Genomic DNA, 214,634 nt, shown 5'->3' with positions numbered 1-214,634 from the left:
CTATTAAATGTCTCACAAAGGAGAAAAATCTCCAGGTAACTAGGGAAATAACCATCTCTCTCATTTTGATTAAGGGGGTTAACTCATTAGAAGGAGCCCTTAATAAAGAGCGATTACCTATATTACAAGCACTTTATTAAGAATGAAAGTGTGAAAGAAATTTCTAGTGGAACAGGCATGTAGTTTTCAGCTATTGCTGCAGAGCTCCAGTCTACCTTTATAATGTTAAAGCTTAGTAACCTTTCTTAACTTTTGAATAAACTTACTAGTACAGGAATTGGTGCTGATTAAAACCTCTGAAAAGACTGTTAGTTATTTAAAAACTATACCAAGTGTCCACACCATTTTTCATTCTTTCTTAAAATGAAAACAAAAGCATTAGAATGAATACTGCTGAGCAGCATATCACCTTCATGCCCTCTGGACTCTGAATTCAATAATGAGATCTTTCTAAAGTTCTCCACTTGCAATTTTCCTATTCAATACCCATTCTTCAACTTTTTTTTCCCCTGAAGTGACCCACTGAAGAGAGGCCTAAAAAAAGGAACACTAATATAGTAAAACTCTTAACAGAAGGTTGGTAGTGTTGCCAAAAATCGAAATCGCTCCTTAGACAAGGAGCATTTATAGAGTGAGAGGCTGTGGTCAAAGAAACCTTTTTTTGATCATTATATCCTAATGGAACTCTTGTCATCCCCACCAGGAACAAAGTGGATGTACAGGTTTTATTGTGCTTTTTACACTTGAACAACCAAAATAATGCTATGGAGAAAAAATAGGCTAACACATCAAAGGGTGATATAGGAGGCAATATGTGTCGTACACATTAACACTGTATACCACCTTTTAATGACTGCTGCCATCTTTTACCACAGTAATTTTTAGTCAGATATGGAATTTGTAATTTAAAATCTCTCTTATAGAAAAGGGGCCGGTACCTATTAGAGTTTTATTTTATCAGATATCGTAGTAGCATATTTTGTTGGGAATTCGACCCTGGCTCAAAGGAGACTCCAATCTGGTTGCTGGCAGCCATGTTGAGTTTCTTGATTTCAGTGCTCCAGAGAAGATGGTGGTTTCATGGAGTAGTTGACCACTACAGAAGGAGAGAAGAAAGGGAATTGCTTATCATATTTCAGCATGGAACACATAGAGATAAATAAATGGATTAGAGATACATTTCTGTTGGGAAGTTTACTGTATCATAGCTCACTACTGCCAGAGTAGCAATGGTGTACAACACAGAAAGTGGGAAAAAAAAAAAAACTACAACATTAAGAACCTGAAACAATAAAAATATTTAAATAAATGAAAATCTGCATTTAAAGCCATTTTAATGTGCACTCCAGTAAAGATTTCTGAGGTAAAAAACCAATCTGTATTATCAAAAAATGTTTTCATTTTTCTGTAAGAGACAATGAGCTGGTGAAAAGAATATTAAAAGTGAATGTTGTATTGCTGCAGTATTTGTTTTTGAGTCTTCTGAATTGTTAGAAGCTGAGCTAGTCTATTTCGAACTCTTTGGGGACACATTTAAAAGAAAGACAGTTAACTCATCTTTAAAAGTGCTACCATATTTGCCACCCAATTGTACCAGATCAAATGAATTTCTCCCAAGTTTCTATAAAATTAAAAAAAAAAACTCTGCTGGGGGAAAGTTTCCTAGATCCACTAGACTTTCTCCTTATTTTGATTTCATTTCAATTCATATTTATCAGAGAAGAAGCCCCAGAAAGCTATTTAGTCTATCTAGCTAATTAAAAATGAGGCTACTTAAGTTTGACTTAATTGAAGAATAGATAACACTCTTATAAAATATGATTTTTCCAGTAATTCAATCTTTCCCTTCACCTTTCTACTCCCAAGTCAAGAAACATTTTCTCTTTTTTAAAAATATATTTTATTTCTTTTATCAAATAGTTCCTGATTACATTTTAAAATATTTTAGCTTCATTTTTCAAAATCATGAGCCTCAAATTCTCTCCCTCCTTTAGCCTTTCCCACACCTCTTGAGAAAGCAAGAAATAAAATAACAATAAGAGTATCTGGCCTGAAGTCAGGAAGAGGCATCTTCATCAAATGTGGTCTCAGATACTTACAACCTATGTGATCCTGAGCAAGTTACTTTATCCTGTTTGCCTCAGTTTTCTCATCTGTAAAATAAACTGTAGAGGAAATGATACTCCACCAATTCTGCCAAGAAAAAACCCAAGTGGGGTCACACAGAGTCCAATATGACTGAAAAATGACTGTTTAAAATATAAATTAAAAATAATGAGATGGAACTTGGGAGGGGAAACAGGCAATTAAGTGGATAGAGTGCCAAGTCTAGAGAAGAAAAGACTGATGGTTAATATAAAATCAAATCTTTATCTTTGATGTTTGCTTTTCAGATGGACTTTTTCCCATTACCACCTAAAATTTTTTTTCAACAATACTAATGAAGCTCAGCATATTCTCCTCACAGAATAGGATTTAATTCCTAGAATGACATCACTTTCTATGTAATTTTATTGCCTTTGAAAAGGCACATTGCCAAATTCACAGTGCAAATATTAGATGAGTGGATACTGTCCATAACTGGTGATAGTTTCTTTCTGAAGTCTGTTAAATGTACTTGTTGATTCAGAACTTCCATCTGCAACATTGCTTTTTGAAAAGAAGTTTGGCATTGTGGGAAATTCTTTTAGGTTTTTTTTTTTTCCTGTTCATCAGGGTATCACTAGTAAATAACTATTCCAACACAGTAATTACCTTTAAAAATAAACAGCCTCAATTGGTCCAAGAGTTCCAAACTTTCTTGATTTACCCTCAGTTCGTGTAGACAGTGGGCTTTTTATTCAAAACATCTAAACCCAGTTTCTCACCTGCATAAGAGAAATATAACCTATAGAAGCAACATAAAATGATTTAATTAATTTATGGGAAAGAAAGAGGATTTAGGGATTAAGGAGATAGCAATCTGGTCACAAATCACCACCTTTGGAAAAACCACGTGTATAAATCTTAGTGGGCAACATCTGGGACTTATCAGATGATGAGTCAGAAAACATAGTAGTGACAAGCTCAGGCACCCTGGAGACTGCTGTTCTTGACTTCTCTGGGAAAAAGATAAAAGTAGAGCCAGAGATCTGGCAGTTGCATAGGCTACTAACAGCCAGGGAATCATTTGCCACTTTGGCCAAGTGTAAGTGATGAATGAGTTCCTCCTATGGATCCTATTTGTTGACAAAGGAAAAAACTGAGGGGACTTTTTTTCTCCTGCTTGGTTTTATCATATTTGTGGTAACAAAATCAAAAGGGAGAATTATCATTTGTTCTTTTGCTTCCTGCAACTCAAATAATTAGAACTGAATTCTTTTTTTTTCTTAGTGACACATCTTTATATTTTTTTATTATTATTATAGCTTTTTATTTACAAAACATATGCATGGGTAATTTTTCAACATTGACCATTGCAAAACCTTCTGTTCCAACTTTTCCCCTCCTTCCCTCCACCCCCCGCCTTAGATAGCAGGTAGTCTAATACATGTTAAATATGTTAAAGTATATGTTAAATCCTACACACACACACACACACACACACACACACACACACATACATTCTTATACAATTATCTTGCTTTGCAAGAAAAGTTGGATCTAGAAGAAAGAAAAAAATCTGAGAAAGAAAACAAGAATGTAATCAAACAACAGAAAGAATGGAAATGCTATGTTGTGGTTCACATTCATTTCCCATAATAGAATTGAATTAGAGTTATTATGGTCTCTCTTCTTTGAAAGCACCTGGAAAGAGGAGCTGATTATACTTCTCTAGATTCCACCAGGTCACATCCTTCTCAGTATTTCCTTCCATTGGTTCTATTCAGAACCCTGATTTGGCCAGAGGAGCCATCCTTTAAAAGTTCCTTACCATTAATGGATCATTTAATTACTATCTTTTCAGAAAAGTGTCATGAAAGAACTCAATCTCTGTGGTTACCTAAGGAGGAATCAATTGAATTTTTTTTTCCCTTTTACAAAGCTGGGAAAAGAAGATATTTAAAGTAGTGATTTGAATTTTTTTATTCCTTTAAAGTCTTATCACTGGGATTCTCCTCATATTCCCATATAATAATATATATAAGGACTGATTTTACTTTGTTTTACAAGGATCTTAAACATTCTTATTTCAGGACATTTGCATTATAGACAGGCTTCTACTCCTGCTCTTTTCAATGACAGTAACTTTTCTTTTACCCATATTTGGATTCACCCTTTCTAGAAGCTTCCAACTACCTATCTAACTGGGATCTAACTTCCTGTGATATCAGAGGTGGGAAGAAAAATCAAAACAAGTGAGATAATGTGACCCCCCCTTCATAAAATACATTGATCTCATCTGTTTAAGGATTGACCCTGTTGTGGAAGACTAACACAAGTATACTTACAACAAATTGAGGGGAAATGACAATGGCATGTAGCAGGTATCAAGTCCAGAGGCCAAATATATGCAAAGTTATTGTTATTTTTATTGTTTGTTTATTTTTAATATACATTTGATGAATCATGTTAGGAGAGAAAAATAAGAACAAAAATGAAAAACCATGGGGGAGGAAAAAAAAAACAGAAAAAAGAAGTAAACATAGCATGTGTTGATTTACATTAAATCTCCATAGTTCTTTTTCTGGATGCAGGTGGTATTTTCTATCCAAGATCCATTGGGTATGCCTTGGATCACTGAACCACTAAGGAGAATCAAGTCTTTCATAGTTGATCATCACATATTCTTGTGTTATTGTGTACAATATATTCCTGGTTTTGCTTATTTCATTCAGCATCATTTCATGTAAATTTTCCCAGGCCTTTCTAAATCAGCTTGTTCATTATTTTTTAAAGAACAATAATATTCCATTACTTTGATATACCAAAAGTTGTTCACCATTCCCCAATTGCTGGGCATCTACTCCTTTTCCAATCTTTACTACGACAAAAAGAGCTGCTACAAACATTTTTGCACATGTGGGTCCTTTTCCCTCTTTATGATTTCCTTGGGATACAGACCCAGCAATAGCACTTCTGGGTCTAAGGGTATACATAATTTGATAGCCCTTTGGGCATAGTTCCAAATTGATCTCCAAAATGGTTAGATTATTTCACTCCACTAACAATGTATTCATTTTCCCACATCCCCTACACATTTATCATTCTTTTCCTGTCATTTTAGCCAATCTGAGAGGTGTGATGTGGTACCTTAGAGTTATTTTAACTTGCATTTCTCTAATCAATAGTGATTTAGAGTTTTTTTCATATTACTACAGATGGCTTTAATTTCATCATCTGCAAATTGTCTGTTCATATCCTTTGACCCATTTATTAATTGGGGAATGACTTGTATTCTTATCAATTTGACAAAATTCTTTATATATTGTAGAAATGAGTCAACCTTTATCAGAAACACTGGCTGTAAAAAAATTTTTCCCAGCTTTATACTTCCCTTTTAGTCTTGTTTCTATTGTTTTTGTTTGTACAAAAACTTTTTAATTTAACATAATCAAAGTTGTCCATTTTGCCTTTTGTAATATTCTCTAGGCCTTCTTTGTTTATAAATTCCTCCCTTCTCCAAAGATCTGATAGGTAAATTATACCTTGCTCTCCTGAATTGCTTATAGTATCACCTTATATGTTCAAATCATGTACCCATTTTGATGTTATTTTGGTATGGAATGTGAAATGTAGGTCTATGCTGAGTTTCTGATGCATTAATTTCCAGTTTTCCTAGTAGTTTTTGTCAAATACTGAGTTCTTGTCCCAGAAGTTGGAGTTGGGGATTTATCAAATAAACCTTGATTATTGTGTTGTATATATCTAACCTATTCCACCAATGCACCATTCTGTTTCTTAGCCAGTACCAAATGGCTTTGATGACTGGTGCTTTATAATATAGTTTTAAATCTGGTACTGCTAAGCCACCATCCTTTGTATTTTTTTTTCCATAGTATTCTTGACCTTTTGTTCTTCTAGATGAATTATTATTTGGATATTGTTTTTTTCTAGTTCTAGAAAATAATTTTTGGCAGTTTAATTGGTATGGCACTGAACAAGTAGACCAATTTATGAGGAACTGTCATTTTTATTATATTAGCTCAGCCTATCCATGAGCAATTGATATTTTTCCAATTGTATATAGATGTGACTTTATTTGTGTGAGAAGTGTTTTGTAATTGTGTCTGTATAGCTCCTGAGTTTGTCTTGAAAGATAGGCATCCAAATATTTTGTCTACAGTTATTTTAAATGGAATTTTCCTTTTTATCTCTTGCTGCTAAGCTTTGTCCATAATATATATAAATGCTGATGATTTGTATGGAATTTTTTATATTCTGCAACTTTGTTAAAGCAGGTTTTGGATGATTTTCTAGGATTCTTTAAGTATATCATTATATTATCTGCAAAAGATGATAGTTTTATTTCCTCATTGCCTATTGTAATTCTTTTAATTTTTTTCTTTTCTTATTCCTAAAGCCAACATTTTCTAATACAATGTTGAATAAATGGTTATGATAATGGGCATCCTTGTTTTACCCCTGATCTCATTGGGAATGCATTCAGTTTTTCTCCATTACAAATAATGCTTGCTGTTGGTTTTAGATATTGTTTATCATTTTAAGGAAAGCTTCCTTTATCCCTGTTCTGTACTGTTTTTAATAGGCATGGGTGCTGTATTTTGTCAAATGCTTTTTCTGTATCTATTGAGATTATCGTATGATTTCTGTTGGTTTTGTTATTGATATGGTTTATTATGGTAATATTTTTTTTCTGATATGGAAACACCCCTGCATTCCTGGTATAAATTCTACTTTGATAATATTTTATTTAAAATGTTTGCATCAATATTCATTAAGGAGAATGATCTACAATTTTCTTTTTCACTTTTTACTCTTCCTGATTTAGATGCCAGTATTTGTATTTTCTACAAAATTATTGTTTTCTCCCTCTTCTATAGAATTAATATTATCTCAATCAAAACTTGAACTCTCTCAGTGGCCAAGTCAATGATGACTTATACTTCCTTGAGATACAGTTGTATTATTTATGTCTTTCAGGTGACTATTATGCTTATGTATCTTATCTTGCCCTTTCCTTATTTACTGCTCAAGATGTCATAAAAACATCTTTCCTCATGTGAGATAAAATACACTTGTCGTAAAGACCCAAAACTTTTAACATTATTGCTGGTTTGCATCTTCTGTAAGAATTTCAACTATCTTCCCCACCCTACCCTACCCGCCAAAAGCAGCTGTAACAGCCTGGATAATCATCTTTCTTAAAATATTTGTCAAAAGGTTGTATTTTTCTTGGATCTCAGCCTATAAGAAATATGCTTACAGAAGATAGATCAAGATGAAGAAAGTGAAGGCAACTTGGTACAATGGGTTTACTGCCAACACTGTAGTCAGAAAAACTAAGATCTGAAAGGTTGTGAGACACTACTCCCAGGATCCTGAGCATGTCACATCTGAGTCACAGATAAGAAGAGATCTATGTGATAAAAAAAAAAAAAAACTGTAATGAGAAAATGATGTAAGAAACTTAAGAGTTTGAAAATAGTAAAAAATCACTTATAAATTGTAAATCATTTAGTACATTGTGATATCAGGTTATAAGAAATTCTTCAGTAAAAAGTAATTCTTGATGAACCTTATCAAACTAAAAATTCTTCATTTGGAGGAGATCTTTTTATTCTTGGTAGCAAGAACCAAAACGGATTTATTTGTGTGTTAAATTCAGAAATATTATTTACTGATTAACAATAATAATAGCTAATATGTCAGGCAGCTAAGGGACAGTGGTAGAGCACCAGGACTGGGACCCAAGAAGCCCTGAATTCAAATTCAGTCTTAGATACTTAATGATTGTTAACAGCTGCTTCTTTTTGTTTCCTCATCCATAAAGTGAGGAGAATAATAGTATCTATCTCTCAGAGTTGTTTTGAGGTCCAAATGAGATAATTGAAAAGTGCTTAGCACAGTGCCTGGCACACTATATAAATATTAGCTTTGATGATGATGATGATGAAGAATATTAGATAGGGTTGGCCCAATGTCAATGCCACACTGGGCATCAGGAAGACATGAGGTCAAATCCAGACTCTGAAACTAACTGTGTGATCAATCCCAAGCAAGTCTGCCTCAGTTTCCTCATATGTAAAATGGAGAAGACAATAATACCTATCACACAAAATTGTTGTAAGAATAAAATTACAGGGGGCGGAGCCAAGATGGCGGAGAAGACACACGCGACTTTCTAAGCTCTTCTCTTACCCTCTTTATCAATATTATATCGAGCCTCAAAAATAGTCTTGACTGCTACAATTCGTAAAGATAAGAAGTAGAACAACTCACCGGCCGAAGAAAATCTGCAGTCTCGGCAAAAAAGGTTGGTTCTGGGGCCAGGGGGGAGATGGGCGCAGACTGGGAGAGAAATTAGGTTCCGAGGAGAGTCTCAAACCGAGGGTGAAGGCACAGATCTCAGCACAAGCACCAGCCCCAACCCCCAGTACGGGGCTTTTCCTTGGGGCAGTTGTGATCCTGCACAGCAGGAGGACGCAGCCCGGGTTAGCCTCCAATCTGCGCAGTGGGGAGCTCGGCTTGGGGCCATAGAGCTTTTCCAGGGCCGATTTGCATCAGGCAGAGACGCTGGGCAGAGTTTGTGGCGGTCTGCAGTCAGCTGCTAATACTCACAGTCCCACAAGAGGCTCTGGCCTGGGGCAGTGACACTTTCACCACTTTGTCTCTAGCCTAGGGCAATCGATAATCCACTCAGCCCTACTAAGCAGTTTGATAACTCGGCCAGTGCTGAATCCACTTCCTGTTGGGGGAAGAGAAAACTCTCACTCAGAGCACTCCCATACCTCGGAGCCAGAAATCGGTTTACATCTCTCCCTGCTCTGCAGAGGAAGCTGGTAACCCCCTTGCCTAGGAGACCTACCCTAAAGGCTTTAAAACATGAATAAAAAGATGAAAAGAACAATCGACAGCTTCTATGCAGAAAAAGAGCAGGTCAGCAAACTTGTAGAGACCTCAAACAGCAAAAATGCATCAGACTGTCCTCCTTTACATAATGCTCTCATAGAAGAGACCATTAAAAGTCTCAAAAGAGAGTTAGAAGATAAATGGGAAAGGAAAGAGAAGCCTTACAAGAGAGCAACAACTTCCTGAAATACAAATTGAAAAATAAAGAATTCACTAGAAAGTAGGATTTGTGAATGGGAAAAGACAAAGAACTCGTAAGAAAGTAGGATCCGTGAATTGAAAAGACAAAGAACACGCAAGAAAGTAGGATCTGTGAATTGAAAAGAAAATAATTCACTAAAAAAAAATTAGTGAAATGGAAAAAATTCCACAGACCAAAACAATACATTCAAAAACTCAATTGGACATATACAGAAAGAAGTAAAACAAGCTATTGAAGAAAATAATTCTTTAAAAATTAGAATTGAACAAATTGAAACTAATGATTCATTGAGACAGCAAGAATCAGTCAAGCAAAAACAAAAAATGACAAACTGGAAAACCACGAATTATCTACTTGCAAAACCACAGACTTGGAAAATAGATCTAGGAGATAATCTGAGGATTATTGACTTCTGAAAACTATGATGAAAAAAAAGAGCCTAGATACTATTTTATAAGAAATCATCAAAGAGAACTGCTCCAGATGTAATAGAATCAGAAGGTAAAATAGGCATGAAAGAATTCATCGAACACCTTCTGAAAGAAACCCTAAAATAAAACCCCTAAGGAATATTGTGGCAAAATTTCAGAACTATCAGATTAAGGAAAAATTTTACAAGCAGCCAAAACCATTTAAATACCGAGGTGCCACAATAGGATCACCCAAGATCGCTGCCTCTACATTAAAGGAAAGAAGGCCTGGAATATGATATTCCGAAAGGCACAAGAACTTGAGATGCAGCAAGAATAAACCACCCAGCTAAGCTGAGCATTTTCTCCAGGGAAGAAGATGGATATTTAATGAAAACAAATGAATTCCATTTGTTTCTGAAGAAAAACCAGAACTAAAACAAAAAATTTGATCTCCAAGAATAGAACCAAGAGATGCAGAAAAGGTAAAATAACCTTTGAGAATTGTATTTCTGTTGTGGATATACAAAAAGAATACATGTATAATTTGATTGTACTGATATAACATAAAAAAGGGAGTAGATATGGAAAAGGGATGATGGCAGAATAAGGTGGGAAGGAGGGATAAAAAGAGGGAAACCACATCCCTACAAAGAGGCTAAGGAAACCTACTCATATCTGAGGGAATTCTAGAGAGGGGAGGAACATTGTTGAATCTTACCCATCAGAGTTAGCCAAAGAAAAAATAATTGACATTTGTTTTAGAGAAAATCTCTCTCGCTCATTAAAAACAGGGAGAGGAAAAGGAAAAAAAGAGTAATAAGGGAAGGAGGGGAAGACCAAAGGGGAGGGAGGATTAAAAGAGGATAAGATCTGACAAGAGGGCTACATAAGTTTAAAAGGGGAAAGAGGGTTGGGGGGCAAGAATAAGAAAGCACAATCTGGGGTTATTAGGATGGCAGGAAATACAGATTTAGTAATTCTAACCGTAAATGTGAATGGGATGAACTCCCCATAAAGAGGGAGGCAGATAGCAGACTGGATCAAAAGTCAGAACCCTACAATATGTTGTTTACAAGAAACACATTTAAAGCAGGGGGATACATATAGAGTAAAAGTAAAAGGCTGGAGCAAAATCTATTATGCTTCAGGTGAAGTCAAAAAAGCAGGGGTAGCCATCCTTATCTCAGATCAAGCAAAAGTAAAAATTGATCTAATTAAAAGAGATAGGAAGGTAACTACATCCTGCTAAAGGGTAAGATAAACAACGAAGCAATATCAATATTAAACATATATGCACCAATTGGTATGGCACTCAACTTCCTAAAGGAGAAGTTAAGAGAGTTGCAAGAAGAAATAGACAACAAAACTGTAATAGTAGGAGATCTCAACCTTGCACTCTCAGAATTAGACAAATCAAACCACAAAACAAATAAGAAAGAAATTAAAGAAGTAAATAGAATATTAGAAAAGTTGGGTATGTTGGATCTTTGGAGAAAATTGAATGGAGATAGAAGGGAATATACTTTCCTCTCAGCAGTTCATGGAACCTATTCAAAAATTGACCATATATTAGGACATAAAGACCTCAAAATTAAATGCAAGAAAGCAGAAATAGTAAATGCTTTCTTTTCAGATCATGATGCAATAAAAACTACATTCAACAAAAAGTTAGGGGAAATAGACCAAAAAGTAATTGAAACTAAAACAATCTCATCTTAAAGAATGATTGGGTGAAGCAGCAAATTATAGATACAATTAATAATTTCACTCAAGATAATGACAATGATGAGACATCATACCAAAATTTGTGGGATGCAGCCAAAGCGGTAATAAGAGGGAATTTTATATCCTTAGAGGCTTACTTGAATAAAACAGAGAAAGAAAAGATTAATGAATTGGGCTTCTAAACTAAAAAACTAAACTAAACTAAACTAAAAAAACTAAAAAAAGACCAAATTAAAAACCCCCAATCAAATACTAAATTGGAAATTCTAAAATTAAAAGGAGAAATTAAAAATATTGAAAGTAAAAAAACTATTGAACTAATTAATAAAACTAAGAGTTGGTTCTATGAAAAGCCAACTAAAATAGATAAGCCTTTGGTAAATCTGATTAGAAAAAGGAGGGAGGAAAATGAAATTAGTAGTCTTAAAAATGAAAAGGGAGAACTTTCCACCAATGAAGAGGAAATTAGAGAAATAATAAGGAGTTATTTTGCTCACCTTTATGCCAATAAATTTGATAACCTAAGTGAAATGGATGACTACCTCCAAAAATACAGACTTCCCAGACTAACAGAGGAGGAAGTAAATTGCTTGAATAGTCCCATTTCAGAAAAAGAAATAGAACAGGCAATTAAACAACTCCCTAAGAAAAATCCCCAGGACCAGATGGATTTACATGTGAATTTTACCAAACATTTAAAGAACAATTGGCCCCAATGCTATATAAATTATTTGATAAAATAGGGAATGAAGGAGTCCTACCAAATCTCCTTCTATGACACAGACATGGTACTGATACCTAAACCAGGTAGGCTGAAAACAGAGAAAGAAAATTATAGACCAATCTCCCTAATGAATATTGATGCTAAAATCTTAAATAAGATATTAGCAAAAAGACTACAGAAAATCATCTCAAAGATAATACACTATGATCAAGTAGGATTTATACCAGGAATGCAGGGCTGGTTCAATATTAGGAAAACTATCAATATAATTGGCCATGTTAATAACCAAATTAAAAAAACCATATGATCATCTCTATAGATGCAGAAAAGCATTTGACTTAAAATCCAACATCCATCTCCTATTAAAAACACTTGAGAATATAGGAATAAATGGACTTTTCCTTAAAATAATCAGCAGCATCTATTTAAAACCATCAGTAAGCATCATATGTAATGGAGACAAACTGCAACCATTCCCAATAAGATCTGAGTGAAACAAGGTTGCCCACTATCACCATCACTATTTAATATTGTATTAGAAACGCTAGCTATAGCAATAAGAGCTGAGAAAGAGATTAAAGGAATAAGAATAGGCAATGAGGAAGCCAAATTATCACTCTTTGCCGATGACATGATGGTATACTTAGAGAACTTAGAGAACTTAGAGAACTTCTAAAAAGTTATTAGAAATAATCCACAACTTTAGCAAAGTTGCTGGTTATAAAATAAACCCACATAAGTCATCAGCATTCTTATATATCACTAACAAAATCCAACAGTCAGAGTTACAAAGAGAAATTCCATTTAAAGTAACTACTGATAATATAAAATATTTAGGAATCTATCTGCCAAGGGAAAATCAGAAACTTTATGAGCAAAATTACAGACCACTTTTCACACAAATTAAGTCTGATCTAACTAATTGGAAAAATATTAAATGCTCTTGGATAGGGCGAGCAAATATAATAAAGATGACAATATTACCTAAACTAATCCTATTTATTTAGCGCCTATACCAATCAGACTCCCAAAAACTATTTTAATGACCTAGAAAAATAACAACAAAGTTCATATGGAAAACAAAAGGTCAAGAATTTCAAGGAATTAATGAAAAAAATCAAATGATGGTGGCTTAGCTGTACCAGATCTAAAATTATATTATAGAGCAGCAGTTACCAAAACTATTTGGTATTGGCTAAGGAATAGATTAGTTGATCAGTGGAATAGATTAGGTTCATGGATAAAACAGTCAAACAAATATAGCAACCTAGTCTTTGACTAAACCCAAAGATCCCAGCTTTGGGATAAGAACTTACTGTTTGATAAAAATTGCTGGGAAAATTGGAAACTAATATGGCAGAAACTAGGCATTGATCCATACTTAACGTCAGACACCAAGATAATGTCAAAATGGATTCATGACCTAGGCATAAAGAATGAAATTATTAATAAATTAGAGGAACATAGGATAGTTTACCTCTCAGACCTGTGGAAGGGGAAGGTCTTTATGACCAAAGCAGAACTAGAGATCATTACTGATCACAAAATAGAAAATTTTGATTATACCAAACTGAAAAGTTTTTGCACAAACAAAACTAAAGCAGACAAGATTAGAAGGGAAGCAATAAACTGGGAAAATATTTTTACAGTCAAAGGTTCTGATAAAGGCCTCATCTCCAAAATTTATAGAGAATTAACTCTAATTTATAAAAAATCAAGCCATTCTCCAATTGAAAAATGGTCAAAGGATATGAACAGACAACTTCTCAGATGAAGAAATTGAAACTATTTCTAGTCATATGAAAAGATGCTCCAAGTCATTATTAATCAGAGAAATGCAAATTAAGACAACTCTAAGATACTACTACACACCTGTCAGATTGGCTAAGATGACAGGAAAAATAATGATGATTGTTGAGGGGATGCGGGAAAACTGGGACATTGATGCATTGTTGGTGGAGTTGTGAACTGAATCCAACCATTTTGGAGAGTAGTTTGGAACCATGCTCAAAAAGTTATTAAACTGTGCATACCTTTGATCCAGCAGTGTTACTACTGGATTATATCCCAAAGAGATTATAAAGAAGGAAAGGGACCTGTATGTGCACGAATGTTTGTGGCAGCCCTTTTGTAGTGGCTAGAAACTGGAAACTGAATGGATGTCCATCAGTTGAGAATGGCTGAATAAATTGTGGTATATGAAAATTATGGAATATTACTGTTCTGTAAGAAATGACCAACAGGATGATTTCAGAAAGGCCTGAGAGACTTACACGAACTGATGCTGAGGAAATGAGCAGGACCAGGAGATCATTATATACTAACAACAATACTAGATGATGACCAGTTCTGATGGATCAGACCATCCTCAGCAAACGAGATCAACCAAATCATTTCTAATGGAGCAGTAAATGAACTGAACTAGCTATGCCCTAGAAAAAGAACTCTGGAGATGACTAAAACCATTACATTGAATTCCTAATCCCTATATTTATGCACATACTGCATTTTGATTTTCACAAGCTAATTGTACAATAATTCAGAGTCTGATTCTTTTTGTACAAGCAAAATAATGTTTTGGTCATGTATACTTATTGTGTATCTAAGTTATATTTTAATATATTTAACATCTACTGGTCATCCTGCAGATCGGTAAGAGGTGAAAAATTGGAACAAGAGGTTTGGCAATTGTTAATCCTGTAAAGTTACCCATGCATATATCCTGTAAATAAAAGGCTATTAAATTTAAAAAAAAAAAAAAAGAATAAAATTACATAATACTTCTAAAGCACTTCATAAACTTATGATATTCCATAAATGCTAAGTGTTATTTATTGTTACCGTTTTATCCTGAGCTAGATTTCTACCTCAGACTCTTAATTGCTGTAGGACCCTGTACAAATCACAGCTTCTCTCAGTCTCAGTTTCTTTATCTCTATAATTAGTCTACTAAAACCACCTATCCTGGTGATACAGTGGTTAGAGCACTGTGTCTGGAATCAAGAAAACTTGAGTTCAAATACAGCTTCCTCCTAGCTAATGGCTCTTGGGCAAGTCACTGATTGCTGACCAAAAAAAAAAAAAACCTTAGGGTTGCTGTGAGGATAAAATTAGATAACATGTAAAAGTCCTTTGTAAATCTTAAAGTGCTAGGTTTTATTATCATCTCATACTTTAAGGTTTGCAAAGGACATTATTGCCATTATGCTTGTAACCAGCAATGAATATTTTTAGCCAAAATTTGTCATCAAACCATCTACGAATACCTATACTGGAATACAGGAGTATGATTTGTTTGGGTAAATGGAATAGCCAGGGAGATGTCATAAGGACAGCATGGTTTACAGAAACCAGAATGAAGTAAGGTTTGATCTTGATTCAAACCCTGTCTCATTCACTTACTATCTTTGTGACATTGGATAAATTACTTAAGCACTCTGTGACTCAGTCTCCTCATCTGTAAATTAAATGAATTGTATCTGATGGCTTCTAAAGACTTCCAGTTCAAAACCTACAATTCTATGACCCTTTGAATCTCTAAAGATTTGAAATTCATGTGAAATATGGTCAGATCAACATGCAAACCTAAATTTAAAGTTTTAAGGATTTAGGAAAGTTTGTCTGACTATGAGAACCTTGAAACTCCAAAATGAGCAACATAACCACTCATTTTTTATTTTGCAAATAAATGTATTTATGTGCAATGATTGCAGTAGACAGAAAGAAGAAATAAATAAAGCCTGTTGCTGTTCTAATCATGTCTAAATTCTGCCAGACTTAATTGTCTTGTTTCATGGGAAGATGTTTCTGGTCTAATGAGGGTCAAATTTTCAAGTGGATAAAAGATGGATTTTCTTTCTTATCCTCAGGATTCAGGGATTGCAAAAACTGGACATTATGTACAAGGGAGATGAAAATTCCTTAAGCCATTAGAAATGATAGGAAAGGCAAGGAAATGTGATTCATGCTCACACTCTGCCCATGTTATTAATAAGACATGTTTCCAAAGGGGAAATCCAATGAGCTCTTAAATAAATCTGATACAGCCCTAACAGATTTAAGCTAGGGAGATGGGGAAGAAGGAAACACTTCATAAATGCCTGATCTTTAGTGCTAACAGACATTAATGGGATACAGATATAAATACTTGTGTTTAAACCAATTAAATGGCCAACTAGTTGTAATAGGGGATCTGAAGAGAAGAAAACTAAGTTCAAATCCTGCCTCAAACAATTTCCAGTTATACAGCCCTGAGAAAGATATTGAACCTCCACATGTTTCAGTTTCCTCTTCTGTAAAATAGGGATAATAGCACTATATAAATCTTAACTAGCATTATTATTTTAAAATATGTAATATGAGGGCTTTTTTGTACATGTCATTTCTTGGTATATTTTTCTCTAAATTAAAATGGAAAGATTTTTAAATTTTGATAGATTATTAAGAGGAATATATATATGATTTTTCCTTAGCAAATGGATTCACAAAAATGTAATACTTCACAGTGCATGGATACTTTAGCAAATCTGTGATCATCCCCATGGGTAGTCAGGCCTTCTAGCAAGATAGATAACAACCTATTCATACCCCCTCCAACCAATCAATCATACATTGATTATTACTGTACATTATGACATTAATCAATAATCATTTATTAAGCACTTACTATGTGCCAGGAAGGTGCCCTAAACAAGCTTACTTTCTTATGAGGAAGCTGACATTCAAACAACTATGCACATAAAATATGATAAATAATAGATAGATGGACTATGCATATAAAATATGGTGATAGATAATTAGATAAATGATAGATAACTACCAGCAACTTATTGTAATAGTCCAATAATGAGGTGAGAGTGGTGGGAACGTGTGTGTGTGTGTGTGTGTGTGTGTGTGTGTATGTATATGTATACATAGAGGTTAGGTGGCACAGTAGATAAAGCCTGGAATCAGGAAAACTCATTTTTTTGTTTCAAATCTGACCTGAGACACTTACTACTGTGTGACATTAGGCAAGTCATTTAACCCTGTTTACCTTAGTTTCCTCATTTGCAAAATGCACTGGAGAAGGCAATGGTAAACTACTCCAGTATCTTTGCCAAAATAAAACAAAACAAAACAAAAAATCAAAAAAACAAAAAAAAAATAGGGTTTTGAAGAGGTGAGCATGACTGAAAATGACTCAACAAAAAATATAAAAATAGATAGATAGGAAGGAATAGATAGAAGGAAGGAAGGAAGATAGATACATAGGTAGAAATAGCAAGAGGGAAGTATGGCCAACAAAGAATGACCTCCTGCAGAAGGTCAATATATCAATCAATAAACATTTATTAATGGATTTCTATGTACCAGATACTCTGATAAATACTGGGAATACAAAAAGAGGGAAAGTTCACTCCTCAAGGAGTTCACAATCTAAGGAGGGTAGACAACAAGCAAATTATTATGCAAGAGTTATGTTTTGAATAAATAGGAAACAATTATATTGAGCAAGGCACTAAAATTAAGAGGGATTGGGAAAGGCAGAAGATGGGATTTGGGTTGAGACATAACAGAACCAAATAAAGGTTGTAGGCAGAGGTAAGGAAAGAGAGTGATCTAGATACAAAAGACAGACAGAAAAAAACATCCCAAGTGGTAGGAGAGCAGAAGAGAGATGGAATAACTTGTTCTTAGAACAGACAGGACACCAGTGTCACTGGATTTAAGAGTATATTATGAGTAGTAAAATATAAGAAGATTGAAACATAGGAGAGGGGGAAAAAAAGAAAGATAGAAGAGGGCTAGGTTATCAAAGGCATTAAATACCATAAAGAATTTTATGTTCAATTCTGGAGATGGTAGAAAGGGAATAGAGTTTATTAAATAGTGGAGTGACATGGTCAGACCTGAGTTTTAGGAAGAGCACTTTGTTGGAGGATTAGAGAAACTATTAAAGTGGGAAAGATTTGAAACAGGCACATCCCACCCCAGGTTATTGCAATAATGCAGGCATGAGGTGATAAAGGTCTGTACTAGTATGGTGGCAGCATCACAGGAGAGAAGGTCATAGATGTGGGAAATATGGCAAAGGTGAAATTGCATTAAATTGGATATGGGGTAAAAAATAATAAAGACTGGGGATAACACCCAGAAAGTGACATTTGAACTGAGTTTTAGAGGAAACCAGAGAGTAAAGGTATGGAAGGAGAACTTTGCAGGCATAAAGACATATCAAAAGAAAGACAAGACAGGGAATAGTGTCACATGGGAACAATTGCAAGAAGAGCAGTGTCACCAGACTCTAGAGTATGCTGTCTTTTGTTTTTGTGTCTTCACAGGACCTAGTAGTCAATTAATAAGTGTTTGTGAAAGACTGAAAAGGGAAGAAGGTTGTAAAAATCAAACAGGATTCTATCCTGGAGTCAATAAAAGGACACTAGACTTCAGTGGCATGGTGAGATGTCACTTTGGGGAAATTATTTTGACTAAATGAATGAAGAAAAGAAAGGAAGGAAGGAAGGAAGGAAGGAAGGAAGGAAGGAAGGAAGGAAGGAAGGAGGAGGAAGGAAGGAAGGAAGGAGGGAGGGAAGGAAGGAGGGAGGGAGGGAAGGAGGGAAGGAAGGAAGGAAGGAGGGAGGGAAGGAGGGAAGGAAGGAAGGAAGGAGGGAGGGAGGGAGGAAGGAAGGAGGAAGGGAAGGAGGGAAGGAAGGAAGAAAGGAAGGAGGGAAGGAGGGAGGGAGGGAGGAAGGAAGGAGGGAAGGAAGGAGGGAGGGAGGAAGGAAGGAGGGAGGGAGGAAGGAAGGAGGGAGGAAGGAAGGAGGGAGGGAGGAAGGAAGGAGGGAGGGAGGGAAGGAGGAAGGGAAGGAGGAGGAAGGAAGGAAGGAAGGAAGGAGGGAGGGAAGGAGGGAAGGAGGGAAGAAAGGAGGGAAGGAGGGAAGGAAGGAGGGAAGGAGGGAAGGAAGGAAGGAAGGAGGGAAGGAGGGAAGGAGGGAAGGAAGGAAGGAAGGAGGGAAGGAGGGAAGGAGGGAAGGAGGGAAGGAAGGAGGGAGGGAGGGAAGGAAGGAGGGAGGGAAGGAAGGAAGGAAGAAAAATTCTTGAGTTCAATTCTGTCTCAGACACTAGTTCTGTGGCTTTAGTTCTCTTATCTTCACTGTCTTAGTTTCCTCATCCCTAAAATGGGGATGTTAATAACATCTGTCTTTCAGGATTGTTGTGAAGGAAAAGTGAAGCAATATTTGTAAAATATTTTGCAAGCATTAAAGCACTTATATAAATACTAGCTATTATTACTGAAACTGTCAATATTTGATTGACTCAGTAGACAGATTCAGGCTGGTGCTATCATTACCTGGTCATCTGAATACAAAACAGCCACAAGGAACTCCAGGAACCCTCTTCTATGCTTGGCTAGTGGATCACTATAGGCACCTCAGTTTTGCACAGATGAATCAACTTGAGGTGTCCTCAAGGATATTGTATATCCCTTCCCCTGATACGCTTAAGTAAATCTTTTTTTTTTAATTGTTGCACAATCTCTCTCTCATTTTGTCCAACATCAAATTTACACCATCAGATGACTGGCCTGGGTGTGGCCCAGCTCAGAACAGCACATGTATATTTCCCCTAATTAGAAATCTTTAAGAAAGTTCTGGATAACAGTTGATCAGGTATATTCAAGGGGTGATTCTTATTCAAGTATACATTAGACCAGCTGAACCCTAAGATCTTCTCCAACTAAATTTCATGATTCTGTGACTTTATCCAAATCCTCCATCCTTCTTGACCTATCAATTTTGATTTTTTTATACTATCAATTACTAGCCTACCTCAAATCTCACCCTACTCCAATCCTGGAATACTTTTCCTCTTTATCTTTACCTCCTACTTTCCTTGACTTGCTTCAAGTTTCAGCTAAAGTAGTATCCTTTTAAATAAGCCTTTCCCATCCCCTTTAATCTTACTGCCTTCCCTCTGTGATTATCCCTAATTTATCCTCTATATATCTTGTTTAAACAAAATTATCCACATGTTGTCTTTGTGTGAGTTTCTTAATGGTAGAAATTTTTTGCCTTTCTTTTGTAACCCCAGCACTGAGTATAGTACCTGATATATCATCAGCACTTAATAAATGTTTATCAACTGACTGATATTGCACTGTGAAGATTCCAAATTTATATTAAAATAGTACCAAATATTTGAATCATAATTATAATGTACATATGTATAAAATCATATATATTATTTATAAGGATTACATAACTGGAAGGCATTTCTCCCAAAGATTGAATGATAATTATCCAGCTATATAATACAAGATGACCTAACTTGGGAATAGATTCGACTGGATGGATCATAAGACTCTGAGATTCTGTAAAGTTGTGATTCTGTATTTTTCAGATATTACATTTATCCTACTACATTTCTTTTTATTAGATCCATCCCATCATTCTAATCTTTCATGATTATATTGACTCTTGGCTATGTCATCCATTCCTTCCACTTCATCTCCAGATTTAATAATCTTGCCTTCAGTATTTTTCTCATCCATGCCATTGTATGAAAAATGCACAACACTACCAAGTCAAGCCCCCTCCACTGGAGTTAACTGACTACAAAGATTGGATGAAACACACTTTCTTAAAATAAAAAAAATTGTATTTACAATATTTCCCGATAGCCAATCTAAAAATCTCACCAAATAAGGAGATAAGAATAATATAACATAATTTCTTCTTGATGTAAAAATGGTGTTTCTTTGTGATCACCATTTCCTTTTTTTTAACTGCTCACAATCCAGACATCTCTACAATCTTTTTTAAGATTATTGATGGAACTTCAGAAAAAACATCTGCTAGCTCTTTTAGTATCTTGTGATATCATTGGTCTGGACCTGGGAATTTAAATACTCATCTTAGTTTTCATCTCCTCCTTAGTCATATTTCCTATCCTTTCCAGATCAAAGATCATTCACCTTGAAAGAGATAATAAATTTTTAAGTGTTATTTTTTAATTCTTGTGGTTATTCATTATTAACTTGTCTACTCTAAGAAGTAATTATATCTCTTCTTTCATTATCTTTTTTTTCCAATATTACTTTTTTTTTAAATCTTTTCTTGATCTCAGTATTCTTCACCAGACTCACTTCATGGTGAGATTTGGCAGCCCTGACACTCTTCGCATAAGATTATGCCATTTTTATTAATCTTAAATTACCTGTCCTCACTGTTATCTTTGCTATTTTAAATAATTTTAATTTTTCAGTTCTCAAATATTTACTTTTCTCCTTCCTACCTCCTAGGGAGAAAAAAAGAAAGCATTTTTAGTTACATTCTTTGGAGTTGAAAGCTGTGGGACACCTTCTTACGTATAAACTTTGTTTAAATAAATTAAAAAGGGATTGCACCAACAAATTCAATACAGCCAAGATTAGGAGGTAAAGCCAGTTGGGGGGGGGGGGGGGGGGGAGCATTCCTAATTTTTTTTTAAACATAGGGAATGCTTCCAAAACACATGACTAAACATGAGTTTAGATTTTTTTCAATCTATACAAAGGAAGGTGCTTCCTGAAACCCACCAACTCATCCTGTAAAAAGAGAATCCAAAATTCTCATTGCACTCTGACCACAAGGCCTACTTTTCAGTTCTCTACTAGAGGGTCAGGCCCTGCTGTTCACTTCTCATATACTGTTGGATAAATATGGTCCCTCATAACCTTTAGATTATCAAGGTCACAAACTATCATCTTCCAATAAAGTAAAAGGAAATTATGACTTCCAAACTGCCCTCTGCTTTCTGTTAACAACTTATTAACAAACTTGTTAACAAACCTTCTAATATACTCTAAGGACCACTGAATTTTCTGTCCCTAAGGACCACTGTCATCCTCTCTGCACTGGCCTCTCTAATATGTCCATTAGAAATGGAAGCTTCTAAACAACAGGGACTGACTGGTGTTCTATTTATTTCACTAGTACTTGGCACATAGTAAGTACTTCATAAATATTTTTTCAGTCATTTATATCTTTTAAAAATCTAAGTTGACTAATAAGTTTCTTTCTTTTTTTTTTTTTATTAGCTTTTTATTTAGTAGTTATATGCATGGGTAATTTTATAGCATTGACAATTGCCAAACCTTTTGTTCCAATTTTTCCCCTTCTTCTCCCCACCCCCTCGCCCAGATGGCAGGTTGACCAATACATGTTAAATGTTAAAATATAAATTAAATACAAAATAAGTATACATGTCCAAACAGTTATTTTGCCGTACAAAAAGAATCAGACTCTGAAATTGTGTACAATTAGTCTGTGAAGGAAATCAAAAATACAGGTGGACAAAAACAGAGGGATTGGGACTTCTATGTAATGGTTCTTAGTCATCTCCCAGAGTTCTTTCTCTGGGAGTAGCTGGTTCAATTCATTCCTGCTCCATTGGAAGTGATTTAGTTCATCTTATTGCTGAAGATGGCCAGGTCCATCAGAATTGATCATCATATAGTATTGTTGTTGAAGTATATAATGATCCCCTGGTCCTGCTCATTTCACTCAGCATCAGTTCATGTAAAGTTTCTCCAGTTCTTTCTGAAATCATCCTGTTGGTCATTTCTTACGAACAATAATATTCCATAACATTTATATATCACAATTTATTCAACCATTCTCCAATTGATGGGCATCCACTCAGTTTCTAGTTTCTGGCCACTACAAAGAGGGCTGCCACAAACATTCTTGCACATGCAGGATTTCCCTTCTTTAAAATCTCTTTGGGATATAAGCCCAGTAGTAACACTGCTGGATCAAAGAGTATGCACAGTTTGATAACTTTTTAAGCATAGTTCCAAATTGCTCTCCAGATGGTTGCATGTATTCACAATTCCACCAATAATATATTAGTGTCCCTGTTTTCCCACATCCCCTCCAACATTCCACATTATTTTTCCCTGTCATTCTAGCCAATCTGATAGGTATGTAGTGGTATCTCAGACTTGTCTTAATTTGTAGACTAATAAGTTTCTTATGCAACTCCACCATTCTCTCTTGTCAGCTCTATCTTTTCTTTCTTATCAGAATTGTTTCTATTGATTCTTTCCAAGCAACCACAAGTCATTTTATCTTCATCTGATTTCATTAAATTTTCACTTCATCCCTAGTTTGCTCCTTTGATTAATTGAGTTCCCAGAGGTGAGTAGGATTGTTCTAGCTTAGTTTATACCTTTAATTGATCTAAGCTTTCTCACCTGACTAATGGGATGTTGAACTCATAGAATTTTGTTAGTTACTTTTAATTAGAACCAAAGACTAGGTGGGACCAAAAACTGAGACACTCTTCTTTCCCATAAAACACAGATAAATTTACTGTCTTGAGCTGTATAAAGCAATGTACATAAACCCATTTTCTACATTTACATTTCTCGATTAAAAGTCCTTTAAGTTCAAATTCTTTTTAGTTGCAAATGTGCTCAGGCTCCCAGGGGAGATTGTTATTGCTCCAGATGGCTGACAAATGTAGACAGCTCCACCTAATCTCCTTTAATTTCAAAATAAGAGAGCTTCTCCTCTTCTCATGTATGTGATCTTCTAAAGGAAAGCAAATTCTATCAACATGGTGAAAAACCATAGTGGTATGTGTCCAAAATGTGTTATGTAACTTAATGTTTGTGTGTTGTTTGTGGTTAAGTATGAGAAGATGTTGAGTCATCAGAATTATTGTTTACAGGCTGTCACTTTGCCTGTCAAATTCAAAAGGGATGGGTTTGTCTCTAAATTGGAGACAGAGTAGAGAAGTATTGGATTTAGGAATAAAAAAACCTAGATCAAATCTGTTTCTTTTACCTCTTAATGCTATTTATTACTTTGGTCACTTAACCTTTCTAAGAATCTCTGAATTTATTTCTTTCTGGGAAAAATGCAAAATAATGTTTATACTAATTACTTCTCTACAGGAGCTATTGTGAGATTCAGGCCCGAGAATCATATACATAATTTAATGAAATCAAATGAGGGGGAAAAAATGTCATGTGATTGGTTGGAGGGAATCAATAGAAACAATTTTGATAAGGAAGGAAATACAGAATTAATAAGATAAATTGATGGTGTATTTTTCATTTATATATATGAAATTGTCACCAAGACTCACTCGCTCTGTGTCCATCTCTGTCTCTGTCTCTCTGTCCCTGTCTGTGCATGTCTTTATCTCTCTTTTTCTGTCTTTCTCTGTTTCTGTCTGTGTGTGTATGTGTCTGCTATCTGTCTCTGTCTTCTCTCTGTGTTTCTCTGTCTCTTGGAGTGTCTCTATCTCTCTGTGTCTTTCTTTTGTGTCTTTTCCTTCCTCTCCCTTTTTCCCTTCCTTCAACCTCTTCCTCGCCCTTTTCCTCCCCTTTCTCCCTTCTTCCTCTCCCTCCCATCTCTGTTTCTATGTGTGTGTTTTTGTCTCTCTTTTTTTGTCTTTCTTGATTTCAAGGACAAAGTCCATCACTTCCAAATATTTCATTCTCTTTAAGAGTAAGAATGATTATTTCTATTTGTTTGTTTGTTTTCCTGAGGCAATTGGGGTTAAGTGACTTACCCAGGGTTACAACAGCTAGGAAGTGTTAAGTATGAAAGCAGATTTGACCTCAAGTCCTCCTGACTTCAGGACTGGTGCTCTATCCACTGCACCACCTAGCTGCCCCAAAATGATTTTAAATATACTGAATGGTAATTTAGCTATATGGTTGCTTTTTGAGTTTGATTGAATTAACAGAATATGATGCTATACTGCTACTAAAATGCTCCTTGAAGACCATTTCTTTAGACCTTGACATAACTGCCAAAAAAATCTATGGCTGAAACAAGCATATTATTAACACATATATGTCAAAGACTACTGTCCAGTAGTTCAATAAACAAAATAAGTGTAATTCATCTTTTTTTATGGCATTAGATAAAAAGTGAAAGAGAAGGGGGGGCTAGGTGTGGATGTGTGAAAAAGAAACACAGAGACAGAGATAGAAAGAGAGAGACAAAGAGAGACAGAAACAGAGCTGGCCCTTTTAGAATCATGAATCCTTTAGTAAAGTAAAAGTAGTAAAAGTGGATTGAGGAAGGAGAGTATAACAGTTTTCATTCAATAATATTGTGGATTTGCTGCTGATTATATTTGTTTCTTTACTATTTATTTCTGCTCTCCTTGAATGTCATAATATTTGAATGCTGTTTCTTATCTTGGTGAGTTGTCATTGTTAGAAATTAAATATTCAGTCTTGAATGAACTTCAAATGTTTCACTTTTTGGCCTGGGTATATGCAAATAAATCAAGACAGATAGATTTTCATTTAAAAGTTCCTTGCTTGAGGCAGCTAGTTGGAGAAGTGGATAGAATATCAGCCCTGAAGTCAGGGGGACCCGAGTTCAAATGTGACCTCAGAGGTCACTTTGTGACCCTGAGCAAGTCACTTAACTCCAATTTCCTCAGACCAAAAAAAAAAAAAAAAAAAAAGATCCCAACCCAAAAGTTCTTTGCTTTTAAGCTGGAGTCCATCAAGATGGAACCTAAAATATTAAATATTATTAAAAGGCTTCTTCTTAAGCATCTTAAATAGCCAGGGCTTCATCAAGATGGTGTAATAATAGAATCTGGAACAAAACATTTTAAAAAACAAGTGTTAAAAATTGTTTTTACATGTAATTTTAAAAATAAAATTATTAGTTTCATTTTTTAAATAAAGGGCAATAATAAATATTTCTTAATATCATATTACCTTTGTGAGAACATGCCTATATAACTGGAAAAGATAAAATTAAAATAAAAAGCAGCAGTAATAAAGTGTCTTTCTCACATTATAACGCAATAGCCAGGGCTTCATCAAGATAGTGTAATAATAGAATCTGGACCAAAATAAAAAAAATTAACAAGTTGAGTTCACAATAGAAGGGAAATGGAAAGAATTATCAGAACCCAAAATTTCATGTGAACAATCTATCTAAGTAACCCTGGACAAATCACTTAACCCTGTTTGCCTCAGTTTCCTCATCTGTAAAATGAACTGAAAAAGGAAATGGCACACCAGGCCAGTATTTTTGCTAAGAAAAGCCCAAATGAGGTCATGAAGTGTTGAAGGACAATAACAACTAAAACAACAACAACAAAAAAAAAAAAACTAGACAACAACAACAACAAAAAAAAGAGTACAAGTGAATTGCAAGAAATATTAATAAATGTTATGAAATACTCTCAAAAATTGAAAAAAAAGTACTGAATAAAATGCCTTTTATGAGATTAATATGTTTCTAACACTATCACCAAGGAAGGATAGAGCAGAGGGAAAAAGTATAGGCTCATATCATTAAATGACATTGACACATTATTAAATACATTCTAGCAGGCTCCACAGTCACAAATCCAAAAAAAAATTTGCAATGGTCAAGTTTGATTTATGTAGACATTCAATAACAATTCAACAATAGGAAAACAATTTGCATAGTGAATAATATACAATAAAATACACTAAAATCCTATGATTATTTTTATTTTTAATCTTTTTTAATTAAATTTTTATCCAAGCACATTTGAAAAGGTAATTGTATAAGTCAGAGTATTAAAAAATGGTATAAAGTATTAAAAAAAATATTCACTTGCCATGGTCTTAGAAAATGTATATATTTACAATAAGACTCCTTGGAAATAAGGAAAAGAAAAGGCCCTATGAATAGTCACAAGAAAACATCTCATTAGACTTAAGGATACAATTACAGCTTTAAAAAGAGAGAAGAATCTAATGCAGTTAGTTTTCTAGATAAAAATATGTTCTCTTTTTCTATGTTTCTCACATTGACAGGCAATGATAAGGCAATATCTATATACTATATACTCTCTCTATATATATATATATGTATATATATATATACTATATAATTATATATTATAATGTATTGACTTATATAGTATATATGATTTCTTCCCTAAGCTCCAGGTCCTAGGTAGGGAGAGGTAGAGATGAGTGAAGCCATGTTGAAGGAAGAACAGTAGGGATAACAGATGTCTGGTCATTCTAATTATTACTGGAGAAGAGTCTAATCCCTTTCCTTTACAGTGGGACCAGGATGAATGACCCATCTCATCCTGTCCCAATCTGACTGGGATGAAAGTTTAGGGATTCGCATCAGACAGATCAGGAAAGGAAAATTAGAAAACCACAGTGAACATCATATGTAGCTAGCAACAGTGAGAAGAAGCTCTCTTCTAAGGATAGAACTTAAATTACAGAAATGGAATTGGGATTCCCCTATTGGGTTAGATAGTAGATGGGACAAAGTGCTAATCCCTCTCAGTGCCAACTCTTAGAAAAATTAAGAGATGCTTCAGGGAATCTGCTGTTCTGCATCCAGTTTGCCTTCAAAGTATTCTGCTGTCACTTTGACCTCTCTGAGCTAGACAAGGCTACTTTATGGAAAGTTAGATCAAATTATGTTAGAAAAATATTAAATAGCAATTGATTAATGGCTTTTTTCTGCAGGAGGAACCAAGGTTGCCTTAGCTAGACTTCCAAGAATTGTGTTGGAGAAGGGAGGGTGGTACTGGGGAGATACGTCTCAAAGAATATTGCTCTGGGGATAGAGAACTACCTCGTGACAAAATGTAACATTATTTGTGCTAAAAAAATAAAAAAATAAAAAATAAAAGCTTAGTTCATCAATGTGATTTTAAAAAACATATAGGGTATAAGAATAAAAACCAAATTTGTTAGTTATAGTGAACATCCATAAAATTCTTTCTAATACTGTTTGGCACCTTCTTTGCAATTCAGAGTCTTTGAGAGTTTTCTTGATTATTGAGAGATCAAGTAGAATGGCCCAGCGATGAAAGTTCAGGGATTCAGTGGTGGGACTTTGTGATAGGTCTTCTTGTTTCCAAAGCCAGCTCATTATTCACTACACCATCTCACTCCCTAAAAGTATATATTTAAACCAAAATTTCTACATTATTTGCAAAGGAAAAGGAAAAGTTTTCCCAATAAATGTAAGGATAAAACAAGTATTTTCCTCTCTCCCTACTATAATTTAAAAGGTATATGGAAATACTAGTGATAGTAATAAGGCAAGAGAAGGAAATTAAAGGCATAAGAATCAGTAAAGAAGGGGGACAGTTTGTAATTTATCTGCCATAAAAGTAACAAATTGAGATGATCAAAAGTTTCAGTAGAGTTGAATATGAAATGTATCCACCAAAAAAAATCATTAGTATTTCTATATGGAAATAACAAAAACAGGAAAAATTATAGAAACAGGAACCCCATTTAAAATACCCACAAAATGCATAAAACATTTCAGCATCTATATACTATGTCACACTCAAGAAATAAAAAATATAATTAAAAAGAGATTTCACAGAAATAACAGAAGGCAAATAAATCACTGTAGCCCAATATTGCTTATTGATGGGCTCCAGAGATATAATTAAAATGATGATCCTGTCTCATTATTTTAATTTATAAATTCAGACCTAAGTCAAAACCTAGAGAATATTTTAAGGAACTATAGAAAATAATAATAAAAAAATACTTGCAGAAACAAACAATCTAGAATTTTTTGGCAAATAATAAAATATAGTAGGAATTTCTATACCTTTAAATGTTACAAAGAAAAAAAATCATGAGAATCATATTGTACTGATTAAAAAATAGAAAATTAGAAGAATAAATTAGACTGATAGAGAAAAATCAGAAATAATAAAACTCAGTAGCCCAGTGTTCAATAACTGAAGAACATGACCTCCTTGGATAATGCTTCCAAAAAGAACTTCTGGGAAAACTGAATAGCAATTTAGTAGAAAATAGGTTTAGTCAATGTCTAAATAATGTGCCAAAATAATTTCTGAATACTTGACCATTTAATATTAAATGTCACATCATAAAAAAAGATTAGGAGAGAATAAAATCAGGGTCCTTTCAAAGATATGGCTAAAAGACATAATTCTTAATTATACCAGGGGAAAGGAGGAGAAGAAAACAGACTTTATTAAGCACCTACTGATGAGATCCTGGGTCTGGGTGGGGTTGGCAAAGAAAGCCTGAAGTACTGATAAGATTATTTCTTGAGGCAAAGAGGGAATGACAATGGTGGAGGTCAGCTCAACCTTACAATCCCACCCTCCTATGGAGATTGTAGGTAGCCCCACAGCCATTTTGGCTGGATCCCTTTTTGGTAAATCTATGACAGATTCTGCAATGTCCTTCTCACCCATCTTCCCATGTCTGATGGTATCTTTCCTCTCATCCTCTCCCTGCCTTCCATGTCTCATGGTGTCTAACTATATGCTCTCCCACCTCTATTTCATATTTACCACTTCTGGTGCCTATTTTACCTTTTCATTTTGTCTGTTACCTCTTTTCCTAAATAAATGTTCCTTTTGGCAAAGAGAATGACCTTTGTGAATTTGTCATATGTTTATTTCCAATTAGAAATTGCTACTATTTAAAAAAACAGCTGAAGGACTAAATAAGGCTCTAGTATTCTCTCTAAAAGTGCACAGAGCTTGACTTGAATACAAAATCCTAATCCAGAAAGTAACTGAAAGAAGACTTACTTCCATGATAAAGAGTCATTATAGAATCAGGAATACCCAAGACACAAATCTAGCAGAAAAGAGTAATTCCAAAATGGCTACAAGCAAAATCTGAATGAAAAAAATACTACTTGGCCTTAAATTGACTAGAATTTATTTGAGAAATAAAGCAAGGAAGTTGGTGTTTTTTTAAAGAAAGAGATAAAATTTTATTATAAATATATATAATATATATTATATAAAATTATTATATAATTATAAAAATTATGTGATGAATGAAGTAGAATATTTACAGAATTATAAAATGTTTAGATTAACAAACCAAGAGATAGACATTTAAATAGCACAATTTACCACCATCATGATATGTATTTTTGTTACCTGTACTGATAAGTGGTAAAAGCCCAAAGTAATCAACCAGAAAAAGAAAGAAAAAAATAAAAAATAGAGATATATCACAATCCAGTCCAACAAGTATTTATTATTCATTGAACCCAGTGGTAATTGGTTTCTCAATTGTCTAGGGAAGAAACTAGAGATGAAAAGAAAAAAAAAAGGAAGAATTTTTTTTTTAATTATTCTAACACTTTTATAACAGTGATATAAGAGCTGATACATGAAGTCTAAATATCAGGTGAAAAAATATATCACATTTCTATAGGCACTTCGAAGTTTAAAAAGCCCACATCTTACAATATAACTGTGTAATAAATAATGGATCATAATATGTAATTATAATGAGAAAATTAAGGCATAGAGAACAAAGTAACTTGTTGCAGGATTTATAGTGACAAGGAACAAATCCAAAACTGACATGCAAGCCACGTTCTGATACCATGTTCACTATTCTTTCCACTATAGTATGATGCCTCTGAAAGAGATACATTTAGGAATTACCAGCTCCATTCAGGCCAATTCCAATAGACTTGAGATGGAGAGCTACCTGCATCTAGAAAGAGAACTGTGGGGACTGAGTGTGGATCACAACATAGAATTTTTTACCTTTTTTGTCATTGTTTGCTTGCTTTTTTGGTACTATGCCAAACACTTTATAATTATTTCATTTGATCCTCACAACATCCTTAGGAGATAGGTGCTATCATTATTATCCCCATTTTACAGATTAAAAAAAAAAGTTAAGTGATTTGTCCAGAGTCACACACATGAAGTATCTGAGACTGGATTTGAACTTCCTGACTCAAAGCCTGACACTTTATCTACTGAGAGGCCTATATGGCTGTATGTGTACACATGCACACTCACATGTGCATACATGCATATGTGTATATTGTAACGCACATATATGCATATTGAACACATTTAATAACCTAGAAATATAAATTAATATAATTTAGTCCTTGAATCTAAAGCACTGCATTCAACATGGCCCTTTTAAGTTTCATGGACTTAATTCAATCCCCCACTATTCAATATCTAGTTCCCAACTACTTGTAACTTTATCCCCCAGCCCTGAATTATTTAAAAGGCTATTTAATAATTTTATTTGACAGATAAACTGCTTCTAAGCAACCTCAGGCAAAAGATCCAAATGTCTTATTCTTTTGGAGAGAGCCATAACTTATAAATAACCTTTATGATGTTTAGTCTTGCCTTCTCTGGCCCATGGGCTCAGCAGTCCATAATGTGTCTGTGAGTGGAGTTTTGTTTTCCAGCCACATTTGTAGCCTCTTTGTCAAGGCTCTATAGATCCATTTGAAAACATGTTTCCTAATGTTCATTCAATACAATGTGTTACTGAAATGGAAAAAAAAAAATTCTGGAAATGTTACTTTTCTCAACCTTTATTTGAGTTTTAACCTTTGCCAATGAACAATAACAATGTTTCACTTGGAATGCAATCTCATTACCTGAGACTATGTCTACTTTGCAGATTGCTTTGAATAAGAACCATGTACATTCTATTAAGTACCAGTAGTTTTACAGAGCATTTTTAGCAGCCTACCCAAGAGATCCACAATCCAAACAAAATGAGAAAATGTGGTTAAAACTCCATATTGATTGATACTTGTTTTGTTTTCAATTCTTGCAGAATTGACTGTGAGAGACTTATGATATCTCCTCTGATCCATTGCTCTGAATTCAGATAACACTTTAAAGATGAAAAAATAAAGCTTGACTTTTCTATATATATTCATTTGTTCTTGGGTGGGAATAAAAGATAGGTCAGTTATCATGCTGTTAGAAAATGAAACTATCTAGACTGAGTTCAAATAAAAAGTTTAAAGTTATCTAAGATTCTAATTCTAGAATGAGATTGTATCTAGAAACTTTAAGCTTTGTGATTTAAAGGACCTCTATGAGAAGTCAGTGTAACAGAATAAGAGGGCTTGTCTTGAAATTCCATTTCTGATGCTTACAGTGTGCAAGATCTTGAATAAGCCACTTAAGGTCCCTAGGTCTCAGTTTCCTCACCTGTAAAATGAGAAATTGATCTAGATGATCTATCTCCAAGATCCCTTCTAGCTTTATTTCTACGATTCTGTGACCAAGTTATCAAAGAGTAAAAAGCTTCCACAACTCCAAGAAACCTTGATGAGTAATGTAGCTGTTTGACTTTGCATTCAGATGATATTTTATTCTGTCTACATGTTTTTCTTCAGTAGATATATGAATTGATACTATTGAAAAATGCACAAATAGTATGTGTAAATGTGATTAGCATCCCATTGGTGATTAGATAAATCATAAAATGAAGGAAGGGATCAAAATTGTAGCAGTTATAAAGAAAAAATAATTATTACATAATTATAATAAATTAAAATAAAAAAATAATGATTTCCAGTCCAAAAAAAATTGAATCTTTATAAACTTTTTAGATTGTGTTAATGACTATTGTTGACTGGGACTGGGGGAAAGAGAAGAAGGGGTTCCTTTGCTGACTATGCCTTTTTTTTATCCTCATGAAACTGAAAAGTTTTTAGCTGTATATCCAGTTTTCTGGATTCAGCTAATGCTTTAAATTCTTAAAACAAAATATGATTTTTCAATTCACTTATTTGATAAAATTTGGATAAAATATACTTTAACTTTTCATTATTTAACTTTTTATTATCATTTCACAATTTTTAAATATACTTTTTAAGCAAATTTGTATTACCTAAGGTATTACATATCTTATCTAAACTTTATATCTTCTTCAATGCCTAATGCAGTGTTATATATATAGTTGACACTTCATATATCTTTACTAAATTAAATCTCCTGACAATGTCAGGACATAAACAATATATTAAGTAAAAATAAAAGTGGGGAAGGAGGAAGTAAATAGATGGAAACTGGCATTTTTCCTCCTTTTTATAGCATATGACCTAACCTCCTATTTTACTAAAAAGAGTATTTTGTGTGTGTGTGTGTGTGTGTGTGTGTGTGTGTGTATAAAAGTTATATGTATATTTATTTCTTCATATTATAGCTATACATAGTTATATTTATACATATAAAGAGCATAGAGCTATTGACATATACCACAAAATGTGTCAGCATCTTCACCCATTCTCTACTATCTATTCTTTTTCAGAAGATATATCTTTATTCCTTATAATGCTAACTAATCCTTCTACCTGTGCTCTTGATACCATTGCTTCCTATATCCTCTAGGGCCTTGATCCAGCAGTCATCTCTTTCTCTTATGTTTTAAATCATTTCCACCCACCTTCACGTCTGTATAACCCCCTACATCTGCCTATAGATATGCTTCTGTCTCCCCAATCTAGAGTAAGCGTTTCTTTAAGTGTTAAATTTCCTCAAGGGTTAGATTATTAATATTATATTTCTATTCCAATTTACCTCTTCACAGAAATATATAAATAATTATGCATATACAATGTATATAGTCCATGTGAGATACATATATACATATATGTCATATGCTTGCACAAGACATATGCACACATACATATGTGTGTATGGTATACAGTTTATATATTGTTTCTTTCATAATATAAGTTTCTTGATGGCAGGGACTGTGATTTTGCCTTTTTTTTTTTATCCACAGTACTTAGCCTAGTTCTAAACATTTAATAAATACTTATTCATTGATTGAATTTTGCTGAAAAAAATTTCAGTGTAGTGGTGAAGGAAGAATTATAAGGGATTAAAGAGAGACTGCATAGGGAGAAAGTATAGACTTGAGTTTAGATAATTTACTACATCTATGGCTAGTAAACCAGCATATATTACTGGCCACCAATAAGCCCTAGGTCAAGCTCCACTTGGTCCTGATGGACTCAAACTGAATGTAAATAGCAGTCATTTCTGCTTAGGCCAGAAACCTTGAAGGTCTTCTCCTCCTAGATTCATCAATGTATGAATCACGTATTTATTTATTTATTTTGGATGAGATGAAAGAGAAGATTCTTTCATAGGTACCTAGACCTAATCACTGAATGAGTGCAGCTTTAATCAAACTTAGACCTTAGCTTAAAAAGGTCAGGGTCTCCCATTTCATCGAGGGTCATCTCTAGTAATTTTGATCTATATCTTGCCCCTGGACCCATATGGTTCTGGAAGGGAAAGTGAAGCAGGTGACCTTGCACAGTCCTCCCTCATTTATATGTCAAGGTACCACCTTCTTGATGTCAAGGTCTTCTTAAAGGACAAACAACAACAATATGTGTGTATGTTTGTGACACACACATATGTATATATACATATGTTTACATACATGTAGATATATTGTGATCTAGATATATATTGTGTATGCATATGTTTATTTTGACATCAATATTTCATAAATGGAAGTTAATTTCAGAGGGAAGGCATTAGCAGTAGAAGACAAGAGTCCTGCAAAAAGTACAATTTTAACTGAGTCTTGACTAAAGCTTGGGAAACTAAGAGGCAGAGGTGAGAAAGCAGAGCATCTAGGCATGGAGACACCTACAAGACAAAGGAACATAAAATTGAAGAAAACTGGAAAGGCAGGAAGGAGCCATGTTGAAATGGGTTTTAAATGACAAATATATGTCAAAGGATATATGTCAAAAAAAATTATGGAGATAATAGGGAGTCACTAGCATTTATTGAGATAGGGAAAGGACAGAATGACAATCAGTCACTTTTACAGCTAAATAGAAAATGGATTGGACTGGGAAGAAACTTAAAGCATGGTAACAATTCAAAAGGCTATTGAAATAGTCCATTAATAAGATGATAATGGCCTTTCACCAGATAAGTAGACATGTACACAGAGAAAAGGGCACATATATAACAGAGGACTTGGAAAGGGAAGAAAGGAGAGAGAAAAAAAATGGAACTCAAAATCTTATAAAAGTGAATGTTGGAAATTCTCTTTATATAATCGAAAAAGTTTATAGAATTTTATTTTAAATTCTATAAACAGGGTGAGTGAATGCAAAGAACTGAGAAATAGACTGTCTTTCAAAGCTTATTTTCCTGGTTCACCTCTTAAATATCCAACCACTCCTTCTTTATCTTGTTCATTGGCATCTGCATTTCTATACCTTGAGATGGATATTTCCAAAAGTTTTGCCTTTAGACTTTTGTGAGCCTTTCTTTATACACTTCTTTGACAGTATCATTATTCCCCCAGCCTTATCTGTTACCTCATCTCAGGAGCCCATCAAATCCTATCCCTGACTTCTTTTCTACTTGACAACATAATATTTACTTTTATAGGAAATCATCACTGACTTTTTTCCAAATGTTTATTACAACCTTCATTTCCATACTAATCCAGCAGTTTATTAAACATCTCAACTACTACCACTACTCAACCTCTATTTTTAGTGTGGTGGCATTAACACTCTCCATAGGGAACATGCAAATACCAGAATTTTATTTCTTTGGGTTCTGGCAAGTCACCAAAAATCTCATGCTCATGGATTATGGTACTATATAACATCCCCATTGTAATCACTTCAAGGAAGGAATGGTTTCACTTTTGCCTTTGCATCCCTGTGCCTACAATTTACAAAGGACTGTGCCTTCTTGAATGAAGCTAAATTTAAAAATAAATGATGCACTCTATATTCAAAGTCCAAGGCACTCCAATGTCCATTTTTAATCATTGCAATTTGGAGAAATTTCTCAGTATATATGTTTCAAGATCACTTTTAGTTTGGAATATAACATGGATCCTTCCAATTACAGTTCCCTAAATTTGATGTATGATGGATGGTCCAAGACAAATCTTCAGCCAACTTATGAGGAGAGAGATAAGAAGACTTTTTATTGATAAAAAATAACAGTCTCAAGCTAGAGGGTTTTTCTTCTGACAAATGGACATAAGCAAAACGAAAATGTGGGCTGGAATGAAAGGAGAATGAGTTTGCCTTTTCATTTAGTTTTGTTCCCTCAAATTAATTTGTGTGTTAAATAGAAGTAGGAATTTCTAACCATAAATCAAGTAGTTCTCTCAAATAAATACTGTCATTCAGAGGATGAAAAAGAGAAGTAGAGGGAGAATGAGAGAGACAGAGACAGAAAGGGAAACAGAAGAACAAAAAGAGAATGAGAGAGACAAAAATTATCTAAGAGAAAATTTCTATTCACTACACCCTAGCTTAAAGAGATTAAATGTCCAGTGTAACCTTGTGATCAGAAGACTAATATCCAGAAAAGTCCATATACATCCAGTGAAATGTCCCATAGCAGCCAAGAGAGTAGCATGTCCTAAGAGCAAATATTGAATTGGAATAAGAAGAATCATTTCTTGTCATTTTATTTGCTATGTTATTGAACTTAATGCCTTTTGATTCTGAATTAACATAATCTCTGTCTGACTGAAAAAAAAAAGGAAATACATTAGTTGGGTCTTAGAAGTTATGATTGAGTGAAGGCAGACCCATAGAATGCTTCGAATCTAAGATAGCTTTGCTAGAGGAACGAGAGATAGATACTTTCTTAGGGATTATTATTCTTTACCATATCCATTTTTACCATATTTAGGAATCATATAGTTGTACTAAAATCTACTCTAACTAAAGTCAGAAGCTTGTGTCATACAAAAATCACAGGTCCTTATAGATGTATTTTATCATCTTCATGTTGACAATGAAACTGTTACTTCTAAAGTAACAGGACAATAACAAAAGCATTTCTTCCCAGTAGAATATAAGCTTCTTGAGGTTAGGAGTTATTTTTGTTTTTGTCTCTGTATCCTCAAGATCTTGTATAGGTATTAATTTATAATTAAATTGAAATAGAAAACTATCCTCTACTGTTAGATTTGGGCTACATATTCTGTAAATTCATCAGAGCATCAAGGTGAGCCTTTATATTTATTTGCTAATTATTAGATTTATTGATGATTTATAAGCCATCATCAGTATATACACAGAAAAAAGGATACAATATTACATGGGCTAATCAGTTTCTCTAGCTACCAGAGCAACCTGATTATTTATTTTTGTTTTTGATAAGGAAAGCCACACATGTAATGGTGTCAGAAATCCATACATACTCAGAAATAAAGACTGTGTCACAGCTAACTTAGAAGATAATGAAAAAAAGGAAAGTATGGTGTCATTGTCAAGAGGTACCAGTCTTATATGCAGAAATTTCCTGCACTTGAAGGCCTTCAAAGCAGTTGTACAAGTACAAGAGAAAGGGAACATTTCAACTAAAGCATTATCTTTGATACCATGTTGACTATATAGTATGATTTTACCACTCACACATAGCTGCTACTGCTGGGAGGTGGAGCCAAGTTGGAGGTATAAAGGCAGGAATTTTCCCTCCCTCTCCCTCAAACTGCTCCAAATTCCTTTAAGTAATGACTCTAAACATCTAGCTGCTGCTGCTACCTGCTGCTGCTAATGATGATGATGATGATTCTAGTTATGATGATGGCAATAATGATGATGGCAATGATTCAATCTTCCCCTCCAGTTTCTCACTTCCACAAACAGAGAGGAAGCTAAGCTTCCATTACATAGACATTGGATTATCTGGGAAAACTAGTGTTCCAAGGAGCTAGTTTTTAGTCCAAGATAACCAGATACAGTCCCAGAACAGAGTACTATGGTTCTATTTCTTATCAAGTTCATGTATGACATCTCCATCCAATTGTTAGAAGGACAGATAGATTGCTCTATTTTTCCCTCAGAAATTCTAGGTAGAACTCCAGACAGATATAGTGAAAAGAATAGTAGACTTGCTAATAGTAAAGACTTAGGCCTGAATATTGCCTTCCCTACTTACTGGCTTTTGATCATGAGCAAGTCAGTTAATCTTGCTGAGGCTCAGTTTCCACATTTGTTAAAGGAGGATAATAAAACCACTAGTATTTATTTCACAATGCATATAGTCAACTTTGCAAACCTTAAAGCCCTCATATTTTGTTGTTGTTGTTGTTTTTCAGTCTTTTCAGCTAGTTAGTGTTTGCGGCTGGATTTGAAGTCAAATCTTCCTGACTCCAGGCCCAGTGCTCTATCTCACTATACCTGAAATCATTATAGAGATGGCAACTATCAATAAGGGTCAGTCATTTTTATCTGCCTTGAAATATTGATATCACTTTCTCACGAGCTCTTCTTCCCACACCAACGCAGCGTATTGAGTCAATGTCCTAGTCAAAACTAGGAGAAAGAATAGGTCAGTTCACTTTTAGATTCATAATATAACTTTCTTCATTGAACCCTGAGAGGAGACAACACCTTTTGTTATGCTCCAATGTGCTCCAATTTGGCACAACACATTAATATTCCATTCTTTTCTCCATATACAACCTCCATCCATCCTCACTATTCTCACTATTGATTTAAAAAAATTTAAGAACAAACAATGAAAGGCAAGATCTCAAACCATTCAATGGTGTCTATTATTTTCTGTGTGTCTTCCCCACAGCTGTTTTTATAGCTCTTTGCCATTTACCAGAGTAGCCCTGAAACATATAAGACCTTGGGAAATGAGAGGTTTACTTCAATAGGCAATCTCAGTGATCCATATTTAATTCTAAATATAAATAATGTGCTAGCAGTAGCTGACACTTTAAGAAAATTATTTTCCCAGATATGACCCGAATACTCTTCAGCATTATACAAATGCAGCATAATCATATTTGGGCTCAGCTTCCATTTATCATGAGTGTTTCCTTCTCCGACTTCACTTAATTGTTCTTTCAGAGATAGTGGCTGAGAATTTGATAATATAGGAGGACAATATAAGCTATTTGGCCCCCGAGTTAGCATTATGTTCAGGTACTCTAGCTGTGATATTTGCCAGAAGGCTTCTTCTGCTCTCCACAGGCAGACACTTTAGGACATCCCGAGGATAACAAATAGGACAACAAATAGCTGGTTTTTGTCCTTGTCCCTGAGTCCCATTAGTTTATCTTCTCTTTAGCTTTTTTGTAGCAGCTGCATAATAATGCCAGTCACAGAATTTTCCCTGAATTCTTCTTTGGTACTCATGGGAGTAGCAGGGAAGGGATAGAACTCCTCTGAACCCAATGAGATGGGTCTTGGCCTGAGAAGTTTATTATTCCCTTCTGGACCACCAAAAGCAAGAGAGTTTGAAAATGCATGGCTACTTCACAGGGAAAAAGCTTCAAGGAGTTAGCAGCACAGTACACCTCCTGCTGGTGACATCTAGTGGCACAATAACTGAATGGCACCTTCTTAACAAGAAAAGAAAACACGATTCTTAACTATTAGTCACAATTCTCCTGGTTTTCCCAAAGATTTCCCCAGTAATGCTAATTAGCTCATGTTCCAGGTCTGAAAGAAATTAGACTTGAATTGAAAATAACTTATCCTAACATATGAGCTTGATGTTCCACCAGATTATAAAAAGAATATTTCATCTGTCTAACAAGAATTGGGTTAAACTTGAAATTTCAGGCAAGTGACAAAAGCCAGAGTGTCCAAAGGAAATTAGGTGGATAAAGCTTCAAGCCCAAAGTCAGGAAGACAAGTTCAGACACTTCCTAGCTGTGTGACACTGATCAAGTCAGCCCTGTTTGCTCAGTTCCTCATCTATAAAATAAGCTAGAGAAGGAAATGGCAAACTATTCCTGTATCTTTGCCAAGAAAACCCCAAGTTGGGGCAACTGGATGGTGGTGCAGTGGATAGAACACCAAACCTGGAGTAAGGAGGACCTGAGTTCAAATATGAATTCATACACTTAACACTAGCTGTGTGAACCTGTGTGAATCACTTAACCCCAGTTGCTTTGGAAAGAAAGAAGGAAGGAAGGAAGGAAAAAAGGAAGGATGGAAGCAAGGAAGGAAAAAAGGAAAGATGGAAGCAAGGAAGGAAGGAAGGAAGGAAGAGACATAAGTTCAATTCCACCATCAGACTCTCCCTAGCTGTGTAACACTGAGCAAGTCATCCCTGACAAGAAAGAAGAAGGGAAAGAAAGAAAAAAAGAAGTAAAGAAAAGAAAAAAATATCCTAAGTGAAGTCACAAAGAGTCAGACATGAAGGAAAGAAGGAAAGGGGAAAAAAGGAAAAAGGAAAATAAAAAAAAGTGAAATCACAAAGAGTCAGACATGACTGAAAAAGACTCAACAATAATAAATGAAAAAAAAAAAAAAAGGATTGAATTCTACCTCTTTCTTATACCAAATCTCTTCTGAATAGGAAGGAAGATCTGATTCAAGTTTTTTTGGAGCAGATAATATCTTACATTGAAGAGGGAGGCCACCCCAAATTTAGTATGACTTCAACTGGTAGGTAATTAATAAGGAGATTTTGTTTGTTTACATAGCTATAGATTACACTGAAATGTATAATCCATCTGATAGGATCTCAGGCACAGTACTTACTTAACTGTTGATTCCTGGACTTTATCTGAAGACAGATATTTATGCCCAGAGGCAGTGCAAAAAATAGAAAAATCAAGAGAGTTCTGGGAATTAGGAAACCTGGATTCTATTACAACATCTGTCATAGACTAACTGGGTAATCTTGAAACCAATGGACTCATTTCTCTTTTTGTTTCTCTTGAATATGATTGAATTAGATCATAGATATTTATTAAATATTTGCTATGTAAAGAGGACTTGGCTAGATATTGTGGACACGACAAAGTCTGAATGAAAAACATATCTCTCGTGAAGTTTATAATCTGATAGAGGAACAAGGTGTAAACACACATACTTATACTATACTATATTACATGATAAATATTTTAGAGAGGAGGAAAACAAGTGCTGCCATGTGAAATCTAAGGATGAAGATCATTTGTTTCCATGAAATTTAAGACTTCACAAAAAAGTTGCATTTTAGTTTAACTTTAAAGGATAAGGGCAGAGCCAAGATGGAAGATGAGCAGTCACTTGCTGAACTCTCCCAGCCTTCCCCTCCAACACTTTTAAAATAATGACTCAGATTAAATTTTGGAGTGGAAAAGCCAACAAAAGTCAAGGTAAGGCATTTTGGGGGCCTAAGAAAATTTAAGAGGTCAGCAGAAGTCTGGATGGAGATTGTTCAGACCCCGCACATAACATGATGGCAACAGCAGCAGCAATATTTCAAGCAACCAGAAAGAAATAATAAATTTAGCAGCTTCCTCATTAATGGCTTGGAATATGATATTCCAGAAGGTAAAGGAACTAGAATTGCAACAAAAAATAGCCTACCCAGGCTATATATAGCCTACCCTATATATAACTCAGTTATATATAACTGAGTATAATATTTTGAAGGAAAAACCAAACAATGAAATAGAGAACTTTCAAACATTGCTGATGAAAAGACCAGAGCTTAATAGAAAAACTGCCATTTAAACACAAGACTCAAGAAAAGCACAAAGGTAAATGTGAAAAAGTACTCTTAAGGGATTCCATAAGTTTAAATTTTTTGCATTCCTATATGGGAAAATGATAGATGTAACTCCTAAGGACAAGAAGAAGGAGGAGGAAAAAGAAAAGAAAGTGGAGGAGGAGGAAGGAGAGAAGGGGAAGAGGGAGGAGGGAGATAGTGACTACAATTGAGTATACTAAAATATTAGCAAAGCATTCAACAAAGTCTTTCATGGCATCTGGGTGTCCGTGATAGAGATTTGAATATCCAAAGGTCAGTTATCATTAATTTGATTAATTGGACTAACAATCAGATTCAAAGAGTAGTCATTTAATGACTTGTGTCAGTCTGGAAATCGAATAGAGTGGTAGAGAAATACCCAGGTAATCTCCACTGACCTGTGAGATTTAATGCTTATTAAATTCATAAATGACACCAAACTTGGGAGGATAGTTAACATTTTGGATGACATAATAGAATTTGAAATGATCTTGAAAGCATAGAACAGTTTATTTCAAAAATGAGATTTAAAAACAATAACTGCAAAGTCACATAAGTGTTCAAAAAGTCAACTTCACAAGTACAAGATGGATGACGCATGACTGTAGAATGGATAAATGAAAATAATGTAGGAGTCTTTGTGAACCATAAGCTACTTATGCATTAACAGTCTCAATCAAAGATTTACTAAAGGCCTACTATGTGCCAGGAATTATGATAAGTACTAAGGATAAATACAAAGAAATGCAAAACACAGTCCTTGGCCTTGATGAGCTCACAATTTATGACACTCAGAAAGCTTAATACAATTTCAGGGTGCATTAAGAGGGACTTAGTATCTAGAACATGGGAAGGGAAGTGATAGTACTACCATACTTTACTTTGCATGGATCATACCTATTTCCTTGAGCATTCTATCCTAGGGGTGTTATAAAAATCTTGCTGAGGTCAGAAGCTCATTCCAGAAACCTACTCATAAAGTATTGAAACATCTCATGAAACAACTAAAAGTACACAATTTAAAGAATTGCTCAAGTTGACTTCCTTTTGGAGATAAAAGTAACCAGAAACATGATTTCATATGATATTTAATTATTTCATTTTACCATTAGGAATAGATATAGATAGTGAATAGACAGACAGATGGACAGATAGATAGATAATAGATGGATAGATTGATAAATGGATAGATAACTGGATAGAGAATGAACAGAGAGACAAAAACAGAAAACAGAAATAGATTATAGTTGCATAAATATTACATTTTAATCTGGTTCAGCTGTTCAAGAATTTTGCTACCCAGAACCCCTTGATCTAGATCATGAATATCTTTCTTCAAAAAATTAATCTGAAAGTATTAGATGTGATAAGAACTAAATATCACCAAAAATGACATTGGCTATATCTTAAGTGAAAGGAAATAACTGGATACTGATAAGAGGTTCATTTCACTTCAGTCAGCTAAATGCTGTCATATACTGGACTAGAGCAAAGTTCAAAATCATCACCAAATTAAAAATTAAAAAGCATAAAAATGGGAAGACACAGCAGTTCCAACTAGAACTTTTAAGAAAGTAGTAAACTCTGAAAAAATGGGAAATGATGGAGAGTGTGAAGTAAAGACATTAATTCCATCATCATTTCTTAGAAAAATTTAACAGATTTGAAACAGTCATATAACCAAGAGACAAGAAGAACTCAGAAACCAACTCAGCTATCAAAGAGACACAGCAAACAAAGGAAACACTAAATTATAATACAAGCTAATTTGCAAAACATTATAGAACAGGATGATAGAAAATTATAGCCAGAATTAATTCATTTAGCAGTGGAAAGTATTTAAGGGAGAAGTGATCCTATTGGGAGAACACTACATGAAATCCAGCTAAATAGACTGCCCCAAAAGCATTTGTAAATGAATCTTATTCCAAAAGAATGAAAAAGCTTATGTATAGGACTTGTCCCTGATAATCCAAAAAAAAAAAAAAGTTATCAAAAGACATTAATAAATGCTGATCCCATTTGTCTTCATCGATATAAAATCCCCTGGAGAATGGTCTATGTATGCAGAGAGATAATCCTTGATGAAAGCATGGAAATGAAGTAGGTATTCTTTCCCAGAGTTTTCTATAAAAACGATATTTTCATAGGCACATAACTGGCAGAAATGTACAAAATGCTACACTCCCTTTATATCTATTGTTTGATAATTTCAAAAAATATTTGGTGCAATAAAATTCAGTTTTAAATATTTTCTCACACAAGATATCTAGATATTAAAATATATGTATATGTTTAAACCATATACGAATTCACAATAATAATAAAACAAATATTTATGGAGCACTTACTATGTGTCAGACATAGGGCTAATTAATACTTTAGAAGTACTACCTCATTTGATTCTCACACCAACCCTAGAAGATTGTTCCTATAATTATTGGCATTTTACAACTGAGGAACCTGTGGCACACATAGATTGAATGACTTGCCCATTGTCACTCACCTAATATTAGAGGCTTGAGTTGAACTCAGGTCTTCTGGTTTCCAAGCCCAACAGTCTATCCATTGAGCCAGTTAGGTGCCTTTGACTTCAATGACATTTTTGTTCAATATTGTGGTAAATATCAGCATCTATCAAGACATCAAATAGGGTGACCTATACTCACACTGGTGATCTTCAACGTCATGAGAGTTGTCTTACAGACTCCAAACAAAAGAAATGTTCACTACTAATAATGATGTCTCCAGATATCCATGTTTTCAGACACTACTTGAATGAAGCTCCAAAGCACCACAGGCCTTCCTCAGTGAAGGTCTTTAAAGAAATAGGCCTCATTATCCACACTGGAAATATAAAGTTGATGAAAAACATGCATTGCCCAAATTACAACAAGCAGTTGGATGGGTCATGGACAAGCATTACAAATGGACAATGAACTGATCCCTGAATTGAGGAAAATGGCCTGGATTGTATTTAGGAAATTATGTAGTGCTTTCAATGATTAAAGCTGTCCAGTGCTCCAAAAGTTCTTCTTTTTAAGACTAATATTCTCCTGGGATGCTATATGGCTGCAAATCATAGAACACTATGATCTCAGAAGAATAAAAATTATAAGGGACCCAAAAGGAAATGGAAAAACACATGGTGGGTGTAAGGAGAGTGCATCATGTTACCAATGATGACTTACATGTGGGACTGTGTAAAAGATTTTACCAATGTACCCATATGCCTGAAAAGGGAGGTAGGTTTGTCATCTAACAAAAGTGGGGGGCAAGTGAGTGCTCAGGCATAAGAAAGAGAGAGAGAGAAGAAAAAAAGAAAGAAAGAAAGAAAGAAAGAAAGAAAGAAAGAAAGAAAGAAAGAAAGAAAGAAAGAAAGAAAAAGAAAGAAAAGAGAGAGGAAGTAAGGAAGCAAGGAAAGAAAGAGGGAGAGAGAGAGGAAGGAAGGAAGGAGGGAAGGGAGGGAAGGGATGGAGAAAGGGAACAAGGGAGGGAGGAAGAAAGGAAGGGAGGGACAGAGGAAGATAGGAAGGAAAGGAGGAAAGAGGGAGGGAGGAAGGGGGAAGGAAGGAAGGGAGGGAGGAAGGGGGGAAGGATGTAAGGAAGGAAGGAAAGGAGGGAGAAAGGGAACAAGAGAGGGAAGAAGGAAGGGAGGGAGGTTGGGACAGAGGAAGTTGGGAAGGAAGGGATGGAGAGAGGAAGGAAGGAAGGAAGGAAGGAAGGAAGGAAGGAAGGAAGGAAGGAAGGAAGGAAGGAAGGAAGGAAGGAAAGAAGGAAGGAAGGAAGGAAGGAAGGAAGGAAGAAAGGAAGGAAGGAAGGAAGGAAGGAAGGAAGGAACATACTGTAAATTGGGTAGATACTCTGAAAGATTTAAGGGTTGGGTGATACTGAAAGACAGAATCATAAGCAAGAATCAGAAGATCAGAAGGCATTGGAAGAATTCTGATGCTCCCATGATGAAAATGCTCACATACAAGATTGCTGACTCTTTAAGGTATTTATCTTCTCCTTTTCTGTGTTCACCTCGGATATACCAATTTATATACATGATGACTTCCCTATCAGAATGTAAACTCCTTGAGAGCAGGGACTATCTTGCTTGTTTGTATGAGAATCTTCAATGTATAATACAATGCCTGGCACATATTATTTAATAAATGTTTGTTGATTGATGGATGTATTTATATGATAAAATAATTTAAACAAGTATATGTATTACAAAATACTTTCAAATAAGATACTAGATAGAGTCAGAGAAAAAGATGAGAGAGAGAGAGAGATGATTAAAACATTCATTTTATACTGTTTAATATGTGCTAGGTAATATATTTTGTACTGGAGATGCAAATATGAACAAGCAAGATAATGTTTTACCTCTAGTAGCTTATATTCTAATGAGGAAGATATATATAAAAGAATGCTAAAAACGGAGGGAGAAGTTAGGCAAGAGGTAAGTTAAGGAATCAGCTGGTAATGTCTTTGAGTCCTGGCCTTTATCAAGCCTATTGTTATGTGCAGCAACCTACTGAGAAGATATTACTAAAAAATGAAAAATGAAAGAAACAGAGAAATGAATTAAAGTCATCTAACCTCACAGAGCTAGGCAGAGTGGGGACTGGACCTAGTTCACTCATTCAACAATCATTTACTATTTTTCATATCTAAACACTGGCGGGAGGTGAGGATGGTACAAAATTAAGACCTGGTCCCTGTATTTGAGGAGCTTGAAAACTGCTAATTTTACTAATAATTGCTAACTGGAACGTGATTGATATTTAGCACAGCAGCTAACCAGGTACCACCACAAGGTTGAGACGAAAGGTCTTAGACATTCTCTCTAATCTTTATTCTCTTTCTCTTCCTTCAAAGTTTGCACTAAAGTCTTTACTCTGGTATTGTCTGTATCATCAACAGAACCACATTCACAGTTCTCCAATTCTACCCTCAGGAGAACAATTTCAGTTTTAAATCTAGTCTAAAAGTCATCTGCAGTGAGAGATGGGAGGATGTTGAAAATTTAGAAAATAGCCAGAATACAAATATGAAACAGGAATAGAATAGGAAAAGTATATTCCTTCGTAGGAAGGGTAATGCAAGTAATAAAGAATCAAAGCCTCATTATAATTAATTAGCTGAAAGACAAGCATGTAAGTCTTATTGGGATATTTGGAACTGAAATTTTCATTGGTTATTTTTAATTTTACTTACAGTGAGGACAGTCTCAACAAAAACAAATGGGCATTCTATTTTTCACTTTCTTTTTTCATTCTTTCCTTCCTCCCTCATTCCTTCCTTTCTCCCTACCTTGATTCTTTCCTTCTATCCTTTCTTTTTTGAGTCTTGTTTTATAAAATGACTAATATAGAAATATTTTATATTATTGAACATTTATAAGTTATACTGTATTAGCATCTCAAGGGAGGAATGGGGGGGAATGGAAAGTATAGAATTTGGCATCAAAACTTAAAAAAAAAAAAAAACTAAATTATTTCAATATGTAATTGTGGAAAAAATAAAATATTAATTTTTAAAGGTTCAAAACCAAGAAACAAATTCCTCATTTTTCTGATGGTTTCTCTCTCTTTTATATTCTCTCTTTTTGAGCTAGTTGACCACTGCTGCTGTTGCTACTACTCATTAAGGAAACTCACTGCTCTAGTGGTCAAGAAAGATGGGAGAAGCAGTTGATTTTGAATGAGCCTCATACCAAAGGGAAAGGAAACATAAAGAGGAGGTAACACCATCCCTGACACAGGTTTGCCTAAGAAACCAAATTCTCAATAGGGTCTGTCCTGGAGAGAAAAAGTTATTCCTTTACTTACCAGTCCTCATAGCAGACAATAGACTGTCAGAAACTATCTGTACCTGCTTCAAAGTGGGCAGGGAAACAGGGATGTGGTGTAGAGTGAGGGAAGAGGACTACTTTATCCCATCATACACCTTTAAAGAGACTGACTCTCATAAATATGCAACACTAAACAATACTATATAACAATTATAATGTATCATAGAATATATTAAGAGCACAACAGCTGCAAAATGCTATGTGAAGTCAAGGGCAGAAAAGATCATTTCTTTCCATTATATTATGCTGGGTCCTTATCCTTTACATTTAAGTTCAAGTCCCATCTTGCACATGAAACTTATTCTGAAGACCCCAATACAAACGACCTCTCCTTTCTCTGAACTCAGAACAGCCAGCTAGGTGATATTGTGAATAGTGATGAACATGGAGTTAGGAAGACCCAAATTCAAATCCATCCACATATATTTACTAGCTTTGTATTCTTGAGTAAGTCATTTTATTTCCCTTTATCTCAGTTTCTTCATTTATAAAGGGAGCATAATAATAACACCTACCTCTTAGGGTTGTTGTAAGGATTCAGTGAAATATTTGTAAAGTCTTTAGCACATAAGTGAAGTGAGTAGAATGAGGAGGACTTTGTACATGGCAACAGATTATACGATGATAAATTCTGTTGGATATGACTCTTCAACAGTGAGGTGATTCAGGCCAGTTCCAATGGTCTTGTGATGAAGAGAGCCATCTGCGAGAGAGAACTGTGGGGACTGAGTGTGGTTCACAATACAATATTCACTTTGTTGTTGTTTGCTTGCATTTTGTTTTCTTTTTCATTTTTTCCCTTTTTGATCTGATTTTTTTGGTGCAACATAATTGTGGAAATAATGTATAGAAGAATTATACATGTTCATCATATATTGGATTCCTTGCCAACTGAGGGGAAGGGAGGGAAAAATTTGGAACACAAGTTTTGCCAGGATAAATATTGAAAATTATCTATGCATATGTTTTGAAAATAAAAAGTTTTAATGAAAACAAAAAAATATTTAAAAAAGCACAGTCTCTATCATTATTAATCCCTGTGGCAGGCATATTAAATGGTGATTTATGATTTATGTTGTTTGTTTTTTTTGTTTTTAACACGTGTATGCTTGATCTCTCCTAATCTCTGACAAGAGCAATAACAATCCATAGTTACACGGTACAATCAGCATTTTATTTCTAATATTCCATTTGAACCTGACAACCTAGGTAATATTAAGGTATCTTATCTAGGTAATATTAAGAAATGATGAGAGTTTTGCTCCAGTTCACCTAATTGGTTAATTTGAGAAGGATTCAATGCCAGAATCTTCATGAATCCAGTCCAAGAATCTTCCATAATGACCATGATTCATGCCATAATGATTCTCCCCCTGAGCTTATAAACATTTTTAGGCTTCAAGCAGAGCATCCTCACATCTATAGATGAGGATATCTGTATCTGTATCTGTAGGATAGCTCACCTCAATAAATGTCTTCATCATATTTCCTGATTGACAATTAAAAAGGAGTAACTAAGAACACCAGAAATTCCTGTTAATTAACATAACCCATTTTGTGAAAAACATTGTTCTGAATACCAGCCTATTAAAAAAAATTGGTCGATTTCTCTCTTCTGACTTTATTGAGAAATGGACAGATCTTTCTTTTTTCTTTTTTCTTTCTTTTTTTATGGGAGAAGGAATGGGGATAAGTCCTCACTGGTTGCTTAGTTTCTGTTTCCCACAAAAAAGCAGGAGTACAGTTGTTGAGGGATTGGACTGAGATACTTATATCTCTGGTGAACTTAAAGAAAATGAGATAGCTTGCTTGGTTGTGCATATTGGGATAGCTTACTTATGATATGTTTAGTAATGCTTTCTATTTTATTAAATTGTTCTAGCTCTAGAACTCCCACTCTAGAGTTCCACTATCATGATTGGTAAAGGTATCGTGTGACCCATTATATTGGACCACATTGGATATATTTATGCTTTACTTTGCAACCTAATTTTCTCCTTATTAATCACCTTGCCTCCATGCCTGTACCCTCCCACTGCTAACCCTCCCTGCCCCTTCTCCTTTCCAGTTCTGGGATGATAATCACATGAATGTACCATTACTGTTCTTAAGTGGTTATCAATCTACTTCCCTCTGGATCTGTTCATCATCCTGATTACTTACCAAACAAAATAAATATCTGTGAATTGCCAGACTGATAACTATAAAGGGTAACCAGGGACAGCAAGAATGTTTGCTAAGTGACATAGAACTCCATATGAAAAATATTTCTTTGCATAATTGTGAAGTACAACATATTGATTGCAATGTGACCCTGGATAAAGAAGGAATTGTAAAAAACCATATGCACCTTTTATGGGCTACCACCACAGATTAGAATTCAAACTCTTTGAAGGCAGGGACTATCTTTACTTTTATATTTGTATCTCTAGCCCTTAGCTCAGTTCTTGGTATATAAAAATATCAATTTTTTGTACATTCAAGTTCTTTACTTGTCAATATAAAGCTCAAATAATTTTAAATTTTAAATTTAAAAATTTAAATTTAGAAATTGGTCAATTTAAAAAAAATGATTTGTCATTGGATAGAAAATGAAAATAAACCAGAAATTATATGTAACTTGAGATATGGGAACTGTCCTTTCCGTCCTCACACCATCCTTAGTGTTGCCCTATTATATATGAAGGGAAAAGCTCTATCATGCTTGAGCAATTTGTAATTGATGTCACCTTTGTTTATTTAATGAAATAATCCCTGATAGCTCCAACCTTCTTGTGTGTGACCTTGAGCAAGTCACTTGACCCTGTCTGCCTCAGTTTCCTCATCTATAAAATGAGTTAGAGAAGGAAAGGGCAAAATACGTAAAAATCCTTACCAAGAAAACCCAAATGAGATCACAAAGAGTCTAATGTGACTGAAACAGCCAAATAATAACAAGAAGAAATGACAGATTTGCATGTTGGGAGACAAAAAATAGAAACACAAGTATACTTTAACAAACAAAGATGGAACATTATCTTGTTGGACTATTTTCTTTTTGTTTCTATGTTTTATTTAATACTTTTAGGATGCTAGGAATTTCCCTTCACTGTCCTGAAAAGCACTGTGAGTTTAGTAAAATGAAGATTCTCAAGCAATAATTCTCAAGCAATAATAAGGCAGAAAGGTATGTTTTTTCTAAGGATTAACAGGAAATTTTTCCATATTATTTCTACTATTTACCAAGTCTCCCAATGTAAGGGATGCGATTACAATGGGCAAACTTTCTTTTCAAATAGAAGATAGTCACCATATTCTTCCACTGTGGAAGTTATTACATTAATATAAAATGCATACTTTGGATTTTTCAGTCTATCAATACAGGAATTCTTAAATGGTATTCTTAAATGGCACACTCAATTCATATTAGAGAAATGTACATCATCATGTTCTCTATTAGCTCTACATCTGGATGCCCACTCTAAAATTAGTTGGTTTTTTTCTGGGACATCATCACATTGATTGTGCCTTTTTTCCCCTAAAAGTATAATAAAAACACATGAATCGTATCCATAGACCATTTCTTGGCTCACTTTCATGCTTGAATGCAAAGAGAATGTCTTGGCACTACATCTCTGAACAATTACCAAGACCAAAGTGTCTTTCAAAGCACTCTTTATGTTCTTGCCTTTCAGTTATACAAAAGATTAAGTAACAAAGAACTTTTATGGTATGTTAACATCTCCCATTTTAAACCATTTTAACTGATGGAAAAAAATCAGTTGCAGATTGCTCATTACAAAAAATAAAATAGAAAGAGTATGTATCACTGCTACATGAATTTGCATATACTTTTATATTTTTTGATGTGTAAAAAAACCTGCCCTATAACATTTTATATTTGAAATATTCTCACATAGAAATTTATCAGATCAAATTTTGATTTTCTAGAGCAAATATTCCTTCTCCATTTGCAAATTACTTTTTTTTTTCAGTTTTCAAATTCCACAATCTGGGTTTATTTAGTAAAACTTCACATGCTTTTGATGTTTTTACTTAAAACCATTTCCTGAACCTACAAGGCAAATCTTATCAACAAAAAGGATGCATAGACTTTTAAAAATTCTGTATTTGGAAGGTTCAAAAAAATCTGTATTTGGAAGCAATATATGGAAAGAAAAAAGAAAAAAAATGATCAAAGAACAGCAAAAATACTAGTCACCTTAGCAAAACACTTAACCTCCTTTAATATCCAATTCCCCAGTTTCAAAATTAGGCAGTTTGCCTAGATGATGTTTGAGGCCTTTGATTATTTGATATTTACCAGTCTATGATCCTATGAATTTCTTAGTTTTTAGCACTAAACTAAACTTAGAGTTTAGCACTAAACTCACAGTGCTTTTCAGGACAGTGAAGGGAAATTCCTAGCATCCTAAAAGTATTAAATAAAACATAGAAACAAAAAGAAAATAAACCCAGAGGTTTATTTATGTAGTGCTTCACCAAAGCAAAATAATCATGTCAATCTTCCCCCTTCAAATAAACATAGAAGTCAGTTGGTCAACAAGCATTTATTAACCATATACTATAACTATATACTATAATTCATCTAGGAGCTGAGAAAAGACACTCAGCACAAAGGAAAGTTAAGGACACTCCCTGCTCCATAGGAAAAGAGATGAGTAAAAATCTTGTGACCTCTAGTGTTTCTTTTGTTTTCAAAAAGAGAAAATCTCATTAATAAATCAACAAATATTTATGCAGTCCCTATTTTGTGCCTGCAGGCAATGTACTAGGCACTGAGAATATAAATACAAAGAATGAAACAATCCCTATACACTAAGAACTTATATCTAACAGGTGAGATATAAAGATAGTCATATATGCAGCATAAATATAAAATGAATAGTTTAAAATATATACAAAATAAATAATAGAGGCAAAACCAAGATGGTGGAGAGAAGCTAGGAAGCTACCTCAGCTCTATCCATTTTCCCTCAGAAAGGATCTACAATCAACCCTCCAGACAGATTCTGTAGTGACAGAACCTACAAAAATTTGGAATGAAGTAATTTTCCAACTTAAGATAACATAGAAGGACTAGGTTTATATCCCAAAAAGATCTTAAAGGATGGAAAGGGACCCATATGTGCAAAAAATGTTTGTGGTAGCCCTTTTTGTAGTGGCAAGAAACTGGAAACTGAGTGGATGCTCATCAGTTGGAGAATGGCTGAGTAAATTGTGGTATATGAATGTTATGGAATATTATTGTCTGTAAGAAATGACCAACAAGATGATTTCAGAGAGGAATGGAGAGACTAACATGAACTGATGCTGAGTGAATGAGCAGAACCAAGAGATCATTATATATGGCAACAATAAGATTATATGATGATCAATTCTGATGGATGTGGCCCTTTTCAATAATGAGATGATTGAAGCCAGTTATAATGATCTTGCGATGGAGAGAGCCATCTACTCCCAGTGAGAGTACCGTGGGAACTGAATATGGATCACAACATAGTATTTTCACTCTTTTTGTTCTTTTTTGCTTCCATTTTATTTTCTTTCTCATTTTTTTCTGGTTTGATTTGATTTTTCTTCTGCAGCAAGATAATTGTATAAAAATGCATGCATATATTGGATTTAATATATACTTTTACCATGTTTAACATATATTGGATTACTTGCCATCTAGGAGAAGGAGTAGAGGGAGGGGAGAAAATTGAAACACAAGATTTTGCAAGGGTTAATGTTGAAAAATTATCCATGCATATGTTTTGAAAATAAAAAACTTTAAAAAATTAAAAATTATTAAAAAATTATTTTAAAAAAGAAAACATAGAAGGACTTCAGGAAAGGTCAGTTTCACTGGATAGAGTAAAGTGTCATAGCACTGGCATGCTGCAAGAGGGAGGCGCTTACCTGGGGCAAAATCAGCAGCAGAAGTCCCTTGAACCTGGCTCAATTATCCAGTGGCTCAGAAGGCCAGATGTGAGACCTCCAGTCCTAGTGTAGAAGGAAAATTGTGAATGTGAACCTCCCCAACCCCAGAACAACAGACCAGGCCAACACAGCATAGTGGGAAAGCTGCTAGCACTTCCTGTCCCAGTGCTGAGTCATTGAGAAATCCCTGTCCCCTTGCAAAAGAAACTTAGGATAGCGTCCCCTATTCCCCAGGAGCAGAGCTCAACTTTTTTTTTTTTTTTTTTTTTTTGCTGAGGCAATTGTGACATACCCAGGGTCCCACAGATAGGAAGTGTTAAATGTCTGAGGTCAGATTTGAAATCAGGATCTCCTGACTTTAGGTCTGGTATTCAGAGCTCAACTTTTAAAATGAGCAAAAAACATAAAGAGCCCTGACCATAGCAAGCTACTATGGCAACAGGGACGATCAGAACACAAACAGAAAAGAACAGCAGGGATAAAATACCTATATGTGAAGCTTCAAAGGGGAATAAATATGGATTGATCTCAAGATCAAAAAGTTTGGAAGTGCTCAAAAAGGATTTTAAAAATCATATAAGAGAGACATAAGAAAAACTTGGAAAAAATGAGAGCTGTGGAGAAAAATTATGGGAAAAAAGTCAACAGTTTGGGAAAAAAAGCACAAAATATATTAAAGAAAAGTCCTTAAAAACTAGATTTGGTGAAATGAGGAAAAAATACACACACACACACACACACACACACACATACATATTGGACAAGTGGAAGCTAATGACTCAATGGGACATCAAGAATCAATCAAACAATTTTTTTAATGAAAACTAAACAAAATAGATAAATAAAAGCTAGTTTGAGGAAAGGCTCAATAACTGGGTGAAGTAGGAAAATGTTCATGCAGAAAATGATGTCCGAGGTATGTTTTAGGGAAGAGAAGGACTCTATGAGGCAGACATAAAGACAGAGTGCATTCTGTAAATGGAAGATGGCAAAAGAATGAAGATTAGAGATGGAGTGCTGTGTCTGAGGAATAATAAGAACTGTTTGGTTGGTATGCAAAATGTAGAAGTCAGTGATCAGTCAGTGAACATTTATGAAGTGCTATCTGCATGCTAGGCACTATATGACCTAAGTTCTGGAGAGACAAAGTAGAAAAAAAAAAATCCATGCCCAAAGGAACAGATAATCTACTATGAAACACAAAATGTAAATAAATTGGTATATATACACCAAGATATATACAGGACAAATAAAGATAATCTGAAAAGAGAAAGCATTATTAGACCCCAGTGGGGAGAAGGAAAGACCTCCTCTGGAAGGTAAGATTTGCACTGAGTCTTAAAGGAAGCAGAAGAGGTGAGGGGACAGAACATTTCAGGTATGAGAGATAGTCAAACAAAGGCATGGAGATGAGAGATGGAGACAGTTGATTATACAAGTTTGAGGAGATATAAATAGGCTAACATTATGGAACTTATGGAAGGAAGGAAGGAATGAAAAGATTAAAATTCTATAAAGGAACAGATGAACATATGCCCAACAGAGGAGTTTATAAATGATTCTGTAGATAATGGAAAGAAATTAGAAGAGGCTAGATTAGCTAGGGAGAGACTTGAAGGAGGATTAATAGTTTAAGGCAGGTGAAAATGGACGAGTGGAATTGTATGATGGAAAGATGTTGTGAAGTTAAAAATAACAATATCTAGCAAGCCTGATGTGTGGGTTGAGTGAGAGTTATGAGATGAGGATTTTATTGAAATGACAAACCTGGATGAGGGAGAGAAAGATAGTCTTGTCAGCTATAGGAAAGTCTGTGAAGTGAAAAGTTAGGGAATATGGTAAATGTTGTTTTAGACATATTGAATTTAAAATGTATGAAACATCCATTTTAAGATGTTCAAAAGGCATTTGGACATCTGTAACTATATAACCCAACAGAGAGACTAGGTTTGGATTTATAGATCTGGGAATCATTTGCATAGAAATAACTGAATCTATGGGAACTAATGAAATCACAGAATGAATGAGCATAGAGGAAAAAAGAAAAGACCCTGGAGAAAAGGTAAGGGAGATATTCAGTTAGTGAGTGTGACAAGAATGAAGAACTAGCAAAAGAGACTAAGAAAAAGATGTCATACAAATAAGAGAACAACCAGAATAAAACAGTATCATGAAAATCTAGAGAATAAAGGACATTCAAAAAGAGATCACTGGAATCACATGTTGCTGAGGATTTGGAAGATTAGGATTGAGAAAAAAATTAATCTGGTAATTAAAAGAACATGGATTACTTTGCAGAAAGCAACTTCAATTGAATAATGAGATCAGAAGGTAAAATAGTAAAGGTTTAAAAAGAGTAGCAGGAGAAGTAGAAGAACTGATTTTTGATAGCTTTTTCAAGGAATTTAGCTATGAAGGAGAGGAGAAATCTAGAATGATAGTAGGAATCATCAGATGAAGGGAGTTTTTAAGAATGTGAAAGCATATTTGTAGATAGAAAAAAAATCAGTTGATAGGGAGATGAGGGTTTTATTGAAATGACAAACTTGGATGAGGGAGAGAAAGATAGTCTTGTCAGTTATAGGAAAGTCTGTGAAGTGAAAAGTTAGGGAATATGGTAAATGTTGTTTTACACATATTGAATTTAAAGTCTATGAAACATCCATTTTAAGATACTCAAAAGGCATTTGGACATCTGTAACTATATAACCTAACAGAGAGACTAGGTTTGGATATAATAGCAAATTATAAAGGAATTATATAAATAATTAAATAATAAGGATTAAGTAAAAGGAATAAATAAATAAATAGAAATTTAAAAGGAAAGGAATAATAAATAAAAGGAAAAAATGGGGATGATAGTGTGAATAACTTGCTAGAGAAGTTGGGAGAGAAAAAGAACATAAATAGAGGTTTGCTTTGGAAAGTAAAAGATCGATCTCTTAATTTGGAAAAGAAATCCTCTCCAGTACAACTATAAAAGATAGGTTGAGATCAAGTTATATATCTGTAAGCTTTTTTAAAAAATATTGATGATAATTAAAGTTATGGGATTATCAAGAAAGTGTATAAAGAGAGAAGAAAAGAAGGTCTGGATCAAAAATCCTACAGAAAACAGTTAAGGGATAAAATACCAATGATAGAGCAGCAAGGGTGATTGAGGAGTAGTCAGATAGGTTAAAAAGAACAAGGAAAGAATAATGTAATGTCAACTCAGAGAGCAAAGGGTATCCAGGAAGAGAGGGTAATAAAAAATAACTGTGGCAGAAACTAAACTGAGAAAGAGGAGTACTGAAAAAGACCCTCACATTTCATCATTAATAAATCAGTGATAACTTCAAAGACAGCACTTCCAATTGAGCAATGGAATCAGAACTGGATTTTGAGAGTTATAGAATGAGTAAGAGAAGAGGAAATAGAAGCAGAGAATATAGACAGTTTGTTCTTGGGGGTTTTTTTCCCCCAAAGTATTTAATTGAGAAAGGGAGGAGGGTGACAACTTGAGGGGATATTAGAGCCTACCAAATATAAGAAAAACTTTGGTATGAAGGTGTTAAGGAAGGAACTAGTAAATAGAGAAAGGAGTTAAGATAATACAAGATTCTCTGATGCATGAAACTAGAGAAATCACTATTTAATGACCTAATTATAAAAATTAAACAAGCAATAAAATAGGGATAAATAAGCAAATAAAATGCATTTATTATTATCATAGAAGATATTTTACACAAGATTTAAATTGGGGGAAAAAGATTTCCTAGAAATCATATCAAGTCCCAGCATTAGAAGACCTCAAGGAAATTTATAGTTACTCAAGACAGGTAGTGCCTTCAAAAACTTTATTTAGTCTATTAGTTTTCCAGTCTTAAAAGTTTAAAACTGCACTAATACTTTTGGAATATCCTATATATTGACCTAAAAGTTCATATAAAAAGTCAAAATTGATGAAAAATTTTCCAGACTATGGCATGTAATTGGATGGCTATGCCATTGAGATAGCACATCAGTATACACTGATTAAGAGCAATGTGTTGGCCTAGAAATAAAAGGAAGAAGAGAATGATTACATTTAGGAAAGTCATCAGTGCTTTTAATAAATCCAAGTTGCTCTTCAATGAAAAGACTCATCTTTTTAAAATTCCCAGTAGTGATAAATGGTTGAAAATCTTGGATAACTTATTTCTAAAAGATTAAAAGTTATAATTAGCTAACAGTAAAGAGAGAGGTACATAGTAGGTGCAAGAAGGCTTATGTCTAGTTCCAATGATGACAAGAACTGGAATGGGAAACATTATTGAGGAAATATTTGATGGGAAAAGGAGGTAGCCTGATCAGGTACTGAGAGTGAGAAGTAACAGATGGAGAGCCAAGAGCTCTACCAGTATTCATGAAATATGAGAAGATTTGGGTGAAGGTATCCAACACTGGAAAATGGGGACAGAAATTCCACAGATTGAAGAATCATGAATGAATTGTACTTTGCACCAAATAGAAGGAAAACTCAAATCATTAAGATCTCTGATCCACTGTATTATGAAAATATTGATCTAAAAACATATTGAGATAGATGTGAATGTCTTGGGTAACAAATAGAAAAGAATCTACATATTACAGACAATCTCAACATCAAGAAATCTACCCATTCTTAAATAATGCTATAAGGTATATCCATATATCAGAAATCCCTTGTAAGCATTCAAAATGGACAAAACTATTAGCTCTATCTTGAAAAAAGTAGGATAGTTCTCCAGTGATTACTTTTGCAGTCTAACTTAAGAGTTCTCAAAGTAAAAGAGTATAATGGATTCATAATGGCAGTGGCAAAACTGACATTAAAATTATTGATAACTTTGTTTCAAAATATTTTATACCTTGATTTTGAATGTTATTGTCTGTGCTTCTTAATATTTTTTTTCTTACCTTGTTATGTGAAGATAGTCATTTATCTGTAAATTGGTACATTTTCTATTGTTGGCTTTCACACAAAAAAGCTGTTTAAGGGAAATCTTCTCTTTTATTTCTCTTGCAAATTTTTCTTTTTTATTATTAGGAATTCTGAACTTCTTTTAATAGGATGGAAAATGTGTTTTGGGAATAAATATTCAGGGTAGTGTCAGCTTCTTAGATCTACCCCATCTGTCAAAACCATTTTCAATCATACTTTTGTCATCCAATTAATCAGTGTCTTTCTCATATTTCTATCAGCTACAGATTTCATAAGCATGATTTCTATGCTTCTTATATAATAAAATTCTCTTGGTCCAGGATTGTACTTGTATCTCCAACTATTATATTATTATATAATGCCTTGGATACTGTAGGTGCTTAATGTATTCCTATTGATTGAATAACTGATTCATTCATCCAACTCCTTGATACAGATATTGAACAAGAAAACAGCCAAGGAAAAAGTTTTTTCAATATATCAATAAACTTTATCCCTTCTTCTCTTATTAAAATGCCAGACTATTCAATTAATTTTATTATCCACTATTTATGACAGTGGTTTCCTTTCACTGGGGATCTCTAGGTTTACCACAAATAGATGACTTTCAGAGCATAGTTTTGGGGTTGGTTGTAAAATGAGGGCAAACACAAGAGTAAGAATTCCTGGAATCTTTTGCCCAACTCATAAATTTTATGATGACTGACTCAAAACAGTGAAGTGGCACTGTGGTTGGAGTGCCTGGTTTGGAGTCAGGAGGACTTGAGTTCAAATTTGACTTCAGATACTTACTATGTGACCTTGGGCAAATCACTTAATCCTATTTGACTCAGTTTCCTTATCTGTAAAATAAGTTGGAGAAGAAAATGGCAAACCACTCTAGCATCTCTGCAAAAATTAAATAAATGAATAACCTTCAGATGGGATCACAAAGTCAGAAAAGACTGAAAATGACAAAACAGCACAAATGATAACTAAACTGAGATTCCCTTGAATCTCTTCTAAAGACAATGAATTTCCATTTAGACTCTATCATTGATTATCAGGTCAATTTATTTTGGGTTCATTGTTTCTCAATTTGCAAAACTGGACTGATAACATTTGGCACACAAATACTTCGGTACCATTTAGGGTATCTAAGAACATGCTCATCTCACCTGATTTTTCATATAGTGTCTAGCCAGTTATACAAGCACCTGTGTAGAGATGCCTAACACATAATAAAACGTTTGTATTTATTATGAAAATGTTATTACTCAAATACAAAAATAGGCCACTTATTTCATTAATGTGGATACTGTCTCCCAAGATGAAGACCACAGCCTATAAGTGGCTGCCTGCCTTATTTGACTCTTGTTCATGTCTTCCCATATTACTCTGTGACTGGATATTTTTCATTCTATAAGTAGATTTCATAGTAACTTCTGCCCCCTTTTCTGCCATGGTTGCCATCGTATCTTATACCTGGTTGTTGGGATGTCTTCTCCCCTCTTAGACTCCTAGCAGGAAGGGTCCCTGCCTTTTTTGGTATATTCAGTGTTTAATACAATGCTTGGTACATAAGTAATCATGTAATAAATTATCGTTGTTTTTGATGATGAAACTAAAAAAGAAACTGCACAGGTTTTAGGGCCATTTTACATTTTTCTCAAATTCATGGATCACTATAACCAAAGAATTCCTCTCCAAAAAGGCCAGTCTACTGGACCTGAAACTCTGTATAATTAGGCTGACCTTCAGAAAGCAAATGAAATCTATTGCTGAACCCAGGCTTTGAGAGCCTATGTAACATAGGCTCAGAGTTTGGTCTAAGAAAGATTTAGACTGCATGCATGCTTTATTTTTCTCACACTGACAATGTGCATATGAATCTGTGCTGGGTGAAGTTAAGCATCAGGGATTATAAATGGGAAGGATGAGCATAATCAGACTGTGGCCTAATTACCTTCACCCATTGGTCCCCTGAGAGGAGCTATTTCTCAGAAATTCCATTTTGGCCCAATCAGGTTGAGCCATTTGAACTGGGTTGTTTTTAGCAATTACAAGATACTCTCTGGGCATAGGAAAATGGGTCAGAATGGTATGTCTCTAGGGGCTCTGTAGTTGATAGGGGTCAGCCTGATCCAATCTGAGTCAGTTCTGAGGCTATTGTCACAGCAGAGAGAGTTCCAAGTTCAGCAAGCCAGCACTGCAAAGGATCACTGGTATGTCCAGCTTAATGGATGCTCAGTCTTCTTCCTGGTTGGCTGATTGTGATTTCCAGGTTAGTCTGGTCTGCTCTGGACAGCAGAGACTAATTCAGGTAGTTACTAAAATCATTAACTGCCTCAATAGAACCTGGTAGAGCTTTTGCTCTCTTAAAAGAGCCTAGGGTGAGCCAGACTCACTTCTATGGCATAGTTATGCATAGTAATATTTCTCTGGGGAGAGACATTGTTGTTATTATTATTATTACTTATGTATTTCTATGGGATATAGAAAGGAGACTTTTTTTTCAAGAAGATTAACGTTTAGATTAGACAATGAAATCAATCTAATTTAAGATTCTCTGCTCCAAATATCACCTGGTAAAAACTATATAATATTGTTAGCTAACATTTATAAAGTACTTTAAGATCTGAGAAACACTTTCTATTATTAGTTATCTTCATTTGACCCTTACAACAAATCCTGTAAGGTAGATATTATGATGATCTTCATTTTTCAGAAAAAGAATCTGGGACCCAGAGAAATTAAATGGAAAATACACTGAATCTCCCAAGCACTTGGGTTCAGATTTCAAAACCTTTCACATTTATAATCTAGGCAAGTCATTTTAGCTCTCTTGGCTTCAGTTTCATCATTTGCTAAAAGAAGAGGTAGACTAAGTACCTTAGATACCAGCTCTCAATCTGTGATTTTTATATCTTGCCTCAGTTTACATAATCATTCATTTATTTGAAGTAGAATCTGAACCTAGATCTTCTGACTCCAGCCCTAGAATTCTCTTCCAGATTCCATCCATATGTACATTTCCCAGAAACATTGCTACAATAAAAAAACTGTTTTAGATTTTTTCTTCTAAATAGGAAAATGAAAAATAATATAGCTTGTTACTAAGATATGTGTAAAAATTACTGACAATCTGTATAACATATTAAATAAATTTAAATCAGGTAACTATATCAGCTCAGTCTCTCCTTCACTTTTTAGAATACGTTATGTATCAGAATGACTCACCCATTTAGATCAATAATCAGAATACTGGTTGACACCTATGAACTGTAATATCAAGTTCCTTCCAAGTAGATCAAAAAAGAAAGTAATGAATGACAAGGTCAGCCAATTCTCATTTAACTTAATGAAGAATATAAGATCAAGGGAAGCAGGACCATTTTTTCCCTTGTGTTTAAGTATAATGCTTTTCCATAGCTGGAATCTTAGAACCTAGGATAGATAAATTCACTTGAACTGTAGTAAGAAAGGAGAGAACTACAAAATCAAGCTTATGTTTAACCAATACCACTCGGGGCTTGTAGAGAAGTCAGGAGACCTCAAACAAAATAGTCTGTGAGTATAGACATGATTAAAAATCATGGCCTGAACCCTTGCTTTCCTCTTTTGAACTCCATAGTTCCACCTTCTCTTCCTCTTTTAGTCTCTCCAGTTGGCCATCTTTTCCCATCTCTCAGATGGTAGACCTGCATAGATGCAAAGAATTTTCTAGTCTGCACAGGGAAGGAAGCATACACCTTCCTCAACAATATTGGCACCTATGAGAAAAGTCTGGTTGTCTCACCTTAGTTATAACTGTGTTGGCCAGCATGGTAGGAAACATGGACAAACTAAAATTGGATCTTTCTTTGGAGCTATTTAAAAAAAAAAAGTTAGCAAACCAAGAAAAGCCCTGAATCCATGAAAAACTATTTAAATGACTCTAGTTATTCCTCTGCAAAAGGTAAACTGTTTTGAGGAAAAGTCATCTCCATTACACATATTTTAGAATTCACTTTCAATGAAAACAATATGTCAGATTTTATGCAGATGTGCAAGACCTAAAAATTAGGTCCTTAAATATGGTAAGTGAAGTTGTTTTGCATATTAATTTCTGTAGGGAATCATGTTCTCTAGTATTTTCACTTTTTTGTTTGTTTTGTTTCTCATGATCTATCCCCCTTTTGGTCCTATTTTTCTTGCACAACATGACAAATTTGGAAATATGTTTAAAAGGATTGCACATATTTAACATATCAGATTGCTTGCTGTCTTAGGGAGGAGGGAGGGAAGGGATAAAAGGAAAAAATTAGACTACAAAGTCTTACAAAATGGATGTTGAAAACTGTCTTTACATGTACTTGGAAAAGTAAACTACTATTAAAAACTTTAAATAAAATTAAGGAATTGGAAAAAATAAAATAAAATGTTCCATAAAAAAAGGAAATAATTCCCTCAGAAGAGAGCAACTGCCTTCAGCAGGCTGAATATATTTCAAAGTGCAAAATGAACTAAGGAATTTACAAAAGGGAAAGCTAGGGGCCAGCTGATGGGGAAAAGAAATACAAAGGGAAGAAATGCCAAGTTAGGGACAACTCTTTGTAGTCTATGTACCACAATTTCTCAGGAGCCCAGGAATACTACATTTAGGGTACCATTCTATTGAAGTTGAAGGTAGACATTAAAGAACCAGCTAGAATTAGTTCTTCTTTAGTAGTCAGAGAATTATTTTAGGAAGGCTCTGGATTCGGGGTTATGCTGCAACCAGCTAATTATTGCTCAGTCATGTCTCATTCTTCATGACATTTGGAATTTTCTTAGCAAATATACTAGAGTTGTTTGTCATTTCCTTCTCCAGCTTATTTTACAGATGAGGAAACTAAGGCAAAAATTGTTAAGGGACTTGCTCAAAGTCACTCAGCTCACAAAGATCTGAGGCCAGATTTGAATTCAGAAAAACTAGTCTCCTACCTCCAGAGCTAATGCTCTATCACTGCAACATTTGGCTGTCTCAGGAGTCTGCTGGGATAGCAGTTAAATTTTCCATATTTACACCTGAGAATTTAGCAAATGATACAAATCAGGGCTGGGTTCATTATTTTCTTGATTGTTAGAAAGCAATGTTGATAGAAGGAAACAGTAGGAATCACTTCAGAAAGTGATGGAGAAAATGTTAATAATACAGATTCTATAAATAAAAAAACAATTAAAATAATAATACAGATTATATTTAAAAGTGTATAATCTAATTTTCCAAATTTTTTCCCAGAAAGATTTGTTAAATATTTTACCAGCACATCCTTGGCCCTGCCTGAGATTAATCCTCATTAAAAAAGCAAAGTGGACTTAGCAAGAGAATAGAGACTTTTTTATAACTAGAGAAAAAAAAGTCCTGGTTTGGTAAGGATCTAAAGCCTTTTCTCTTTAATTCTAATTGTTTAACTGTACTTGAATCACCCTTTTCCCCCTTGTAGAATTTAACACTCAAAGTAGTTCTTGAAAATCAGTGTATAAGGAGGAGATTCAAATGCTGGAGAAAACAAGGAAGGGTTGTGGTCCTGAGACCCATACAACTCCAGGAAAACTCTTCAGTTACCTGGGAGATGACTTTAAAGGTGACAACCATGACTGAATTGATTCCCTAAATATGAGGAATTCAGGGCTGCAGAAATGAGCATTGGGAAGCTTCCTATTTTTTTCTGCTGGGTAATTGGAGGCCTGAAAACCCTCTGTCACTGCTTCATGCATACTTATGGAAGCTTGCACAACAAGCCCCCTGCCTCAGTGCAAAATTCATCATCTTAATTGAGAACTGTTATTGCTGCAATAGCATCTGAAGAGGGATAAGGACCATGTCAGCAGCACAAGGAAAAAGGAAAGTCAGTTTCCACCTCCTTTTCTTTTTAAGTAACTCATGGTTGGAACTGGTTCTTCTCTAATAACCCTTGTTTTCCTTTGGAAGGGACTTGTCAAGTTTTCTGAAACAATATGTTCCTCCTAGTTGTAATTAAAACCAAATGGCATGTTCTTTTAAAAAGGGATGTGCTTTCTGTGAGGCCCATTTTAGAAACCACCAAGTATTAATTCAGAAAGGAAGATTAAATGTTAATTCAAAAGAAAGAGGAAAGGATTGTTTTCTTTTACATTTCTGAATTAAAAGGATTATGTTCGATTTTCCATCCCAAATACATGAGGAAATTTGTAGGGTGACCAAATTCAGGTAGATATATTAGCCCATCATAATGAACATCAAATGACAAATAATACTAATACATTGACACAAGAGAAATTTTCCTTGAGCCAAGATTAATTTAAGTGCACAATTTAAAGTTTATTAACTGCAAAAAATTAACTTATTTATTTCATTTTTGTTTTAAATAGATGGTACTTAATAATGCAGAATTTAGAAAGATGCATATGCAACCCGAGTCTCAATTACCTAACATGCCAAGTTTCATGAAAAGATTGTCTTTGAGTAATTAGCATTTTAGTATGTAATTAGCTGTGGAGGAGAACCAAGGTAATAGTATAGGGAAAAAGGCACGCTGAACATAGCCAATGCTGACATGGAAGCATCTCAAAAGTGTTCAATTTTTGTTGCTTCTAATTTAGAACTATTCAGCTCATGCTAACTGAGAACTTGTAAAAGCTATTTCTCATAACAAAATCATAGGGAGGAGCAATCAGTTTTCCAGTGACTTGGGGTGCTAGATACAATGCATACCATGCCACAGTTTGGGAGCAATCTCTCTTAATCCCAATCTCTCTTAATTCTAGTGTCTTGCCTCTGTTTATACTTCCTATTCATCCTGTGTGTAGCTTGCCTTGTATTTATTTATTTGCATAATTATAAGCCCCTTGAGAACAAGAACTATCTTTTGCCTCTTTTTTGTCACCAATGCTTAGCACAGTGCTTGACATATAGTAGACTTTTAATAAATATTAATTGATTGATTGGGAGTATGAAATAAGACTGAAAAGTTAAATTGAACCTACATTGTGATAAGCTTTAAATGCCAAGCTAAGAAGTTTGTATTTGATTTCTGAGGAAATATGAATCTAATGAAGATTGTTGGACTATAAAAATGAAGGATATGTGGGACCCACAGTATAATGTTATATGTTAGTATTATAATTAAATATCTATATTGGGAAGATAATTTTGATACCTAGCTGAAAGACAGATTAGAGAAAGGAGAAAATGGAGACAGGACAACCACTTATGGAGCTATCATGATAGTAATCAATATGATTGTATGTATGATAGAGGAATGATGATGGGGGAGGGAGAGGAGACACATAAACTTTTTTAGTTTTCTGTACTATGTAAATGTAGTATTAAAAAAAAAAAAACTGGGAATATTTGGACTAGATGACCTCTCAGGTCAAGTCTGGTTTCTTGATTCATCAATATATTTGTTAATAGAAGTGGGAGATGAATTTGAATTCTTCCTATTTCTTGGAACAAATGCCAATTTCCCATGGAGAATTAGTTCATCTTCCTAATCAAAAACACATTAATCAGTTAACATCAACTCCCTCCACCAAACGTGTATATCTCCTTATCCTACCTTTTCATAGCACTTTCTATTTTAAAGTGAGTATTTAAATGTTTTGGTATGGTCCATGAATTCTTCTTGGGTTACTTGATAATTGCAGGAGAAAACTAGGTGGGACATTGGATAATATTGGACTTCAAATGCAGAAGACCTAGATTTCAATCTTGATCATATATCAACTGTATGACTGCTGGGGAAATCATTTAACCTCTCTCAATCTCAACTTCCTTATTTCTAAAATTCAGAAAATAATAATAAGAGAGCCTATATCATGAGCTTATGATAAGTATCAAATGAGATATGTAAAAGTAAGGTACTTTAAGCCAATGTTATCATAAATGTCAGGAATACATATAAGTCTGTCTCTGATCACTTAGAATGTTATGACAAAGCTGTAATTTAAATTTACTTAGAAATCAAATGGTAACACCAGAATTTCACATAAATAATTAAGTAAAATAAAATGATCTATTGGGGGTTGTTCAACCCTGCCTTAATCCCCCTATTGTAATAGGTAATCTTTTCCTTTTAAATTGAAGTATTTTTTTTTCATCTTGATGGGATAACATTTATACATGAGTTTTGTTTTGTTTTTTCCTCTTCTACAGATCAACTATCTTTGACAATTAAGTCTCTAGGCAATATAAAGGAACTCCAAAGATACTTTGTTGATGTTTATTATTGTGATATCATAGAAATATTTTGACTTATTTACCTGATTTTTCTGTCCAGGGGATTGATAAGAAGGCGGATTTATTCATTTGTTTAAATTCTGGCAAAAACTGATAAAGTGTTGGACTTGGAATTAAGAAGATCTAAGTCTTATCTAAGAATCTAAGAATATCTTGTCTCAGATGGCAAATAACATCTCTACAAAATGATCTATTAAAATGATTTAATTTTCTATAATAATAGCAACTGTCTCTATAGGGTCATAGTGAAGGTCATATGAGAGAAGATGTATTGAGTGCTTTACAAATCAAAGAGCCATAAATCTTATCTTTTGGTCCCATTATTAGCCAGAAAGAAAGTTCTTTGACTTTTTTGGTAATCTGGTTCATTCAGCTTTCATTCACTCATTTTGTGAGTTGGTTCACTTAGTTTTCTGATCCACAAAATGGTATTCAGAATCTAGATGAATGGGAAATTCTAAATGGCATTCTTCTTAAAGGCAGGAGAGAAAGTTATAGTTATGTAGATCTTAGTTTCAATGTAGTAATAGTAACATCATTAACTTCACATTAAATGACAACAAGAGACAGATGGGCAGGATACTAAATAATGTTGGATTGAAACCAAGAAGGCCTCAGTTTAAATTCTGCCTCAGATGTCCTGTCTCTCCACCTAACAAGCTGACACTACAATTCAGCACTCAGGCAAATCCTATGAATTGAAATTCAAGACTTAATCAAGGCCTTTTGAAATTCTATGACATCATCCTTCACTATCCTAAATGCTTGTTCAGAAGTGATGAATACAGCAGTCACAAAACAAACATTTAGTGATGATGAAGGTCTTAGTTCTCTGCCATGACTTATTTTCCAATGTCAACACTGTAGCTCATACTTTATTTGAGCTTGATTTTAGTACCTTTCATCTCTTTTGCCAATATCCATCTTTACTCCATCGCTCTTTTCCCTTAGGACTTGGAATGGACTCAGTCATCCCTTAGGTGTGTCCAAAGTCTTATTTTTAAAATCCTTGTCTAACCCTGGAACTCCCAATTGTCTTTCTGATATTTTTCTTAGTTAAGCCTATGTCTTCTAAAATGTGATTACATTTCACAATGACTCTCATATTTCCTTTTAAGCTGTCTTTTCTTTTTATAATGATTTTACAATCTGGCATTTCCATTCTCTAAATGTTCTGATTTTCATGTTGTATCTCATTTTGCTATCTAATTCTCTTTTCACAACCAGAGCATCTCAAAATCCCAAACCTATTTCTTTTATGTCATTTTTGACCCCTATTTCTGAATCCAATGTGAGTTTCCCTTCAGCTTGGATTACGTTTCAAAGAGTGAGGGGAGGGCATCTTCATTTTTCGGATTCTACCATGGATTTCTCCTGACAAAATCATAATCTTCTTCTGTTATATAGAATTAATGACTGGTTTCTTTTTTTCAGTCTTATAGCTTGTGAAAAAGTCTTAGGTAGATATCCCTCTAAGACTGAGGGAAATGGAAACCCAATAACTCAAGAAAAGGTTTGTCTGCAACCTTATTCATTATTTATTTGTTTGTTTACTTATTTTTTATTTGCAGATAACTAAGTCTCTTTGTTCTTTGGTTATGATAAGTCAAAAGCCAATGCTCTAAGATCTAGGTCAATATTTTATTAATGAGGAAATAGGTTAAATGACTTTCCTGAAGATGTACAGAAGTAAATGGGTGAAAAACAAATTTAATCTAAATCTTCTGGCTTCAAATCCAGTGTTCTAGAATTTCAAAAGATACTGGTACTTCTGAAAAATCTTTTAGGTCACAATTCCCAAATACTAATTTGAAGACATTCCATTCAGATATCCTATCATTTTCTCAAGGAATGTGGTGGAATTTTCTAAACCAAAATGGTTTCAATTAGTTTTAAATTTACTGTATATTTTTAAATAACACAAATGTTGGCCCCTTTTTCTAGTGGAGCAAAGGAGTCTAAAATCAAGCATAATAGTTAGTTTGTCAAATCCAAAATGTTTAGTAATCAATTTTCTAACTTATTTATATGGAGAGCATCTAGATGGCATAGCTGGATAGAGCTTTGGACATGGAGTCAGGAATTCAGTACAAATCCTACTGCAGACACAGCGTGCTAGCTGTGTGACTGGACAAGATTAACTTCTGTTTGCCGCTATTTCCATAAGATGGGATAATAATAATAGCACCTATTTCCCAGGATTGTGAGGATGAAATAAGACAATTTACAATGTGTGACTCTGGACAAATTACTTAACCCTAGTTATAAAGCTCACGTACAAGTAGCAATCATTTGTGATTCATGTAGCATTTTTACCTCACTGATTTAGATATTTTTCTTTTTTTCTTTCATTTTTCTCCACAACCCAATTTGTAAAAGTCTAGGACTAGAAAAGAATTAATTGTTTGATTGAATTAAATAGCACTATGTCCTAGATAAGAGGTAGCTCTCACAATCGGTGAAGCCTAATACTTAAATTTCTAGAAATCAAGTCTCTTCTAAGATTGCTCTCTGGAGTAGATAGTTGAAGAAACTTTGATTTCCTTCTGCTGTGGCTAATATAATGGGAAGTTTGGATTTTGTCATTAACCAGGGTTAAGTAGCTCACCCAGAGTCATACATCTAGTAAGGTCTGAAGGATGAATTTGCTCAGGTTCTCCTGACTCCAGGGCCAGTGCCTTATCCACTGTGTCACTTTGCTGCCCCCATTGTGTTTTCTTAATCATCGCAAACTCAGATTTCCATATAAAGCCCTTTTTAATTCATGTCATTTAAACTTTGTTTCATTTTTCAGCTTAAAAAAAAAAATACCACTTCAGTTCTCTTGGATAACTTCCTACCTTTTACTCCATCCTCCATCCCTTTCCAGCCACGCCCACTGTAGAATCATTTGAAACATGATTACTTCAATATTAGTGCTTATTCTAGTGAACAGACTTTGGTCATAAAATATTTGAATTTATCACTAACCAAGAGACTTGGCATTTAGAATGACTGAAATGTGAAGCCTGGACTTTTTAAAGACTCATTTGAGGGAGTAGTGGTCAGAACAGAAGATCTTTGGGTTAAAGACTGGGTTCAAATTCTACCTTTTTTGAGATCTTAGGAAAGTCAGCTGTGAGCTTCAGCTTTCTGTAAAATAAAGGAATTAAGACTCAGAGCTGTCCTCCAGTGCTAAACCAATGTTTTCATGACTCAAGCCCAGACATCTGAATCAAGTTCCAATGAAAATCTAGGGTCCGTTTATTCTGGATACACCCCAATAATAACCATTCTCACACTGTTATGGCACTTTTCTTTTAGCCCAATTGGGCTCTGAATAGAGAGAGAGATGAGTAATAATGAGGAAATAAGGCAAATGATTCATTTGTAAACCTGCAAATTTCAATTTTAGCTTGGTTTGTTTTAGAAAAAAATTCAAGCATATTTTTATTTTACTTTTTATTTTATTTGCTTACTAATTTTTGTATTATTTATATTTTTTCGTTATTTCTTATTAGTAATTTAAATTTTCTTAATTTTATCTTTTATTGTTTTTGTTTCTTTGATTTTACTTTGGGTACACATATGAACTACAAAACAATTGTTCAAATACAAAATCATAGCCCTCCCTCACCCCTGAAAAAATATCTGTCCCCTTATGAATGCCTAGAGCTGAACCTTATGCTATTTGTCTTCTTCTAGAAGCATTTAATTATGTTAATATCATAGACAAGATTAGAAACACATTGTTCTCCTTTCTTTGAAAAGGTCCATAAGAGAGTACTCATAGTGAAAATTGTGCCCATTCATTCTAGTTTCCTTGATGTCACTGTTGATGACGGGACCATGCTCACCAGCATTTTTATTTCCACTTGGTCCTCATCTTCTTCTACCTTCTCTTCTTAAATGGTGGCAGTCCCTGAACTTTCTCATCTTTATCTTGGTTGTCTTATCATCCATCACCTCTCTTTCCTATCAATGTACAAAAGCCCAGATCAATCCTGTCCCTGAGAACTTAAACGAGAACCCCTTCTATCATTTATTGTCACTACCTTGTTTGCCCTTCCTTCCATTGCCAAGTTATTAAAATCTACTTATACAATTGAATTCTACTTATAGTAGCATAGAAGCAATGAATGGCATAGTGGTTAGAATTCTGGGCCTGATGTCAGAAAGACATGAGTTTAATCTGATGTCACACACCTATTAATTATATGACCCTGGGCAAGTCATTTAATTTCTGCCTCAGTTTCTTAAACTATAAAATGGGCACAATCTTAGCACCCACTTCACAGGATTGCTGTAAGGAATAAATGAGATAATATTTGTAAAATATTTAGTAGCACAATACCTGGCACATATTATGTGTTATATCAATGTTTATTCCTCCTTTTTTCCCCTTTCATCCTCAGTAGCAATTATTTATTGGCAGAGAGGCAACGTAGCATAAATAGATAGAGGGCCAAATTTAGTTCAAGCTCTGCCTCTAATGTTAACCTGGTGGGCAAATCATTTAATCTTATTGCCTCAAACACTCTGATTTTTTCTCTCTGTGTCTCTGTCTCTCTCTGTCTATGTCTCTCTCTCTGTCTCTGTCTCTATCTCTCTCTGTGTCTCTGTCTCTTTCTCTCTGTCTCTGTTTTCTCTGTCTCATATATATTATATGAATTATATGAATATATATGTATATATTATATTAATTGCCATCTGCATTAATGGTGGGAATTCACATATAATCAGAAATTCCCATACTGATGAAATCATAGATATAGATTTTTGTAAATCACTTGCAAAATATATTCTTGACATATTTCACTGTTGTTAAATAATGATATTGATTCAAAAGAAACCCAGAAACAAACCCAATGAATCAAAGTTTATTTTTTTCCTAGCAAGTTCACTTGAATCAATAATAACTAATTACCTTCATATTAATCAGTCAGCCAGGATACTCAGGATTCTATTCTCTTAGCTTGGCAATGAGAATGTCATGTGCAACAGAATCTAAATTTAATGAAAATTAAGATTGCTTATACTATGTGTATCTATTGCTGGCCCTTTGTAAAACTAAGGCAAATGTGTGTTGAAGAAGAAAAGAGGAAGGATATCGAGAAAGTTCTGAAAATATTTGCACAAGAATTTTAGCTTTACCCTGAATTTTGCATTATCATAGATATAGCTACAATTAACCTCCTTTCCAACTCTCTGCATAGGGAATTTAATTAATCTCTTTTGATTAATCATGACCTATTAGAATGAGTTAATGGTGATGCAATGTAAAAGTATTGGCGCCTAATTAGATTCAGAGTCATGAAAGAACAAGACAAATCACAGTATAGCAAAACAAGATTTTTAGGTTTCTTTGGTGAAACAAAAGTAGATATAAAAGTTACAAAGATTTTAGATTTTCATTCACAAAAAAACAGACATTCACATTATACACTATACAAGTTATAATATAAATATAGGAAAGTATTATGTGCATTGTAATGGAAGAGAAAAGAAAACATACAGGTCAACACTGATTGTATTGCCTTTTAGAACACCCAAAAGTATGATTACATTGAGTGCAGCAGCCAGTGGGAATTCCTTAAAGATGATGTATTATTGTAGCCACTGTACCTTCTTGTAAGCCATGGCAGGTGTACTTGAATGAGAGGTCATCTGTTTGAATTACTATCCTACTTCAATTTCATATTTGTTCTCTTTTCTACTTGCAGTCTTTGTACTCTAAAGGAGGAGAAGATCCCATTGCCTTCTTTCTATTACAGGGTGCTTTTTTTTTAAGGTTACATTTAGTGGGTGATGTTTCTAAGTCACCTTCAGCAATTAACTACCTAGACAAAAGGGAATGGACTGAAAGGGGAAGGATAAGGGAAGAAGTCCTATGCTCACTCCATCTAACATGAAGAATTGCCTACACTATTTCCAAATATACTCTTTTTGCTTTGACTGGGACAATACCATCTTCTGAAAGCGATACACATTTTTCACTCTTTTCATAATAAACAAATGATGCACTGTATTCATCACATTATTTTGTCAGGGACAAAGCACATACATTACACAGAACCAAATTGAATGAGGGAAATATAGGGACTAACACTGAAAAGTAACCACTAAACTAGGACAATTTTCTGATCATGGGGAAAAATAACATCCAATAAATTAAATCTGTATGGCTTACTTCATTTATTTATGTATGTATCACAGCTGCAGCATTCATACATAAACATTCATAACTTTAAAAAAGATTAAAAATGGTTATATGTACAAAATTATTTCTCTGTGTGTATGTCATTGATGCTGTTGTTGCTGTTTTTAACCTTACAAAAGACTCAGGTCTGTATCCATTTGAAATGTAGAAATCTGTAACTGAAAACTAGTTAGTGTTGTGAAAATCATTAGAAAGTGAACCCAGATGAGTTAATAATTAGCACTTTGACCCCTAAAGATGCTCTTGGCCATAGGAAAGTCCTTTCTGTAGTCCTTTCTTGTTGAATAATGAAGATAGAATGCAGTCAAAAAATGTTCCATGTTGCAGTCCCTAGTTGAGCCTTGATTCCACTTCACGTACTACTGTCCTAGCTTCACAGGGAACTGCACCTATCGCACAGTGGTGCAGCATCCTACAAGCTTGCTTAGCTGTGTCCAGTAAGAGCCATTCTCAGTCTTGGTGACATGTACAGGATAATTGAAACTATTTCCAGCCTAAACAAACTACATAAAAGCAGCTGAGTCAATGATTAAAGGCCTCTGAGGCCATACAATCATCATTAAATATGCCTGAACTTAATGTGACTTTGCATTTTATATACAAGATTAAAAACAACATTAAATCATCTTATTTACATTGTCATTGGTGCTGAAATTGACCTGTTTAAATAGTACAATAGGCTGGCATACATTATAAAATGGTCCCCACTGGAGGCATATAAAAAACTAAAGAAATTGAATAGGCTGGAAATAGTTTTTTTTTCCTTACCTCATTCTTCTTTTTTTTCTCTCTTTTTGTCCCTTTTTTAAAAACTTTCCTGTTAAACTTCAATACTTTCATTTGAAATGTTTTGTGGGCATCATTGCCCAAAGTTAGTGGATGCTGATCCAAAAATTCAAAACAATCTGATAATACTTCTAAAAGTGATAGGAAAGGCACAGTAAGTTAGGACTTTGGCTGAAATGATGAAAATCCATGTTCACCATTTGAGGGATCAGCGCCTTGAGTCCTGCCATCTCCTGCTCCAGCGATGATAGTGTTTCGGTGAATTAATTGAATTGTCCTTGGCTGATGAGGAATTTTTTAAATGTTTCTTAGAATAAGTCCTTTGGTATGAGGATGCTATATGAAAGGAAAAAAAGAAAGAGAACATAACAATATTACTTGTTCCGTATCTTAAACTACCGATACCGCAGGTGGAATATTGTGGGTGGCTAATAGTTGTTAAAGCAGGGTTGTCCGTTCTTTCTAAATGACCACTTACGGTTCTGGCAGGTAATTTTAGGCAAAGCCCATCTTCCATTTCCTAGACACCGGATAGTTGGAAGGTGACGTTGAATGAAACCATCTTTGCAGTGGTATCTAATCATAGAGTTGATTTCATAACGAGGTTTCATCTTTCCAAAGGTCTTGGCATTTTCTACAACAGGGGGCTGGCCACAGGCAACTAAAGAAAAATAAGAGTCATTTCCAAATATATCTAAATATTATATACTTCATATGATTCAACCTCAGGACTTAAGGCATCATATCTAATAATCTGTAACTAAGGAAACCATTTGGAATTCAGAAATTTATGCTGTAAATTTGAATCATGAATTATATAATTTTTCATTCTGTTTTTGTTATAGGCATAGAAAGTTCAGTGCTAATACAACTTTATTTCATCTTCTAGATAGTAATGTTCTGAAAACATTTAAAATAAACAAGTGTGGGTCAGTGCTTACATAGTAAACTGTTCCTAATGGGAGAGGAGGAAGAAAAATGACAGAAGTCACCCAAATGTGTGATTCCATTGAGTACAGTAGTCAATGGAACTTCCTGTAGGGTAATACTTATAATAATAACTCATCTCTGTGCAGTGCTTGAGGATTTCCAGGACACTTTTCTCACAACTACTTTGTGACCTAACTAGGGCCAGTATTTTCATTTTCATATTATAAATGAGGAAATTGAGATTTAGGTATATAACTTGACTATGTTTAGTGACCAGGATTTGAACGCTGGTCTTCTGATTACAAGCCAGGTACTTTTTCCACTGCACTATCGCATTTATGAGTATAGCTACTGTTTTTCCTTACAGACCACAGCACGTTTACATTAGAGAAAAATAAGTTCCAGATTAATCACTGTCTTTCATCATCATCAAAGACAGAGGTTTTTCTTATTTAATACCCACCTCCATATGGTACTAGACAAACCAGGTTCAACTGTAACAGTCCTCAACCTCAAGGAACTTAGACTATAAAACAAGCCCAAAGCTTCACAATCTGGAAGCCCTCTTTCATTTCTGATCAATATCCCTTCTGCTTCAATTTAATTCCCCATTTCCTCTTGTTCTGTCCTTAGTGGAGAGAGTGAACACTGGTCATCAAAATAATAAATAACAATCCCAAACAAAGAGCATTCTGAGTCAACCAAAAGAAAAAAAATGGACAGGGAAGTCTATTGGTTATGATTTCTCATTTTTACTGGGAAATTCTACCCTCCATCAACCTACATTAGTCAATAGTGGCACATAACAAAGAAGTCTTATTAATTTGGAACTCAAGGGACTGGAAAGGAAAAACAAAACAATTGTTAAACTAACAGTATCTGTATTATGCAGTGAAAAATCATCAAACAGCTTGAAAATAAAACTTAAGTACTTTTGAGTTAATTTTTGTTAAATTTTCCTGTGTCATTATTATTGTTTAGTCATTCAGTCACTTTGTGCCAACTCTTATACCCCTATGTGGGATTTTCTTGGCAAAGATATTGGAGTAGTTTGTCATTTCCTTCTCCTGTGGATTAAAGCAAACAAGGTTATGTGACTTGCTTATGGTCACAGAGCTAGTGAGTTTGAGGCTGGATTTGAACTCAGCTCTTCCTGATTCCAAGCTCAAAAGTTCATCCACTACTCCCTATTATTTCTCTATATAAATAATTATACATCCACATAAATACTGATATTACAAATGAATGTAGCCTTGCATAGACAAGGATGCTGATGAGGAGTGTAATTTTCCCCATTTGGAAGGAGGCACTGAAGGATCATGGCATATGCAAGTTACAGAGTAAGGGAAATTTTGGCAAGAATTTTAGAACACCAGAGGGAAAAGATGGAAGCCAGCTATGACTTGTAAGGGAAGAATGCTACTATCCCAAACCGAATTATAATTCATCAATCATAATTCATGTATGAATGAGAATTTGGAGCTTTGTCTGGCTAATTGACATAGTTAAGGTGTGACCCGTCTTACCATTGCCTAAAGAACTGACATTTCTTGCCATTACTGTTGTTGTTGTTGGTTAGTCATTTTCAGTTGTGTCTGACTCTTTGTAACTCCATTTGGGATTTTCTTGGCAGACAGTCTTCCTTCCCCAGATCATTTTACATATGAGGAAACTGAGGCAAACAGGGTTTAAGGGAAGTGACTTACTCAGGCTCACACAGCTAGTAAGCATTGGAGGCCAGATTTCAAATGAAGAAGATGAGTCTTCCTTATTGTAGATCTAGAACTATATCTACTATAATACCAAGTTGCTCCTTACCATTAAATCTTATTTATTTGTTATCTGTACTTTTGTTATGTGTCTATCTCCAGATGAAGATAAATTTACTTTCACTGCATTTTAACTGAATGTTTAGAAGAAATGAGTGTAGAACAAGTGAGGATGACTTAATTCCCCCAGTCCCAGTGTGGTAATATTCCCTTGCATTCACTTCTGACTTCTATCACAGCCCCTAAGGAATGCTTCCCTATAACCATACACAAATACCTACAAATATACACAATAGATATTGCTTAGCAAAAAAAGTGAGTAAAAGAACAATTTATCAGAAAGGAGAGGGAAAATAGGTCCTCCAAGAATCACTGCATGAAACTTTTCTGATGGTAGCTTGAACAACAGAAGTCTGAATACCAAATAATTGCATAATATTTGAATTGCAGTTTAATATTTAGAAGGGATATCTGTCTACCTTATTTATATAGCAGGATAAAAATGTGTTTAACTAGAAGTTAAATTGATCTAATTTGCCACACCCTTGATAGAAGGGTTAAGACCAATACCAGTCCCACCATAATAAGAACTATGATGATAGCAAGTTTGATGGATGCTTCATAATATGCTCCCAAGGGTTTTTAGGAAAAACAAATATGGCTGGGAGATAGTTTTACTATATAAATGGTCCATCATTCAGAATGAACCGGAAAATTAAAGAAGTTAGAGTGAGATATGAGTTTAGAAGTAAGCCCTTCCTGAGTATCAGAAGAGTAAGGATGGAGTAGTTTCCCAGCTATTATATAATTTTCATGAAGCCTTGAAAAAAATGATTAATTTTCTCTCCAGCTACATGACAACTCATATGCACATTAATTTAAAATACACTTTTTTCATATAGGGAGAATTACCTGTTCCTTTCTTGCAGGTATAAGTGAGATGGTAATTGCATGGGACATCATTCCACTGACCATTCTCATGCCAAATTATCACTACACAGTCTTCTCCAGAAGAAAAAAAGCTGTCTGGTTGATTTGGCCTCCAATTCTCATATTGCTGTAAAAGTAGAGGGGGGGAAAAAGCACATAACTCATTGATAAGGAGCCTTATCTTAAAAAAAAAACTTAAACACATTTGAAATAGAATGTATTCAGATATTCAATTGAACATGTAAGAATAATTGCTTTTATTGCTATAGTACTTTGTGACTACAATGTATTTTCATGTATACTAGTTCATCAGATTCTTACAATAATCTTGTGGGCTAAATGGTACAAGAAGGGTTAAAAGATTTACCCTAGATCACATAGGAACAAAGAAGGGTTAGAACCTACTTCTTCTAATGTCCACTTGAGGACTGTTTCCACTACATCATGCTGCCTTGAAAGACCTATTCATCATAAATTCATGTAGGAGTGTTAAGGAAAAAGAGCTTTGGATATTTAATGGAAAATATACATAATATCCCCAAATTGCCTGTTCACCAAGTTTATATGCTCCTGTAATAAAATCCCTTGTCTTTAGGGATATTTGTTATTATATGCGGAATTTCTTTAGAATCTATAATTATTGCTGTTCATGCACATGTTATGTCTCGTTTCCTAGAGACCTGGTTGAAGTTGATTCCCAGATGTCTGAATGTGCCATGTTTAATTTTTTCTCGCCTTTTGATTTTAACTTGTAGAATATTTTTGATTTTTGTTGATCTAGAAGCATTTCAGAGCCACACACCATTTGTTTTTATGAGGAGCACATTTAGAACTATGCTAACAAACCAGCATTCTGGTGCTCTGATTTTCTGAGATCAAAAAGATGTTATAAAAGGAAATCTCTCTAATAAGTAGCCACTATGAATGATGTCCTAAACATCAATTTTAAGAAATATTGGCAATGGTAAATACATCTAAGTAAAAATCTTGATTCTGGATATTGACATGATGACATATATCTTGATGAAAAATTCAATATATACACATATATGTATGTGTGTGTTGTGTATGTGTATAATGCCATATTATGTATATTTCTATTTATCAGTATTCTTCAGTAATTCACTAGGTGATATAGTTATTTCCAAAAGAGGTGTGGCCACTTAGAATACCTGGTTTCCTGTTCTGCTCTGTAAGGGATATATATTTGACCTTAGACAAGAGACCATTTCTCCCACCCTCAAGTTCCCATTTTAAAAATGAGGATATTTGATTTGGTTAAATGCCCTCAAAGATCTGTTCCCAGTTCTAAAATTTTGAGTCGGTGCAAGTTTATACACACATTTATTTTTAGTCTGTAAATGTGATATCATTGGTGCAGAGAATTATCGGAAAGAAAACTCCTTGAGATTCTAAGAAAGCTGCCAAAAGACACTGAGAGTTAAGTGACATGCTCGGTATCACAAAAATTATTTGTTAGAAATAGAATTTGAATCCAATTCCCCTTGACTTTTGACTAGCTCTATATCCACTACACCATGTTGCCTTTCTCATGTATACAGAAACAATAACACAATATGAATTCTGTTTTAATTTTCTATGTGCCTTCATCAAAAGAAGATTGTTGCACTGATACACTCAACTCATCCAAATTATTTATAAAATGAGATACAGGGAAAGGCTTGCTTTTTTGATAAATATCTCTACCTACTACCTCAAACAATATTATTAATGCTTTTGTTTTCTTATAGAAGCATTATCCATTTGTGTCAATGTGTAGTTTAGACTAAATACAATCAAGGGCAGTTGTCAGCTAAAATGTCACTTTTTGAAAATGATGAATGCATAAATTACCAATTGAAGTATTTAAAGTCATGTATTTAAATGTATTAGTGGGGGCAATTTGACTCTTTAAGGGAAAAAGAATAGATTAAATTCAAGAATTACTGCTTCCTGTTATTTCTTTTGCTAATATGTCCATCTTGCATCACAAAACAACTTTGCCATTTGGAATTGCTATTGGATTCCTCTTAGAGGAAAAAGGAATTCTAGAAATCCATCTTCTACCATTGCCCTCCCTCCTATAGACCTTATTCTTTGTCAGTCTCTCTTCTCCTTACTATCATCTCTCCTTTGCCTTTAGTGCAGCAAATGTACCTTCCTTAAATCACTCTTAAGTCAGAGACAAGTGATTCATAATATTGTAAAGACAGTCTTCAAAAGATGTAATTAATGTCTAGAAACAAAAAAAAATAATAATAATCTCTTTAGAAGCACAGGATTTGATAAATATGTCAAGAAGGATAAGTGTGTTTTTTCCCTCTGTAGGGTAGTCATTCCACTCTATCTTCCTCACTTTCTCAAATCCTGGGAATACTTAAGCCTGGCACCATAGACTACCAGAATTATTGTGAATTCTATTATGATAGAAGTCCCCTTCCCATTCTTTGTAAAGGTGTTTTATCTCCCAGAATGCCACAAGAGAAGGACCATGAGGAAGTAATTTCTGATCAGGATATCTTTTACTGTGTTAACCCTTCTTCCCTCAATCCCAACCCCAACCCCCAGCCTTTGTCTTTAATTTTCTCCTTTAAAAATATTGAGAAAAAAAAATTTTAAGGTGGGGAAAATAATGTATAACCATTTCCTGGTATGTTACCATCTTGTTATTAACAAAAGATCTTAGGGCAATATAAAAATAAAGACTAAATAAGGAGTTCATATAAAGATTAAGTGTAAAACCCATAATTAATCCATTCTTTGGTCAATGACTTATCATTCCCACAGTAATTATATTTTATTTGAAAACTCAGAGTCTTCTATAAACCAGTAAATTACTTTTCAAGTTAAACACTTGTCTATCACCATTAAATTACCTCATAGTGGCCTTTGTGGACACATTATGGAAAAAAATTAACCACACAATCTTAAGTTTTTCCTCCTTGATAATCAATGAAACTATTAGGAAGAATATATATATATAATTTTTCTCTTATGACCGTTTCTTAGAACATGCATTCAGTGGATGCAGCATCTAGTTATCAAACAGTTAATTAACTGTAGTTTTTGGAGCAGCATAAATTTCCTAACAGTTTCAAGCCATTAAGATCTCATTTTCATGCTGAAATGAACTTAGCTACATCACTTCTCCATTGCTTGATTTTCAAGAATAAAACAGGCCCAGTTCAAGCCTCTGGCCAAAGGTTTAATAGCTTTTGTTGGGAATTGTTCTTGGCACCAAGAGCTACTTTAAAACTTATGTTCTGGGTTGTTATTTGACAGAATTGCGGCCTAGTGGTGCAAGACCAAATCTCAACTTTATGGTTTTTACAAAAATGTCTGATATCCACAGGCATGTGACACTGTTGTTGCCTCCTATCAGACAACAGCATCACTGCTTGGACTTTTCTTGGCTAGGCTGCTTTAATTTGTTTCAGCAACATTGCCACGCTTTGAACAAATGATTGCCCTTTGCAACACTTGATCTTCTATAGTCATTAATGCTACTTATGAGGATAAGTACACATACACACACACACACACACACACACACACACATACACACACACATATATATATATAATCAATATGTGACTTAGAATCAGAAAATGTATTTTTTAATGATTAAAACGAGTCCACTGATAAAATTCTGCCCTGATAGTATTCTAGTTGCCTTGGGTTCTAAAAGACAGCTAGCATTATGGAATCTCTGTGAGATCCTACCAAACTAAGAAGTCTAGGATAGGATGGATGATAGTCTGAAGATGTTGTCTGAATATAAGTTTATCACAGGCAAAGCAATTTTTATTCATGGCCTTAAACTATTTACCTCAGTATAAAGGATTATGATCTGTCTCAGTATAGGAAGATCCCACACAGATTAAAGCATGGACCATTTATGTATTGAAATAAAATTAATTGGCATTAAAAACTAGACTAAAAAAACTGTATCACCTACATCACAGAGTTTGTGTGAGGAAAGAACTTATGATCATTATCTGAGCCAATATATATGATGAACTAACTCATGTTTACAAATTATATTATTTTTTCCCTTTCTTTCAGGGAACATGTTTCTTGAGTACAGAGTAAACCAGAACTCCTCCACCACCTTCTCACTCTTGGGAGAAAAATTCTTGATTGGAGAGAAATCAGCAGCACTCCTGGGAGAATCTAAACTACCACAGGAGCAAAGCCAAAAGTTTTCTCTAGATAGTGTTATATGGATCCACTCCCCCTTCTCAAGTTACATGGATATGTTCACAATAATTCCAAAGCATTTGTACATTGATGTGTACATTGAAGGTATAGAGGCCTGATAAAATAGCAATATTCATTCCTTCTGTTTAACCAGGTGCTTGCTGGCCATGTCTGGGCTATATGTAAGGACCTCGTGTTTTTCTTTCTCCCAAAGGGAAAATGAAAATCAGATTATATAATTATATATACAAAATGAAATCTAAGAAATACATTAAATTCTCAGTTATCTATTTTGGACAGGGATGGAAGACAAAATAGTCCTTTTAATCCAAAAAATCTATATAAATGCAATATGAACTTAAATAAATTCCTCCATCAATTCTTTGGATGGGGGAATAGTCCAAAAAGTGTTATAGGAGAAAACCAAATTTAGATTAAAAATTTGGTACAAATAATTAGACTAAATAATCCATATGCTGATTATCAAGAATTGACTTACATGTGTGTATATTTGTGTGTGTGTGTGAATATAAAATGAGTTTGTAATTGCTCATTGATACCTAAAAAAATTATTTTGTTCTATAATCTTTTTAAGTTTATATATCACTGGATTAATCTTCCTTGGCCATTGGACAGCTTATTTCTTTCTGCTTAAAAACTTTAGATGTTCATTACATTTTACTAAGTGATGAGATTTCTTTGCCTCGATTCCCAAAATTCTGTAATCTAACATAACCCCCCCTTTCATGCCTTCTCTCACTGTCACTTGCTTTACTTTATAGCCAAACTAAACTCTCTATTAAACTTCTAAACATACTCTGTGTTTCTCTCTTCCATGCCTGAAAATAAGGCATAGATCTGACTATGGCTTTTCCCTGCTGAAAAAAAACTTCAGTGTCTCCCTGTTGCTTCTTGAATAATGTAAAACCTCCTTAACCTGGCATTTGAAGACTTCCCTTGACCTTTCCCTCTTTACTTCCCATTACTTTTCTCCATTCCAGCCTACATGTTGCAATTGCCCATTCCTCAGTCCTTCATGCCATCTCCAGCTGTCACAAGTCATTCCACATGCATTCATTCCCTCCCCAAGTCCCTGGATTCACCCAAAGCTTAGGTTGAGTATCACCATTCTCTGTGAAACTGCCCATAATATGCATCAGTGCCCTTTTTCCCTTTTAATATTCTTGGAACTCTGCTGATTTCCTCCTTTGTATTTTTTAGTCTTTACCACATATTATACTTATTTATATAACATGTTCTGCCATGGAAGGAAGGCAACACCCTAAATCAGAAACTATTTTGTATAGTAGGTTTGTTTGTTTGTTGTTCTCACTTATGTACCCCCAGCACCTGATCCCGTGTCTTACATGTAAAAGGCATTTTAGAAATGTTTTTAAATTAGATCCAGTTAAAATTCCTTTATTATTCTCTAGGCTTGGTTATAAAGAAGTCTTGGTATCCATGATCTGTCACTGGAATGTCTAGAATGTTCTCCCTTCCCCACTTCCACATTTTAGAATCCCTTAAAAATTTTAAATAACATTTTCTACAGGACGATTTTCCTGGTCCCCCGAGCTTCTAAGGGTTTCTCCTCTAAAGTTAACTTGCATTTACTTCATCTGTTTATCTATTTCTCTATCTATCTATCTCTGCCTATTTTATCTATCATCTACCTATAACCCAATCTATTTATTATTTTTCTTATCTATCATCTATCTATAATAAAATTTATTTATTATCTATCTCTCTATCCAATATAGGTACATACTGTCTTCCCTCTTAAAATATAAGATACTTGAGGAAGAGATTGCTTTTTTTTTCCTGTTTATCCCTAGAGCATTTACATAGTGCCTTGAACATAGTAAGACCTTAACAAATTCTTCTTGTTTGATCTTCCCTTTTCTGTCCATTGAACTCTTATCAGTTTTTTAAAGTCTAACTCCAATAACACCTTCTTCACAAAGCCTAACTTAATCCCTCCATCTACCTGGTGAGTCACAATCTTCCCCTTGGACCTCACATGTCACTTTTTAATTCTGTATCTCTCTAATATATACATCATGTATGACGGTGCAGTAAAATTATAGATCAATGTCTCATTCCCCAAGCTACTAACTCCATAGGGCCCTTTAACAGGGCACTTTATTAGGTACACATAAAATTTAGAAAAGACATAGTTATTTTTCTCAAATGAGAAAGTTAGTTATAAATGTTAGTTATAAACTAAGTTATAAATGTTCACCAAACTGAATTCAATTTAAGTAAAAAAATATTTTATTTATTTATTTAGGGATATGATATCAGGATGGGGAATTTTCCCTATTCTGATTCATTTGTAGTTTATAGCCTTAGAGAACTGCCTGAGGAACTAAGGGATTAAATTTTTTGCCTATAATCCTATAGCCAGTGTATATAAGAAGTAGAACTTGAACTCAGGTCATCTAATTTCAAACATAGCCCTCTATCAACTACATCATTGTACCTCTCTGCAAAAATAAAACTGTATTCCAAACAGAAGATTATTTCAACTAAATTGGTTTCAGTCACTATTCATTTCCACCCCTCTGCTCCCTCAACATGTTTGTCCAAAAAGATCAGTTGCCAAATCCATAAAGGGATCCAAGAAACACTGGCCCAAATCCAATAGCTCTGCTATATAGTTATATCTTCATGTGAATTCTCCTTCTCTCTATAAATGAAGGAAATTATTACTGATTCTTATTCTAAAAAACTCAAACCAGATTCGAGCTAGCTATCATCAAAGCCAGTCTTAAACTTGACAAATGTTTATACTCTTTTATTCCATGGGACCTGTTCTTTGCTTCAAAGAAAACAAAAATAATACACTTGAGTTTCCCATTAACATAAAAGGCAACAATAATCAAGAACGCCCTTCCACTGCAGAAAGCATTTTTGTTCTGAATAACAGTGTTCAAGGGATACTTTAAAGAGAATACTTCTCTGAGAAAGGAGATCAAATGCCAAGAAAAACATATATAACCATCATAACCAAAGATGATAGCTAATCTTTCTCACTCAGAAGTACCCTCTCTAATAAAGAACATTTGTACTTCTACCTCCTTAGGAGTATCTTCATTCCATCAGTATATGAGCTCTACTCTTAAAGGTAATAAATAACTCACTAAAACCAGATTGTATTTGTATTCTATTAAGTTGAATTTCTGCTAGCTCAGCCTTTCAGATATCTGTTGTCATTCAGTTACTAGTCATTCTTTTATCTATGAAATAAAGTGAACTTTTGTGATAAACAGCCAGAATTTTAAAATTCCAAGATAGTCAAAAGACAACCTGTGGGATAAATCCACAAAACAAAATGAAGTTGAACAGAGAATTTAATCGGGTGACCTTTTCATTGTGCAAAGGCCCTCTATTCTACTATCAAGATGAAGAGATACTCAGCCAGAAATAAAATTAGCAGCTAGCCTTAATTTTCTTATTTAAAAACTTATTGAAAGAAGGCCTTTTAGGACAAGCATCAAGCATTTTCTATTAATGCAAGTCTACAGGAAAACAATGTTCCCTTTTTTTGCCTTTTAAAATACAAAACACTATGAAAACACACTTAACTAAAGAATCTCTTATATAATATAACTATGGGGGAAATGGGATAACTAGATAGTGCAGTAGATAGTGTGTCAGGTCTGGGGTCAGAAAGACTTAGGTTTGAATTCAAATCCAACCTTGGATACTTAACTAGTTGGCCCTGAAATGTCACTTAATTCTGGTTTTTTCCTCATCTGAAAAATGAGCTGGAGAAAAAAGTGGCAAACCACTCCAGTATCTTTGCCAAGAAAACCCCAAAAGGCATGACAAAAAATAGAGGCATAACCGAAAAAATGACTAAACAAAAATGTGGGAAATAGTTTTTCATAGGTTGCAGAGTCAGAAATAGTTGGAGTACAAATGAAAAAGACTACGATTCAGAGGCATTGTCTTTTAAAGTTTATCAGAAAACTCAAGAACCAGTTAAAAGGCATTTCCCATATTTTTCATTACTTTGATAGATCTATCATCTCACCAATATAGATCCTAATCCATTCCTACTCTCATTTGGTGCATCTTTTGATCGTATCCTCCTAAACAGCTAACCTAACATGTTCTCAGCCTTTCTAGACATTTCATAGATACCAATATATGCTACATTGCAGGATTTGCATATAGTTTGTTTGCTGAATTGAATTAAGTAATATATATATATATATATATATATATACACGTATGCATACATTTATGCATATATATGTCTGTATATATACATACATTCATATATATATGAAGGTATATACATATATGTACATAGGTAGACACAATGATAGAGACAGATTTATATATGTACTAATATTCTGATATTTATATATGTATCTACATATGTTTGTATATAAAGTATACATAATTCTACATCTATATCTAGGGCAGCTAGATAGTACAGTGATAAGAGTTATATGCCCAGAATCAAGAAAACATATCTTCTTAAATTAAAATTTGACTTCAGATACTTCCTAGCTGTGACCTTAGAGAAGTCATTTAAACCTGTTTACCTTAGTTTCTTCATCTGTAAAATGAGTTGGAGAAGGAAATGGCAAACTATCCCAAAATCTTTGCCAAGGAGATCAGGTTATAGAGAGTTGTGTATAATTGAACAATAATAAATATCTATATCCATTCAATTCTAAGTTTCCTTGATAATAGGACCAGTTTTATCCTTTACTTTGCAACCCCAACATTTAGTATCTTTGGAGAAGGAAATGGCAAAAATCCCAAATGGGGTCACAAAGTCCGGCATGACTAAAACTGACTGAACAACTGGCACAAAATAGGTTCCTTTATAAGTGTTTGTTGACTGTCTATATCTATATGGAGATAAGAATAAGAGATGGGGGAGACATGTTTGACTTAGAGATATATAAAATCAGTGGTACTCACCTTAACTCAGAGAGAGGAGAAATATCTTAAGAGAAAGCTTAATACATCCACACTAATTAAACTTACTTACTTCAAAATATGGGGAAGGGATAGAATTGTTACAATATCAATTAAATAGACATATTTAGAATTCCAATGAGAAAAGTTACCATTCTCCAATGATGTAAAATATTTCTGAGGGCCAGCAGACTAAATGAACTTCCACAAACAAGTAATCACTTTAAAAAAAATACAGAATAGAAGTAATAATGATAGATTGTTTAAGAACATCACTGTTAACATTTGGCAGATCTGTACTCTTCATGTAAAGTAATCCAAAAAGATTGAAATGAGATGGAAGTTTGAATTCCAGCAAAATAATTTTTGTGGAATTTTGTTATTTTTTTTTTTAAAAGAAAGCTACAGGTCATATGTATGTATTAACATGGCATTTTCCTTGAATGGCTAGCTAAGCATCACATATTTTAGAACTAAGAAAAGACTTCATAAAATAGTTAAACATTACATATGGTAGGCTATTCATATAGTAAACTAGTTAATAGGATTGGCATAAGTGCATAAGTCTAGAACTAGAAGGGGCTACAAAAGCAATCTAGAACAAGATGCTAATTTTACAGATGAGAAAACTGAGGTCTTCTTGTGGCTTCCCTGATATTATATATAGGTAGACAGTATATGTATCTAATGAAATATTAAATGTATTATTAATAATATGCTGGTTATATTATTAATAACATTTACATAGTCAGGTAAGTGGTAGGAGCATGTAGAGCTTGTGGTCAGGAAGTCCAGACACTAAAAATCTGTGTGACCCTAAGTCACTTAACCTCTCCTAAGTTAGATCAGTTTTCACTTCTCTAAGAAAATAAGGTTATACAAGCATCTGCCTCAGATTATTAAAAGATGAAATGTGCAAAGCTCCTAGCAATCTTAGTCATTATTTTAGTTAGCTGCAGTTTTGAGTCATTGATTAAATTCTACTTATTGTTTTTCTTTTGAATAGAATGGCTCAGTTATTGATGCTTTCCCTGCTTCTCCTATCATACCACAGCTCTGCTAATTTATAAAACATTGAACAATCTTCACATTCACACCAACCCCTCCAGCTCATCTAGTTTAGAGACTTTTAAGGAATCTGGCCAAGGAAAACTTTTCTCTGTATCCTATTACAGTGTCTGAGTTCAAGGGATAAGAAAGTTATTTCTTAAATTTTCCTCAGTTGCTGTGGTTTTGTCAAACAATTGACAAGACTCATTGGTTTCAACACATACTTGATAAATCTTTTAGCTTTATACTGAATGGTTATGCTTATAATGATGTAGAGAATTCACACTGAGATTTCATAACCTGAATCAAAAGCAGCTTAACTCATGAGAACTGTCTCCAGGACAATATGAAACAGACAGAATCAGGCAGCAAAAAGATGCTATATCAAGCAGTTAAAATTTGCAGGCAAGGTAAACTGCATGATAGCCACTAGGTGGTGATGTCTATCCATCATTAAAATTAAGCTGCCACCCAGTCTCTTGATCACTTTGTTAGTCATAAAGAACTTAGGACAAACAGAGAATGAAAAGACATGGATCAGTGCCTATGGCTAAAGATGAACAAAAGATTTTTACATTACCTAAAGCACGTAACCAAAAATTGGTAGAGTGTGAGGAAAAATTGGGAGTGAATTTCTAGTTTTACTATTTAAACCCTCCAAGCTTGACAGATGTACAAAATAATTTAGTAGAATTTTTGATCACATGACATTTAGTCCATGCAATCATGGTGTAATTCTTCTCTATTTCTGATTAAAAATGTTAGTGGATTTTCTCAACAACTTACTTTCTTATTTTCTGTCCTGTTAAAAAAAATCAAACATTTTTTTCTTTTCAATTAAAATAGCCTTGAACGTAAAACTATATTCTTAAGTCTAACATGAGGCTAGTTTATTTTATATAAATCTCAATTAGTTTAGCCAAGAAATTATTCAAAATGATATATGTCTTCAAAATATTTAACATGTATTGGTCTACCTGCCATCTGGGGGAGGGGATGGGGGGAAGGAGGGGAAAAGTTGGGACAGAAGGTTTTGCAAGGGTCAATGCTGAAAAATTACCCATGCATCTATCTTGTAAATAAAAAGTTATAATAAAAAATGATATATAAGTAAAAAATAGAAATCTTCAATTTCAAAATCACGACTTTGAGTGCTATCATTTACTACTAATTTGGCCATTTTATATAATAGGTGCTTGAGTCTAAATCCAAACACAAAGAACCTGAAAGTAATAAGATAGCCTCTACAATGGAAAAGTAAAGTAAGTAGATTTTTTTTTCTTTTTTCTAAGAACACTTTCTAGCTTGAAACATCCTATGATAACATTGTACTTCTACCATTAAATAAGGTAGTTTGAATTATCACTCTGGACTACCTACAGCATGCTTGAATGTACTGCAAGTCAAATGGTTATCTTCAAGGGGGTTATAATGACTACTTATTGCTGAAATAAAAATATTTAGTGAGTTTGAAATCCCTTTCTCCCAAGAGGGCCATAACCATTGCACAATAAGCATGTTGTTTGCAGTCTGCCTATGGCACTTTTTCCATTTGTTTTATTTAACTTGCGTAGACAACTGGCCTTCCCATGAGGCAGCTGTAGTCTCTTCTGATCCATGTATTCATTGAAAAAGATTGTTTTTTTTTTTTTCCTTTAAGGAAGGTTATAGTTTTGTTATAGTTTTTTCTGTCATCTTTTAGTTGAACACTGATTCACTAACAACCAAAGAGAAAGAGAGCACTTTATTTGAAAGGAGAAAGAAACTTTTGTTTGGAGGTCACCACCTAACACTAACAACCAAAGTCCAGTATTACAAACATGAAGCATAACAGCTCCAAGCTGAAAGGAAGAAAAACTATCTTGGGGTCTCCTGACGGTTGTTAAAATGGCAATTTGCCATTATTTTCCTAGCTGGCAGCCCCCTGTGCAGGACAGACAATCTGGCCACAGACACCAGCCAGCTCTTTAGTACAACACTAATCTTGTGTAATAGACTGAGCTCACTGCCATACAAAGCACTAATTATCAGCAGCATTTTCCAAAGGATATGAATAACTCCCACAATGAGATGAAGGCCTCAGGCACAGCCCAAAGTAGCTCTATGCACTTAATCTATACATGAAGGGTTCCAGCAGACCCCTTTACTGCTGTGCTTGTTTGCACAAGTCAGAATGGTGAAATGCTAGAGAGCCAAATACAATGAAAACCTGCCAAAAGCAACACCACATTTTCTGGCCTTTCCCATGGTTATGTTTTACACCAAACTAATTGCAGTATTTCAATCCTATGACAATTTAAAGTCCATAGATCAGTTTCAGAAAGTCACTGTGGTACCCATAGCTGATTTAAGATGATTTTTGAAGAGTGTCTTAATTAGAAAATGCCCCGTAGATTGGTTCTTACTAGCTGCCCTACTTACCACGGGCCAACCTATAATAAAAGGTTCTTTCAGATAAATGCCATTATGAAGTTGTACTTAAAACATTTTGGGATATAAGATCATTTATCTTGTCTTTTTCCCCCTTTTTCTTCCTTCCTTTCTTCCTTTCTTTTTTCTTTCGTTCTTTCTTTTCTTTTCTTTTTTGCAATTTTTTTAGATAACCCTGCAAAATTTTTAATCTATGGGGAGGAAGGAAGGGGAGGGATAGAAAGAAAGGGAAGGAAAAAGAGTTAAAAAGAAAGAGAGGGAAGAAAAGAGAGAGAGGGGATGGAAGGAGAAAAGAAGAAGGAAGAGGAGGAGCAAGAGAAAGAAAAACAGGGAGAAAAGGAGGGAAAGAAAAAAGGGACATATATACATGCTCGATCTATACATATGAGAGATTTAGATAACTTCTGTAATACCTATATAAGCATGTTTGTATGCATGTAGGTATATACACATATAGGCATGTTTGCATGTATGTATATAGGTTGGTATCTATGCATGCACTCATCCTTCACACCTCAGACAATATGGCTGACATCAATGTCTGACTCTGGTGCTTCTGATGACATTAGACTAGGGTACCTTTCTGAGCTTCAATTTCCTTGGGAATCAGACTAGGTTACATATACAATCTCCTACAACTAAAGGATACTTTTCATTTCATGGGACTTGACTGAAAAAGAATTAACAAGAATTTTATTATCAAATTCTTGTTCAATGCCTATTCTCCCTTAGTATTACTATTAGCTCATACTGTCTTATGACTGAATATTTGCAGTAAAATCAATTTACAGACACTAGGACAGAACTTGTGGATTGTAACCACATGGTACAGCATATAACAGAGTTTGCCCCATCTGACTGTTAATATACTGAAGATATTTGGGAATTTCTAGATAAAGTGTAGTAGGGCAAGTGCCAAACTGAACATGATCAATTTTTTTTTGGCCAGATAATATGAAATTACATCATTCTTTCAAAACAACAGAAGCTGATGGGTGTAGTGACTAAGCCTATAATACGTGCTACTGAGAAGACCAAGGCTAGCTCATTTCTAGAGTTTTATGGAATTGTTGGTTAAATTTTGGAGAGTAGTTTGGAACTATGCTCAAAAAGTTATCAAACTGTGCATACCCTTTGATCCAGCAGTGTTACTACTGGGATTATATCCCAAAGAGATTATAAGGAAGGGAAAGGGACCTGTATGTGCACGAATGTTTGTGGCAGCCCTTTTTGTAGTGGCTAAAAACTGGAAACTGAATGGATGTCCATCAGTTGGAATGGCTGAATAAATTGTGGTATATGAATATTATGGAATATTACTGTTCTGTAAGAAATGACCAACAGGATGATTTCAGAAAGGCCTGGAGAGACTTACATGAACTGATGCTGAGTGAAATGAGCAGGACCAGGAGATCATTATATACTTCAACAACAATACTATATGATGACCAGTTCTGATGGACCAGGCCATCCTCAGCAACGAGATCAACCAAATCATTTCCAATGGAGCAGTAATGAACTGAACCAGCTATGCCCAGAAAAAGAACTCTGGGAGATGACTAAAAACCATTACATTGAATTCCCAATCCCTATATTTATGCACACCTGCATTTTTGATTTCCTTCACAAGCTAATTGTACAATATTTCAGAGTCTGATTCTTTTTGTACAGCAAAATAACGTTTTGGTCATGTAAAAAAAAAAAAGGAATTGTTGGTTAAACTGAGTGTTCACACTCATTTTAACACTAATATGATAAGCCTTCCAGAGTAAGAGATCATCAGGTCTCTTAAGGTGGATTAATCTGATCCAGATGGAAAATAGAATAGATCAGAGCTTCTAGACTAGGAAAGGCCATATATCTCAATCCTGCACTGTTATCATAGGTGAGATTGAGTCTGTTAGAAATAATAATAATAACAACAATAGTAGTCTACCTAAAAAGAACTATAAATCCAGGAACTTGAATCAAGTTTAAAATATTACACAACCTAATATCAAAAACTGAAATGAATACTGTTTCCATTGGTCTTATTAGAATATTTTAAAGTGATTTTTTAAAAACAAGAGATTGTGGAGGGAAGGGGTGAGACCTGGAAGGTGAAATGAGAACCTTTGTATTTATAGAAAGGGAACGATTATACATTCTTAAATGATGAATAAAGGCTTAGAGTCAGGGTGTTTCATTATCTCTCTTTCTACTATCTTCATCCTGTAATAGATTATTTTTTCACTGCCTCTAATAAGGCTGTTTTTCTCACTAAACTTCTTTTGGCAAACAAATCAGTTTATCTCAGGAACAGTAAAGGGAGTCTCTGGGTGACAACAGATAGTCTAGCTATCCCATTTCCCCATGTGCCTACCAAACCTTGAGCAAAGAAAGCTTTTCTCCAACTTTGATTTGCGCAAACTTGTCAATGCTGAATAATTTTTACTGAAGAAGAAAACTCCTGTCATCTTTTAAGAATGTTACTTTAAGTATAGGGCTGTATTACTTAGTCATTCCTTATCTATATGATTGCTATGAAGTAACAAAAACAGAATTCCACTAACACTACAAAGGAAGATGTTCATTGATGCTGATTTCTAGCACTGAGTTTACTTCTAACAGCAAGAATAAAAAATGTAGTAGTAGAGTAGTAATAGTGGAAGGATAATAGAGTAGTAGTAGAGGAGGAGTAATAACACATTTTTATACAAAGCTTTAAGTTCTGACAAGTTTTTTACTAAGAAAAAATTTGAGCGGCTAATAATACAAATGACAATGTTTGTGTTTTTACTAATGAGAATAATGTAGTTTAGAGAAGTAAAGATTTATATTGTCATAGTCACATAACTAGTCAATACCAATGCTGGCATTGCCTTTCTAGTACTGACTTCATAATTTGACATATTTCTAAAAGATGAGATTTTTATTTGTTTCTTTGGTTTTATGATTATAAAAAATAGGAGTATCACATGCTCCACCAGAAAAAAGTATAGTCTTATTTATCTATTATCAAGTTTCTTAATAACCACTAAAGTTATAGTGGATTGTGACTGAGATTTTGGAGGACTGACTTATAGAACATGACAAGGTCCCCTGGTCCTTGAAGGTCTATGTTTATCATGATATTATATAGAATAGACTTTCCTTATAACAAAGAAAACTAATTAAGGAAAACCAGCAAACAGTTTGAGAATCCATTTGATTTAAATTGTTAGCATGATTCTGCCATCAAACTCACCCACAATGGCTTTGAAATGACCCTGTTGATACCTTTCCTGCCTTGTTAACTCTGACATTGGAAGAACCATGGGAACAAATGCATGATACTTTGAGAGTGTCAAGTAGACAGCAGCCCACAGCTCTATCTTAACTAGTGTTCAAAAAGAAAACTATCTATTGTTGAACAATCTTGAAAAAAAAAAAAAAGGACTGGAAATATTTAGAAATGAGTATTTTCCCTATTTCATCCTGGGATACAAATGGAAAAAAAAGTCTGATTGTGTACAGAATATGTGCCTGTTCTTAATAAAGTTGATAAAGTGGGGGGGGGGCCAGGAGGAGGAGGGAGAAAAGAGGAAGTCTTTCTTCAGCATAACTGAGTAGGTAAGTTTAATGTTTGCTACAATCCCTGGAAAAAATTGCAACCAAGTAACCCAAACAGAGACAACTAAGGTTTAACATTTTCTATTTTCTATTTTTTCCTATTGGAAATAAAAGTACAATTGAGGATAGACTCATGATAATGTGGTCCACATGGTTTCTAACAGTCGTGCCCCTGGGGACAGCTATTGATAAAACTATGACATCATTTCTGTGATGACTATGTTTTTTCTGGTGGAGGAGTGAGAGTGTTAAAAGCTTCAGAGGTAAATATTTATGCTGAGTATATTTTCATTATTTCCAATAACTTTGAAAATAAACCTTTTTTTTACATTTAAGGCTGATTTGTATATACCTTTAGAACATTTGAAATCTTAATATTTTCTCTATAATAAAAAAAAACATAACAAAAAAGTCTTATTGTGAGGAACAAAAGATGTCCGGAAGAATATTGGCTTTTGTAATTGGAAAAAATATCAGTGAGCTACATAATTCTATGAAATTTGAATAACCAAAAATACATTTAGATATCAAAGATATTCTATAAACATTCCAAACTCCCAGAAAAATTCTTCTTTCTTAGAATGCCAGTGGTAAAAGTCAATGCAAAATATACATGTGTTCTTAAAAGTACTAGGATTTATGTTAACTTTGCATAAGTATCAAACGAGAATGATACAAGATATCCTTGTCTCAACTCACCATCACATAGGTAACACATCTACAAAAAGTACTTAGTTCTATGCTACTAAACATTACAACAGAATATATGGGTGAAATAAAAGAAGATTAATATAAGATACTAAGAATCTACTATTTTTTTATTGCAAAGCTTTTGTATCTCTTTTATGCTATTGTTTTAATCTGAGTGATACTAATGTTTTACAGATAAGCAAGGCAAGAAGAATATAAGGATTAGAAGGAAAGTTTGAAAGGTAAGGTTGAAAAAGATTCAATAGTTGACTGAGTTGTTTTGTTATTTGAGTTTACTAGCATAATGGTTAAAATAATCATATATATAGTGAACACTGCCAAAATTGCCTTCATGTTTATCAAATAAAATAGTATGGTGATGATGGAAAATATTTCCATTTCTGCTTATGTCAAGATAGAGAAGTAGATTTTTTTTAATTGCATTAAGCACTAAACACAGAGACAAGGTTCAACATTTAGTTCATCCTCTGACATTGAAAATGTCCCCTAAACTCGCTGTATTTCAGATTCTTTAAAGTAGGGATAATAATAATTGGCCTCCCCAGTAGAAAATGATCTCTCTAAGAGATCACCTAGGTTCTCCTCTCTAGGTCAACCATTTAACATAGAAATCCTAGTATTCCTTCTAGAGCTCCCTCAGTTGTCCTTCATCCCAGCCAGTGTCAGGGAGTTATTAACCATCTACCCCTTCATTCCAGCAGCATAAGGAGATGGGATTGATATCAATAAATATTGCTCCAATTCTTGAGAATGCCAACCAAGCCAAGTGATGGACCTCTCCATCACAGCTACCTATGGCTCACCAAAATTTTCCCCTTTTTCCAGGATTCTCATGGCTTCAATATTTTGCCCTATATGACCCCTTTCTCTTCCCCAGTCCTTACAGAATGCCACACCCACAGTGGTGTAGGAGAAATATGTCCTGTTTCTCACAGGTGCATTTCTGCTCTATAGAAGTTACATTCAGGCCCTTAGCTGATATTGGTTTAGTTAACCATTCTATTTCCCTGCTTTTCTACTCTCTTCTCTCTCCTCCTCCATGCTGTCCTTTCAGAACAGGTGTAGTTCATTCTTATGTACAGTTTCTAGCTTGTGTTTTTGCTGGTATAATACTGTATATTTCAAATCTGCTCTGGAACAGTGTATTGTGTTGAAAGGGAAAAAATGAAAAGTTTGCATTTCTCTAGTAAAAAAAATAATAATTAGCTTCTACCCACCTAAAAATAATATTGTAAGAATAAAAGAAATGAAATAAGTGAAAATTCTTTGAGCTGTTATGAGATCCATATCCAAAACAGGAAGCAACATGGGAGCAGTGATACTACATTTGTGATAAGCTAGATAAGGCTGGCATATTCTAGAGAGCTGTTGTTGTTCAGTTGTATGTCACATTCAACTCTTCTTGGCTAGGATACTGGTTTGCTATTTCCTTCTCCTGCTAATTTTACAAATGAGGAATTGAGATATATAGTATTCACTGACTTGCCCAAAGTCCCACAGTTAGTAAGTGTCAGATGTCAGATTTGAATTCATGAAGATGAGACTTCCTAATTTCAAATACAATGCTCTATCTACTTTGCATCTAGGTGGGCAGAGCACAGAGTTAGTTACTTCAAAATTAGATTTATTCAGCTTCCACATATGAGATTACATCAGGCAAAATGTTGGGCATGCTCAAAAGATGGAGTTCCCATTAGGCAATCCCTCCCATTCCTTAATCTTAGTATTATTAGGAAACAGTTCTTATTTTTAAAAAGTCATAAAATATTGTATCATCATATCAAATAGGTGAGACCTTGTTTTTAAGCAATTTTAAAGAAAGAGATAGTAACTAACTTTTTAGGATCATTTTAGTTGTCCTCCTTAGGAGGATGTAAAGTGCTAGGAAATAACTAGATCTAGGATTTTATAAATCCTTATCTCTTATTTCTCAAATTCTTTAATCTACTTAGGCTTTGTATTTTAAATAATGATGTATTTTAAATGTAACATTTTGGTTGGAAATACCAGCTAAATGGTATAGAAGCTACAACGTTATCCTGGAGTTGAGAAAACTAAGTTCAGATATGTCCTCAGACTTCCTAGCTGTATGATCTTACCAATTTACTTAAGCTCTATCTGCCTCAAATATCCCATTAATAGTACTTAGTGTCCATGTTAGTTAGTAAGATAAAAATGAGATCATGCTTATTAAGCACTTTTCATATCTTAACATGCTGTATAAATCTTAGTTATAACAAAATAATGTCTTTAATCAATTATGCCAATGTATATTTTGTTGGGGGGGGCAGTAAATAATGCCTACTATGTGCCAGGCACTATATTAAGTTAAGCTCTTTTTACAAATGTTATCTCATTAAATAGGACTTTCATTATGTCTGTTACAAAATAAATGATTGACATTTTAAGAATTCAGTGACTTTAGAAGAACCAATTTCTTCTGTAGATAAGGATCACAAAAGAGTTCAAAGGGAAGAATTTTAACTACAAAATGAAACAAGAAGCAATAGTTAGAGAGAGAGAAGAGAGAGTAAAAACCACCTGATACAACAAAAGCTAGATAAGTCAAGTGTGGTCAAGTTAGTCAATAAGAATTCATATTTAACTTGCCTAATTCAGCTTGGTGGAATTCTTTGGAGACATTATTACTGAGATAACAAGTTAAAGCAATTCATTGTAAACATTGTAGAAGTTATTTGTTCGCATTTACCATAAAGCATTAGTTGCCCTGTTGGAGATTAATAGCCAAGTTAAAGAATAACAGGTTAAAAGAAAAAGTGACAGAAATGAAAATTCTTTAAGAAAGAATAATCCAAGGTTGAATTTTCTCATTTTAATATTAATTACAAAGAGAAACCTGGAACTAATTTTATTCTTGAGTGCCCTTTTGAGAAATGCCTGATGTGATCCCCATCCTTTCAAAGAAAATGAATGGAAAATTCCTTAAAAGTATAATAATAAAAGGTGTATAATCTCTAAGTAATTTAAATAAGATTGTCAATGATTAGACTTTAGAATTTGTCAGTGATAATTTAACTAGAGGACCAAAAATAAGGAGTCAGTCAAAAAGAGAAGACTATGAACTGTTTAGATAACTTGGCCAGCTGCTAGCAGATACTTTAATACATACAAATATAATTTAATTAATATGGAAATGAAGCACAGTTATTTATAGCAAAAAAGATATAATTATGCAGTCATATCAGAAATGTAATTTGAAGATTTCTTTCGAAGAATTTACTGAAATTATGGATCCATAGCATAGCTGCTCATAGAGATAAACAAAGTTACAGCAAGAGGAAATATGTCATAGTTAATAGAAAAGAAATTCATTATACTTGCCTCAGAAAAACAGAGCTACTTTACCTCTCAAAGAGGATATCAGAGTAATTCTACTACATTAATAAATGGGAGAGGAGAATCCAAAACATACTGGGTATTGCTGCAAAGAATACAGTGAAGTTAACTCATTCTAGTAGAAAGCATATACTACTTTTCCCAGTAAAAGACCAACTACCTAGTAAAAATACTATTCAATCCTAAAAAAGAGAGACAGAGGGAAGAAGGAGGAGGAGGAGGAAGAAAAAAAGGAGAAGGAACAGAAGGAGGAGGAAGAAAAAGAGGAGAAGAAAGAAAAAGACAAAAAAAGAAAGAGAGAAAGATAAAGAAAGAAAGAGAGAAGGAAAGAAAAAGAGAAGGAGGGAGGAAAGAAGAAAGGAAGGAAGGATTTTTGGAAGGATTTTTCTTGTGCAGCAAAATAACTGTATGGATATGTATACATATATTGTATTTAATATATACTTTAATATATTTAACATGTATTGCTCTACCTGCCATCTAGGGAGGGGGTGGGGGGAAAGAGAGGGAAAGTTGGAACAGAAGTTTTTGCAAGGGTCAATGCTGCAAAATTACCCATGCATATATCTTGTAAATAAAAAGCTATAATAAAAGAGGAAGGAAAAAAAGAAAGGAAGGAAGGAAAAGGAAGGAATAAAGAAAAAAGAAAAAAGAAATGCAAAAACAGACACACATATGGAATAAGTTACAAGGAATAAGTAGCTGTAGAAACAGCTACAAATGAGTTCAAGAGACACCTAGACTGTCTTTAAAGGAAGGACATGGGGGAGAGAGGATGATAGTGATTTAAAAAACAGGAAAGTAGGACTGAGATCAGGCAAAAAAAAAGTTTGTTGTTGTTGTTGTTGTTGTTGTTGTTGTTGTTGTTTTTTTTGGGGGGGGAGTCTGTTAAGCATATGAATTTTCCTAGCTCTAAAATGTTTAAAGTTAAGGGACACTTCTTAATACAATTTTATTTTTCACAAATGAAGAATTAAGAGGAAAGTAAGTGTCTGTCCATTTTAAGTTTTCTGAATAAAATTGTAGAGTTTATTTGAGGAACTTTGTTTCTGTATGTATTCAAGTGAACTCTTTTCTGTGAACTCTTTTCAAATGAACTCTTTCTGTATGTATTCAAGTGAACATATTTTTAATTTAACATGAAGAGAATTCCCAACTATCCATGAAATTGCAAATTGTGCTTTGAGCCAGTCATCTTGAGTAGAAAGTGCATATGTATGTATATATATATATATATATATATATATATATGTATATATGTATGTATATATATATAAAAGTGGCAGTATATATATACATATATATACGCTATTTGTTATATATGTGTACATGCATGTGAACATATTGCTGAATATAAATGAGTGCATGTGTGAATGTATACAGGTGTATATATTCATAAATGTAAGTAGAGAAAGAAATTACTTTTCTATTCCTCATAATAATGAAGTACTTCTGATGCCCTACTTGCAAATCACACTGAACTGATTAAAGCCCTGGAACATTTCAAAGCTTCCTAAATAAGATGTATAAAGACTCCACAGAGTTAAACCTAATTACACCCACAGAAAAAACAAGTAGATGAAGAATATCTATTTCCAGATTATAAAATGCAGTTGGATGGATAATTTCTAGATTTTATATTTAATATAATTTATGAGTATATAAATATATGTATGGGTATGTGTGAATTATATATACAAACATATATATATATATATATATACATGCAAACACATCCATGTATCCATATGTGATATGCATGGGTATATCTGTGTATGTGTGTGTGTTTATTTTAGAAAAAGATCATGGTTCACAGCTTTCTTAGAAAAATTACAGGTAAAAGTGACAGTAAGTTATGGGAAGATATATGATGAGAGAAAGCAAGCTGTAATAAATAATCACTTGCCTATGAGAAAGAACAAGGATGATATAAAGTACATGTATAACTGGAAAATGAGGTGGGACAATAAACTATGATATGATTAAGAGAACTAGAGGAAAATCTTCCTTGCACTAGGTAGATTTTTTATTTAAGATAAGTTATGTGTGGCAGAGTGGATAGAACTGTACACTTAGAATGAAGAAGACTTAAATTCAAATCCTGCCTCTTGACCTTGGGCAAGTCAGTTAATCTCTGTCTGCCTCAGTTTCCTCATCCCATAAAAATGGGAATGATTATAATAATAACAACACTTCTCAGTTGTATCAAATGTGATAAATATTTGTAAGGCATTTGTAAACCTTAAAGCAGCATTTAAATGCATATTATTATTATTGAAAAAAAATGAGTTGACCAAAATGAGAGGCCAGGACTGCGAAGTGATCTATACCACTATAAACATGTTCTTGAGATTATAAGTTCATGAAATAGAAATCCTGCCTGCATAAAACTATCCAAAATATACATTGGAAAGTACACAATTACTTAACATATAGCTTTTCCCCTCCCATTCATCTATTTCTCATGAATCTCAATAACCCCCCTACCTGACAGCAAAAATTTTTGTTCACCCATCCTTTTGTCAAAATATATTTCTATTGTTTTACCCTCTCTGATTTCCATCTCAGCTCCTACAGAACCAAACTTAAGAAAATTTAGGCGAGTGGAAATATTACTTTGGCTTATTAACTTAAGCAAAGGATGAGTATGCATAGAATGACTGGGGACTGTCATAGAATTATAAGGCTGCTATAAGGATTGCTAGACAGTGATTTTCTTTATATCTACAATTCTCTTCCTCATCAACCATAACAACAAATCTAGAAAAATTACCTCTTCTTTACTTAGACCAAGTCCAATTCTCCTTCCAACACAGTCATAGGCTACCAGCTGTAATCATTGCTATTTACAAATGAGGCAGCAAGATGGTACAAGTGGATAAAATATTTGACCTAAAGTCAGGAAGGTTCAAATCCAGCCTAAATAGCTATATGAACCTGTGTTTACCTCAATTTCCTCAATTATAAAATGAGGATAACAAAAGTCCCTGTCTCCCAGGTTATTATAAAGATCAAATGAATTAATATTTTAAAAACATTTAGCACAATACCAGATGCAAAGAGTGGTAAGCATTTTAAATGCTTTTTTCTCTCTTCCTTCATCCTATTCGTCAGAATGCCTAAAGTTCAGATTCTTAGATGCATTCCCCTCTGCAAGCAAACATTATCTCTATCCCAAAATGAGCAATTCAATAAATTATTATTCAACATTTGAAAAATGTCTACCATCAATATGATTAACCTAATACATACTGTGTAACAAGACTCTATTTTCTGTGAAGAAATAAAAAGTATAGTCTCCACATTTAACCAGAATAAATATAAAAATATATTGATTATAATTAACAAAGCATACAAATTAACTATACATATGCCTGACCAGAGAGGACGATATATGTGTATATATCGTCCAATGGAATTGCTGAAGTCAAGTATCATTCAGTGATAAGAATAATAGTCTTGGAGTCAGAAAAATTTAGGTAAGTCCTTTAAAGTCTCTGAGGATCAGTAAAATATGCTGATTTTCTCTAATGTCCCTTCTAATTTGAAATCAATTGGAACCTATGATTTAACTCAAACCTTTCATTTTATAAATTTATATTATCTATTTTTCAGGATTTTAAGAATTAAAAGTGATTTGTAAACCATGTTGATTTTCTAAGCATACAGGTTAAAATACCTTTGATAGATGGACAGTACTTTAAAATTTGAAAATGGCCACATTTTCCCAAACTGAGAGAATTGATATGGGTAGAAAAATTATTATTAGATCAATAATTTAAAGACAGGAGTCTTGGAATAGAAAATTTAAATAATCCAAGTAATTAAGAATGATCTTAAAATCAAATTGATATTTAGTCTTTATTTCTTTTATCTAAAACACAAATTTTCTTTGCATCATTCGTACTATCTTATCAAATCATAAAGTTCTAAAAGCATTAAATCATCATTAAGTTTGCCCCTGATTTATTTAAAGAAACTTAATTTAGTTAGAAGATGATATAGCTTATATTTGTGGCCAGGGCATGCTAAGAGAAAGTTATTCTTTTTTTTAAGAAACATAGCTTAGATGGTAAACAAGAAAAATAAATTTAAAAGTAGTATTACCCAGCCAATTTATCTTGATTGATGGATATTCATATAATCATAAATTGCCCTTTTAAAAAAAAAGGGAGACAAAACTGAACCATATCTGAAAGTTGGTGTCTGTTTATAATGTTTCAAAAGTAATGGAGAAAACATTCCTCTTATACACTTTTATGATGCTTCAGAGAAAAAAAAAGTTGAGTCATCAAAGTCAAACCATGCAAGTCATGTAAGTATTTGTGAAAATATACAATTAACTCCTATACTTTTTCTGAGTTTGGGGCTTGTTTTCCATTTTACTGGAAATCTGATTTGATGCATTCTGTTCTTAAACAGAACAGAGTGTGTTAATGATTAGAAAACCAGAATGATAATAGCAGTGATAGTGATACTGCTGCTATTGTGTATGTGTGTGTGTAGGTTGTAGGGAGCCAATTCTAGGGATTCATTCTTAATGTTCTATAATATCTTGGACAAGCCCATGTAATCCTTCTCAAGTATTCTGATTTCTCTCCAGTTTGGTTTCTTCAAATGTAATAGGAGAAACACTTTCAGTACCAATTTCACAGCTCTGGAACTTGATGAGTTATCCAGTAGAATGTAAGCTTCTTGAGGTCAGGGAGTTTCTAGTTTTTGTTTTTGTATGCCTCCCAGAGATTGGTACAGCACCTGGTCCTTAGTAGTTGCTTAATAGATGATTATTTAATTGAAATTAATTATATTAGCCTTTTTATTATTGTCTTACCAGTGTGCTGCCATCGGTCCAACGGAAGTCATGCTCAAACATCTTATCATTGAGGCCTATCCATTGATAATCATGGCCCACACCTGATGGACAGAAAACACCACATATATTTATATTATATATAGTTTTTTTTAACTGACTTTCCTATATATGGAAGAAAATTCATCAAAAGGAAAATTATTTTTGGAACAAATCATATTTCCTCTTCTCTGACTGGAACCATTTTAGGGGCTCATAAAAAGAACCCATAGGCTACCATCCAATAATCCTGATTATCATTTTTTTCCCTCAGAAATAATCCTGGTTATCTTTTTTCCTCAGCCCCTTGTGCTTTAGACTGGTAGGCTAGTTTACAGATTCATTGTAGAACTCTAAAATGTCAGACAGTGACAATTGAAAGAAACTGTTTCAGTAGTTGACTGAAATTAAATAAATATTTTCTCTCAGTAACAATAGAAATTTTCCAATGATATTTTTAGTTAACAAAATAGGCCAAACAAAATAGCAAAAGTTACAGGGACCCAAAACTGTATTTCAGATTCCATGTCAACTTTGTCTGAGGAATTGATACATTTGTTCTCACTTCAAATTAGAAAACACACACCTAGAAGAAACATTTTTCTGCCCATTAAAAAATGTAACTATCAAACTTTTAACAAAGGACTGGTCATCTGGAAAAATAAGATGGATTTTGTGTCAACTCTATACAGCTTGTAAAATATAATTAGCAGACCTCAGGCTAAGACCTGGAAGGAGCCTTATAGGACATCTAGTCCAATTTGTTCATTTTATACACAAAGTACACTAAGGACTAGAAAGACCAATTAATTTATCCAAAGTCATACAGATCAAAAATAGGAGAGCCTGGTTTCAAATCCAGGTTCTATGACTCTAAATCTAAGATTCATTACATCATGCCACAAAGTTTCAAAGTGATGTCAGGTTCTGGGAAGTTGTTAATGAGAATGTGGAATCATGTTGCAACCAAAAATTTCACCTACAATCCACCTAAAATTATTTTTTCTCTGACTTTTAATGAATTGACCTGATGTTCATATCAGTTTCATGACTTTAAATTTGAGGTACATGAAACATGTTGAGAACATAATTTCATGCCTTTCATGTTCCAGTAATTTGTTTGATTTATTCAGAGAGTGCTCCCCCTGGTTTAAAAGTGTTAATAATTAATTCAGGATGATATAGACTAGATATTTTTAACCTCCTTTCATAGCCCATAGTCCTCCTAGAGAAAAAGAAAAGAAAATCCAGGACCTCTTATCCTATTTTTGGTCTTAATAAATAACATAAATACATATCAAAAAAAAACAGTGATGTAAAAATATTGTTATCTAAATTTTTTAAAAGTTTAAAATGTTAATTTAAAAAATAAGAATACCTGGAATAAAGAATAAAACCAAGACGTTTGGTTTTTTTTTTTTCTCTTTTCAGATGGTTCTTTATCAATGGAATAAATGAAGTAATAAATACATACTAAATAGTAAAATTAAAGACATTTAAAAGGAATATCATCAAGGAACATGTAGCACCAAATTTTAGTCTATTTTGAATTAAGGTGTTCCCTCCAAAGATCTAGCTGGTACATACGGTTCACAAATAGTTGTTCTTCGTGGGACAGAATACTGGTCAAATGGGCACCTTGCAGCCGACACTCTCTTTCAGCAGCATCCCATGTTCGACGGTGGGCAAAATATTTGTAGCACTGACCTTGGAATTTATGCCAGCCATAATCACATGTCTCTGTGTCTGGGAAAAACAAAATAAAACCAGGGTTTATAAATCTCATCTCAGACATTGTCAAACTATATTCTCATGTAGCAACTCTCACAGGGATGCTGTCTCTTGAAGATTCAAATTGTGTCTACAAAGTATTACTGAATCAAAGAGATTGGAAGGGTTTAGTCACATACTCATGTACATTGGTAAATATCCAGGTGATCTGGGGCAAAGTTGATACTGAATTGAGAGTACTGCTGATTGATCAAGGCATTCAATGTCTTCATGCATATCCCCAAAAATATATATGGGGATAAGTAGGGCATTTCTCAAAATTGGGGAAGTGTCAAGTTGGGGCTACTTTCCCCAAAATGAATTATGAGTTCTATAATGAGAGAACAATAGGCAGTGTTTGTAGTGGATAGAAAAGCTTTGTCATGAGAAGCAACAGTATTTGAGTCCCAACTCTGAGACACACTAACTCTGAGCAAATCCCTTAATCTCTCAGTTTGAAAGTTAATAAAGGGAACTCTGAAAGTAGATTTTTATGGTTGATTTTAACTATTAAAAAACAAGCACTAAGAAAATGATTAGATGACTGCTATGAAAATCTGACTTCTTGTTAGGATGAGAAGACATAAATGGATGTTAATCTTTAATACATAATAAAAAATAGAAATAAATTTCATTATAATGGAGTTTTACTACTCTCTTGAGTAAAATATCCAATTCACATGTGAATCAAGATATCACCCCATTATGCCATTGATCCTCCACAAAAATGGAGGCTGAACAACAGCAACAATTAACTAAATTTCAAAAGTAATCAAATAGGATAATCATAGAATTAAAAGAAACCTTAGGTATTATATTTTCTAATCCTTTTGCTATATAGATGAGAGAATCAAAGCCTATAAAGGTTATGTATGCCAAACATCTCAACTTTTTAGTGGCAAAAATGGGTGTGATCTTAGAGACTAGGTTCCCATTCCAGTGCTCTTTCCATGACTGTGTGAAAACATGCATTCTGAGGGATTTCACTTTTTACTCATTTTAGTGATTCATACTCTTAATCATGGAACAGATGTAACTTATCTTTTATAGGGTGATTTTTTTCAATTTAGTCTATCATGGTATTGTTTGGTTACCAGGGACTAGCTGTTCCAAGGACTGTGTGGTAGACATTTTTGGCTTTTATTATAACTCTTGCTTGGAAACCACCAAATCTCACAGAAATGGAGACAAAAAAAATGACAAGCAGATTTAGGATGGAAACAATAGGCAGTGTGTAAGAATGCAGCAGGAATTTGGTGCCTCTAATCCTTTAACTACCCACTGGGGAACTATATGTGGAAGTTCTTAGAAGAATAAAAAAGGCTCATGTATGTGGGGGGTATGTCATGTGGGAGGAGAACAAGTTTTAGAAATTTGGATGCAATCAAGCACTGGGTCAAGCCAGTAGCATATAAATTAATATTCTATTTTAACCTTAGAACTAGGATTAATTTTGTAGAAAATAGGGACTCATTTTTTTTAAACATATCAGTACTCATCATCACCCATCCTACTTCTTTGCTGCACAAATAGTCCAAAATGATTCCCCACAAAAAATTTTTATTTCTTTTGTCTTTTGTTCAGTTGTTCCAGACTCTTTATGAGTTTATTTGGGGTTTTCTTGGCAAAGACACTGGAGTGAGTTGCCATCTCCTTCTTCAGTTTATTTTGTAGTAAAGAAACTAAGGCAAACAGGGGTGAATGACTTGTCCAGGGTCACACAGCTATAAGTGTCTGAGGCCATATTTGAACTCAGGTTTTCTGACTCCACATCCAGCACTCTATATATTGTATAACCTAGCTTCTATTTTTCTATTTTCTTTTGACTATAATCATGTTACTTTACATAACTAGATGATTTTTTTCACAAAAAAAGACAAATTTAAATTTAATGTTTTATAGCAGTTATTAAATTAAACTCAAATGGAAGATCACTAAGCTATACCTAAGCTTCTCTTAATAGCTACATATTAACTTAGAAAGCACATATTAACATTAACTATATTCTATTGTACTTTTATTTATTTTCTTAAATATTTCTCAGTTATATTTTAATCTATTTCCAAAGTATTATAGGAATATTTGACACCTTTGTCTTGCAGGATTCAATTAACAACACCTCTTTGACCCACCATAATCTTTGACTGGTTCTAAATAATGTTAATGGCAATTATAACACTAAATCCAGCTAAAATAGTTTTATAAGAAGAAAGAAGCTTCTACTAAAACAAGAGGTAACCTGGAAAGTCCTTCAGGAACTCAAGCAAAGTGAAATGTACTATATACAAAGTAATAGCAGTTTTCTGGTACAATCATCTATGAATGACTTTGCTAGTCACAGCAAGACAATTATCGATGACTATTCTCAGAGAGAGAACTGATTCTCATTCTCTCTCTCTCTCTCTCTCTCTTTCATTTTCCTTGAAGGGTTTTTGTTTTTGTTTTTTTGGTAAGGCAGATCTATGTTTTCTTTCACAACATGATTTTTATAGAAATGTTTTACATAATTTCACATGTGTTTTCTTAATGGGAGTTAGAAGTGGCGATAAGGAGAGAATCTAGAACTTAAGGTTTTAAAAACAAATGTAAATTTGCTTTAAATGTAACTGGGAAACGTGTGTGTGTGTATATATATATATATATATATATATATATATATATAATATGAAAACAAGATGTAATATTCAGTTTTTCTTTGGCACACTATCTAATTGCTAACATTTGTCTGAATTTTGGTGATTTAACCTAATTGCCCAGTGAAACTTGAATGTTTACAATGCCAGAAATCATTTTGAATAATTAGTACTGATTCTACAACCTTCAATCTAAACTCAAAAGTGCCAATTTGACATGAGTTACAAAAAATAACATTCATTCTTTTTGCTAATCTGGGGAGATTTGAACTCTGTATCATTTGACTGAAAAGCAGCTCCTCTGGTGGTGAATTTGTCATAGCTTGTCAGAAATATGGAAAAGTTTTCTATTTTATAAGCCCATCTATGAGGTTTTAAAAAGTTTATTGATTTATCACTATACTAGGCCTCATATTTAGATAGATAGATAAATAGATAGATAGATAAATTTAATATAATTAGCAGTTACTCATGACAAGAGCCATAAATACAACTCTCTAAAAAAAATTTTCCCTAGATACAGGAGAATGGTAGACTTAGCTTCTTCAGTTGGTATATTTACATAATGCATACTTTGTTTTCCATTACAGTCTATGAGGAGCAGAATTAAAGAAAGGAGAAAATTGCTTTGTATTTAGAGTGTAAAGGAAACACTACTCAGTGCTCAAATGTATCTTGCATTTTGGCTTCAGATAATACATTATTTCAAAAGTCCAAGCTAATACATTTAAATGTGAACTTTTTCTTCTTTAAGTATTCAAGCCTATGAGGTTCTCCCTAAATTGCTGTCATTACTTCACTCATGTGCACTTACATTCCTGTGTTTCCTAGAGTTGAATAGATATTGATGCCAATAATCCATCAGCCAAAGAAATAGATAATCATTTCCAATATACAGTTTCTCTAAACTTAGCTATAAACATGGAGACATATGATATATCACCAGGTCAATACTCAAAGCTTTTTCAGTTTGTAAGGCTTAGTCAGTCTGAGTTCCAGTGGTACAGCTTTCCAGAACACAGAGTGATTTCCACACCATATTTATCCCAGCTTGGATATTTGTTATGTGGGTGGTCTTAAGCAAGTCACTTAACTTGAAGGACAGTTTTCTCAGCTGTAAAAAGAGGGGAAAGGACAAACTGACCTCTGGATTTGGGGGGAAAGACTTTAAGTGAATAGATGAACAAGTCAACTTACCAAATTACAAACAAGCTGTCCTAGTGACTCAGACTATTTTCAAACAAAAATAAGGGAACAAAGATATTTGACCTAAGAGTTCTGGTAATGAGCTTTGTTTTTAAAACTTTTGCTGTTAATGAAGAAAACATTTTTACTTAAAGAAACCTGAATAAAGCAGTATTTTAACCCCAGTGTGCTGGCAATAATCCAAGAGGGCATAGTTGAATTTGATAAACAGTCTGGGTCCTCTTCTTCAAAAACTCATTTGGATGAAGACCTAACTTAGCTCCAAGACAAGACAAACCAGATACCTGGAATTCAGGAAGTTTCAGGAGGATAAAAATAAATTACTACCACTTCATAAATCTTAACCATGCAGCATCTCACTTAACTGTGTCTAAAAGGAAGAATGAGTGTGTTGATACATCACCAGGTCCATACTCAAAATATTTCTTGCTATGTAGATCTTACCAGAATTTAAATTCCACTGGAACAACCAGACACAGGGTCACCTCCATACCATGAGAAAGCATTGAGAGAAGACTGTAGTGGAGGGGCAAGCAAGTCACTTTGACTATATCATAAATTAACTTATTTTTGGAATTTGGCATGGGGGGAGGAACTGATCTATGATTCTGTTATTATAGGGAACTCCCAACAAGGAAACTCTCTTTACCAGTAAAGATCAGCAATATATTCATATTTTAGGAAACTGATGAAATACTGAGAAATTAGGTAATTTGCTTTGAGTCATACAGCCAGTATGTCTGAGAAACAAAACTTTCTGGCAAAGAGAGGAAAAAAGAGGAAAGTAGAGAACAAGAGAGGATAGGACAAGACAGGACAGGATGGACAGGAGAGGGAAGAAGAAAGGAGAGAAAAAGAGGGCAGGGAGATAAGAATAAAGAAGATAAAGAGAGAAGAAATAATTGGGAGAAGATGGAGAGAGATGGAGTCAGAGACAGAGAGGAGAAAGGAAGAGAGAGAGAAAAAGAGAGAGAAAGAGAGAGAAGGAAAGAAAGAGAGAGAAAAAAAGAAAGAGAGAAAGAGAGAAAGAGAAAAGAAAGAGAGAGAAAGAGAGAAAAAAGAGAGAAAGAGAGAGAGAAAGAAAGAGAGAGAGAGAGAAAGAAAAAAGAGAGAGAGAGAGAATTTATATGACCTAAAGTTTTGTGTGCATTATATAAATAAAAGTTTCATGTGCTCCTTTCATTTCCTATTCCTTATATTTCACACTCTTTGAAACATGTAAACCACATACATAAATTCCTCTTATCTTCTACAGTCCCCCCAAATAGACTACTTGATCTTCTCTTTATTGCATGCCTTTTACTTTCCAATATCACACATAATGGTCCTTTTGACCAGAAATGAGTGTTCTTTCCTTCTTTTCACACCTGTTGAATACTAAGGATCGCTGAAAGCCTTACTCCAAAGTTATCACCATTGAAAATTCTTTGTTGATTCTCTCCCCACTAAATAGTGATTTTTCACCTTTTTGTCCTTTTAAAATATTTTGCTTGCTCTGCTAACACATTTCTTGTGCACATTATTTGTTTTTCAGTATAATTTTCAGTCATATTTGATGCTTCATGAACTCATTTAGGTTTTTCTTGACAAAGATACTGGAATAATTTGCCATTTGCTTTTCCAACTCATTTTACATGCGAGGAAACCAAGGCAAACAGGACTAAGCGACTTGCCCAGGATCACACATGCTCTATACACTGCAATATTTAGATGCCCTTCTCATGCATTGACTAGAGTGGGAAATGGAATCAGGATGACCTGAGTTCAATTTCTGCCTCTTATGCTTCCAAACTATACAAACTTGAGCAAGTCATGTAATTTCCTAGTGCCTTTGAAAGCTTCTGAGAACTTTTCTACTAAGCCTTATTTGGGTATACTATCTCCCCTTCTTAGAAAGTTCAATGAGGACAAGTAACAATCTCTCACATACTTTGGGCATTTCATACAATACCTGAGTCTAGTGCTCCCTTCACAGCTGACACTTTAAATCTGCTGTGGAACTGAGTAAAATAAGATGTGCTGAATCACTATCATCACTTGGTATAAATAAATAGAATCCTGAGGGTAATACAATCTAAATGCCTCACCCCTTGGTAATCTTCAGCTAATAGCATCTTTCCCCAATTCTTTCTCCCAAGAGGAAGTTGCTATATCAGCCATGATTATATTTATGGTTTATTTTTCTAAAATGAATAGTACGTGCCATGCAATGAAATAAAACAAATCACAGACTCATCCCAGAAGTACATACTCTGCTGTTGGACTGCCCCTTAACTGTGCTGAAGTCAGGGATAATGCTGGGAAAGAAAGAATCTTGCCAGATAGTTTTGTCTGAATCTCTAATACATTTTCATTTTGTCTGGAATGGAAATTTGGCAGGCCATACTTTTCTTGGGTCCCAAAGCACACTCTGACTTTACATGGAGGAAATTTAATTCCAAAGTTGAGTATTCAGCAAATGCAATCTGTTTCTGATTGATGAATGAAGACATGTTACCATTAACTACCTAACATACACTCTCAGGTTGGCTATAAAATGCAAATAATAGTGCATCAGGAGTTGCAGCCATTCTGAACACAGAATTTTCTGAAAGGAAACATAGATGCTGGTTCTGTATGTAAAATAGAATTGTGATGGCATTCTGGGTGTCTTTTATACTTCACCCCAAGGCCACAATAATGAAATAATAAATTGTGATATTATGACAGGTTATTCTTCAGAAATTTTAACTAAAAAACAATCCATTTTAGCCTTCCTCCCTTATGAAAATAAAACAAAAATATAACCATATGCCCAGTTCTCTCAATTGTCTAAACTATACTCTGATTATTAAGATAGCTTTTATATAAAATAATATAACCCATAGCTATAATACTACCTTATGAGCTGGTTGCCTTTCGGTGTAGGCGTCTCAGTTCCCATCTATCAGCTAAGGAGTGATAAACAGAGTAAATGTATTCATGAGGTTCTAAAAATGAATCACTTTACCTCCTCAGCACATTAGTTGTTTCATTTCCAAGTGTTGTGTTCAGATTTGTAATGCAAAGGAGGGGGAATTGCTGTTTTGTAAGCTACTATTGGGGAGCAAGGTGCACACTGGGTTGCTAGATCTTAAGTCAAGAAAAACTGAGTTCAAATTCTGAACCAAACATTTATTAGCTATATGATTATACAAGTTACTTAGCATTTTTCATCCTCAATTTCTTCATTTGTTAAAAAAGAGATAACACTAGCAATTCATGGGGTTATTGTATCAAATGGAATAGTATATATTTAATTTCATTAATGCAGTGTGTAGAACACTGGGCTTGGAATTTGGAATAGTTCACATCCAGTCTCAGATATTTACTAGCTGTGGGACCCTGGACTAGTCACTTAACCCTATTTGCCTTAGTTTCCTCATATATAAGAGATGGAGAAGGAAACCATTCCAGTATCTTTAACAAGAAATCCAAAATGAATTCATGAAGGGTCAGATATGACTGAAAATTAATATATTTAAGGGTTTGTTTTGCTTTGTTTTGTTTTGTTTTCAGTAGTAAGCCTAAATTCTAACAACTCATTATTCTGGGAATCTGAAGATGATCTATAACTTAGCAGTGTTTGAGAAGGAAAATAGTTGGAGCTAACAGCTGGGCTAAGAACAGGTGTCCACAGTTTATGAGCCCCAAAGGGAATGTTTGTCATTTAATTTCTATCAGCTAGATCAAAGCAAAGAGAGATCCACATAAGATCTCAGTGAAAGAAGAAAGAAAATTCAGCCTAGGAAGAACATGGGGAAATCAGGTTCATAAAAAGAGATTAAACAGGATAAGGAAATGAGGAGGCCTACCATGTCCCCAAAGTACATGCTTCCGGAGACAAGTAGGTCCCATATTAGGAAGACAATTTAGCTACAAAGCAAAGGACAAACATTATCATCTAGATTTGCTTCAGATGACAGAGAGAAAAAAAGAGGAGGGGTAGTGAAGGAGGGAAGAAGGATAGACAGATCTCATTAGAGAAACAATTTCCAGGGCCAGAGTCAAGATCAACAGGAGAGTACACTACAAGGCTAAGGGCTGGCTAACAAGCTCAAGTGGAAAAATCATGAGAAAAGAATTAAACAAAAGTCTTTCTCATCTAGCTAAAAACAACAGAAGCTGCATAAAAAAATAACAACAGAACTTCTGAATGTTCTTGGCCAGAGAGTTGGAGATGGAGGACATCACTGTAAACAAGGAGAGAAAAGGAAGCACCCATCATAGAGACAATTGGCTTTCACATCCAGAGTAAGGGTTAAGGAAGACATGGCTAGAAAAGCTAAACACATAACAGCCCTGTCAAAGTAAATCCACCAAGACAAAAAATTAAATAAACTATTTGGCACTATTTTTCCAGCAAGGAAAAGAAACATTCAACCCAGAGAAGGGTAGACTGGATGACAATAGAAAGGACCAGGGAACTAAGGAATCAAGTAAGCATTTGTTAAGTGCCTACTATGTATCAGACACTGTGCTAAGCACTGGGGATAAAAAGAGGCAAAAGATTGTCCCTACCTTCAAGAAACCTTCAATCTAATTTGTGCAAACAAATATATACAAAGCAAGGATGAAAGGGAAAATAATGAACAGAGTGAAGGAAATAGAGTTAAGAAAGATTAGATAAGACTTCTAGTGAATGTTGGGATTTTATTTGGAACTTAAAGGAAACCAAAATAGTCAGTAGATAGAATAGAGCAGAGAGAGTATTTTTGGCATGGGGAAAGTCCGAGCAAATGACTGGAGCCAAGGGATGGATTGTCTTATTATGGAACATCCAGGAGGTCAATGGTACTGGAATAAAGAGTACTTGGCAAGAAGTAAGATGTAAGAAGATGGAAAGGTAGGAAATGATTAGGTTATAAAAGGCTTTGAACCCCACATGGATCATTTTGTATTTAATCCTAGAAGCAATAGAGAGCTATTGGAATTTATTAAATATTGAGGGACTTATCTTCTATAGTTTACATAGAGACTCAAAATTAATTAATAAGATCTTTGGAACTTATAAATTCCTCCCTCTACACTTTTATTAATATCATGACTTCCCTGTCTGTTTTTGTGTAGTGCTTACTTTATTGAAAATATTTAAAATGATTGAAAGGAGGTTATATGTTACAGTGAGTAAGGTAAAGGAGGAAAGAAAATATCTATCTTCTCTCATAGACTTATGCAACATTGGGAGGGAATATGATTGATAAAGGAGAAGAATGAGCAGGGGAAAAAATCAGTACAATTGTTGGAGCATTAAGATCTGGAGCTTGCAGAATGCCTGACACATAGTAGATACATAGTAAAAATTCATTGATTATCGATTAACATAGGTCACATGGTATCACAGCAAGCAAGGAAACTGAGGTACTCAGATGACCTGTGATTTTATTACTTAAAAATATATGTGAAGCTTCTCACACTCATCTTCATCTAATATAAGAAAACTTTAAAACATAATAATGAAAACTGGTCATAATTAAAAATACTATTGTAGAACTTACCTTGTTCACAAAGAGCACCAACGTAACTTGGAAGGCAGAGACAAGTGAATGTATTAAAACCATCAACACAGGTGGCTCCATTGCGGCAGGGGTTGGATTGGCACTCATCAAAATCTACAGGAAAATCACATAAGCCCTCAAGAATACATTTTTAAAACAGAGTACTGAGTAGAGGAATTAGAAAAAAATAATTTCTATTAAGTTAGAAATGAAATCATTAACTACCAGAGGGTAGAATTGGCTTCCTCCTCAATGAAACATCTGAGCTCTAAGTGACCTTCAGTCTGGCTCTTAACTGAGAATCAATCAGCATACAGAGCCTGTATTGTAGGCAGCCCATGAATACATGGGTTTTCTGGTGAGTAATCATCTTTACCTAGCAAGCAACAAAGACTCCAATTATATGTTCTAAAGTGTTAGTTAAGGATCCAGAGTTAAATGTGCTATCCATTCAAAGTATAATGTGTGTGTGTGTGTGTGTGTGTGTGTGTGTGTGTGTAATTTCCAATGAAGCTATCTACAACTTTTCAATGAATTATAAAAGAAGATGTCAGTGATTTCATCATAGTTCTACAATTCCTAATCATCATGCTGCTCTCAATGACTAAATCTTGTCTTTTTCTATGTTCTCAAACTGCTTCTTCTTTCAACAATCATTAGCATCCATTCTTATTTTTAATAGATGATCATTAGCGTCTTCATGAATATTACCATGATTGTTTCTTAATAACATATGTTGAGTATTCTAGAATAGAAATGAGTATTATGTCTAGATGGATTTATAGAACCAATGCATTTCAAGTCAGCTCATCTTTAGGCTAGATTTGTTTGGTTTGCAAATTACTGCATCTAGATATTAGAGTCAAATTGATGAAGTTTTTATAGATGTCTGAACTAACTATAAAAGACTTAAAATATTTTTAGAAGCACTCACACATAATAGTTTCAAATATGAATATAAATATAACAACCAAAACTTTAAAAAAGATCTACTAAAATTTTATATTTTTTTCTCATTTAACATAACTTCAAAGTGAACCTGTTAATATGCTTTTTTCCATACATGTCTATATGTCTCTATACAGTCACTGATTTATCTTACAAAATACAATGCATTTTTTTATTAAAAAGAATGAGAATAAGAATATCATTTTATTAAGAGCCATCATATTTTATAGACACAATTCAAAATACAAAAAAGAGAATCATATATGTAGTCAAGAGATTCTTCCTAACAATTCTTTAGAATTTTATGAGTTCTAAATAGAATTACTTTTAGACCCTATTAAAATGATTCGTTTGTGAAAAAGAAAGAAATTCTTTACATTTAAAATAATATCTTTTCAACCCTACCATGATCCTGCTCTCAAAGTAGGGGGCTGCATTGGATAATATAGGGTATCAATGAGATCAATTACGAATGAAAGAGCCAACAAGATGAAAATTGTAAAGGGCTGAAGCTGAGCAGATGCACTGAGGTCCGAGCACTTAAGGCTAATTACCAATTGGACAATACTCTATTGATATATGCTTGGAGAAAGAATGGCCCTGCCCACTCTCTGTGCAAGTCTGATGTGTTGTATAGGAGACTGCATAGAAGATTTGGTGGGTGGAGTGTGAGAGCCAGAGGCACTGCTGGCTGGATTCGTGTAGAGATTGCTCTCACTTCGCCATTCCCCTTCACCTCTCCAAAGAATAAAGATCAAGGATTTTTGCTTATCCTGACTCAGACTGAATTTTAAAATACCCTGGGTGCTAAAGGCGGTCATCACAGAAAATTACTTTGCAGTGATACAACCTGAATGACAAAGCGTGTGTGTGTGTGTGTGTGTGTGTGTGTGTAGGGCAATTCTTGGAGTGGCTAGGGGAGAAAGATAGTACTTTCAGACTCCATGGATCCCTGAATTCTTTAAAGAGAAAGAGAGAGGCAGGGGTGAGGGGAGAAAGGGGAGAAGAAATGTCCCATGGGATTTGTATGCTTAGGATAAAAGTTTCAGAGGAAAACAAATGAGTTTTCTCTTCATATAAAGTGTTTCCAGTACTTCAAGAAAGAACAAGAGTGTCCTCCCTCAAATATGGTTATTTTGAGAAGAAAAAGCATAATCCATGGCTTGCTGATACATAAATGAAACCAGAAAATATCAGCATGTAAAATATACATGAAAATATTTAATCAACACTGTGGCCGAATAATCACTAGCAAAGTGAAATATTTGAACAATTGTACTCTAATTCACATAAAAACCCAACTTTTGTACTTTTCTTTGCTAGTACAAATATGGTCTCTATATATTAGGATATTTTTGGTACTCAGAAACCTTAATACTAAATGCTAAATTGTATCTGGTTTTAAGGGAAATACTTCAGCCAATAGCATCTTACCAAATTCACACTGGTCTCCACTGTATCCTGGTACACAGGTGCATACATAAGTAGTATCTCTGGTATAACAGGTGCCTCCATTAAGGCATGGATTAGTTTTGCAAAGATCACGCCCTATAGTGTTCAAGGGAAGAAGATAAAGATTAGTTTCATTCTCGAGATATTTACATGTTTTAACATTCAAATATCACAATGTTCCTAAAATAATATAAATTTTGTGATAGCAATTAGGAGATACTGCACAAGGAATATTACATTCTGGAGTGTTGTTTTTTTTTCAATTTTGTGTTTATTACAAATTATAATAAATTTTCTCAATAACTTTTCACTATCATCTTAAAATTAAATTTTGCACTGTCTTTGGCAACTGAAGTAGTCTATGGCAGATTTAGTTGGCATGATATGGCAATTGATTTTAGTCAAAAACAATTAAACATGTGCACAGTGAATGGAAATGTATTCTTTTAAACAGGGTTAGTTCATGTGGAATGGCTGGATACATAGAACATGCATTCTTTTTTAGCAGATTGGCTTGTTACCATCATTTGAATTATTATTGCCTTTTACCACTTAATGCCCAGAAACTGTATTTCTTCGAAAGTGTGCACTGAAGTTTCTTCTGCTACATTAATATGCTTTTCCCAAAACACGTTCCAAATGTATTCCTTTAAACTATACTTGAAGAAAAGCAACATATGGATTAAACTCTAATGCAGGAGATTAAATCAAAATACAAAACCTCACCTAAAAATTAAATCTCAACTTTTCAAATTATAAATACAATACCTTCCTCACTTAAAAGCAAAACAAAACATGATTGGCATATGTTGCCCATAATTCAACTTTTAGCATACAAATAAGATATAGAAGCAAATATGTACTTATAAAGAGACATCTTTTTTTTCTAAAGACCATTAATTTTTACTACACTTTAACCATACATTTTGTTCAGTTCAAATAATTGGGCAAACAGTTTATTTTAATAATCTAGATTTATTATCAGTGTGTACTTGGACATACTTCGCCCAGCTATTTAAATTCAAAATGTTCATATATTTAGATAGGAGATGCAATATTTGCTGAAAATATTAAATAATAATCCAATGTATGTAAAATAAAAATATAATCTACAGATTTCTCAATTTTAAAATGCTGAAGTAATTGTACCTGAAAAGAAAAAGTTAAAATATTTATAAAGCTATAAAAAAGAATACATTAAGACTGAAAAAACACCACTGTAGAAGACATTAAGCCATATCCACAAAGAAAAATTAGTCAAAACTAAACTCAAACTTTCTGAGTGTTAATTATATTCAAAAACTCAGGGGAAAACTATTAGAGACATTGCATTATCTAGGGGTTATTAGACATACTTGAACTTTTTTTTTCCTAAATTACCCTAATTTTACTGGGATTCTTTATTTTCCATTCCCTAGAACTATTTTAAATCCTATTTAGATCTTGCCTGTTTCATTTAACTCTGCAGTTCTGCAGATAGCAAGAGGGGAAAGCAAGGCCATTATGGCCATGCTCACAGGTTGAGTCTGGTAATAGAATGTACAGTCTAGAATTCTGCAGTATTGAGTCCTTATCTTGGAAGGTGAAGCAAATGATATTTAGGTCAAGGATAAAAATTTTTCAAAAGGAAATAAGTTTGTAGGAAACTAACTTCATATTAGCCTGCAAAATCTATTTTGCATGAGCTCAGTTAACTAATCCGGCCTAAGAACCAATTAAATCTATTTTTAAAAACTCAGTAGATCAAGGTGATAAGTTGCTTTGGTACTTATATAAACTAATTCTCTATAAATGTTGTAGTATGAATAACTCAAGTTGTTTCTAAGCAAATATTTTCTTATCACATCAAGCATAATCATTCATAAAGTTCTGCTCTTGTTTGTATCTTGATGTTTTTCTATAACTTAAATTCTAATTCTAGACAAATAGAAGGGAATCAATATTATTCAAGTGAATTATTTGATAGTGTATTAGGTATAATCAAAAGAAAATAAAATGGAACATTCAATTACTTTGATCTAATTTACTCACAAAATATTACAAGCAGTTTTTAGGCTTCTGTTTTTACTCTTGCACCTGTGATTTCATTGATGTAAGGAATTCCCAGTGAGGAAACTCCCTCTACCAATGCAAATAGCAACTGAATTAAAATTGAGTTTTGGCAAGCTCCCTAAGGCATTGAAGAGTGTGATTTATTTAAGGTCACACACAGCCAGCATAACTTAGAGATTAAACTTGAAAACAGCTCTTCTAGACTCCAAAACCAGCTATTTATTCATTATGTCACACTGCCTATAAAATTGTTTTGATTTTAAGAAAAGTTTTCCTCTAAATGAAACAAATAATCAATCCAATTTTCAAGGTCAGACTCAAAAGGCAGTATTATTTATTGGAACAATCAAAATAATACAAAAGACAACACAACATTATTGAAAAATCATCAAATAAGTATTCATTTCAAAGGAACACTGTTTACAGGTGTTACTCTGGAAGAATATTAGATTGTTCTAATATGCCAATTACAACTGGAGATAGTAGTTTGTTCTGCTATCATAACTATTTAAATAACTACCTTCATTCATAAATATTGGTAATATATATTCATATGTGTATACTCAAAATGCAAGTCACCTGATCATGTGAATAGTATTTTTCTTTTACCAAAATGAACTAATATTTTGTTTGAGAACTATGAGAAACTAAATTTGACACTGTAAACACTATGATTATCAGTGGTTTAATAAGTGCAAAGTCTTTTTTTTAAAATAGTAATGGGCAATAGTTATCTTTTTGGTGATCTTTTTATACATGTCTCTCTGAGAAAAAAACACAACCCAGAAATTATTTAAAAAAAAAATTCAACACATATAAAATCTATAAAGCAGAGCCCAGAAAAATCTGAGTATGAAATGTAGAAACTATGAGGGATTTCCCATGATATCTAAGTAGCTATTATGCAAAACATATTTTTGTTCAAGATTTGATGGTGCCACAATAGAATCTACAATAGGAAATAAAATGACATAAAATATTTCTCCACTTTTAAAATATTTAATGGCAATATATAATAAAAGAGTTTTTAGTTGAGAATGAAAACCAGTTAAATTTCATGAATTACTATTATTATGGCATTCTCCTCTATGTTTTATAAAACCTTTTATATTTAATGCCCAAATTTAGGTGATACCATTATTTTCACTACATTCCACTTATGAATCATGACCTGGACTACTATAAGAAATACACATCATTTGTCTTTATAACTACAGTATTTTAATATTATGAGGAATATGGCTACATATATGTATAAACATATATACATATATACATACATATGTTTTAGATCAAAATTAATGTTCCTATTCTTTTGGAACAAGTCTACAAGTGTTGTGATCTTACCTGATAAATATACAGCTGTGCCTTCTACTGAATCTTCATTAGTGCCAATCAGGAAATCCGTTCCATTAGAAGTTTCCAGAAGGAGAAATGATGAGGTTATATGCTCGGTATTTAATTCCTCAGTGCTTATCATTGCCTGATCATCAGAATCAGGAGTTCTTGCAGGTGTCTGATTACTTCCTACTCCATTATAAATTGATTGTGTTTCAGTGCTTATTTCTATGGATGTGAAAGGTGTAGTTGGGTTTTCAGTGGTTTGTGGACCAGATTGCGATAGAACATCTCCTACAACACCATAGTTGGGAGAAGTGGGAATAGAAAGCAGTCCCTGCAAAGCATCTTCTAAATTATTTTCAACTGCAGCTTCTAGAGATGTTTCATCTTTGGGTAGGTTAATCCCTGGAGGGGTTTTGATTGTTTCTCCAGAAAATATCTGATCAGTATAGATTTGAGAATATTCGGGAGTCATGGTTTCTCCCTTAGCAATTAAAACCTCTGTGGCAGATGTCTCTGTCTCCTCCACTGCTAAATGAGTGCCAGGGGAAGCCAAGAATGGAATTCCCTGAGATTTTGCTTCAACTGGTGGCTTGAAAGTTGCTTCAGCATTTGAATTAACTTCTCTAAAAGTCTGTTCGAGTGAAATTTGGTGTACATCTGAATCTGTATCTGAAGCAGAACTTGGGATGATTACTTTAGGGAATTCAGATACACTATTAACTAAATGAATAGTTGCTCCAATTGAAGGAGTTTGAGAATACAATTCTGCAGATGCTGCATCTGATGTTGTTTCAATGTACTCTGTGGGATTTGATCCTTCAATCACCTCAGGAGTTCCAGTCAAATCCTGAGCAATTAATTTGATGTGACCAATATTTACATCCACTATATCACTGATCACTTCTTCTGCCCCAGAAGATGTCTCTGGTTTGAAAGAAGAACTCATAAATTTCTTCCCATCATCCTCAGACTGTGTTCTTTCCAAATAACTCAAAGTGGAGATTTCTTCACTTTGATCAGCAATTGGTTGTCCATCTGACAATGTGCTTGATTCAAAGAGATCATCCAAGGTACTTTCAGTAGCAACATATTTGGCTTCAATTTTTTGTTCTTTCATGTCCTGACTAATTGTGGAAAACATACTAGGAATGGCCAAGGATGATGCTGTGGGGAGTGAAACACCTGATTCAGCTGCCATGCTAGGAGTAGGGATTCCAGTTGTGAAGTGTATACTATTCCTTGAGATATAGTCCTGATCTAATCTGATTCCATCTTCAGAAGCTGCTGACTCATTGCTTATTGCCTGAGTGGGTCCAGGCCAAAGATTATCGCCAGATCCTTCCATTTTTTCTTCAGTGAAAGAAAGATTAAATGCTGTAGCTTCTTTCTCTTCAAGTTGAATATTTTCTTCATTATTTCCATATGGGCCTGATTGTAGCTCTGGATCTGTTTCTGTTTGCAGTGTTAATATGTCTTCATATACTGTTTTAGTGTGATCTATATCTATGATAGTGTTTTTATCAGTTGTAATTTCAGGTAGTATTTCAAAAGTTGAGCTCTTGGTAGTAGGCAATATTAAATCACTGTCTTCTTTGTCAAGATCTAAAATAATGTTTTCTGTAAATTTTCTTGTTTCAGGTGTCAAAGTGATGACTTCAAACTCCTTGGAATCATCTAAGGGGTGGCTTGTGGAACTTTCAAATGCCATTAGATTAGGCTGGGTGCCAGGTAAGTTTTGGAAATTTTTATTTTGCTCTGTTTGAGTTGGTAATACCCTTGTTGGTGATTCATTTGTAGCCAAAGCTTCTATACTTGGAAAGTCAGAATATTTTACCTCGTGGCTATTTGGAACTACTGTGGTGATTGCTACTGTTCTCTGAGCAACTGTGCTAGCATGAACTGAGTCTGCCCCACCTAACCACCCAGATCCTTCCCCGGAGTTTTCATAAGACTGATCAGAAATTTGGGGTGCTGAAGTTACAAATACATCAGTAGTTTCAAGACTTGAAGGTTTAGTAAAAAATAGAGTAGAAGAAGTTACTCCTCTACTTTCTGACTGGGAAGAGTTCTCTTGAGATAATTTTTCAGTGATGCTTGGCTGCTTACTGGTCTGAGTTTCTTCTATCTCATTGAATATTTGATTTTCAAAATCTTCCACTTTTAAGGAGTGAGTAACTGGTGATAAGATAGGTTCCTCATCACCATTATTCCCAGAACTTTCAAATAATAATGTACTGGCTATTGTGTGACTTATTTCTGAAACATTATTTGTTTGAGAACCATAGTATCTAATTTCTTCATGTGTTCCACTGAACTTTTTTTCTTGCTCTTCAGTTTTTCCAGGTTCTAAACTTGATTCTGAACTTTCAGGCTGGTGTGTGTCAGGAGTTAACATCCTGGTGCTTTCCTCTGTCCTAATGAAATTGAAAGGGTCTGTAGACTGACTAGGAAAAACTTCACCCCCTGATCCTTCTCCAGAAAATACTGCCTCAGTATGGAAATCTTGAACAGTTGGCCTAGCATCTTCAGGACCATTGTTTTCTATATGATCATTTTCAGCAAGGAGAATACTTCTTTTTGTATTTTCTTCTTCTCCGATTGCTGGCTCTATACCTGTGCTTTCAGATATTTGGGATTCTGTCACTGAGATATCATCAGAGGAAGGTGATTCTTTGGTAGCCTCTGTAAGAGGAACAAAGATGCCCAAAGCCTTTTCTTCTAAATTTGGAACAATTGTGCTAACAAAAGAAATGTCTCCATCTGTGGGCCTTGGTTCCTTGCTTCCAATCAAAGTCTCCTTTGTTGTTAGAATGGAATAGTCTGTGGTTTTTGGTTCACTTTCAGCAAATATTTCTGTATCAGAAATTACTCGTGTTGCAACAGTGCTTTTTTCTGATTCAAAAGGTTTTTGTTCTGCCATCTTTTCTTCTATGGATGCTTTACTTTCAATTCCTAATCCGGCTATGTTGACTTCATGCCCGGTACTTACTGTTAAATTGGTAGGTGGCACTATGAGAGAATGAGTCATAGAATCCGTACTGTTAACCTCTTCTTCAACTTTCCCTATTGCTGCTTCAGTATGTTCAGGAATTAATTGTGGGGAAGGACTATGTCTTACTTCAGTTTGGGTGATAAAGTCCACATCTCCAGAACCTGAATAAGCAAATGGGAAATCAGTACTGAATGTTTTTTCTGTGGTACTTGAAGATATGTGATCAATAGAACTGCTTATTTTAGTTGGCTCTTCTCCTGAGCCCTCAGTCATAAGTGGGAATTTTCCTGGGAGGTGGGCTGGTAAGCTAACCTTTGTGCCCCCAGACCCTTCAGAATCAGTTCCTGACTGTGATCTAGCTGAAATAGTTGTTGCAAAAGGTATTATTCCAGACTCCATGAATGTTTTTCCCCCAGAACCTTCTACTGCTGCTGTTTCCTCTACATTTAGAAGATGCGCTACTGTTGAATAGTTTCTAGATTCAGGTGTCACAACTTCTTTTAAAGGAGGGTCTGTGAGGAAGTCACTTACTTCTTGTGATTTCTCTGTGCTTAAATTCCCCCCAGCCAATTGATTTACAATTCCAATGTCTGATACATCTGTGGCAGAATTCAGAACTTCAGTTGGCTCAAAAGTCATAGAATATGTTATATGGGGTGGTACAGTACCAGTCATTTCCTTTACTTCATATTCAGTTGGCACTTCATCACCATTAGTCACCTTCAATGAAGCTAATGATTCAGTTGTAAGTTCCATGGCAGAACCAACTTCTCCAGAACCTTCCTCAAGAAGGAAGGAATGAGAGCTAACTCCCACAGTAGTAGGACTTTCTGGGACTTTGTGTTGAATAGTACTGCTCTCATTTACATATTCTTCCTCAGACTTATTTGAGAACAGGGGTTCAGAGGGGATATGGTCAGATTTAACTATGTTCTTATCAAATTCTGTGGATCTGTTTTCAATGGTGGTGGAATCAGGATTTGTAGGCTGAACTTCATCAGAATTTTTTATTTCAGAAGTGAAAATTAACTGCTCCATAGTGGGTTGTGTGGATGATACTTTCACAGATGTAGCCAGGACACCTGTGGTCTCTCTTTCATCACCTAGATTCTTTTCATCAGCAGATATGCTGATGCTGTTTGCTGATGTTGATGTTGATTGGGGAACCTTCGTTTGAGTTTCAAATTTGGTGGCCAGTATTTCTACAGAACTTTCTTCCCAAACTGGATAACTAGCACTTGAGGAAACACCTAAATTACTTTCTGTGGGGGTGACCTTGCTGGCATTTAAGGGAACACCTTTTGATGGCATCTCAACTGTGAGTGTATGCTTTAATAGGCTAGCTACTACTGTAGAAGTTTGGTTACGGTCTTCTTCTAAAAATCCAGAACCTTCTGGAATGAGAACTAAAGGAGGATTTCCTAAAAATTCAGTAGTGTTTCTGGAGGTTGTATCTTCCCAGCTTTCTACTGTGGAGATTGTAGTAGCCTGATGATTTCCTGTATGAACAAATGATCTCTCTTCTGGCAAGATGTCCACTGATACTGAACCAGGAGCAGTCATGGGAGCAGATGTGATCATGGAATCATGTCCAAACACTTCTTTAAAAGCCACTTCTGTAGTTTTGGGTAAGACTGCTCCCTGAGTCTCCTGGTTGACAAGAGCTTCACCTGAAGCCTCTTCAGGAAATGAAAGTACTGTTTCATTGTTTTCATCTGAATGGTTGAGAAGTTTAGGACCATTCTGTGTGACTGGATCAACCACTTCCAGTGATCCTGTCCTATGTAAAGCAGTTGCCCTACTCTGTTGGTCTGTAGGGAAAACATCTGATTCTCCACCTGAAAAAGGTTCTGGTGTTTCAGGATATGTGTCTGGCTTCCATGTAATTTCAAAAGACTCGAGTGTTTCTTTAGATTCTCTTGATTGCAATATAGTGGAAGATTCCATTTCAGATAACTCAAAAGGGTTAGTTTCACTACCGTGTGAAAAATTTGGAGAGGGTGCAACACTTTCAAACTGCCCTCTCCTGGCCTCTGCAGTTTCTGGGTCTTTGGGAATAGTAGTGACGAGATGTTTTCCATTTATATACTGCACAGATGGGGTTGTTGTCACTTCAGTAGAATTTTCACAGTCATCATCTTCTTCATCTACAAAATATGGTTCTAGTTCAATGAAGTCGGGTAAAAGTGTAAGAAAATCAGTTTGATCATCCGTTTCTTCACTGCAAGGTTCATCTTCTTTTGAGTTTGAATCTATTGGATGACCAATTATACTCATATCACTCATTCGACCTGAAAAAAACAAAGAGTTTTTCACAATACTTACATAGAAGAGATGATAGTGCACTATAGTGAATATGGTTAGCATTGATTACAAAAAAAGAAAGAATTCAAAACCAAATAATTTCAGATCGAGTCTAGTTACCACTGAATATATGCTGGACTTGGTCTTCAATAGTTTCCTTTTGTGAGAGCCAGAAGAAAAACAAGTTCAGTTCTAGTTTGATAAAAACAGCTTCTAGATCATGGCAACTATTAATGGATACCATTTTCAATGAACCAATATATATTTCACTAGTATAATAAATTCTTTTTAAAATTTGAAGTCAAGTATAACATTGAACTAAACTAAAAACACACAACAATCAACTCTACTTTCTCTTGTTAGAAAACAACCACAAGTAAGACTATTTTCTACAGCTAGGCTAAATAGTTATCTTATTCTCTTTTAAAACAGGACCATGCAAGGATCGCACACATAGAAACAAAATATTCTCCATGGAAACAGATGATTGATAAAAAAGTTAAAAACCCAACAACCAAAAGCTAACAAAGAGACATCAACAACTTCTACCAGTGAATTCAGAAGCAATGTGTAAACAACTGGCTGAATGTCTTATCTAGAGACCATTCTTTATGGACTAAAAGCATACACTTGTGCAAAAGCATCCCAGAGCTAAAAGAGCAGGCATGCATGGGAATCTCTCAATGTATATACAACTTTAATACCTACTATGCCTTTGGAATGAGTTTGAGTCAAGATCATAAATGTAGTTCTTAATCAGGATGCTAAATCACTTCAAATTATTTATCTAACACTTTTCACAAGCTCCAGAATTACAACTAAATGACATTTCAAGTTTTTTTTTTTTAAAGTAAATGTTATCCAAAGAATTCTGAGATTATTAAAGTGTAATGTGACATTGAACATGGGGTACAATGACTCTTCTTGGGGCTAGAATTGTCCTCCCAGACATGCCCCTCATGGCCTAGAGCTGTTCCTGCTTCCCTCTTTGCTGACCCAGAGAATAATGGAATAATCTCCCCTCTTCTCAGGATGAAGCTGCCCTTCCAGTTACTCAGTAGTAAAGTGGGGAGGAGTCTATTTCTAAGCCTTGTAGGTAAAGAAATGCTCAAAGGAATGGGAAGCAAGACAGCAACCCTTGGGGTATAATGGCCACCACACTGCACTATTGAGCCATTACCATCATGAGGCATTCTAGGGCTTTGCCTCAGTCATTGAAAATATTAAATTTAGTGGACAAATTTCTCAGACAAGTTACTTCCTATATAAAAGTTACTTAATTACTCCCAGACTCATGTTTCTTATCTGTAAAAAGTAATAAAACTAGTAGCTTCCACAATTAACTCTAACCTATAGTATCTAATTCTTTTGCCTGAGATAGCCTCACTCAATTAAAACATCTAAAAATTAGAAATTATTTTACAAAAAATCCACAAATTAAAACAGGGTTTATAAGTCTAAAGACCTCTGAATAAATTTCTCTTAAAAATTAATTTAAAACAGATTCAACTAGACTTTATCAACAACATGCAGTTTACTGAAGGGAGAAACAAGACCATTTTCCTAGATAATACAGACAAAACTTTGAGAAAAGATTATGAAGAGGAAAACCACCCTACTGCAATGACAGTCTGGTTTGTATAACAGCTGGTCACATGAGGAAAAAAATTAGACTAACAATGATTGGTTTCTGTTCAATTGATGTGGCAAGTCAAACGCAAGGCACCAATTGAAAAACATAATTTTCCTATGTGTAGTCTAATGCTTACATTAGAAAAGAAACTTTATGATTCCCATTTTAGGTCACTAGATATTCGCCTATGAACTGGTAAATTGTTCTTGCATTTTTCACAGCAACTGTTGTAGTTAAATGGTAATTGAAAATATTTTTACATCTATATTTAACTTCACTAAAATAATTGGATGTTGACATCATTTTCCCTTTTATATTTATGTGTGATAGGCTTAAAAGCTTTTTCCATTAAATATTGTAAAAATAAGTATTTTTATACCATATAAAATTATATTTAGCATGGATGAATTTTTAAATCACCACATTCTGGTTTGGGCTCACAAATAAAGTAACTAAAAATAATCAAAATTGGAATATGAATAGAGTTGTAAAATATGAAAAACTATTTACACAAACTACCACAAGTGATCTTCATACCAACCTGAAAAATAGGCACCACAGCTATTTTTGCTGACATTTTACAGATAAGGAAACTGAGGCATAGAGATTAAATGGCTTGACTATGGTCACCCACAGGCAGACTTTAGGTTCAGTACTCCTTCTACTACATCATTTTAAATCTGTCAGAGCATATTTTCTTAGACTTAAATAATAAATAAATAATAACACCTCTTTTTCCTGAATTCCAAGCAAAGATCCAATAGGCAACAGGCCAATCAAAGCATTAACTCAGAAGATAGCCATGGCGAGGTTGGGATTGAGAAAGAAGTCATGAAAAGAAATTAGGCTTTGATTCTCAGTCACCAAAATTGAATCATTCTTTTTTACCCTTTAACTTAACCTATCATATATATATAAAGTAGCATGGATAGGTAGCAAAAGAAAAACTGACCTTATGAATCATGCCCAAATTTCCTTTCATTTAAAAATGTTATGATTTCCCAGGTTTGCAGTTGAGAAATAATAGACCCTCAGAACCTATCCAACCCATTTCATATCTGCAAAAGGATCTCTACCATGATATAACTTTCAAGAGGTCAGTTTAATCTTTGCTTTATGACTCCAAGTGGTGATCTTGTGGGGTCTGGAAAAGGAAGATCTACTATATCCTTGAGCTTCCTTATATTAAACCCAAATATGCCACCTGGCAACATCCATCCTTTGCTTTCTAACTCTATCCTCTAGGTCAAGCATGATCCCTCTTCCATAAGGTACCCCTTCAAATATTTGAAGACAGTTATCAGGTCTCTCTAAATTCTTCTTCAAAAGAGATTTGTGTATACATATTGTATACAATCTTTTTTGTGAATCATTCTCCTGTCTATATTTACACTGATGAGAAAGACCCTAACTATATAATTGTATCTAAAATGTATTTTGTTCAATTAAAATTATAATGTAAAAACAAATGCTAATGACTATGAAACTACACACGATTATATTAGATTGATTCATGTATTCTTTGGTCAGGTCTACACAAGTATGTCAAAGTGCAAGTCAGAGCAAAATTGTTCAAATCATTATAACCCTTAATGGGCTTTGTGACCTATGGTAACCTTTTGTATTTCAGCATCTTCTCTCTATATATATTGGAATTTTTGCAATGTTATCATCAGTAGATAGATAAATAAAAAAGTATATTTGTTTTCAATTCTTCAAAATTTATTTCAAAGGCATTATATTCATGATTTGTCAAGACTAAGACCAAAAATCTGTCTTTTATTACTTCAGGATGGAGGTATATAATGAGACAAAATTTGATATATATATTTACTCATTTCTATTGCAATTCTATATCCATATTTGCAAATGACATAACATAATCTATTCATTTGAGAATACTTTTAATAAGAGTAACCACAGAGCCTATTGAGAAAATCAACAGCATAATCTTTCCACTTCTCCTGCTCTAACTTAGAAGGGTATTAGCACACTTTTAAAAGCCATCAATGAAGACAATTCTCATTTTTCTGTTCCTTAAAGAAAACAAAATTGAGCCCACCCATAAAAATCATAGAATTCAAACAGAAGGGACTTTCAAAGTCATCTAGTGAAGTCTCCTAATTTTAGAGATGAAGAAACTAATCTTCAAAGAAGTACCCAAGATCACATAATAAAGAATTCACAGAATTGAACTAGAACCCAGATCTTTCCAGGCCACTGCTTTTAGTACTACACTAACTTGTATCAAACAGATGTACAAGGACCTCTTTTTTGCAATTTTATGCTCTCTGGAGAAAAACTACTTCATTAAAAACTCAATTTCCAAATGTTAGTTATTGAGCCTGTTTTCTAAGTTGGAAAAATATTAAGGTACTGAAATCACAGTAATGTCATACCTGAAGAAAACAACTTTTATTTTTCATAATACCGTTTTTATTCATTTATTAGTTCACCTGTTTTTTTTTTTAAAATACAAAGTAGAATGAACAATTATGGATGTTATTCTAATATCATATCCTCTTCCCCACTTTCCAGATAATTAAATAAGCAATTCTAATTTTAATTTAGGACAATAGAAACTCATGATCACTTAAGCATATATTGATGCCTATACCTGACATACACTTTCAATAATTGGACTCAGAAACTTCATTCTACCATTCTTGAAAGAATCTGTTAATTCACTTTTGCTGATTTGTGAAACAAAAAGTCTGAACAGAGGGATGTTCACAACAATTCATTTTTATAGAACACTGGGAAAGTCTCTAATTCTCAGTCAGCCAATAATTAGGAGGCATCCTCCAAACTATGAAACCTGGTCAGTACTGCCCCAGTGGTTTTGTTTCCACTCCATGAGACATGCCCTCTTATATGTCCCTAGATAAAGAGTCAGCCACAAGCTTAATTGGTATTTTCATCAAATCCATCTGAGACTCAGCTGATCACTTTCCTATCCCTAGTAACTCTACTTTCTACTCCACCCACCCTCCTCTCCACTCCCATCCCCAATTTTGTTTTATAACTCCATATGAGTACACCTTACTGACATTATACTGTGAATTCTTTGGGGGCATGGACTTTACTTTTGCCTTTCTTTATATCTTCAGAATTCAGCATAGTACATGACACATAATAGGCACTTAAAAATTCTTATTGTTTTGGCTTGATTTGTCTTCACAACAATATAAGAATTATCAGTCAGTCAACAAGATTTCATTAAACACTTAGTATGGGTGAGACATTCAGCTGAACACTGGAATTTTTTGCCTCATGAATAATATTAGCTCAGACTATATTATTTATTAGCATTTACAATTTCAAAATTCATAACCCTAAAAATTGTGCCAGTGCTACCTAATAGGTAGTGAGGAAAACTGTTTATTCACCAATAATGCCTAGGATGGAAATCTAGGCTAAAGGAACAGGTTAATTAGGTAAAAGCAGATTTCTTGAGGTTGCTGCTAGAATTGTCTTCTCTTCCTCCCCCTCAAAATATACTCCTGTTATATCATCATGTTTTTGCTCATACTAACCTCCAGGACTTCCATAAATGCCACCACCACCATACCCAATTCTGGCTACTGAAGTCCCCTCCCGTCCTTCAAAGTTCAACTCAGTTGTTTTTTCTCTCATCTCACCCTAGAAATGAATATATTGTCTTCCTCCTTGTCCAGTTCCAGGATTTAAATTAGGAAGACTCTTCCAGAGATCAAATTCAACCTCAGACATTTACTAGCTGGATGATACTGGGCAAGTCATTTAACCTGTTTGCCTCAGTTTCCTCATCTGTAAAATGAGCTGGAGAAAGAAATAGCAAATCACACCAGTATCTTTGCCAAGAAAATCCTAAATGAATTTCTGCAGAGTCGGACATAATTGAACCATCTGAACAACAGTCTTCTATTTCTGTGATCTTCTTGGAACATGGTAAATGAAACTATGTTTAAATAAATGGTCTAGTCCTTGAGAAGCTCAATTTGACTTCTTAATATTTAGACAAAAGGAAAAAGAATCATGCATTGACTTTCACAAAAGTTTACTTATTAAAAGAGGATATTAGGTCTATTCCTATGCTGAGCAATTTATTATTTATGTGAAACACAGTTTCTATTGGTATAAGAACCCAATTTAGTCACAAAATAGCAAACACAGTCATGTTACAGAAGAAACATTAAATCCCATGAGATAAATTACTACACATAATAAGGGTGCCATGATGCTGGTGTGGAAATCTGTATTTTGCTATTTGTATAAAAATGAAAAAGTGGACTCTATAGATGTTTGATGGAGATAGCACAGTTTAATGGAATGAGCTGGCCCCAAAGTTAAGAATCCATGGTCAAGTCTCAGCTCTGATACTTCAATTAGTTTTGTGATGCTAGATAATTTACTGAATGTCTATTATTCCAAAATGATGATTAAGTCCAGTTCGTAACTATAGTCTATGGCTTTCAAATGAAAAGATTATATCACAAAAATAGGTGTACATCCCATGTCTAGCCCAATTTTAGAATTTCTGAGGTAGGGGTGTTTATTGCATCCATTATTATGGTGATTAAAAATCATGTGAAAATTTACTCTAACACTTGAAACCTTCAAGAGCTAAGGCAGAAATCAGATTAAAGATTCTGAAATTATCAGGTTCACTGGTCCGTGTATCTCCATTAACACTATTAGCTGTGCTTGACTTACTGACATCCCTCTGGTTTTTTATCTTCCATTGACAGCCTACTCATGTTGAGCCAAAAGCCTGACACTTCTCAAGTCATGAATTTTACATCTAGAGGAGAGATAATATGTGTGTAAAAAATGCATGCATCAATGATAAACTTGCTGTTAGAGGCAGGCATGCACTGGACAGGATAAGTGGGAAATTGTCTCTCTTTTTTTTTTTTTCCAATTTGTTTAAACTCTACTTGATGCTATTTGCTAGGGGAGAGGGGAAGAGTCATTTAGAGAAAATCCTCTGATCTAAATATGCTTAGATCCTTATCATCAAGTGTAGAAATGTACCCCCTTGTAGAAATGACTCAAGCCTCCACAACCTTCATTTTGGATAGATTAAATGCACAAATTGTCATAGAGCAGTTTTAGATTCTAGGATTTGGCAAGTTTCTGAACAATAGATAAAAAGCTGCATGTAACACGAAGTCATCCAGGTTACTTCCATTTCTACATACTGTGTTTATGGATCAAGAGCAAAAGGAATCAACCAAAACTGAGCAAAGATTTATACTTATATTTCTCTATTTATCTGTGCTTTAAAAATTGTTTCAAGACTATTTTATGCTTAATTAAACTTCTTAAAAAGCAGAAAAAAATGCCCTGGGTGGTCAAAGATAAGAATTTTAATGATAAATAATAGGTCTAAAAGTAAAAATGAACAGGAAAGCATTTCCAGTAGAAGAAATAAGCAATTCTTGGGATGGTCTGACCACTAAATAGATTCAGTCATAAATGTATATAAAGGTACTACTTGGCGGGGAAAGAGTAACTTGTTAAATGTAAACTTATTATAATTATGGCAAAGGACTTCTAAGCACTTACAACATAACTAACAGGATAATCTTTCTTAAATATTACTTTCATCATGATCCCTCCTTGCCTAGAAACCTACAGGGTTCCAAGTGACTTTTTAGATTTAAATGTCTCAGTCCCTTTCATGTGAACTGGATTCAGTGACCTCTTGTAGCCTTCTGTCTCAGAGATTCAGTGATTAATCTGCCTAACATTTAAAGTGATTACTCAGTAAACACACACACACACACACACACACACACACACACACACAAAACAAAAGCACTAGACTGGTAATGGTTAAATTTAATGTATTTAGTTTGGAAAACCACTTCTGCTCTCTGGGACTCAGTTTTCCTATTTGTAAAATAAGGCTATTAGATTAGGATATATTTAAATTCACTGTCAGCACTGCCATATGTAATTATTTTACTTTCATCCTCATGACATCATGTCCTACTCCAAACTTTCTCTATTTCTATGTCTTTGTTGATAGTGTTCCCTATAGCTGGAAAGTCCTATTATTTCTGAATCCCTTAAGGGCCTTATCTCCTTACCATATAGATCATCTTTGAGTTTCATTCCCTAGAACCACCAAATAATTTATGCTTCCTAATTTCTCACATTTCTAGTTACCTATACTTTTGCCTTCTCTCTTCAAATAGATTCTAAGTTCCTTGAGAGCAGGGATTCATGTTTCTTTTATGTTCTTTATAGTATCTATTGATAAAGTCTTGGCCTTCCCTTTACCCTCAATCTATTTTCCTACAATCTCCTCCCCACCCCACTCCTTCCCACCAGAAACTAGGTTCCAGCCTTGGCTTTATCAGCTTAGTCATCTTATCACATGGAGGCCTAGACCTCCAGGATACTTCAAGATTTCAGAACTCTCCATTCCAGATCTCAAACACAGGTAACATCCTCCTCTCTTTCCTCCCCTTCTCCTTGCCAATGCTCCTTTATATGTTCTTTTCCTTCATTAGAATGTAAGCCCCTTGAGACTGTCTTGCTTGCTTGTATTTGTATCCCCAGAAAACTGCATAGTGTCTGCACATGGTAAGCATGCCATAAGTATAGAATCTGTCTTAGTATGTATATACATAAATTTGTATGTATACTCGATCTTTACCATACAGCCAAGATATTATACATATGGCAATGTAACAGAGTATGCAGCAGACCTATAATTTTATTGGGTTATTCAAATATGGATAAAGAAATTGCCTCTATCAAGAAGATCAACAGCTATGCTTCAATTTAGAATTTTAGAGTTGTCCAGGGAACTGAAAAATAAATGACATGACCAGCATTACTAAACTTTTGGCAAAAGTAGGACTTGAATCCAGATCTTCATGATGCTGAGGCCAGCTCTCTATTTCCTCTACCACACTATATCTCTGACTTTTTATACAGCATTCAGGTAGTCAGTGTTTTTGTTTTGTTTTTAATTTAGATTGCTCTGAATAAGTCAAGACACTGCTAGATTCTGTTAGCCAATAAATACACATTCTTGAATTAAGCCAGATTATCCTAGAATTTTCTACATCCTATAGGAAGTTCAAGAGTTCATGCAATGTAGAAATCATTCACTTTGGTCAACAATTACTAGAACATCAGACAGAGTCAGAAAGTTCAGTTACATTTAGATGCTAGTTATATGATCCCAGATTTAGTCATGTTTGCCTAAGTTTTCTCATATGTAATGAGATAGAGAAGAAAATTGCAAACCACTTCAGTATCTCTCTCTGCCAAGAAAACCCCAAATAGGGTCATGAAGAATGGTGCACAGCTGAAAACAACTGAACAACAATAATACTTAATGAGTAGAAAGTATAACTATTGCAATTATTCAGATAATTCAGTTCTCCATTTAAACTATCATACCATATTACTGTGGTGTGTAATTGATTTTTTTCTTCTATTCCCTTTCTCTTGAATGCAACTCTCATCAATCTCCTACCCCATCCCAAGAAATCCTAAAAATGACACTGGATCTATGAATTTCTTGTTTATTTATTAGAGATATGTATGATTTAAGAGCCATTAAGAAAAAAATATAACTCTTGCGTCAAGGGCTGGAAAGTTTCCTTGAAAACAAAGAAAATATAACAGAGAATGTATATGCATTCTATGAATAACCTGAGTCTATTTCTTTCTTAATACCTGTGGAAATTTATAAAGAAATGAGAAAAAGAATAATCTTCCAACAGAAATTAAATGGACAGTTATCAAAAGCAAAAGGAGATTTTTTACATATGTGAGGCATACAGAGCAAAATTAATGAATTTTACATTTGGACTGCCTTGAATCAAAGCTGTACTTGAATTTTTTAAATTGCAGCTACAGTTGATTTCTGTGCAAAATTTCCCATCACACTTGATTAAACATGACATGATAATGAGTTTAAACTTTAACAAGTTATTACCATTAAATGACTACTGATGCTAATATAATGTGATATGATTTTTAGTGGCAGAAAAAAATTATTTAAAAAATATATATTTTACTATATAACTGGATCTAGCTTTTCCTACTCTAAAGAAAGCAGCTTGAAAATACTGCTCAAAAATAATTAAAAAAAAAAAAGTGTTCCATCAAGTAGTCAGTTCAAGTCAACAAACATTCATTAAGGGACTCAGATGAGTTAACCATTTCCACAGGAGCCAGAATAAGAAAAAGTAGATCCAAATTACAAAACATAGCTTTAGGTTTAAAAGAATTAAAAGATTCCTATTAATAGGACATGACATGTTTTTGTGGTTTAAATTTGTTAGTTAAAACAACAAACAATTAACTTATAGTAGTAAGAAATCTTTTGGGGACTTTTGCCTTCAACATATGTGAATTTGCATAATTGTTACAGAGACTTATTGCTTTATTGGTCCTTGCTTGGTAGGTTTGGTTTTTCCCCAGGAGGAAAGGAACAAGAGGAAGGAAGGGAAAATAAATGTTTGATAATTGTGGGGGTAGGGATGAAATGAAACAAAATGACAGTTGTCTTTGAGTTGTTTTTTTGTTATTGTTTTTTGAAACTGAGAAGTGATTTCATCAATAGAGTAAGAGCTCTCCCTACTATAGCAGATAAGCACTTTTTCTATAATTAATTGTTTTAGAGACTTGTTTGAAGGACTGAGGTTAAGTGATTTGCTCAGAATCACAGTTAGTTTCTGTCAGAGACAAGACCTAAGTATTTAGTAGATAGGATGTTAAACCTGTAGCCAAGAAGATTGGAATTAAAATTCTACATCTGATGCCTACATAGCTTTGTTATCAAATAATCATTTAACCTCATTGAGTCTCAACTTCCTATCTGTAAAATGGAGATAATAATAGCAGTTGTCTCATAAATTTGCTGTGAAGATCAAATGAGCTATACTTAAAACCCTCTATCAAATTTAACTATATTATGATTTTTTATTACTAATTCTGATTCCCAGTTAACCTGTCTCTCTACAGTCTTATGCTATTTTTATTCCTTGATATTTTTATGTTGAAGTCACAGTGAAAATCCTATGCCCTGGAAGGCCATGTAGAACTGTGGAAAGAACACTAGCTTTAAAGACAATCTGAGTTCAAATATGATCTCTTTCATTTTCGTTACCTGTGTGACATGAGAATAGGCAAATCACATAACCCCCGCAAGGATCAGTTTTCTCAACTATAAAATGATGGGGTTGAAAAAAATTACCCTCATGGTTCCTTCCATCACTAAATCTGTGATCCTATTACACTTTTTCCAAGTCCCAAAGATTTGTGCTCCTTCAATGGGCAATAGATTCAGGAAGGCTTGGATTAGAGAAAGAGATTGCTCTATCAACTGATGGGGGAAAAACCAGAAGGCTCCTACACAATCCTTACTCTCCCACATTCATACATTTCAAATAATCAAGACAAATGGGCACTATGTCCCTCCCTTCTCTTTTTATCCTTTTATGACTTCTTTTCTTTTAAGGCAAATCTCACTTGGAGTGGGTTGGGATGAACATACAATGTGCTTTGTCCCATGCCTTCCAACCTAAAGAGACAACCATGGTACAAGTTCCCCATGAGCTGTGAAGGAGGGGCTATCCCCTGAGAGCTGTTTAGGAGCCTATATAATTATCATCATTATACTAGTTTTAGAAGCAACAATTCTGACAGAGAAATTAAAAACTTGCTGAGACCACCCTGAAAATAAGTGCAGGAACAAAACTCTAGGTTGGCCTGTTCATACAAAGCCATGGGAGTTTTGTTTTTGTTTGCCTTAAGATATAATTAAGTTTTGAGAGGATTATTAAGTGTAGCACCATATGAAGAAGTTCTAGGTCAGTTACTTCATTAGTGCAAAATTATGAACTGGAATAATAGATGTGAAGGTACTTTGAAAAGTTAAAAGCTCTTAACAAGCATAAAAGGGCAGTATCATAAAGAATGAGAAAATTAAGCTCAAGTTATTTGCAGACTAATGCAAGAAAAAAACATGGCTTTACTAGGGACAACGTCAAGACTGGCTGGTTGGACTTGGTTAATTCATTTGTAATGTCTAAGTTTAAAAGTAAGGGAAAGTTTTGCTTTAAGTGTATATTCTACAAGACTTGCCAGTTCCTAGGGGTCTAGGGTTCTTTCAGTTCCTCAATCAACTAGAACTTATTAAGACCTTTCAATGTGCCAAGAAAAACATAGTCTCTGCTCACAATATTCTAATTAGGTTAATATCCTGATATCCTCTCATATTCTCAAGAGGAGACAACATTAAACAACTATGTACACATATGTGTGCATATATGCACACTTTAATTGGAAGATCTCAGAGAAAAGAGAGGGAGATGAGTAAGGAGAAGCAAAAATGGCCTTTTATGAAGGTAGTATTTGAATTAAGTCTTGAAAGGAGGTAGAGAAGCTAAGGGGCAGAGACAAGGTACTCCATTTAGGAGACAGTAAATATAAAAAAATAAGGTTGAGAGATGGAGTATCATATACCAGGAAGAGCAAGAAGGCTGGGTGTCATTGTATTTTAGAGTATGTAAAGGAGGAACAAAGTATAAAAAGATTGGAAAGTACAGAGGGGACAAATTGGGATAGGATTTAAAAGTCAAAAATAAGACTTCATATTTGAACATGAAGGTAACTGTCCCTAAGAAAGAAATATAGAATGGATGGCTCAGAAAATAATGAGCTTAGATACATGTTCTTTTTGTTCCCATTATCATCTAGGAGAGCAGCTGGTAAGAGATAAGGCTCCTAGGACAACTAGGGCTGAGAAGAACCAGAGGTATATTTGCAGATCTAGACATGGGGAACAAACTACAATGATTTTCTCCTCTTTATTTCAATGCCTGTACATTTTTCAAAGACCAAATTCAAGTCAATAAAGTTGTTCCTACCCATATTGGTATCTCCTACCTCTGAATTCCTACTGCTCTCCCAGTCCCACAATTTGCACTAAAGTATTCAGTCTTGTATTGATTGTTCTGTCTTCTCCTTAATTGTAAGGTTTTGCAGAGAGTTATTTTTAAATTTGCAATTCATGCTCAAATATCTTCAGACCAATTGATAAGACCTTAACAGAGGAAGATTTTACATCATTTTTTAGGAAACTGGCAAAAGAATCTCTTGTTAAAATTTTAGTTTTATTCTCTGTCTCAGGGATTTCACCCACCACTGATGATTAAAAGGATGATGACTTTTATTTACACTTTTAAGTCATGGCTTAGCAAATGTAAAGAATCAAGCAAAGTCAGTTTTAGGGAGAAGAGATTTCCCTTTGATGTAAGGAGAGAAGACAGATATACTTATCTCATTACTAGAGGGGAAAGTATCATTTCTCTTTTCACTTGTTTGCTCAAACTCTAATCCCATAGTGTTAAAACTTGATCTTCTATCTTCTAATTATAAAGTTGTTTTCTAACAATTCTCCCTTTAACTTTACCTCATAGGGTCTATTTAAACACTAAATTCACTCCTCTTTGTGTGTTGTGAAGATTAATGAGGCAATGATGGTGGGAAATTTTTCAAAATAATGGTACAATAAAAATGATGAGCATTCATTTATAAGTGTTTAGAGAGCTGATAGACTTTCTGTCTGATGGAGTGACAAATTCAGGAAGTATTTATACTAGAAGAAGCACTAGATAGGAAATCTAGGAATCTGAGTCTAGTGCCAGCCTAATTACTACAGAGCTGCAAGATTCAGTTTTTTTATATGTCAAATGAAAGGTTTGGGCAATTTAAACGATAAGCTTAATCTATTCACTTCTACAGCAGGAATTCTTAACCACTGGTGCAGATATTCCCTTCAGGGTTGAATTTCAAGGGGTCAGAAATCTTGGGCAAGAAAAAAATTATATCTTTATTTTCATTAAATTATAACTGAAATTAACATTTCCTTCAATTACATTTTTTTTGAAAAAGTATTTTTCTGAGAAGGGGCCCATAGTCTTTACCAGAATGACCAAAAAAGGTTACAAACCCCTGCTCTGATAACCTATTCTCAAATAAAGAATGTCTCCTCACTACCACAGTGACATCATTGTCTTATTTTAACAGATTTATGACTAATAGAACTGAAGTCTCTTGAGTTTTAAGTTACTCGAAGTAAAAAGAGAGACACAGGCAGAGAGGAAAGGAAAGGAAAAAGGAAAGGAGAAAGGGAAGGGGGAAGGGAAGGGAAGGAGGAAGGGAAGGGGGAAAGGAAGGAAGAAGGGAAGGGAGAAAGGAAGGAAGAAGGGAAGGGAAGGGAAGGGAGAAGGGAAGGGGAAGGGGAAGGGGGAAGGGAAGAGAAGGAGAGGAGAGAGAAGGAGAGGAGAAAGAGAAAGGGAGAGAGGGAGGAAGGGAAAAAGGAAGGAAGGAAGGAAGGAAGGAAGGAAGGAAGGAAGGAAGGAAGGAAGGAAGGAAGGAAGGAAGGAAGGAAGAAGAATTCAAAACAAATCCCCAATGATACCATTGAGTTTTCCAAAAGGAAAGGAAAAATTCTTCCCAAAGACTGAAGCTACACTAGCTGCTGCTGCTGCTGTTCTTGATGTTGATGTTGATGTTATCAGAGACAGGGTGGGAACCCAACTCTTTCTGAATAGAAGTCTAGGATTCTATCCAATATGTCTCATGGCCTCCTCCATTTCATTTTTATGTATAAACATGGTCTTTATGATTACAAAATATTGTGCTAAAGCAACTCAAAGACATGGTCATTGTTTGAGTCCTACAAGACTAGATCATGTAAATATAACTTTAAAAAAATTAGACTACGCAATGCGATGTTTAAATATTGGTACAAACCCAAACATTTCCTGTTCTTTTCTCTGAAAACAAAACCTTCAGTTAATGTTACTTTCTATTCCTGCACTACTTCCCCAGAGCCATAATGTCAGAATAAAACTTAGTTGTTATGCATTGCTAGGATACTGGCACCAAATGTAGAAGAGATTAGTCAGAGGGAAATTATCTCTGACTTTTGTAAGCAATTATACCAAGATGCAATATGGGAATAGTTTTAACACATGAAATTTTCTTTCCAAAGTGTACACCAATACTATAGGTAAGACTACCTAGAAATATCACTACTACTTAACACCATATGGTAATTTTGTTTAAAAAAAATCTTTTTTTTTTTACCTCGTCATTTAATTCTTTATTAATAGTTTCATACCTACAGTGAACCCAATAAAGCCACTACTCCATATCTAGCCCTCATTCTTTGCCAAATCTTTATTCTCCAAAAAAGACAAGGCAACTAATTCATACTCCTTTGAGTAATCATTATAACATAAAACAATACTGAGCCTATCATCCTTTAAGAAGACAATTAGCAGCCAAAACAATTTTTTAAAATAGTATTAACCAAATGAAAGAGAAAAAATACTTTTAAAACTAGGATCCTCATAAGAAAAAAAAAAAAAAAAAAGAAAGAACACATAAGAAAGACCATAATCTATAATGGAAACATATACTTCAACAACACAAGTCACTGAATGATTTCTGGTGCAGTCAAATTGTGCCTGTAAAATTCATTTGACAGTTTTGATTATGTTTACATATTATTAATCAATCACTGACAAATTAATGAGGAGTAATGATCAATTCAACTAAACCCAATGTTTAGCAACTAAACAAATTATTAAAAACTGTTAAATGAATTGAGTGTACAAATATCTCCACTCAATTCTGTACAACTTCATAGAAATCAATATCATTTCTAATAGAATTTTTTCTGAGTAAAAGAATGTGAATATTGAGAGCTTATCCACAAGAGTGTACATCTCCAAATCTATATACTCTTATAAAATAAAAAAGTTTATTCCAATAAATTCATATATACATATCATATATATCTATTCATATATGCACATATATATGAATATATACATACATTCAAATTTGTCCACATTAGTGATTTCTTTGGCATGAGAACTCCCTAAACCAATGTAGACTCATTCATAATTTAGTTTCAGAAAAGTTGATTGGGCCAATGAAAGATTAAGGAAGCGGCATGTGGTTCTACAGCCAATATGTATAAGAGCAAATAGGGCTTGAATCTATTTTCCTGACTCCTATCTGCACATACAAATAAATGTAAATATATACATATGCATGCATTTATAACCCCTAGTCATACATATAAAAATACACCAAAAGAGAAAGCAAAGAATATTTGTATTTATATATTCTTTTCTCATGTAGGAGACATAGAAATTTGCAAGATTTTGAAATATTTCTGCTTGAGGTTTCTATTGGTACCCATGTAAACAAAGAGCTGGCCCACTATTTTCCTTATTGTGCATGTGTGTGTGCCTACACACTCAATTTCTTATGATCTAGGTAATCTTTTAATTTCTTACTGAGGAAAATCTCATTAGAGGTGAGATTGTAGGTGAGAAAAATGCATTGTCTTAGAATTCTAATATTATCCTGGTTATTTTTTACATTTGCAAGTAATATCTATTTGTACTAAAATGAGACATTTAATATTAGTACATTTAAGCACATTGTGACCTACGACGCTATAAGCTAGGTGTGTGTGTATGTGTGTGTGTGTGTGAATTTCTATGCTGACTTGTGATTCAAAGATGCCTGATTACAGAAACCCTTCCCAAAAGAATGGGGCTAAAAACAGGCTCTAGTTACCTTCATATGTTCACAAAGAAAACCTTTCAATACTTTCTCAGGATGCAGGTGTGCAAATTACTCTTGCAATAGACAGAAGTCATGTTTTCAGTAACCTCTGGACCTCTGTTAAACACCCCCTGTAGCATTTTTCAGCTCATAAAAATTTTATGAGCTGAAAAGTTCCCTCAACCTTTTGAGTTGCTAACCACAGTTCCCCTCCAGCCCCAGCTCCTGCACCCAACTTGTTATTATGATCAGCTGGGGTAAGGGTAACATAAAAGTGTCACAAGTAGCATGTTTTCTTTCATGGCAGTGAAAAACTAAGATTGTTATAACTAAGAACAATAAAAAATGACAAATTCCATAGAGCAATATCACTCAAAAATAGGTTAGTATATCACAATTTAGATTGCTTAGAATGTTTAAGGTGTTCTGGATTTCTACAAAGATGAATGAAATCTATAGTCCTATTGTGATTTCACAGCCTGAAAAATAATTGGGTTTTAGTTGTTTTATTAAATAGATTTTCCTGAAATGGTCTACAACCCCACCCTTATGAATGTCACTTCTACCTTAGATTCTTTTTATTTTCCGTATAAAGAAATTTAATGCTTTCTACTATCATTAATTTCATATTTGCTTCATTTATTTTATATGGCAAAGATTGGTATGGTTGAACAATTATCTCAGAAAAAGAAAGCTGAATTTATGCAAACAGCTGAACAAATATGAATAAATTTCTCTTCTCAACAAAGAATCCCTGCTCTATTTTAAAGAGAAGAGCAGATTTAGAAAAAAAAAAAAATTAAAGGAAAATTTTCAAACCAAAGTACTTCTCCTGGTTGGAGTGAGCAGGTACTCTTTTTCCCCAGTGTTCTCATCTTTTTTTTTCTCAATTCTATTTTCAGAACAATTTTCTATACCACCACCACCACTCCCCCTTTTTTTTTTAGAAAGGTAGACATGAGTGGAAATAGTTATTGTTCTTTTCTTGGGCTGAATCTTTCAGGAAGCTCAACTCATTCTCTATTCAATCATAAATCCTCACCTTTTGTTGTGAGCTGCCTCAGGGCTGGTTGAAATGCTCAAACATGCTGTTCTGCCTCCCCTGTTATCTCAAACCTTAAAATCCTTCTACTGGAGGAAATCACTTTTTTTTTTCTCCTCATTTTGTAATCTGATCTTCATCACATGTTTAAGAATTGCCAAATGGGACATATTTTTACCTTATTATTTTTTTTTTTTTAGTCATGTTAACTTAAAAGTTCTTTTGTTGTTTTGTTCCAATCTTGTAATTTCATCATGGTAAGGAAACCCACTTTCCAACAGAGTTAACACCTTTTTTGAAATTTATAGTTTTGGAGACTATCTTGGGAACAATGAGATTGTTAAATGCCTTGCCTAGAATCACACAGTAATTATATATTTAAGGCAGATTTGGGCCTAAATTTTCCTGATTTTGATCCTGTGTCTCAAACCCACACACCTTGGAGGCAGTAAGAATTAAAAGTACACACTTGCGAATCAGTAATACAAACTAAGTAGGGTTAACCTATATAAACCTCCAGGTCAAAATTTAGATAAGGTTAGCTCCCCAACTCTAGTCCTGCCCCACCTCCATAATCAGATTCTTACTAATATGGCAAATTTTTTTCCATCCAGAAAAAAGAAGAGAGCGGCAGAGAGTAGGAAATGTAATCTTGTTGTCAAGAGAACTTAGTAAAGGATGTAACACGATCTTTAGCAAAATTATTTTTCCTATTGTTGCTACCTTTAAATTATCATTGATCAAAGAAAAGTCAAAACATTAGCAGTAATAGCAGAACCCACTCTAAAAAATATCCATCAAGAAATTACTTTCACATGATTCCTCTCCAGGTTGCTATCCTGACTCTCTGATTTTTCTCTTTCATGCTACAGAAACTTCTTCACCCTAGAAAGTTCATTTTACAACTAGCCTTATCATATGAAGTATGCCCTATGGCCTCTCCTGATAGACTTGTTCCTCCCAAAACCTTTATTTCAACACAGAAGGCTAGCTAGCCACGTCTTCTTTCTTCTCCAGACTATATTCCATATTCCTTAAACTTTTTCTATCATGGCCCCCAGAAGGTCAGGTACCTTCTTTTCCCACCCATCAATTCATTTTAGCTTGCCATATATATTGTCATTCTCCATTAGAATATAAGCTAGATAATTGTACAATATTTCAGAGTCTGATTCTTTTTGTACAGCAAAATAACATTTTGGTCATGTATACTTATTGTGTATCTAAGTTATATTTTAATATATTTAACATCTACTGGTCATCCTGCCATCTAGGGGAGGGGGTGGGGGGGGGGTAAGAGGTGAAAAATTGGAACAAGAGGTTTGGCAATTGTTAATGCTGTAAAGTTACCCATGTATATATCCTGTAAATAAAAGGCTATTAAATTAAAAAGAAAAAAAAAAAAAGATCATGAATTCTGAGCATCCTATAGTTCTATTGTTATTCTCCTAAGAAACCTTTCAGCTTAGCTGCCAGAGTCTAAGAGCCAGTCACCATCTACTAGAACTCTGAGCAGGGGAAACTTTCATCTCTGTACTAACCTCCAAATTATAACAGAAGGTTGAAGAACTAAGTCAAATTAGAAGGGCAGTGATCAGACTCTAACCTTGATCAAACTACTTAGGTGACTGAAAATTTTTAGCTCACTAGCCTTAAATACATTGAAAGAAAAAGTCAATTATCAATGTGCAGAGAAAACCATAAAAAGATGCTAGGAAATACAGATTATAATGAAACTAGACCCTGATATTCTATCTAAATATATACAGAACCTGAAACTGACACAAAATCTCAAATCAGAATTTAATTCTGAAAGAATGAAGAGACAAAAAAAAATATTCATACCATAGTAAAAGAATATGAAGAAGCAAAATATATAATTAAAAGATAATGACACCTTAACTAGAAGAAATACTTCAAAGAAAAACACTGCTTGTTTATAAAACTCAATTGGCATTCCTGGAAGAAATCTAGCCAGAGTTTTAAAATGATATTATATATTAAGTGAAATAGCTAGAGAAAGACATTTTGATTTTTTTTTTTTGAAAATTTTCTTTGAAATTCAATGTATTTTCAATTGGGGGATGTTAAATAAATTATGGTATATGAAATTAATGGAATTAATTAACTCTATAAAAATGAAGAACAATATGATTTTAGAAAGATTTGCATGAACTTATGCTGAGTGAAACAAGAACCAGGAATATATAACAGCAAGATTATGCCATCATCAACTATGAAAGACTTTGTCCTTCTCATTGATTCAATGATCCAAGGCAATCTCAATAAAATTTGGATAGAAAATGCCATCTGAATTCAGAAAGAAAACTGTGAAGATTAAATATAAATCAACACATGCTATGTTCACTTTTTTTCTGTTTTTTTTCTTCTATTGTATTTTTTCCTTTTCTTTTGATTTTTCTCTCCCAATATGATTCAAAAAGAAATGTGTATTTCAAATGTTAAAATGTGTGTAAAAATATTAAATAAAATACATATGTGCAAAAGAAAAAAAAAAAAAGAATATAAGCTAGAATGTAAGAGCAAGGATTTGTCTTTCTGTTTGTATTCTTATTCCTCACATTTAGTTCAGTGTCCTACACAGTAAGCACTCACCAAATGCTTATTGACTTAACAACTTAAAAGAGAAGAAAGAAAAGAAAAAATTCAGGTTAATGCCGTTCTAAAAATAATGATTAATTTCAATACATTCTCTTTTTGTCTCTGTCTGCCTCTACTTCTCCCCGTAAAGATATAGATGTAATAGATATAATACACACACACGGGAGAGGTGAATTCCATAAGTTTCATCTCAAACTAGGAATATTTGTATTTATATATTCTTTTCTCTTGTAAGAGACATAGAAATTTGCAAGATTTTGAAATATTTCTGCTTGAGGTTTCTATTGGTACCCATGTAAACAAAGAGCGGGCCCACTATTTCAGTTAGCATTCACTTTCCACAGTTGGAAATACTAGATACATTATTACTTAGAAATCAACCACAATGATTAGCATCTCTAAGCAGCAAGCAGTTAGAATGCAATGCACCTTCTAAACTTGGTATTCCTCAAATCTGGTAATAATCTATCAGATCAATGTAGACATGGTAATAATTATCTTAGTTCCTTGTCAAGGTTTTTATCTGTAACCTTATAATTTCCCTAATCTAAAGAAACTTGGACAAATATATTAATCCATAAAGATAGTACACTCATAATTTCACTGTTGAATGTGAATGGTATTGCATACTCTTCATGAGAATGTTACTGTCAATAATTGTACTTATGAATACTGATCAATAAAAGAACCTTTAAAGAATTATTTTTAGAAAAATATATTCAAGTGGACTTGAAGGTATTACAAATATAAACAAAAAGAAAACAAATATGAGTTTAAAATATTCTGTGTTACCATTTGAATACCATGAAAACATTAAAACCAAGCTATCTAGTTTAGGTTATTTGTTACTAGTCGTAAATAAAAATTATAATATTGTAAAAAGTCAGTACTGTATCCATTTCTGTTCCATATAACCATTAAATAAAAAGCTGCATATGTAGACACAAGGACATCAGCTAAAAAATGTGTTGAATTAGCATTAAAAAAACCCACTATTCCCATGGTAGTATTTAATGATATGACCCAATACTGATTACAGTGAACCTACAAAATACACCCTGCACCCTCATATTCATATCCCACACCCAAAGCACCTTTGAAATGAGCTCCAAATTCTACCTTTGTATGTATGCACCATGAAGATCCAACACTTTTTTAGCTGTCCAAACTGTAAGTGCTGATGTTAATAATTACAGACTAATGGAATGTTAACACAGTCTAAATGCTACACTTAAGTAGTAATGATGGAAGGACACTGAAATTAAAACACTTGATTCCACATGTTTTGAAATGATGTATAATAGATGATTTGGTTATATTAGATGACAAAGCGAGTTTCTTATGACTTTCAAAATCAAATGTTATCAAATATTCTTCCAATGTACTAGCATCTTCCAACATACCACTTAGTGCAACTATATGTAACTAAAATATCATTTATGACATATTTCACACTCCAGTTATCTTCTAATGGCAGCATCTGATATGTTGATGTTTCAAAAAAATAACTGTCATGGTAAAAATGCTGATTGCCTTGAATGGCATGTGTAGAAAGGATAGACTTACCTGTCTTGTTGCCTGTGACTGTAATAATATATACATTTATATCAGGATGGATTGTTTCCCTTGCCTGAGGCTCTGAAGTAGAAACTTCCTGAGATCCTAAAGCATCTTTGCCTTCCTCGGTTGTGGGTTGTCTTGTTGTCTGTGCAATGGAAGAAGCACTTGAAGTTGTAAAATATTCTCTATCAATATCTGTTTCTAATTCTTTAGTTACCATGTCATCAGGAGGAGTGGGTGTAACATGATATGTTGATTCACCAATAATTACCATGTCACTAGTTGTTTCCTCACCAGGTTCCCTATCAATTATCAGAGGTTTTTCTTTAGTGACAAAGGACTTAGAGGTTGAAGTGGAATGAATTTTGTCTAGTGAACTAAAGAGAGTAGTCATATCATGTGGCACTGTGGTTTTCCTTGTTGCAACTGCAATGGGCACTACTGTTTCAGTGCCTTTGGGTTCTTCCAATAATCCTGAGCCAATCTCTGTATAATCTTGGGATGTTTCATCTTTTTTCTCAAAAACTGTTTCCTCTGTGCCCTGAAGTATGCCTTCTATAGTGAATGGGCGTAAAGTTGATCTGGATTCCCATATAGGACTACTATCTCTTCTTTCAGCTTCTTGTTCAAGTCCTTCAGGTGTAATACCAAGGGTCACTGTTTCCACTTCAGTCTTCACTTTATGTTCAGTCACAGAAACATAATGTGGATAAGATATACTGTGCTCTGTTGTTCCAATAGTAGTTTTAAAGACTGGAACATGCTTAGAATCTGTCACCAGCCCATCTTCAGAGGTTGGATATGCTGATCCTTCAAGGTCATGTTCATCTATGTCTTTTGCTTGTGGAGTTATCAGTACCTCTGAAGAAGTGGTGGCTACAAAGTCAGTGGTAAACACTGGATGTTCACTAGGTTGTTCTTTCTCAGAAACAGGGAACTTAACAGGAGTTATTTGTGTACTTGTGCTTATTGTATGAATGATCTCTAGAGAAGGAGTTGCTTCAAAAGGGGTCTGATCAACCAAATGCACATCTTGGGTGACTTTACCTTCTGATGAAACAGAAGGAATTAAAGACACTGTTTGTGCAGCTTCTACATGAACAGGAGGTTCCTGGGTGCTACTACTATAATTAAATTCTGTTCCTTCCCTATGTACAGTTTGTGCAAATTGATAGATAGTAGTTACTGATTGTGGTGTGTCCAAATCTAGCCCTTCATCAATAGCACTCCCTTCCATGATTGTATCCATGGGAGAATATTTAACAGTTGGTCCTTCTTTAATCCCTGTTTTAGGAGTTGATTGAGAACTCACTGTGAACTCCTCTTTGTCTTTCCAGGATTCTTCTGTGAACTCCATCCCTGGTCTTTGAGTAATATCTGTTGTAAGGGGAAAAGTTCTTCCGGCATCAAAATGTTTTTCACTTGCTTCTGCAGTTGTAAGTAAGGCAGTGGGCAAATCTGTAGTGTCTACATGTTCTGTAGATGCCAAAGGCTTGGATGTCATGTTATCTTCAACCAGTGGCCATTTAGATACTGTTATAACTTCTAGATTTAAAGTGCTGCTTGTGGAATGAACTTTGGTTGTATTTTCTTCCATCTTTGTTGTATCAGGAGGGCCATCTGTTTCTAAGCTGACTGGTGTACTTAGAAACTCATCTTCAACATCTTTTGCTTTTGTTGACTCTGAACTTATCTTTGTTGTGATTGTTGTTGTTACAAAAGCATCAACATAATTGATCATTTCATCAGTGTATCCTGTGACATCAGTTTTCTCAAGAGAAGGCTCCATTCCAGAGAATTCTTCTTCTGTTCTCCCATAAAGTGGATCTTTTGACATGTCTTTCTCTGTTTCAGCAGTAGTATGATGAATTGTAGTTGCTTCTGGCTTAGGTGTTTGTTCCGTTTCTAGGCTTTCTGTTTGTTGATCAGGATAAATACATGTGGAAGTTCCCTCCACTAAACCTTGTGGTGAAGTAAGATCTTGGGAGGAAGCAAAAATTTTGACTTCTGTGTGATTTTCTAATGGCAAAAGTGTGGAGCCATGTTGACCAGAAAAGTCTTCGATTATCTTGCTACTGGTTTCTGTCTCGTCCACACTGTCTATGAAAGAGCCTTCCTTGGTAGGCATGCTTACAGGTAAGGTTACTGTGACTGTTGTTAGAGAATCGGTGTGCTCTGTCATAGTGAGGTTACTCTTTTCTGAGATCTTTGACACTGTAATAACTTCTGGAATTTGGCTAAAAGCAAATATGTTCTGATCAGGTTTAATAGTATGTTTTTCTTCATCTTCTCTTAGAGTGAATTCGTAGAGATCTGTAGGACCTAATCCAGAAATAGTTGTTGGTTCTTTTTCAGTTTTAGTTCCCATTTCTGTGGATACATCCAGAGTCCCAAGTGTAAAGGACTCCTTCACTGGAGAATCCTCTGAAGTTTCTATATGTGTTACCAAGGGGCCCACTTCAATTTCTTCTGTCTGGGTAATCACTTCTTGTGTATGAGTATCTTCTGTGTTTCTTTCCCAGAAATCAGTGGCACGAGGAGGGGTGGCAGTTTCCTGTTGGAATATTCCATTCTCCAAAGAACTTGATGGCAATAAAGAAACTCCTTCTTCACTTTCAGATGTATCTGGTTTCTCAAGTGGTCCTGATGCAGATGGCACATATTCCACATCCCATATTCTTTCTGTACTCCCAGCTGTTGAGCTGCCTATGGAAGCTTCAGGTTGAATTGTGACTTTTTCAAATTTTTCCTCACTCACTCCAGGTGGTAGAAATATGACTTTCTGTTCAATATTCACTATTTCCCCGATAGGAGGGATATTTGATTGAGTGACAGGTAATTCGGTGATTAAAGGGATACTGGATGTAGCTTGGATTGGTATTATTTGTGGTTCCTTGGATATATTGGGTGATGCTGTTTCCACAGGGATATTCAATGGGATGGTTGTAGATTCTGATATGTTCTGTTTAGCTAGAAAGATAATTTCAAAGAGTAAATTAGATAAGCCACTGATTTTTTAAACAGGGTTTATGTTTGCCCGTCCGGTGTTTGGGGTAGGGGGGAACTAAAAACTACGCCCCAGTTAATGCAAGACAATCATGCAGATGAATATTCAGTGTTCATATATCAATCCATTATTTTAGTTGGCAAAGAATGGTTTTTATAGTCCCTGAAGTATGGCCAAGTTAAGAAAAATTAATAATTGTATGACTAAGTATTTGGGAGAGCACAAAAACATTGGAAATATAAATGTGTGATTAAAAACACATATTGGGATCAACAGTAACTGAAAATCAAGTTGGAGGATTTTGTACTATCTTGTCAAAGTTGGGTTAAATTTTTGGGCCCAGGCTTTGTACAATCCCCAACGCTGTGGCCCAAGCTGAGAGAACTGTGCAGGCAGCATGGAGCCTCCTGGGAGAGGGAGTGTCTAAGATTACTGAAAAACAAAAAGCCACATCAAATGTAATTGAGTTACTAATAAATAGTTAGATTGTCCATAATCTGGAGATTTTGATAAAAACAGGATATGCAGTTGTTATTTTTTTTTAAATAAAGACTCTTTACTGTGTTCCAGGTGTTTAAACATTTATCTTCATCTTCCTGTGAATCGAAGCATGGGCTTGTAAAATGGTCTTCTTGCATGTTAGTAAAATGTCTCTGGAACATTTTGCCTGACATTTGTTACATCTCTGCCTTTATTATGCACTCAATCTTAGTCATATTCACAGGGGCTATTTCCAGTCTAACTTTAGTATAAAACACAAATGTAGAACAGGAAATAAAATACCTACATGATATATTTTCAGCCTATAATTACAAATCACCAAAAGACATCTTGAGCAGCAGTAGGAGTGTGTTTAGGCCATAGAAAGTAACACATCATCATAAAATGCTATATTGCAATGCCTCAAGTTTTAACAGCAATTGACTGAACTTTTCAAAGGAATGTAGTGTACAAATGGGGAAGTAATATTTTTACATAGGACTCCATATCATTATGCTGAATAAGGAAGTTTGAATTTGGAAAAATTGGAACTTTTAACAATCAATGACTCATCACACCAGGAGAAGGAAGGTTACTATTAAGAAGTCAATGGTGCTCTATTAAGACTCTTGTAGAATTAAAGTCTAACAGTTTTAGAAAATACCTCTCTCAGTGATAAATGTAATATCATTGGGTTTACTTTGTAATAATTCCAAGACTATTTTATAAAAATAAATATATATTGCTATTGTCTACCAAAGCTTAACAGTGAACATAACCTATTTTTTATGCCATAGACTGAAATTAATAGGTTCTTCATTATTTATGACCTATGTGATTCCATTGACTATTTTCTCCTAGGCATTCTAAAATTATAGATTCATCATTTTTGTAATAAAAAAAAATCTTCAAAGTCCATTTAAATAACTCTCTGTTTGCATATTATTGAATTTTTACTATTTGTGTCCGTCAATATTAAGACAAGAAAAAGATTGAGGTTGTTTTTTAAACAAATAACAGAAGTGAATTGCTATTTACTTTGGTTTTCTTTCTTGTTTTCATAGAATTTTTTGTCTTTGTTTTTTTTCAATTATGTTCACAATTTCTGAGAGACTTTCAGACAATTTGGGATTATATATATTTCTCTTATAAGGTCTCTTTTAACTATCTAGATTTGTCTTGGGAATTTTCATATGTCAAAACAGTTTGTTTCAATTCTCAAATTTATCTTTTTACTACTTTTGGAGGGAAGTCTACAAAATATAGATAGGAGAAGGTTCCTGTGATAACATCATGAAAACATTTAGCAACTTAATAGTATTTTATTTGAATAAATAACTAATAAATCAATTGCACTTTTCCCTTCCTCCTTAGGACTTTTTTTCTTTGCTACTAAAGTTAATTAAGAGTCAATTCAGAGGTCAAAAAAATCAGATACTTCTGACTTCTAACTTTGCCAACGATCAGTTCTCCTGGCAGCATGGAGATGTCTTTATGTTGCCTTAAAAAAAAGTTCTGTCAGAAATAAGTATCATTTTAGGTTTTAACTGTGTCCTTTTCTATTTTTATTGAATTTGAAGAAAATCATCCCTTCCAAGGCACATCTAACTTTAAATAATTTGTGATTTTCTTTTCCAAAACAAGAGGCATCCATTGATTTTCAAGGCTATTGCAGATAGTCTACACATAGTCAACTAAACTATAGGAAGGTCATACTTATAGGAAGAGGTAAAACCCTTCATGTGATTGGTTTACGGGGTATATATGTGTGAGTGTGTGTGTGTGTGTGTGTGTGTGTGTGTGTGTGTGTGTGTGTGTATGTGTGTGTGTGTGTGTGTGTGTGTGTATGGTTGTGGCTGTCAACAGCTGAACCAGATCACAACACAGTTTATCTGACTCATCATACACCCTAAAACAACTGAGAAATTAAATTAATTGTATTTTAAAAATCATTATAAAAAACCACATAAAGACATGGAATAAGAAGATACCTAGGCTGATATAGAATGTGCAAAGATAGCAAAACAGTGACATATAATTGTATAAATTTCCCTTCCAAGGAGGAGTTCTGATGGAAATGTGTTTATTTAGGTGATAATCACTAGTATTCTCTCAATTTCTTTACTAATGAAGCTCATAAAAAACAGCTTGCTTTTTTCTTGAGGGCTCCCTTCCAACCTATATAGCCAGCGTTCCCCACAGATGTTTCACATTACTGTACTTGTTGCTCTCTGTGTCCATCAGGCTATCTTGTTTTGTGCTTCTGATGGGAGACCTGAAGCAGTGTTTCCTAATAAAATGTGAAAATCTATCAGCAGTATGAGAGTAAATTAGCTCACCAGCAGCTGCCTCACATCAAAGGCAAATCTGCATTTTTAAAAATGAATTGTTTATATTACTGACAAACAAAAGGGATTATTGTCTGTTTGTTTGTAATGAGGTTTCTCAATTTTTAGAGATGCCTTCTTATCCTCAGTGATTATATTAGATTACAGATCAGTCTCTTCCTTATTGCACAATGTTATTTAAATATAATTATTAGGAATGGTTATAAAACATGAGGAATATGTAGAAATGCATTTAGACCTATTACAGGTGAAGGCAGGAATTGAAATAAATCTTGAATGCACAAATTATATAAATCACTTAAAATTACTCAACAATTGACAGAAACAATTTCAGTAAGTTCCATAAAGCAGATATAAAGGAGTATAAAGGAAAAACAAACTCCTTACAAAATAAAATGAGGAAAGACTGGTCATGTAGACAAATAGAAGAAAAGGATCTGCAAGGGCAGAGTAGAAAATTAATTCACCATAGATAAAAATTTAACACTATAGTTAAAAAAAAAGCTGGAAAATTACCAGAATACCTACATAGTCAATCTTTCTGTTATGTACAGCACTGATTAGACTTTTACTACAGTACTGTGTTCACATCCTAAGGAGGCTGTAAAAAATTTGGACAAAGTTCAAAGAATGATCATAAAGATGATTAAAGACTTACAAAATAAGACATCAAAATAAAGGAAATTTTTCAGCCAAAAGGCTGGAGGACAATTTAGGGAGGAACTTCAAATGCATCTAAGTTGGTCACCAATTATTTTCCATTCTCACTGAGGATAAAATAATAAGAAAAATGGGCTTAAACTACAGCATCAGAGTCCTATGTTAGGTAAATGAAAACCTTTTCTGTTAATGGTGGGACTTGCAGAACATTAGGATGGATTGCCAGAATTTTAAAGTATTATCTGCTTTTTTGGAGGTCTTCAAAGAGTTTTAAAGATGAGACTTCTATATGTCAGGACTAGTCTAAGGGTCATTCTGAAATAAAAATATGTATTGGAGGACTTTTAAAGATCATTTGCAATATCTTGGTTTTATGATTCTTATTAAGACCTAATCAATAACCTTACTGTAAAAAATTAGATTGCCTAACTCAGGAATAACCTGTTAGACTGTGAGGCTTATTTCATTTTATTTTATCTTATAATGGATATCTAAGTTTACTCATGGAAGGAAAAACACTTAGTACATTCCATTTTATAATACTTATTATCATGTTTCCAAAATCCATTCAGTTTTTAGAGAGCAAGAAAAGTTTTAAAGTTCATTTGTCACTAGTTCTTTTGGGAGTTTTGTTTCATTCTTTTATAGGGAGACAGAAACTAGAAAATCCATGCCTATAATTTTGTAATCATCAGAGATATAACTTACCAAATATTCTTAATGAAGGGTATCATGCCAAAGGAGACAAGGACAACATGGATTGTTTTGCTTGAAAATTAGCTGTAAAAATCTGTGATCACTCTAGATAAAGTCACTCTTGGCTTAAACAGATTTTAACTGTGGCTGAGGCTCACAACCCAGACAGTACTGTTGAGTTATTTTTATCACTCACATTTAAGATTATTATCTTTCATATTTCACACTAAGGATTCTGGTGACAACATGACTATCTGGGGGAAATAGACAACAATGACAAAAGATTTAAGAAAAGTTGCCTGAATCTTTGAAATATGTCAAAAGTCTCTTCAAAAAGTTCATATGAAATGGGGGAGGAGGGAATAATTGACATTATATATGTCCCAGGACAGGTTCTTCCTCTTCTATCTATAAACTTACTTAGTCTATTCTTCAGGGAAAATAATGTTCAAAGATGATAGGAGTCTATTCATAGAAGTGAAAACAAAGCTAGCCTCTAGGTTAGCAGAGCAGATCGCAGAATAAACTCAATGCTCCAGCTGTAAATCATGAATATATTCCTTTTACCATATCATATGAACTTGGAATATGTTTCAAAGAATAACTGGGCTTAATATGTTAAAGTTCATTAAATTTTAGATTTGAAAGGAGTGGTTCTGAAGGGAAGACTGCATCTTGTTATTTCCACCTTTTCTATGATTTGTTGATTTAAAATATTTAGAAAATAGCAGCATGCTTCAAACTATTTATTCACTAATTTGGGGAGAGAACTGCTTTGATTTTAATTTACTGGTTTTGGTGGGAATCAGAGTTTACCCAAAACAGCAAGTCCTATTCATTAAAAAAAAGAAAAAAGAAAAGAAAAAAAGCTTTCTAATGCCAGGTTTAAATATTACAAAGTGTGTTCAAGAGTTAAAACACTGTTTAGGCAATTCTGTCCCCTTACCACTCTTCTCTCCCCTATGCAACTCTTCCAATTCCTTCTGCATCTCAGTCTGTATTTTTCCTTAATCATACGAGTAATTCATTCTAAAGAAGGGTCTAGAACCCAAAGTACTTTGATAATCGTTGTTGTGTGAACCTAGTCTGAAAAAAAGGAATGTCTCTCTCCTTTTGTAAATACAGGGTTTGTTTTGAAAATGATTAAGAGCGACACCTTCCCTCGCATTGCTCAGTTGTTTGAGTGCTTTTAAAATCTAATCTTCCCATTGGCTTCTTGCTGATTGGCTATCTTGCTTCAAGCTAAATATACAACATGTGGCTTTAACACTCAGAAAGTTGAGTCAGTGGGAACCGAACCAGCCTTTTGGCAAGAGATGGAGGCAACTTAGCTGGGATATAGCAGCATGTGACATCACTCCTCTCCACTACATGAACATCTGTTCTGCAGACCTTAGGCACTGGGCTACCTAGTTATCTCAACTTGATTTCTTCCCAGTCACTGAGCAATAACAAAATGTTTCCAATTTAAACAGTCACTGGTGTCTTCAATTAATGTGTTGCATATTTCTTTATTTTCATTTTATCTCACTGTCAAGATACACTGGAGCCTCATTATAATAATGCTAATGATAGCATTAAATGCAAGCAAAATGGTATTCTATCTTTTTTGCTCAGTATTATAGTGAGGTACCAATGTACAAATTTGTTAAAATAAGTCTTCATTTGCTTACTTTAGGATGTATTCTGGTAAGAATAAACATAGAACAACTGAATTGGAGAATGAGAGCTATTAGAAGATCTAAGAAATTTAAATAAGTATCTAGTTAATGTTGAAAATGTATATTTTAACAGAGTAGGAAAAGTCTAAGTATCTGATTTAACCTATTAACACTTATTGGGAATCATGTTTTTATTTGTCATATTCTATTTTTAAGAGAGATAATTGGTAGTTTACTTACTTGTTTTTGTATTTTATTTTATTATCTTATAACAGTATTTTATTTTATTAAGTTCTAGTTACTCACCTAAAAGTTACTTCCATTAAAATTCTATACTATACCATTTGAGATAAACAATCAATCTAGGAAATGATATAAACAAATAAAATAGAAAGATTTTAACTTGGCCACATGTTGCCTCAGCATAATAGCATCAACAATTTCCCAACTTCAAGGAATGGTACCAATCTGGAGAGTTATCCAGAAACAGGGGGCTGGGATTCTAAGGCATGACAGGGCACAGTTAGGATCTTAAGCTGGCATTTTCTTTTCCTAACTGTAAGTTTTCTGTCTGCCTAATTCTTTTTTTTCTACTCAGTTACTGCTGTTTAACTATTTGCTTTCCAAAACTACTATAAAGAACTATTTTCCTGAACAGGACACATGAAATGGAATCTACTACCCATGGAGAAAAAGCTGTCTTCAGTTCATAACTTTGACGCACTCTTCAAATTCATAATTTAAAAAAAAAATAAAAAGAGACTTACTTTTATAGCAGTAGGCATCAAATTTGCTATCAGGTAAAGGGAAGCCTGTCTGGTTCTCAAAACGATACAGGGTTCTCACCCCAAGTAAGCCACCTCCACACTGGGCCCTGGCCACAGTCACGGGGTGGCGCACACTGGCATCTGACAGCCAGCCATAATCACATTTGTCATATCCATTTCTCCAGGCAGCATGTAACTCCCCCACGGTAGCAAGTCGGGCATCCTGACTGGCACACTCTTCTTTAGCCTCTTCAAAGGTGAGTTTGTTGGGACCCGTGACATGGAACACATCCCCTGGGAGAAGGTTCAAAGAAAACAATTAAAAGCTAGGTTTTCACTTGTCTTTTTCTGAATATAGTAGGAAGAGTATAATTCTAAGGCATGGGTTACACTGTTTAAAAAAAAGAAATTATATGTCTAGACATGGATATTGCCATATGAATTGATATCACATCATTAGTAACAGGAATAGAGTTGAGGCATGAGACAGAGATAGGGATAGGGGTAGGAGAAGAGATAGGGATAATGATAGGGATAAGGATATAAACTGGACTAGTATCTTTACTGCTGTAGAGAACTCCACAGTATTTCTTTATCAATTCAAGTCAGTATCTTCCCTGTAATTTATAATATTAAAGAGTTTCCTAGAACAATTAAGAACTTATGACTTGCTGTCATTTACTATTATGTGTCAGAATTGGAACTGAAATACAGATATTCCTGACTTTAAACTAGTTTTTTAATAATAATACTATATTACCTCTCATAATAGAAATGGATTATTATCATTATTATTATCAAACCTCCACAAATGTTCTACTTCTGGACTGCAGCAAGAGCTCCACATATTCTTTCCAACTAAACTCAAATTCTGACAGGTTCTATTAAACTGGGAGAGCTTCCAGTATGGCCCAGTATGGCAGTAGATGATGCATCTATCCCCTGAGAATTGAATTATCTCTCTTCTGCAAGGTTGGTCCTCAAAGAATAGGTACCTAAGGATGAATATTTTTGGTCACAATAACTCATAGACTATCTACTAGAGTGTGGAGAACTATAATCTATGTGAATGAAGAAAGTTCTCACATATCTGATTACATGGATATATTAACATATACAGGTAATTTAGAATATTTAAATAAATAACACTTTTGTCCATACAAAAACCCATTATGAAAACTCTATTTGCATGTAAACCTATTTCCATTGCCATAGAAAAAGCAAATTATCAATTTTGTTATAACAAATTTTGTCCAGTTAATAATAATCTATATGTGCTTCCTTTGATTCCTCTTCATGTTCCTTAATAAAAAGAATTAATTATATACAGTCAGCATTTATAGGAAAGCAAAGGAGTGCTGACTTCAGCTATAGTTTATAGTTTTACACTTTTTTCTGTTCTGCCATTAAATAGTAATTATCTGTCAGTTCCCCATTTCACAACTCTCCACTGCACCTTTGCCATGTCAAACATCTCAACCACTCCAACCAAATGGACCTAAGTTCCCAAACCTCAGGGCAAAAACAAAACAGTTCAAGGAATGATCACGGAATTTGGAGAAAGAAAATGATGAAGGTGGGAATTAATGACAGCTTCTTTATTTCCCTATGAAGTAAAAGCAGTGGTTTTTATTTGTTGATTCATTAAAGAGAAACTAGAAGTTATCTCTATTTCATCTTCAAGTCTTATAGAACATGACTTCTGGCAACAACAATAACAATTGACTTTACATAGAACTTTCAAGTTTGCAAAGTACCTGGAAGGCCTCATTTCATATAGCAATGTATACATAATTACTAAATCCTGTAAATATAAAATATTTTGGAAATTTTCTGGAATTTTTGAAGTAAATTAACTTACAAAAATTGATATTTAATCATAATTCAAATAAAAAGCATATATGTCATTAAAATATGCATAGCTGAAATATTAAATAAAGCAGAATTGGAGATAACCATAGGAAAATCAAAATAGAAGGGAGAGGAAAATAACATAAAAATAGGGAATAAAGTAGGAGAAAATATGAACCTCCATCCCTGAAACTCCCTTTTTCCTCATCTCCATATCCTTGCTTCTCTGGCTTCCTTCAAATCCCTATTTATAATTTTCTATAAGAAGCCTATATTCATCTCTCTTATTCTATTGCCCTGTTTCTGGTGATTATTTCCAATTTATTCTGTATAGAGCTTATTTATATATAGTTGTTTGCATGTTTTCTCCTTAATCAGACTGTGAATTCCTTGAGAACTTGAGAACTCTCCTTTACCTTTCATTGTATCTCCAGTTCTTAACATAGTACTTCACACCTTCTAGATGTTTAACAAATTGACTGAATAACTTATGGAAAAGCTACCCAAGCTTTCCTTTTAATGGTGATGACACTATTGTCATTGAGATAATTTGGGGCTGATGATCTCTGGTGTAATTTGGCTCACACTATATCGATACCAACTAAGATGAAGGAAGATTTCTTTTTCAAAAGTAACTATTTAAATTGACAATCAACAATCTTTCCCTTCATCTACTCAGTGATTATTTTTGAAAGATAATGACCAAAAATATGGGAGAGATTAGGAAATGGTCCCAAACTTGCAAATCAGATTTAGTGTAATTGATCTCAGTATAAATCTCAAACTGTCCCTGGTCAGACAGAAAATCTTGATTGTTGCTTGACATGTGTATAAACCAGGTATTCAATAAAATTTGTGTCTGGAAATTATTCAGTTTGGTTCTTATTGAAGACCTATATTGTAAATGCAGACTATCTATTGTCCACACTGTATTATGTGAAACTGCAGTATGGTTATGTATAGAATTGGTATAGAATGTAGCTCCTAAAGTAGTTATGGGGTACCTAAAATGTTTTTTAGTGAATGCAGATCAGGCAGGAAAAATATTCACATGGGGCATGGATAGCAACAGTAGCAGCATTGCACCTACTAAGTGACACAAACTGTGCTAAGTGCTATTATTTCATTTGATTCTGAGAGATAGGTGATATTACTATATCCATTTTAGAGATGGGAAACTAAAGCAGATAGCAATTAAGTGACCTGCCTAGAGTCACACAGCTAATATGAAAGGTCAAAATTCAGCTCAGTTCCTCCTGATTCCAGGCTCAGCACTCTATCCACTCACTGTTCAACCTAGCTAGTCATCCTCAAATGTGATCACTTCCCCCAAATGTGTGATGTGGGTTTTTTAGAGAGGAGAGTAGATCTGTGATTTCATTGCTGTAGTAAACTTCCTATTCCAATATAGATCAGCACTTTTTAATAACTTCTAGTCTTCAGAATTTGCCTGGGAAACAGATTAAAGGACTTGCTGTAGCAAAGCAAATATGTTTCAGAGATGGGGCTTGAATCCAACTGAGTCGTCTTAACCCCAAAGCCAACTCTATTTCCATCATGCCACATAGTGTATCACCAATATGTTCATACAAAACCAATTGCCTAATCACCAAGGATGTATCAAGTACCTACTATATACCAAAAATATACCAAGTGCCATACTAGGTAACAGGTTTACAAAAAAAAAAAAAAGTGAAACAGTTTTTGTCTTTAAGAAGTAACTTTCTAAGAGACAATGTATACATACATAGGTAGACGTATTCATATGTATAATAGGTAAAATATATACAGACAAGGTGTTTTAGGGGAGAGGAAGATACTAGCATTGGGAGGATTTGAAAATACTTCTTGTGGAATGTGGATCTTGCCCTTAGCTTTGAGGCGACAAAGGGGTAGAGGTTAGCAGGGAGTATATTTCAGGCATGGAGGAAAGACAATTCAAAGACTGGAAATAGGAAATGGAGTATTATGTATGAGAAACTTCAAATAGACCAGTTTGATTAGACCATAGATTATGTTGAGGAGAATAGTATGTCAAGACGCTGGAAAGGAAGGTTGTAAAGGGCCTTAGATGGAAAACAGGGAAGATATTATGTTTGTTTGATCCTAAATGTAATAAAGAATGATCAGAGTTTATAGAGTAGAGAAATGACTTGGGCACGCGTGTGATTTAGGAATTTTTTTTTTTTTTTTTGGCTGAGGCAATTAGGGTTAAGTGACTTGCCCAGGATCACACAATCACGAAGTGTTAAGCATCTGAGACCAGATTTGAACTCAGATCCTTCTGTCTTCAGGGCTGGTGCTCTATCCACTGAACCACTTAGCTGCCCCTGGAATATTATTTTAATGACTGTATGGAGGATCATTGGAATAAGACTCTAGGCAGGACAAGCATTTAGCAATCTCTTTCGATAACCTAAGTGAGAGGTGAGAAGAGCCTCAAACTAAGGTGATGTCATTATTTTAAAAGATGACATATGTGAAAAATGTTGTGGAGATAAGACTTATAAGTGACTGATAAGTGACTTACTGGCTTTGCATGATGCATGAGAACAAGTCAAGCAATAATACTGATAGAAACACCAAAGGTCAAAATGAACTAAGACTGGGAGGGAAGCTAAAGATACAAAAATAGAGTGGGGGAAGGAACTACTTGAAGAGAAGGCAAAGTGCCAAAAGACTGAAGAAGGGTAAATCTAATATAAGACGAGAACCAGTGAATTTGATTTTGATTCCTAGGGAAATAACCTAATTTCTTTTCATAATTAGATCTTTAAATTTCTCAGGGAGGAAAATGTTGTTAATAAATTTTATTTAGATTTTTAACAAAATGTCCTATAAACTATCTGATACTATTCTTGAGGAAAGGATAGAAAGATAAGGATTAAATGATAATAAATTTAATGAATCTAGAAATAGATATATGTACTCAGACATATTAATGATTGAATGTCGGTATGGCAGCTTGTTTCTAAAGGAGTGCATCAGAGATCTTTTGCTGGGCTCTATGCTATATGGCATTTTAATTAATCTTAAATAAGAAACAGGTGGTATGCTCATCAAATCTGAAGATGACAAAAAGCTAGAAGGATTAACTAACACTGAATGACAGCATCAGGATCCAAAAAGAAAACTTGAATGACTAGAGCACTGAGCTAAATCTAACATGATGGAATTCAATTAAGATAAATGCACAATCTTTCAATTAGGTACAAAAATAAATCAATTTAAAATTGACAGAGTAGGATGGGAGAGACATGCTTTATTCTATATATTTAAAATAAAATTTTTAAATATATCTGGATGTTTTCTATGAGCCCAGTATGTCCCAAAATGTCAAGTAGGCAGAAAACCTAATGCAATATTCCATTTCATTAAGAGGAACATTTCTTCCAAAAAACAGAAAGGTGATTGAAAGTCCTACTCTTTTGCCCTACTTTCAGCATACCTCATCTAGGGTACTAAGTGTTCAATTCTGGGGACCAGGACCTAAGAAGAACAATTTGTAGAGTGTCAAGTAGAAAGGAACGAGAATAAGGAAAGGGCTTTGAGTCTATTACATTTGAAAATTGGTTAAAGGAACTGGTGATGTTTATCCTGAGCATCAAGAAGAACATGTTGGCTATCTTCAATTGTTTCAGAAGCTGTCATGTGGAAGAGAGCATTGTTCTTTTTGGCCATAGAGGGCAGATCCAGGATCCACCATGGGTGGAAATTGTAAAGAAACAAATTTAAACTTAATTTTAGGGGAAAAAAACTCTCAAACAATTAAAGCTATCCAAAAAAGGAATAAAGAGTTGTAAGTTGTCCCTCCCAAGAATTCTTAAAGAAAAGGCTAAAAGATCACTTGAGTGTATGAGAGTGGGGATGCCTTTTGTCCACAGATTAGAGGTTCATCCAACTGTTGGATTCTGTGATTCTGTTATTCTGTAACTTCAAGATGACAATGAAATGTCTAGTCTTTGCAGCTAGAAAGGATGGTAGTGACCTTCATAGAATTAAAAGAATTTTGAAGGGAGGGAGGTTCTAAGGCAGAAAGAAGATAATGAGTTATGATTTGGATGAACTGAGTTTAAGATGCCTAATAGACACCAAGTTCAAAACTTGAACTAGGCTAGGCCCAAATATGAATCAATGTATGTCATATAAAAAGTCAAGATCTTTTATTAAAAAATAAGGAATTCTGCCTTTTCTCTTTCCTCAACAGAAAACAAAAGTACATGTTGCTTCAAAGGTCTGATTAGTTTTCTGGAACATGTGATCCATCTCACCAATGGACCCTGTCTCAAGACTACATGGCAGACAGAGAGACGGCATCACCTTGAACAGTTCTATTCATATCAATATTACACTTGTTTTAGGTCTGAAAGGAATGTAAGTGTGAAAACAGGCAGCATGCCAATATTTTTCCCTCCTAGGTAGAACATTTGGATTTGTTATTACAGCTGGAGTATCAATTTCATTGCCTTCCTTTCCTTCATTGTAGGGGGTTTCTACTTTGTGGAAAAACTACTAGACTTCCTAAATTGTAAGAGTATTCAACACTCTTAAGTATGGCAGAAAAAATACAATTAGAGAGCAAGTCCTGTTTTACCAAACAACACTGTTATTTTATATGCTGGAGAATAAATAGCATGTGCTTCTCAGTAGTTTACTTAAGACACCAACCTCCATACTGGGCCAGACCAAAGAATTTACTCAGTCAAATAACCTATTGGGATTTACCATGCAACCAACCTCAAAGTTTTAAACAACAAACATTTTGTATGAGACCTTGGCAGGTGCTTTTAAGGTATGAAAAGGAAAATGTAATAAGTTGCTAACTGAAAACAAAACCATGTATATTATGTTGAAATATTTCCTGTACTTTTTCTTCCTTTAAACATATCAATCATTTCATTCATTTTTATCATGGGTCATATTCCCATTTATCCATTCACTCAGCCTAATAAAATAAAAGCTCACAGAATAGTTATTTGCTCTAAGCTTTCCTCTGTCATACAATAGCCATCTATACCTACTTTCAAATTTATGAGCAGAGAGAATTTCAAACACCATAAACCAAAATAGAAGATATATGAAAGGGATAACTCTATGAGATTAAATATGATGCAAATAGAAAGAAGTGGGCCACTATTCTTTCTGCTGCCACCTCTTAGGTATTGCTTATGCTTTCTCTTTAAAGAAAAAATTAAGAGAATGCAAAAAAATTCTCCCAAATTCTATAAAGATATTTATTATCATTCCAACATATATAGTATGGTACCTTGTGGGACACATAATAAGTAACAGAGAGAAAGGTGACATGGAGGAAGAACCAGCAAAGGAGATTAAAGAATGGCTAAACAAATAGTAGAACCAAGAGTCACAGAAATCCAGAGAAAAGTAAAATACTACATGACAGCCATTAGTCTGAGGTATCACCTCACATTCATCAAACTGGCTAATATAACAGAAAAGGAAAAATACTAAAAGCTGAAGAGTATGTAAGAAAACAGGAAAATTGATGGCACTGTTAGTGGGATTATAAACTGGTTCAACTATGCTGGAAAACAATTTGGAACTACATCCAAAGGGCAATAAAATTGTGTATACCATTTTAACCCAGCAATACTACTCCTAGATCTGAATTCCAAAGAAATCAAAGAAGAGGATTCATATATACAAAAATATTCATAGCAGCTCTGTTTTCTGATGACAAAAGAATTAGAAATTGAAGAGATGCCCATCAGTTGGAGAGTGGCTGAATAATTATAGTATACGATTGTGGTGGAAAACTATATTGCAAGATATGATGAACGGAATGATTTCAGAAAAATCTGACAAGACTTATATGAGCTGATGCAAAGTGAAGTGAGCAGAACTAGGAGAACATTGTCCACAGTATCAGCAATATTGTATCGTGATGAATTGTGAAAAAACTTAGCTACTGTTATCAATACAATGATCTACACAGTTACAAAAGACTCATGAAAAAAGCTAAATACAACCAGAGAGAAAACGGAGGACTTCTGAATGCAAATTAAAAGAAAAAAATTTTTTTCACTTTATTTTTCTTGCTTTTTATTTCTTTCATAAATCAGCAAATATGAAAATGTTTTGCATGAATTCATATGTATCATTGGTATTATATCTTTTTCCTTCTTGATAAATTGGAGAGGAATAGTTTGGAAATTCAAAACTGAATTTTTTAAGGCTACTATATTTGGTAATTGAGAGATCATTGATCACTTACTTTAGAAAGAACAGTTTCAGTGGAATAATGAGATTAGAAACCAGGCTTCAGAGGATTTATAATTGAGTGAAAGGAGAAGCTATGTAGGAATTTAATGAAGACAAATTTCTTAAGCTTAGCTAGAAAGGGGAACAGAGATATTGTATTTTACCTAGCAAGGATGTTAGAACCTAGTAAGAGTTCTTTTTTGTTTTATTTTGGGGGAGTTGTGGACTGCAGGGAAGCAATTACTCTTCAGGGAGATAATAAAGACTGGGAGGTTGGGGAGAGGAACTGATGACAGTAAGTGAGAGACTGAATGAATTAATGTATAAAAAAATTTTTTTTGTTAGTTGGTATGTGCTAAGCACTGTGCTAAATCCTGGGAACCCAAAGAGAAAATAGAAAAGTACCTGTTCTCAAGAGGCTCACATTTGAACTGGAGAAAACAATATATGTAAATGAGTTTAGCTACAGGTTAGATGAAAAATACCTATCTGTCTCAACTGTGCATCAGGGGTATATGTGGTAAGGCCTAGGGGTCCTTTAAGGTCATCAGCATTGAAGATGTTTACAGAATAGCAGTGTCCAGGAATTTGGAGACCATAGTGGTAAGGAACTTGTTATGGTCTGGAAGACTTTAGGATGTCAGAGGCAGGGCAAATTGTATTGTTGGTGTTAAATTGATGGAGAAGATGGGAAGGAATCAAATATTCTAAAAGGGCTTCATTATCAAAGACTTTGTAAAAGTTCCTAATTAATGATGTCAAAAGAATGTGAGTTGTTAAATAAGAAGGAACTGTAATGACAAGAGCTTAATTTTTTTGTTTTTGTTTTTTAGTGAAATTGTGATGAGATTCTCATTTTTGACTGGGGACAATGAGTACAATGAGAAACTTAAAGAATGAAGGAGTTTGAAATAGCAGCTGTGGTTAGTAGAATAAGGAATCACTTGGAGTGGGGAGTGAAAGGAGTATCTTGCTGCTGTGAAGAAGGTTCAGTTGAGATTAGAAAGCATAAATTTATTATGGGATCCAGTCAGCATTTTCATAACTTCCTCTGGAGCCATTCAGCAGCACGTGCACAGGGGGAAAAGGAAGCAGACGGTAGAAGTAATTTTGGGTTCCAGTTTAGCAAAGCATGAGTGACAATAGGACAAGAGAGTAAGAAATTCAATAGCAGAGAATAGTATAGAATTGAACTAGTTATCCAATTGATCAAGATTGGAAAGGAAGGAAACTATTTCCAGATGAGGAATTCACATATCAAGTCAGTGATGCAAGCAGGATATGTAGTATCTTTCCTATCTTACACATTAGGAAATTGAAGTTCAGAGATGTTGATTTACCTAAAGTCACACAGTAAGTAAGTTGCAAAGATGAGATTCAAACTCGCATCTCATATTCTTCCTACTACACTACAGCTTCTTCACAGAGTAATGAAGAAAACAAGTTAAAAAAAATTCTAAAGAAATTAGAATTTCAGAATAGGGATTATCTAGTTCAATTTTGTCCTTCCATGTACTCATATACTTTCATCTACTCAGGTAAAGTTTAGACCCTTTCTGGTAAAACAATCAAGCCAATTACTTAGTAACGGATACTGAATTTGAATGCAGGTTTTCTTGACTTCTACATCAATCTTATATTTTAGGGACCCCCAATCAGCCCCATTGGACTTGGCATGTCTTGAAATCAGTTGTATTCATCCAAGAATAATTCACCAAAATGATTCTGATAAACTCTAAAAATCCAGAAGCAAACGTGAGAGGAAGCCTCTTTGTGACTGATATTTAGCAATGACCAATGATTTTAAAAGAAAGAAATTACCCTCATGTAGAATACAGAGAATTCCATGCAATGCAAGATTCTTGGCCAAGCCTCAGATTGCTCATTTTCCACAAGAGAAAACTGAAAGCATTTCCAGATTTGTTAGGTTCTGAGCTCCTCCTAACTGCAAGAACTATAAGACCTTAGCTAATGTCTCTGCTCTCAAAAATAACATTATGATATGTAAAAACATGGGAGCTAGACTTTATCAGCCTATATCTCACATTGGACAGCCCACATTCTATAGGTTTTTATTTGATATTTACAAAGTGCTTTATTCATCACAACCCTGGGGTATAGGGATTATTAACCTAATTTTAATACTGTCATTCTACTTACAGAAATAATCATCTCTAACAAGTATTTGTTAAGCTTTTACAGTGTCTGAGAAACTCTCTGAGCACTACATATAAAGAATGCAAAGGATACAAAGAAAGGTAAAAAATAGTTTCTGACCCCTACATGTGCAGAAATTCTTGTAGTATCCCTTTTAAAGTGGCAGGGAATTGGAAATTGAGTGGATGCCCAATCAGTTGAAGAACAGCTAAATAAATTATGATATATGAAGGTAATGGAATATTATGATGAGCAGGTTGACTTCAGGAAAGCCTATAATGATTCACATGAACTGATGCTGAATGAAATGAGCAGAACAGAGAGAACATTGCACATAGTAACGAGATTATGTGATGATCAACTATGATAGACTTAGTTCTTATCAACAATACAGAGATCCAAGACAATTCTAATAGACTTGGGATAGAAAATGCCATCTATATCCAGAGAGAACTTTGGAAACTGAATGTAGATGAAAATGCTATTTTCACCTTTTTATGATTGTTGTTTGTTTTTTCCTTCTCAAGAATTAACATAATTAATATGGAAATGCATTTTAAATGATTGTACATGTATAACCTATATCAGATCTTTTGCTATCTTGGGGAGGGAGGAGGGAAAAGAGGGAGAGAAAAAAAAAAGTTTGGAACTCAAAATTTTACAAAAATGAATGATTAATACTCTTTACATATAATTGAGAAAATAAAATACTATTGAATTTTTTAAAAATAGTTCCTAACCTCATTCTAATGGAGAAGACAACATGCAAACAACTATGTACATATTAGATATATAGGGTGTAAATGAGAAGTAATCCCAGAAGGAGGGCACTAGCAGTAGAAGAAAACAGGAAAGACTTTAAATAAAACATTGATTTTGGGCTAGTCTTGAAAGAAACCAGAAAAAAACAAAAATTAGAGTTAAAGGGATACAACCAGTAAAAAGGCACCAAAATGGGTTATATAGTGTTCTGTGTGTGGAACAGCAAAAGTCCTGTATTGTTGGATCATAATGTGTATAGAAAGAAGTAAAATATAAGATTGGAAAGGTAGGAAGGGGCCAATTTATGAAGGACTTTGGAAGTCAAATAGAATGTTTTATGTCTTATAGATTTTATAGTTTATTTTATTTTTAGATTATTTTTTTAGATTTGATATTTGATTATGAGTTAATAGTATACTATTGAAATTGTTTGAGTTGAAGGGTAAGGACATGATATTCATTGATCTTTATTTTATTTTCACTTTTTGGAATTCAACAATTTACTTTCTCTAGAAAAAACTCCAAGTTTTTGCACAATAATATTTAAATGAGTGTGTATGCTCACAGAATTGTGTAAAAATTGAATAAGAATTGCATATTGCTTGTAATTTAAATGAAATGGTATAAATAGATCATCATTACATGAAATCATCTGTTATATGTTTATATATGAATTATTTATATGCTGTTTTACATGGATATATACAAATGGATTGCTTTATATTCTATATGTTTTGTGCTACATATCTCTATATTGTATATATAGACATAGTTTGTATTTTCTGTCAGATGATTTTATACTTGTATATGCATACAAACACAAAATATCTCCAAATAATATGATAGCTAGATAAATAGATAGAAGTAGAGGGAAAGGAACAATTATTTATTAAGCACCTATTATAGTACAAGCATTGTGCTATAAATGTTATCAAGAGAGACAGAGATGGAGACAGAGAGAAAAAGACAGAAAGAGTTACACACTCATTTATGTATATCTGTGTCTATGTAAAGTAATTGCATGACACCATATTCTATAATAGCATATCATCTATTACTTTGTATGTATCTATATACATATATATATCTAGTAAGTGTGACATCTCTAGTAATAAAAAAACAGAATAAAGATTAAATTGCTTTCAAATTTCAAATTTCCTTTTTTATTTTGGTTTTATTTAGACAAGAGAAATACAATAACAGCAAGCATTTAAATCATCTTTTAAAATGTTCAGTGTTTTATGTGTGTTATGTCATTGTACCCTGAAAGCAACCCTCCTACAGGCATCATTAGCATCCCTTTCCAGATGAGGTCAGGGGAGCCCAGGTAGATTAAGTTACTTGCCCAGTATCATAGAGCTAAGTATCAGAGGCAGGATTTCAGTTTTAAGTCTTCTTGATTCCAGGTCCAACACTGTAGCTAATCTACAACACTAGGCTCTAGTTTGTGAAAACAAATGCCCATTCATTTCAAGGGACAATGGATCCCTCACTAGTATATGCTAGTTAACAGTTAACAGAGTGCTATATAACTTTTTGAGGGGAAGCACTTCAGTTATTCAAAAGCATGCATGTTACTCTAGTAATTTGAGCCTTTAATCCTTAGGGAAACAAACATTTTATTAATTCTAGCAAGAAAAACTATATGCTACCAAGATGAAATCCCTTTCATTTCAGGATTAAAGATAGAATTTGGCTTGATATATTTTGAATTTGCAGGTAAAACAAATGAAAAGTCCAGTTAGGATCTTCTAAATTTCTCCTTTTTTTTATGTTAAAGAAGCATGATGTCGCTTCCCTTAAAAAAACAGGCTTTATATTTGATCTAAAATTAAAGCTCATGGTTAGTGAAAAAACCTCTGGTTCATTATGTAATTTATATGTATTAAATCATATTTATGTGGAAATACATCAACATGCTTGTTAGCAGTTCATTGGGTTACTTACACAACTGGATCCATGAAAAAACTATTTAGCATATGAAAGGTGTTCAGAACAAAATGATGTTCAAGAAATGTTACAAAAGATCTCTTATTTAGAGCTGTGATGTTTTCATATAAGTGAGAAAAGCTTCTAAAAACAATTTCTGGGCTGTTGACTCTTGAAAAGACATAGGAGAAGCAGTTAGATGGTACAGTGAATAGAGAATTAGACTTAGAGACAGACCTCAAGCCTAATTAGCTATGTGATCCTAGAAAAATCACTTGATTTCTGTTTACCTAGGTTTCTCAATGTTAAGTTGTTGTGAAGATAAAATAAGATTAACCTGCTTTATACATTTTAAAGCTATATGTAAATAATAGCTATTATTATGACTATTGTTCATTTCAGCTGACAGTAGAATGGTTTGCCATTTCCTTCACCAGCTCATTTTACAGATGAAGAACTGAGGCAAAGTTAAGTGTTTTGCTCAAAGTCACACCGCAAGAAGTAGCTAAGGCTAAATTTGAACTCAGGAAGATGAATGTTCCTAATTTCAGGCCCAGTGCTCTGTGCATTATGGCACTTACTAGCTGCCCCTATCATTATGTTACCTAAAAAACTCTTCCTTTCCCTTTTGCACCTTGAACAACAGAGACAGAGAGACAGACAGACAAATAGATAGATAGATTGTTCTAAGTACTCTTTCCAGTCTATGACCTCTTCCTTTATAAAGGAAACTGGAACATTGTTTGAACTCAGTGAAAAATCAAAAAATAAATAAAAAAAGAAAAATCAAAAAAAAAAAAAAAAAGAGTTTGATTTATCCCTATTCTAGTCTTACTAAATAGATAGCTCCTCTAGTTTAGAAAACTCATGCTTTGGGATAGCAAGGAGGTGCAGTAAATAAAGTAACAGCCCTGAAGTCAGAAGGATCTGAGCTCAAATCTGGTCTCAGATACTTAACACATCCTAGCTGTGTGACCCTGAGCAAGTCACTTTACCCCAATTGCCTCAGGAAAAAAAAAAAAGAAAAAAGAGAGAGAAAACTCATACTTTTTGGTCTCAGCCTCCTTTACACTCTTAAATATTATTGAAGACTCCCCTACACAAGAGTTTTTGTTTATGTGGATTATGTCAAAATTTACCATAGAAATGTCAATATTTAGTACTATTGTTAAAATAGTTTTGATCCTGTGGACTGCCAGCAAGATTCCCTTTGAGAACTACTACTAAGGTTCCTTGCATAACAAAAATGAGAACAAGCTTGCACAGAAAGGAAGTCCTGAAGTGTTCACTACTGATTACACTGGGCAAGAAAAGCTCACAGATCTAAATGACTCCTAAAATAAAATGTAGTATTGGAATAGCTGTTGTGACAATGATTCTAACCCTGCACAGAACCATGTACACAATACCAACTCAGGAAATATTTGCTGATTAATGCTTTTTTAAACAATTTTCTAACATTTCTTTTTCTTAGTGGTTGAAGACCAAGAAGCAGATGGATCAGTGGATGAAAAGCTGACCTCACAGAAGCAAGCCATGGGTTCAGCTCCTCCTTCTAACATATATTGTTTCTATAATCCTAGGCAAATCACTTTTCTTCTTAGTACATTAAGAAACAATTTAAGACTTAAAGTGAGGAACAGTTGATAGGGGGAATTTCTTCTCAAAGTGTTGAAGTGCATATACTTATACCAATGAAATCAGTAATCTGGGAAAAATGGGGGGAGGGTTGATGTAACCCCTTAATTCCCAAACTATACTGCAATTCCCCAGGTTCTTCAGTGAACATATAGTAGCAGTGCAACATGGGATATTTAAAATTTTGATTTAACGATTTAATAAACTACGTATTTCTAACTTGTTAGATTGGTTTTGGAGGTTGTTTTCTCTCTCTCTCTCTCTCTCTCTCTCTTTTTTTTTCATGTTAGGCACAATGTAAATGTTATTGAGATAGCAGGGCTCCATAATTGAGACAGTTCCAGAACCACTGGTTTACTCAGATGAATGGGAAGGTTGGCTCCATCCAACTCTATGATTTCATGAATGATATACTTCATAGAATTAATTACTGATAAACAAATAAGCTAATTATATGAATATGTGGAAAATTTGGGATTATTCCTATATTGTTGTTTGTCCTTCATTCTGGAAAAGGATTATGACATCAGAGAAGTGATGCTATGACATATAAGTGATTTGGCTTGTATTGAAGAAAGGGTGTATAGTCAGCAACTCAGTTCTCTTCCAGAGCCATTCAGTTCTGGGACCAGTTATAGATTAGGACAACTGGAGGTGATCCTGGATTGCAGTGGGAGGCTTTGGTCTTTTTAAACTAAGGTCTTCAAAAGGTCTCAGTTTGACTGAGGCTGCACAAAATTAGTTATTAAGACTATGAAAGAGACAATTCCTTATTCTCATATTATACATACGAGAGAGAGAGTAGTATAATAGAGAGTCCATCTCAGAAACAGAAAGATCTGGGCACAAATTCTACCTAAGCATATACTGACAAGTCAATTAATTTCAGAGTTCCCCAGACAACTCTTTAAAACCCTAAGCTGTTAAGTAATTGCCTGTCTACATTAGCAGAAGGTTCTTCAAGAATTCCCTAAACCAATAAAATCACAGGTCCAGTCCAAATTGAAAAAGTACAATAGATACTCAATTATGTATATGTAAATGTAAAAGTAAAAATAAACATTAAAAATAATGGGAATGTGATATTAAATTTTGGAAATGAGTATAGATATCAACACTGTATAAATTTATAGAGCCCTTTACATATTAATTTTCCATTAGACTATACTAAATATGAAGGCTGCTCTTTATGAATCTTTAGAGGCCAGTGATAAATTCCTGCAGTTATGCATTATTGACTTAATAGAACCAAAGCGGCTGTCTAGAAGTGTCTACTTGGATTACTATGAATTGTGTCTCTTAGAGGGACTTCTTGGGTGGTAAACTCACAACCCTCCCACCAATAAGCTCTTTCGCAGCCCTATAAGATTCCTCAGAGTCCTACATTGATCTACAACAACCACTTTGGTTTTAAATTTGAAATACCACTCAATCCTTATAAGATATAGATTCTCAAGCAAAGGCAATTATAGGCAACATGAGCTGTGGTTTTCTGCTAGATTAATAAAAAATAAATAATAGCATGGGGTTATCTGAAACCATCCTCAATAACTATATCACCACACACACACACACACACACACATATACACACACATATATATTGCCCCAATCAGTCAACAAACATGTATTAAGAGCCTACCATGTGCTGGGAATTGTGCCAAATGCTAGAGACACAAAAAGTCTTAACCTCTGATGAAATTTTAAGTTATTAGGCTAAAAACTGAATTAAGACTTTTAAGACATCTTGCATTTAATCTATTTCAATTATTCTAATTCAGAGTTTAAAACCAATATTTGAATCAGAAATAAATTAGTGATATATGGGAAATTCTTCTAATTGATTTATTGTAGGCATTTTTGTATTATATGAGCTAATTATGGAATCGAATCAGCATTATCAGAGTAGTCACACTAGAGAGGAATCTAGCAGCCTAGATTCTCGTTAAGTCAAAATGTAAGAGATTGAATAACTCCTGGCTTTTGTCTCTGATTCTGACCCAACCTCAAGCTTTTCAAATGCTACAGAAGTTTAAAATGAATCTAACTGTTAGACATGGGGGATTTATGGAAATGATGAGAGGGGATTGTTAGAGTAAAAAGTGGTCCTCTAGTAAATCAGGAAAAGAAATCAGATGAGAAGGATCCTGACCTCATTCTGCCTATACTAAACTTAATAAGCCTTCATCAAATGCTCCATTCACTTGGCAATATCTGCCAAAGATTAAACTCATTGTAAGATTAGAAGTAGACCATGAAAAGCAAAATGATTACTATTTGTTGATTACAATAAGATGAGAATTGTTGTGTTCTCAGCTCTTTGAAATATTAATTTATGAAAGCTAGTGTTTTTAATTTAGACTGAGAGACAAGTCATTTATTACTACAGGAAGAAATAACTCAATCTAGATGCTAAATTCCCAAAGACTAAAGACATGGGGGGGGAGGGCGAGGAAATATGAAATTTTTGTACATTCATTAGTCAAAACCAAAATGAAGCAACAAGGAAAAGAAGAAAAATCCCATAATCCAGGCTCAGAAAGTTATCCTCCTTGACCAAAAAGGGCTAGGCATCTGTTAGCTGCTATTGTCACAATCAAGGTATTTTTAGTCTTAAGAACGACGGCAGAACTTGGGAGATACATTAGACAAGTGTTACATAGGTAATCAGCTATCCTGGGTGACAAAGGCCTAGAAGCAAACTACATTGAGCTTTAATACTTAATATTAGCAACATTAACTAAGTTGCTAACAAAAGAAAAGAAAAGAAAACATATGCTAGTAAATACTGACCATAGGCAAAATGCTTTGAGGAGGGACTGTACTAGCACCTAGACTGAGGAGATCAAGAAAAGCTGAAGATAGAAGGTGTGAGCTGAATATTGAAAGAAATCAAAGATTGAAAGAATTAGAGATGAGGAGGGAGAGCAGGGCAAGTGAGAAAAAGTCAATACAGAGTTAAAAGATAAAAAAGGTATGTTCGAACAGCAAATTGAACAGACCACAAAGTATGTGGAATGGAAAGGTTAGGTAGGAGATAGATCAAGAAGAATATTAAACATCAGAGAGATCATATATTTCTTATAAAGGTAATAGGAAGATTATTTAGTAGGAGATGACGCGATCAGTCCTGTCCTTTAGGAAAATCACGTTAATAGGAGAGATTTTAGGGAAGGGGAAGAGAGAGGGGAGGCTCTCAACGGGAAGCACAGGATAGAGTCTTGGGGGAACATTTACAACTTGTGATTTGACATGGATGAGGATTCAACAAAGGAAACTGTAAAAAGGAGTAGGCAAATTGGTAGGAATTTACTCAAGGCAACAGAGTGAGAATGAGTATAATAAATCTGACAGGAGGGAAGAATATCATTGGAGTCGAATGCAGGAAGTTTAAAGGAGAAAGGCAGTGAGGAATAAGAAGACCGAAAGAAATTGACTAGAAAATAAGTAGTTAAAAATAAGGATGGAAAGGTGGAATGAATGCAGTTTATTTAAACATCAGAATATTAAGACTTTATATGATAGTGATTGGAAATTATATATTCTTATGTAGGCATTTGGCATAATGAAAATAGTATTTAAAAGATAACAGTCATATAAAATTGGTCTTTTATTACCTACCTCTTTAGTAATTAAGGATTATTCTTATTAATTAAGGATCAAACTATAAGTATTTATTAAGCACATACTATGTGCTTTGTGCACTATGCTACATATAGGGGAAACAAAAATAAAGGTGAAGCAATACTACCTCCAAAGGATTATTTTACAACTTTGCCATGCGGGAGCCCATTTATAAATCCCTTTCCACAGTTAACTTCTTAACAATAGTGCCTCATTGTTGAATGTACCATAAAAGTAGAATTTTTTTCTCAACTATACCTGTTGCTTTTAAATAATTGCCTGAGGAGCTAATTATCATTGCTTTCCTAGTCTATTTTTTTTTAAACTGCTGTCAAGTGCTTAATTCATAATTATCACTGTCCTTTAATATCTGTGACTATCCTAAGATTTTTTTAAAAGACACATATGTTTTTAATCCTATCTTGCTGAATTTAATTAAGTCCAATTGTTTGGATTTCATGAAGGAAACCAAATGCCAGAAGAAATACTTAACTATGACTACATAATACAAGAAAGGATGAATAAAGAAAGTTGAAGTGTTAACTAAATAAGCATCTTACTCAATAAATAACAAAATTAAAACTATAGATTAATTACATCTTTGAATTACAATCTTCTTTCTCCTTAACTTTCTTACTTTATAACATCATCCGGTAAAATATAAGTTCTGAGCCAAGGCCAAGGTATTTTGGCTCCCAAGTATAGTCCAAATCATTCGATTATATGTAGTCTAAGGATATCATTTTCTATAAAGATACCTTCTCAAATACTCTTTGTTCCAAAGAATAATATTAAAGTAAAAGCAAGGAGTGTGATATAATTATACATAATAATAAACTTGGAAAAAATTATAGCCAATTTTCATGGGAATCTCCTGTTATGTAACAAGTAAAAATCCTGAATGTAATTTTATTACTTTGATTTTCCACATGAATTGTGGTTGAGTAATTGGCTTTTTCTTCCCAGGTAAGAGTGATGATATTTAAAAATTATATTATAAATTATCTTGCATCCCTTTCCCTCTTTACCTTAACTTGACATCTGTATAAGGACTGTGTAACCTTCCATTCCAAGCCAAGAAGGAAAAGAATACTTTATAATTTGCCAAGGTTTCCAAAGGCCAACCAACCAAGGAAAGAAGAATGATCAGAACAATGTAACTGGATACATTCTGCATTTTCTCTGCTATTTCTCAAGGCCTCTCCTTGGGAACAAGCAACAGTTTCGGGCTGATTTAAAAAGCTAGTTAACAAGAGTTGCAACATGAAGTCCTGTTCAGACAAACCTGTGTTTAATGTCCTGTACTGTTCCTGATGCCTTTAAAACACAGAATTTTTCTTGCTTCCTTAATTTAAATATTAAACCAAAAGTAGAAGTGTTCATATTCTGCTGATTTGGAATAAATGACCCATCCCAAATTTATTCTGAGTTCTATACTCCAATGTTTTCTTCATCACTTTATGGAAGCATAATAGGGCCTAATAAAATACAAACAGCATATTTTCCAAGTATCTCATCAAAAAAAAAAAAAAAAAAAGACTGACAAATAGTTAAACAAATTGCAGTTCATGATTGTAATGGAATACATTGCAGAAGAGAAGATAAAATGCAACATTCTAATCTTTTTGTAAAGGTGAGGAATTGTGGGTATGTAACATTGTATAAATACAGTTTAGCCTTAATGAGTTCTTTAGCTTTATTGAACTGCTTTTTTTTTTTTTTTATTCTTCATTATAAGGAATGACTCTTGATGTTCCTAGAGCAATAGGAAACTGAGAAAAGGGAAGCAGCTCCAATCCTCAGGAAATTATTCCAGAGATTAATAATCTATTTCACAAGAAAAATTGAAGGTCTTTTATAGCCTCCCAGAAATTTAAGACTGCAAATTTCATAAAACAGGAGTTGTCTTATCTAAATGTTGAATCTCTCAATGGCTAGCACACTGATATATAGAATATATTTAATAAATGTCTACTTAATAGATGAATGAACAAATGAATGCATGAATGAACAAATGAATGTGTGAATGAATGAATATAGGAAAGATCCTACTTTCTATGGTCACCTCGGAATTCTTCAACTCTATCTTGAGTGAATCTGGACAAGTCTAAGAATACAGTCCTACTTTGGCAGAATTTTTTATGATTTGATCTCTTTACAAATTTGTTGATGTAATACTTCATTATAAGAACAATTTTTTTATATTCAGTCCCTTTTATTGAATATGCTGCTTCAAGCCTTGAAAATATAGATAGATATCATTTAAGTCATACTTTTTTTAAAGTAACTTTTAAAAAAAAAGTGAAATGGGAAACTGTGACAAAATTACAATTTTATTCTAAATCAGAAATAATAACTCATCTTAAAGAGACAGCATTGCCTGGTGGTTAAAGAATTGGCCTTGGAGTCAGCTAGCTTTGGGTCAGGCCTCAGACACATTCTGTCTGTCCTCAGCAAGTCAACCCTCTAAGACTGTAAATTGCAAACCAAATGTTTACCTGAATTGGTGGAGGGAGTTTTCTCACCAAAAGTTCCCTAAACTAACTAAAACTTAAGTATAATACAAAAATAAAAATAAGAAATATTTTACACTATATATTCAATATTACACTCAAGCATAATGGAAATATCAGGAAAAAAGACTAGACTGAAGTTTCTTGTTTTGATTTGCAATGGATAAAGCCTTGATCTAAGGGTAACAGCACCTGAGTTCAAATACTGACTTTGCCAGTTACTGGCCACATACTTTTCTGCAAGTCACTGGATCTCTCCAAGCCTTAGTTTTCTGTAAAATGACAGGGTCTCTCATCTGTAAAACTAGATTACACATAAGGTTTTTTCTCATCTCTGTAATCCTCTTCTGCTATTACAAATCTCAGTATTAGGCCTGAAGGAAAACGACATCAGCTAATTTTTTTATTTGAAGTTTTGGTTGTAGTGGAAGCCAGCATTCCTCTTTTTGATTATTATAGCCTTCTGTTCAGGGCATTCTAAATGGAAACCCCAGGAACAGTTTTACAGAAAGAACCACCCCTAAGTATAGAAATCCCAAACCTGACCAGCCAGTTTTAGGTTTCCTTCCTCTAGTTTCTGTTAATTTAAGCGAATTAAACCACATAACCATAGGGTTGTTTTCAACTAGATGCTCTTCCTGGTTCTCCATAGGAAAAAATTCATTTTCATAGAAGGTTGTCAATCAATATTGTTAGCTTTCAGAAAGCTGCAGAAGCTTGAAAATGCTTACCTTCTAAATGATCCACATAACAATATACATCATAAGTTTCATGAGGAGCACGAAAACCATATGTTCTGACTCCTTCTTTTCCCATCATATCTCCATAACAACCGGCTCGGGGTGTTCTGATGGGATATCTGAAAAAAGATAATCAAGATAAGCCAAGGTAGCATAGTGGAACACACGAAGTTAAAGAATTAGAGTCAAAGACCTTGATATGAGTTGTGATTCTGTCATAAATTACTTTGGTGTTGGGTAAATCCTAGTTTCTCTAGCTTTAAACAAGAGTGTTGAATCACAAGAGCTTGAACTTTTCTTTTGGCTCTAAATCTATTAGCTAAACTCGTCTTAAACAAATAAATGTTTTCTTTCAGTATAGAAATTCAGAATCTGGAAAGATCTCAGTGATCATCTACTCTAATTTATTAAAAAAAATACTCCTCTATAAGCTACCTGAAAAATGACTAGGAAACCCTTGCTTAAAGACTTTAATGAAGGTGGGAATTCCTTCTTGAGACAAATCTTTTCACTTTGGGAAAGTTTAAATTATTAGGAAGTTTTTTCCTTACATCATACTGAAATTTGCCTCTTTGCATCTTCTAGTCTTTGCTCCAACTTTTGCTTTTTGGTCAAAAAGAATAAACCTATTCCCTCTTCCACATGACAATGCTTCAGTACTAACATTTTCATTATTGAAATACTTCAAGTTACATTGTTAGTGGAATTGTAAATACATCCATCCATTCTGGAGAGCAATTTGGAACTATGCTGGAAAAGCTATCAAATTGTGCATACCCTTTGACCCAGCAGTGTTACTACTGGGCTTATATCTCAAAGAGATCATAAAGAAGGGAAAGGGACCTGTAGGTGCACAAATGTTTGTGGCAGCCCTTTTTGTATTAGCCAGAAACTGGAAACTGAGAGGATGCCCATCAATTGGAGAATGGTTGGGTAAATTGTGGTATATGAATATTATGGAATATTATTGTTCTGTAAGAAATGACCAACAGGATGATTTCAGAAAGGCCTGGAGAAACTTACATGAACTGATGCTGAGTGAAACGACCAGGGCCAGGAGATCATTATATACTTCAACAACAATACTATATGATGACCAATTCTGATGGACCTGGCCATCCTCAGCAATGAGATGAACCAAATCAGTTCCAATGGAGCAGTAATGAACTGAACCAGCTACGCCCAGGGAACAAACTCTGAGAGATGACTATGAACCACTACATAGAATTCCCAATCCTTATATTTTTGCCCACCTGCATTTTTGATTTCCTTCACAGGTTAATTGTACAATATTTCAGAGTCCGACTTTTTATACAGCAAAATAACTGCTTGGACATGTATACAAATATTGTATATCTAATTTATACTTTAACATATTTAACATGTATTGATTAACCTGCCATCTGGGGGAAGGGGTGGAGGGAAGGAGGGAAAAAGTTGGAACAAAAGGATTTGCAACTGTCAATGCTGAAAAATTATCTATGCACATATCTTGTAAATAAAAAGTTATAATAATAAAAAAATGAATGTTGAAAACTATCTTTACATCTATTTGGAAAAATAAAACACTATTGGGAAAAAAAGAAATACTTCAAGTACACTGCCATGTGCCCCCCACCCAAGTCTTCTCTCTTCCAAGAAGAACATCCCCAATTACTTTAAACGATCATCAAATGACATAAACTTGAAACTCTTCCCCAACTTGGTTGTCCTCCAGCTTCTCTGGGTCTTTCCTACACTGTGGTATCCAAAATTGACTAAAATAGTCTATTTTCTAACTAGGGCAAAGTTTAGTGGGATGATCACTACCTTCTTCCAAAGGTTATGCTTTGCTAAATTTGCACTAGGTTTCTTGGCTACCATGTCACATTGTTAACTGATTAAGCTTGCAATCCACCAAAAAAAAAAAAATCCCCAATCTTTTTTCCCAGCAAACTACTGTCTGGCTATGTCTCCTCCATCTTGGTGAACTTGATATTTTTTGGAAGCCAAGTATATGATTTTACATTAATTGCTACTAAATTTCATCTTACTCTATTTAGCCTAATATCCTAGCCTATCTTTTTAAAATCTTGTCTCTCTTCTGAGATGATGCAAAGTAAAGTGAAAAGAAGTAAGAAAACTATATCATAACAATAATCAACTGTGAAAGACTTGGCTACTCTGATCAATATAATGATTCCTTCATTAATAATAATAAGCTATCCTTTTCAGAGAGAGAACTGATGAACTTTGAGTGCAGAATGAAGCATATTGTTTTGCACATTTCTTTGTTTTTCTTGCTTGTTTTTGCAATGTGGCTAATGTGTAAATATGTTTTACATGATTTCAAATGTATAATGAGCCTTGTATTTCTTCTCAAGGGCAGAGGATGGGTTGGAAGGAGAATATTTTGAACCAATAAAATTTTTAATTTTTTAAAAATAAAATATTGTCTCCCTCTTCTGCTTATTAACTATTCCTCTCAATTTTGTGCTGTTAGTATGTTTTATAAGCATACCATCTTGGCCTTTGTACAATTTAATAATTTAAAACAAAACAAAAGAATAATTAGAGCAAAACACATATTCATACAGCAATTAGAAAAGATCTTTTTTAATATTGATTCTGAATGACTACTATCACTGTCCCAAATCTATCATCTATCTCATTTCACCCATCTTTTCCCAAAAAATAACATGAAAGATTGTATTGAATGCTTTGTTAAAACCAAAAAATTATAGCAACAACATTCTCTAAATCTGTCATTTTAATAACCTATAAAAAGGAAATTAGTTTAATCTGGAATAATATGTTCTAGATGAAATTATGTAGATGCCTCATGAACGCTATTTCCCATTTTAAATATGCACTTGTCATCCTTTAAAGATACACTCTAAAACTTCTCCAAGAACTAAAGTCAAGGAGAGAGATGGAGAAATAGAGAACGAGACAAAGATAGAGACAGACAGACCGACAGACAGTAGAGACAGAGAGAGAAAGAGAAGAAGGAGAAGGAGGAGGAGAGTCAGCAAATGTCTGGATAATTAAAGTTTGGACTGTCTACATTGGATTCCCCACCTCACAGTTTGGTCAGACAACCAGCCTGCATCACATTGTTCAAATCCATCTTCATATGCAGCTTTTAGTTGTTCAGGGTTTGCTATTACAGCACCATTTTCCAAGCAAGCTTGCTGAGCCTTCTCAAAATTCAGAGTATACCTGCTGGTTGCAGCTCGATAATGAAAAACAACGCCTGTAAAGACAGTAGAATATGATAAAATGGTTAAGACTGCACTAAAGTTTCTCACCATAATATGTTAAATTTCACACTGGAGTAATATGCTTATTTCTAATTAAATGGTGATAATACATAATGGACAGCCTTATCACTTTAATTTCTTATACTTAGGTAAACCTAATTAAAAAACAAAGCAAGGTCATAGATGAGTTGAAAATCCCATTAGAAATTACTTACTAAAGGTATAATTTAACATCCTCAAATACTACCATCACTGCAAATCCACCATTAAAGATTTATTCCTTTAGTTTAAGCTCTGTCGTCTTCAGGCATCATCTTTTGAAGTGTAACGATGAGATGGTTGGCTAAAATCTAAGCATGGAGTCAAGAAGAACTGAGTTCAAATCCAACCTCAGATAATTTCCTAGCTGCATGGCCCTGAGTAAATTATAGTCTCTATCTTGCCTCACTTTCTCTGCTTGATTTTTAAAGCCCTTTAAACCCTGTTCCTCCTGACCTATCCAATCTTCTTACCTATTCACACCTCCTCTCCACTGCTCTTCAACATTAGCCTCTTTGCTATTCTTCAAACAAAGCAGTCCATTCTCCAATTCTAGGCATCTTTTTCTATTCCCTAATGCCTGAAATATTCCCTTTGCTCATTTCTGTTCCTGATTTCTTCAGGTCCCAATTAAAATCCTACTTTCTACAGGAAGCCTTTTCCAATATCTCCTAATTTTAATGGCTTCCTTTTTTCCTATTTCCAGTTTATGTTATATACAGCTTGTTTGTACAGTTATTTAAATAATGTCTCCCTATTACACTGAACTCCTTGAGAGAAGGGATTTTTTTTTATCTACAATAAACCCTTGCTTATTCACAATTTTGCTAAGATATGACTCAGCAAATGGGTGTGAAATGTCCATAACAAGTAGTCTCCTCGACAATATGTATTTCTTCCTTTCCATGGGAATACAGAGGCGATAGACAAAAGTAAGATACACACTATATATCTGGCACAAATAATGAGTTAACCTATACAGAAGAGCAAGTTGTCATCTATAAGACTAACTTCATAAGATTCTTCAAATAAATACAAGTTAAAAGTTTGACTGTTATCCCACAGGATAACTATAACATAGGTCATATCTTATTTCATTTAACTAAAGCAAACCATTGTTATTGCCCACATAGACTGTAACATAGTAGGAGTTTAATAAATGTTAGTTGTTGGCTTGATTTAAACTTGGTTTTCCCTAACTTGTCATTAGACCCTATTGAGTCATTTATCAATGAGATGATGTTTGGATATCTAATTAGATAGTAATTATATATGATGCTTTAACACTTTGATTTCTGCTAAACACAAGATATGAGAGATTAATGATTACACCTGAGGAAAATTCTCTCAAATAACAAATTGGCAATTTCTTTACAATTTATACTCTCAGAGATTTGCCTGGGGCACTAAGAAGTTAAATAATTTACCTAAGGTCACACAGCCTATGTCAGAGTGCTTTTCACATACAATTTGAAACTAGATCCTTGTGGCTACCTCTCTATTCATTACAAGGCACTAACTCTCAAGCTCAAAACAGCACTTAAAAAGAAAAAAAAAAACAAAAACAAAAATCCAAGATGTAAAGCAGCCTCCCAAACAAGATGGGACAACATTAGGTATTAGCGATCATTAACTAATGGTATGGAAGGGATACTTAGAAAAGCTATTATGTAAATGCCTCCCCCCAGTTCAGTTATATTGATATCCTAAAATACTGCTGTCTAGTTATACTGTTATCAGTTATACTGATCATCCTAAGAACCCCTACTCAGAACCAGCAGTGAAAAATTAAAGTAGGCAATTGATATAGAAATATTGGAAGGGGGTGTTGTTTTTTGTTTTTTACTTTTCCTAATCCTTTTTTCTACATGACTTTTCTCTGAGATTGAACAATCCACAGAGATTAGGATCTGGGGACAAGTGGAATTTAAAGCAGACAAGATTCCATCAATCATCATTTTGCTCTGCCAGGTTATTCAGTCTTTCAGTCGTGTCTAATTCTTCATGATTCTACGGACTATCCTATACGTGGGGTTTTCTTAGCAAAGTGGTTTTTCATTTCCTTCTCCAGTTGGATTAAGGCAAATAGATATTAAATGAGATGCTTAGGGTCACACAGCTAACAAATATTTGAAGCCAAATTTGAACTCAGGTCTTCCTGGCTACAGGGTCAGTGCTCTAACCACTGAGCTTCTAACTGCACCTACACTTATTTATTGGGTTACTTCATATTTCTCCACTCCAGCTCCCAATTTCTAAGAATTCCCAAGGACCTGGAAATGATCTGCTTCTCACTGTTGGCACCCAGATGTTAGTTAGACAGAAAGAGAAATTTTTAGTATAAGGCACCTATATCTTCTGTAATCATTGTTTTGTTTTCCCAAGTTAGCTAACATTGAGGCATTGAATTATTACCTTCTAATATTAGAAATTCATCAAAGGGATCAAAATTTCATAAAATGACCTTAGATAATTATTGTAGTTCTCTCTGAATTTTCCTTAATTTTAACAATTTTTTCCTCCCTTCTCTTTTATAGAGTGGTTTGGAAGATTATAAGGCTCTCCTCATTTAGACCTGGTTGTTTATAGTATTGTTTGCTTTCTTAATCAGATCATCATTTATGCCCTCTAAATCTATGGTATGTGACAATGTGATTTCAACAGCTAACTTAATATAGCACTACATTTCCATTGATAAGCTCCAGTGACCAGCCTCAACAGAAAGCCTTACATGGACAAAAGGAGATATATTGGGCAGTCAAAGTTAACCTTACCGTTAGACCATCTCTATTCCATGAATGCATTTATTATTATGAACTCTTCCTCTTGATGATGTTTCTTATGTTATGACATTGCATAAACCTTCCTATTGACACATAGAAGATAGGCATCTCCATACAAGTTATCCAAAGAAAGTTTTTTTATGTCAGTATCAGACAATATCAGTTATTTTATGAAGTTTTTGTTTTTAGGGTTTCAATACAAGGTCTATAGTCATTTTAAGACCTCAGAAAGAATTTAGGCAACTCTTTATTCTTCTTACTCTGACCTAAAAATTAAGCTTTGATGTCTTCACATTTAGAATTCTTATGTACCACTGATAATTAGACCAAAAAAAAAAAAAAACGGTCTATGTGATGAATGGAGAACATATTAGTGTGTTTAGGCCTCTGCAAAGGCTGGAATAATTATAAGACTCCATGGGGCTAAAGATATTAAATACAAGATTTTCATTGTTTCAGAAGGGAAAGAAACAAATCCATTGTTTGCTCTTTAATCCTGAAAAACTTCTTTTGAGATTGTTCTTTGTGCAAAACAAAATAAAGCAAAAAACAACTAACTTGGGACTAATTTGAAGTAAACACTAACTGGCAAATACATTAGAAAAGACCTAGTTTATTGGTGAGCTTTTGGCAAGCACAAAAACAGAATTATGGGAGGAAGCAAGTGAATCTGTAGGCAAAAGGATGTGCAGGAAGATATTTTTCAGCATCTGAAATGCAAAGTATTTCCTTTTTGGCAACACAAGAAAGAGTTTTGATAAATATCCCCATATATTTCTGAAAGTTAAATATTTTATAGGAAAACTGATAGAGAAAATTAATCTGCTACAACATGCCTCAGTATTATAATACTGGGTAAAATTTGCCAAAATCTTCTCTAAGAGTTTTATCATTCAGCACAGGCCCAGCAAGTAGAATTACTTCTATTTGGTTTGTTAATTTAAATATTGAAATCATATACAAACTATGGCTGGGTACATGGGAAATTTTCCTTTGAGAGAAACAAGAAGGAACAATTAATGAATTAACCTTTTCAGACACTTTCTTCTTTCCTTTTCTTCAATAGCTATTTTTATATAATTAAAGTTCAATATTTATTGAGTTCCTGCTATGTGGAGGCATAATGCTAGACACTGCAGCATGTAGTTAGGATTACAGAGAAAATCAAATGGTATAATATAGATGAGCACTACATAAAAGATCTAATGTGTTAATATTTAAAATTTGCAAAATAATTTACAACATTTGATCCTCAAAACATTCCTGTGAGGTCAATTCTATTATCATTATTATTTTATGGCAATGTATGTCAAAGACATTAATTGTTTTGTTGTGGCAGAGTGAATTCTTCATCTCCCAGGACCTGGATTGCAATCCAGGAAAAATTTAGTCTTTAAGAGTTTTATGAAGTTACATTTTGAATAACATCATAAAGCTATTAAGTGGCAAATATAAGCTTCAAACTCAAATCTTCCTGATTACAAGAATAGAGTTTGATCTTTTATACCATAATGTTTCCCCATATAACATAACAACATCTTAAATCACAGTTCCAGAGCTTCAAGGAGTCATCTAGAGCTAGTCTAGAATTAATTTGACTCAATTTCCTCATTTCATAGATAAGAACTGAAGGTCTGGCCCAAGATCATAGATAGTAAGTGACAAAGATAGGGAGGGAGGAAGGAAGAGAGGTAGAGGGAGAGAGGGAGAAAGGGAGAGATGGAGGGAGGGAGAGAAGGAGGAAGGGAAGGAGCAAAAAAAAGAAGGGAGGGAGGGAGTTAGGGAAGGAGGGAAGAAAGGAAAGAAGCAAAGAAGGAAAAAGGAAGGAAGGAAGGGAAGGAGGGAGGGAGGGAAGAAGGGAGGAAGGGAAGGAGCTAAGTTATCCATAATAAGTAACAATTTATAACTGGAGAAGAATGTTGGGTCTATTTTTTTTTCTGGTATTACCAGAGTTATCCTAGAATAAGATAGCTAATTTAACATACTAATTTTCAATGTTGTTAAATCAAAAAATGCCTAGACATTGCAAAAAACCTCACCTTCCACTGCCAATGGCACAGTATCTTGTGTATCTTCAATTCCATACATGACATCACAGCGGTAAAGACCTGCATCACTTGCAAGCAATTTGACCATGGTAAGTGAAGCATCTCCAACATCCTCTGGATGGGTAGGCACTGACACTCTTCCTTTGTAGCCCTGACCTATCTTGATATTCCCATTTTGGGCCACAATGACAGTAGTTTCTTTCAAATCTTTTCCACTTTTATCCTCTTCAATCTTTGACCACTTGATACGAAGAAATTCACTTGTGGGATTGTAACTGGGTGGTAAGGTGGGCATAGTTGAAAAGTGACAAGGTAAAATGACTTTTCCAGAAAGGAATCCCTTTACAGGAGGACTTTTCTCCATTTTGACTAGAGGAAAGAGAGAGAACCACATTATAGATGCTAAAAATGACCATCTAATTAAATTCTACATATATGTAGTCAAAAACCCAAAGTAAGAAAAGAAGAGAAAAATTGAGAAAAAGCAAAACTAAAAAGAAAAATAATATATTATTATGGGTAAAGCTACACACCAACAGTTTTAAATATAGTGAATAATAATGACAGAAGTAAATGCATGAAAAATAGGCTAGTACTCAAAAAATGCATTGTAAGAGTAGTGATTACATTGATTTTATAGGGTATATAAATAAGATTTATTTCCAAAAGCTTTTTTAAGGTTCATGTTTGCCAAATGCAGCAAAAATAAGATATTCAGTGTTTGAGTGCACAAAGGAACTTGCAACTAGAGCATTCAAGAAAGTTATGGCAAATGTGAGGTCAAAATGGGAAGCATCAGATGAAGAGCTTACTTAACACAAGAGTAGTAGAGACAGAAAAGATTTCAAGAAATTAAAAGAAAATGAAATATTTGATCATGGCAACTTTGACATGATAAAGGTACTAGAAGAAAAAAAAGGATAAAGTAAAATGGACCATGTTAGTAAGCTGGAACAAGGGAGAATGCAATGTTTGAATATCCTTCTTTGGCTCCTGCTTTTGGCATCACTGCAACTCCAGCTGTAAGCACTTTGCAAAGATGCTGCCACTTATTTTTCTTCTTAGGGGAAATCAGCTTCTGGTTATCTGACTTTTTTTAAGATAGGCATATAGAGAATAAATTTCTGTTCAAAAATTTTAGTCTCTGAAATTTTAATTTGCAATGTATCAATGAGTTCTGTTATATGCAAAATTTTAAATCCCCATTTTTCACTGTTCTTGTAGTCGGTTTTGACATAATATCTGAGAGTAGTAGTTTTATAAAGGGGGGAGCACTTAGTAATCTTATCTCTGTTGTCTATTGGAGTCATTTGAAGGATGAATTCAGTCAATATGTTAGGATAGCCTAGCAAATATTTGTCGTCCAAAGTGTTTTCTAATAGTATTATTGACTAAAAGCTGAATCAGATTCCATATATCAAAGTAAATTTGGTCTTGGAGTAATTTTATTATTTTCTAGTGATAGGAAACCTTAGAGGTCATCTAATCCAATCTTTTTTTATAGATAGGGAAGTGAGGGTCTCAGAATGAATGAAAATAAACGTATGAAGCCTTTACTACATACTAAACACACTGATAATCAGAACTTAATCACTTGTCTAAGGTCCCATGAGTATTATGCTTCAGGATCAGAAACTGAGGCCTTCTGACTCCAAATCAGAACTCTTCCCCTCTGTACCACATTCCCAATGACTTCATTGCTTTATCACTTAACAATTTAATAAAGATACTAGTCCCTTCACAATGTTTCATTCTGTATTTAAAAAAAAATAAAAACCAACTGGTTTAACATACAATCTGTACAATATAAAGTCCTTTAAGAAAGCGGCTTTCTTTGTATTCCCAGCACATAGGGCAGCCTCTTTACTGTATTAGGCATTTAATACATGCTTATTCTATTGAATTGAAAACATTGCTTCCTACCCCCATTATTGAAATTCAATCCCTAAGGAACATGTTCATCAAAAAATAAGCAGAATTTAGGGGCTCACCAATATAAGATTTATCTGACAAAAATCACTGATCCAATATAACTTTGAAATATATGTTGTTTACTGCTGAGTTAAGAAATTTGGGTTGAAATGCTTGGGATTGTTGAAGTGTCATCCTTTGGAAACATTTTCACTTTGAAATGGCCTATTCAATTTATGGAAAGTACTTTCTTGATTTGAGGAGTATTCAACTTAAACATAGTCTAACTTAAGTTCATTTCAAGAGGGAATAATACATTCAACAATTTTCTTTTTTATTAATGAGGACAGTTTTGTGAATGGAACATTGGAGTGATGGTTCTCTATGTTTCAATGACATCATTCTATGTACTGACTATGTCAAACATACTTTCTTTCCAAAATCAGATATACTCTTCCAAATGACTTTTTGCTCCGAAGTTCAAGGTACAGTATTTTTCTTAAACTGCTTTAAAAAAAACTACTACAATTAGAAATCATGGTCTTTAGATTAGAAATCATATATTTCTTTTCAAGTTCTTTAATCAGAAAGTAAGGTTATAATACAAGCATAGTTTCTCTTCTAAAAGAATAGCTGTAGGCCAAGAAATCTTTGAGAAATGCTGGGAATTGGTTATACCCATCTATTATGACATTCTGTCTTCTTTCTTTGTATATATGTGAAAATTTGGATCTATAGAAGGACCATTCACAAAGATGTATAGAATGCTGGACAGTTGGTAGGAAAATCTAGGAAAATCTCATTCCTGACACTTACAGCTATTTGGCCATGGGCAAGCCATTTAACCCCATTAGGGCTCAGTTTCCTCAACTTAAAAATGGTTATAACTATTTGTAGCATCTAGCTCACAGGGTCATTGTGGGATGCAAATAAGATAATGTATATAAGGTCTTATGTAAATATCATATATTATAAGCTTTAATATTAAATGCAATGGCAGATCAAATATTTTTTCTATTTCAAAACCAAAATTCTCTTTTGCTATAAATAACAATTGAAGATTCATACATTTGGTTCTGCAAATGTTAGTCCTGAAATTCCTTCTAAAGTTTGAGGTAAAAAGAAAATCTACTAATAGGAATTTCCCAATATTTATTATTTTTATTAGAATATTTTTCAATTTTCTGGTGATATTTCAGGGACTCAATGAAATTCCTTCTTTTCTAACAAAAAGATACACAAGATGAGAGTTCTGTGCATTTTAAGTAATAAAAAAAATTGAAATTGCAAAAACTTTAGTTTGGAAAAATGATCATATTGGTTTAAAACCCTTTTCATTTACTGATGAGGAAACACTAACCTAGATAGTTTAAATAACCCTGCCAGGATCACAAAGTGTCTTTTTTCCCCTAGTAAATTCAGTCTTGCAAAGTGCATGTAGCTTCAAGTATTTCACAGGGGATGTTTATATCTGGATTTAATTTGTTTCTTAAAAGAGATCTTGATCATCAAGTAAATAGGTAGAGTTCTTCAATTTTTTTAATCCAAGGATGTTTTGGAGTTTCTTAAGTGACATAAAAATTTTTGGTTTATATTTTGAATATTGGTCTGCTTCCATAAGGAATAATTTTAATTATTTTTTTCAAAGAATTAAATATTTGTTTCTCCCTACCTACCCTTATCCAAAAAGAGGGTTGAAATGAAGAGCTTTTATCCTTTAAATCTGTATCCACACTAGCCTATATCTATCAAACTATAAGTTCATTGATGATAAGGACCATGCTACTTAACTTTTCATTATTCATAGAATCTAGCATAGTGCTATGAAAAGCAGTGGGTATCTAATAAATGTTTTATTATACCTTTATTTGAATCCATAAACTATGAGTTTATTTATTTAATTTACTATTAATAATAAATAATAATATTAATTTATTTAATATTTAATTTAATTTATTTAATAAATAAATAAAATATTTAATTTAATTTATTTAATTTCAACCATTGTTTGGAGACAGTGTTGATTAGTGGATAGAACACTGATCTCAGAGCCACCAAATCCTGGATTCAAATCTAACCTCTGACACACACACTGTTCATATGACCCTGGACAAGTCATTTATGCTCTCAGTATCCCAAGTAATTTTCTAAATCTCTAAGATGCAGAGTTGGCACCAATCTGCAGTGGTGAAGGGAATTTTTCATCAATAGCTCCTTCTATTAATGAAATCACAGATCCAGTTTGATGGTGGTGGTAGTATTTTAAGCTAGTCTGTCTTTGTGGACCAGATAAGGGTTAGGTCCTAAATGAACAATGGATGTTTCTGACAATGTAGAAATCAGTATGATTTAAAAAACCCAATGAAACAAACAAAATACATTGGAACTGAATGTTGAATGAAAGCATATTTGCCAAGAAATATTTATTTTGATACAAGTTTATAGGCATAGGGCAATTAAAAGATTTTGTTAGATGTGAATGTAATCTTTCAGAGTCCAATTTTAACTTCAGTGTTAATAAATATCTGTGTGGCCAAGCCTCCTGTGTATTAAATCTGGTGTAATGTACTGAAGCCAAAAACTTAGTTCTCTAAATCTCAATATTTTAAGAAGGCAATTTAGTTCTTTAGAATATAATGTTTATAGACTGTAAAAAAAAAAAAGCTACCTATAGGAGCTTCTATGAAATTTTGACAATGAAATTCTAATAAAATTTTAACAAAACCTCACTGTTCTCACCAGATGGTTATGATAGAAATTAATGCAGTAAAGGAAGGGGATGTAAACCAGGCTTTAAATACTAAAGGATCAATTACTTATTATTTCTGTCAGTAAATCAGCAAATGGAGTAATGTGAATTCCATCTGTACAATGTGACCAAAGGGCCCCCCTCCTCAAAAAAATTCATCTTTAGACACATAAGTATCAGACAACATGAAAATTTACTACTCTGACCAAACATGTAGGGTATTCTCCGTGGTATACTCCCCCATGTCCTCCACTAGCTTAAGTGAACTCTTATTATTATCAGTTACTAGGTCAGTTCACAAACCTCATAAGGACAAACAGTTTTCCATGAGTAAACATAAAGTTAATGATCAGTAGACAATGTGTTCATTAATTTTAGTCATTAATCCCTTGAGTGCCTTAGAATAAACAGAGTTAAACCTAGTGTGGAACTATTGGACCTGGCTACACAGATTAATGTTGTATATCTTGCTAGTGTTACACAAATACTTTTCATATGTTTTATATTCTTTTTCACTGAAGAAACAAAATTTTCTTGAAATTAACCCAAAGGAAGAATTGATAGTTATCTATTATCTATCTGTATAAACCCAAATTGTGTGTTCATGTTATTGTAAAATAACTTCTGGGAACTACTGCTCATATGATTTTGGGTCATTGCTTTCTTTTGTTTTTAAATGAAGGCAGAATTCTATAGCATTTGTATTTGTATATATATTGTGTGTATATACATACAATATATATTTATGTATATATAATATAGTATTTTATATACTACATAGTGTTTTTCTATATATTTATGTATATATAGCAATGAGAGAGTGAGAGACAGAGAGAGAGAGAGACAGAGGGTGAGACAGACAGAGACAGAGACAGAGACAGAGACAGAGACAGAGACAGGGACAGAGAGAAACAGAGAGGGACAGAGAGTCTAGTGAGCCATTCTTGAAGCCAGGAAAATAAAACCTGGCTTCAAGTTTTGCCTCTGAAACATACTGGCTCTGTGATCCTAGAAGAATTACTTAACCTCTGTGCCCTGGGCAATTCTGATAGTATAAATTGCAAAGAAGGTGCCAACTTACATTGGCAAAAGACCCACTTTCACCCAGAAATTACCAGTGAAATCACATGTATAAACCCCTATTCCAAATATCATTACTATGGCATAATATCAACCTCAATTGCTTTTATATCATACCCTTACATCATCTAATCTTGTGATCATGTCAAAAATCCTTGTCTTCCTGCTTTCTTCTCACCCACATTCTCTTTCTGTGAGCTTCATTTTTATTTGATCCCTTGCAACTTATTAAACAGCTCCTGGACTATTTGTTAATAGACTATTAAGTGTCTCTGAGCTCACCTCTGAACCCAGACCAACTTAGGCTAACATCTCAAATTTTTCCATTTCATCTTTGGTTTCACAAGTTATCTGAAGTATCTGAATGAATGTACAGGAGTGGGCGGGACCTGTTATCACTGACACAACCCTGATGCCTGAGTTTCAACAGAGTGTAGGTCCTTCAGAAAGGAAGGTCAGACACATTCCCCTGACACTAGGTAACAGGCAGAGGGTCAGGTCACAGCTGCTTTTTCTCCCAGCTAACAAAGCCCACAAGATCAGTCAGCTTCCCAAAAAACTCCAAATCCTAAATCTCTCTTTAATTTTTGCTGTCACTCAGAAGTGGAGGTTGGTGTAGTAAATCATGCTACCACTAAAATTGAACAGAGTAGAACTTTTGAGTCATACTTTCTTTGGGTTCTAATCTCTATCAACTTAAGCATCAAAATAAAAGAAGATTGGACAATGGGTTTAACAGAATTATTACGATTACTATCATTGTGATTATCAGTAATGGCACTGGTATTACTAATATTTGATATTCAGCTATAACAATAAATTCAGGTTGTGAATACATCCAGCCATTCTGGGGATCAATTTGGAACTATGCTCAAAAAGTTATCAAACTGTGCATATCTTTTGACCTTGCAGTGTTATTACTGGGCTTATTCATATTATAAGATTTCAAAGAGATCTTAAAGAAGGGAAAGGGACCTGTATGGGCAGGAATGTTTGTGGCAGCCCCTTTTGTAGTGGTCAGAAACTGGAAACTGAGTGGATGCCCATCAATTGGAGAATGACTGAATAAATTGTGGTATATGAATATTATGGAATATTATTGTTCTGTAAGAAATGACCAGCAGGATGATTTCAGAAAGGCCTGGAGACACTTACACGAACTGATGCTGAGTGAAATGAGCAGGACCAGGAGATCATTATATACTTCAACAACAATACTATATGATGATCAATTCTGATGGATGTGGCCATCCTCAGCAATGAGATGAACCAAATCAGTTCCAATAGAGCAGTAATGAATTGAGCCAGCTATGCCCAGCAAAAGAACTCTGGGAGTTGACTAAAAACAATTACATTGAATTCCCAATCCCTACATTTTTGCCCACCTGCATTTTGGATTTCCTTCACAGGCTAATTGTCAATATTTCAGAGTCCGATTCTTTTGTATAGCAAAATAACGGTTTGGTCATGTATACTTATTGTGTATCTAATTTATATTTTAATATATTTAACATCTACTGGTCATCCTGCCATCTGGGGGAGGGGGTGGGGGGAAAGAGAGGAAAAATTGAAACAAGAGGTTTGGCAATTGTCAATGCTGTAAAGTTACCCATACATATAACCTGTAAATAAAAGACTATTAAATAAAAATAAAAATAAAGGAAAAAAAACTTATACTTTAACATATTTAACATGTATTGGTCAACCTGCCATCTAGGGGAAGGGGGTGGAGGGAAGGAGGGGGAAAGTTGGAACAAAAGGTTTTGCAATTGTCAATGCCAAAAAATTACCCATGCATATATCTTGTAAATAAAAAGCTATAATTAAAAAAAAGCAAACAATGAATTCAGGTGATATGTTCACATCAAAGGGGCAGACTAGTGAGGGTCAATAGCTTTACAAATAGATTCTAATCAGAACCTTTTTTTTTTTTTATCCCAACTCTGTCACTTAGTAGCATCAATGAATCACTTTATTTCTTCAAGTCTTAGTTTCCCACATATAAAATGAGAACAATGACATTTATACTATTTATAGGGTTGTTGGGAGGTTCAAAAGAGAATGTATATAAAATGTTTTGAAAACCTTAAAGTACTATGTAAATGTTAAGGTAACTAGAACCACAATTCCTTTACCTGTCAAAATTTCTGGTTTACCAGTTAAAAATAAATCTAGGATATATAGCTTAGTTAAAGCTAGGATATATATATACTTAAATTATACAGTCTCTTAAGTAAAAATGTGGTTGCCTGCCTTCTCTTTATCTATTTTTAATATACCTATATAATGTCTGGTCTGATGAGTGTTTAATGAAGGATGTGGAAAGTGAGAAGTTAAATAGGAAATAATGGTTTTCTTAAGTTAGATTTTAAAACTATACAATATTTCATCCTTTGTCCTTTTCTTTTTGACGTGAGAATTTGTTTGGTTACATGACAAACTCTGTTTTTGCAAAGTTTGCTATTTTATCTTGGAAAGTGATGGAGAAAATCATTTCCAGCTCTAGTGACCATTTGCTATGAGACTGAAATTAATTTATGAATATGCTGAAAATGAACATGTTTTACCTGAGAAGTTTTTTATCTTAAAAACATAGTTATTACTCCAGTGTTATCCAAAAACTAACTTTATTAGCTAAAAGTTCTAAGCAACAGAAATATGAAAAATGTATCTTTATTTTCAGCAAATCCACATCCCCATTTCACTCCCAAGCACTCAAATTCCATATTTAGCAGTCACCTCCAGAAGTTGACCATACTCACCTTCACGTACAGCATGTATTACAACCAACGTAGAGTATATCCATAAAATATTTTTTATGCTTAATAACATCTTGACCTAAAAACAAAGCAAAACATAAAGTAAATTAAAAGTATTCAAGTTTGTGAAGAGCTGCAAGTCATTAGGAATTCAAGAGCAATCTTCCAAAAGCCCAATTCATAATGGTAATTGAATTTGTGAAAATAGGATAATCTACATTTGAAGGAACTATCATTTGGCTCACTATCTTGACATCTTAATGATCAATTTCAATCTCATCCAAGTCGATAGTTATCAAATATCCTTCTTAAACCAATTCTGAAGATATATGATGATGTGGTTCTGTGGAACAACCACAGTTAGTCAGAGAAGTTACATAAACCACAGCCTAAACAATGAACAGCTGGGTATCAGGATCACAGAGTGGTGACCACAAAGCTCTTTGGAATCAGGAAGTTGGTCATGGATGAATAAAGAGAAGAGGGGGGAGACAACAGGATAGAGATGTTGAAAAAAAGAATAATTTATATTAACTGAGAGTGAAGTGAGATAGAAACTTTTCTGAGGAAAAGAAAAATTGATTCCTCCCTATGTGACACATCTCATGTATATGTTATGAAATCAGAGAATAAGATGTGGTCTAGTTTCTTTTTTTTTAACTAATTTCTAGATAGCCAAAATCACAAGTTGTTCCTTAACAAAAGAGATTGGTATTTGCAATAAGTATACCAGAATTGTTTCAGTAGTTCTGAGGTCTAGAGACTGGCAAAGAAAGACATAGATAATGGATGGAAAATATCAATGCCAATTGATATTGGTACCTAGAAGTCAAAAAGTAAACTGCAGAACAGAATCTGAACTCTCTATTTTTAAGGTCATGTTCTTGATTCCAACCTCCTCTGCTCCTTCCTGAGAACATTGTTAAAATACTGAAGATTAGAATAAGTTCCTTGCTTTATATTTTCTTCTTGTACCCTCTGCATCTAGCACAGTATAGTATGTATAGTATAGAATATATATATACAGTATATATGTGTACTATACATATATATACAGTATATATATATATATATATATATATATATATATATATATATATATATATATCAGGAGTCTAAAAAATGCTTGTTGAATTAATATTGCCTGGTATTCTTGGAATGAAATTTAAACCCAATTGCATAATGAATTCTTCCCTTTCTTGTGTATGTGTGTGAATATTTGTCTGGACCTATGATTCTACTGAGAAGAATGGGGGGAATGGTTGGTGAGGAAACTCCTTTAAGCAATACTTAGTAGAGTAGCTACTTTGCATCTTAAAGTTTCAGAGAGTTATTTGTGGCACTAAAAATACAAGTGATTTGCCTAGGGTCATGCAGCCAATGTGAGAGCAGGAGATTATGGATAATATACTAATTTCTCAGATTCTACCTTAAAATTTAAGATTAAATAGAACATAGTTCCTATCATTATGGCTTTGTTTTTGTTGAGTTGTTTCAGTCATGTCCAATAACCTACTTTTAACAAGGTTTTCTGGCAAAGATACTGACGGAGATGTCATTTCCTTTTCCAGCTCATTTTACAGAAGAGTAAACTGAGATAAAACATGTTAAGTAACTTTCCCAGAGCCACATAACTAGTAAGTATTTGGTGCTGGATTTACATTCAGGTATTCCTGCATCCAAGCACGATGCTTTATTCACTGTGCCTCTAGATACTTATTTCTATGGTATCCATTATCAATATTCCTCAAGTGATTGATATCATTAATGAACTCTGTTGAAATAATATTAAAAGGGCAGTGGGATACAGGAGAGAGATCCAATCTGTTCTTTTTTTATTTCTGGTTATGTCACTAATTTGACCCCTCTGGGCCTCAATTCCCTCATCTATGAAATAAAATAGTTGGATTAAATATTCTCTAAACTCTCTCTTAGGTCATATCTCTTATTCATGACTCTGTTAGAATAAAATACTCAAAATGTCCTGAATTTATTATGGGAATATTCTGGTCAGAGGATTTGTTTGGTCCAGAAATTAATCTTGTACTTTAGGCAAACAAATGTTAGTTAAAAGAATGAATGAATATAATTTAAGCACTCCTGGGAAATAGGAAATCCGGTCCAACATTTCATATTCTTTAAACATGAGGTTTCTTAAAAGAAGCAACAAAAAAAACCCAAGAACCTATAACTCACAATGGTAGATGAAGAGAGAATTCTGAGTTATGATGTCCTTAAAGTTTATTTGGGAAAACGTGGTCTTGCTCTTTTAGGGACCTACTGTGTAACTGGTGACTAGTACTGGCCTGCCTTCAGCCACAAGGGATTTGGAAAATTCCAACCAGATGTTTAGGACATGGGGAATAGTGGGGGTGTCTTTTAGTAGTCCAGTGATAACAGACAGCTGGATCTCACTTAATGTTAAACTATTCAGAGGAGGGCCTCTGAGATGTGAATCCTTTATTGATGACTCATGAGTGGAAAGGAACAAGGGTCTCCTCTTATGGGAAAGTATAAATTAACTGGTTGTAATCCCCTTGGAAGGAGAAGTCATAGCTCTCCTGGAATGATGACAGGAAAACCATAGGAACATCAGGAGATATTCCCTTGGGAAGAGATGGTGAACTTTAATTTTGAAGGCAGGAAATTCATTAGGAGTGGGGTGAGTTTATAGTTACCCTATATGCAAATAGCATCAATGTCCCTCTCATGCTCTTCTCTATAGGGGACACAAACTCCACTTCCTGGGTGAGTTGTCTGTAAGCATACAAAGCTCACTGGTTTGAAGACAAAGGGGAGATGTCTAATCTGACACCCAGAATTATTAAAGCTGAGCATTCTGAAAGACACAGCTATTGCTGCTAACCAGCTGAGGAACTAAAAGGAAATCTTAAGTTTCTCCTGAAAGTAGAGTACCTCAGGAGATTCATGGATATTGCCAGAGCTGTACATTTTGAAGGACAGAGTTGTAACTACTGACCAAACTAGGGGAGAATACTTGTACTTCCTCTCCTAGAATCTAGAGGACTCTAAAGGGGAGAACGATGGATATCCAGAACAGTTGGATTTGGGGATCATAGATTTGGAATGATACAGGACCTTGGAGGTCATCTAGAGATAGGAGAAGATGCCTTCTTGAGGCAACAGATAGGACAATGTAGTGATGATGATGCCAGAGGAGAGAAGGCATAGCTCAAAAAAACTGAGGGAAGACTTAATATTGCAATTGTAAGTAACCATGAAAACTATTCATTTGGCATCTTGGGAATATCTCAGTAATTTAACCTTTCTTTTATCAGGTTTTATAGTAATAGTAGTAGTAGTAATAGCAGCAGCAGCAAAACTTTACAAATTACTTTACAAATATCTCATTTTTTCTGCCCAATAGCTCTGGAAGGTAGAGGCAATTATTATTTTCAGTTTACATAAGAAGAAAGTAAAGCAGTCTGAAGTCAGGAGGAACTGATTTCAAATCCACTTAATACTTAGTAGCTGTGTGACCCTGAGCAATTGTCTCAAAAAAAATTTACTATATCTAGAATCAAAAAACCTAAACTCAAATCTTTATTCTTCTGCTTCATGTGCAAAATTCAGTAAGTCACATAACATCTCTAGATCTCAGTTTCTTCATCTGCAAAAATGAGGGTATTGGACTAAATTGCCTCTAAGATCTCTTTCAGCTTTAAAATCTATGATCACCTATCTTTGTCTCTCTGTTTCTATCCCTAAAATCTCTGACTCTGATCTGCTCCTGAATCTTCTTAATCCTTTGCCATTTTGTCTATTTTATGTTTTAGAGATCACAATAAGCTTTTTAAAAAATAATGCCTTCTGTGGCTATAAAAGTTCCTTCTTTTTCATACTCCTTTTATTTCTATTTTGAAGAATAAATAAAATTCAACCTACGGGGGGAAAAATGTAAAGAGGTGTTCTCAGAGAGTTTTAAATCAATTTTGGGAGTCAATAAGTTTAGGTATGTTGGGGGAAACACTTTTTCAGAAAGGATTTTTTTAAGCTGGTTGAGAAACAACTAAAGTTTGTACTCTTTCTTAGCCCTTCTTCAAAACTGAAGCATTTAAAAATGCAATGGTTTAAGATAAACTTCCATAATTTGAATTCTTTAGAGCTTTTCTTTTATGATACCTAGATAATTAATTAAATTTTAATAAGTTTAAACAATTTTAATAAGAATTAAAAATTCATTAAAATAATTTTATAAAATCAATTTTAAATCCAACTGTTCAGCAATAGGATAAACCATATGAGGTAGGAAATGAGTAAAATTTAATTGTAAAATAACAGAAAAGTAATTGAAATATAAAAGAATATTTGAAAAGAAAAATCTAAGGAGAAAGGTTGTCAGGGACTACAGGTGGGAGGTTTAAGGAATGGAGGTAGAACTTGCCTTCTTAAATTAAATAAAATGCATTAGAAATCCTTTATCTCAGACAAAAAAAATATTATATTTTAAATTGTTCTCAAATAATTTTTGAGTTTATGATATGAAATTCATTCATTGGCACTTGGCCTGTTAGATATCCCCAAACTTGCCAAATCATTCAATTTCATCAAGCCAGACTGGTCAAGAAAATTAGGCAAGAAAATTAATTGTTCAGATAAAATGACTAGCATAGTTTAAGACCTTTTCAGAGAAGGAAAAAAGACTAAGAAAGTAATGAAATGGCATGCCAATTCCATCAAAATGACTAATTAGGTAGAGGACATCAATTGATCACCACAATTTATATCACAATTATTGACCCAATGCTCCTTGGGACTATGTGTACCCAGTTTTGGAGACATTTTTTCCCCTTTCTACTGACTCTTCTCTAAATTTTGGTGTCAAGAACCTCCTAAAATCTCTTTTTCTTATTATCTCCCCTCCCCTAATTCTTCTAATTTTGTTCATCATATGGAATTTATAGTGAATAAAATTGTGAATGTTTGCATGAAAGTTTCAAAGGCTATGGTGAACAGCAATGCCTTGAATGTATAAATGCCTTTTTGTAAGAGTGTAACCAATACTTGCATGGGTTCCCTTAAGAAAAATGGTCCAGGGCTCCATCAAGCTACTTTCCTCTCCCCAGAAGTCCCAGATATGCATGGAATAAATTAAAATCAGAGAAAAAAGGTTTTTTTTTCCCTTCTAATTTATTGAAACATGGGACTTCAAGTTAGGACTCCTATCTTCAAATTAAAATTCTGACACTAGTTTCTTGACTGTGGGCAAATCATCTGGCTTCTCAAAACCTTAGTTTCCTCATTAATAAAAAGGGGAAAGTAATACTGGTAAGATTGACCTCATAGGGTTTTTGGGCACTTTATAGATGTGAGGAATGATTAGTCACTTTAGAATACAAGTTGTCACCTGACATTCTTTAGCTATAAAATGAAAATGATAAATCTCAGACTACAATGGAAGTGTCTTCTCACTGGAGGAAAGAGTGTGATGAGAAGAGTTTTATGAAATGACCATGAAACCACTTCTTGAGAAAAATAACTCACAGTGGGATATCTCCAACCCAGTAGTGTACTAATGGGGTCAAAAGGGGATCTGTCATTTTTTTCTCAGACTTGTCCTTCACCTTTAAAGGCATATGAAAATGCAAGAGCATATATAAAATATTATTACTTTTCTTAGATACCAAGAGATGACCAAGAACAGAACATCATCTTGGCTCTGTTTATTCTAAAGATAACATCAACATAGCATGGATCAATCAATTAATGAAACATTTATTAAGCACCTGCTAAGAGAGAGGGAAAAAGAGAGAGAGAGAGAGAAAGAGAGAGAGAGAGAGAGAGAGAGAGAGAGAGAGAGAGAGAGAGAGAGAGATCTATCTTCAAAGGTTTACTATCCACTAGAATATAAGTTTAGATCCTAATGACAGAATTCTGGGGTGGGGGAAAATGATTTTAAAATCTCATTTTGCCATTTTTCAAGTGCATACATTTTTAAGACCAATCTAATTTTTATAGAATTTTTAGGAAAGTTATCTTCTTAGTAATACTTTCAGAATTTGCTAAAATGGTGAATTGTTATGATTGAAGTCATAAAACATTCAAAAATGCTCATTTAGTATTTACTGCTTATTAATTAATTAATCTAATTAATTAAAACAGTATAAACATTTAATTCTTATGCTGTTTACAAATGAGTACTAATTACATCTCATACTGTCCATGCTCTTATAAATATTACAAATAAAATATATTTTAATATCCATCTATTTATACATATACTAGGAGGTATATTTTTAATTGACCAACACACTAAACAGAAATCACTTCCATCTTCTAGTGAAATGCAGTATTTTCTGGTACATTTGGTGATAACAGCTTAGCAGTGTCTAGAAAAAAACTGGACTTAAAAATGAAAAAATAATTTATCCAGTCCAGACTCTAAGAGGAAACTGGCAGAATGTACTACCCAAAGTGGAATCTGGCCAAGACATTTATCTCCACTTCCCCTTGTTCTGCTTCCAAACCAGAGAAAGAGTGCAGGCCTTGTATTTTCTGGTGTGGTACAGTCCGATGCAACAATCAGCATGTTTTCTCCAATCAGAGCTAGTAAGTCCTAACAATACACATTTGTCAGTCTTAACCATTTCCTCTAGGTGGGTGGTGAAGTAATGGCCTCCTACAGGCCTTCATTCATTATTTTTCTCAAAAGAATTGTGTCTCTGTGAAACTGTGCCCTGAAATAGGAAAATATTCCACTTTAAATAAAATTTCTTATAATATGTACTATATACAATAGAAAACAATTGATTTAACTCTAATTCTGAAAGTTTCCTTGGGTTAAATGACTGTGAGAGAGGGATTATGTTGACCTTATGTTTTCTGTATGTCACTAGTGATCAATTAGTGTCCAATCATTAACCATGAAGGACTAAGTAAAATCATGTGGGAAGGGGAGGAAGATGAAACTTTAATAATTAGCAGCCTAAGAGAGGTACACTTTTATATCATTTAGTTTTTATTTCTGTTCATGAGTACAACTCACAAGAGTCTATCATCTCGGAACTAGCTTAAACCTGTAAATGACTATAAAACTAGTACTAATCTTTTAAACTTTAACAAATCAGAAATTCTTATGAGCTATTTTAAAAGATTTTTTAAGATAGTTGGAAAAATAAACTTTAACCTATATAAAAATTCTTCTAGATCACATAAACCCCCATTAGTTCTTCATCTGTTAAATGGGTAAGATAGTATCATACTACTTGCCTCTTAAATGTGTTGTGGGAAAAGTGCTTTGTAAAGTGTTATTGCATTATATAAATAAGTAATTATTGTCATTGTGCTTTAAAAATGTAAGCTATCATTCATTGTATCTGCTTCTGATTTAGAACATGTAGACATTCTACTAGGGGAAGTAATTTAGCCCTATGAAGTCAATTAGTATCCTTCTGTTGGGCTAGGAGAATTTTTACTGTGAAATATAAAATATTGTAAAATATTTCTTTCTTTTTTTCCAAAGGAATTGAATCCCAAGCATAGAAATAAAAGTTGAATCTTTAAGGACTACACTCCTACATCAAGGAATAGTATTTAGCTTGGAAAAGCATTTGCATTTAGCGGGCCCTTATAATTACATTTTAAGTTTTCAGATTCCTGTTTTAGAACAAATTTAAATCACTTTTTATAATAGACTTTACTGATAGTTGCCAAAGAGTAACTTGGATAATTGGACTCAAAATCTTTGATGTGACTGCTTAAGAATCATGGGAATTAAAGTTGGAAGTGCTCTTAAAGATCATCTAATCCAACCTCAATTTAAAGGTTTAAAAAAAAAAAGTAAATCTAGTTGAGGTTCAGAAAAGTTGTGCCATTTACCCAAAGTTACACAGTCTAGCTAATGTCAGAACCAACGCAGAGCTAGGTTGCTAAACTCATCTTCTAATTCCAGATTCTATGCTCTTTCTACTACCCTTCAATGCTTTAAGATGAATAATCCACATTTATATCACACTTTAAGATTTTCAAAAGTGCCTTTCTTGCTTTTTTGTTGTTTAGTTGAGTCTGAAATGGAGTTTTCTTGGCAAAGGTACTAGAGTGGTTTGTTACTTCCTTCTCCAGCTCATTTTACAGATGAGGAAACTGAGGCAAACAGGGCTAAGTGACTTGCCTAGGGTCACACAGTTATTAAGTGTCTGAGGCCCAATTTGAACTCAATTATTCCTAATTCCACATCAGAAACTCTATCTACTGTGTCAATTTATCTTTCCTCCCAGCAATCCTTTAAAGTATAATTGGTAAGTACTCATTATACATATTTTACAGTTCAGGATCAGGGAGATTAAGTAGTTCACCCATAGTCACACAACTACTAAGTGTATGAGCAAGAATTGTAACTCAGAGCTCCTGACTAAAGAAAATTCTGTCAATTGATGAAGTTTTGTCAAGGTTTTCTCAGTGATGTCCATAAAATCTCTAAATGGTAGTCAGAATAAACTTCATTTGACTACACTTTTTTCAAAGCCAGTAATCATCATTAGCATTTCTCTAAAACCTGTATTATGAATTTCTGTATCCATTTATAGTTAGAACTCTTACTTATCAATACTTATTCTCTTCCCCTAAAATGTATTTTAAAATGTCTCCTTACTTCTGTTAGATGATTCCTACTCAAAAAAAAAGAAAGATAAAAGAAAATAAAAGAACTATCAGTAAATACCCCTTTAATACCCTTTTAACAGCATCTGGATGCAAGGCAGTGAGTGTCTGAACATGTCACACCTGTCTGACTGCTGTTTGTGCTTGATTCACACCCATTCTTGGGGTCTCCTTGCCTCCCTCCACCCCTCAACCCTCCTTCGGAGTATGTTCATTGGTCTGCAGCATACTAGAGCTCCATAGAAAACACATGTCTGTAGAGGAGGAGGAGGAGGAGGTGGAGGAAGAGGAGGAGGAATTTATGAGCTGGGTTGGCAGTTTGGTGGGGCTGGCTGCGACTGACAGCCTCAACATTTCTCCAAAACTTCAGACAAACCTAAACGGTCTTAGCAACTTTCGATCCAGCTTTACAACACATGTTCAGAAAGCAACATGAAACTTAAAAAGAGAAACTCCCCTAAGTCCCTGGCACATCTCTGAATGATAGGCTCAGTCCACGTGGCGGTGGGTAAAGGCCAAAGATGGGAGGGGAGCCAAGCCGGCTCCCTCTTCTGGGCTTGGGTAAGAGCGTGCCCGGCCGGCGGGGCGGCTGGGTGGGGAGTGAACCAGCCAGCACTCTCAGTAATAGCTGCCTGCCTTTGTCCTTGGAGCGGGGCCATCTCCTAATGAAGATCAGTTACCTCCTCCCCCACCCAGAGAGCTTGTGGAGCTCTCTGCTCTAGACCCGTTTGTGAAAGCAGATGGAATTAGAGAAACTCGAAAAATAAGACATGGCCCCAATACCATATTGTTTAGTGTGCCGGCATTTAGGAAACACCTTGTTGTTGTCCGCAAGGAACAAGGTACAAGCTTCCTCGATGTCCTCCTCCTTGTCCAACGTCTTTGACTTGTTTTTCTCCTCTTCCTCTCCCCTCTCCTCCTCTCTTCCTCCTTCTCTCTTCCTCCTCCTATTCCTCTTTTCCTTTCTTCTTCCTCCTCCTTCTTTTCCTCCACCTCCTCCACCCCTTCTCATTCTCTTTCCTCCACATCCTGTTCTCTCTCTCTCTCTCTCTCTCTCTCTCTCTCTCTCTCTCTCTCTCTCTGTGTGTGTGTGTGTGTCTGTCTGTCTCTCTGTATCTCTGTCTCTGTCTCTTTTTCTCTCTGTCTCTCTTTTCTTTCTCTCTATCTCGCTCTCCCTTCTTTGCCTCCCTCCTCCTCTGCCCCCTTTTCTTCTCCCCTTTCTCCATCATGTAGTGGTTTTAGTTTTGTCAAATAAGTACCATAGACATTTTAAAAAGTTGCGGTTAGCTGAGCCAGTCATGCTTGTGACAGATATCCCAATCTTGAAGATTTTCTGAGGAGAAAGATGCTACTCCAAAAATAATAATAGTAATAACAATAGACCTTCAAGAAAAATTTGACAAGATCCCTCTTTTTCCTCTAAACTGTACAATAGTTTTCCAAGCCCCTCCCTAGTTCCTTCTTCTATCCTGCAGCCTAGATAGAGGAATAAAAAACCGGAGACCAAACTCTTCCTTTATTAATGAATGGTTTGGAGGGCGGCTCCCTCCCTGAGGTTTAATCAATGGAAGATGTGGCCCAGCATAGCTTGATTTCTCCATAAGGGGGCGCCGCAACTCGCTACAAAGTCGGAGAAGATTCCTAGATATCTAGGTTTGCTAAAGGCGATAGCGGAGAGGAGGAGCAGATCTGCCTCTGTGCCCCGCCTCCTCCCTCCAACCCCAGGAGGAAGGCAGGGATTTCACACAGCCCATTCATTTGTCAGCCATGGGGGGATGGGGAAAAGGGAGGCACTGGCCAAAGAGCCCTAGGCAGAGACAGAGGAGGAAGAGTGGCAGAACGGAGAAAAGGAAGGACAAAGAGGAGAGGGAGAAGAGTGTGTGCATTTAGGTATTTGGAGGGGTGGTTGCGTGCATTGTGAGCTGAAGGGTTCAGGCATTGTGGGTTGGGGCTCGATTTTTCCCTCTCTAGTAGCTCCCAGGGTCTCAAAGACATCTCCTTCCCTCGGGTCTCCAGAGTCCGGGTGTGCGCTTAACAGCTAAATCCGAAAGCAAATAGTTTAAGCTATGACACGTATTTTTCTCTTGCTCTCTCGCCTTTGCCTATCAGAGTGACTATTCCACACCCTCTGATAGAAAGAGAGTCCAGATTCCCCTATGTAAGAGCAGCCGAGCTAAGCTTTTGATTTCCTCATTACGTGGTTTTCTGAGCAGAACTAGGGGAAACTCCTAGTTAGAGCCTGCCCCTCCACCCAGAGCTCTCGACTCACTCTCTCTCTGCGGACTCTTTGACCCAGTAAGAAAAGTTGCTCAACTTCAGTGCAAAGAAGTGGGAGGGACCAAAGAAAGAAAAGAAGGCAGAGGGATGCTTTACAGGGGATGGGGACCGATCCCAAACTTCTTGTTAAGATGCAGACTTTGGATTTCCGGTCCACCTTTGTCTAGGGACACTGAGATAGACTCCCAGTGGGCGCGGAGGACACGCCGAGGGGCAGCGCGCCCTTCACTTCTTTCAGGAAATGCTAGGGAAATTCAGCTGCAACTGCTGCGACCACCACCACCACCCCACCCCACGATTCAGCTTTCCATGGAAAGAAATGATAGTTTGCAATCTTAGTTGATCGGTTCAAGCTAGAGCTTTTTCCCGCCGTCTTCCTGGTGTCTATAGGACTCAAATCCACCCCCATACCCGTCATTTCACGCTGCTCCGTTAGTATTCCCTTAGGACAAAAGAACATAGGGGGGGGGGGGGGGGGGGGGGGGGGGGAGGAAGCTTTCACCTCTACTCCGCCCTAGGGAATAGGGAAGGAAGGAAAGGAGTTTTGCTCCAGTGACCCCTTGATCTCTACTCTCACCTCCCCCTAAACACCCCAGGTGGCTGAAAGAAGATCGCCTGCTCTTAGTGTCCTGCGACTGTTGCAGCAAGAAAGGAAGGATTCAGGCTCCAGGTCACTTCCCAATCTCTCTTCCAAGGGCTACCCAGAGAGTGGCTTTCCAGGAACGCAAGAAACTAACGACAAACCTGGAGTAAAAAAAACCGGTGGCCAGCACTCACTCTGAAAGATTTCATCCACTTTTCAAAGACAACAGCTGGATGTCTACTTTTCCCAAAACACTGAATTGAAACAAGTTTTTGGGTTTTTTTTTCAATCACGGTATAATCACACCTTCCTAGAAATTCAAAATCCAATTCCTTTGAGAGTTTTTTCACACCCTCTTTCCCCCAATTCTTTCAATCTTTCTCTTCCCACCCAGTTTTCTTTGTCCCGCTCTTTTCAGCACCACAGTTCCATCGGTATTCCTAACCATTGTATTTCTTTTGCAAAATGCACTTTTAAAAGTTACCTGCAATCTGTTTAAGAAAAATTGTGCTTTCCCGTAACTTAATCAAAAAGCCGCTACTTTTATTTGTTTTGGGGAAAAGACTGCCCCAAATAGCTATGTTCTCCTTGGTTTTTTGTTTTTTAATGCCCGCAAGTGATTCCTAACAGCCAATTTTCTTAAAAGAAGGCGGGGGGAGAAAGATAGAACAAAAGAGACATAATTACCTTAAAGGTGGCTGACTGCAGAGTTTGGGGGGCAAAAAAGGAAAAAAAAAAAGAAAGAAAAAAAATCCCAGTGTAGTGCTGAGGTTATTCCAGAGTTGCTTGTGGTCACACGAAGCAGTAAATCCCTTGATTAATGCTCAAAGAAGCCTTGCAGGAGATGCTGAATCCTGGAGGGTTCCTTGCTCCCAGAGCCTGCTGGAGAGCACCTGATTCCGAGCGTCTGCGCCCGAGAGGAGTTCCTCCTCGAAGAGGCTCCCAGGCAGCTTCGCCTGCAAGTTCAAATGCGGGCTGTGACACCCATCATTATTATATCATTGTACCGTCAGCGCTGAGGAGGAGACTCAACTCGAGTAGAAGGAGGAGGAGGAAGGAGAGGAGGAGGGTTCATTCACGGGCTTCAGAAGAGCTTTGCAGACAGTCACAAGAGCCCAGGTCTTCTGGAAAGCTGACTGAAGGGGCAGGACAGGCAGCTCCAGGATCCTGCTGTAGGGGCCGCCTGCCTCCCCAGGCACTCCCACCTCTCCCAGTTTTCTTCTTGACAAGAAGTACCAATAGGCTTGGGGAAAGAGCAGAGCTCCCCATTCAACTGCTTAGTGAAACATCTCGCTTTGCACAGGAGGGGGGGGGGGGGGGCAGGAGGGAGGGAAACGGACTACTAACCTCTCACTACAGCCTTCCTCCCAGTGCTTAAGAGCCTTTCTGCTCCGGAGCTAGATTCTTCTAAAAACTATTGTAGGATATGTAATAGAAAAGTGAACTGGTCATTTTTGCTTTGGAGAAGTAAGATTGTTGAGTGGAAAAGAACTTGGTTACAGTGTGTTTACACTACAACAAAATGTGACTGCATGTCCCATCTGTGGAAAGTGTCAGGCTTCTGGCTCCTGCCAATCCAAAAGGAACGCTGAGAAACTGATTATTGGGGGGGGGGGGGGAGAGGGGGGAGGGAGAAGAGACAGACACAGGGGGAAGGGAGAAGAGACAGACACACAAGGAGAGAGAAATCGCCCTAATTGTTAATGTTGCAATCTCAGAAAGTAATGTAAACCTATATTGGGAATTACTTGAAGTAAATCTTACTTAGGCTCTACCTTAAATACGTTTCCTCTTTCTCAGAAACACACAACCCTGTTTAAGTTTACTTTTTGTTAATGTATATTTTTAGAGGTAACATTATGATGTGATCAATGATGATTTTACTTATTTACACTTAATGGGCTGAAATTTAAGTAATTCCTTTATATATACAGTCAATTCTGCAAAAGAAAAAGATTAAGAGGCAATACTATCATCCCCATTTTTTTATTCCAAATATACCTAATACATTTTAACAAATGATAAAATATCATTTGATATATTGATTTAGAGAATCTTACACTTACAATGGTTCCTCTTCTATCTCATATTTATTTTCCATATGTATATACATTTGTGTTTATTAACTTTTAATTTATTCTGTATAAACTTTATATGTAATCATTCCCCCCCTCAGATACTCCTTTCCAATTTTGCATTCAAAACCACTCCATTTCAACCCTCTTATCTCCCCCACCCCAACTATGCCCATGTAAATTTCTTTTAAGTAGAGATTATTTCTTTCTTTATATCATTAGTGCTTAGGATAAATTTCTCTAGAGATAGTGCTTAGGATAAATTTCTTAGAGAGAGTGGGGAATGTGGAGTTTGAATTTTTGCCTCTTTTATTTTAACCCAGTTCTGAATTAATGTAATCCTGAGATCATAAGCCTGAGCCAAGGTAAAACCAGAAATAATTAGAATCAATGGTGAAAATCTCCTTTACATTTATGTCTCTTTGTGCTATGTACTATTGCATGTACTATGATATTGGAGTCATTCATCCGTCATTCTGAAGCCCTGGTTAGAAAATCATATCAACAACAATACCTCAGCCCAGTGATGATTAAAGGAAAAAGTTTTAGTTTTCACTTTGAATTTCCTCATTTGTGCTGTTTTAAGCCAACACTTTAACCTTTTGGTAATACAGATTTTCTATGTGTACACACTTTTAAGTAAACCTTTTGGTTACTTTCTGGATGCCTGAACTATAGATTTCTAAAGCCCAAAATCTTAAATGACAAATAAATATGGGATTTGCTAAGAAGTTCCAAGTATTGAAAGATACTTGTTTCGTTTGTTTTGAATATATCAGTGCATGACACATGAATATCTGTCAATTGTGGATATGTTTTTCCATCAAACTGACTTTCCTAGTACAGCTGATAGATGAATGAAAGCATTATACTAGAGCTCTTAACATTTAGTTTTTATAATACCATTCCACACTCCTTTATTATAGAATTAAATTTGCCTTAAAAGCAAAAGAAGAATCTCCAATTATACAAAAGAAAACTAGATGAAGTAAATAGATGGATAGAATTTACTATTTCTTAAATGCAATTAGGAATAATCTTCATGGGCTCATTAAGAACATCACAAATAGTGATTCTGACTACAAATAATTGAATATTAAGAGTCATTTATCTTTTAGAGCTTAGTCTACTTTCATTTTCTGTATGAGCATTTCTTTAGCTCTTTTACTTATAATTTAGATCAAATCCCACCTTCCCCAAGAGCCCCTGTCCCACCACCTTGAAGGCCCTATTAGTTAGTACTTTCCCTCTCAGATTACCTTCTGTTTAAACTGTATATATCTTATATGTACATGATTGTTTGCATGTTGTCTACACTATTAGAATGTGAGCTTCCTGAGAGCAAGGACCGTTTTTTTCCTTTGATTCCCAATGTTTGGCAAAGTGCCTGATACATAGCAGATATTTAATAAATGTCTGTTGATTGGCATGATAAGTGCTTAATAAATGCTTATTTATAATTACCTTTATACAAATGGCACTGGACCACTACAATAAAACAAAATCGTTTTCTTTAGTAACTTCTAACAGGAAGATCAGAGATCACACTCATTTTGCTATGTGTTGACAAAAACCATATTTAGATGGTTCTTTCAACTCAACATTAATTCTTTAGAAGATTAAGCAGTTAATCAAGGCTGCCAAATAAGTGAAATAAAATGACATAATTTTCTTCAGTGCTTTCTTAAACTTAAAGACAGATTTTCTATATAAAGAAGGGGAAAGAATTACTTTATAAATAATAAACTATTTGACAATATAGAATCATTGAGTTAAAAGTCAATTAAACTGAGTCTCAGAGATCTTAAGCAATTTATCTAGTCATATAGATAAAAAGTGGAAGAACCATAATTCAAATTCTTTATATCCCTGACCCCATGAGTTCTGTTAGATTAATAATAGAATAAAATTACAGTATAAAAATCTATTTGAATTGAATTGAATTGAAAGGTCAAGGTTAGTTTATAAACTCTATATGCAGTCATCATTTCTACAAATAACTTTTGATGAAGATTTTTTTTAATTAAGAAAAAATTTTTAAATTAAAAAAAAAACATTAACTATCTCTGGTGAATATATTTTCCTGATTGGAAAATGGCTTTTTGTAGTTCTTGTAACAAAAGTCCCTTTTGACACATATAATTGCATGAATGAACTTTCAACTCATGTCCTCACATTGGAGCAATCCTTTTATGTAAACCACAGGGTCTCAGATGTGGATAGCTAGAGCAAGATCTTCATTTACAGAGCTGGTGTCTACGTAAAACCACAAACCAGAAGCCACCCCCTTTCCTTCTTGCCTCAATCTTATTTAAAGAATAGGTTTAATAAACCAGACAGTCAATGATTTGAAAAAACAAGATGTGGGCTGCAAGTGGAGTTCAATAGAACTGCATTTGATGGCTCTTTATGCTTCTCTTTTTCTGTAGTTGTTTCTGATAACACTTCAATCTCACCCTCTCTCTTTGCCTTGATTAAATGATCTTAAAAGAACTATTCTAAGACATAATATAGTTTCTTCTGCAATTAGGATTATTAGAAGAGCCAGGATTCTAAGCCCACCTGCATTAAGAGAAAAAAAGACACCTCATTTCAAGTGTTTAACATCCTGGTGCTAGCTGTACTAGTAGGTGTTTAATAAGTTATTGCTGATTGATTGCTCCTGGGGGAAAATATGCTTGGAATGAAAAACCTTTTTCTCTAAATGATCATAGAATTATCCATCTAGAATTAAATATCACTTCAAAGCAAATCTAGTCCACACCTCTATTTTACAGATGAAGAAACTGAGGCTCAAGGAAGCTAAATGACAGTCAGATCCTCTGACTGGGAAGTTAGTCCTCTTTTTCCCTTTACCCCAAGGCTTCACAAGGGTACCTTGCCATCTGAGAAAAAAAAAAAAAAAAAGTAAAGTCATTAGAAAAAGGAAGCCAACATTCTAAGATCTACCAATAAATTGGTAAACTGATTAATGAGATTTTGGCCTGCTCTACAAGTATTCCTAGTCCCCTAAAATGGATAACTCAAGTATATATTGACAATGTACATTTATATACTTTGTATTCATATAAACAGAAAAAAGATAATGTAGATTCTTTGTTAACTTGCTTATCATGAAATAAAAGAACACTACAAGAAGTACAGACTGATACCCAGGATCTCATGGTTTCAAAAATGAAATCTGTAACTTGGAAAGAATGAACATAGGCAAGTTGCTTTAGAAAACAATAAGGACTGTTGTGCCATAATAATAAAAAATAAGTTGGTAGCTGACGATGCAGCATATAGAGAGCAAAACCAGGAGAATGATTTATACAATAACAATATCGTAGAGAAAAAGAACTTTGAAAGATTTAAGAACTGTGATGCAATGACCAACCATGGTTCCAAAGGAACAATGCTGAACTTTGCTACCCAGCTCCTGACAGAGAAGTAAAAGACTTTTTGAACAGACAAATACAAGAGTTTGTTTTGCTTGACTAAACATCTTCCTTCTACCACTACCACCACCACCCCCTCCCCACCTCCTTTTGTTATTGGAAGCATAGGGGCTAGGATGGTGGAGGGAATCAAAAATAAAATTTTGCTCATTAAAAAAAGAAACAATGCAATTTATTTTTCTCAGAAAATGGGATTCAGATTATTTGAACATTCAAAAAAGTTGAAACGTCACACTAAAATATTTCATCCAATAAAATGTTTTCCTGCGTCATCAAGTTTCCCTCTCCTATCTCTTCAGGGTTTTCCAGAACTTAACGGGAAGTCTGTCCACATCGCAGATTTGTGTTAGCAAGAGCCAAGTTAAAACATGGAGTAATGTGAAAGACTGGGCATTGAAAAGGAGATGACTTCATCTGGGCTAAGCAAGGCAATGTGAGTCTCTCCACACAGCCGACAGGCTCCTAAAGTAATCCATACTCCCCTCATTTTGCTGCGTGGTGAGTAACGTCAGAAATCTTCCCATCAGTGACTGTGCCAAAAAAAAGAAAAATAAAACCAAATTGGAAGAAAAAAGAATCAGTTTTATGCACTCCACCCCATTCTTCTTCCAAATTCTGGCACTTTTTTCCCCCTTTAAATATAGGTGATGATCTCCAAGCTTCTGTCTGAGGGAGCTGGGATTGTCACTGTGGTGCCTCCTTTCTGAACACAAGGAAGCAGCAGAGATCTTAAAACAGAGGAACAGGCACTTTACTGAGATGAGGAAGAAGAGGTTCTAGGGAGCTTAGTGTTGGTTGGAGCTGCTTATTCAAGCCACTACATTAAAGTACAATGAGATATATGTATGTTTTAATGAAAGTAACTGCTGCATTGACTGAAAAAAAAAAGATTTAGGGATTTTTAGTTAAAGAATATCAGGTTCAAAGAGGGAAAATAACAAAACCTCTATTTTGTGGATACAATTTGTTTGTTATTCAACAGGAAAGCTATAACAACTGTTAAGGAAATTCAGGAAAACTCTTAGATACTAGATAAAAATTCACCTTTTAATTCATCAACAAATAACATTTTAGCTGTTTAGAAAGAAGGTTAAGAGCACAGTGTCAAAATCTAAAAACTAGATAAAATTGTAAGATTTCAGTCTTACAATTCACACAGAAGGTCATCTATCTATAACTAACCAAGTAAAAGGGGCCAAATAGGAGGTTGGTTGTCTGCAAAATGTAGCAGGCACTTCATCCAGTCCCATATCCACTTTAGTTTATTGTCTTTGTGACTTTGTAGCATCTATGATGGCATGCTCTTAGTATAATATATACAAAGGAACATATGTTTCTTAGTTGTGCTTCTTTCTTATAATTTGATAGATCCCTGACTTCCGTCAGTGTGAATACTTTCCCCATGAGAACAGATAAATTCTTCTTTTTACCCTTTAATGCCCTACATCAAAGCTTCTTAAACTGTGAATTGTGACCTCTTATGAATATAATTGAATGTGAGAACTGAGAAAAATTTGGCAATAGTAAAAAGTTTCTGAACAATGACCAAAAATTAATTCAAAATCAAAGATGTAATGAATCTGAGGTGTTTCTGGCAGCCCATTTAGAGACTTCACTGCAGCCTTGGTTCTAAACATGTATGCACTCAATCCTGAGCATGCATGAATGTTGCCAGAAATTCATATTTGAGATGGGATGGAATAAAAATTTCTCAGGCAAAAAGAGGTCGCAAGTGGAAAAACTTTTAAAACCCCTGCTCTACATAACTTGGCCCCATCCTATATCTCTATTCTCATAGAATATTATTCTTCCTCCAGCACTCTGGGATCCAGTCAAAATGGCCTTCCCTCTCTTCTTCATGACATTCCATCACCTATCTCCTATCCCTTTTTACTGGCCGTTCAAATTCCTTGAAAGTACTCACTACTAACTTCTGCCTCAGATTCTTTTTTTCCTTTCAAGATTTACTCAAGCTCTAGCTTCTGCATGAATTTTTTTTATTCTCTTTCTCTCCACCAAAAAAAGGCTAGTGCAGTTCCTCTTCTATCTCATATTTAATTTCCATATGTATATACATTTGTGTTTATTAACTTTTAATTTATTCTGTATAAACTTTATATGTAATCATTTTCCCCCTCAGATACTCCTTTCCAATTTTGCATTCAAAACCACTCCATTTCAACCCTCTTCTCTTCCCCCACCCCAACTATGCCCATGTAAATTTCTTTTAAGTAGAGATTATTTCTTTCTTTATATCATTAATGCTTAGGATAAATTTTAGCCAGATACATAGAAGGTTCTTAACAAATACTTACTAATAGTCAATTGATTCAAGATCTCTAATACCATGCCATTCTTGTCCTTATATAGTTATGAAGGATCTATCCAATACATTCCAGTTCTTTGCCTCAAATTTGTAATATTTTATGAATACCAATATTTCATTCAGATAGGCACAGAATACTAGACCCAGAATCACAAAATTTCAGCATCAAAAATTAATTCAGAGACCATTTGACTTGGTCTCTGAATCAGTCCTACAGGGGTGATCACCCATCCTTTCCTATGGAAAGAATATAGAGGGGAAAGAAGAAAGCCTAGAACAGAATCTTGGGGAGCAACTACAGATAGGAGTTTTGATAAGGATCCTGATTTGAAAAAGTATTCTGAAAAGGAGAGGTCTTACATAAAAATAATAAGTACATAATCAGTAGTGTCATAAAACCTAGGGAGATTTTTCCAATTAAGTTGCATCTTATTAGATTTAGTCCAATGTTCTAGCTTGTCAAGATCTTTTAAAATCCTGACTAGATTTAACATGCTAGTTATCCCTCAACTTTTATAAACATACCTTTTATAGCTTTATCCAAGTAATTGATATAAATGTTGAATAGCATGGAGCCATGGCCAAATACCTGTGGCCCTCCTAGAGACTTCCTTCTACAGAGACACTAATCTACCAATTATTTTGTTGTTCTGCTCTTTCAACCTTTTGTAAATCCACCTACTTTTTTGGCCATCTGATCGATATACCTTCATCTTATCCATGAGGATAGCACAATTGCCAAAGACTTTGATCAAATCTAAATTAACAATATCTATAACATCTTCCTGATCCACCAGGTTACTAGTCATTGAGGCTGCTAAGCAGTACAATTGATAGAATATTAAACCTGGAGTCAGGAAGATCTGAGTTCAAATCCATTTTTGGACACTCCATAGTTGTGTGATCCAGGGCAAGTTATCTAACCTCTATCTCAGTTTCCTCAAGTGCAAAATGGAGAACAAAACTGCACCTACCTTCTAGGGTTGTTGTGAGGACCAATTGAGAATAATATTTGAAAAGTGTTTGATACATAGTAGGCATTTAATAAGTGCTTATTGCATTCCTTTTCTTCCCATCTTTAGAATTTCCTGACAAAGAATAAAATATGATTAGCCTGGAATGGCTCATTCTTAGGAAAGCTATGTGGTCCTTTTTTGGTGACTTTTCTCAGTGTTTACTGACTATATATTGAAAAATACACAATCTTGCCAAAAATTATAGGCATGCTCTTCTGCTTATATAGTTTGCATTCTGTTGTCTTCTCATTTTTAAAAGTTGGAATAATATTTTGCTTTCTCTGAATCTGAAATCTTTCTTCCACTCTACAATTTTTCAGAGGTCTTCAAGAGTGGTTTAGTAATCATATCTATCATTTCTTCGAATATTCTGGAAATATAGCTAATTTGGATCTGATGACAGAAACATTTTTGTGGCTCAATCATTTCAATTATTTCCAATTTTTCATGACCCCACCTGGGGTTTTCTTGAAAAAGATACTGGAAGGGTTTGCCATTTTATTCTCTGCTTCATTTTGCAGATAAGAAACTGAGTCAAACAAGTAACTTGCCCAGGTTCACATAACTAGGAAGTGTCTGAGACTGTATTTGAACTCATGAAGTCTTCCAGATTCCAAGCCCAGTGCTTTATCCACTTTGTCACTTAGCTACTCTGTATCAAGGACAAATTAGTATTTTCTTATTATCTCCTTACTTATTTTAAATTCCCTAGTAGCTATTTTTATTCTATTCTTCTAGTCTAATGATCCATCACTAGGAAAGATTGACTATCACTAGATTGAAGCAAAGATCCCCAGTTTCTTCCTCCCTTCCTTCTTTCTCTATGTCTCCGTGTCTGTGTCTGTGTCTGTGTCTGTCTGTCTGTCTCTCTCTCTCTCTCTCTCTCTCTCTCTCTCTCTCTCTCTCTCCCCCTTCAATGGATTGCCTTATAAAGTGCTTAG

The 214,634-nt window shown here is 34.3% G+C and overlaps 1 protein-coding gene across 4 annotated transcripts; it reads right to left on the bottom strand.

Moving 5' to 3' along the window:
• Nucleotides 1-71,583: 71,583 nt before the first annotated feature.
• On the bottom strand, nucleotides 71,584-206,098 carry VCAN (versican). Of its 4 annotated transcripts, XM_031967202.1 has the most exons (15): nucleotides 205,524-206,098; nucleotides 193,361-193,436; nucleotides 184,850-185,227; nucleotides 179,807-179,981; nucleotides 176,738-176,865; nucleotides 155,312-155,605; nucleotides 145,699-148,662; nucleotides 118,936-124,215; nucleotides 115,519-115,632; nucleotides 113,137-113,250; nucleotides 103,599-103,757; nucleotides 101,994-102,076; nucleotides 76,865-77,009; nucleotides 73,732-73,914; nucleotides 71,584-73,589 (listed from the first exon to the last, which is right to left on the bottom strand). In XM_031967202.1, the coding sequence occupies exons 2-15, from the start codon at nucleotides 193,428-193,430 to the stop codon at nucleotides 73,462-73,464; spliced, it is 10,215 nt and encodes a 3,404-aa protein (XP_031823062.1). In that variant the 5' UTR covers nucleotides 193,431-193,436; nucleotides 205,524-206,098; the 3' UTR covers nucleotides 71,584-73,461. The 4 variants fall into 4 exon arrangements, with proteins under 4 accessions (XP_031823062.1, XP_031823075.1, XP_023351856.1 ...); XM_031967215.1 differs by lacking the exon at nucleotides 118,936-124,215; XM_023496088.2 differs by lacking the exon at nucleotides 145,699-148,662 and having other exon boundaries at nucleotides 205,524-206,085.
• Nucleotides 206,099-214,634: the final 8,536 nt, after the last annotated feature.

The sequence above is a fragment of the Sarcophilus harrisii genome, chromosome 1 (assembly GCF_902635505.1).
Source record: "Sarcophilus harrisii chromosome 1, mSarHar1.11, whole genome shotgun sequence".
In the NCBI taxonomy this organism is placed as follows: domain Eukaryota; kingdom Metazoa; phylum Chordata; class Mammalia; order Dasyuromorphia; family Dasyuridae; genus Sarcophilus; species Sarcophilus harrisii.
Note: the sequence above shows the minus strand (reverse complement) of the source record. Positions and strands in the feature narration are given on the sequence as shown.

What these genes read in the sequence shown, in the direction of transcription:
- VCAN (XM_031967202.1), bottom strand. Translation starts at nt 193,430, where the DNA reads ATGTTATTAAGCATAAAAAATATTTTATGGATATACTCTACGTTGGTT. An exon ending in AATACATGCTGTACGTGAAG is followed by an intron (nt 185,228 to 193,360) that starts GTGAGTATGGTC and finishes TCTTTCCTCTAG; the next exon opens with TCAAAATGGAGAAAAGTCCT. An exon ending in TAAAATTACCTGCCAGAACC is followed by an intron (nt 73,590 to 73,731) that starts GTAAGTGGTCAT and finishes CCTTTCATATAG; the next exon opens with CATCCTCATACCAAAGGACT.